This window comes from Typopeltis vanoorti, chromosome 22 (assembly GCF_054136105.1).
Source record: "Typopeltis vanoorti isolate ZY-2024b chromosome 22, IOZ_Tvanoo_1.0, whole genome shotgun sequence".
NCBI lineage: Eukaryota > Metazoa > Arthropoda > Arachnida > Uropygi > Thelyphonidae > Typopeltis > Typopeltis vanoorti.
The window spans coordinates 36,237,609-36,464,924 of NC_143570.1; the positions used below are offsets into that span (position 1 = coordinate 36,237,609).

At 35.9% G+C, this 227,316-nt stretch overlaps 1 protein-coding gene and 1 long non-coding RNA gene across 2 annotated transcripts; both read left to right on the top strand.

Moving 5' to 3' along the window:
• Nucleotides 1-32,112: 32,112 nt before the first annotated feature.
• Nucleotides 32,113-61,857, top strand: LOC150094309 (uncharacterized). Its single transcript, XR_016550241.1, has 2 exons — nt 32,113-32,308; nt 61,250-61,857. It is a non-coding gene; the product is annotated as an uncharacterized LOC150094309 (long non-coding RNA).
• A 39,073-nt stretch (nt 61,858-100,930) lies between these two features.
• LOC150094310 (uncharacterized) lies at nt 100,931-226,558 on the top strand. The gene is made up of 9 exons (XM_090412143.1): nt 100,931-101,091; nt 164,282-164,379; nt 169,003-169,351; nt 174,937-175,380; nt 175,646-176,365; nt 182,396-182,501; nt 182,794-182,979; nt 197,112-197,294; nt 224,884-226,558. Exons 2-9 carry the CDS (start codon nt 164,370-164,372, stop codon nt 225,799-225,801), a joined length of 2,916 nt encoding a protein of 971 aa, XP_090268269.1. The 5' UTR covers nt 100,931-101,091; nt 164,282-164,369; the 3' UTR covers nt 225,802-226,558.
• The last annotated feature ends 758 nt before the right edge of the window (nt 226,559-227,316 follow it).

Genomic DNA, 227,316 nt, shown 5'->3' on the forward strand with positions numbered 1-227,316 from the left:
TATACTTTTTAAACCACTGATCGTAATATTTGATTAATTTTAGCATTTCTTTGTCTCTTTTTTTCCAGATATGGCATATCTGTCCAGGGAACACGCCTCATCGCTACAGCTTTCTGTGTCCTAATGGGACTGTGTTTAACGAATTTCGAGGAGTGTGTGATTGGTGGTACAACGTCATCTGTGAAAAAGACGAAGAAATCGACGAAGACGTTCCGAAGAGGCGCTTAGGCAGGTCCGCGCGCATTCCAAAAATGGAAGACACCGTTAAAACCGCCCACATCTTAAAACGGTTTCAGAAAATGAACAGTTCGCCTGAAGAATGGTACTGACATTACTCAGTCGGGGAATCAGTTTGCTTATGGGATTGAAACGTGTAGATACCTCAATGCTTTTACCAACGATCAATCTGCAGCCTCAATTCATGGTCGCTTTTTGAAAGACGGGTCGGAATACGTCACAGTAGATTTACTGCAGTATGACCGCTAATGCCAACAGAACACTGCACAAAGCTCAAATTAGTACGGCCTTAAATTAAAGGTATTTCGTTGCCTCACTGTGCTGTGACGTGAATTCTTATTCTTGTTTCGCTTCAATAACGGTATTATAATGTACAGTATGAACTTGGTTCGTTTTTCAGATTGGTATTCAATAAATGACAAAATATGTCTCTCGTTGCATTTCCCCGTACTGTATTTAAGCCAGTAGACTGTTTATTGACATTAAAACCGATTTGTAATCTGATCTACAAGACATTCAAAGTGCAAATTTTGGTCAGACACAGCGATAAAATGCTTCAAAGAGAAAGTATACAAATTGGACCATTGATTTTATTATAAAAGATTAACGATTGTTACAAACATTCCAGAAATCTGTATGATAATTTTCATTCTTTCGCAACAATGAAAACGCTCCAATTGACAGCTTAAATTATTGTCCAGTTATAACGAAACAAAGACTTGATATCCTTAGAATCATTAATACGAATCTTATTCACATGTAGTGACCTCTGGTGGTAATTTTAATTGAAACAATGGTCCAAGAAAGGCAATTTAATGCTGCACAACGATTACGGGTCATAATTAGATCAGTATTTTATTTGTTGTGTGATACTTTTGCATGCAATTTTTGTAGTTTTTATGCTATATTTACACTTCTAACAATATCGAAGTACACATTACTGTAAGTTGGTCTTCTAATCGTCAGTAAAACACTGCTTTAAAGCATTATGTTAATGCTACTCATAATAGAACTTATTGTACGAATTTTGTGTAATAAATTGATTCAAAGCAATAACAGAGATTGTTTTCTTTGCAAATAACGCGGAGAAAGAGTAAAACAACAGCAACAACTAATTATGGATCATACATTAGGTCATTTGCGACAGAAATATGTGATAAAAACGGAAAATAATTAGCTGTAGCCAAATCACAATAAACTGACAGCAAAAACTGTTATCGTTAGGTTTTTGCTCAGAGTTGCCTCGGTAGTGGACTACTTAAAAGACGCATCTTGAAGCATGGAACGTTTTACCTTTTCACTCTTTCATTTTATTGACGCGAAGCTGTTTTACACTGCTTGGTTTTCTTTGGAGGTAACACATGACAACAGCAACATAAGAGCAATACGCTACAGTTGCTTTAAAAAATTCTCTGATTTCGTAACAGAAATGGGCTTATTTTGCTTCAAAAAGAAAGAAAGAAGTAAGTATCCCATTATTCTTCACAAAATGGTCCATCCATCCATCATCAGTGGTCCTAACAGGCACTTAAACGCCCATGATTTTCCGACTATTCTTGGACTTTGAAACCGCAACCGTAACTCGAGGATAAGATGGTTAGCCCTACGCCTCCAAGCGTGTGTGTGTGTGTGTGTGTGTCTGTAGATGCGTGTGTTCACGGGGAAGCTTTGCCTTTTCTGGGAGACGAAAAACCCGAGTTTCCTCATGAGACCAGCTAACTCACCTTTCGTCGAAAGAGACCAGATAAAAGGATCCTCGCGTCACTGACTGGAATCGAACCCAGGTCTTCCCAACTAAAGGGCTTCGTCTATACCGACTGAGCTACGGAGGCTCTTCACAAAATAGTATATTTTCAAAACTGCATTGAAGGTTCGTATTTCTGTTCAATCAACAGCTTCGCTTCGCTAGAGAAATTTGATCAGAAAAGCGAGAGATTGGTTGTTTTGGATTTACGGCTGCAGAAACTAAGGCTACGAGGCCAGTCTACTATGTCTGTAAATTGCGTGTTCGCTTTGCCTGTTTTTCGGAACGAACAACTCGAGTTTCAGAGAGAGAAAAAAAACGTACGTTGCCTCGTCTCCATATGAACTGAGTAGTTCATCTTCTGATGAAAAGAGCTGATAAAGGTTCTTTACGTCCAAGACCGGATTTGATCCCAGGTGTCTTCATCCAAAGGGCATCGTCGAAACTGATTTTTCAAACTAAACTGTTGAACCAAAAAGTTCATCTATTCAAAGGCTTTTGTGCGCCCATCCATTAGAATGCGATGACCTTCCGACTAATGATGATGACTTAATAATGGACGCACGTGTGTCATCATCAAGAAGGTGTCAATATTCAACAGTTTAACAAAAGACTGTTTTATGGAATCAAAACCAAGTTAGTGGTTGTTGAACAATAAAAATGAAAGTGATCAGGATAATTTGTTGATGATATACCAAAATATGGTATGAACACTTTTAAGAAACTCGAGAGAACAACGTAAATTTTATAGGATATACAAAAGGCTTCTCTAGAAAAGGTGGTTGGGTTGAAAAGACTAATTTCTTGGCAGCCTCGTAGTCCCGTTATTTGTTTATTTTTTCATCGTAACGTAAAGGATGAAATGTATTTCAATGCAAGAGTTAAAAGACAAAATTGGAGATGTTGGAGCTACAATTACTCCAGAATATTTGATTCTAAGCATGATCCAATTTGTAATGAATTTAGGGTTCATATTTATCCCCCCCCCCCCAAAAAAAAAAAAAAAAACATAATTTTAAAGTTAAATAAAATAAAAATAAAATTCCACCTGTTTAAGTTCGATATTTTGTTCACTTTTCATCATTTTTTTTTTATCTTTACTTTCCTTATTTGCAAATTAAAACTAACCTCGAGTTTTCTATTAATAAATCAACGCAGTCAAAACTGCTTTTTAATCAACGGCTTTCCCATCTTTATTAGAACCGACATTCGGTGAAAAAAATTATCAAATTATATAATTTATTAGCGTTTGCGTTATTTAAAATTATTAAGTATCTAAAAAAAAAAAAAAAAAGTGACGTATTTTTCTATGTCAACTCACATCCTGCTGTCCATATTCTCCTGATACGGACTCTTCGCGAGGTTAATGACATTATTTGCGAAGGTCAAATCGTTTTACGTGGGAGGTCCTTCGAATGATAAATGATCACCGAGCGAAATTTTCCATTTGAGATAAAAATCACGTTAGTCGTGAGGGGTTCATGGAAATCTTTCCGTACCATTATCTAATTATAGGATTTGAAAGTCGGGATAACTAACGGGGTAGTCCGTGCAGTCGCCTTTATCATTCAGCAAGACTAGTTCCTTGTATATGAAAAGCTGTGTTATGTTATGGATCCAAATACTCCCGCATTTTTTTTTATTTTAGTTTCTCGATGTTTAGCTGTGGGGAACTTAGAATTATGAAGATCGGATCTACTGGGTGAGAGTAAGTAGGGTTTCAGCTTCGCTTTTATCATTCAAGTACTTTATTTTTAGAAGGCTTTAGCACGCATAATTTTAATGAAAGAAAAACAATGAAATATAACTGGAGAGATCGTGCTTGTGTTATAGAATTATTAATAATAATAATAATAATAATAATAATAATAATAATAATAATAATTGATTTCAGTGTTATCTATTGAAAAGTTGGGAAATCATTATTTTAATTTAAACCTCCCACCCACGTGATATTACTTCATAATTCTACCTCCCCATTTTGAGTTTCCAGGTTCTTGCCACTTCTTCAAAATGTTTTGCGTTCTAAAAAACTTTTGGCACCAAAATATGCTTCTTAAGATATGTAGTATAATATTTTAATGATCCACGTGCACGGATAAAAACGAAATATTATCAAAACCCAGCGCCATCTACTAGCGACAAGGGAAATTGTGATATGATGAATCCTCCAAAACATAAAATAAAAAAAATAAAAAAGGAATCCATCATCCATCTATGAGACAGCCGCTGTACCATTATGGGCTTTCAGGTAAGTCGGGGGGGGGGGAGAATGATTGGGGATTCACAAAAAGCAGGAATTCGACTATTCCCTTAATATTACCGCATTTCTTTGTACACGTTTCTTGCACTAACCTATTATATTTTTGTAAACTGAGTCTTATTTTTAGCAAGTAGTACAGTGCAAATTTTATTTATTCAGGCACATTTTCCGTACTTTCTACATTTCTAATAATCAGATCCAAATCGCATACCACATTTAAAAATAATTTTTATGGCTTTTTGAGCAGGAGACTTGAACTAAATATACTTCATGAAAACCAAAACTTAAAAGCAATGTATCGAAACCAGACTTAAAAAAAAAAAAAAAAAGATTAAAAATACGAATACGATATGCAGATTACTTCGAGGTCTCAGCCTTAGAAAAAAAGCGCTCTAAAGAGAAATCAAGCAGGAATAGCTTTGCAGAATGCCTTAATCAAGCTCAAAGGTTAAAAAAAAAAACACATAATCACTCCACTGAATAACTGGACTACGCCATTGCCAAGACATGGATTTTTACGGTGTTCATTTCCAGTTGTTTCATAAATAAAATTTATAAAACAACTGGGAAATGAAATAAAAAAAAATTAAATATTAAATATCGTTCCTATACTTGCACTGTCAGTGCTTTCGGCACAGATCGAATCTTGATCCTTCTTTATTTTCTATTTTAGTGAAATGTCTGTTTCCCTTTCTTTCAACAGGGAAAGTCCTGAGATTTACTTATATTCTTGATATATGCACTATAAGGTATTAAAATATATATATAAAAAAACAATAATTTATTCATGCAATATGTTAATTGTTATAATACAGTGAGCATTTATTTTTAGCATATTTTCTTATTTTAGAGACGCTAATCAATGATTTACATGATCGTTGCACTCGAAGAAAGAGTAGATCAGCATAAACCCAAGCAAGAGCCATGACGTCAGAGGCAAAGTGATGTGGCTCTTTAGCGAGGTCATTTACTTGACCTCTAAGCGATTTGCCGTGCACGACCGATATGTAAGCCAACTAGATTTGGGCTTTATCAGCTGAAGGTGAATTAGCCGGTCTCATACGAAGGTCTTCCAATAAAATACCGTCATACAGGCAAACTGGTCAGAAGAACATACGTAATTAACAGAATAGTCTCAGAGACTTAGTTGCTTCGATTCTTCATCCGAAAACATTGATCAAAATATAGGATGCATTTAATACACAGTGATTTCTTCGCCTAAACAAAAGCGAAGTTAATTTAACGTTCAAAGAAGTTAGGCCTAACAACTACAATAATATACCCAGTAACTATCAGGACTATGAGATAATTGGAATATCTTTTGGAAACCTGATTAACCTGCTCTTTTAAGTTAATAACGATGAATAAATCAGGTTAATGGGTGTATTGCGTAACAGACTACTGGCATTAGTTGTCACTCTAAAACAAATGCATTAAAACCATTTTACAAAATGACTTTAACACTTGGTTATGTTTGCTAGCAAGAAAGGCCAAAGGAGAACAAAAGAAACTGACGGTGCATCGATTAGTTCCATTTAAAAGAACAGATTGGTCATTATGTTGGCGTACTGATAAAAGGGCCTCAATGCATGCACAATGAACCGTTACAAGCACACACACACGTGCAACCGAGACATTCAGAACTAGAACAATTCGTGCGTTGATAGGTTGTTTTGATTCCACTAAACAAGTGGCTTATAATAATAATAATAATAATAATATGAATAATAAGTGCATTCTTACACGAAACATTCAATATGCTAATTCCGAATTATTTGTGGTCACGTGCAGCATTTTTTTTTTTTTTTTTTTTTTTTTTGTATCTGATGACGAAGGTCAGAAAGTAATCGAAACGTCTTTAGATAAGAACTGCCAATATTAGCTTATTTAAATGTTTAATATTCATCTGGAATTTCAAACAAATAATGGTAATTAAAGTGCGTAAAGCTTAGTAGATGGTAATTATGTTTATTTCTATACTTTCTCTTTTGACTCTTATATTTACGTACGAAGATATACTAGTGGCTGCTTAAAATCCGCATTATGTATTCTGGGTGCTGCACCTGCTGAATGATCTAGATTAGGCGATGCCGAAGTAGACTACAGGCAATCAGAATTTCTAATGAACTTGGGGATTATAAGATGAACCGGCCCTTCGTGGTAGAAACTGTTTAAACTTCCTTCTTTTCCCCCCACCCCGTACTTAAGATTGTGTTGGACACTTCGCCTCTAGCTATCCATATTTAACCCACTTTATCCCTCAATTACAGTTCAGAGTGATTATAATGATAATTTTTATGTCGTTGGCGAAACTGAAGAATTCGCCGTGTGGTAACTGCGACTGATAACTTATCAAATAAGAATCGTACAAGAAATAATTTGTTACATTTCGAAACTGTTTTGCTTTAATTGTGTCTCGAAATTATATGCACTTATGTTAAAAAGAAGAAGAAAAGATAACTGTTGTTACAATTATCAGGAAATGAAACTTAGGAAAAATTAAGAATCATAAACACCTTAACACAAGAATATTTTAATGTTTGCCAAATATCTCAGTCTGAAATTAACAGATTATCCTCAGTGGCTTGATAGGAACAGAGTTTTTACATGGTGGCATATCAACAATTGATCATTCAAAAGTAGAACGAGCCACGTGATGTTACATTGCTAAGCATTAAAGAGAGGAAAATTTCATCAGTGATGAATAAATTATAGGTATTAATTCAATCATACATTCTTCACAACAAATCCGATAAGTGTGGATTGGCGCAGCACGGAATAGAGACAAGCCACAACATCCTCTGGTCCAAGACGCCTTCTACACAGATGTCGCTATAAATTCGAACGCCTATTCAAAGAGAGCGCTGAGACCTTACTTCAACGCTCTAACTTGAATCGAAATAACTGTATATCCTTGTCAAAAATATGGGAAAACTTAATCAGGATAACACACTATTTTTTTTTTTTAATTGAGACTTTTAATTCTTACATTAGTCTAATGTTATCTTTAATTGAATTTATAAATTAAGATTGTTATAAATATAAGATTGATATATTAAGATAATTAAGATATACAATAAGATTGACATAATATTGATATATGAAATTGTGAATTAATACCTTTAATTTATTCATCACTCTGAAATTTACCTCTCTTTAGTTTTTATCAATATAACATCACTCGGCTCGTTCTACTTTTGAATGATCAATTGTTTGTATTCCACCTTGTAAAAATCAGTTCCTATCAATCCACTAAGAATAGTCTGTTAGTTTCGAACTGAAATATTTGGCAAACATTAAAATATTCTTGTGTTAATGTGTTCATAATTAATTCTTAATTTAATGTCACAAGTGTCTCTCAAGAATAGAATTATGAAAATTATATTACTGGCGTAATAAACTGAGCGTAGCTTTGAACGTCAGGTGAAATCGTCATCTACACATTTAAGTCTATGAAGTCTCTTACATTTTATGCATCAATCCCCACACGTGATTATGATATCATTGCGTACGAACTTATATACACTTAAAAAAAAAAGTTGTGGATACAACACAGACTCGTTTGGAGTTCTAAAGTAGATAATTTCAACTGATGTTTTTGCAACTCCTCCCCTCTCCTCCCCTCCTTTTCGGCTTGCTCTTTTCCCCCGTCTCTTCATCATGCATCCTCTCCGATTGAGACTTGGCGTCATTCCTTCGTTGTATTTATCATCATTACTCACCAGATCTGCTCCAACCTTCTCGTATCTAGCAAACAGCAAAAAAACTTATTAAATATAATTACGGTTACTTCGATCCATCACTGTCCACATACACGACCAGCTCTGTTTTTAGCATTATCCATACTTTCGTGTCGGCTTTTGATGGGTGACACTTTTCCCCCTCCTACTGGCATTACTTGTAAACACTCAAACTAAAAAAAAAAAAAGTCGAATTTACTTAAAAACGAGATGCAAAAACTATCTTTTATTAATTAATCTTAATTTTATTTATTAAATTTTAATTTGATTGTTCTTTGAATGTCACTGTCTTGACGTGTTACTATGGGGGTTTTGCGATGTCATTCTAATGATATCCAACTGATTCTGTGTGGCTTCCACTTAGTCACGTCATGCAATGGTAATGACTTCTAACTTGTTGAGATGACTTGGAACACTCACAACTAGTTCTTTGCCACGATGTCAGCTAAGTGTAGGTCTTGGAAGATTAAGTAATTCGTTTCATGTCACGTTTCGTTCGAATGCTGCGTGGCCTAAACAGATAAACTTACCTTGGTACACGTAGGCCGCATTTAGCCCTTTTTCTTGAACTGCATTTTTCTGCAAAATATTTTTTATTTATTTTTATGTTCAAGTGCTGAAAATAATCTGCTACTTGTTTTTACTTTGAATAGATAATTCAAAATTCACACAGTAGGTGTGAATTTTGAACAATAACTAAATATTTAATTAAATAATGTAAAAACCATTAAATAATTCTTAATTAAAAGTCACATTTTTATTTAAAGTCATCACAGCGTATCTCGAAATACATAATTTTATTTAATTAAGCTTCCATTCAAACATGTGAACAATAAGTTTCCGCTTGCATCAACCAGGTGGCAGAGTAATCATTATTCTTCCATTGTTAGTTATTTTTTTTCATTGTTAGTAGCAAAATATCGTCATTATATGATTTTAAATAATAAAAAAAACGACAAAAATAATATTTTTTGTGCTCGATGCATTCAGAAGCTCTAGCTATTCAATAATTAAGTACCATATTTTTCGGACGATAAGACGCCCCCCCAAATTTCTGAGACGCTTTTTAGAAAAAAATATTTTATTATACAGGGTGTCCCAAAATTCACGCAAAATTTAAATTTAGCGCCATTTGTGCGGTAAAGTGTTGCCAACGAGAAAAAAAAAAAAAAAGACAGCGTGACAGCTGACAGTTCAGGGTTATTGAAAATGGAGCGCTACACGAAAGAACAACGCATTTTCATTGTTGAGCAATATTTTAAAAATAATGAAGGTTTGGCAGCTGCAGTTCGCAATTTTCGTACAAAATATGGTCGGATTAGTGATTTAACTTCATCAACTGTGAAAAGATTAATTAAAAAATTCAACGAAACTGGATCAATTAGTGATCTTATACACTCTGGCCGTCCTTCAACAAGTCGTTCAGCAGAAAACATCGAAGCAGTTCGTGAGAATGTTGCTGAGAGTCCAGGAACATCAATTCGGCACCGTGGTCTTCGATTGGGCATTTCGAGAAGCTCTCTACAGCGTATTCTCACGAAAGATTTGCATCTTTATGCTTACAAAGTTCAACTGACTCAAGAACTGAAGCCTACTGATCACACAGCGAAGAGAGTTCGTTGAATGGATTATGGAACAACAACAAGTGGATGCTTATTTTTCGAACAAAATCATCTTCAGCGATGAGGCTCATTTTCATCTTGATGGCTTCGTTAATCGACAAAATTGTCGCATTTGGGGTTTTCAGAAAATCCACGAGTGATTGTTGTGAAACAAATGCATCCACAACGTGTCACTGTTTGGTGCGGATTTTGGGCTGGAGGCATCATCGGTCCATTCTTCTTCGAAAATGCGGCTGGTAAGGCAATAACAGTTAATGGTGCTCGCTATCGCGACATGATAATTCAGTTTTTTGTGCCTAAATTGCAAGATATGGATGTGGACGACATGTGGTTTCAACAAGACGGTGCCACATGCCATACAGCCCGAGAAACAATTCAATTACTGCATGAGTCATTTCGTGGTCGTGTAATTTCCCGTTTTGGTGATCAGAATTGGCCGCCCAGATCATGTGACTTAACACCGTTGGACTTTTTTCTTTGGGGTTTTTTGAAGTCTAAGGTTTATGCCCACGACCACCCATGCCTTGAAGGAGGAAACTGAGCGCTGAATCAACGAAATTCAGCCACATTTATGCAAAACGGTCATGGAAAATTTCGACAAAAGAGTGCGAATGTGCCAGCAAAGCCATGGAGGCCATTTACCCGATATGCTATTCCATGCTAACCCTATACTGTATACTTTATGAATCAATAAGAAATTACAATTTTTAATTAAAAACCTGTGTTTTCTATCAAAATTACTTCTTGCGTGAATTTTGGGACATCCTTTATAAAGATATTTACAAATTCTTACTTAATTTTTATTTATTGTTACAATCATTCGTATTAGCAATATTCAGTTCATCTTCATTCTCGGTACTATCACTCGTCTCGTTAATGTCCCCGTTCGTATTACTTTCGTCTGAAGTATTGTTGTCACTCCCTTCAAAAACTGCGTCATCATCGGTACCATCCATCGCATTACTTATCCCGCATTTCTTAAATGACTTTATAATCGTCTCTTCTTTCACAGCTTCCCGTGAATTTTTCACCTAGGTACATATTTCTGAAATTGTTGGCCGTTTCATACTTCCTGTTGCTGTAACATCGTGATTTGGCTTTGCCATCCATTTATTCCACTCTTCCCGCATAAAAGTTTTGAATGGCTTATTAATAGATAAGGCCTCCAGGAATGACAGCTAATTCTGTATTCATTTCTTTTAGAAGCTTCTTGGTTGATTCTGTTTTATGCGCTCTGAATTGATCCCACGCTAATATCGCAGGCTTTTTAAACAAACGCACCTGGACGTTTTGCCCATATCTTTTGTATCCATAATTTCATTCCTGTTTCGTCCATTCCAGCCTTCATCTTGTACGTAGATAATAATGCCAGGAGGAATTTCATCTCTCGGTAACGTTTTTCTCTTGAAGATTAACGTGGGGGGGGGGTTAGTTTTGTTCCGTCCGCGCAACAAGCTAAAACTACAGTGTAGCGAGTTTTTTTCGTGACCTGTTGTTTTGATCCCTATTGATTTAGTGCCTTTTGAATCTACTGTCCGATTTGAAGGAACATCAAAAGTTAGAGGCACTTCATCCATGTTCGCAATTTGATTAAGCTCAAAGTTAAATTTCATTCTCGCTGATATGACAAATTCTATAATTTTAGCTTCATAGTCAGCGGGCATTTTTTGGGCTACAGTGGTTTTTGTACGCATGCATAACCCGTGTCTTTTCATAAATCTAAAGCACCAAGACGGTGATCCGGTAAAATCTAAAATTCCATTAGCAGTTGCCCATCGTTTCGCTTCAAAAATTATCATTTTCGTAGAAACAGATATTCCCATGTTTCGATGATTTGTTACCCAATTTTTCATCCGTACTTCTAATTCTGGCCATTTTTCTAGGTGCGAACGGAATGTTTTCTTGTGGTTACATAGCAGTTTTAATTGTTCCTCTTGTTTTCTCCACTCACGAACCATTTTTTCGGTTGGTGATGGACCAAAATGTCTTTCCGCTGCTCTCTTTCCATATTGTTTTGCATAATTTATCACATTTAATTTATAACTTACGTTATATGAAAGTCTTTTTTTTTGTTTTACACTAATTTTCTCTAATTTTAAGATAAACATTTTAACGACATAAAAAATAATTCAAATGAACCGTACAAAAGCGCACACGTTTACACACTAATGATTATTGACGCTCTAAATCGGTGATTCACCCACATGAAGCGAGATAACTTAGATACCTACCTACATTCAGTGGCGTACTTACTAATTTTATTAACATACTGCGCCAGTAATTGAACTTCGCTAACAGCTTCGGTACAGGGTAAAGATTCGTATTTTAATGTTACCTTCGGACCATAAGACGCACCCCAATTTTCAGTCGATTTTTCTATGTAAAAAGATGCGTCTTATGGTCCCGAAAAATACTGGTAAATTTAAAAATGTGCTACATAGAATTCAAATAGAACAATTGCAAAATGAAAGCGCCAAATGTTGATACGGAAAGAATATGACAGTTCATGCCGAAGGATTAATTATCCGAAGAATAGGATTAATCCCATTCGGTTAATAATCATATTGGTCACATTTCAAATAAATTCCTTGTTTCCTCCCTCTTTAAGGCATTGATCAATGTGATTCTATGTGGTAGTGGAGGAGATGTTCTAAAAAAGTTTATTATTTTCCTTTCATCCTGCTGAAGCAGTTACCTTTGGCCACCCTTGTTGAGTGAACATGAATCTGTATCACCAGATTCAGGACTGAAGTAGCATCTATTTCGGAGAAACTGCACAACCAAGAAGACAACCACCCTATTAAGAATAACTCAACACTTTATTGTCGATTCTTTATTGTTCTGTTTCTATTCCAGGCATTATTTGTTAACATCTTAAAATGGATTAATTAATATTTGCAGTTTTGCATAACAAAAAATTCCACTGGTTTTTAAATTCAAAGCCCGTTTTCCCCCTCGACAGCTAGAGACTGCGGAACAGTCGATCCATAGTTAATGAGGTCATATAATTTGCATACATAAATGGAAGGTCAAAAGAGCCACGTGAAGTGCTCTACTGATCCTACTAACAAGCCCAAAAACCGAGATTTAAAAAAATGAAAATGTTTAGCTGTAACAACCAGTGAAATAGCATATTCAGACCGAATTGACTTTCTCTTTATCTCTCTTTTAATTTATTTTTCTCCTGTTGAGGAGAGATAGCATTCCTATTGATGATATCCTAATATTGTTGCTGGCACCCATTCACGTCGCCTATCCTTATGGAAGAGGCTTCGAGCCTCCGTAGCGTATTTTCGGGCAGGTGTATTAAGTGCATGTTCTTTCACGAGTCGGGGGGGGGGGAGAGGGGACGGGCAGGAGTCAATGCAAATACGAAAGTGCTCCATTTCTGCAAGATATCATTTATTTCGGAAACCTCACCGTGCACGTTAAAGTGGACCGCACGTGTGGAGAATCGGAGTTAGCCGCCTGTCCTCGTAAATTGTGATAAATAAATACGTCCTGCTCCTTAGTGTGGGGGGGGGGTGAAAAAAAAAGAGAATTGAACGGAGCAAGTACGATGAATGTAGAAGATCGTGGGTCATTTATTTGATCTAATAACAGTTCGGAGATTATCGGGTGTTCCGAAAAGCCCCTTAATTTCTCCCTACTTCATATAAAACTCCGTACAACTAGATCACTACTTTCATTTACTCTTTAATTGACCTGGATTCTGATGAAAGGGAAATCAGTATTATAGAATGAATCTCGCTGACCTTTCGCCGTTATTTAATGGTCGCATTGAGGCCACGGAATTTTCTAGACTAATGCATGCAGTCGGAGGGCAATTGGAGGCAGAAAACTGGTCAACAAGTCATTAGCATAGATTTGAATTAGGGGATCGTTTTGTGTGTGTGTGGGGGGGGGGATTACTTCCACGCTTAAACTGAGCCATAATGCGACAATGTCCAAAGGGCTGTTTTAGCATTTTCCATCTGTCATCATACGAGAGAGATAGAATATGCAAATCAGACAGAAGTCATAAAATGATATATTTTAAACAACTTTGATTAGTTTCTTGTTCCGGAGTTAAAGTGCTTTATGCATGCATGAATGGGAAGACCATAACTCAATCGAAGTTTAGCCTTCGGAAATTAAATATGGCCGAATAAATCACAGTTGGATATTTGAACCATTTTATGTTATTACGTTCAGATATTGTTGCTAGGGAGTTATTCGTGTCGGTTGTTTTCGATAAACGCTAAGAAAAAAAAAAAACATAAAAACAAAACAAAATAAACCGATTACGTAAGCAGGGGAGGGATGCTTACTAAGTTTTAATTCTCGACGTATTCGGCTTGTCATGGGATTAGCAGCGTAGATATCTCCTCAGTGGAAATAGACTTCGTGACAGGTGTGACAGTAATACGCTAAAGAGGGCGTCGAGTGCAAATGAGCCAGAACGATCAATCACGATAACTTGAAATTTCTAGCCGTGCAGCGAGAAACAAGAGTAATTCACTCCAACACGTTCTTTCCGCTACTTGAGCGGCAGAACCACAGAGCACTAACAGGAAAAAAAAAAAAAAAAATCTTTTATCTTATTTTGCTTTTTTACATAACACAAGATACTTCGTTATTACCTTTTATTTCCAGGATTGGTCTCAAATTTTATGATCAATTGTTTCTTTTGTAATGTTCTTATTTCTTAAGGATCAAAGCCCATTTCCCTGACCGTTACGGAAATAAGGTTGTGACACATTACTTCCCCATGTTCTTTCTATTTACATAAGTGACGACATCGGCAGACTTCGCGCGTGCTTAAATAACTGTCTACAGTTTCCTCGCGTTCTTTACCACCAACTAAACGGATAAACCGGTATGAAAATTCCTAAAAGATTTTTTTTTCTTATATTCTCCCCCTCTTCAGAAAGAGGAGCTGTGAACTGAACTCGTTAAAGGTAGATTCTAATTAGTGAAGTTCGGATGCATAGGAATGAAATAAAAAAAAGGGGGGGGCACTGTTATAAACTGTCAAAATCTATACCTAAAATAAGGTGTACTTAGTTGTTCGCGTATCTATCAATCTTATCCGATTGCTTAAGTAAAGATTGCTTCTGCTAACATAAATAAATACGTGTATGACATTAACTTGCTATTTCTGCCCAAACAGTTGCGCTTATAATTTATTATCAGCAATTCTTGCAGTGCACCGAGCGAAGAAACCCCCAGAGTTCATGCAAGAGTCGCCTCCAATGATTTTATAAAGCTAGTTTTTCTACGATACGCTCGTAAACCAAATGGCTGCAGCTTGATGATTTACATGCCAAATAAAGACTAATAAAAACTATAATATTTCTTATTTTCCACATATGATAGAAGTAATTTGGATTTATTATTGTTATTTTAATATTGTGCTTTCGCTTTGTTGAATATCTTAGCTTAAAATCAGTACTGTTGGTTCTTTATGGATTCTATAGGATTTCGTTATCGAAAATCTGTTTATGTTACCTTTATTCCCTGCATTTCTAGATTTCTCCATAATTAATACAGCTAGTAATTCAAATAACTAGCATCATGTGTAATAGCGTGCATAATGTCTAAAATACAATAAATAAATATTGTATAACTAGTTTAAAAGCACTAACACAGCATAATAATAAGTAGTTGTTTAAAAAGCACCTATTTCAGCACGTTACAAAATATATTAATTATATTAATAAAATATTCATAAATAAATGTTATCGATATTAGAAAATAAAATGGTATATTGATAAAATATGCACTTCGGTATTTTGTTTACAATCACTGTGTCAACGAGAAGCAAAATACACTTACAAAGTACTACATTGTTGTTTACATTGTTATGTAAACAACAATGTAGTTTAAAAGTACTACATTGTTATGTAACTTAGTTTTCATGACAAAACATCGACTCAAAAAAGTTTTTCTTGATAACACCGAATTTCATCTTTTTTCCCTTTTTTTTTCACGCAAGAAAATTTTCTACAGAGTAACTCGTGCTTTAAGGCATGCCTATTAACCTATCCTCTAGTCACATCCCAAAAACTTCGTCACCTGTTTCCAATGGTATCTGTTAATTTGGAAAATACTGCCTTATCGTCTGCTTCTTAATCTATTTGTTGCTAAATGCGTTCAACATAATTTCTAACAATCAAAACCAATGCATCAGTGCTTCTGCTGATTGTGGTTGCTTAGCTTCACCATACTGACTTTTTTTTTTTTTTCTCGTACCACACCCGTAGCCTTCTCTCAGTTCCGCAATGCTTGAACTGCATTCCAAGCACGCTCCAAACTACCTTTTAATTCGCTCGATCTAATCTACGGTTGCTATTACAAAAACCTCTATACATTAATAATTCTCTTCCTTTCCTGTTACAAAGATTGATCGATTATTGGCTATTCACAGAAAACTTGACCGCTCTGCCTGACGGAAATAAATTCTACCGTTTGGCTTCGTGTTTCAGTTCACATTCTTAATACGATTTATAAGTGACCCCGTAGGTCTGCCTCCCTGTTCTTTTACCTTTACTAAAGTCTGATTATAACCGTAACTAAAAATTAACGCAATTAGTTTCAAGTATGATCTCGTCTCTCATTCTACTTGTGATTTTATCTCCCACACTTAAAAGATCTTTCTGCGCATGTACAGATAACTGTTCGACTTTATAACTGCTATACACAAGCTCCAAACTAACCAAAAGATTTATGGCGATGTACAAGAATAGACTATCTCGAGACAGAACTATGTAATCACGAACTCAATTAGCAAGCGATAAACTGCAGAACGTGAATTATAATCGAGGTAACACACAGAGGAAATAAATTATGTTATAATAAGATATTTTAATTGATTATTTGCAGTTTCCTCATTTTCCATAGAGTAATGATTTTGAAGGGCTACACACAGATCGAGTGCAAAGGCCTGATCTTGGTAACCTATCAACTGTCCAGACTTAGAATTACACAATGGTTGGCTTGTAAATTCACATGCGGTATGTTGGGAGTCTCATCAATCACTTTTGAACTAAGGCTTGAAGAGGAGGAAGGGAAAAAATGAGAGGTTAAATACAGCTAATCGTTCACTCCGGCAACACCATTAATTAGTGCAACACTAAGAAGGGCGCAGCTAATTTTAATTTGCTTCCAGGGTTCCTGCTGATCTTGAGACAACATCTGACATTATACTAAGTTGACAGTTTTCTTTTGTGTTTTCCTGACCTTAATCTCTTATTAGGTCTCGATGACGAGAAAAAATATGTTATGGTCATTTCAGTGTCAACGTCTTGATTTAAGTAAATTATCTATACGATATTGATTAGCAGAGATTCTTCTGTAATATCACTTTGAATTACAGACTTTTCATATTCTGGAGTAAAATGACAGTATTAGCGAACGTAAGAGTAACACATTAAGTGAATACATCAACTGAAACAAAGAAAACTATACCATCGATGAAATTTTTCTTCGTGTTAAAATGAATAAGTTGAAAGTAAACCGGGACGACTGGTTTACATTTGTGCAAATGGCTAAACAGATAATGTATCTTTAAATAAATTGCATGTATTTTTATTAAGTTATATTGTTGTTAAATAATAAGGAAATAACTGTCAAAGGTTCGTTTTTGTTCCGTGTTGGAACAAACGAGCTTTGGAACCCACTGTTAGCAAACATAACATACTTAATACTGAATTTAACTTTTCACTTTTTTGTGCACGTTGATGGAAGTGGATTCGAGTTATCTTTTAATCCCGCATTCAAAAATGACCTCAATTCGTTATTATTCGTATTGCTTGAGGGCTACGTTTGTCATGTCTGTTCAAGGAGTAGAAGTAACCGATCAAAAGAACGATAATCGCTACAAGTATACATCATGAACAAAATTAAAACTAATTAACTTACGAACGATCAATAATTGCATCACGCAAATAGTGATGAAAGTGCATCTTTCTCAATGAAGTACAGATATAACTATCTGGGCTGTCAAGTGAATCACGAATGTGGTGGATCATGCTTCTTACTCATCTCGTGGTTCACTTTAGAGATCAATGGAAAGAACATGAAAAGAAACGGCAGTCAAAAGATCTATTACAAAACGTTTTATAAAGAATAAATGCAGTCACATAATCAATGCACAACAAAGATGTACGCACATTGTTGAGCTAAACAATAACTTAATAATGCACGCAAAAGTTATGCGTTCTCAAAATTTCAAGTGCTGCAGGCATTAGTCATAAATTTCAAATGCTGCAGGCATCAGTCATAAATTTCAAGTGCTGCAGATTTTACTCATAAATTTCAAATGTTGCAGGCATCAGTCATAAATTTCAAGTGCTGCAGATATTAGTCATAAATTTCAAATGTTGCAGGCATCAGTCATAAATTTCAAGGACTGCACAATGAATTCTCAAAATTTCAAGTGCTGCAGACACTCAATTTCTTATATTCCCAATGACGTATTCAAAACACTCCATATTTTTGTGCGATATACAAATATCATCCGATATTAATAACTGTCATTTATTTAGTTATCTTTTTCCCTAACCTTCGCAAAGTTTATGTGCAGCCATCTATCTTGCCTTTCTTATGCCAAATGAAAACAAACCTAAACGTTCTTGAATGTCCTTTTGAATATCTTAAACACGATAGTAATTTCGACTTTCCCTCATCGTATTTACATACCAAACTTAGATAAAGCGGATGTATTCAGGGTCAGATACCTTAATGAGAGGTAAAAAAAAAAAAAACGACGCCTCCCCTTCCACAAGTACAATGCCATTACGTGCAATCAGAGCAACCAGGGATGACTCAAAGCACGACTTAACTGAAGGCCAACGAACAATAAATTATACTCTTGGGGAAGTATTCTAATTTCGCCACTCACAGTCGCAGATAACACATTCGTACTCGTTACCCTGATATAGCAGAACTAATTTCCTTATTTTGTTATCCTATACCGGCACGCAAGAAAAAGGAAATCGTAATTAATTATTTTAGCTTTCATCTTCCTTTTTTCCTTTCTTCTGCTTAACATAATCTTCTCATTTGTTTAGCAACAAATATGAAAATTATACTGCAATTTTTTTCCCCGGATTTTGCTTCTCTTCCGGTTTTATGCATTCCGCTGAAGCTCACGCACCCCTCACTAATATTTAATTACCGTTTTCATGGTCATCAAAACCAACACAAACTCAGGATTCGGCAGTAATGGGTGTCTACTGAGCCAACATGCAACTTCCTAAACAAAGACTTTTTTTAAAAATCTTATTGTCCCGCATTTGTCTCCCAAAAAGATCATTAGTGGTCCTCGATAACTTAGTACAAACTTCTTGCACTCCAACTGCTTATTCGGCTATAAATAATTGAAACATTAATTACTATATACGCCGGTTTAATCATATTTATAAAATTGCATGTTCTTGTTCGACAAGACTTGATTGCTATGAGAGAACTAAATACAATTAGCTGCAGATTTCTTTTTAAAGATCTGATGTAATTAATGTCCAGAGATAAAATACGATGCACCGCACTTATCTATTGTATTCAAAGAAAAATATCTAAGTACAGAATAGTTTGAATAGAGGAGTAACCAAGATAAAATTTCCGGTCAAGCCGCTAACATTAGGACTGAATCTTCACTGCCACTTAAACACCGAGGGGATTGGTTTATTTACTGGGGGATGCATGTCAATCCTTTTATAATAAATAAAGAAAATATTCCTGAGCTCGTTATTAATGTTCATAAACACCGAAGCCTTTTCTTAAAGAAATTAAGATGTAGTATGAGACACTCAAGGACTGATATTGTCGCTATTTTAAAGTAGTGGAAGAATTTCTTTAGAATGTTTTTAAAAAACAAAACATGACATCCCGTGAAATTACAGCGACTTTAACAACAACCAAAAATAAGTTTTACAGTTCAAAAGGCATCATCGGTGCCGACAGATTTGGAGCCATTTGACGTTATTCTGCTAAACTCAACTTTTGCTTTGGATTTGCTTTAATAGGAGAGGGAAAAACTTCTTTAAAGCCTAAATGACAGCTGAGTTTTTGGTCCTGGCTAAATTTACGAATATATTAAGAATTCATTGACTTCATTAGGTATTTTTCCAAGAAAGGATAACTTAGCCAATATTCAAATGAAGTCAGAAATTTTTTTCTCCCGACAAATTGAATTATTAGCGTCGCGAGGATCTTGTCTTGAAGTGTAAGGATATGTATTTGATATCTGGATGCCCTTTATTCGAAGTGATATTATTGTTAACATTTCTGCTTTCCATATGCCATCATTCATGTAAAAAAGACGCAGAAAATGAAAATTGAAACTATTATTACTACGTGTTCGGATATCCTGTCTTTATGTCCGATTTTGGTCCGTTGTTCAGATTCATTTTTGGAAGCTGATAGGAAAATTACCCTTGGGATTCATTGATATACAGAAAGACCAGCTGTATCCGCAGGAATACTAACAGCTCTTTCATGAAGGACACAAAAAAGTGCATTACCGATTTCCGTAGATAAGCAGTTCATTAGCAAAAGACTTTTAAAGTCTTTTACTAATGGAAGTTTGTTAGCTACAAGTAAATGAGATAATTAATTACGTTGTTTGTGGATAATATGGTTTCAGTGTCAGGTTGTTGCTGTTTAGCTAAATTCTCTCTCTTATGAATTGGTTTAAGAAACAACTTTTACATGACAGTGCTTGTGTTTCTAATTAAAGCGCTTGAGTTCTCAGCATCTAACTGTTGAGAATAAAGCGCTTATTCTGCTTTTATGTGGTAAAGATTGTCTTGACTGGATAAAAGTAGACAAGACATCTAACTGCTGAGAACACAAAGACTGTTTTCCGCAACTGACTTTTTAATAATAAAAAAACACCGAATGTCTAAGATCATTTTTTTTTTAGTTCATGTAGCTGCTGACGAACATCTATCCACTTAAAGAACTCTTAAAAACGACGCCTACTGGAATTGCGGCAACTAATCAATCACCACTCCACTATCGATGAAAAGGAAGCGATCTCATTGGACAGATTATCTCCAGACAATAACTGGATCTTGTTATTCTAGGATCCTTTCAGGGGGGGGAGGGAGTTAATTCTTTGATCCTTGGGATTAATATTTAAAACAGATTTTAAACGAACAGAAATTCCCAAGGTTCTTGATCAACAATCAGTTAAAGTTTGAGAGGGGAGAAAAACAGCGACATCTACCGGACAATTTTCCAAAGAGCGGCATAGCATAATTGGATCTGTTTATTACTCCGTCCTTGTTGCTGGTTCGTTATCTTAAAGAGGGCCATCAATAAAGTTTGGTTTTACCCCCGAGGAATCTCTAGCACCAGTGACATGTAGGGAAACACTCTGCATCTTAAGTTTCCCATGTTAGGTGTTTATTGCATTATGATTTTTCCTCCAACAACTACTGTCGAATTCAAGTACTTCAAATTTAAATTGTTTCCTGGTAGGTTACGCAAAATGTAGCGATTATAATTCACTGAAATGGCAGACTGATACAAACTTTTTTTTTTTTCCTGGTTTCTCAACTAAACAATTAAAAAAATAGCACGCGCGCGAACTAAAAATAAAAAATAAAAAACTATTAGCGACAAACTTCTCGCGACCTAATTTGCTTTGTTGGTCCTAGAAGAGCATCTAATTAAGTGCACATATCCAATGGCTAGACGAAGACCGCCTATTTGTCACTTTTCGTCACGTGACTATTTAACACGTCAACAGTTCTATTGGAGGAGACAAATGAGACGAATATTAACACTAGCGTTAATTTTTTGACAAGCATAATGAAGTAATCAAAATGCAAAGACATTTTATTTCCTGTTGTTCCAAACAAACAAGGCATATTGAATACGTTATATTTTTAGGTCCTCGTGTTAAAATGTGCAGTGCGCGCTATGCTAATTAATTTTCGCTTTATGCAGCGTGCATATTTGCAAATTTATGAAGTGACACGAGGTGATTCTTTTAAGAGTGGATAAAGAGCTGTTATCTCGCTGCAGAATTACTTAGGCAGGTGGCTGATTGGCAGAAATAGGTCTTTGTGTGTGTGTGTGTGTGTTGTTAACAGCGTAGGCAGGCAAACTTGCGACCTGACAACTTGAAGTGTTCTTGCAATATGCATGAGGCTTTTATTATAAAAATACACACGCAATGAAAGCTTGTATACTCTCATGTTTAAATGAATGTTTTTGTTAATTACAAAAAAAAAAAAAAAACCCTACGAATACTCAATTTCGAGGGAATCACAGAAAGTAGAAATCGCGATTTTATTTTTATTCATTCAGCCCATCCCTTCATTGATGCAATGCAGAACTTACATTTAAGATTCTTCTTAACCTATTCGGAAATTATCACAAATAATTATTTTATAATCGTCTAAAATTAAAAAAAAAATTAAACAGGTATTTCAAAGAAGCAGTGCATATTTAGCTATGGACAGATCAAAAACATGTTTCTCAAATTGCCTAAAATGACTTTATTTAACAAATGTTTGGAGAAGCAAACAGACAACGTTGAAATATAACACTAAACGTTGTATGCTGTATGTTTTTAGAATACATTTAATAAAATAAATAAATAAAAATTATTTTTTACTTAATTTTATTAAGTCTCATATCCACGATCACGATTCCAGACATCTGTCTACAATGTACAATATCGATTTTACTATTTCAATGTTCGTAACGTTCCCTTCTAAAGGCAAATCGCCTGGAAAAATCACAGAAAAAAATCAAAAATATTAAATCACAAGTCTAGAGGACACCCAGACAGTTGTCCTTGGCTGATAAGACCGAAGTTCGAATCCTGTCCAAAACGCGAAAACAAAATTTTCACCAGAAAGTGGATTAGTCGGTCTTATAGGAAGGGCAGGATTCCCGTTCAGAAACTCAGATTCCGGTAAAGCAAGTGTACTGCACTAGCTAATAGCATGCTCATAACATCTTATACACTAATTGAACACTTAATCGTTATAATAATTTAGTAAATCATTCGATTCCTTTGAGATAAATTACTAACCACGTTTGTGGAGTGATGAAGTCTCCTCCACATCAACATGAATCTCGATGAGTATTCTAAACTAAATGTCAGCAATCCCTCCTCTTCCTTTTGTGGAAGGCCAATCAAAAACAATAAGTGTCAATCATGACCCCCACAAGGGTGAGGCTGAAAAGGGCTCTAGCTTGGGGGCCCGTCTTGTCGGGTCGGCCAGTTAAGTGAGACTAACAAAAGACTAAAAGAAACTTTATAAAATAAGAATGAATATGTGCCGAGAGGGACTACTAGCTTTTGCAATCGTTTCCAACCCATCATCCATCTTTTCAGACTTATGGTTACTCTTCTGAACTTCCCATTCCAAAGGATTTACTTTTGGTTTTCGTTCGCCCGTCTCGCTTTCTCCTTCAACACTGAACCCAATTAAAGGCTTGGGAAAATATTTCAGATCTTATAAAGGTATGCTAATGACAATGTTTTGGCACAAAATATTAGCAAATATTGACAATACGAACATTATTATACAAAGTAAAGGAATATCTCTCTCTTGAGGTCGAGTCCGCAATTATAAGAGAATTAGTGCAAGAGATACAACACTTATGACTCGTGGGAAAGTGTTGTCCAAGAAGCAAAATTAGTTGCCGAACCAATCGGTATGCAACCTCTATTTTGCGAAAATCAAGAAACTATCTGTAGAACCTGGACAAGATTTCAAAATGTTCGTAATTTATTCAGTATTGGATTTCATTATGAATGATTTTAAAACAAGATTTGAAGCAGCAGATAATATATGCGAATTATTCTCACCTATTTTAAATTTCCACAACTTGGATGATGGTCAACTTTTCGCAAAAGCAGCAAAACTTGTGAAAAAGATCTGTCAGAAGAGTTATTGAATGAAAGTCTTCATCTTAAAAGTATTCATAAGTTTTTGGCACAGAAACAAGTCTGGTGGGACTTCTGAATGCAATTTATGACCAAAACCTGCAAGGTATATTTGCCAAAATCTGCCTCGCTATTAAACTATTTTGCACAATACCGGTTGCTGTTTCTTCAGCTGAGAGATCATTCAGCAAACTGGCCAATTCATTGAAAAGATGGCAAAGAAGCACAAGTAGCCAATCACCTAACAGTTTCGTGCATCGAAAATGATTTGGCTAAACGAGTTGATTTTACTGACATTATTGATAAATTTGCGTCGACAAAAGCTAGAAAATATACTTTGAAGCAATTTTAAATAGTATTATTAGTTTGTATTATGTAGATGTTCGTAGTTTTTTAAATAAATATTACTTTTGTGTTGTCATTTAAACTAATTGATCCTAAACCATGGAGACTGTATAGTAATGCGTTGTCCTTAATCTGAGCGACAGGTAGGGGTGGCCCGCCAAAAATCCTGGCCTGGGGGCTCGCTTCAGAATGTAGAGGTCATGGTGTCGATAAAGAATGCCACCGGAAGTTTTATACATTACAATCAGAAAGCAGCTTCCACTCTTGCTGATTTTGTTTGATTACGCCATCGTTATGGTTCTTTCGGTAGGAACAGTCGACTGTGTGTGTACCATTATATATACATTTTTCTTGAATTCAGGAAAAATATTAACTAACATCTCGTTTCTCTTCAAAACTTGTATTTCTGCAATATGTGAACTGATCGGGTTCATGTATTTCAGCAGTTAGATTGCCAGTGGATTAACCGGAAGTGCGTACACAGAGAAGACATAACTGAATAATGTGGATAATTGCCACAGGCAATCATATGCGGAGGTTGCAGGGGTGGCTCGTGCATAGGCACTGCGAAACTGCAGCACCCCCCAATTTTTCTCGATATATAAATATATTTATTAATTTATATATATTTGCTTGTAATATTTAAGTTTATCATCAACAATCCTATACAATTCTCTTATTTTGTATAAAAAATGATAAAAATCCATCTTGTAGCACTTAGGAGGGCGAAGGACGCTAGCAGCGCTGTGTTTACCACAGTGTCATATTGCTACGCGCGCAAGCATATGCACGTCATAGTGAGATGCGAGCTATTAGCGTAATGCGGCACTGTCCGTCGCGCAGTTCCACTGTTGTTTATATGTAGTTTGCGCCAGTAGTAGAGTGTTCGTAGTGCTTATCGTGTTTACTCCGTCTCTTTAAATATTTGGACATTACAATTAAAGGATTTAATTGCAATGTCCAAAAATTGTAAATCCATTCCTTTAATTACAATTAAAGGAATGGATTTTACTTTTAAGTAATTTTGAATTATACCAAACTGTATAATTTTATCGACAATAAACAATAATTTTTCATGTTTAATTGTTTTTTTAATTTTTACTATAATTTTGATATTTTATCCAAACACGTATACACTGTACTTACAGTGTGTATGCATATTTCGAAAGTTGCAGCACCCCCCACGATTTCAATCCACGAGCAGCCACTGGTTCAAGGTTGACACCTGAATGTGGGTCATTAAATTTTTTAGGGCAATTCAGTCACCCAATACGTAGGGTAGTGGTCTAACACAGGGCATGAAATTCACAAAAATCATTTATGTCTACAGTGCGAGTCGAAACCAGCGTAAATACGGTTTAAAAATTATTTTGCTAGAAATGGTCATGAAGAATAAAATGGTTTTTATTCTTCATGACTGGGCAGTCATGAAGAATAAAAGTTTAAAATAATAATAAAACTACGGAGGCTTATAGTTATAATATGTCATAATTCCGATTGGTGATTTTGTGTTTTCACCTGCAATTGCCAAAATTTTATCTTCGCATTTTGCTTATGAAAAAAAGTTAAGAATGTATGAAGTAATATGGTGAATAAAGTTATGTTATTTGTTTAGAGCCGACATTTCACAGAAGAATGAATTATGGCGCTGCTGGAGCAGTTTTCCACTTTTCGTTTCGAAAATTGCCGGGTTGGGTTATGACGCGAGAAAACTTTATCTGGACCATTTCATTTAAAGATGAATTATCCTGTCTCATACGAAGATTGCAGGGCTTTCCCTTCGCCAAAACACGCATACATGTAATAGACACAAAAAAAAAAAAAAAAAAAAGTAATATAGATAATGGGCCATGTAGTATCGTATAGTCTTCGGCGATGAGATCTGTCTTCATCGTGGTGTCATAACATAATTATAAAATTACTATTGCCGGTCTAGTTGGCAGTGGTTAGAGGATCGACTTTCTAACCGAAAGGATGAGAAATATCATTATCATTAAAATATTAAATTTTAATGATAATGATACAACTAGTTTCAGCCTTTTACAGCCTTCTTCAGGTATCCACTAAAGGTAGAACACAATAATAAAAATTGAAGTTACAAAAAACTGCGGAATTACACGCAAAAAATGTAATACATAATTGACAAAAAAACGTTGTATTTTTTAAGTCGTTCTATCTAACGTGCTATTGTTTGTTGCATGCGTGCTTGCAGGTTCTCGTGAGCGCCAGTATTGAACAACTGCAGCATGGCTATCAGGGATGTTGTAACTCAAATTGCTATTCAAATGTTCAGGATTAAGGAGGATTTCCCTGGACTCCACGATTTTCCTTTCAAACTCATCACTGCAGCGAAAAATGTTTTCGGATTTATCCCAGCAAACTGAGTGACTCTGTAGATCATCATGAGGATTGTTTGAGAAAAGAACATGACTGGATAGTGCAGATGCATGTGATCTTTTATAGGAGATGTCGCTCTTATGCTCCTCAATACGCAGTTCAACAGCTTTGTTAATTTGTCCAAAATAAGGGATATTACAGTCGCACCATAATTTGTATACACCTGGATATTTTAGGTTGTGATGAATAGGTTCGGATGGCTTATAAGAGAACGGACTTTAGGGAGTGTAGTGAAAAACGTCCTGATGTTATATTTTTTAAGGACTTTAGCCAATCTATTGGAGACTGAACTAATGTATGGGATGGAGATGCTACCTTTAAAATCAGTAGTTTCCGTAGTACGCTGCCTAGGAGGATTCAGAAGAAATTTCTTAATTGTTTTTTCAGAATATCCATTTTGTTTAAAGATAAGAGAAAGTTGTTCAATTTCTTTTTGGAGTTCATCTAGTTCATTTAAAAGAGATCGTGCTCTGGGTGCTAAGGTAGAAATAGTTCCGAGCTTTTGTGGTGGAAAGTGATGAGGACAGTGCAGATATCTATTAGTATGAGTGGGTTTTCTGTATATAGAGATTTTAAATCTATCAGAGCATCGTGTAAGAAATATATCCAGGAATGGAAGGCAGTTATTTCGTTCTAGTTCGGCAGTGAATTTTATATTAGGATGCTGGTTGTTAAGATGATGAAGAAAATCCATGAGAGATGTGTGTTCGTGACTCCATATGATGAAAATGTCGCCAACATAACGTCTCCAAAGTTTCGGCTTAAATGAGAAGGACGATATGGCTTTTGCTTCAAAATCTTCCAGGAAAGTGTTTGCTAGAACTGGGGATAAAGGGTTGCCCATTGCTAGGCCTTGGTTCAGTTTGTAAATGGAGTCCCTATATCTGAAGTAGCCAGATTGAATACAATGCTTTAATAAAGCAAATATCTTTTTTGACTATTTGTCCTTAATTAATGTTAGCATCTCCTCAGTAGGGACGTTAGTAAATAATGAGATAATGTCAAAACTTACTGTGATATCATTTTCACTGATTGAAATATTTTTGATATGAGAAATGAAGTCTGTGGTGTTTTTGATGAACGATGAAGATTTATTGGAGAAACACTTGAGGTATTCTGCAAGATGTTTCGAAAGCTTATAAGTAGGACCATCAATTCCTTCCACAATTGGGCGAAGAGGGGTGTTTTCTTTGTGTATTTGCGGAACTCCATAAATGCGTGGAATAAGAGGGTGAAGAGAACGTAAAGTAAGGCGCATATTGTGAGGAAGTTCAAATGTAGTCTTTAACAGATTGTTTGTGCGGTTTTATAGTTCCCTTGTTGGATCATCCTGAAGAATTGAATATGACATGTTGTCTTCAAGCAATTGAAGCATAAAATAGAAAATCCATGAGAGATTTGTATCTATAAGTAAAGTGGCTTTTTCTATTTTTACTAAAATAGAAAAAGCCAGTTCACTTATTCCTAATCATTTGGCAAAACGTTTCCGTATTGAATCCATCATCATTATCAATAATACTAAACCTCCAAGAGATAATCTTTCTCCTGCAGAAAGACAGGCCTTAAAGAATCTTAAAAAGAACAAAAACATCATTATTTTACCTACGGATAAATGCCACAGTCGTCCTCAATTCTGAAGATTACTATTTGATAGTCCTTATAAGGACTGGCTTAAAGGGGCGAAGCAAGAATGCTTTTCATCTTCCCCGTTATCTGTAGAGGACAGTTTAGGGATAAGGTGTTATTGAGCAATTAAGGCTCTGATCATGGCAGGAGGGTAACAGCAATAGCCGAGCCTCAGTTAGAACTTCATTGGCTACAGAATTGCCATCCCTTACTCTCCAAGGGTATTGGATTGAATGAATCAATCACCGACTATGTAAGTAAAGGTGAAATCTCAAAAATACGGACGATCTCTAGGCCACTCCATAGTGGGCGAAAGACCGTCCTAATCTCAGCGTTGGTTCCACTCAGTGACGGGCTCCCCGACCAATGAGCAGAACCGCTCAAATTCCGAAGAAAATAATTTAATTCACCGACAAAGCCCCTCAGCGGGCCGTGCCGGAGAACACCTTCCCCGGAGACTCAAAGTGCTCCCTTAAGGCAAAAGCCTTAAGAGAGCGAACTCAAAAACTCGTCGCCCAGCATTCGGCTGTTGCTGTTACAGGGGGTAACAGCAACAGCCGAACCTCAGTTAAACTTCATTGGTACAGCATTGCATTGTTGCCATCCGTACCCCCAAGGGCATTAATGAATCAGTCCACCGCATCTCACGGTCGATTGTATTATCAAATTAAAATTTATATATAAATTTGATAATAAATGAAAATAGGTGTATTACATATTTTAAGAAATTCTTTAAATTCTTTAATTATTTAAATTAAATTAATATCTTTGATTATTAAAATAAATATTGTAATTTAAATGCAAAGATTTTAAATATTTTGAATATGTATATTTAATAACATTTAAAATGAAACGGATGCATGTTTGTAAATATCATGAAGTACCAAAATATCTAATTCAGAAAGTTTCCTAAAAGAGACAAAAATAAAATAAAATCCTTATTAATTGCCTTCCCGTTCATGCCTAAGTGAGAGAAATAAGTAAATAATCAATGTTTCTTTGTTTTAATTACTAAAAATCTTTGATATTCCTGCACCTGACGCGAAAACTTTGTAAATAGACAACATTTGAAATCAATAGAAGCCTATTCTTGTAGCACTTAGTGCATAAGTTCTTCCATCTCTTAGTGCACAAGTTGCATTTGTCTAAACAACTTTTTATCCACCATAATTACTGTTGCGTAGTAATTTGTAAAGTACTTTAAAAACGTGAATATTTGCTACCGAAAGAAAACGCGAACACTGGTTTACGGTTTCGCCATAGTATCTCGAAGTTGCAACATTCACGAAGGTCATTGATTATTACATGACACGTGTTTTCAAAACAACAGCTTGGGGAGGATAAAAGTCTCAAAAAAAAAAAAAAAAGGAAGGAAAAACGCATCTATGCAGTCACTCTTTATTGTGTAATGCTGGTTTGTTCTTTTTACATAAACCGTAATGATTCCATGAAAAATAAATACAGAAATACGTGTAGACGTATAATTAATGTTTGTATTTTGTTTACGTGAGAAACGTCCCAATTGTTGAAGTTATTTAAAAACCATCTGATATAAAAAACATATGCAATACTACACCTTAATTAGCATTTAGTGAATGCCTTTGACAAAATAATAATAATAATAATCGGAATAGTCTAAATCACGAAGTTATATCAACCAAAAGGTATCGCAGTGAAGTTGGCATATTTCTGGAATATAATTCATACCAAGATTTTCTAAACAAATAATAATAAAATTATTTTTATGCATTCATTTGAGACTTTGTAGTTCCCTCAGTAACAACAATATGCTGAAAGTCCTAAGTTCAAATGTAGTCTAGGACTCGAAGAATCCTTCATAAAGGCTATTTCAAGTCAGGGTGCATTAAATGATCTCATATGAAGAGAATTTTCCTTTCAGAAAGCGGGTTTTCTTTCGCAAGATAAACATGGCGAAAACACACGCAGCTAACAAACAAAATTACAAAAGGATATTTGCAGAGTAGACTAGTGTGGAGTGTCCGTATCGTAGACTGTCCTGGGAAACGGAGGTAACATGTAATAATAATAATTATACTTAACATAACTTCAAGAGTGAAGGGAGGGGGGGGGGGGAGTAACAATACGGGAAACGGAGATAAGGTAGTTTTTGTCAGTATCGTAATCTCCGGCTCCTCCTTCATTTTTTATCTTATGCCTTACTTAAAAGAGTGTGTTTCTTTCTTTTATACCTTCTACAATCAGATTGTTATATCGCTCATTTGTTAGAATGGCGAAGGCTTCAATCTATTGACACAGCTTTCACCCCCCACCTCTAGGTGTCGCTGCCATTTGTCACTTTTGTTCAAATGTACTCGAAATCGGGAGCCAGTTCTTGAGAAAGTCCTTCTAATTATGAATTCGATGGTTACTCCAAAAGTGTGTGAAATTCTCAATTCGAGATGTGATTATACATTTTTTTTTATTTTATTTTCAGCCGAAAATGAAATCAGAAATCAGTTTCGAAGGTCTCACGGAATGCACAATTCGTTGACATTCCCGAATTTCCAGTTTAAAAGCTTCCTCACCCCAATGAGTTTCATATAGTTCTGAACAATGTTTCATAAACGTTTCGACCAAGCATTTGACTTTGTAAAAATCAGACAAGCTTACATGCTTATTATATTACTTATATTTTACATGATCTGATTGATAAAATTGTGATGACTGTTATGAAGACTTTTTTTTTTTTTTTTTTTTGCGTATGGTACAATCTTACCACAAATTACTTTTGCATTGTGACATCACGATGCCACGTTATTTGTGATAGGATTGTATTTTCCTGAATTTAATTTTTTACGGGAAAAGCCAGTTATTTATTTATTTATTTTATTTTTCTAACTTCGCACCAAAAACAGTGCAACATACCATGGTTCCACACGTAGGACCAGAAGAGGCCTAGGGGGCCCCCCCCCAACAATATCATGTACCTTCTAACTCCAGACCTGGAGATTCGAGAAGTCATTCTCTGGTAAGTCCACCATGTCCTCAATGTACCCTGCAAGGTACGCATAGAGAGTATCTCGAAATCATCCAGAGAGCGTTTAAAGTTTACTAAGTCCAATATAAACTCCGATGACAATATAATAGCCACAATAAATATTGGTTGATGAGCGTATAAGATAGCCAGTCAACGGGAAAAAAACAACAGACAAATCATTTCACAGAATAAAATATTAAGTAATTCAACTAATTCTTATCACTTAAGTATAATTCGTTATCTCGTTCAATTAGTATTTATTCCCATGATAGGTAATAATGACAGAAAACGATGCAATAATCTAACGTTAGATAGAGAGAGTATAGACTACAAAAGCACAGAAGCGGGATATATATATATATATATATATATATATATATATATATATATATATATATAGTAAGAATCGTATAAATATGAGTTAAAAAGTCAGTCGAGTTTAAACAAATAAATTCCACTTGAAGGTTATTAAGAAGAAATACAAAGGACTTACTGACAAGATATAACTCGGCTTCCTTTCTCAAGGAAGCCGAGTTATATCTTGGCTCACCACTGAGAAGAATAGGTACTAGTTGTGCCTTTTTTTTGTTGCTTTTCCGCCCTCCCCTATTTAGCGTCTAAATTAAAAGTTCATCTAACTGAGTCGAAGAAATTTTGGAAACCATAAAGTAGTAAGGAGGTTCTTGTATTTTTGCAGACAATAAAATCCTAAAAGTGATTATTTATATTAGTTAAGAACCTTTACTAATTACGCTACTAAAATTATTAAATTAATTTTGAATATATGCTTATTAGCAAAACGGAGATCTGAAAGAGAATCGCGTCATAAAGATTGAGGCGCCCAACTTTTAAATTCCTTAATAGAGAAATAATGAAAAATCATCAAAGGTGAAGTTTAAATAAGTAAGATCAAGTAAAATATAAGTAAGATATCTTTTTATGAAACGTATTGTTCACAACTATATGAACCTCATGGGCTGAGGAAGCGATTTTACTAGTTCTGATGGTCTCATTAGGGCTAATGTACAAAGAACAAATTAATGAAGTCATACAATAACGAGTAACTGACTGCCTAAATACGTTTCTTCTCTTTTTTTGCAACAATATTTTTCAAACTGTTGTTTTTAAAACACGCGTTATGTATTAATCATTAGTATGAGCCTCGAGAGCGGACTCTTTAACTTGAAGTAAATATGACTGAACTGTAAACATGATTAGTTTTCGTATTTTCTTTCGGTGAGAAATATCCACGCTTTTGAACTTACTTTACAAATTAGTGCACTGCGTTTTAATGTAACGCAACAGTAATTATGCTGAATAAAATGGTGCATAGACAAATGCAACTTATGCACTAAGAACTAGAAGAATATGCTTGTATTGATTTCAAATGTTATCTGTTTACAAATATTTCACGTCAGATGTAGGAATATCCAAGATTTTTAGTAAGTAAAAGAAACAACCATTGATTATTTATTTATTTTTCTCGCTTAAGAATGAACGGGAAACATTAATAGGAGTTTTATTGTTTCTGTCTGTTTTGGTTAACTTTTTTAATTAGATATTTTGTGCTACATTAAAGCGAAGACAATGAAAGGCATTAATTTAAAATCATATATGAATTTATTTCAAATATTATTACATTATTTTGACTATTTAAAAGCTTTACATTTAAACTAGAACAAATTTATTTAATTAATAAATAGTTTAAATAATTTCTTAAAATATTTAATACACCTATTTTATTTTATTATTAAAGTCCACGAACTCCCGAACATGGAATTTTATAGTCCTTTAAGCCAGTCCTTATAAGGACTATAAAATTCCATGTTCGGGAGTTCATGGAACGTGAGATGCGGTGATTAATACCCTTGGAGGGTAATGGATTTCAATGCTGTAGCCAATGAAGTTCTAACTGAGGCTCGGCTATTGCTCTTACCCTCTTGCCACGAACGATCAGAACTTTAATAGCTCAATAACACCTTATCCCTACACTGTCCTCTACAGATAACGGGGAAGATGAAAAGCATTCTTCACCCCTTTAACCCAGTCCTTATAATTCCATGTTCAGTGCAATCCATCTTATGCAATCAACTTTGTTATGCAAGATACACCGTCAGGTTAAGACAACCTTACGACAGCAGAAAGATAACTCAGAACCTATCACTCCCACCAATGTTGTCCTCGGAACCCGAGAACAACAATCACTGCATTATATGCAGATGATACCGCAATACTGGCAAGATCTCTGAGCCCAAAACTGGCAATTAGAAAACTACAAAGCAGTAGTCACATACTAGAAAAGTGGCTGGCAGACTGGAGGATCCAAGTTAATTCCCAAAAGAGCTCAGTCATGCTGTTTTCCAGAAAGAGAGTCCACACATGGATGACATTCATCTCTTAGGTGTCAAGGTCCCGTGGCAGACTGAATTCAAATATCTCGGAGCGATACTCGATAAAAAAAAACAACAACTCCAATTCAGCAATCACATAAAAACAAACTGCCTCGAAGACATCCGAAGTAATCGCCCAACTCTAAGCTACGGTCAACTGAAAAAGCAAATTGGATAAGCAAACCAAGTTACTCATACGCTTGGTCATCACTTACCCATCCCCCCCCCCCACATGGAGTCATACCGCGGATACAAATACTCAAAAACTACAGAGAATACAGAACAAATGCCTGAGGATGATTCTAGACGCCACTTGGTTCATTAGAAACTCACAAATCCACAGAAAAGTCAACATCCCTTACATCTCCACCCTTCTGCTATATCTGGCTGAGAAGTTCTTTACCAAGACAAGCAATCACCAAACCCGCTGATCAAACAAGCTTCGGAATATAATGAAGCGGAAAGCTACAAATACAAAAGAACCAAGTCCATCCTACGTCCAACTGAACACAGCTAAACTCACTGCCCTAACGGGGCGAGCTTAAAACTCAATAACACTCCACTTAATACTTCCTTTACAGACAAAGGGGAAAATGAAATTGCTTCATCCATCCAGCCAGTAACGTTATGGGTAATTCCACGTTCAGATTTTATGCATTGAATATGAAGATTTTTTTTTCTTTCTTTTTAATCCTTTATATTTATATAGAGACGCTTGTTACAATGATCAAACAGAACAGAAATTAAAGGAGATTCTGAAAAAGGCAAGCTTTTCAGTCTCGTATAGGGGGTGACAGGGCTTTTCTTTACACAGAGGGCACACCAGGCATTCGTAAAAATGTTTTGTTGGACCACAAATTAGCAGTCATTCATATAAGTGCATTATTATAATTCATATTGATTTAAAGAAAGACTCTTCCGAAATTAAACACAATAATTCTTAGAATAAATTATTAAAGCTATGACATTTTAAATATCCTATCAACATAGAAGTTGACTGTTAACTTCTATGGCGAAATGGACGTCAATCCCTTGGATTTTTATCCCTTCATCGCTAGATTGTGATTATTGATAATGAGAAATTTTTTGAGCGCTTGGCTCGCCCGAATTAGGGCTGTGTTGAATCGTTTGAAGCGATGATCAGAGCTGCCTTCGGGCGTTTTGTGTCTCCATCTGTCGTTTTCATCATAATTTGACGCATCACGAATGAGTTGGTTGGGATGGAGTGATGCCTGGGGGAAGTACTTGGCAGCAGTCTGGTTGAGATACGAAGGTATGGCTGGCATGTTTCCGTCTTGGTGGAGGAGAGCATTCCTAACAAACCACGGGGCGTCGAAGATCATTCGGAAGCATTTATTTTGTAGTACCTGTAGTCTTTTGATGTTGCTGGGGGCAGTGGCGCACTCAGGATTTAATCTTGGAGGGGGCCGAGTTGAGTAGGCGATTTGCGAATACACACTACGCATCGCATACGACCTATGACTGAGCATCTGCAGTGATCGCTAATTCATAAGTAGTATAGAAATAGAAGACACGACACAACAGAAATTTAAAGAAAATGAATTTCAATTAGGAAAAGATTTCTGGAAAATTTTCTAGTGTTTTTTCCTTTTCTTTGGGAGGTGCCTGGGCCCCTTCCCCCCTCTGGGTGCGCCACTGGGTGGGGGAGGTGTGGCACTGTGGCACCACGCCGGCGATCCGTACGTCAGTATGGGTCCGATGATTGTTTTGTATATTGTTAGTTTTCTGTACTGACTTTGCTTCTTCGATTGAATAGAGTTGAGCTATTACTGAGCTGGCTTTGTTGCAGGCATGTGAGATGTGGGGGGTTGAAGCTGAGTCGGTTATCCAGTTTGATGCCCAGGTATTTTACTTCTTTTTGCCATGGGATATCAGTGTTGAACATCGTGACTGCTCCGTGATGGTTTGCTTTCCTTCTTGTAAAGAGTATGGCCATGCTCTTGTCTGCGTTGACATCTATCCTCCATTTCTGAAACCATTCTTCAAGATTTGCTGCTGCGTTTTGTAGTCGTTGTGTGGCTAGGTATGGTCTGAGTGATCTGGTCAGTATTGCCATGTCGTCTGCATAGACAGTCATGGTGGTTGATGCTGTGCTTGGGACATCAGCAATGAAAATGTTGAAGAGTAGCGGCGATAGGAGGGAGCCTTGCGAGACACATGCTGTAATGGTTCTCGCGGAGGATCTGAGGCCACGTAGCTTCACTTGAAATTTTCGGTCTTTTAGATAGGATTCTATGATTTTGGCGAGTTTTAGTGGGTATTTTGCAGCTATTAGTTTGTGGATGAGGCCTTTGTGCCATACTTTGTCAAAGGCTTTTGCCACATCCAGAAAGATTGCACCTGTGTGTCGTTTCCAGTTGTATCCGGTAGTTATGAATTCTATAAGTCTATGGACCTGTTGAGTTGTGCAGTGGCCTTTGCGAAATCCGAATTGTTCTTTTGGGATTAGGTTGATCTTGTCCGATTCATCTTGTAGACGGTTCAAAATTATCTTTTCCGCGATTTTTCCCAGATTTGACAGGAAGCTGATAGGTCTGTAGTTCTGGGGGGAATTGGGATGCTTTCCTTAGTATGCGGATGAGGATTACATCTGCCTGCTTCCAGCGAGTGGGGAAGTAGTTGAGTCTTAGCATCGCGTTGATGATAGCCACTAGATGCATAACTGTTTTATGGGGGAGTGCTTTTAGAGTTTGGTTTGAAATCTCGTCAAAATCTGGGCCTTTCTGTTGTTGAGGTTTTGATGATATGGTGGACTTCCTTTGGTGTAGCATAACTTGTGTTTTCTTGGCTGCAGGTTTGACGGAGTGCACAGCGGACATGCCTGCGTATATTTTCAATGAAGCGCAAATCCGCATGCGCATAGTTTGGACTGAATTGCAGTTCCAGGGTGTCCGCGAAGGCTTCTGCTTTCTCATCACATCTGTAGGCTATGCCCCTTTCTCCATGAATTGGTTGTATACTGGGGCGGTCGCTACGAAGGGCTTTAGCCATTTTCCATAATGAGTTGTCTTCGGTGTTTAAGGAGCTTAGTTTCCTCTCCCACAGCTGGTTCTTGTGATCTTTGATCGCATATCGGACTAGGTTTGTTGCCCTGTTTAGCTCTTGTCTATCCTGGGGGGAGATAATCTTGTATGGTAACGACGTCTGATCCTGTTTTTGCTGCGGATGAGCTTTAAAATCTCTTCTGGGAACAGGTTCGCTTGAACTGGAGCGGTAACAGTGGAAGCTGCTGCTATGCCAGCTTGTATTGTGGTTTCCAGTTTTCTGATCGCTTTGTCTATTTCTTTAGGTGAGGAGATTGTTGGGATGGGGCCTGTGAGGTTGTGTAGGGTAGCGTTGAGCTTTTTGAAATTTGTGCAGGACTGCCTGAGGATGCTTTCTGTTTCCCCGCCTAGGCTTCGTAGTATCGGGTTGTGGTAGGAGCTGAGATCATTAACTACCTGTAACTGGAATTGGTGCAAGGTGTTCCTGAAAATGGCTATATCCAGCACATCAGGTCTGCCCAGCGGTCCGTAGTGTGTTGGTTCAGTAGGACCTGCTATGATGATGTTTCTTGTCATAGCGAACTTGTGTAGGCTCTTCCCGTTGTTGTTGGAGTTCCTATTTTTCCACGCAGGATGTTTTGCGTTTAGGTCTCCCGCCACAATTGTTGCTTCGTTTGTGTCAAGGAGCTGGGAGAGATCCGACGCTAGTAGTGGTTTGCCTGGAGGGTTGTAGACTGAATATAGCTTTAGGTTACACACGAACAATGCAGGTGTGTATCTCAATTGCAGGTTTGTAGTCGTTGTCTTGTTGATCTCGTTGTATCTTATGTCTTTTTTGACAAAGATAGCCGTTCCACCTCCTCTGGCATTGAGTCTGTAATTCCTAAGTAGTGCGTGGTTCCTTAGTTTGGGGTTGTCGCAGGGCCAAAGGTGCGTCTCGTTGATTAAGAGGATGTCTATGTCTTGCTGTAAATTCCTGTAGTTCCAGGAGTTTGTTGGGTAGGCCGTTGGCATTCCAAAATGCAATCTGTATGAAGTTGTTCGAACCAGGTGTATTATTCATTGCTTATCATTGTGAAGATGACTTGAGTGTTTTTTAAGAATTGTTTGTATCACTCTGATTGGAGTTGGTCTTGCTGAAAGCCGTTAGCATCTCTCCTAAGGTGGCAGCTAGGACAGCAGCTGTGTTTTGACTGTTGGGCATAGGTTCTGCTGATTTAGACATTGAGGCGACTGCTGCAGCATAATAGCTGTGTGACGTTGTTTGCTGATGGATTCCTTCTTCAAGGGGTGTTGCACGTTTTTGAGCTAGTGGAGTGCCTGCTTTTCTGTTTCTTGCCAGATTATCTGGCAAGAAACAGAAAAGTGGAGAGTGCAGCCTCTATAGTTGGCTAGGTGTTGGCCGCCGCAGTTTGCACATCTGGTTGGAGTTGTGCGTGGTTTGGAGCATGTGTGAGTAGGGTGCTGTCCCCGTACTTCACACATTTGTACTCTCTGCACGGTTTCCGTGCGTGCCCATATCTCTGGCAGCGATGGCATTGTCCTGCTGTTGCTTTCTTTTTGAGTGGTTCTGTTTTAATGGTGAGGTTGCGAACTGTTTTGAGATCGTAAATCTCTGTTTGCTCCTTGGAACCAGCGGCATGGGACGTTTGTCTGCCCGGTACATTCTTGATATTTTTATGGGCTCCAGTCCTTGAGATCTGAGGTCGATGGCTATTTCTTCGGACATGATTTCTTCTACCAGTCCTCTGATGACAACGTTTAGGTTTTTTCGCTTTTCAGTTCGAAAGTATGGTATGGGGTCTTTAGCTCGTCCATTAACTTTGTTAGCCAACGGTATTCTGATGTCCCTTCGGGCTGGATATACGGACTCCTTCGTCGGAGTTTTTGGCTGTTTTGAACTTAATCTCGGAGTTTCTCATGGCCTCCGAGACTGTCGACCATTGTTCTTTGTCTGTTAGAATTACCGGCGGGACTCGTTCTTTGGTTTGTGCCGCTGTGTCCATTGGCTGGTGTTCTGGTTCTTCGGTTGGTGTCTCTTTTCTTCGCTTTTACTGCTCACCGTTTGGTAGTCGTCTGGTTCTTCCGGGATATGGGCAACTGTGGCTGGGGCACTTCTCAAGATGACACAACTCTCTCTTGTGTCATCTTGAGAAGTGCTGGGGAGAGGCTCCTCAGATTCGACTTCCGCGATCTGATGGATGTCTACTTTGCCCGGCCATTTGGTATGTAGCAGGTTTCCTACATGTCTGAAAATTGCAAGCAGTTGCTTAAAATCTAGAATCTAGATCATTACGGAATGTTCATGATTAGGACTAGTCTGTACAATCTTCGGAATCACTTCACTATCAATATCACTATATGCTCTGTATTCACACCTGTCTCAATCCTTTCCTTACCTTACTTTAGATACTTTAGATATTAGTCCTTATAGTCCTTATAAGGACTGGCTTAAAGGGGCGAAGCAAGAATGCTTTTCATCTTCCCCGTTATCTGTAGAGGACAGTGTAGGGATAAGGTGTTATTGAGCTATTAAAGCTCTGATCATGGCAGGAGGGTAACAGCAATAGCTGTGCCTCAGTTAGAACTTCATTGGCTATTGGCTACAGCATTGCCATTACCCTCCAAGGGTATTGGATTGACTTTAGATATTAAAAATGTTACGTGACTTAATGACGAAACTTTATTAAATAAAAAAACGGGTGTTGGAAATAATTTTTATCCTGTTTTATGTGTCATTAGAAATTAAACACTACTTATTTATTTAAAAAAATACATTTTGCAGGTGGACAAAGATCTTTACTTACAATGTTTTTATAGTTATACCCTTTTATAATGAATTTTTATTTAAAAAAATTGTATAAGTATTTTAAAAGAAGTAAAACAACGTTGGAAAAAAATTTTATCTAAGAGATAAACTTCGTATAAGAAGGTTCTTATATGAAGCAATATGTTCGCTGAATTTTACTTGTTCGTAATCAAATAAATTCCTGAAAAAACTGGAATCAGAAATTCGATTGTGAAAATTGGAGTATCAGGCAAATTTAAGTTCCTAATCGAATCTGTTATCATAGCACTAATGTACTGGAGGTTCCTCACTTTTCTTAGGCTTTAAATGTTATATTTTTAATTTATTCAAAGAATTATCGCATTCAATTTTTGGAAGAGAACATTCCCTTAATTTTGTTCATTCGTAACCCTAGCAACAAGTTTTTCACCGCGAATCATACGCGTTTGTATAAGCCAATTATTCAGTTAAGGCAGTGACGTATTTTAACACAAAAACACCAAAATATAGTTCCATAAAAGTTTACATTGGAATTACTAATTAATTAATATTAATAATATAATTATAATTAACATTAATTGTCTAAGTATAGAAAGCAAATTTTTTTATTGTATGTAATAATGTCAACACTAACCTAATAATATAGCGTCGTTGAAAGACCTTCATTTATAATGATTAACTAAGGAAAAGTCCAACATACTGGTAATTTCATCTTAATTAAAATAACTATATCTTCACTTAGCGCTACTTCCCTATGATATTATATTAAACAAAAGGAGGTGTAGAACCGTTTTCTTCTTTGCCTGCTACATAGAATTCGAATTCTGGGTCTTTCAAAGGTTTTCCTCGAAATTGACTAAGCTACAAGGTTCTAATTAAAATATACGTATAAGTGTATTATTATAATTCATATTAATTTAAGGAAAGACCCTTCCAAAATTAAATACAATACAATAATTTTTAGAATACATTATTAAGAATATGGCATTTTAAATATCCTATCAACTTGACAATTAGTTCTTATAAGAACTGGGCGATGGACTGAGTCCTTGACTCTTTATCCCGTCATCTGAATGAATAAAATCTGTGTGGATGGAGTGTTGTTGAGCTAAAAAGCTCTAGTCATGGCTAGGTAACGGCAATAGCTCAGTTAAAACTTCATTGGCTACAGCATTGCCATTTGTTACCCTGGAAGTCCTAAAAAGGACTTTTGGCCTACTTGATTACTTGACAATTAGTCCTTATAGTCCTTATAAGGACTGGCTTAAAGGGGCGAAGCAAGAATGCTTTTCATCTTCCCCGTTATCTGTAGAGGACAGTGTAGTGATAATGTTATTGAGCTATTAAAGCTCTGATCATGGCAGGAGGGTAAAAGCAATAGCCGAGCCTTAGTTAGAACTTCATTGGCTACAGCACTGCCATCCATTACCCTCCAATGGTATTAATCACCACATCTCATGGTTGATTTATTTATAGAGTCCTTATAGTCCTTATAAGGACTGGCTTAAAGGGGCGAAGCAAGGATGCTTTTCATATTCCCTGTTATCTGTAGAGGACTGGCTTAAAGGGGCGAAGCAAGAATGCTTTTCATCTTCCCCGTTATCTGTAGAGGACAGTGTAGTGATAATGTTATTGAGCTATTAAAGCTCTGATCATGGCAGGAGGGTAAAAGCAATAGCCGAGCCTTAGTTAGAACTTCATTGGCTACAGCACTGCCATCCATTACCCTCCAATGGTATTAATCACCACATCTCATGGTTGATTTATTGTCCTTATAGTCCTTATAAGGACTGGCTTAAAGGGGCGAAGCAAGGATGCTTTTCATATTCCCTGTTATCTGTAGAGGACAGTGTAGGGATAAGGTGTTATTGAGCAATTAAAGCTCTGATCATGGCAGGAGGGTAACAGCAATAGCCGAGCCTCAGTTAGAACTTCATTGGCTACAGCACTGCCATCCATTACCCTCCAATGGTATTAATCACCACATCTCACTGTCGATTTATAGAGTCCAATAAATTATGTAACATAATAAAGAAACTTTGTTAAATAAAAAATAGGTGTTGTTAATAATTTTTATCCCCTTTTATATATCGTTAAAATTAAACACTATCTTTGAATAATAACATTAATATTTATTTTTTAATTAATAATTAATAACGTTATCAGTTGAATTTTGATGACAGTTTAAATAACAAGAGCGAGCAATGCTTTATATAAAAGCATTATTTTCTGTGACTCATTCACATGAAAATATCCACTCTAATTTCATCATTTGAATGCTTCATAACTTCATTTATATAAAAAATTAAATTGTGGTATGGCGAAATTTCAACAATTCTTTTATATATATATATATATATATAGTTAGTTTTTTTTTTCTCCATTTCAAACACTGAATGCAGCTTTAATTTTTCTAACGACAACTTTAGCTAATAGGAACTAATTATTGCAGATGCAAATATTATTATTTAAATGAAAACCTGTAGATCCAATTTGTATCACAATGAACTTTAAAAAAAAAATAACTAATATGCTCAAAGAAATCCCGTTAATAATATGCATAAAGTAAATATTTAGTGAAAATAACAATTATGCGATAGCAATAGGATTCAAAAGCAAGACTTTAATTGAAACCCAAGATTGAAACATTAATTGAAACACATCTAATTAATGACAATAGTTTTTATCCCAGTTTTCATCCCAAGCGCACATAACTACTCACTGATGAATCAAAGAGACGCAATATTATTTTGCGTCAGTGGCGCACCCAGGGAGGGGGACGAGGTGCCTTTTTCCCCCCCCCCTCCCCCCCCAAAAAAAAGAAAAAGAAAAAGTTCAAATACACTAAAAAATTTTCCAAAATACTTTTCCTAATTAAAATTCATTTTAGATAAGATAAAAGGCCAAATTTTATCCCCTTAATTTAAAATTCATTTTTTTATTTATGTTGTGCCGTGTCTTCGATTTCTATACTACTTATGAATTAGCGGTCACATAAGGTGAGAGTACCCTATAACAGTGTATAACAAGTTTTAACACGTTTACGAATTTTAACACCTTCCGTTGAACTTTCTTGCTGCTTTAGGGCAGGCGAACTCACACACATCTAATTAATGACAATAGTTTTTATCCTAGTTGTCTCTAATTGCACTATTTGTTGAGAACTATATTACACAGACAGCTTATACCTTATTCACTGACATAATAAAAGTACTTGTTTTTCTTGCCTCTGCAATATAGTGACTATTAGGGGAGGGCGTGTTGCTTACCGCTGGAGTAAGTTACTATCGTCCTGCTCTGAACGTGTTTTAGCTTTTTTTCATTTGCGAGATATATGCGAAACTTTTTAATTTCTTTTTTCTAAAAGTAACATCAAGGGGCGAGAGTTATATGCGAGTAAGTACGGTATTTCAATTATGGATAAGTACATCGATACCTTCTTTAAATGGAAAGATATCTCGGATGACTGTGATAATACAAAAAGAGTTTGTAATGACAGTTTGTGTGTAGTTTCTGAAGAGAAAGAAGTCTGTAACGAATCCACAGAAACACAGAATTCCCATCAATCGCAATGCGATAATGTTAATACGCTTAACGAAAGGAAAGATTTGCTGATTTGCTGGACACTCGACCAGTGAATCGCATTCAAAGGTAAATACAATTGGTTATTTTGTAGCAACATTTTTCTGTTTTGTGACTTTTCTCCCTTTACAGTAATTATGCCTACATTATTGTATTATTATTCAACAATTGTTTACAGTTTTGAATGTGTATATAAAGTCAATATCAACAGTCGCCTAATTACGAACGCGTGATGAAAGGGATGGGAAGGTTTGAAGCTTCCCCGGATAGTATTCAAAAGGTAAATACAATTGGTTATTTTGTATAGTGCCCCGAAACTTATTAGTTTAGAATTTAACCACTGGGAAAGGGTTTGTGTCCACCTCAAAACTCTGAATCAGAATTTGGAAACATTTTCCGAATAATTTTTATAAGAAATTTCTGTGGGTTCACGATCCGTTTCAGGCTTGTAATCACGAGAACGACCTTTCATTATCGAAAAAAGAGCAGCTAATTGAGCTTTCAAGTGACAGCTGACTTAAAATGCAATTCCGTGATCGTGGTTTGGCTCGATTTTGGATCTCGCCTTCAGTGAGAACTGAATTTCCCGAATTATTTGAAGAAGTCGAAAATCGTCGTGCAGTTTTCTACAACCTATCTTTGCGAGAAAGGACTCCTTCAAATAAAAACAAAATACAGAATTTTTCTCAGTGTGTGTGTGTGCCGATCTTCGACTGAAGTTGACCAATATTGAGCCAGATATCCAGCAACTCTGCAATGCCGAGAAGCTCAACCATCTCATTAAAAGTAAATAGTAAATAATTATATCATCTTATTTGTTTAATAAAAATTAAAACTTTGTTCGATGATGATACACTTTTACTCGTTTACTTCCAAGTTAACTATGTTTCCATATATATTCAAAACATGCTTTTAGATTTATTATGTTATAAATGGCGCAGTTTTTCGCAAATGTTGGTAATCCCCACATACGTTTTTAAAGAAATTGCATAACTTAGTGGTCCATATAATTGTTTTAGGCATTTTACTTGTCCTTGGGCTTAGAAAGGGTGATAAACGCTGTCCTATAGCTGTCCGAGCCGGGCCAGAGAGGATACTGGTATTATGAATTGGCGAATCATTGCCGATGCTCAGTCATAGGTCGTGTGCGATACGCTCGTATTCTGTGCTATTTCGCATTGAGTTTATTGAAATCATGTCTTGAACTTGAAACTTGAAGAAGTTTCAAGTTAAGTTAAAGTTAACATTGAAGTTAAGTAAAAGTTAAAATTTTAAAGTTCAATTTGTAAAAGATTTTATTTTGTTTTTTGGATTTTGTGCTTCAAATTATGGCTAAAAAACGTATCATGAGTATTTTATTGGACTATTTAAAAAAAAAACCCAAAAACCAAAAAAAGATGATTCAAATGTTAGTAGTAATGTTGGCGCTATTAATATTGTCAATACCGATTTGGATTCGATTTCCCCAGTCGTAGATCTGAAATAACCATCGAATTTTCCAGAAGAAAGAAGTTATAACTTCTTTAGTTATTAATAATTCTCACGACATCGCATTTTTGAAAGAACAAACATTTAATTCTGACAATAATTTAGATATTTTTTTGTTGAACAGGAGCCAATCGCCAATGAAGGCAATTTTCGAGCTTTGTGAAAAAGTTGTGGAAACCAGAACCAAATTTTAATTTTCCTGCAACCTGTGCTGCAATTCATAAACGAAGTTTTCAATACACATGGTTTGAAAAATTTACATGGCTTGTGTACTCTCAAGTTGAAAATAGTGCGTACTGTAAATATTGTGTGTTTTTTTGCATCTGCTAACGTTGGAAAATCTAAATCTGAAGTACCTGGTAGTTACGCAAGGCTATAATAACTGGAAGAAAGCCATTGAAAAATTTAATAATCATCAAAAAAAATATATCATATAACTGCTGTTATGACTTACGAAAGGCTAAACAATATTCGAGATGGAAAATGTATTCCAATCAATCGACAAATTGATGTAGATAGTGCATCACAAGCTGCAGTTCATCTAGGGAGGACATCTGATTATGGAGAATTTTCATTTGAACAGGAGCCAATCGCCAATGAAGGCAATTTTCGTGAAACAATTCGTGAAACACTAGAGTCTTCATATTTTTAATGCAAATTCATTGCATTAAAAATATTTTTATCCGTTCAACTCTTCCCCCCCCTCCCCCAAGATTAAATCCTGGGTGCGCCACCGTTTTGCGAAATGTAAATATTTCTCACGTTAACTAAAGACTGACGGAAGTAGAGGAAGAACAAGAGAATCAGAATACTGGAAATTAAAAAAAAAAAAAAAGTAAATTTACTTGGAATGCATTTTCAAGATAAATAAAAACTTGTTATTTCTCCTAATAAGTATTTATGTAATGTAACGAGATTAAAGAGAATCATGAAGCATCATTTACCAATTCGACTGGGACAACTCACATACAACTGAACGAGTTTACAATACCACTGCTGGCGCCATCTAGTGGCATTGATTTGAAAGAAAAAAAAATGAGAGAGTTACTGATAATTTGGAGTGAATTAAAGTTAAGTTATATCCACAAAGAAAGAAAACATGGGCTTAGGCTATTTTCATAAAGCCTAGTACACAGACCACTAATAATCACTCGGTCATAAATAAGTGGGTTTCGTCACTCAGTTGAAAATACGTCGGAACAATCCTCCTTGCGAGTTTTATGATCTTTCAATGATTTTATTTTCAAAGTAGTTTTATGTATTATTTATTTATTGTCAAAATATTTATGTGATATTATTATTATTACTTGACACCTCCATGAAGTTCAAGGGTAGGAAGAAACCTATTTCACACAACCCATAGTCTGTGCCAGTGTTTCATAAACGGTTCTGTGGAATCCTAGGAGTTCCCAAAAGCATAAAGACATTTATTACTTTTATTAGAGTAGTTTTAGAAAAAAAAAGTCAATGAATGGGGAAAATACAATCTAGCGAATTATGTGTGTGAAGACGATTTCTATCGTTGCCGAGTGGGGGGGGGGGAGACTATTCACCTGCTATTAAGACAAAATTAAAGAGTTAATATTACTATAATTGTTTATTATATTTATTTAACGATAAACCGCATACATTTCACGAGGGCGGTCTGAAAAGTTCTCGGTCTTGACCATAGATGGCAACACTATTGGCACCATTTTTTTTTCTAAGTTGGCTCATCTGTCATAAGCATTCATGTGAAATTGCAAGTCATTCTATCAAGTAGCTTGTTTTATACAGCTGTCGGAAGCCAAAGTGTTGTATATATCCCTTGAAATAGATAAAATTAGGTATTAGGGTTATAAAATTCTTTGTAAAAGAAGGTTTAACGCCAAAAGAAATTCATTCGAAGTTCATAAAAGTTTATGGGCACTCTTCTCCTTCGTTTTCGACAATTAAGAAATCGGCCGCCGAGTTTAAACGGGGTCGTACCAACCTTGAAGATGATCCATGTGAAGGACGTCCGAAAAAGTGTAACAACACTAGAAATCATTCATCAAGTGCACGATATGGTATTGGATGACCGGCGAGTCAAAGTGCGCGAAATTGCTGAGACTATAGGCATTTCAAAAAAACGTGTAGGATATATTTTGCATGAAGAATTGCAAATGAAAAAGCTTTGCGCAAGATGGGTGCTGCGCTTGCTCACAGCAGATCAAAAACGCACTCACATGAAAATCTCTGAACAGTGCTTGGAGCGTTTTAACAAGAATAAAACTGAAATTTATTACTATTGATGAGACTTGAATTCACAATAATACACCAGAATTCAAACAGCAGTCAAAACAGTGGACAGAAGCCGGTTGTTCAGCGCCAAAGAAGACAAAGTTGGTTCCATCAGCAGGAAAGGTCATGGCATTGGTGTTTTGGGATGCTAAAGGAATTTTGTTTATTAATTATCTTGAAAAGGGTAAAACAATAACCGGGAATATTATTTCGATCTTTTAACCATACTACACGAAAAAATTCGTGAGAAAATAACCGGTTTGCAGAAGAAAAAAAATCATCTTTCATCAGGACACTGCACCTGCCCACAAAGGTGTTTTGACAATGGGAAAATTAGGGAATCTGCACTATGAATTGTTGGACCATCCACCCTATTCTCCAAATTTGGCTCCTTCTGACTTCTGTCTCTTCCCAAAACTAAAACTCTTCCTCGCTGGTCAGCGTTTTTCTTCGAATCAAGAGGTGATTGCAGCTGTAGAGGGGTATTTTGCAGATCTTACTGAGAAACACTACACATATAATGGCGCTGGAGCATCGCTGGAATAAATGTATTCATCTTAAGGGAGATTAGGTTCAAAAATAAAAATAATAATTTTGAAATTATAAATTTGTTTTTTTATTGTTAGAACTTTTCAGACGATCCTCGTATTATTTATTTATTTATGCATTTAGTGAGTGAGCAGTTTCATTAAATTGATTATTTCTAGAACATTATGATACTTTATTATTTGAAATATTATGCATCATATGTTCTCTCTTGATTGAAATATTTTGTATTATCGCAGTTTATTTTCACAATTATTTATGAAAATTTTCATAGTAGTTTGGGCTAAAAAAAAAAGATCCTGATGTAGTTTCGAATACTGCGCTATCTACTATCCACTAATAGCATTTTTGTATGTTAATTACCTGTGTTTTCGGACAAATTTTCTTGCATACAATCCTAAAATAGTCATAAAGTGAAAGTTCTTTTGTACGGTTATTTTTTATCTTTTTATTTCTTTATGCTGGCATTCAGATATACTCATATTTTAATGAAGTCCCCTAAGTCTTTGACTCCAGGAGTTTTTGTTAAATAATAAATAACAGGAGCAGAAATGTTAATAATGATGTCTGTTAATGATAACAGATGGCGCCACGAGATAATCAAGAAATAATATGTAGATTTCAAATTTAAGCATCTATTCGTTGTAGTTTATATATATATATATATTATTTGACGCTAATTAAATATTAAATATGATACACAAACTCTACTTTCTTGGATATATATATATATATATATAAAGCTCATATGATATTCTGACCACAAATCCTTAGTTACTTGGCCCATAATTACAAACTACCAGCGGTAGGGTTTTAATAACGTGTATAGAAAATATTCACATTTCTTAAGGGATTCATTGATTACTGCAAGAAACTTTATGGCTTCACGTAATATACGTGACTAACACGAGAAATTTAAGGGGGGGGGAGGTTCGTTATCATGAGGATGTTGAAATAATTTTTATTTTAATTTCCCCTTCAGGTGGCATATTTTCAAAATCAACATGGAACCATTTTGAAAATCCGGGCTCGGGACCGGCATATGACTGGAACGTATTCATGACTGTAATCCGTGTGTGTTCACGGGCTGGTGTGCCTGTTCTAGGGAACGAAACAGCCGAGTTTCCGGGTGAAAAAACCTCCTACCTCCGTAGGAGACCGACTAACTCACCTTTGGTGGAAAGAGACCACATAAAGGTTCCTCACGTCAATGACGGGAATCGAACCCAGGTCTTTCCGACCAAAGGTCTATACCGATTGAGCTACGGAGGCTCTTGGCAACATGGCCAAAGCAATTAAAGCTAGAGTATTTATAAGTGTTAGTTGCGTGTGTTCATCGACTTTTTTTCCTTTTCTTTTTCTGTCATGGGATGAAATAATTCGAGTTTCTTGGAGGAAAAAAAATTACTTTATATTCATGTGTGAACCGACTAACTCACCTTCAACTGAAAAAATCCTTTAGAAAAAAGTTCTGGGAGTCTAACTCGGGTCTTTGCATTAGAAGGCTTCGCCGAAACAGACTGGACTATGGAGACTCCTGTCAAAGCAGCAGATATCACATTTAAAAAGACTTCACGAAGCTTTCTGTGTAAATTGATTACACCTCAAAATCACAGAACGTGGACTGCAATCAAAGTTACGAATATTCAGAGCAAATTTAGTTCGAAAATGTGTGAAGTATATCATCATGATTGCTGATAGTAAGAACATGAAAAAGAAAGTTTCGCGGTGGATGCAACTATGAAAAATGCAAGTTGACCAATCTCTCTGTTGTGCCGTTGAAGTAATCAATTTACACAGAAAGCTTCATGAAGTCTTTTTAAAGCGCTCTTGTAGTTTTAAAAAAAGTTTAAAAATTGAGGGATTTCTTTTTTCTTTTCTTTTTCTTTTTTTCTTTTTTTTTTTTGAATTGTAAATTACGACTCTGGTTATGACCCCTCTCTTCCCCCCCCTCTCGATCGTCTACTGTCTTAATGTAAGATCGGTACAGTAACAATTCTTCCTCGATTTATTTAAAGCACTCCCTGCCACGCATGACAAGTTATAGAATGCGCAGCAAACAAGAGCAAGACAAGGAAGAAATGTTTGGACTTGGTGAACCTCAGCAGAAACAGTTCCAGCATTGAATAAAATAGTCAGCAAACGAAATAGTGTCTGTTTTCTCTTTTTTACTTTCTGTTTCTTCTGGTAGGTGGAAAAAAACACGTTCGTCTTACTTGAAAAATCTTGTTTGATTGTGCGAATTATGCTAATCATACTGATTATCTTCTTTCTATATCACACAGAAAACTGAAATTCATTTGAGAATGCAAGAACGCCATCTATTAATCAACTGGCGAACTGACAGGTTTCTGTTTATTCATTTCTTTTGATTTATCGGCAAAGCCGATAGGCAACAGCAGGCTTTGCTTACGAAGCAAACCGTTAAGTATGTTTTCATCGTATAGGCGAGTGGTTATAGGAATGGAGTAAGATAAATTTCCTCTGAGAGTCTTCACTTCTGAATGAAGGCGAACTCCAATGCACTGTGATGGAGAAATGGGTACGAAATGTTTTCGGACATGAAAGATGCCTATCCCCATGGAGAATGTGCATCTTAGCCCATATTACGATTTTTCTCTCTCCTATCCCCCCCCCTCTGCCGTCCCCGCATTAATAAGCAGTTGCTATCTGAAGGCTGTCGCGTATGTCTCATTTTTTTTCCTGATGATGAAAATGAAACTGCGATCTAACGGAAGTTGTGTAAATTCCGCGCAGTTCAATTTTCGGAATGAAAATTTCGAGTCTTCTTTTTATTCAACGTGTGATTTTTGGATTTGGAAAATAAAAACAGGAAAGGACCTCGTTTCGTTTGAATTCATTTTTTGAAAATTATTTGAATAAACATTTACTCTGTGATATGAAAAAAAAATATTATTTCCCCCTGATTAATATTAATACTAGTCCTGGGTGCGCACAACGTAGTCATTTTTTTGTTTTTTTTTTAAACCAGTTCGAAAGGGCGTTTGAGAAATTAATCAGTCATGTATGTAGAAATGTTTGTAAAAATAAGCATTAAGCCTCGCATCACTCAGCTATTAAATGGGGAACCTATTACCATGGAAACATCAAATCGACCTATGAACAAAATGACATCGGGAGTACGTTTTTATTATTATTTTTTTCCTTTTTTAATTATGCGAATCCGTTCATAAAAGGCTGTTAATCTATACAGCACACTAGTATTAGCACGGTTAATGGGTTAAGGGTCACATAAATTGGTTTTCCTGTTCTAGGGTCCGAACGTGGAACACTTTCAGGCAGGAGAATGAGTCTCACACACCGGACAATGGAATTCATGCACGTAGTTGAATAAGTGTCTGAATAAGTTGTCAAATGGTTGCAAATCTACTTGCACCTATAATATCATCAACTTATAACAGCATTCATTATTACATTTTAAAAAAGTCTTTCAACTACATTATAGATCCTATCCCATACATACATACAATAAACATGCAAGGAATCTTTTGGAAATCCACACTCTCTTGATCATCGACTATACAGAAATATTTTGTTTCAAAACAGGCAGATTATTAACTTATTTAAATAAACTGACAATTAATTTAATAAAAAAAGAAGAAGATAAAATATTTAAAAAAGGATGGAATTATCCTCCTTGATGACTCGGGGAGGTGTTTGTATAATTATAATATAATAATTACATTATATACATAATACCTATAAAAGAATCAAGTACAACACACACACACACACACACACACACTATAACGAAACATGCATATCAATAAAAACATGTATATCAATAAATAAGAAACAGGGAAGACAAATGAAAGAGGTTTTGAATTGATCAATTTTGCATCACAAAATGAACTCACCATTACTAACACTCTATTTCCCCATAAACCTTCCAGAAGATGGACGCGGACTTCTCCTGATGATAAAACACACAACCAAATCGACTTCATCCTTGTAAGCACAAGATTTAAAAACTCCATCAACCTCACAATAACCAGATCATTTCCTGGAGTCGACATTGGCAGCGACCCAATATGGTCATCACAACTGTGAATATGAAAATGAGAGAAATATTATTACCTACAAAATAACTCGTAAAAGATATAATATAGAAAAATTAAAAGATCCCCAAATAAATACACCATATAAATACAAATTTTTGATACAAGCTTCAAAAAATATAATAGTATCGAATCAAAAACCAAATACTTCTCACAAAAGATAGCTGAAGAAATCCTTGGATACAAAGAACAGAACCATGGATAACCAATAATATTTTGGACCTATGCGACGAAAGACGATATTTGAAATCTCATATTAATAGCGGTGATAATAGAGAACAGTATAAAAATTTTACTAAGATTATTAAAAAGAGAAATCAAACATGCTAGAAACTTATGGATATTGGATGAATGCAAAAATATAGAAGAGGACTTAAATAAAAATAATCCTAAAAGTGCTTTTCAAATTATCAATAAGCTAACCAAACCTTTTACCGCAATTAATTGGAAAATAGAAGATGAAGATGGAACTCATATCACGGACAACCAGAAAATAGTTGATAGATGGAAATGTTACGCAACCAAGCTTTTTCTAAAGGACCCTCAACTGGTTGACGATATTTTGGACAGACGTTTGCCAGGAGGTTCGGAGATTACCCGATATTAAAAGAAGTTATTGCAGCAGTTAGCTACTCAAAAATAGGAAAATCACCGGGAAGTGATGGTGTCACAGTGGAACTGATACGCGAAGGAGGTGACATCATCATGGACACCTTGCTAAATTTATTCCAGGACGTATGGAACACAGAGACTTGGCCTTCTGATTGGCGGACTTCTGTCCTTGTACCTATTCCTAAAAAGGGAAACAGCAATAAATGTAGCAACTATAGAACAATAAGCCTTATTAGTCATGCAAGCAAAAACCTGTTAAAAATATTGTGAAGGATCGAAAAGAAAATAGAAATCAGACTATCAGATGAACAAGCAGGTTTCCGGAAGTCCAGAAGTACAATCGACCATATTTTTACAATACACATACCAGGCGAAAAATACATAGAACCTAACAAAATAATCTGTCATAATTTTTTAGACCTTCAAAAAGCATCTCAATATGGCACGAGGCATTATGGAAAATTTTAGAACATTATGGTATTGACACAAAATCATTAGGATTATTAAATCTCTTTATTCCTCATCTGATATGAGAATTAGAATTAAAAATTACAGCGGTGAACCGTTCCGGGCAGAACGGGGGGTAAGACAGGGATGCATCTTGTCCCCTCTTCTTTTTAATTGTTTTCTGGAATATGTCATAGATGAAGCTCTTTATGAATATGACACTGGAATAGTAGTTGGCGGACTAAGAATAAATAACTTACGTTTCGCTGACAATATCGATCTTCTGGCAGAAAGTGAAGAAGAATTACAAGAGATAACCAGCCGCGTTTTCGGAACATTAAAAAAATGGATTATACATAAACCTACAAAAAACAAAAACAATGATAACCTCAAAATTAGACATTGAATTCTTAAAGATACAAATTGGAAATAAATAAATTGAGAATGCAAACAAGTTCACTTATCTAGGAAGCACGTTGAGTCAAGATGGTCGTTCAAAAACCGACATTAAATACCGAATTGCTAAGGCAACCGTGGCCCTACAGAAGTTAAAAATATTGTGGAGAGATAACAGAATAGCAATCACAACCAGACTAAGAGTAATTGACACTTTGGTGAATTCCATCCTCTTGTATGGTTGTGAGGCCTGGACTTTATTGAAGGAAGATTGAGAGGAGATCCTGTCTTTCGAAATGAAAACTTACAGAAGACTTTTGAGAATTCCCTATACCACTCGCGAAACCAATGAAAATGTCCGAAAACTGATTGACTCAATAGATGGGAGAAAAGGGGGAAATATTCTGACAGTCATCAGAAGAGGTTAGGGGCCAACCTGGATTAAAATAAACTGATAACATCAAAAAATGGACAAATTCCTCCCTTTCTCAACTGACATCAAGAATAAGAGACCGAGATGACTGGAGGAGGCTAAAAAAAAATATCACCTACTAGCCCTGAGTGACCCAACGGTAGAGAAGTCTAAAAGAAGGAAAACAATATTCCATATATAATGAAAAATATATAAATAAAATAAAACATTCACAATTTTTTGTGTTATTATATAAATAAAAAGAAAGAAGTAATAAATGGTGGATACAACTTTCTGTTATTTCTATATTATTAAGCAATGTAATATCCGGTTTATTAATAAATTCCATTATATTTTTAAAGTTCCATGATGATTTCATACTTTTAATGTAAAATAACAGGCATAAATTCATGATACTGATGTATTTATTAATATTTATTGAACTTCTCGAAAGTAACTGGCATACGAAGACGTGAGACAACACACTAATTAGAAGCAATTCGAATAAAATAAAATTGTCTTATGAAATAATGAGAAATATAAATAGCAGAGGCGAGTTAAAGATTAAAACTATAATAAAAACCAATAGTTGATGAAATTAACTATTCTGAATAGCAATTCTTAATATTCTCGTTTCTCAATTCACCTTTATTCATTCGTTAAATATAATTGGCAAATAAAAATAATTAGGAGGGCGCTCCTTGGCAAAATAGAAAACAATTCAGAACCATCTGGTCATCCTCAGCATGGAACAGATTGTTAAGTTAGGAATAATTTCTTTGAACACAAAGACGGCTGCCTGATTTACAATCTCGGTAACGTTTGTCAAAAAGAACATCTTACATGCAAAACGACTTCGTTACTTTAAAACTTACTTTTAAAAAAAAGTATTTCATGTATAAATTGAAAGTAGAATTTCATGCATAAATACTGTATAAATTGTTTTTATTTTATTTTTTGAATAAAAAAATATGTAATCTGAAATAATACGTCAAATTTTAAAATAAGTTACATTTGAAAGACATAAATAGAAGAAAAAAATCTTTTTTTGTAAACACAGTACTCTTTTTCATTTAAAATATTGCTATATTTTAAATGAAATGCTTTAAATATTAAAATGTCCATACATGCTCATTTCCTGGTGGTGATACCTGGTGGTGATATCTGCTTTAATTCTTCAGTCAGTTTCCCAATGCTATCTGAATCTAGTTTTTCTTCATATAACTCACTACAGTATCTTGTCCACCGCTGTACAATTTTTTTCTTTATTCATCAATATTTTGCCTTTTTCATCTTTAATTTTGGTCTGTTTCAGTTGCCACTTTCTATTAATGGTTGTGATCATTTTGTATACCTCCCTTGTTTTATATTCTGTTACAAATGATATTCTATATTTTTCAATGTTGCTACTTGAATACAAATTCTACCCTTCGGTTCTTCTTTATGAACTGGTCAATAACATCGTCTTAAAAAATTGGTTGTAACTTAATTTTCCGAAGCAACACGCACACTTGTAAAGGCTGGCTGAAGCTCACCGGCTAGAGCTACTTTGACCGCGTATGGCCTATGTTTAGGTCGACGTGAAAGGAACGGAAATGGCTATGCGCGCGCATGAAATCACAGTGCTGAAGGCCTGCAGCGAGGACCTGGAAGCTCCGACAACCGAACAAGCCAAGGTAGCTTTGACTAAACGAGCAAGCATCGGCCTTCGATACACAACGCAAAGCTCAATTATTGCCGTGCAAGCTTAAGACGTCTTCTGTCTACAAAAATAAAAGCCTAAATGGAATGCTTATAAATGCATGCATTTATTAACAAATAAATATTACTTCTTTCTCAAGTAATGAGCTTGCGCAGCAAGCATGGAGAATTCGCCACTGTTCTCCACACTTTTTAGCTTCTCCCCTAACAATGTTCTGTACCTTCTTCCTATTTCTTCTTCACTCATTCGTGCTGTATCTCTTCTGTTTTGATGTTGGGGTTTATATTTCTTTTTTTAATTTCAACTTGATGTTTGCAATCACTAAACTATGATCCGAGTCTATATCCACTCCTTGAAACGTTCGACACTGTTGTCCTGATGTTATCTGTCTTCTCTTAATCAATTTTTGTTTTTCCCATCATTTGATCGCCACGTTCATTTTCTACACTCCTTTTGTTGGGATCTTGTATTACACTTCATCATCTCGTGGTCCACAGCAAATTCTAACAATTTTCCACCTCGTTCATTTCTTTCTCCGAAACCATATTTTCCCATGACTCTTTCCCAACCATCATTATCTATTCCAACTTTGGCATTCCAATCTCCTTCAATAATTAGCACATCTTGCTTTGGTATTGGTTCTATTGTCTCTGTTAGATCTTTGTAGAATAAGTCAATATCCTCATCTGTGCTGTCAGATGTGGGTGCATATATCTGGACTATTCATATGTTGAATGGCTTTTCCCGAAATCTTGCTACTATGATTCGTTCATTAACTGGTCTGTAGCCTAACAGTGCCTCTCGAGCTCTTTTGCTAAGAAGGAAGCCAACTCCTGCTTCGTGCATGGTATCATGTCCTGATCATATGACTTGGCATCCATTGATCTCTCCAGATGATGTCCATCTCATCTCTGCCAATCCTAGCATATCCCACCGATATCTCTTCATTTCCTCACCAAGACGTTCCTACTGATAACAGTTCTGTCGGTTTCAGTTTCCTTTCTGTATCCCACTTTTCGATCCAACCCCGATCGCTCGATTGGTATCGCGGGCCTTGTTTATCCGGGCGACGCCCGAGCCGGTATGTTGTAGCTGTTGATTGTATAGGCATCAGATAACAGTTGTTTTTTTTCTTTACCGTCAGAGCATCGACACTTATCTGATCGACCCTTCTCCTTTATCCAGGCTTGAGATTGGCATGAGACCCCTAAGGATTCCATGGCGGAGTAAAAAATACATAATGCATAATAACAAATAACGCATATTCGTGTTCGCTTACATTTACGGAAAAACAAATAAAATAAAAATGTGCTGCTTCAACTAAGAGTGGAAGACTAAAATAAGTAATGTGGTTGGAATTTCGGTTGAACCCATTTTTGTGGGGAGGGGAAGTCAAACAGTTCGCCTTGATAAACGCAATAAGAATTCTCTTTCCCCCACCCCCATTACTTTCTCGTAGTTTATTTACGCGATATGCATCATCGTATTTGTTCAGTTCATTAGTCCGTTGTATAAAGAAATAGCAAAGCTAGCATTGATATCATTTAGGAATGGTAAAGATTAAGACTGACGTGTCCTTTTTTTTTTTTTTTGTTTCTTACAAGTCTTTTAAAAGTTAAGGGAAAAAAAAACATTTGGTTAAATCGAAATAATCAAAGATGGTGTCGCAGACATTTCAGCTATACATTTGCAAAAGCACAAGTCACCAGAAAAAACAATGTCTTTGTCTGTTTTTATATTAAGAATTTATTAGAATTTTTTTTTCAAAAAAATTTGTTAATAATACGAAACGACTAGAAAACTTCAATTTTCTTTTTAAGCAATTTTTCTTCTTAAGCAAAGCGCATGAAAAAAGTCTGTACTAGAGTCCAGCACTAAGAATATTTCTTGATCTGTTAGGCGCTACTTCCATTCTTACAGAAAACTTGAGTGCACACCCAAAGTGTGAAAAATGTTTCGTAGTTATTGTACCACTACCCTGATTGTGCTGCGCCTAATTCTTTAAAAAATTAGCGAATAAATCCTAGATTTTGTGAGTTATACAATGCACTATTTCCTGTTCGTGAAGGAATAAAAGAAACACTGCGCAAATATCAAATGCGCATGACAATTCTCAGATAGCAGACGACAATTAAAATAGTTTCTCGGCGTTATTTCGTATTAATAACGAACGTATTTTATTTTATATTATTTATATTAATAACGAAGGTATTTTATGTCACCTTTATATTACCCTGATTGTGCTGCGCATAATTCTTTAAAAAATTAGCGAATAAATCCTAGATTTTGTGAGTTATATTTCCTGTTCGTGAAGGAGTAAAAGAAACACTGCGCAAATACCAAATGCGCATGAAAATTCTCAGATAGCAGACGACAATTAAAATAGTTTCTCGGCGTTATTTCGTATTAATAACGAACGTATTTTATATTATTATTATTTATATAACAAATTTAATCTAAAACTTAACTGTGGAGAAATAGATAGACTACTATTAGAAATACTACAGAAAGCTGAAGTATTCTACCTATATTCGTTATGAGCATTATTAATAAATAATTTATTTATGAAAAATTTTGGTGTAAAGTTACAATACAATACCATTTTAGGTTAAATGAAATATCTGACATAAAAATTATTTTGCGACTCGCGATTCTCAATTAAATACTGTTTAAGTATTTACCAGTACATACTGAATACACAACTAGTGTTAATGTAGTATTAAGGATAGGACATAACATCATAATCGTAATTAAAATAAATTCAAATATCTCTACAGTCAGTAATAATAAATAACTTGCTTACCTTCCAACCGAAAACTGTAACATAGTAACTGTACAAGAAATACTGAAACATAAACTTCCATAATGTTTTCTATTTTTAACTAACTTGTGGGATTTAATATCCCCTTAATTTAAATAATTACATTTTGTGTTTAAAACCTAAATGAAACTAGTTTCACATGCAATAACATTAACATTCAAAAATATTTTCACTAATTATTTACAAACATTACACACAGTAACAATTCTATAAATCTTTTGGATTACCGGAAGACGCATAAAGAAAGCGCCATCTATGGTGAAATTTAACAGAATTAGAATTCTTTGGACTGTTAATCTAAAATAAATAATGTAAAGTGTTTTTTAAAAAAATAATTGTTTGATCCAAAAGATATAAAAATATTCAGGTATGTGTTATTTATTACGAGAACAGAATTACCAACATCCTCTATAAAAACGTTTCTTAATACAGAATGCATATTTATATAAATAGCGATGACAATAGTTGAAAAATTTAAAAAAATGTTGAAGATTAACTTAAATCTCTCTCTCTCTGTATTTAAATCTCTCTCTCTCTCTCATGTATATTCTTAACAGTGACAGATCACTGAATGTCTTTTACTTTTATATTTATTCAACTATTAATTGATTTTATGGAAGACTGTTGGCTTTTTTTAACTGCAGGCGTATTAAACGCATTATGACAATGTTCGGATTTGACTAGCGTTTGGGTGGATTGAGCAAAGGATTTGACTAGCGTTTGGGTGGATTGAGCAAAGCTCTATCAATGGAGCAAATTTAAAAGGGCTCATTCCTTAAGAATTTGAATTTTTTTTTAATAATTGATTATTATTATGGCTTTGTTTCGCACTTTTTTGTTATTTTGTCGACTTTTTTAACGTAATTATTCTTTATAAATAATGTTTTATTATTTTATTTGCTTTCTTACTTTTGATAAATTGTTTCAGATTGAAACAGAGTCCCTTGTTTGCTCCATATTTCCAGTCTCCCTGCCTTTCTCTAATTCTTACATAATCTGTAGTATTTGCGTAGCGTTGTGGCAGTGGTTTCTGGTTCCATTGAACCAGAAGGTCAAAAGACAGACCATTACAAGTTCGATTCTTCTCACCAATTAAAGAGACGTTTTCATTTTATTATATTTTATTTTATGTAGCCTGTTCCCGAGTTAGAAACTGGCTACATAAGTCTTTAGCATAAGTAAATTAGGCTTTCTTGGAAACGTAGGTTTTTAACCCCGCAACTCAGAAAAAATCGACAACGTTACAGACAACAAACAATATGAGTGTTAAAGGTTTAGAATCAAGAGATGATGGCAGCCGTATTGTCACCGCGATACAAATAAAATAATCGATGGTCAGGAATTCCGCTTTCGGTGATGGCAAAAACTGTCCTCTGATTCCAAAAAAAAAAAAAAGAAAAAGAAAGAAATAGCTACAGCTATTTCTTTCTTTCTTTAAGTGTTAGAGGGTTACCAAATGCAATTGCTCTCTAAGCAGAGGAGTGCGTGAACACGTGATGCGCTCACGTGAGTCTATCTATAAGCAGAATCTGTAACCATTTACAATACTAAACTTTTAAGCATCAAATTATGGATATTTGAATAATTAAATAATATAAGAAAGAGAAAATTTATTTAATTGCAGGTTGATCCTTGATCACAGGCACAATGATTTGATTTTGATCAACATTTTGATAGAATGGCAGTTCCTGTTTGTGTACTAAGGGTTGTCCCAAATCATGAACTCTGGAACAATAAATTTTTCCCCTGACATTCAAACAATCCCTACTTCTGTCTCTCTCTCCTCCTCTTTGGTTTCTTTTTTCTTGGAAATATTTTAGTGTTCTGAGTGCTAAAATTCTTAATTTTTAGTGGCAAAAGGTGCGGGGGGGTGAGGAAATCGTTGAACAGTTGCTTACGATAAAGACTATTTGTTAATGCGACCGTCAATGGATAACCTGCTGTTAATAGTCACGTACTGTAGATTGTGCAGTGCCCTAACAAGGGCAGGTCAAGCGGGACCCGTACATTGGCACAAAAATATTAATGGAGGAAAACAGTGGCTGTTTGAGACATCAAATGTTGAAAATAAATTTAACATACATTATATTGTATACAACAATTTATTTAATTACATTTAATAATATCCTCTGTATATCCAGCTAGCTAAAACTACGTTTTACTATACTGTAAAACGTAGTTTTACAGTATAGTTAAAAGTAAAAAAGATCCCACTCCATCCATTGTTGAAGCAGATGGGGAGATTCTTTTTACTGGGCGCTAATTGCCCTTTTGACACTATTGGATATGTGAAATTCTATCCGGTTTAAAGATTTGTCTTCATTTCGCGAGTTCTTAGTATGTTTTCATAGTTGTCTTTGAAGGTAAAGTACAGTAGTATGTTTTGTCTTAGTAGCTAAAACGAATAATTATAATAAAAAAAGTGAACTCAGCGAAGGTTGAATTTGACCGATAGTGCCTCCGTGGTTTGCTGTGCCTTTCGTAACGCAAAATCGGCATCGGTTATCACCCACGAAAGGTTATTACTCAACCCATATTGCATTCGGTAACCAATCGGCCAACCAAGCCGACAAAACAAGTTGATATGGCAAACCACGCTGTATTTACTATACTAGCAAACCCGATTTTCAGTGTGCAGCAGCTGATAATTCATATATGGAACGAAGTTGCAACTAACTTCAAATCAAACAAAGTTTACATAATCTCTGGTCAAAAGGATACTTCTATTAAACAGAGCATACTCTGGTATATTGTTGAATGATAAGAATTGGGGAATTATCAATTGTTGCAAGTGAGCAATCTTCTTTCATTATGAATATTATTCTAATTGTTACGTCATTCGCTTTAATGTCTTCAGTGAAATTGAAATACACGAATGGCTCGTATCAGAATCGAACATTTCTAGTCCTACCAACTGCAAAAATGTTAAATTAGTACGCTTCATACATAATTATAGCTCACGCCCATCTACGAGATGTCAAGAATTGGATTGGATTGGTGGAGGATACCACGGAATAAAGAGGATTTTGATTTAACCAAGTCAGTGTGAAAGTTTGCATATTTTATGAGTGTTGGTGTCACGTGAGTATGTTAGGAAAGGTGATGAGCGATAGAGCGTTTCTTTAGACCAGCTGACAAAACGTTTGGTTGGAAACACGAGGATTCGAATCCCTTCTATGACGTGAGGAACGTTTACGAGGTGTTTTCAATCAAATGGTGTGTCAACCAGTCTCATGCGGAGATACAGGTTTTTTTCTCTCTTAAGCTTTGGTTTTGCGTTCCTGCAAACAGGCCGCGTGCACCCACAGATGTACAGACATAAATACTTGTGTTTACGAGATGCAGCAGGAATGGTAAGCCGCTGCATTCATTGGTTAAAATCCCTAATTAAGGGACTCAACCCGTCTTGGACGGATAAAAATTGGATGGTTGGTTGGATCAATAGATGAGCTATCGATAGGTGCGTTGGATTTTAATTGAGCAGCACACTGATGTAGAGGGTAATGGATGCGAGGAGGATTTGGAGGAAGTACTCCATTATTCCTACACAGGGTGGTTGCGTAGTTGAAACCTGGCGCATCCATCACGCATAAACAGCTCATCTAACAGTGTTGTCATACTTGAGTAACTTGAGAAAGCGTAACAAAAAAAAGCCTTTTGGGTATTCGAAAAATAGGACAAGCAATTGGATCCTGAAGATGTGTGATGGGGACACGAGTGCAGCAGGTATTTGCCCGTTAGGAGGGGGAGGAAACGGTGCACTGACTGTTTTGCATTGGTGTCTTTCCGTATGGGTAATCACTCTATCAGAGGGATCCGGTTGAATAACCGGGATTTCTTTTTCTGTTTTCAGGTGTCTTCATGGGAAAGATACTCGAAGAAGATGGAAAATCAATAGAGAGACAGAAGAGGAGAATCGGAAACACGAGTTATCACAATTTCCTGACTAAGGTTGTTAGTGTAGTTCTTCTGCCTTGCAAATGTTTCAAGGTTTCGCCTAAAAGATGTGGAAAATGCCCTATAACAACGCTGAAGCAAGACTTGCGTATCACAGTGAAGAAAATCAATCACCATCTGGTTGGAAGATCGCTGATCGAGTCTCATCAACGATGGGAGGAACATTTTCCAGGATGTTTTCAACCAAATCTGAGTTAGGTTAGCCAGTGTCAGATGGTGATAGCATGGTTTTTTTTTTCTCCCGGACTCTCCGGGTTTTTTTTTTCATCCAGCTAAACAGACAAACTGGCCTTAGTATATATCTGGTTGCAAGTTTTTGGACTGTGAAGTATGAAGATTCCGCATTGTTCTTTAAGCCGTTAAAAAGAGAAAAATAAGAACGTTTGTTTTTGAAATTTGTTTGTGTTGATTGCATATTATAATTACGATTCATACTGAATAGTTATATGCTGTATATGAACGTATACCATGCTGATAATAAATCATGCTTGTTTAAAAACTGAACTCATTGTCCTTCCTCTTTATTATACATCACATGTGTTCAATCAGTGGGTAAACAATCTTATTTAGTGGTCTACATGTTCGAAAGAGTAAATGAAATTTTATACTTTGTTTTTTTTTTAATTGATACTAAGTATCGATCAGTGGGCGTATATTCCTCATGTGGTAGGCGGAATATTCACGAAGAAGAAATAACTTTTGAGTAATTATTTATTTGAAATAAATATATATTTATTTATTATTTATATAACAAAAACACCGAACTTGGTAATAGTAATAACCAGGTGAAATTTCAGAGAAAAAAAAGAGATGATATTTTTATGGTGATTCAATAATGAACGAGCTTGTCGAGGGAGTCACTACTTCTAGTTTTTTTCCCGAGTGCGTAAATTAAGGATATGATAAACGCAAATAAAACAGAGAACAGAAAAGTAAAAGAGATGGTAGTTTTTGTTGGAAGAACTACCATCTTTAAGGAGCGATAAATATGGTATAGAGAGCTTAAGAAAGGTCTTTTGGAAGCAGCGAGAAAGAAATGTGAGAAAGTAAAAATTGTAGGTTTGCTACCCAAATACGACAGCACCGAGTGAAGAAGAAGAGCAATCAGAGCAAATGATTCCATGCACAGGCTGTGTAGAAGAAACGAATGCATTCTTTTAGATGCGTGCAGTGCATTTGATGTCAGAAAACACTTCTATAAGAGGGACGGCCTGCATTCAAATTCACTTGGGATCAGGAGCCTAGAAAAATTACTTAATGGATGAGACCGAATGCAGAGTCAGGGAAACTATGAATGAGAAAAATATGTGCAAAAGTGATTAAGATGTGAATGACTTTGAACCCGATGGTAATTTCAATTATCCAAACATTGATTTGATTGAAGAGAAATCTCATGATAAATATGAAGAGGAATTTACTGACTTATTGCGAGATAACGTTTTCGAGTAGCATGGGCAAGAACAGGGCCAGCGGAAGCGGGCATGCAGAGCATGCGGGCGCCGCTACGAAGGGGACGCCGGGGCGCGGGTCATAAGTTCATTTTTAAGAAACAAAATTTTTATCTTAAAAACAAAAAATTCTTAGAATGATCAATATTAAAATAAATAAGGCCGGATACACCGAATAAAAATGTTTTAAAAAATTGTATATTGCAGGCTGTTTACTATTTTGCAGCGAGAGCAGGCTAAATGCTTGCCTCCAGAATCTAAAGTGAAACGGTGAACGGTTTTAATGCGCAGAAATGAATTTTCGTACAAAACATTTGTTGCTACGTAACCAGTCATATGGTACTGTATAAACTCGATTGTAACTTAAATATTCCAAAGCACATTACTTTCGATTGTTTACTTAGGTTAAGTCTGATGTGAATATTATAAAAATAAACTTTGTTTCTCTCTGTATAGTTTGTTTTTGATGTTATTGTAAATAACACTCTGGAGGTTAACTGTATATACTGCTTTAATAAGAATATGTTAGTGTTTAAAACAAAGGCAATGTTTATATCGCTGAAGCTGCATGTAATAGATCTACATGATGGCATTAGAAGGATTGTTATTAAAATTTGTTTGTATGGGAAAGGCTTGCAGGCTCTAAGTGTAAGCATCTGCTAAGTCAGTCAGAAAGGTTCAAATAACTTTCCGATGACCGTCAACTTACAATCAAAAGAAAGCGGAGGAGAACAAAAGGTGTGCGAACTTGAAACTTAAGATGAAAGAATCATACTGATTCAATGGGATTGCCAAACTTCATGCAAGGTCTCAGAGGAGGTATAATAAAAAGGGACTGAAGCAAACAGAAGGGACTGCACGGATCCAGAGATTGCTGCAGAAATAGAGGGGGGGCCCGGTTCCAGAGACATCCACAGAGAGACAGGAAAGGCTGCCCAGTTCCAGATGCTGTCAAAGAGGAGGCAGCTCGGTTACAGACATTGCTAAAGCTGCCTGGTCCCAGACGTTGCTGAAGAGAGACAGAGCTGCTCGGTTCCAGACATCATCAGAGAGCATCCCAGATCCAGAAGTTGGTTGAGAGAGGAGTTTTCCTGCTTCCAGAAAGGAGCTTCTCGGTTTGAGACGTCACTAGAGAGAAACGACTTCTAGGCCACAGACAGGGCTTTCAAATTGCCAAAAGGAGAAGGCCCAAACGCCGTAGAAGAGAAAAGTTTCCAGTCCAGAGGAATCCTGATTGACAGTTGACAACAGTTTCATTTTTCTTGGAGGTGGCATTTTCAGTTTCTTAGAGGCTGCAATTCAAGCTACTTGAGACAGCAGTCATCCAGGCATTTTCGGCAATCCCAAGTAGAGGAGAAAAGGCGAGGCAAATTTCCTAAAGTACCTTCACTCATATGTTTTTCTTTTCACCGTGGGAGAATAACATTTTTCCGGAACTGTACGAGTCCTGCTACATTCCCAATTGATATAGCCAAAGCCAAAATTCCAGATGAAGATCTGAGATGAAAGAATTGCCATAGAACTTTTAGTGAAAAACTTTTCACTAATTGTTTATTCAAAGTAAAAAACATTTGTTGGTACGTAACCAGTCATATGGTACTGCATGACTGGTTACGTCATACAGTAACCAGTAATATTTTGAATATTCAAAATTATCAAAAATTTTGTATATTTTTTAAAATATTCAAAAATATTTAAAAAAATTTAAATATTTTTGATATTTTAATATCAAAATATTAAAATATTCTGATGAAGATTGTAACTAACTCGATACATCAGAAATCAAAGTTGAAGAACCGTGCACATCATCCAGTTTGCATGAAAGTATTGTTCCAACTATTGAACAAGATAACAAGATGCAAGATTTAAGTGAAAAACAGGAGAAGATTTAGTTGTAGTTGACCACGAAACTAACACATTGTTAGTCTCTGTAAATTTAGAAGATCCAGGTGAATGGAGAAATATTGATGAAAATTTATGAGTTGTTTTAATTGAAATTGGGCCTGTTCAAAAGAAAAATATAATATATCCCAAGAGATACATATGGCCGTAAATTTGGCGACACGTATTATAATAGAAAAATGAAAAACGGGGAGCTCGTGCCAAGAACATGGCTCATTTATTCCGAAACTTTAAATTCTGTTTTTTGCTTTTGTTGCAAACTTTTTGCACCTACTAAATCAAGTAGTCTTGTAGAAGGTTATAATGAGTGGAGAAATGTAAGTACAACTTTGCAAAGACATGAGACTAGTTTAACTCACATGAAAAATTTCTTCAAATGGAAGGAACTGGATAAAAATTTAATAATCAAAACTACTATTGATTGCCAGACTCAAAGCATGTATGAAATGGAAAACAAACATTGGAGGAGTGTTTTAGAACGCTTGATTGAAATTATAAAATTCCTTGGTATTTAGCATTTCGTGGATCATCTGATAAATTATATGAAAGGAGTAACGGCAATTTTTTAAAATTAGTCGAACTGTTTGCAAAGTTTGATCCCGTTATGGAAAAATCATGTTGAAAGGTCCCTACAACGAAACAATACAGTACACTATTTGAGCAAAGACAGTCAAAATGAAATATTGGAAACTTTAAGTAATGCAATCAGAGATATAATTTTATTATCAATTCGAAAATCTAAATATTATCCCATAATTTTAGACTGCACACCTGATGCAAGTACAACAGAACAAATGACCATTATTATTCGCTTTGTTTCCTGTGACAATGGAATTGTCAAGATCAGAGAAAACTTTTTAGGTTTTGCAGATGTATCAGATTCCACAGGACGTGGTTTATGTGCAACAATAATGGAACAACTGGAAAAATGGGATATTCCCATTGAAGACATGCGAGGTCAAGGGTATGACAATGGGGCAAATATGAAAGGGAAAAAATATGGGCTCCAAAATTTGCTTTTGAACAAATATCCTCCAGCTTTTTACGTGCCATGTGCTGCTCATACTCTAAATTTAATCATTAACGATGCAGCCAAAGTGAATGCAGATGCAATTAGTTTCTTTGCAATTATTCAAGAAATATATAATTTATTTTCATTCTCTTACAAACATTGGGCAATCCTTTTAAAGTTCGTAAAAAAGTTAACATTGAAACAGTCATCAGAAACGCGATGGGAAAGTAAAATTAATACAATCCGCCCTCTACGATATCAGTTAGGAGAAATTTACGATGCACTTTTTGAAATTTTAAATAATGAAAATTTTAATAAAGAAACTCAGCATGGAGGTGAAGGCACAAACATTATGTGCTAAAATAAAGGACTACAAATTTATTTGCTCTCTTATAACTTCGTATGATTTACTTAACAGAATAAACCGTGTGAGTAAAATGCTTCAAGACAAAAATATGAACATTACACTTGCTTTATAATCTATCGAAAACTTAAAAATATTCTTACAAGAGTATCGATCAGATACAAATTTTAAAGAAGTTATAAAAACGGCAAAAGAACTGAGTGAAGAGGTAGATGGAGGACAAGAATTTAAAACTGGTACGGAAGTTCGACGACGAAAGAAGACACGATAATTTGACTACGACCTTCATGACGAAACGCCACAATCGCCAGAAGATAAATTTAGAGTGAATGTGTTTTATACACTTCTAGACGTTGCAATGTGTTCGTTAATAGAACGTTTTGAAACAACTAAAAACATATTATGATAATTTCAATTTCTTGTATAGATTACAACAAATTAATAACGAAGATTTACGAAAACATTGTGACGATTTAGAGATTCTCTTCAAAGACGGCGATAATAAAGACGTAAATCCGATAGAACTATATGACGAGTTATGCTTTCCGGGATATTTTTCGGAAGGATAATATAAATATTCAAAACCCTTTCGATATTCTTTATTTTATTGTGTCTAATAATTTATATTTCCCAAACTTTTCATGCTTTAAGAATACTATTAACCTTACCTGTTAGTGTAGCGAGTGGTGAACTTTCTTTTTCCAAGTTGAAATTGATTAAGACCTACTTAAGAACAAGTAGGTCACAAAAAAGGCTAGTTAATTTGGCGTTAACAACTATTGAAAATGATGTATGTGCGGAATTAGAGGTTAAGACCATTATTTCTAATTTGGTGAATATGAAATCAAGAATCCTAAAATTTTAATAAAAACATTTCATGATAGTTCCACTTATAAAAATTATTAAAAAAATTTTACAACTTACTAAGAATTTAGTAAAACGCAAGAATATTTTAAACTTCAGTTCAAATAAATTTTAACTTTAGTTAAAATTCATTTTAATTTTGTTAGCGATTCGTATCGGTGAGAAGGCTATAATCCCTGTATCATTATATTCAACGATTAAAGTGAAGTGGGTTTATCAAAATTTGCTTTAACTTTGAGAATTTTTTGAATATACGGGTTTTTAATGATTATCCTGCCTAGTCAACACCCCCGGTTCGTTACATTTAGCGAACCAACGTGTGACTGTTCCGTCAAAATTTATTTAAGAAATTTAAATAATTAAAATTTTTATTTTCGTAAAAGAACCACACACGCCCGGATCGTTACAGGGGCGCTTAGATAGACATTGCATACGGGCGGCAAAGACCCTAGCGCTGGCTCTGGGCAAGAAGGAACTCTAGGTCAAATAGGGTTAGATTTGTTCATGGCAACAGAAATGGACTCTGCTAAGAATATGACGGTTTTATCAGCCGTCGGTGACAGTGATCATGCTGTACTTTCTTGGGAAGTAACGATATATTCATGTTCCAATTAGGACAGGTTACATACTGAGCCTGAAAGCTGGAAATCATGAACAAATTAGGAAGAATACTATCATTGGTCGGTGTTGGCATCAGCAGTATATGGGAACCTTTGAATAAGTGCTGATATGAGGCGATATCTGAATGTAGCCCTAGAGTTCAAAGAATAAATACGGCTGGAGAGAAATAGATGTGCAACCTTATTAAGCAAGAGATTCACAAGAAGAAGATTATATGGATGGCATAAAATTATGAAATATATAAATCGCAGGTCATAAAAGTAAAGAGTATTGTGGGGAAAGCTAAATTGGAGAATGGAAAGAAATTGGCTATGATGGATAAATTCAATCCAGAAAAATTCTATTATTATACCACAAGTAAAAGAAGGAATGAATGTGGAAGAATAACTTCCGCATTCTCAAGAACCTTGTATATGTAACATGGTGTACAGTGCTGCTGCTTCATTGGATGTAGAGTTACGGTTTCATGAAAATGAGGTTGAAGAGCTATTGCATAACCTGAATAAGAATTTGTCAATAGGGACAGATGGAATACAGCCCGTTTGCTAAAAGAATGTTCAGCAGAATTGGCTAAGCCTTTCACATGATTGTATAACTTTCGTCTTATCTCAGAAATGATACCACAAGAATGAAGGAATGTATGATAGTTCCATTGTACAAGGGTGGAACAAAAACTGATGTGTCTAACTACCGACCTATCAGTATCTCTGGTGTGGTGGTGAAGATTTTAGAGCAGTTGGTAAAAAGTCGCATACAGAAATGGGTGGACAAGACATACGTTGCAAAGAACAGCTTGATTTACTTTAGCAATTTGCTTATGTTTTATGACAATATTAATACTTTCATTGCAAAAACTGGAGAATATGGGATTGAAATAAGATTGTCACTTTAATTTAGTAAGTGTGAAGTCATGTCTTTTGGTGTAATGAGATTTCCAATGGCATATTATATTAGCGGCGTTATGTAACCAGAAACTAATGATAATAGGAATCTTGGAGTAATGATGGATAAGAATTTGAGGCTCAAAATATCACATGGCAAAAGTTGCCAATACCACTCAGAGGATAATTGATGTTGAAGCACACTTGGATCATTATCCGCAGATTTGGGCTCTTGGATTCCAATGAGATAAAGGAGCTGTGGAAAGATGCAAAGAAGAATTACAAAGATTATATCCGGATTATGGGATTTAGATTATGAGGATAGATTGCGACTATGTAGATTACAGACTCTGTTTTACAACAGCAAGAGGGATGATATGACTGAAGTTTACAAACTCCTGAATGGGTATTATAGAGTATCGTTTGATGAAACTTTTCTTTATATGGAAGATTAGCAGAGGACACTGGGCTTTCATGGACGTTAAGTTTGTTCGCGGTTAAGAGATAGATAGAGAGATTTTTTTTATTGTAAACATAACAATCTTATGTACAGGATTAACCGGTTTTTGGTTCTCTGCAGTCAGGCAGAGAGGTTACATGCTCATACTCTTGTTGAGGTATGTTACATCGAATTATCAGTTATAGGGTGAATTACTTTTTTTTTTTCAATTTAAGCCATTAAGAGTTATTTTGACATGATACTGTATAAGAACATAAGATCTAACATGTATGTGGAAGACCATAACAGTGACTATAGGACAATATTATCTATTTACATGAAAGTGACAGCAGATTAATATTCGCACTGTTAAGCACAAAAAACATTTCTTCCCCCCTTCTTTTTTGGGGGGAGGGGATGGTGTCACTTCTATCCTGGAAAGTGGACTATGATGCAGTCGCCCTGCTCAGGCAGGAGTTGATTCCGTGGATTCCAGTCTTGGTAGAAAAGATCTAAGGCGTTGTTTTACCTGTGGTGGTTATGATGCTCGTGTAGGATCCGACTTCTCACCTTTTTTTTGAAGGCTGCAAGGAGTTAGTCAGCTGCCTCTCTCTGTGAAGTTCCTGTACTGTCTGGTCTTGTATGTCTGAGGTAGAAGCTGTATATTACCGCTTTAGCAGCGATAAAGAGGTAATTGCAGATTGAATGATTATTTGACTCCGCATGGACGAGATTTAAATACTCCTCTTCTGTATGAAGACTACCACAGGTGAGAGCTGTCGTTTCCCGAGACAAACTGATTAATTAGGTGTTGATTGTATATTGCTAATTTAGTGTTTTGGTTAATTTTTCTCTCTTCTTCCATATAAACGTATTCAGATGACTTCCTACCATACCAGCTCTGTTGATTCTGTTGTCTATTTCTATATTTAATTTACCATCTTCACTAAAAATCGTGCCAAAGTAGCTGAAATGTTTTACTTGATCCACAGATTCTCCATTCATAACACAGTTGACATTTTCAACAATTCTACCTATTTTCATTGTCTTTGTCTTTTTATTGCTGACCTTCATACCATATCTATTACTACAGCTATTCAATTTAGTCAGAGAATCTTGCAGACTTATAGCGGATTTATTTAGAAGTATAACATCATCCGCATAAAGCAAAGAGCTGACATTAACATCTCCAATTTTGATATCAGGTTTAATACCACATTCCTTCATAATGTGATCCATATAGATAATGAATAACAGAGGGGATAATGTACATCCTTGTCTCACACCAGATTTAACATTAAACCATCATCCTGTACTTCCTTCAATTCTAACTGCTGACTCACAACTCAAGTAAAGACTAAGTATTGCTTGATATAATGCCCCATTGACACCATATAACTGCAGCGTATTGAATAGCTTCTCTCTTGGGACCTTGTCATATGCCTTTTCCAAATCGACAAAACTTAAATACAGATCTTTGTTATATTCCCATGCTTTCTCGACTATTTGTCGTAAAGTGAAGATCTGATCCTGACAGCCTCTGTTTGGCCTGAATCCAGCTTGTTCTTCACAAAGCTTTTCTTCCACAATTCTTCTCAACCGTTTCTCAAGTATACTTGCATAGATCTTGCCAGGAACACTCAGTAGGGAAATACCTCTGTAATTCTCACATTCAGTTTAATTTCCCTTTTTATAGTGGGTACTATGAGAGTTCTACTCCAATCACCTAGGATTTGTCCCTCTGTTCACGTCTTCTGAGCTGCGCAGTGCAGCCATTGTAAGACTTTCCAAGCAGTGTAGTTGTGTTGCAATTGAATGGATCTCGACATAGGCGAACCGCAGAGAGAATAACGTTTTTTTTGTTTTTTTTTAAAGGTCCGCTAAATATACAAATTAAACAGTAGTGAGACAAGAAAAGATTACTGATTAAAGGCGTCATTTATTCTTCTTGGTTTACATCTCTCATTACCCATCACTACCTGAATAATCGAACGGATCGGGTTCAGTAGGTGAGTTGAGTTATGTTATTGCATTTTATAATTTTCAGGAACTCGTAAATGAACTCCTTTCTTCAGGCTGAATCACAAGCCGCACTGAGGCCAACGAAGACGGCCCTTACTTTTTAAATAATTTTCAAATTGCGCTCTGATGTATATGATAAATCCAAAAACTTGGTCCTCGCAAAATTTAGAATGCTAACTCTATTATAAAAACGTCTTTCCGTGAACTTGTAGCAAACCCGAAGAAGAGATTTTCTCCTGTAACTTTCTGATTGAGCAGCAGGCTTCCCTTGTTTCTAAATGGCTCTGTTGTTCACCAGAATGCAACATTTTTAATCTGATTAAAAATGTCGTGAAAAAATCGGCTACCGCTTTTTCATCTTTTTATCAGGATAGATTAAAAATTCTGGATGAACACCGTCAAATCCCGGAGACTTTCCTGTTTTTATTTCTTTCACAGCTATCATAAACTCGTCTTCGGTGAATTGTGAAGAAATACTGGGAGAGTCAGCAGTCTGCCTTTCCAAATTGATACTTTATTCCCAAAGCAATTTAGAATGTTGATAATCTAACTTAGTTCTAGACGTTTTAATTAAATTATTAAATATTTGGTTCGTGGTGACTTCAGCTTTAAGTTGAACAAGATATGAAACTCTATCCAGTTTTTTTTTTTTTTTTTTTGAGAAGACTGTATGCCTTCCGGGTGTCTAAAGTTGAAATTAGTGACTGTCTCATCCCGCTTACTTTTTCCAGTTTCATCTACAATTCGCGAAGCAGTTTATCAGCCAAATCTGTCGTCTATTCTGTTGATGATTGTTCTACAGTTTTTCGCATGTTTCATTCCATGACGATACAGATTCTATATGAGGTACTCGTAGGGCCTTTTTTGTGGTGATATCATATTCAGAAATCTATCATAGTTTCCGGCATCCACATAATAATTTTATTTAGCTCAATAGAAAATACTTCCCAATTAGCTTTGGTAAAATACCAACGAGGAAGTAATGAGGATTGAATTACTTGTATTTGGCTGAAACATCCCATAGCTCGGGTCGATGTTAGGAATGAAGGAAGTGAGAAATTACCTGCTTTTCAATACGCAGTGCATTTCCAGAAATGTCTCTTGTAGTAGCATATAAGTCAGTTTAAGTTTCCATATTAAACTTATGTCATTTTAAGAATTAGAGCACAGCATGATCACTGTCACCAATTGGTGGTAAAATAGTAAAATAGCCATATTCTTAACACACCCCTTCTGACACTATGAGTAATTCCGACACGCTTTGACCTCGAAAGGTAAGGTGGTTAGCTACACTTGTCTCGCAACAATTCAATAAATCCCTCTTCATTCTTATCATGAGATTTCTCCTCAAATCAATGTTTGGATAATTGAAGTTACCCATTATGGTCACTGGTTCAGTATCCATCGGGGTAAATTGGCGATGCATTTCATCGTCTCCTGCAACTGAAGCGCCAGGTCTGTAGCAACAGCGCACCATATATTTCATCCTGTTAGCCGCCATTTCACACCAGATAGCCTCAAACTCATTGCGACATGAGACATTGCCGCCATCATTGTTTTCTTAGCGTTTCTTAGGGTAGAAACTCAAGTCTGATATAACGGAACTTAAGTCCAGTTAGGGTAGAAACTCAAGTCTGATTTCATTAAACTTAAGTCTGATATTATTAGTACTCCTCTCCCTCCCCTTCTATCTCTTCTGTCATTTTTTTTAAAAAATATTATACCCTTTACACTCGATCGCAGTTACAATATTTTATTTCTGTATCCAGGTTCCACTAACGCGAACAGTCTTACGCCCCAACTCAATAAAGTTCGTTCAAATGGATTCAGTTCGTTACTCAATAAAGTAACGAATCCGACCCATTTGTTTCTGATGCTCCTGCCATTTGTGTATATACATAACAAATTACCACTTGGCCTTTTCTTATAATTAGATATGCGATCTGTTTGGTCGTGTTGTGGAACTTCCTTTTTTCCCTCCCCAGACAAACCTAAAAGATCCAAACCCAAAGCGTACATTTTCACCACTTCCCCAGATGAACAACCGTGTTCAAAGTCATTCACATCTTTATCATGTTTGCATATATTTTGTTCATCACTGGGGTGAAAATATTAGTTGGTCACGTGAGTGTTATGACAAGCCAACGATTCAACTTAACATGCTGAATAATGTCCTTAAAAAAATATGGGAACTCCGAAATATCGTTTCGCGTCATCGAACAGCAACAAAAACTAGTTTTTTGGCGGAGATGTGAAACCGCACCGAGCCAGTTTAATGGAAAATTCGTCACATGCTCGTTTGTGTTTGAGGAAGAGAAAATGAAGGAACTTGAACTGAAACGATTAAAATATGTTAGGATAAGACATAATAAAACGTAGGGAAGCGAAATGTTCCTGATTTTACGACAAGAATTATTAACACAGCAGCTTTCAAACTCCCAACAGAAAAATATTTTTTCCACTGGAAGAGGAGGAGGAGGAGAATTAAACATTGCAAAATATTCCGGACCATGTATAATGCTCGCAAGAGTCCGTAGCTCAGTCGGTTTCGATGAAGCCCTTCGAGTGGAAAGTCCAAAGTTCTAATCCCACCTAGGACTTGAACTGCCTTTATCAGGGCCCTTCCGTTGAAGGTGAATTAGTGAGTGTCATACGGCGTTGGAAGGATTTCTCCTTTTGGAAACACGGATTGTACGTTCCACAAGTGGGTCATTACACACATGTGTATTTAGGCATAAAACCAACCAACCTGTCCTAAAATTATCATTACGAAGGCCAATCGTGGTCCTTAAAAAAGGCTTGGAAGTATAACGTATTATTATTATTGTTAACATACTAAGAGCCTCAGTCGGTTGCAACGATGACCTCTTTGATTAGAAAGTCCTGTGTTGTAATTGATAATGAGATCCAAGGAACATTAATGGAACATTAATAGGTTTTTTTTCAAATTAAAGCGAATTAACTTTATTTTTTTTATGATTTCTGCAAACAAACAAACAATCGACTAATGAATTCACTGAATTGACTTTTCATAGTAACTTGGCTTCATTAAAGGTAGATTATTTAACATTATAGGCCACTGAGTCTGCATTTTTCTTGCATCAACTTGCGTTTTTCATTCCAATTATAACCTCATAAATTCAGATTTTCATATCATTAATTAATGGGATCACAAACTGTAACGTGTATTTTGGTCAAAGCTTGCATCGAAGTTTGGTTTACATTTTGATTCCAATTGTTTCCACCTGTTACAATAATTCTTTGTAAATGGAATTAGTGCAACTCTTGTTTTCAAATTATCGACTCTGGGTTCGAATCCTGTTTAGGATGCGGAGAACCTTTATAAACGTTTTTCAATTAAAAGCTGAGTTAACTGTCGTAGGATGTGTTCCGGAAACTGGGATTTTTCCTTCCTCAAGACAGATAAAATGACCAAACATTACATGCAATGCACAAAACCACCCTATTGCAGCATTAGTTAAGGTTCTATCAAGTCAAATTAGTTGGTTCTGATAAGTCATTGAGCCTAACACGTAAGGGAAAGATGAAATTGGTATCCCAACTTACAATCGCATAAAACAGGCTGAGGAAGTGAATTGAATCGCAATGTTGCAAAATATGGGAAATTGTCAGTCATACTGAAGCACAGCGTGGTTTCTGACAGTGTCACATTGGTTCCCGGTAAAAATGTCCTTCCGGAAGTGACACAGGCACTGCCATTATGTAAATCCAAATGTTATCCTATGCTCGACGTTCACTCGGCGGAATCGACCGCCGAGTGAACGTCTTATGTTAAAAAGATATGTCAAAGCTGTTGTTAACTCCTCGGAACATCCCTCAAAACACTGACGGAATGTCATCAAGTCCTACAACCGTATTAACATCACATTTATTCAATTCTTCATGTGCCACCTGCTTACTAAAAGTTCCTCCTCCTCATCCTCCTCCCTACACACTGCATTCAAATCCTGCACGATTTCTCATTCACAAGAAAGAAATTCCTTTACCAATTGCTCACTAGTCTCAACTATATCCTCTGCAGCGGTTATCATTCGTCCATTTTCACCAATCAATGTTTCTGTACCCCATCAGGAAATTGGGTTGTCTAAAAACTAATCCTGACCAATGTTTTATTACAAGAGACATTTCTGGAAATGCATTTCCTATTGAAAAGCAGGTAATTTCGCACTTCCTTCACTCCTAACATCGACCCGGGCTAGTGGAAGTTTCAGCCAAATACAAGGAATTCAACCCTCACTACTTCCTCGTTGGTATTTTACCAAGGCTAATTGGGAAGTATTTTCTATTGATCTAAATAAAATTATTATTAATGTGGATGCCGGAAACTATGACAGATTTCTGAATATGATATCACCACAAAAGAACGCAGCGAGTATCTCGTATAAATTCTGTACCATAGTGAATGAAACAGGCGAAAAACTCTACAACAATCATCAACAGAATAGACGAGGGGATGTGGCCGATAAACTGCTTCGCAAATTAGATGAAACTAGAAAATGTAAGCAGAATGAGACAGTCACTAATTTCAACTTTAGACACCCGGAAGGCATCGAGGATTCTCAAAAAAAAAAAAAAAAAAACTGGATAGAGTTTCATATCGTGTTCAACTTAAAGCTGAAGTCACCAAGAACCAAATATTTAATCATTTAATTAAAACGTCTAGAACTAAGTTAGATTATCAACATTCTAAATTGCTTTGGGAATAAATTATCAATTTGGAAAGGCAGACTGCTGACTCTCCCAGTATTTCTTCACAATGAAGGGAAGCCTGCTGCTCAATCAGAAAGTTACAGGAGAAAAATCCCTTCTTCGGGTTTGCTACAAGTTCATGGAAAGACGTTTTTATAATAGAGCTAGCATTCCAATCATCAATACTCTTACACCTGATCAAGATGGTTTTAGACCGCACTGAGATTGCTAGGACCAAGTTTTTTGATTCATCATATACATCAAAGCGCGATTTGAGATGCATTTAAAAAGTAAGTGCGGTTGACCTCACTGCGGCTTATGATTCAGTCTGAAGAGAGGAGATCATTTGCAAGTTCCTGAAAATTACAAACTGTAAAACATGACTTAGCAGCCCGACATACGAGTTATCAAGATTTCTATCTAACCTTCTCCGTCCTCATATAGGCCACTCAGCCACATCAATAAAAATTCCACAGAGTTTCACGCAAAAATAAAAGACTTTGAACTATTGGAAGCCGACATGTTAATTAGTTTCGACATTGTCTCCCTCTTCACTAGCATTCCCCATATGGAAACGGTAGACTTGTTAACTCGAAAATTTCCGTCTGATATTGTTGAATTATTCAAATTTGCTATTACGTCTGGTTACTTCACTTGGAAAGGAAAAATTTACAAGCAAGAGGAAGGAACAGCAATGGGGGGGGGGGTCTCCCTTATCATCAAACTTAGCAAACCTGTTTCTAGAATACCTTGAAGAAAACATTTTCAGCTTTTAACTCAAACCAAAAATTTATCTACGATATGGCAACGACGTCTTTGCAGTCTGGGATCATTCCGAACAAGAATTACAACTGTTTCTAGATAAAATAAACCTTCTTCACCCTCGTATCATATTTACGCTAGAAAAAGAATCTCCAGAGGGTATCTCCTTTCTGAATTTACACATCCAAAGAAAAGAAGATGGTTTCATCTCCACTTCTGTCTATCGCAAGCCGGCATTTTCAGGTCGCTACATTCACAATTCTTCTGCTCATCATCCATCTCAAAAATTTGGCATCATTTAATCATTAGTAGCCAGAGCACACAGATTCTGCTCCTCTGAAGAATCGCTAAAGCAAGAACTAGAAATAATCAAAAATACAGCCATACTAAATGGATACAATCTGAAAACAACTCCAAAAATCATCAGCCACTTCCCTACACATCAACCTAGACAAGAACAAGCCCATAGGATTCCCATACCTTTGACATAAGGTATTCCTCCGAACGTCTTTCAAAATTTATGAAGAAATACAAACTTGTTACTGCCTACAAACCCATCAACCAGATCTATAACTTGTTACCTTCTCCTAAAGACAAACTCTCACCTCTGATGTTGCCTGGCGTGTATGAGATTCCATGCTCATGCAAATTGTCTTACTATGGACAGACAGGTAGATCTGTTCATAAACGTATTTCGGAACATCAAGACCATATCCGTCTTATCCAACCACAGAAATCTGGCCTCGCTCAACACGGAGTTGAAAACCCAAATCATAGGATCCATTGGGAAAAGGCGAAACTTCAACATAGCTCTTTATATAAACATGAACGTTTATATAAAGAAAGTGCTGAAGCCCTACTTCACAGACCAAATCTAAACCGTTATGACGTTCTTGCTATTCCTAATGGATGGGAAAGTGTCATACAAAATTGTGTGAAATAATTTCTTTATACATGTTATCTTATTTTAATGTAATCTTTTTTATTCTCCAGATATATTTTAATTTAATTCCAAAGCACGCTGCTGCACTCATATTGGAATTCCATTGTAATCATGCGCCCTAAGTGTATGTTATTCCTAGTATTGTTTGAATTAACTGTACTGACGATGTCCTAAGATACTTAGGACGAAATATTTACTTAGGATTATTATTACTGTAGTTATTACGTGTGTTTGTTGAGTCATTCTACCACATTCATTCTTACTTTTACTTGTGGCATAACGATAAAATTCCTTTGAATTGTCTTTAGCCTGCATATTGACTTTTTTTCATAATCCGATTTTACTTTCAGCGCAATACTGGTTATTACCTTTCTAGCCTGAGCTTTATGTACTTCCTAATTCCTCTCATTCTTATTCTCACGATATTCTTTCCTCATCTTCTTCTTGTGGATATCCATCAGAGTAAATTGGTGATGCATTTCATGCATCACCAATTTACTGATGCAGCAACTGCACCGCCAAGTTTGTAGAGACACAGCATCATATATTTCATCCTGTTAGCCTCCATTTGACACCCGATAGACTCAATCTCATTGATACACAGTTTCTTCTTTCAACACTGTTTCAGACACAGTGATATCAGCCTGGAGTTTCTACTCAGGTCTGATATCATTAAACTTAATCTAATATTATTATTCTATTTCTTCCGTCATTTCCAATAATATTATACCCTTTACACTCGATCGCTAGTTTATTTCTGTAGCCAGATTTCACTAATGTGAACAGTGTCACGCCCCAACTCAATAAAGTAACGAATCCAACCCATTTGTTTCTGATGGTCCTGGCATTTGTATATAGACACAGCAAGTTACCAGCTGGAGTTTTCTTATAATTAGATATCCGATCTGTTTGGCCGTGTTGTGGAAGTTCCTTTTTTCCCTCCCCAGACAAACTTAAAAGATCCGAACCCAAAGCGTACATTTTCACCACTAACCCAGATGTACAACCGTGTTCAAAGCCCTTCACATCTTAATCACTTTTGCACATATTTTCCTCATTCCTCCATTTCCTCTGACTCTCTGCATTAGGTCTCATCTCTATAAGAAATTTTTCTCGGTTCCTGATTCCAAATCCATTGATTTGTAAGCAGTCCATCTTATACGAGTATTTTGTGCCGTCAATTTCATTTCCTATTATATTGCATTAATGAAAGCAACTTTTGCAATTGCACTTCGTAATACAGACTTTCGGACTTTTATAGTCCGAAGCTCAGTTGTTAATGATGTTGTCTTTAGGTTGGAAAGAATTGGGTACGAATCTTGTCTAGGAAGAAAAAATATCCAAAGAATACATGCAGTTTACAGCTAAAACTAACATTACAATCAGCAGCGTTATATTAGTTTCATCAGATGGTGTCTCTTTCCATCCGCATTCACCTCATGGCCGTTACGTCATCATTACAACCTTAATACATAAGTTATAATCATTTATAAAGCTTTCCTCTTTCATTCGTTTATCTTATTTGACCACTAAGATTGACCAATAAAATTGTTTACGCACTGATTGAACACATGTGGTGTATAAATAAACACAAATGTCAATTATTTCATCTTTTTTTTTAAAAAGCATGATTTATTATCAATCAGCTGTTTACGTTCATATACAGCAGATAAATGTTCAGTATGCGTCGTAATTAATTATACAATCAACACAAACAAATTCTAAAAACAAACACGTATTCTTGTTTTTCTCTTTTTAGCGGCTTAAAGAACAATGCTGAATCTTCATATTTCTAAGTCCAAAAACTTGCAATCAGGTTTAATTATATTTGTCAGTCACATATGTACTAAGGCCAGTTCGTCTGTTAGGCGGGGTTAAAAAAAAAACCCAGACAGTCAGGGAGAAAAAAAAAACATGCCATCACCATCTGAGACTGGCTAACTCAGTTTTGGTTGAAAACATACTGGAAAATATTTCCTCCCATCGTTGATGAGACTCGATCAGCGATCTTCCAACCAGATGGTGATTGATTTTCTTCACTGTGATACGCAAGTCTTGCTTCAGCGTTGTTATAGGGCATTTTCCACATCTTTTAGGCGAAACTTTGAAACATCTGCAAGGCAGAAGAACTACACCAACAACCTTAGTCAGGAAATTGTGATAACTCTTGTTTCCGATTCTCCTCTTCTGCCTCTCTACTGATTTTCCATCTTCCTCGAGTATCTTACCCATGAAGACACCTGAAAACAGAAAAAGAAATCCCGGTTATTCAACCGGATCCCTCTGATGGAGTGATTACCCATACGGAAAGACACCAATGCAAAACAGTCAGTGCACCGTTTCCTCCCCCTCCTAACGGGCAAATACCTGCTGCACTCGTGTCCCCATCACGCATCTTCAGGATCCAATTGTTTGTCCTATTTTTCGAATACTCGAAAGGCTTTTTTTGTTACGCTTTCTCAAGTTACTCAAGTATGACAACACTGTTAGATGAGCTGTTTATGCGTGATGGATGCGCCAGGTTCCAACTACGCAACCACCCTGTGTAGGAATAATGGAGTACTTCCTCCACATCCTCCTCGCATCCATTACACTCTACATCAGTGTGCTGCTCAATTAAAATCCAACGCACCTATCGATAGCTCATCTATTGATCCAACCAACCATCCAATTTTTATCCGTCCAAGACGGGTTGAGTCCCTTAATTAGGGATTTTAACTAATGAATGCAGCCACTTACAATTCCTTGCTGCATCTCCTAAACGCAAGTATTTATGTTTGTACATCTGTGTGTTCAGCGGCCTGTTTGTAAGAACTAAAAACCTAAGCTTAACAGAGAAAAATGCAATAACGTAAGAGAGAAATAAACTTCTATATCCCTATGAGACCGGCTAACACAGTGCTTCCCAAACTTATGGATGTAAGGCCTCCTTGGAAAAATTAAAATATTTCACGGGCCCCCATCGAAAAAAAATCGTAATAAAGATATATTATTATAATATTTATTGTATTTATATTCAATACAAAACACACACAGCGAATTTCGCAAAACTCGAATGCAAATATTACATTATTAGCATCTTACATACACATTTGACATGGCACATTTAGTCTTGAAACATTTTAAATTTGTTTTCATTATTTTACGCCCCCCCCAACAAAACTAACGGCCCCCAAGGGGCCTCTGCCCATAGTTTGGGAAGCGCTGGACTAACACACTGTTTGATTGAAAACACTTGATAAACTTTTCTCGCGTCATAGACGGGATTCGAATTCTCGTGTTTGCAAGAAAACGTTTCGTCAGCTAGACTGAGAAGACACTCTTCCGCTCATCACCTTTTCTAACATACTTACGTGACACCAACACTCATTTAAAAAAAAAAAAAAAAAAAAAAAAAACGAAACTTCCATCTGGCTTGGTTAAATCAAAATCCTCTTTATTCCATGGTATTCTTTACCAATCCATTCCTTGACCTCTCGTAGATGGACGTGAACTATGATTAAGTGTTAGGCGTAGTAATTAAAGATTTCTGCAATTGGTAGGACTTGGAGCTTTTGTTTCTGATACGCGCGTTCTTGTATTTCAACTTCAACAAAGACGTTATTAGCGAATGACGTAACAATAAAAGAATATATGAACAATGAACAAGCATTCTCGTCTTGCAACAATTGTTTGATCATTTCAGAATTTTTAGTATTCAACATTCCAGCATGCTTTGTTTAATGGAAGATTATGTAAACATTTATTTGATTTGAATTTAGTTGCAACTTCGTTCCATATATAAATTACCTGCTTCTGTAGACGGAAAACAGCATCGTCGAGTTTGCTGGTATGGTAAATGGTTTGAATACGATGATTCAAGAATCATCGTATTCAAATTATCGTTAGGATCAAAGGTCTGTTCTTTAAGAACAGAAAATGTAGTTCAGAAGTTGGAAAGATTATTCTCCTTCTTTTTCTATGACTGACATCTCTGTTCGTGACATTTTGTAGTTGCCTATTCACACACATGAATTCATCGGTTGGGTGCTTCATTCCAGGTGACTAAATTGGTACAACTATCAGGCTTTAATTGCATGGACAGAAGAATCAGGCCAAACATGATTGGTCGAAAACCACGCTTATGCAAATAGATTTTATACATCCCACTGGGAGATCCTTCTTCCCTGGTGGTTAACCAACAAAGCTGTTGGTGATGTTGATTCTGTTTCACTTTGGTATTTAGGTTTTAATTATCGAAATATGAACTGAGTACAATTTATAAGTGCACAACACCTTATTGAATGGTTTAATTCAATAAGGTTTTCAATAAATATAAAGTTTAATTCAAACCAATGATTAATACGGTAGATATAAGAATGGTCATTAATTATTAATTAATTTTTAATTAATTAATAAAACCATGAAGCTGAAAGACAATAAAACATATTCAGAATATAAATTTTATTATTCTACTTCTTAACGAATAATTGAGCTAACGTAGTTTGGCGGGCAGTTTTTTTTTTTTTTTTTTTCTTACAACCGACGGTATGGCCCTATTGCCTCTTCTGCCAATTTCACTGCTTCTCTCTTCATCATCGAATCTTTTTCACACATCCACTTTTTTTGCACTAATTCTTTTACTCATGATTAAAGCTTGGGAAAATACTTTAAAATAAAAAAAAAAGTAAGGAAAACACATTCATATAACATTGAAAAGGAGGCACGAGATCAAAGCGCTACGTAATTATAGTATGCCCCACTTTTGTACAACTTCGCTTGTCATGGTGCCAAGAATAGTCGATTCATGCTGAAGGGCAGAAAGAAATGAAGGGCGTACGAATTGGTCGCCAACCGCGAAATCACGTGCTTTATACATAAAATTTCCCAACTGTTATACAAGCAAAATAGTGACCACTTTAAAAACTACAACGATCATAAAAGAGAAGTTAATTTTCCGACGTGTAATAATAAACCACTCATCTCAGAGGACGGATTGATTACCCTATTATCGGAATGGATGAGTCTCCTTTTTGTGACATGCGCAGAAGTGTCTCGAATCTGTGGACGTACTATAGCAGACCACATAAATATTGGAGGTAAATTTTGGAACATAGTGTACATGGAAGAAGTGTAGAATGCCATTAAAAATAACTTTGTAAAATGTTTTAAATTGGTAACTAAATTATTTTATTCTAGTGAGTGATTTTTTAAAATAGTTAGCCATAAAAATGTATAGATAGAAAAATTTTTAAAATCTGTAACATTTATTTTTAAGATATACATCTTAAAAGTATATAGGCGCACTAATCGAATTTTAGAGGCGCACTAATCGAATTTGGGTATCGAAAAAAAATGATGCACTAATCGTGGGCACACTAATCGAGGGATTACTGTATTCAAATATTTAAAATTTACAAAAAACGACATTAAAGAAAAGTCAATATATCATTTGAAAAAATTAGTGTAGACTAAACAATTAAAATAATTCATTAAAAAAATAAAAGAAATTTTTAAGAAATGTAATCAACTGAAATGAGCGTCTGTGCCATGAGTCTTTAAAGAAATGTTGCTCAAACAGTCGATGAATGAATATCCAGCTTTCGTTTTTTTTTTTTTTTTAATCCATACGTAAAAATTACGTAATGAAAAGTCATTCACGACCAACCAAGTTCTTTACTTAATAATCAAAGTGAAATGAACTGAAACGTTGTTCTCATTTGATGAAATAAAACAACAGAATTTAATATATTTCATTTCAGAATTAATTCGTATAATTTAATTTTATTTAATTAATTAGCTGATTTAAATTAGTAAGTGTAGGCCTAAGAATTACGTATTTATGATATTTAATGACCATTCTTATATTTACCGTATTAATCAATGGTTTAAATTAAAATGCATACCATTCAGTAAGGTATTGGCAGGGCCGAGCCGTGCGGTTGTGCAGATTGTGCGCCGCACAAGGGCGTTTGAAGATAGGGGCACTATTTCACCACGGGAAATAATAAAAAATATATATAAATTTTCTTATTCTTGAATTATATCGTTTGAAGTGAAACGTTATCAATATTACGATTAGACTTTATTTCACAGAGTAAGCATCGACTCAGCGAAAATTTTAGAAATATTCTCGATTATTTATTATATTTTTAGTGGAAATCGTTCGTTTAAGACAGACTGTGAATTCATTCTTACGCTGTGCTTTGCCCAGTACCGTCGACAGGATGCAGCAAAGAGGCAGCCTGCCTCACGGTGCTGCTTAATAAGGGCGCTCGTTCAGCCGTATTACGGCAACAAGATATTTTACAAAAAATACAGCGCTTAGTTTACCAAATAAAAAAGGAGCCATTGACAGTTAAATATGTGCTTATCATATTTTATTAATAAAAAATTATTAATAATATTAATAAAAAAATTATAGTACATACATACTAAAACTAAACATTTTTGAACCCACTTATTAGATACCTAAGGAAACAACCCATAAAGTATCATACGATGTGAATTTCATAAACTTTTATTGTCTATATATAAATATATATATATATATATTAAATTATATTATGCATTAATTCTCCTACTCAAATTGCGAGTCCTAGAATTTCACATTTGAGCGATAATTCGCTCCCTGCAGTAAACAATAAGCTATCCCCAACAGCCATTATACTGCAGAAACACTAAAACCAATTAGTTTTATCATGTCACTGGATAAGGTTCACAGACATCATTTGCAGGCTGTGTAATATATTTCTCAACAAATAGTGCAATTGCAGACAACTGGGAATATAAACACTAACTAATGAATCGCATCTTCCCTTCAACAGAAACTGTTGTATACAGCAGGTGCAACATATGGTTTGCTTGAAACTACCCCCCCCCCCCAAGTCATGAACGTGTTAAAACTAAGAAATATATAGTGAATGCATTTCAGATATTATGGAAATCGTTTTAAGAGAATTAGCATTTCAATTCAATTGTCAGCTTGTTTTGTTTGAGTAGCTCGATCTTTTGTTAATACCGCACCAATCACATGCACTTCTTAACAGTGGCTTTTTCTCTATTATACTGGCCTACAATCGCGCACATCTTTCACTTCTCATTAGTAATTTGTCAAGGATTGTTCATTACTTATCTCAAGTCTTAAATTACTGGTCATTTTTGCTTGATATAATGGGAAAGAAGATGACTCTATTGGGTAGATAACTGATTGCACAAGGAAACCGCTCTTAAGGACAGAAGAAGTGATGGAGAATAGAAGCTTCTTGGTAAGTCATATCCATTTTCAGTTTTTTTTTTGTTTTTTTTTTGAAAACTTTAGTTTCCGAAACTTCCCACATATATCTCGCAGCACGATTTTTTTAGCTTTAATTTTGGGAAAAAAAGTACGAGTTATAGTCGAGTAAATACGGTAATTTTTTTTTTTTTTTTTTAGCTTTCAACTTGTTAAGTATGGATCATTCGTTAAAGACTGGGTTTATAAAACGCACCAAAGAGAGCAATATAGAAATAGGCGATTTCACTTGTCTCATTGATGATAAATTATTTATATTAAGTAAAAATGTATAGTATCTTTATGAATTTTGTTCTATTAAAAATAAATCATTTTTTTTTTGTTTAAATGTACATCCAAATTCAAATAAAACAGACATTCACAATGAAATATATTTTTATTATTACCCACGCAGTCTCATTTAAATAAATTTTCTAGTATCTTAGGCATAAGACTGTTGGTGCGAAGGATAGATAAATATAGTACGTAATAATATAAGCAAGAAAGATTCAGAGAGAGAAAGCGCGCACAGCTAAGTAGAATAACGGTATACAAGGAATAGAGAAAAAATAAAGACACATACTTAAAATAAAGAGAAATCAACAGCACTTAGTTTACAACAGCACTAAAGCAATAATTCCACACCAGCCACGAGATAATATATGGGACCGAATTGTAACGCATCGAAATACTTTCAGCCCAGTTGGAGAATAATCATGCTTCCTACTCTTTTGGATCATGCCTGGCATAGAAAGTATGCAGGAGTAATTGTTGAGGCCAAGCATCAACAAGAGACTGGCACTCATTCTGCAGGAATCATTCACTTCTTATGCATGCTCAGCTCAGTAAAAGTTCGATACCCCCAACCATAAAAGACACTATCAATCATAACAGTGATATTAAGGATCTAAAAACCTCACGCAAAAATTAATAACAAATAAATCATATAATAACAAGATGCAACAAACAAAATCACAGAAATCAACAAAAATACACAAGAAAAGCCCATCAAAATATATCACAAACTTAAAAAGCATTAAATACATAAAAAAAGGATAAAAAAACCAACAAAAATCCATGGACAAAATATACTTTAACATCCACTTCGTCAAAATTCGTGACCTTCACGATGTCCATTGGTTGTATCGAATATTCCATATGATTGAAAACCTTTGAATTTTCCCTTTGGGGTGTCCTCTTTGTCTAAAATTTCCATGTCATACTTTACTGCTTTCGTGTGATGGTTTTACTATGTCCCAATTCAAATAACCACTCAGATCTCTTTGACTATCCGTATTTTGAAGACTGAATTTCTACAGTCTAACTACTCTTACAATTCCTTGGAGATTTAGCATTCATAACTCAAACCAGCTTGACTTCTATAACTTCAGAAATCAAATTGGAAGAGATGAGAATACATTTGCTGTTAGTGATGATCTAACAAAAATTGTGCTTCTACCAACTAGAATTCGGGATAATTCTTATTGTTCTTCTTACACCCTGAACGTTTTCTTAACCAGCTTATCCAAGAAATTATGTTAGATCTATTTTTGTTAAGTCAAATCAAAATCTTGTCCATCTTTCTGTTCTTCTTCATAGAAACCTGCTTCATTTGAATAGCTGAAATAATCCTTGCTGTAATGAGAGCCCTCATTCGTCACAAAACTACTACCATTGTTTGTTTAGCCTTCCAACAAATTGCTAAAACAGTCCAAGATAAAATTCAGCATAGCTGGGATCGCTCAATCAATACCTGCAGCGCACTTTGCATCAGTCGAGATCTTCACTCCTTGCTAAGGCTGTTGAGTGACCATTCAATAACCTTATAGATATCCTTGCTTGTAGATCTAGCAGTATATTCATTCAAAATCTGCTTAAGCTTAGAATACTGTTCTCGCATTTGGAGTGGTACATCAAATATCTCTCTAAGAATGTACTTAATATCTGCTTAACAGTTAAATCCTCTCTCACACACAAACTTCCTCCAATCACTTTCTCTTAGACACACTGTTTCTGCTTTACGTCTTTTCAACAGGATCTTTACGATACCTGCTCGATCCCAATTTCTGCACTTTTTTTCTAAATATGAAAAAACACCAGTAGTTTTTGGTCATCGTTTATACACGTGACAGCTTCAAACTTCTCCAACCAACTGCTAATCCTCCTCTTTCATTCCATCTACATCTGTTCTTCGGAAGAGCCTATCCATACACTTTTATATAGATACAGACCTTATTCAATAGATTGAACAGCTGGAGGTCATAGAATCATCCATCAATTGATTCCCACTTATTTTATTATTTGTCCACACGTGACACTCGTTGATCTATATTTTGTAATCACAACATTAATTTACAATTGACATTTATATCTTTAGGGGTGAAGCAAGATGCTTTTCATGTTACCCGCTATCTATTGTGGTTATAGTGAGGGTAAAATTTCTGAGCAGTTTGCTCGCCCTGAATGGGCATGGAGATTATGCATCGCTATAGGAGGCTAATATAGCTTTTGGTCTTCTATATTTGAATATGTTCGTTGGATCGTATGCTGCAGCTTGCTGAACCAAATCGTTGGAGGGTGTGGACGTCTTTAGGAAAAACTTGGATGCTAAGGATTGTAGAAAAGAGAAAATATAGGGAATATTTGTATCTCTATGAAGTTGATTGTTTCTAACATACCACGGGGCATTCAGAATCATTGTCAAGCACTTGTTCTGCACTCGCTGTATTTTGATAATGTTAGTATTAGAGGTGTGGCTCCAGACAGGAGAGGCATAGGTGATTATAGGACGAATCGTCATCGTTGCAATTTGATTCTGTTGCTGAGCTTGCTATTTCTATTAATTAGCGGATAGATCTGAGCGATGGCTTTAGATGCCTTTGCGCACGCAGACTTGATGTGTTGGTTGAAAGATAGCTTTTTTTGTCGAGAATTACACCCAGGTAATTTGTTTCTGTCTGCCAGGGAATTTTAGTATTGAATAGTAACACATCTCCTGCAGGAGACATTGGCCTTTTTGAGAAAAGAACGGCTGAGCTTTTCAGGGGGTTGAGTTGCAATCTCTACTTGGAGAACCAACCCTCAAACTTTAGAAGGTTTTCTTGAAGCTTTCTGGTAATGAAATGGTTAGTATTGCCTTATCGTCCGCATACATGGCCAAAATGGAAGTCATCGGATTGTGCGGGATGTCTAACATGTATACAGAAAACAGCAATGGAGACAGTAGAGATCCCTGCGGCACTCCAGCAAAGATATGGCACTGGGACGATGTAGAACCGTTGATTTTGACTTGCATTGATCTATTCTGAAGATATGAATGGATTAGATGAACCATTTGTAGTGAGGTACCGGCTGAGATAAGTTTGTGTAGGAGTCCAAAATGCCAGATTTTGTCAAATGCTTTGGATAAGTCTAGGAAAACAGCGCCTGTGCACTGGTGCCAGTTGTAGCTGGTGGCTATGTATTCGACAATTCTGTGAATTTGCTGAGTAGTACTATGGTATTTCCGAAAACCAAACTGTTCTTTAGGGAGGATGTTTAGGTCATTTACTGAGGTTTGGAGTCATGAGAGGATGATCTTCTCCGCAACCTTACCCAGATTTGAGATGAGACTGATTGGACGATAATTTTGCGGTAGGTGCTGGTCTTTGCCTCACAACATTAACGTAGCCATAAGATATTAATATACGTAAAATAATGATAAAAATTAGAGGTGTACTAAATATTTTCAAATTATTTAAATTAATACTTAAAATTTAGAAATAAAATATAAGTTACATTCTTATTTCACAGAAAACTTTTTTATAGAAAATATTAACCAAATTGAGGGTGAAATATTGATGACATAGAACCTGTAAGTTCTAAAAGTTGAAAAACAAAATCTCAACTAGTAAATAAATTTAGAATTAGAACAAATGGCAAATTATTATGGACCGTCATAACAATCGGCGTTATCATTTCAATTTAGAGCTTTCTTAATATATGTACACAAAGTAATTTTCTTTGGCAATTAATTTCTATGAAGAAATTAATATTCCTTCTCCCAAAACTGATTTTATTCATCTTGTTTGGATTAAGCTATCCTCAGGAAATTCGATAGTGACTACAAAGTGCAATAAATCAAGCTTTTTGTTTTTTTTAGGAGAATACGGGCAGACAACCGTCTTCCATGTTGTGGCCCCGCTTTTCTTGAGATGCGAGGAGAAAAAAAAAATATTCTATATTAAAGATACCAATAAATTTATATTTGGTTTTAATCCTTTTCCCAAGTAAGCAAAACAAAGTTTTGCGCCTGAAATATATTCACGTCTGAGCTACTTGTATATAGAGGCTAATGACTTCATATCACTTACCTTAGTATGTATGCCATAATGCAAAACAACCCCCCTTTCAGGCGTGTATAATGCAATGCATAATGGGAAGGGTAGCTACCCAGACCGGCTTCGACCTTTATTGAGGTCTCATCAGTGGGAGCCAGATCCGGGAGAGATACCAAGATTGAAGTAATGCAGAAGTCATATATATCTCATATACAAGTAAACAAAAGGCTGGATGAGAGAAAGATGTAAAAAGTTTTTTTTTTTGTACCTTATGTAAAGAAGCTACAAAGAAACGTAATAAGCTGAATCTAAAATTGCTACAGGAAAACCCAAGGTAAAAAACTGCAAATTGGAGAGAAATAAAACTGTTCTGATAGCATTAATTTACTTCAGTATACAATTAAATAATTTTTAACATGTTCATCTATGCGTGTGTCTACACACAAAATGTCTAAATTTTCAGTTGCACCCACACATGAGATCTTTGATTAGAGAAATAAAACTGTTCTGATAGCATTAATTTACTTCAGTATACAATTAAATAATTTTCAACATGCTCATCTATGTGTGTGTCTACACACAAAATGTCTAAATTTTCAGTTAAGCTTTATTAATATTCGAATTCCAAACCACAGATAATAGGTAACATATTTCAATGAAATAATTTTAAAATTAATTTTAAATTTAAATATATAATCAAAATTTAGGTGCCTATGTATCCTTCTAAAAACTTCCTTAATACTTTTTCTTTAAAGGAGAATATGGATGGATTTCATTTTATATATATTTGTTACTATAATATTTTTAAATTTTCTATCAAAAATTATTAAAATTTATTTTTTAATTTACAAAGTGTTCGATATGGATATAGTTTTAGCTGACAGCTTTCAATTCTTTATTGAAATCAAGTCGTTTCTTATTAACAACCAGTGGCGCACCTATAGGGGAACAAGGGCCCTTTCAAAGAAAAAGAAGAAAAAAAACCACTAGAAAATTTTAATTAATTCAATATCAATTAAATTATTTATTAAATTAATTGATTAATCTATATTAATTCAATAACATAAATATTGTTGAATTAATATTCAACAATATTTATGTTGAATAAATAAATTTTTATTTATTCAACTATTTTGCCTTGTCATGGTCTGTCATAATTGAATACAATTGCTCATCAGTATGGCAAGCACAAAATGTAGTTTGAAAACCTCCGACATGGATGATTTTCTAGAAGTTACTTAAATTTAATATCGTGACATGAGAATTCTGAACTGTTGATTTAGGATGATTACAGTTATCAGTTTCTACGATAGATGGCAGCACCACAAAAATCTAACATTCGTGTGACGAAATCATTCCAACTGGTGCAACAAATTTGAAAACCATCGTCATTACAGGTACTTACAGACTTTTACTATTGGAACAATGTTCCTGGCTTTCAAAACCAATAGCTTATTACAATAAGGTGTTTAGTCTTATGCTTATCAAATATACTTTAGACATAAATTGCGTGTATTCTGATGACCTGCTTGTCGCTGTTTTAGAATAAAAAAACCTGAGTTTCCCGGAGAAAGCCCCTGTATGAGACCGGCTAACTAACCTTCACTTTATAAAGGTTCTTTCCTAAATAAGATTCTACGTTTTTCACCCAAAGAACATCCTCGATACTGACTTCCCTACAAAGGCTCTACAAGTCTGAATGTAGTATAATAAATTATTTATCACTATCATTATCAAATTATTATTAGTATATATTCATATTATTTATCGATATTAATATAAACATTTATATATCAATGTTTATTCTATACATTTCTATATATATTTCTATATATTATTTCTGTATATCTTTCTATATATTTCTATATATCAATGTATATTCTATATATCTCAATTTAAAAATATTCGATCATATATTCTCCCCCCCCCTCATTTTCTGAATCAATAACGAAAACTGCTGAACAATTTATCAATCTATTCAGCTTTTTTTTTTTTTTTTTTTTTTTTTTTTTTTTTTAAGTACAGTCCTGCTCCCACCCTCATTTCTGGGATTTTTATGGGATTATGCAATACAAAATAATACTGGATCATTGGATAAACACCATTCCATGACTAGACGAGAACTTGAAATTCTAGAAATTATTTATGTGAAAAATTCGTTACAAATTATAAAGGTTAAATCGACAGTTTAGAACTTCTGCCATTCCCAACAGCAGATGGTAGAGTGATAGGTATGCTGTATTACTTGCCTTGCAAGATTCAAAACAAGTCCTAGAGAATAATGCGTATTTCCCTTTCTTGATTGTTGGGTTATGTATCATGAAATGCAAGCTTCTGCTTACATCACACTTCGTTTGATTTGTAATATCTTACCCGTAACGGATCTTTAACCGTATCACTAATGACAAACAAAGTGTTAACTAAAACGGTCTGAGCATGAGTTCATAATGTGTCTGCCTACGGCTGTTCGTGACTTTTACCCACGATTCAGCATTTGTATGAAATCCTTCCACTCTTCCTATTCGCTTGTTTGTGGACAGCGATTTCAAGAAATATTCGGATTTGTAATTACCGCTTGTAAAAAAAAAACTCTGGCGCCTACTGCACACTTCGTCTCATAGTCGTCTTCATAACGCTACGTTGGAAGAAAAGAAAGAATTACGGATTCGATTGTGTTCAATGGCTAAGAGAACTTCTCCTTTAAAGGCTTGACCGTTTTTAGATCTGTAGTTTTTTTTTTTTTTTTTTTTCCAGTGCAAATCAACCACATAAAACACACACACACACACACACACACGCGTTTTTTGGAGAATAAAAACACCTTAGAAGGTTTGAAGCTTCAATACATTTTCTGCATCTTTCTATTTAAAATTGTTTAAACTGTTACACGCATAGTGATTATTGATATTCATCTTCGGTTTATTATCAGTCAGTGCCAAGTGGAATATTTTCATTGTTATATTCTTTTATCAAGGACCCCACTTTCATGATTACACACTTTATCTTCCTTCTTATATATTTTACCTCGTTAGGTAGACAAGTTTAAACTGCTTTTGAGACGCGACCTTAAAAACGGTTTTCCTACTAGGGAAAAAAAAATCAAAAATTGTAATTCTTTAGGAGTACACGAGAAAAAAATGTAATATATGTTTACCTAAGATATCGTTGCACCGGGCTGCTATGATGAAATAATCTAAAGTGGAAGAATGCATAAGGTATACAGAAAATGGAAGAAGCGGTTAGTGCCCTTGGAGAAACGGCATGCAAGACGACTGTTTGATGTGAAGAGTACCGTAAGATAAACAAAATGCTTCTTATTTATCTACTCGACACATTTACAGCTTGTTCCAGAATGGAACAGTATTTAAGAAGTCCAAAAAATCCATTTATTGGTACAAATGGATCATTGTAACAAGAACGTTTCAATCACTCAAGGAGACAACTCCGTATCAAAATAAGAATTTGTTCATTCAATCTCAAGGTTTCTTTATGTTTTAAATATTCGTAAGACCTTCATAATAGAAAAGACTAAAAAAGCACCTTGTCATTTTAAAATAGAAATATGCGTTGATTTGTAGTTCGGTATTGAAGGTTTGCTTTTTATCCAGATGAGTGAATGTACTTCCTGTTGTGTGGGATGAAAAATGTTTTCTGTTAGCCAATGAAATGTCTGTTTTTGATTTATGATCTTCGCAGTCAAGTATAATCAATACAATTATAGTTTTGCTTGTGGGTAAATGAATTGTGTTAATGTTATCGGATTACATTTGTAGAATTGCAAGTTTCACTTTGAATAGACAGGTCCGGTCACAAAAGAAAAAAAAGCCAAGAACAAGAAAAGGGGAGCTTTAATATATTATATTATATTATTTCGATGAAGTATTATAAATTCTTTTTATACATATGGCGACTATAAGTTAAGTTAAAATAGCAAAACAAAGCAATTTTAGAAAACCATTGGATTAGATTAGACATTAGATTAGAACACCATTTCCATCAGATCTAGCTTAGATCTGCCACATATGTTATGCAGTTACAAAATTGTTTGCACAAAATTACAAATTATCAAAACTGTATTTTTTTAATATTATATTTATTCTTTAAGAATTTTTTGTAAATTAAATGTTATATAAAATTTAAAAAAACTAAGTTATTTTTTTTAAATAAAATGAAATATTTTATTTATTTTTTATGCACTCTTTTAAATTTTGAAGTTTACCTAAATATCAATTTGCTCGGTTTGTGATTTGTCAAATTGAAATTGAAATAAGAGGTGAGGGATCAATCGACCGTGAGATGCGGTGAATGATTCATTCAATCCAATACCCTTGGAGGGTAATGGATGGCAATGCTGTAGCCAATGAAGTTCTAACTGAGGCTCGGCTATTGCTGTTACCCTTCTGCCATGACATGATCAGAGCTTTAATAGCTCAATAACACCTTATCCCTACACTGTCCTCTACAGATAACGGGGAAGATGAAAAGCATTCTTGCTCCTCCCCTTTAAGCCAGTCCTAATAAGGACATTTGTTAAATTGGGGAATGGAAATAAGTCCTTTTTAGGACTTCCAGGGTAACAAATGACAATGCTGTAGCCAATGAAGTTTTAACTGAGGCTTAGCTACTATTGCCGTTACCCAGCCATGACTAGAGCTTTTAGCTCAATAACACCCCATCCACACAGATTTTCTTCATTCAGATGACGGGATAAAGAGTCAAGGACTCGGTCCATCGCCCAGTTCTTTTAAGAACTTTAAGATTTGTTAAATTGGATGGAGATGGATATTATGACTGCTACTCAGTACGTCAACTCACCAACATTATTGGTGTGTGTTGCTAAGTTTCGATTTAAATGATACTAAGGGATCATACAGGTTTCCTCAATCTTTTATGGGTGGGATTCACATAAAGAAAAAAAGAATCTCGTACCATTTATTAACTAGCTATTCTTTCAAATATATTGTGGATGTTAACTCTTCGTCTGTTCGATTTTCTACATTCTTAGCCTAGTATCCTATGTACATCGGTATCTGTAGATTGACCCTCGGAATCGTGCGTCTTTTCTGTGATCTGATTACTGCTGCCACTGTTCTGATCCAAGTATCTACGACCGAATATCCGAAATAATCGTTGTTGAAATGAGGGCCATCATTCCTCGCTTTACTCAAAACTGCAGAATTCCATCTAAACCCTGGGTCGCTTAACAGTTTGAAAAAATGAGGAAATGATTCAAATTTCAAGTTCTTCTATAAGTAATGCACGAAACGGTGTTCGCCTCACCACTCTTAAGTGGAGCGAATATAATTTAATGTCTTTCAATGTTATCAAAACAATCTTATCATTTGGAAGAGAAATCTTACTTCAATTTTCCCTAATTAAAGCCACATTTAGATAAGATATGATTCTGATTTTTTTTTATTAAATCGGAGTCTTACACAATCTCAAAAAATCAAATCCTAACAAAGCATTAATAAAAGTTCACTCATCTCTAACCCCTCACTTACGACGGTGGAGTGATAATGACATATCTAAAGAGCATTTCGAACTACGCATCTCTATCAAATCATTAGCGAACTTCTTTTTTATTTGTCTATGTTGATGCCCCTCTCTCTCTCTCTCTCTTTCTCTCTCTTCCTCCAAAAACAGCACACAAAAAAACACAACAATCGAAGTCACGTGACTTCGACCGCGAGACCTGCACTTTGCACTTCCGGTGGCAGATAATGATTGTTCGCTCTATCGCTCAAGTGCGCCAAAAAGGGTAATTGCTGCAGACAGACCAAACCTTGGCATAATCTCCTTTTTTTGCCATTTTTTCCCCTCTAGACACAGCAAAAAAAAAAAAAAAGAAGGAACACAACGTTATTGTAATAAATACACTAAATAAACCGGTTTATGTCCATTTGTTTGGAACTTCTTCGACATTTAATGTAGCGGTATGGTTTAGTTTCTTTACAAACGGTGATGGGGTTACTGTATCCAACAGATGGCTGAACGTGTAAGGGGAAACCATTACGTTTGAGATCCTTTCAACGGTTTTCATTTATCGCTGCTTAATCGATCAGATCATGGGTGTGTTCGCAATCATTTAGTAAATGATTTCCAGTATCATCCCTCCGTCTCTTTCCAATATTAGCAAAGGAGCTTGTTGCTTATAATCCAAGCACACCGTGAAATTAATGACAATACTCGTTAGTGTTAGCTGTTTGAGTTGGTCAGTGAATAATCTCTGGGAAAAAAAGTTCAATATTTGGTTAATAGAACAGGTTCTGCAGATTATCTAATACTTGGCCCATCCATTTACTAACACACGATAGGTTTGCATATTCGTGGATCTGAGTCACCAATAAAATCCATCGATTTCAGAGACGATATTCTTATAAGGACTAGCTTAAAGGAGCGAAGCAAGAATGCTTTTCATCTTCCCCGTTATGTGTAGGGATAAGGTGTTATTGAGCTATTAAAGCTCTGATCATGGCAGGAGGGTAACAGCAATAGCCGAGCCTCAGTTAGAACTTCATTGGCTACAGCATTCCCATCCATTACCCTCCAAGGGTATTAATTAATCACCGACTGTTTAAGTAAAGGTGAACTCAAAAAAATTCGGGCGATCTCTAGGCCACTCCATAGTGGGCGAAAGACTGTCCATATCTCGGCGTTGGTTCCACTCAGTGACGGGCTCCCCCACCACTGAGCAGAACCGCTCTTATTCCGAAGAAAATCATTCACCGACAAAGCCCCTCAGCGGGCCGTGCCGGAGAACACCCTCCCCGAAGACTCAAATTGCTCCCTTAAGGCAAAAACTTTAAGAGAGCGAACTCAAAAACTCTCGAATCTCATCGCCCAAGGGGGGTAACAGCAACAGCCGAACCTCAGTTAAACTTCATTGGCTACAGCATTGCCATCCATTACCTCCAATAGTATTATTGATCATCGCATCTCACGGTTGATTATGTATCGGCACTCCCAGAAACGATATAAATTAATGCAGAAATCATATATTTGTATTATACAAATATAAAAAAGGTGTATGCGACTTATTATTAAAGTACTCTAGGTACGAGAAGTTAAGAAAGTTTTTATTATTATTATTATTAAAGCTTTAGGGTCGGTCTTAGATACACCACCCCATACATGAGAGCGGCATTTCAGCGTTCGTCAGTTGTGGGATTTAGACTCAATCAGTCTAAGAAGTGATTTGGTCTTGTTGATGGAGCCTGCGAAATTGCTCTATTCCAGTTGAGTTTTAATCTCGGTTCAGATAAAAGCTTATTTTATGATTTACAGCAAGTAACTTGATCTTCTTTTGTATGTAGCTACATCGTTTCTTTCAAGTTGAATTAAATTTGTCGATGTGGATGATTCAGTATCTTGAACACTTTTTCAAAAAAAAATAAAAATAAAAAAAAAATAAAATAAAATAAAAATAACGACTTCTATCTATCGTTGACAGCTATGTCGAAATCGGTGTAGGCAATCTGTGTGTACAGATGTATATAGAAGGAAGACTTTACATAAATCACTGCATATATGCTTCAACAGGTTCCTCCTAATTAAACTACGTTAGAATGATGTTGTTTTTTTTTGTTTTAAGAAAATATTATTGAACACTGATCAAAAAGAACAAAACAACTATCTACAAATCGGAACCAGTCACGCCAGCAATTGAGTGCACGTTGCTTCTGAAAGGGTTTACGACATTAGAACAATCGGAAGTTACGATCACAATACATTCCGTATTGATACTCGCATCACGTCCAACACTGTTTATTGCTTCGATCACATTAACCTGCTTTATCGAATGGTATCGTCTCGGAAAATGGGACGATGATCATCTTGGATCTTATCAGAGACGGTTTTTTTGCTACTGACATAAAACAAAGGGGGGGGGGGGGGAAGAATAAAAGAAAGACGCGTCCAGTTATGTTTCAAACTCATTCATAGAGAGAAGTCTGCTCACGCCCAGAGATAGAAGAAAATAAGACAAAATATTATTTGAAATAAGAATTTTAGGTAATAATTTCTACTGAGAAGATATTTTTAATGAAATTCTCCAGGAGTTGGGGAAAACCGTAATTTCCCCCACATCCTGGAGCCGTCAACTGTAAATTTAAGCCGCCTTTCGTAACATTTGGTGATAGTGGCCTTTCAGCAGTACCCTTAGAGAAAGCGCTAAGCCTAACAATTTTCCCTTTTGCACACACTCAACAGTTTTGTATTTTATCGCGAAAATTGGAGGCATTTAAAATAGTCCAATTTCATTTGCTGTTCTTTTTCTATTAAATCTCGTTTTGTATTTCGTCTTCATTTGTTTTCATTTTATCATCCCTTCTTTCTTTTACCATTCTGTTGTTTCTTTCTTTTTCTTTTCAGTAGAAAAAAGAACGATGGAATAACTGAAGGCTAAAAATACATTTTCTGTGTACAAGGAAGAGAAGTGTTTGCATTTGTTTCCTTCACATTTTTGCAGTAGCTTTTTATTACTTTCTTTCAGCTGTGCTTCTTCAACTTCCTTTATTTTTTGCCATTTTCCATCAACCGTTTGCATTTCCTGTCCTCTCCTAGAATTAACTTTTCTGTTTTCCTTGTTTTTATTGTTATGCATTGCTGTTCTGTTTTATTCCTTTTAAGTTCCCCTACAATAGGTCACCTTGTCTATCCAAAATTTTTTTTTAATTTATCAACAAGATTTGTCATGCATTAATACGGAAGTTAAATGTTTGCTTTTTGGTGATGAAGTCTGTCCTTGATTCAAATTGTTTATAGTGTTGTATATCAGTAATTTTCTTCTTTCCATTGTATCATCAATGGTTGTTTAGTTTAGTCGAACGTTGATTATTTTGCCTAAAATATTAGATATGAAAAACTTGTGACTGTCCGTTGATTATGCCATTTTGTTCCCTTCATGGTTGGGTATACATCGCAGTAGACACCTCCCAATCTTCAATTCTTTACCTATGCTTTGAATTTTTTTTTCAAAATGTTTCCTTATTGTTCTTCCTTGATCTTTATTGTCTCTTTTATTGTTCCAGAAAGGATATGATAACAAAATCTAGCACTCACCCTCTTCTAGGTGGTCTTTCAGGTTTGTAACATGCACTCGAACATTTTTCTATCTCTACTGACAACCATTGTTAGTCTTTCTTACTAGCGAAGAACAAACAACACATAACCTCTCTTGGAAATCTATGGAGAAAGAGGTGAATTAAAAGACAGAAAGGCAAAGGAAATGAAAAATATTAAGAATAAAAAAAGAATATATACTTTTTTTATTCACGAAGATAAATAAAAAATAAGCAGCTTGAATTTTAATTCTATAAATACCAAAAAAATTATTTTAAAGATTTAATTATGTATTACAATATATTTCAACACTTTTAATATAAAGTAAATAAATAAAAATAACAATATAAAATAAACTTTCAGTAGGTTTCATTACACTTACAAATGATTAAATGTATACAATAAATATAAACCTGGAACTCACAGCATTTCTGACAATTATGTGAATCTATTAGGGTTTAGGACCACGAGATGGCAGCAGTTGTCTATCGTCCCCCCGGATGATTCTGGAATCATCACAGCTTTGAACTCAGTTATCAGTGATGGCTAAGAGTGGACACTAGCTGCCTGTTAATCTGATCTTGTTTAAAGTTAGTTAGGACTAAAAGAGAAGCTCGTACTCCAGTTCGAGATTGGAGAATAAGAGGCGTTAATATAATCACGCTTTTACTAGCAAATCATTTTTTTTTTCTGGTTGCATCAACCAGAAAAAAAAATGGAATTCAGGCACGATTCGACATGGTGGAGTGCGATGACGAATAGACTTTTGAAAACTGGTAGGTAGTCATCCTTATCCTCTGTCATCGCTAAAGTTTGAATTAATTTCTACCAGCCTGCTAGAAGAGAAGATGACGATGGTACAGTGGACAGCTGCTGCCATCTCATGTTTCTAATCCTAACTAGTATTAGCATATGAATGCCACGGCAGTACTAGCTGAGTTAGAAATTCGATTAGTTAAGTTGTTTTAGCTTTTACTTACGATGCAAGATAAAATTTCGATTTTTTTTTCCCCTCTTTAGTATTGAAATGAACCAAAACATTTTATTTGGGGTACTAAATTTTGGTATGGAAATACTTTTTCGCAACTGAAAGAAACATTCGGCAGTCTCTGATACGTTCTCTAAATACTACAGATTTAATCATGCCAACAAGCATTTAAAAGCACTCATAGAGAGAGAGAGAGAGAGAGAGAGAAGATGACCAATGCTCAGTTTGGAACACTTCTCTTGTGTATCTGCATGTTTTGCATTATATAATTCATAACTTAAACCCCGAAAAGGTCCATCTTTTGGAGTTCAACTTGTCAATCATCTTATTATAATTGTAGGCGTAGCTTTCTGTGGTTTAGCAGTTCAAAAGAAAGATTCCAGTATTGTTTATTAAGATAAATAAAAATAAACAAACCCGACAAGTTTCGTATAGTTTGACTTACATCTTTAGGGGTTAAAGGTAACTAAAAGTTAAAACACACGAAATGAGAAATTACTCAAAATAGTTCATTCTATGCAGTTGTTCATTAAATTGAAAATCCGAATGTAGATTCAGTGCAATGCTAAGTTTGAACAATGGTGGATGCTGTCACGTTCTGTTGTTCACGTTCACTCTGTCCGAGGTCTGACTTAGGTATATTTTTTATCAATGCTGACCAAACTTGGTGTAGATTTAGGTCCTGGTTTTTGTTGCATTGCGTTGGAATTCTAAGCATATTTGCAGCTTCTTTAAATTTCCTTGTAAAACATTTTTTTTTTTTTTCAATATAAGACATGTCCGTTTTATGCCAGAGTACATTATGGCCGGTGGAAGTTGTGTGAGATGCTAGGCCTGATTTGTGCTCTCTCCTTTTTTGTACGTCATTTTGGTGTTCGTTCACGAATTTCCCCTGATCTTCCCGTCTGGCCTACGTATCAAATGCCACAGGAACAATGAATTTTTTATACACCTGATTTTTATTTATTTATTTATTATTATTTTGTAGTATCTTAACGACATTAAAATCCTAGTTTCGAGTATATTACAATAATTTTTGACCAACTATAATTTCAAAAATAAAATTATTGTTGTTACAAAAACTAGAGGGAGAAGTAGCCCAAGCCCTATAGACATGTTGGATAACATTGAAATAAAAAATTAACAGGACTGGTAAGGTATTTACATCGTAAATACCTTACCAGTCCTGTTAATTTTTTCAGAATAATATGTTCTCAGTTACTTGCTATGATTATATTTTTAGTATTGCATTTTTTCTTTATTTAATCCTATTTAATAATTTTTTTTATGCGTGTGCTCTCATAATTATTAAATGTTATACGTTGGAACAAGGGCACTTCCTAATACGGTAGTCCAAGCAAACTTTCCCACATTCTACACTGTAAAAACGGTACTTATATCTATATAATCATGCTCGTAATTTTCATAACTGTTGTATATGAAAATGTTGTAAAACAAAATTGAGTTATGATACTCAATTTTGTTTTTTCAACCTACTTGAGAACTTGCAACTGTTTAAAGGTACCGAAAAAGAAGTGTTGCAAAACTAACTGCTGTCTTTGCGTTTCGGTTCTGTAATCAATGAATGTTTTGTGTAAGCAATTGTAATAAAATAAAAAAAAAAGATTAACAAGAGGTGGCTTTTTTGCATGTTTGTGTGTGTGTGGAGAGAGAGAGAGAAATAGGAATGCAGGTTTATGGGCAAGCCTCATTGCACTAACTTTCATGCATTCCACTTCGACTCTCGCTCTCCTAGCCCTAAACGCCTCGTGCATACATTTCACCCCGAGGCAAACAAAATCCTGTTCCTTTGAACCGGCGGTTGGCTCGCGAGGAGGTGACGCGTTCCTCACCCTCTGCCCTCACGAACTTCTACGGACTGCAAGCTTGTAAGCAGAACTGCCTTAGTGACAAGAGAGCGTCAGTGCAGGCTTATCTTTGTCCCGAATAAATGTGGAGAAGACTTTTTTATTCTTAGGTGAATCAATCGACAAACAGGACGCGTATGTGGTATATCCCAGTGTGCTTTGAAAGGGAGGAACATAGACCCATTTTGGAACTTTAAATCCGCTGGACATTTACTTGTTAGTGGGCTGTTGAACTCTCAAGCACAATGCCTCACGCATTGTCGTCAAGGTACAGACTAAGGTAGGTTGCTTGTAAATTCCTATTGAGATTGCTTTTCCCTGTCACCTTTTGGCACACATTTCTGGTTTCCTGTTTGTATATATGCTAATAAAAAAAAATGCATTAACATATGCTACTTTCAATGCTAAATAACATGGTTTAGTCACTTAGTGCATGTTGTATTGTTTTGTTGATTCCATTTTTTCATAAAATAAATACGGAAGCTGCTACCTGCAATTCTCATCTTTTTCAAACTGTAAACTGGCTTCGAAATCAATTACAAATTACCAAAGATATATCGTGGAAGCAAATAACCTCCAAGCAAGCTAGTATAAAATATGACTACTGTAATTACCTTTATGAACATTTTTTAAAAGTTAATACTACTATAATGCACTTTGAAGCAAAGAAAACTATTTTTCGCATATATAAGTAACTTCAAAAATGTTTTGCGTATCTAAATAGCTTGAATTAATTGTATTTATGAGAACATATGGTACAATACGCTTTGACTTCATTCAGAAGGCTATGGTTGGCAGGCTAAAAACATACTACTTGAATGTGAGATGCCATTATTGTTGACTTTATATAGCTGGAAAAAGGTGTGGTGATTATCTCGGTATCGCCACTGTTTGGAGACTCCGGATGCTGGAAGGGAAGATCTTGTATATCATATTTACCTGTATGAAGATAACGTAGTTATATTTATTAGAAAATTCCATTTAGTGCTGAGACCTTTGACATTTTTAACTCCACAATTTAAGGGAAGTTTTAAAATTGTGTAGAAAAATCTAAATTACAAAAATAATTTAAAACATTTTTAATATATTCACGTATTTCTTATATAGGTTTTAAATAAATAAATATTATTAAAGGAAATTGTATATTTCTAAGGTACTATATACTAAAATCTTATACACCTTTTCTTTTTCTTTTTTTTCAATGAATAAAAGACTGTGGCGTGGCAGTAGCTTAGATTTATGTTTCCTTTATTCGAACAAAGTTACGAGGAAGTCATAAAAATGTTTTGGTTGCCTAAGAAATTCCCCATTCTCCCAACTCCTAAATGGGTGTGTGAGTAAATGATTCTCTGGAAGTTGCGCTGAGATTTGTTCTCTCACAGTTAGTTGCTGGCATTTGACAGTCCCAGGAAGTTATTTGAAACCCAAAGGAACTTTAGACCCCTATTTTTGTTAAGTTAATGTTAAATGTCTCCTTCACATCCGCTTCAGGGAAGGCTGTAACCGACAAACAGATTCCAGGAGGGTTTGCATCTGTGCTTTGTAAACAGAAACACTTTCCCTGATTTCTGTTTTAAATTAGCCCACTTTGATTATAATGCGTAAAGTTTGTGTGAAAAGAAATGAATTCAGATTATTCTCAAACATTAAAATGTATATATCTTTAATAGAATGACTCATGCTTTAGTGATTTTCTCCTTTAATTAATCATTATTAGGCCTACTTTACGTCAGTAGATGCAAATCATTACAATTTACCATTTAAGTCCTTCAAGGCAAACTTGTTTCGTTTTGGCTTACACACACTAAACCTTCTATCATGTAATTTAGAGTACTGGGCTGTTTTTAATGTCTACAAATGATGTTGCATGCTTCGTTCAGTATATTAAAAAAATCAACGTATTATGAATCACTTTTGTGTGCTGGAAGCGTAACTTGGGCGTGGTTTTAAAGAAATTCTAGAAACAGATATTAAAGTAATTTATCTTAAGCAAATTTTTTAGGATAAAAAGCGAAAAATCATAATGAGCTAAACGTTTTTACCGGCTTATCTTAGTGCTATTATTTCTCCAGTCTTTTGAGAGATTTGGTGTTGCTTCAATGAACCGAACGCTGTGTAGCGTTCCCCACAACATTTATTGGAGTAGAATTGATTTTCCTTTCATTCTTCTGTTCAAGTGGAACATCACGCTTCCTTGACCTTGACTGACTCATTGACAAAAACAGTAGACCACCCACATGTTGGCCATGTGTTTGACCGGTGCCTGGTTTCGGATAATAACGTTTACCAAGAGCACATTTTCGAAGTAAGTTTGTAATTAGAAACACACATCTACGTGTGCACACACCCTAATTGCTATTTTCTAAGCACATTTTATATTCCTTGTAATTCTATCCAGCTTTTAAAACCAAGAGTTTCGTTAAGCCTAACTTGGAATATCATCCAAATTTAGCCAGGAAAAGTAAATGCTCATAATTAAATTTGAATGCGCATAGTTTGTCAGAACAACAATAAAAACAACAGGAAGTTGTAGAATAATTTGGAACAGACTCTCATTAGATTTCGATGGAATAGATGAATAAATCACGTGATTTCAACTGCTAACTATCTCTATATAATCTATATGTAGCACGACCAAGATGGGAAGCTCATAAGGGCGTAAACATTCAACGGGTGGGAAGCCACTTTTGTGTGTGTGTGGGGGGGGGGGGGGCTGTGAGATTTCTATTTACATCTATGACAAATTTTCTTACTACACAGTAACTTAGGAGACGGTCAAAAAAGAAAATCATCTTCTATTTTAGAGGACGATACTTTATCAACTCATATTACTTGACTTGGTACCGTTTTTTCTTTTTTTTATGATGTACAACTATGGGCGTCCGCAGAAAATTTTCCAGAGGGTGCAAAGCTTGGAGACAAATAATTACATCAATAAATTTTCATTTAATTTTTTGTTTATTTTTTTACAAGTAGATTCAAGAGGAGGTGTTCCGTTTGTTCCTCTCTGCGGACGCTCATGTGGACAACATGTATCCAAATTGGCAGTAGGGGGAAGCAATGTTTGGCACATTTATTTCTGCGTTGACTTGGCACCAAATAGATGGGGGAGGGGAGGGGGAAGATGTCAGAATTACATCTCAGATGTATCATTATCATGACAATCAGAATTATGTCAGAGTGCGTGTTCATCGAAATCTGTGTCAGATGAAAGCTTCAAGCATATTACTTGACATACTTAAGAAACTAAGATGTAGAGAAATATGCTTCATATTTCTCTACATTAACGGATCACAATGCTAACAAAACAAATGAAAAACAATCAAGATTCAAGAAATATAAACTTTAAAGTATAGAATATTTCACTACAACTTTCATTATTCCATCCCATTTCAAATCAAAGACGTTCATTTTTACCACCAAGGTATTTGCCATTGAAGTCTCTCAAGAGAAATGTCTATTAAGCTATCATGAATGGAAATATTCTATTCAAGCGGTATTTACTTTTATTCCAATGCCGAAAGGGGTCTCCTGAAGTCCCATTTAACGCCGAGCTAGTGGCATATGGCGTTTGCAAACGACCCACATCCTGGTAAGCTTTTTTTTTTTTTTTTTTTTTTTTTTTTACGAAGAGGCCCCACACTTCCATATCGGGTAAGTTATCTAAAGCGGTTCTGCCGATGCAGACAGGTAGGTCGTTAGCTCGTGCTGCGCTGGCTAATCGAGTGCGGTAAAGCCACTTCACTAGTAAGACACTAGAATGGAGTACGTCATACGCATGAAACTCTTCTTTCTCTGTCGATGTCATGAAAGAGACATGGTGTGGTGAAAAAAAGTCATCTCATACCGCTGTTACATGGTAGCAGTGGAAGATGTATTGAAAGTCAAGCAAGCTAGTTTGAGTGATGGATGGTTTGGTTGGGATTGGATAATTATTTTATAATTATCTCAATAGTTACAGAAGAGTTGAAGAATATTTTAGTACCCTTGAGTTCTTTTATTGTTAGCTTATTAAAATCGAATTCTTGTTTACATTAACATCTGATTAATGTTAATTTTATCCTTATAGTTCTTATAAGGACTGGCTTAAAAGGGCGAAGCAAGAATGCTTTTCATCTTCCCCGTTATCTGTAGAGGACAGTGTAGGGATAAGGTGTTATTGAGCAATTAAAGCTCTGATCATAGCAGGAGGGCAACAGCAATAGCCGAGCCTCAGTTAGAACTTCTTTGGCTACAGCATTGCGATCCATTACCCTCCAAGGGTATTGGATTGAATGAATCAATCACCGTCACTCCCCAAATACTTTAGTTGTTCATGTTAATTTTTTATCTCTGAATTTCATTATGTGCAAGCGAATACTTTTTAATTTTGGGTGTAAGATGCTAATAACACTTTGAATTAAAAGGTTTTCTGGAGTTAGTAAGACTAGAACGAATTAATTCCTGCTTCTAGAGAAATAATAAAATTGAATATTAAAGATCCAACGTTATTTCAGAGCCAAATATTTGTAGTCATATGGCTCTTTCTTTAGTAATTATATATGCAATTGATATATTTATATATCATATAAATATGATATAATTGTATTTAGTAATTATATATGTTGAAAATGTTTATCTACATACTACTATATATTATTTTTATTTTTTTTTTTTGCAACTTTTACACGTTTCAAGAAAAAACTTATTTTTGAATTGATTTCTATTTTATTGTGATAATTTTATTGTAAATAAAATAAATAGATGGATAAATAATAAACTCATTTATACTCTTTTCCGCCTAGATAATTTCCTACACCATTTATGAATTTATATATGATGACTTAACTATCTAGCACGACACAATCTCCATTCGGCTTTCCTTGGAGGGTAATGGAGGGCAATGCTGTAGCCAATGAAGTTCTAACTGAGGCTTGGCTATTGCTGTTACCCTCCTGCCATGATCGGAGCTTTAATTTAATAGCTCAATAACATCTTATCCATACACTGTCCGCTACAGATAACGGGGAAGATGAAAAGCATTCTTGCTTCGCCTCTTTAAGCCAGTCCTTATAAGGAATCTCCTGTACCCGAAAACTGAGGGTAATTGATTCATCCAATACCCTTGGAGGGTAATGGATGGCAATGCTGTAGTCAATGAAATTCTAACTGAGACTCGGCTATTGCTGTTATTCTCCTGCCATAATCAGAGCTTTAATAGCTCAATAACACCTTATCCCTATACTGTCCACTACAGATAACGGGGAAGAAGAAAAGCATTCTTGCTTCGTCCCTTTAAGCCAGTCCTTATAAGGGCTCCTGCACCCAATATTTAAAAGACAAACCACCTAAGAGATCGTAAATTACAAACCTCGTTAATTGAATTTAAATTCTCATTTTAGAAACACAAAATGTAATTTCAGCATAAATTGCTTCAGTTACACAATCCTTTTATATTTATATTTTATTTTATGTCGAGAAAAGAAAATTCACTATTCTTAGTGAATTTTCTTTCTTGGTTTCCCCAAGCTCCACCACCCTCTATGGTGGTGGAGCTTGGGGCCACCAATATCTTTTTCATCTTTTCATTGTGTAACTGAAGCAATTGATGCTGAAATTACATTTTGTGTTTCTAAAATGAGAATTTAAATTCAGTTAACGAGGTTTGCAATTTACGACCTCTTAGGTAGTTTGTCTTTTAAATATTGGTGCAGGAGATTGTGTTTATCGTTATGTAGGAGAATGTTTATCCATATGTGAAACAACAAATTCAGGAGCTAATTTTATTGTTGTAAACAGTATTTGGGTTGAATTATCTTCATTAGTGACAGACGACCAAGGTAATGCTGCGCTTATAAAATGTCTTTGCCTCTTTGTAATTCGAATCCTGTTATTTTTCTGGGTTTTCCCAACAAAGATGGAATACGTGTAGTTTGAACAACGCGTGAAGATCTAACTATCGGATTTGCATTCATATCTATGATGTAAAAAAAAATAATACTTAATTAGTTAAACATAATTCCCATTTTGATTAAGATAAGAATCGTTTTTTGGATTTTTTTAAATTTATTATTATTTTTTAATCAGCCAGTTTGGCTCTCTCCATGTCCTTCATTGCCGTTTTAATTTTAACTGATTCCCAAGAGCGCTTTATCTGTTTTTCACTAAAGAAGCTGTCGCTCCAAGAAATAATGATGATGCATGATGAGATTCATTAATGGCCGTATCTTTTATCCCGTATTTTTTATTCAAATTCTCACTCATTCTGTATGCTTGCAGTTTAGCATAAACAGGATGTTCATTATAGTTTTCAAGCTGTTCAAACCTGCAAGTGTGTACTATTAATTATGACATTTTCCCCAACTTAACTAATTAATTTTCTTTTTCTCAAATAGACCGATCTATAATGCTGTGCTATACATTTTAGAAACGATTACAAAACTATCAACTATGCTAACATCTCGGCATTCATAAAGTCCTATTGAGAAGGAAAAATAGTAACAATATAGTTGACTTAACAATGCATTACTTGTGTGAAAAGATATCAGTAGTGGACCACACATTAAATTTCTGATATTCTCATTAGTGTCTCTAGACTGTCTTGTATTATGTTCGCTATGAGAAGATACGACAGCTTCGTATTTATGGTTTAAAATAGGTTGCGTTTATTTTCTTTAGGTAATCTTTCCACCTACATCCGGTTGTCCTTTATTTACAATATTCCGAGGAGAAAAAAATTGCATTTTAGAATACGTTTAATTAGTAAATAAATTGGCAATGATGTTAGTTTTTTTTTTTTACCAAAACAAAGCACTTTTTTGTAGGACCAACTTAAACAGGTTGGTCCTACAAACGAAAACAATGTTATTAATATGAAAAAGAACTCGTGAAATTTTGAAAATAATATAAAGAAAGAAGAGAGCCAAAGATTATTTTGAACTGGAGCTACGGACTGTAGCTCCAGTTCAAAATAACTGTAGTTTATAGTCGGTTTTATATTTTTATAATTTATGGTTTTATAGTAACTCAATGTTTTTTTACAGTGTTTTTTATTGGCTTTCTATGTTCTCTCACGCCTGAAAAAGTCGGCCACTCCAATGAAACATGTTGCATATTTTAATAAATTTCATTATTTATTCTAATTCTCGGATCTCAGTCAGTATATAAAAGCATGAACATATCCCAATTCCGAGTCAACGCTACAAGTCATATATATATATATATATGTAGAAATTTTTTTACCTTGGGTATAATAGACGTTAAAGATACCAAGCTATTTTAATTATAAACCTGGTTTTAACATGTTCATTGCCAATCACGCGATGTGAGTTCTCACCAAACGGCCGATCACGCGTTATCGCGTTGACGTCGCTAACTAAATCTTCTTATTGTGCTATCTTCTATTGAAGGTCAGCGACCATCTTGGCGAACAAACTGCGATCTTGTGTTAATCTGAGCAGTTGTGCACTGCTCTTTCCTGTCCACGTCTTGATGTTGTCAAACCATGATATTCTTTTTCTTCCTCTAGTTCCTTTGCCATCAATTCTTCCTACCAAAATAGTTTGTAGAAGTTGGTATTTGCTGTTTCTCATGATGTGTCCAAGATATGATGTTTTTCGTTTCTTGATTATTTGTACAAGATGTTTAGCTTTGCCAATGGATTTTAATACATCTTCATTGGTAATTTTTTCTGTCCATGATATCTTTAGCATTCTTCTGTATAGCCACATCTCAAAGGCTTCGATTTTCTTGATGGTTGTCGCCTTCAATGTCCACGTTTCAACTCCATAGAGCAGAATAGACCACACGTAGCATTTCAGCATTCGGCATCTGACTTCCATGTTTAGGTCTTTATTGCAGAATAGTGTTCTCATTTTCATGAAGGACTGCCGTGCAACTTCAATCCTTGTCTTTATATCTCTTTCTGGATCCCACCGTTCATTAAGCCAGCAACCAAGATATTTATATCTTGACACTTGATCAATATTTTTCCCATTGAGTGTCAGTTTCATTGATGAGGCTGGATGTTTGCTGATGATCATGTATTTTGTCTTGTTGATGTTTATATTTATTCCCATTCTTTGGCTTTCTATGTATACTCTGTCAACGAGTTTTTGGAGATCCATAATGTTATCTGCAATTAGCACGGTGTCATCTGCATATCGTAGGTTGTTAACAATCTTTCCATTTATTGTGATTCCCTCTGGACATTCTTCCAATGCTTTTTTAAAGATTACCTCTGCATATATGTTGAACAGGAGTGGTGAGAGCACACATCCTTGTCTCACTCCTCTTTTGATGTTAATATCACTGGTGGTAATGTTGTCTAATTGAACGGTAGCTGACTGATTCAATTCAGATTTGTTATTAGTCTTGTGTCTTGTTCGTCTAGCCTTATTTGTTGAAGGATTTCTATTAAGTTGGTGTGTCTGACTTTGTCGAATGCTTTTTCAAAATCTATGAAACACATAAAGACAGATTTCTGTTTTTCTATGCATTTTTGTATCAATATTTGGGTACAGAAAAGGGCCTCTCTAGTACCAAAACCATTCCGAAAGCCGAATTGTGTTTCACTTAGAGTTTCTTCACTTTTTCTATAAATGCGATTCTGAATTACTTTCAAAAATATTTTTAATGTTTGGCTCATTAGACTAATAAGTCTGAAGTCACCACAGGAATTCGCTTTGGGTTTCTTTGGGACAGTGATAAATGTAGATTTGAGCCAATCTGATGGAAATTCATCACTTTCATATATTTTATTAAATAGTTTTTCAAGAAGTTTGATGTTATCTGGTTCGATTAATTTTAAAAATTCTGTTTGCACACCATCTGGTCCACTGGCTTTTCCTGTTTTACTTGTTTGTATAGCATTCTCTATTTCGCATTTCATGATTGCTGGTCCTTGAATGTTATCTTTTATATTTATAGGCTTCTGTCTAGTATCATTGAAAAGTTCTGTTACATATTTTATCCAAATCTGTGCTTTATTCTCTTCTTCTAGAACTATTTTTCCATTTTCGTCTCTTAGAGACACTATTTGCTTTTTCCTCAGTTTTCCGGAAATTTCGTTGATTTTCTTATACAGATTGAAATTATCATGTTGTTTCTGAAGCAGTTCAATTTCAGTACATAAATTTTTCATCCAATTTTCCTTGGCTTCTTTTATTTTTTTCTTGATGATGTTATGTGTTTCTGTATACCTGGCTAGGTCTTTGTTTTTATACATTCTTCTTGTATCAATAAGAGAAAGAATCTCATCTGTCATCCATTCCTGTTGTTTTATATTATTCACATAACCTACTTCTTCAATACTTGTTGTTACGATGGCATTCTTTAAGCTATTCCAAAGAGATTCCACACTTTTATTTTCTTCTATGTTAATCTGTTGTAATCGCAGGTTAAGCTGTGTCTTGGCATTTTTATTTATGTTCGGGTCTTTCAGTTTTTCTACATCAATTTTCTTTTTCTTCTTTTGTGATTTTTTAGCTGATTTTAATCTAAGACGTATTTCTGCAACTATGGGATTGTGGTCTGATGAGATATCTGCTCCAGGATAAGTCTTTGCACTCTTTATACTACTGTGGAATCTTTTATTTATCAGTATATAATCAATTTGATTTCTGACAATATTATGTTGGTTATCTTGAGGCGATTTCCAAGTGTACAGTCTTCTGGGTGGAAGTTTAAACCAGGTATTTCCTATTGTTAGATCTTCTTCCTGACAGAATTGGACTAGGCGATCTCCTCTGTCATTTCTGGTGCCTAAGCCATGTTCGCCAACAATTTCTCCATCACCCCCTCTTCCCACTTTCGCATTGAAGTCACCCATCACTATGTTTATATCATGTTTCTTTGTTAGGTTTTTAATCTCTTTTAGGTGTTCATAAAACTCTTCAACATCTTCACTTTTGTCAGCTGTGGGTGCATAAGCTTGGATGATATTTATGTTAACGGGGTTTCCCTTAAGTTGTAACAGCATTATCCTTTCAGAAAATGGAATCCAATTTAGTACTGAGTTATTGATTTCTTCATCTACTATTACAGCTACACCATGTCGATGTTTGTTCTCATCATTCCCAGAGTAATACATTGTCATATTATCTTGTTGACACTTTCCAGATCCTGGCCATCTTGTCTCGCAAATTCCCAAAATCCGGATGCCCAGCCTCTTCATTTCTCTTGTGGCATTTCTTAATTTGCCAGCTTCATACTGAGTTCTGACATTCCAAGTTGCAATTTTAAAAGTGAACACCATTTTGAGCCCGGAGATTCTTCGCACCCCTGTCCCATTTAAGGGACGCCGGGAACTTGGGGCCAATTGTAAGGGTTTGCTCGCCATGGTGGTTGTTCTGGAGATAAGGTAGAGCAGTAGTTTCTCCATTTGCTTTCTGCTCCGCAGTATTACAGACGTACACAATATAATCATATTGCCATCTGCAAATCTCTGATCACAAGCTTTTCCGTCATCATTTGGCTTCAACCTTGTGTCAGTACTGACAATGCTGCTTCCCAATGTCAGGGGCGGTGACCCCAGTAGGTACTTATTTAATGGCGGCACTACTCGCCATGTCGCCGAGTTGTCATTGGGCTTTGTGAGGTTTTAAGTGAGGTTTTAAGTTTTAAGCTAACTAAATAAAAAAATTAAAAAAATTTAACCACCACACGAAATTCCAATTTTCAGCTTGGCAATGAACGATATCGCGCGATCACGCGAAGCGAGTTCTCACCAAACGGCCGATCACGCGTTATGGCTAACTAAATAAAAATATATAAAAAATTTGGCCACCACACGAAATTCCAATTTTCAGCTTGGCAATGAAAGTGTTAATCCATTTCCCACATAAGTCAAGTTTGCGCCTGCAAGTAGTACAAGTCTGGGTGACCCGCACGTAGTGCAAGTCTTAGGCAACTCGTGGTAAAGGTGGAATAAGCTCTGATCACTATTCTTGATATTTACCCTTAATGCAAGGCACATCTCCTTGAGGAGATGTAAGATGCCATGCATTAAAGGCAACGGACCACCACCCAGACCGGTTTCGACCCCTATTGAGGTCTTATCAGTGGGAGCCAGGCTTAGAAATACCAAGGTTTAAATAATACAGAGCTTATAAATATTTTACCAAAACAAGTTACCATAAGGGGCTTTGACCTTATTAAATAAAAATCTCAGGATGAGAGATAGATGTAGAAAGTATTTTGCCTTGCGTATAATATACGTTAAAGACACCAAGCTATTTTAAATATAAACCTAGTTTTAATCCATTTCAGACTTGCACTACTTGCAGGGGCAAACTTGACTTACTTGTCCTTACTTCGGAAATGGATTAAAACCAGGTTTATACGTAGGCTGTTCAATAAGTAATAATACTATATTTATACAGAAAACAGATTACCTTTAATCGTCAGTATTTACATGGTCTTTTACGAAGTAACTACCGTGAGACTCGAATTTGTCCCAACATTGGGTCCTCTTCTTAAACACATGTGAGAGTCCGTTTTTTGAGAGTTCTTTCAAAACCGTCTCCGCAGCTTTTACACATGCTTTGTTGCTTTCGAAATGGCGGCCTCTTAGTGGTTTCCTGAGCTGAGGAAACAGCCAGAAATCGCACGGTGCGAGATCATGACTGTATGGAGGGTGTGGTAGGATATCTGTGTTGTTCTTCTGCAAAACGTCCACTACACAACCAGCAATATGTGGCATTATCGTGGTGCAATAAGAAGCCATTCTTCAGCAATGGACGCTTCCTTTTGACGTGCTTGATGATAATCGCTGCTGTGTTGATCATTGTCTGTGTGATGGACGTTGAAGGTCTTCCCTCACGTTCAAGATTTTCCACATTTTGCCTTCCTTCCTTAAAAGCTTTATGCCAGCGAAAAACACTTGCCCTCGACATTGCTTGGAAAGCTTCGCGTATCATGTTAAAAGTGTCCGATGCCGATTTTTGCAAACGCACACAAAATTTAATCGCATAACGTTGTTCCAAGGACGCTTCCATTTCGAAGACTGGTCGCACCTCGTAGGCGCGCCGATGAGCACTTGCGTTTAGTCAGGTGATACTCTGGCACATCAGCCCGTATACGCCATCTATCAACCTCTTTTTGTTAATACATACAGCAACATTTCTTTATTCCACAGGAATTAATATTGTGATGAGTGGTTTCGCCACAGTAAAATTAGTCATTACTTATTGAACAGCCCACGTATTTGGTATCTTTAACATATAATATATATATATATATTATTATTTTTTTTGAGCAGTAAATCTCATTTTCCTTGCCAGTAGAATCGAATCTTCTAAGAGAATAAAAAGTGTAAGTTTGACTCATTCAGATTCAGATTTCCAGCAACATTGGGGAAATATTCCTATATAACTTATAATTTAATGCTTGCGTATACCACCAGCTTGAATAATAATAATATTCTTAATTTTATTATAGTCCTTATAAGGACTGGCTTAAAGGGCCGAAGCAAGAATGCTTTTCATCTTCCCCGTTATCTGTAGAGGACAGTGTAGAGATCAGAGCTTCAATAGGGGACTATTGAAGCTCTGATCATGTCATGGCAGGAGGGTAACAGCAATATCCGAGCCTCAGTTAGAACTTCATTAGCTACAGCATTGCCATCCATTACCCTCCAACGGTATTGGATTGAATGAATCAATCAATCACCGCATCTCACGGTCGATTGATCATTCTCCTCTTAATTTTATTCTTAAAGTTCTTAAAAGAACTAGGAGATGGACTGAGTCCTTGACTCTTTATCCCGTCATCTGAATGAAGTAAATCTGTATGGATGGAGTGTTGTTGAGCTAAAAAGCTCTAGTCATGGCTAGGTAACGGCAATAGCCAAGCCTCAGTTAAAACTTCATTGGCTACAGCATCGCCATTTGTTACCTTGGAAGTCCTGATTAGTAAGTAAAGGGTAAAATCTCAAAAAATCGGACGATCTCTAGGCCACTCCATAGTGGGCGAAAGACCGTCCATGTCTCAGCGTTGGTTCCACTCATTGACGGCCGCCCCGTCCAAGCACCCCGACGGGCTCCCCGTTTAAGCAGAACCGCTCAGCGTTGGTTCCACTCAGTGTCGGCCGCCCTATCCTAGCACCCCGATGGGCTCCCCGACTCCTGAGCAGAACCGCTCAAATTCCGAGGAAAATAATTCACCGACAAGAACCCCTCAGCGGGCCCTGCCCGAGAACACATTCCCCGGAGACTCAAGGTGCTCCCTTAAGGCAAAAACCCTAAGGGAGCGAACTCAAAAACTCACACCCAGGATAACAGCAACAGCCGAACCTCAGTTTACTTCCTCGGTTCAGCATTGCTATTTGTTACCTTGGAAGTCCTGATTAGTAAGTAAAGGGTAAAATCTCAAAAAATCGGACGATCTCTAGGCCACTCCATAGTGGGCGAAAGACCGTCCATGTCTCAGCGTTGGTTCCACTCATTGACGGCCGCCCCGTCCAAGCACCCCGACGGGCTCCCCGTTTAAGCAGAACCGCTCAGCGTTGGTTCCACTCAGTGTCGGCCGCCCCGTTCAAGCACCCCAACGGGCTCCCCGACTCCTGAGCAGAACCGCTCAAATTCCGAGGAAAATAATTCACCGACAAGAACCCCTCAGCGGGCCCTGCCGGAGAACACCTTCCCCGGAGACTCAATGTGCTCCCTTAAGGCAAAAACCCTAAGGGAGCTAACTCAAAAACTCACACCCAGGATAACAGCAACAGCCGAACCTCAGTTTACTTCCTCGGTTCAGCATTGCTATTTGTTACCTTGGAAGTCCTGATTAGTAAGTAAAGGGTAAAATCTCAAAAAATCGGACGATCTCTAGGCCACTCCATAGTGGGCGAAAGACCGTCCATGTCTCAGCGTTGGTTCCACTCATTGACGGCCGCCCCGTCCAAGCACCCCGACGGGCTCCCCGTTTAAGCAGAACCGCTCAGCGTTGGTTCCACTCAGTGTCGGCCGCCCCATCCTAGCACCCCGATGGGCTCCCCGACTCCTGAGCAGAACCGCTCAAATTCCGAGGAAAATAATTCACCGACAAGAACAGCTTGTCGGTGAATTATTCATCGCTGAACCGACAAGAACAGCTTGTCGGAACAGCTTCCAAGGTAACTTCCAAGTTACCTTGGATGTCCTGATTAGTAAGTAAAGGGTAAAATCTCAAAAAATCGGACGATCTCTAGGCCACTCCATAGTGGGCGAAAGACCGTCCATGTCTCAGCGTTGGTTCCACTCATTGACGGCCGCCCCGTCCAAGCACCCCGACGGGCTCCCCGTTTAAGCAGAACCGCTCAGCGTTGGTTCCACTCAGTGTCGGCCGCCCCATCCTAGCACCCCGATGGGCTCCCCGACTCCTGAGCAGAACCGCTCAAATTCCGAGGAAAATAATTCACCGACAAGAACAGCTTGTCGGTGAATTATTCATCGCTGAACCGACAAGAACAGCTTGTCGGAACAGCTTCCAAGGTAACTTCCAAGTTACCTTGGAAGTTTTAACAAAGATGATATTTAAATTTTTAACAAGATGATAACTATTACTTATTAGAAAAATTAACAGGTGTAGAATGCTAAAACTATGAAACTTAACGAAAATTAAAGATTTTTGAATATAATTAAAATATTTTATTAAATATATTAAAATAAAGAATGTTATATAGTTACAATATCTAGATATTTGTACAAAATATTGTCAGAAACGCAAGCATTAAAAGAACCCACGCACTCAAATTTGACTGAGACACCGAATATTAAATTACAAGTGAGTTCGAGACTATTTTCTAATAATAAAATGGTCGCAAAACAATGACAAATAGGCACGTTTCACAACGACACCAGTACACACTCGGAACAGATGCTAAAAATAACTTTATTCTTAAAGTTCTTAAAAGAACTGGCCGATGGACAGTCCTTGACTCTTTATCCCGTCATCTGAATGAAGAAAATCTGTGTGGATGGGGTGTTATTGAGCTAAAAAGCTCTAGTCATGGCTGGATAACGGCAATATCCGAGCCTCAGTTAAAACTTCATTGGCTACAGCATTGCCATTATGTTATACATCATAAAGTGATGATAAAAGATATTAATATCATTATAAAATGTGTATTTAATTTAACTAATATAACAGTACGAAACCAGTATATTAAAATATATAATCATTATTATCAAATTAATTTATATTTACAATCTTATTGTTAAGCAATTAAATAATTTTATTCAATTTTAAAATTAATTTATTTTATTTAATTTTACACTTATTTTTTTTATCATGTAACACAGAATGATGATTATAGTTTATTCATTTTTCACATTCATTTTTAAAACACAATCATAAATAACACTTTTTATTTTTTGCAGAAGATTTTTAATATTTTTACGGAAATATTTAATACTATACACAAGAAGTTTAATGCTCTTATTCATATTCATCATTTGATTCATTAAAGTTTAAAAGTGCTTTGTAGAGCTTAAAATTATTAATATGTACAAGGTGTATGATATAACGTACAATTGAAAATGCAATATACAAGAGCGTGTGATAGGGAGAAAAAAATATAGCTAAAAACGAAAAGAAAGGAAAGCAGAGAAGTAAAGGGTATAAAAAGTGAAATGGAAATCACGTGTGCAGGTAATTTATATTATTGTTTATAGATGTCATGATGTAACTTATAACTTACGTTATGCATAAAATAAGTGAAGAAAGAAAAGAAAATAAGAGAGAGAGAGGAAGAGATAGATAGATAGAGAGAGAGAGAGAGAGAGAGAGGCGAAAAGATAGAAGAAAAATGCATATAAAATACTATAATGGCAACATTAAATAAAAGAATCGAAAGATTGATGGCAAACTTAAAATTAACTAGTCACATAAAACAAAATCACGACACAACATAAACAAAAGAAAGTGTGCATGTTCAGGATTAAAATTAGTTATTGTCATCAAAGTTATAGTAATTAAGGATAAAGACGATGCGGTGTAGGACAAAGTAGAGGATATATAGTATATTATGGTGATATTGAGATGACGCATATTTCGGAGTTATAATCCCACCATATTTGAAGTTTTATGAAGACAGCGGAATTAATCTTTACTGTTTGTTTTCGTGGATATCATAAATGATGCTTCTTAGTTAATCTCCTAAGTAGTTGACCTTGTGTAGTCTGTTTTGCGGGATGTGCGAATTGTGTTAGTACAACTTCTATAGTTCGTGTCTGGCAGTTGTTTAGGTATTTTAGGTTATTTGGCAGCTCGCTGAACACTGTGGATATGGGATGCTCTCACAGTTGCACCGTAAAGCTACGTTGTGTAGAGAGGTTACGTGGTATTTATCTCTCTTGTTTTCATCAGCATTATCGAAGTAACTATTTAATATGATTACACAGTCTAAGGTTCGACTGAGTTAGAATTTTATATGTAACTAGTAAACAATTGGTCAGTGATTCCTCTATACACTGCTTGGAAAGAAGTTAACGGACACCATAATGTGAAGAACAAACAGCCACGACGTCCACCTTAATGAGATGTAGGACCTCCTTTTGCTGCGATGACTGCAGAACTCCTATAGAGTATACTTTCTACAAGAGTACGATAGCGATCAATGGGAATTTTGGACCATTCTTCCTGTAGGCATGTAATGAGATCGTAGACTGCTGTGGGAAGGGCGTCCCTTGGCTTCACCCGACGCTCCAGTTCATCCAACAGATGTCCAATAGGGTTGAGATAAGGGCTCTGTGAAGGTCAGTCAAGTATAGCTACGTTCATGTTCACAAACCACGCAATTACAGCATCAGCCTTATGACACGGTGCACTGTCTTGCTGAACGAGACAACAGTAAGTTCCGTACAAACTCCACAAAGTAGGAAGCATTGTCCAGAATGTTCGGATATTTCACGGAGTTCAATGTTCGTGGAGCTGCAAACAGAGGTCCGAAGCCAAACGAGAAAAAACAAGACCATACCATCGCACCGTCAATTCCGAATTTCATAGTCGCGAACGTCTCTTAGCCCTCAGCTAAGAGACGTTCGCGCATCCGCCACACCCGTCCATCTGCTTGGTAGAGGATATAGTGTGATTCGCGGCTCCATAACACCGCTTTCCGATCTTCCATCCCACGCTCTTTACACCACTGAACACGACGCTGCATGTTTGGTTCGGGTAATGCTGGACTTGCATATTACGGTCCTACCGTGGAAGCCCATGTTGTGAGCCTCAGTTCTGAAAGTTTTTGTTCGGATTCGTGTTCCAGACGATGTCCGGAACTTCGAATTCAATGTATCTGCGACGATTGGCGACCGACACGTTGAATGGCAGTTCAATGGTAGTTTCCTTTTTCATTCCAGTTCAGCAATTCATTTACATCTTCAGTAGAAACATCTAACGTCAACCGATTTGCTATATCAATAACTACAGTTATTGTTGCCCTTTTCCTAAACAACAATCAAAACCCTCAAAATCTTCAGGTTACTGCGAGAATTTTCAAGTATCCTTCCGGTTGTATTGGGAGACTTCATTCTAGACCTCTTTAATGGTTTTATAGCATCTAAAGTGTGATGAAATTTCGCCACATCTCTTAGATTTCTGGTCTATATTCCGGATGGGACACATCGACTGCCTTTATCTGGAAGAAAAAGATTTTTATTATTTTTTTAAATGCAAAGATGTGTACAATATTTTGTGAACGCAAAATATAGTTATTGGATAAAAAAATACACCATGTTGATTTATGCCTGGTGACTTGAAAGATAATGTAACTATATTTTTTAACAAATGATAAGACACACTGTGGTAATTATTGAAGTAATTATTGCTGTCTATTGCGAGAGGATATTTGCATGCATTCCTGCTAATTGATTGTTTCTTCTTGCCCCCCCCCTCCCCAAAAAATTAAAATCTTTTCCTGAATAATAGTGCCGTTCCAGGCTTTTCTCATGGAATAATCGGTATGATTCTCATTTTATATCAACTGCAGGCGAAATGTCGTGAACGAAATCGTCCACTTCTCGTGACCTTTGTTGATTTAACAAAAGCCTTTGACTCTGCCAACCGGAAGCTCTTGTGGATGGTTGTCCAAAATTCATTTTTGTTCTGAGATTGCTACATGGCAACAAGTTCGCAAGTGCCATTGATAGAAAATCCTTCAGGAATTGAAATAACCTATACGATAAAGATATACCTAAAATATCACTTGTAGAATTGCATTATTGTCTATAATACTCATCTTTTTATTATTCGGAAACAGAACGTCAAATAATTTTAGACATTTTCTAAGAAGAAAAACCTCAACAATGAATGTAGCCACTTGACCGTAGTGTAAAATAACATAAAAGATACAAATGCTTCATTAATTTGCTTCAACTGATTCAGTTGACGCAAGTCCCAAAATCCGCATCCCAATATCATCATCATCTTCATTGAAGGATGGTCAAAGAATGAAGGCAGAACAAAAGAAACGTTTCGAAGATAACCGAAAGGCAAATTTGAAGTAATGTAACACTGAAATAAATAATTATGAAGCTCTAAATCGATAGGAATGCAAAATGGCAATATCTTTATATTTTTATACTTTAGCACACCAGTGAGATTTGCAGACCAGTTTCTATAGTGTAATAAATTATAATACTAATAATAACAAAACATTTTTGAATAACATAAAAACGTGACGTTTCCGCACAGTTAATGCCAGGTAGTAAGTAGCTTCGATTTGGCACAACTTGCAAACAGTTGCTTGCTAATTTACTTAGCAGAGCGTGCTCGCAATATGGATTTGTTTCGTTTTTACTTCCTCTCATCTTCCTTTTACCTTGAGTTGTCGAGAGTTAATTAATCATCGGACCTCAAGCCGTTCACAGGATACGGTGGTCAGCCCTACGCCCCGGCATATCCTATGTCCGTAATGTTGAGTTCTCAACGCGGTTTGCCTACTTTGCGGGATGAAAAACCCCAGGATAAACTGGGGGAAAAACCCTGCTGTCCACGCCCAAGACCGGCTAACTTGGCTATGGCTGAGGAAGATCCTTCAGCTCCTCACGTCACCGATGGGAATCGAACCTAGGACACTCTTTCCCCAGGCGGTTGCGAAACGCACAGCCACTGGGTTAACTTTTTTTTTTTTTTTTTTTTGGGCTAACCGCGCCGACTCGTTTTTACTTGAGTATGGCAAGTATGTCAATTCACCTGCGGCAGAGGTTAGCAATCTTACAAGGAAGAAGTCGTTTTATCGTATTTTTCTAACCGAAATATTTCAGCTACAACATACGAAAGGAATGCACGAATTCATATCTTCTTTCTCTCCTCACGTCCATCCCCTCCCCCTACACAACACACACACACACACACACACACACACACACACACACACACACACACACACACACACACACACACACACACACACACACACACACACACACACACACACACACACACACACAGAGAGAGAAAGAGAGTTACTATAAACTGAGGAAAGAAATAATACAGCACTAAAACTTTGCTATTCGTGGATAATATTTTGTATGTTTTTTTTTCTGGATTGCTGCTTTGGTTATTTGCAGTTGCATGCGAGAGTTCCCACTTTAACCCAAGCACAATGAAACATCCTCAATGCGCATGCACAGAGTTAGTTAACTTTACTTTTAGTTTTATGATATTTCGACAAATCAAGTGGCTGCTGAAAGAGGTTGAGAAGCAGCGAATGGAATAAGAAAATGAACGAATAAAGAAATAAGTATAGTGTTTTTAAGTAACAAACTGTAGTCTCTCGGTGGCAGATAACTTTTATTCCTTAGCGAAACATCACCGATTTGCTACAAGCACATATACATTACTCAGGTCTTGTATCCTCTCCCAAGAAAGTTCATTTGGAATCCCCCCCACCCCTTAATCTTCTCTGCTTCGTAATGGTTTTGCCTCATTCTGTTGCATTTATTTTCTGTCTTTATCTCTTTTTTTTGATAATAATTCAGAGCAATTTCAATATTTGTTTTTGTTGCTTGATTTTCTGCTGTCCAAAGACATTCTGGTATTCGCTGGCGAACTGGCTGACAGAGAGGAAGATTTGGACTGGTTCGAGGATGTCATTTATCAATGGGATGTTCGGTGCTTGAGGTTATTATACAATGTACATTAGTTGCAGCGTCTTTCTCTCTCTGACATTTCCTCATAAATACCATTTACTTTAAACAGCTATGTAAGTTAATTTTTCAATTTGCTGAATCTACAAGCAGTAATATGAAACTTTACTTTATAAACTTACAAGTATTGTAAATTACAAGGTTTAAATAATCGTAGTACTTTGAAAAGTAGTTTTTATACGATACGACAAAATTAGTGCATACCACGTTTTGTAAATTTTCAATCATAATATTAAATTTTAAGCATTTTACAAAATATTTTAAATATGCTAGGCGTAATAATATGTAAATATTACACCCATATTTAAATTTCAGATTTCAGATATTACAAAACTAAACAAGATTTCAAAAACCGAACTTAACTAAAACGTTGTTTTATCCTTATATTTCGCAATTTGTATAATTATATATGAATTGATGTATGGTGTTAGATGCCTACAGTATATATTATAACAAATTCATACAATATTTTTGTACCTTGGACAAATTAAGAATTATCATTTTTATTTTTATTAACTTTTATATATTTTTTATATTTCTAATTTCTACATGGAACTTTTTCAAGCCACTTCAGGCCACCACGGGACAGCTAGACTCACACCAGGCAAATGAAATTCATCTTCCACCTAAATTGTCACTGAGGTATATTCGTTCAAATTACAAAAAAAAAAAAAAAAAAAAAAAAAAAAAAAAAAAAAGAATTACCGTAATTAAAGAACAAAGTACAACTGTGTGTGATGCAGTTATATCAAAGAAAAGCCACGAACTTTGAATTTGAAATCCAGTTATAATAAAGAGTTCAGAGAAGACTACGTCACCATTCAGTAATAAAATATTCAGCAATTTGAATTCGTTTTTAATGGAATTTGTTTTGATAACATCATTATGATTTATAAAAAAAATTAAAAAAATTTAATTTATATAAAAATTTTAAAAATATCTCTCTAGTTTTTAAAACTATTAATATTATTAAAAGATTCTTATTTACACCTTTTACTTTTATATAAATTAGTTTTATAAAAGAGAAACGAAATTATATTGTATCATATATATATCATATATTTGTAACAATGCTTTAGTTTGGTTATATTTTGTTATATCAATTTATTTCCTTACATTTTTGTTAATTACTAGCTGTTCCTTCTAAAAGTAATTAATTCCTTACTAGGATCGAAATAAAATATACTGATATCTTTTTCCTATTTTCCTAAATCGATCTAAAGGTATACTAAATTAGCAAATTGAAATCATCACCTCACCAAAAGAAATGGAGGGGGGGGGGGAAGAACGTTAGAATGCCAGGTAAATATTTAATAGAGTTATGTGAACTTGATGGATTGCTTACAGCACGGCGGCGGTCACTGAACTACTGCTGGCTCTAGGCCAGTGATCTTTAGATAATTTACCTTAAATATTAACTGCTCAGATGCTTTTGCTAGAAGAGTACTTCAGCAATTCTCAGATTTCACCCTTAATAAATTAAAAATTATAGTGGAAATTATTAGTATTGTCTAGAACTTCGGAAACTTTCAGGAATTTTCAATGTTTTACTTCTTCAAGTAAGAGAGAAATTATCAAAATGGAATCAGAGCTATGCTTCTTTTGTTATTATACGCTATATTGTAAAAATTTAATATATTTCACGTTTGAATTTTTTTCTAACTTATATGAAAAAATATTTATAATTTTATTATTTGATTTAGTTTAATTAATTTACATTTTTTTTTTAATTTTGTTTTAAAAACGTAAAACCTCTTAAACACCTTTTATTTTTTATAATAAAGTGAATTGAATAAAACCCAAAGTTGTTCGTCACATATCGAAATTTCGCTGCGTAATTTTGGTGTAGATTTAATTACTGGCTTAAGTTTTGTTCTGATGATAGAGGTCGAGCCTCCTGTTTCTTCGCTGGGGCTGTTGCATGCAGTTTTTACTATTCTATGCTGCAACCTATTTCATATCCAGGTGTGGTATCATAGTGACATCACCCGAATATAGGGTTGGCTTCATGTGATTAGTCTTCTGCTCAAACTCCTCTGAGAATGATCAATCTCCCACTGTACCACGAGTAATTAACTCCATGATTCCTCTAGTTTTTTTCAGAGAGATAAAAAATCCTCAGTGGTATACATGCTAGTGGTTTTCCTGGTCCAGATGATATTTCCCCAATTATGCTCAAAATGTGTGCTTCAATATTAACAGTTATCTTATATTGCTCATACTGATTGTCATGCCCGTGTGTTGTCTATCCTATGATAAGGGGGAAATCTTATGCCCAACCCATCCCTGGGAGAACATTCTAATCAAACTCACCCCAGTATCTTCAAGATCAATCTCACTAAAATTAAACGAATGTATATCTTGACTAGCTTATGTGTAAATCTGGTCCTGGGAATATAAATCGTGACAGAGGAGAGCAGTCAGGACTAGTAGCACAGAATTGTACTTGTGAATAAAATTTAGGACGAATTCAGGCAAAACCCATTAACCACAATAAAAAATGGATGAGCCATTAAGCTCTCATCCAATTGGCTTTACCAGTCCAGCATGGATTCTATCGCTCTCGTTTTGCTGAGGATCTCCTGACTGATCTTTCCCAACTTTGGGCAAGCCACGGAGGTATTGAAGGACTTAAGTATTGGAGGACTTAAGTAGTTCATTTTGACATTGTTAGGATATTTGACAGAGCATTGCATCCAGGCCTGCTTAGGGGATTACCAGCTTGTGATCTGCCATTTGCGATTCGATCGCTAGTTTCCCCCCTCTGATTGTTCACCGAGTGTCATGGTCAACTCAAATGCCTATAGTCCAGCGGTTCTCAACCTTTTCAAAGCGGAGGACTCGTATTGGTTTCCTCTCTTCGAATTTCTCTATTTGTGTTCTCGGTACCATGCCACTTGTGCTTTCTCCCATTCTCTTCCTCCTATAAATCGATTACCTATCTCATCAGCTTTAAGTTCTATCTGTGATTTTGATGATGACAGTGTACTTCATTACTCATTTATTTGAGCAGGCCTGGCAATGTTCAGATGATTCAGTCTTCAGGATCTCCCATGGCCGATGTCATTAGCACTGATCTTCTTGCCATTCTTCGTTGGGAAGGAGAATATTCTTGATCTTCTGCGCTTCTAGGCCCACTCTACCTTATTTATCGTTAGAAAAATGTCACTTTACTCCCTTCGCTTTTGATAATAGTGAAATCTTCAATAAAGACCAGATTTTTTTTTTTTTTTCGAGCTGACTTTCACCACTAGCATTTCCTGGTGAGATGCTTTGTATCCATGTCCTCTTCAGCCTCTGTCGTCTTCCAAGATACTACCTAAATCCACATGAATAAGAACAGTCACGTGTATGGAGGACTATATGTACTTTTCATGTTATGTTCCATGTTAGATCTTCAGGGTTCAGTTACTGTATTTTGAAAATACTATTTTCAAACTCACAGCACTAATGCACTGCAGTCTTACAAATCTTTCGTGGGTGAAATTTGCATGAAAGTGTACATATATAAATAGTTTTCAGGAAGATATCATACCTAGTTTTGTTAGTTTGTTTCTTTTAACAAATTGATCTGTCCAGCGGTTTCTTTTGTAGAAATACCTCGGAAGTGTAAAGTAACAGATTGAAATCATGGAAATTGATAGGGATTCAGGTTGGTCGTAGGAAAATACTATTCACAAAGTATCGTGCACAAGTCAGCAGTGAAACATGTGAACATGACGGATGGTCAAGTAAATCCACATGAGCGATGTCAACTCAAATGCCTCTAGTCCAGCGGTTCTCAACCTTTTGAAAGCGGAGGACCCGTGTTTTAATTAGAAAAATATGGCAGACCACTGTGGAAGAGTTGGAGTTGACTAATTTTATCTTAAATTATGGCCTATATTTTTGTATAGAGCCATAATTTATACAGTAATTAATGTGCAGATTGATGGTTGAGGTTCAATATGTCCCATTTTTACAACGAAAAACATAGAAAATGCATTGGAGCGATTTTTATTTATTTGTATGGGGTTCTGCCTTTCTCCCCCCGTCCTTTTGGGGGTGGGTGTATATATATATATATATATATATATATATATATATATATATAAGTGGTAAACGTAAAGTGGTAAACGTAAGTGGTAAACGTAAAGATATATTATTCTATTCTAAGTGTTAATGCTCAATACTACTTCGAAATGAAACAATACTCTGCAAACTAACATTCTTATTACAATCTATTACTCTAAACAGCAATGCAAATGAGATTGCAATAATAATCATTTTTAATGTGTAAAACAATTTATTAAAGTTTATTTAGAGATATATAAAACACGTTTCATGCTATTAGGTATGAATTAACTCACACTATTACATATTCTAGCGATATTTTATTTAAATTATTTTCTACTATGTATAGTCGAATAAACCTAGTTCACATCTTTATGGGAGATACTGAGATAGGAGTGATGTTACCTTGCTCCACCTTTGCAACGAGTTGTCCGGTGTTGTACTGCCTTACCCAAGTCCTGGAGATATTTCAGGCGCAAACTTTGTCTGTTCACACTTGGATAAAGGATTAAACTAAATTTATTATAGTCTAACCAAGTGAAAAATAAACTTTTAACATCTTTCTCTAAATCCAGAGTAATTTAATAAAAAAAGGTGGCACACCGTTTGGCAACTCCTATAGATAGAGATGACCTCGCTAATGCTTCTGCCTGGTATCCCCACTTGGGCCTGGCTATCACTAAAGAGACCTCAAAAAGATCTGCACACGCTGCAAAAATTCAGCATAGTCAGTGGTCTTCGCGTTAACGCACAAAAAACCCAAATCAAAAGTTTCGGAAATTTCCATAGCACTGGACTTCCCTACGGTTTAACGCTACAGACACAGCCTCTAACTATACTAGGCGTGCCCTTTTCAGACACCCTAGCACTACCAATCCAAAAATTGCAGGAGACAAGCAGGGAAAGGATAAGGCTGTTCAAACCAACCTTCTTCTCCTTTTATGGCAGAGCGACAGTAATAAAAACAATCGTCACCCCAATGCTGATGCACACTGTCAATATCACAGGCATCACACTGGCACAAGAAAATAAATTATCAAAAGAACTCCTGGATTTCTTCTGGAATGGGAGAAAACGCGAAGTAAAGAAAGAATATCTACAACTCAAACAGGAAGAAGGGGGTTATGCTCTGCCCGATCACAGAAGCTTGCTACAAGCAAACACGTTCAAAACCGTACGGAAGGCCTTAAACTCCAACCACATTTCTGGCCTACTAATTAGATATTTTATAGGACTTTTCCTCCCCCTCTTTGGGATCACGGACTATGCTGGACCCCGCGCAAGGGGGGTGCCCAAGTGGTACCGTACAGTAGTGAAATCGATCACAACACTCAGAGACAGAGGAATAGCAATCCTCACACACAAACCCAAAGCAGTATACTGGGATTTCTTCCAACTTTCCAGGCGTGATACACCCAATCTTAGTACAAATAATGAAATTCTCTTCAGAAACATCAAAAATAGCTGGGGACAGCCTTTTCATCGGGATCTAGCCTGGAGAATAGCCTACGGGCGGCTCCCGGTGAAACAGGTGAAATCCCGGTATGTACCTAACCCTTGCGACCCATTCTGCGATGTCTGCCGGGACGTGGAAACGGTGGACCACTTCTTTTATTTTTGCCCACTAGCCCAACGCATCTGGCGGAGACTCAGCACAGCATTGGGAATCCCCATGCTGACAGTAGAAGAGGTAGTACGACTACAATTCCCGCCACCAGTCCAAAAAACCCAAAAGTTCACTATCTTCCTAATCAATGTACTAAAATATCACATCTGGAAAGTACGGAAAAAATCCCAGGTACGAGACGCAAATTTAATGTATGCAAGAATAAGAAAAGGTTTCTTTTTCTACTTACACAAATTTCTTGCACAAGAAAGGCACTTACTAGGAGACTTTAAATTTGTGAATCAATACTGCAAACCACCGATAATATGCTTTCTTATACAGGGACGCATCAAGCCCTGTATATCTCTTTAGAACCCAAAAAAAACCCACCATCCCCCCCACCCCAGGAAAAAGAATAACCACTCTGTTTCCCCTAGCCACAAAGCTCTCGCTGGCACGGTCTCTTTACTCCAAACAAGGGGGGGGAGAGCTGAGAACCCGGGCGGCGAAGGCTTACTGCGAGGCGGTGCTGCTCCTCGTGAGCGGCATCTCCCGGGCCAGTCTCTTCCCCATTCTAAGTCCCAGTGGTACCAGGTATACGAGTTCCTCAGTAAGTTCCTATTCATTCCTACTTACCGGACCTTAAGTCCCGTTATTTTAGATTTAAAATAAATATTTAAACAAGTCCTATTATTTATATCCTGTTTAAAAAAAAAAAAAAAAAAATATATATATATATATATATATATACCTGGAATAAAAATAAGGATATTATATTTAGTAACATAAAAAGAACTTCCATTAATACTGGAGTAAATCATTACTTTAGATAAAATAATATGAGAACTAGAGACAAAAGTCTGTTTAACCTTTTCTGAACAGGTAAATTGAGATTATATGTTACAGACCAATTAGCCAATAAGGCTAAACAGGTTGACTGAGGCCTCTTTTTACCTCCTACTATCCTACTCTATCTTATATCATACTCCTCTTTTACTGTCTGCTGATCCTCAGCATGCTTTATTCTCCAAAGGCCAATGATGAGAGACATGAACTCCCATTCTACCTCAAAAAGATCGAAACCGGTGATTGCCAATATGAATTCGCTCACTTAAGGTTTTTGCCTAAAGGGAGCAATTTGAGTCTTCGGGTAAAGTGTTTTCCGGCACGGCGCGCTGAGGGGCTTTGTCGGTGAATGATTTTCTTCGGAATTTGATTGGTTCTGGTGGCGTGTGGGGGAAAGGCCAACGATGAGAGGGACGGTCTCTCGCCCACGATTGAGTGGCCTAGCGATCGTCGAATTTTTAGAGACGGCTTTACTTATTCATAAGGTCGAAACTAGTCTAGGTAGCGGCATTTCCCTTAATGCATAACATTATATTATTATATACATATACATATCCGCAAGGAGATGTGTTTTACATTATATGGGAGATACTGTTAGCTCGCTCCACCTTTGCAACGAGTTGTCCGGTGTTGTACTACCTTACCCCAGTCCTGAAGATATTTTCAGGCGCTAACTTTGTTTGCTCACACTTAGATAAAGGATTAAACTAAATTTATTATACTAGTTCACATCTGATTCTATTTGTTATTACTAACATGCTATCAAATCACTCAACCTTACATGTTTATTAAACGTTTTATTTTAATACTGTTAATCTTTTTAAGAATCGTTAGTGAATTTGGATCATTAACCTTTGTCCATTTATTCTCTATTAAAGTCATTTAAATTTATTAAACTTTATAGTAACTTTTATTAATCTTTTAAAATTCTGTTAATTTTCATATAAAAGAAAACTTATTTTATTTTATTCCAAATAATCTAAATGCACCATAAAATAATTTCTATCACTATTTTTGATCAGTTCAATTGATGAAAGTGGTCGGGGAGCCCGTCACTGAGTGGAACCAACGCTGAGATTAGGATGGGCTTTCGCCCACTATGGAGTGGCCTAGAGATCGTCCGATTTTTTGAGATTTTACCCTTTACTTACTAATCAGGGTAACAATTAGCAATGCTGAACCGAGGAAGTAAACTGAGGTTCGGCTGTTGCTGTTATCCTGGGTGTGAGTTTTTGAGTTCGCTCCCTTAGGGTTTTTGCCTTAAGGGAGCACCTTGAGTCTCCAGGGAGGGTGTTCTCCGGCACGGCCCGCTGAGGGGGTTCTTGCCGGTGAATTATTTTCCTCGGAATTTGAGCGGTTCTGCTCAGTGGTCGGGGAGCCCGTCACGGAGTGGAACCAACGCTGAGACATGGACGGTCTTTCGCCCACTATGGAGTGGCCTAGAGATCGTCCGATTTTTTGAGATTTTACCCTTTACTTACTAATCAGGATGGGCTTTCGCCCACTATGGAGTGGCCTAGAGATCGTCCGTATTTTTGAGATTTCACCTTTACTTACATAGTCGGTGATTGATTTTATATGAGATGCCCATATAGGGTAACGGATGGCAATGCTGAACCAATGAAGTTTAACTGAGGTTCGGCTGCTGCTGTTATCCCGGAGACTCAAAGTGCTCCCTAAGGGAGCACTTTGAGTCTCCGGGGAAAGTGTTCTCCGGCACGGCCCGCTGAGGGGTACTTGCCGGTGAATTATTTTCCTCGGATTATGAGCGGTTCTGCTCAGTGGTCGGGGAGCCCGTCACTGAGTGGAACCAACGCTGAGATTAGGACGGTCTTTCGCCCACTATGGAGTGGCCTAGAGATCGTCCGTATTTTTGAGATTTCACCTTTACTTACATAGTCGGTGATTAATTCATTCAATTCAATACCCTTGGTGGGTAATGAATGGCAATGCTGTAGCCAATGAAGTTCTAACTGAGGCTCGGCTAATGCTATTACCCTCCTGCCATGATCAGAGCTTTAATTGCGCAATAACACCTTATCCCTACACTGTCCTCTACAGATAACGGGGAATATGAAAAGCATTATGCTTCGCTCCTTTAAGCCAGTCCTTATAAGTTTATAATAAGTTAGTAGTGGGTATTTTTTACTGAGCATTATATAAGCTTAATTAAATTTTACTTATTTTGACTTGTAAACATTCAAAAGTTTATCCTTTTACAAATTGAATGTGGCTAATGTGATAATTCTTATTAAACTTCTGAAAAGAAGTCGTGTGATCAGATAAAACTTGCAATTTTTTTTACATTAATTCATGTCTTCGATCGGTTTCAAAATGAAGCACGTATCATTGATTCTTTTTAAAACCTCTTCCTTCATATAAGGAGAGTCCACAGAAAAAAGGAAAAAAAAACTTCATGAATTGTGTTTTTTGGGGTTTCCCTCTTCACCTGTTCTTGTTCTGTTTCTGCATGTGGATCGTAGATTTTTAAGGCCTACTAGCTAACAGCGTTATTTATTTACAAATGATTTATTTATTTAAATGAGAAGGTGTTAGCATTTACAAATTCTCTTGCGAATTTATTTGAAATACACAGCAAGAACGGTCGAACCAATTGAACACCCATAGCGATAATAACAACAACAATAATTTCATATATGTATATAAAATACCGAATGGTGTAGAGATATACATAGTATATATGTAGTAATTATGACATAGAACAAAATATACACAATAATATTAAATCTTACGATTTAAAATGAGTATAATTATATTAAAATATTGTAAGCAAAAACCCAATACAACGCAAAACAAACTTTCATTATACAAATATACAAATAAACACCGGTCCGATACAATATTGTCGAAAGTGAGGAGAATAAGGCATAGTCTTTCTTCCTGAAAATGACTGTGTTTCAGTGGCATTAAAGTTCACCAGGATATCTTCATCCCACTTGAGACTGGCGAGGAAATCAGTGTTTAGGTCACCTTTTAAACAAGATCTTGAAGCGCTAATTACTTGATCATTACACGGTTTAGACATCATCAGCAAGGCTACGAATAGGATTGGATATCAATCAGAGAAAGAGAGAAGATCATTGATGTATAGGAGGAAAAGTGCGGATAAAAGCACAGATTTTTAGGGAAAATTGATCACAAGAATCCATGGCGTGGTTCATACTAGCAGCCTGTTGTTGGTAGGAGAGCAAGTATTAACATACTTGCTCTCCTAATCTAACTCATCTAACTAGACTGGCAGATTGTATTTAATTAACAATAAAGAAGAAAATTAGTAAATGCTGATTCGTATTTTCCTTAGCAGGTAAAGTTTCAGTAGAAAAAGTCCATAGATGAAAATACTATACTAGATTATTAATTCCATCTGTTTCAATATTTCTTCGATAACTCTATCAAGAAGAAATTACCTACTGTTCATTTAAAAAAAGTTGATAAGAAACCCATTCAGAATTCACGTGTCCTGGTACTATAAATCGCAACTGAATGGCCTCAATTAACACTGGGGTCTTTGTAGAACAGGAAATTTTTGACTCTTCCAAAGAACCAATCTATTCTGTTCATTCTCATAAATACATTTGATGTACAACTTCGTTTTCTATTCTAATTAAAATATCTAATTCATATTATTAAATAATTATTTATTATTTACTTTTTCTTTATCTTTCCAAAATCTACTGCGCCGTCTAGAAATAATAAACGGGGCCAAGATTTATTGACTACCATTTAAAATGTGTTAATTGCGTTCGTTCTTCTGAGAAGCAACCTGCTTTGCAGAATTAAAAACCTTCTCACCTGGGTATAAGACTCGTTAACTCACTCTTCAGCTGAAAAGCTCATAAAAGTTACAAACAGACAAACACAGACTGCACCAGAAATGAAGTTCCCTAATTCCAAGTTACACTATTATCTATCCAGACATCTGGACTTTTAAATTAAACATTTAATCAAAAAACTACAATTCAATTATATTATAGAATAGTATAATATTTTAAAGATGGTTAAAATTTAAAATTGTTTATTTTATTAATTATTTCCCCCCCGCACCTTTTATAAGCGATAATAATCAGTCTTAATATAATTAAAGAGAAAGAGGAGTTTTGTGAGAGAAGAGGTGAGATGCGGTGATTGATTCATTCAATCCAATACCCTTGGAGGGTAATGGATGGCAATGCTGTAGCCAATGAAGTTCTAACTGAGGCTCGGTATTGCTGTTGCCCTCTTGCCATGTTCAGAGCTTTAATTGCTCAATAACACCTTATCCCTACACTGTCCTCTACAGATAACGGGGAATATGAAAAGCATTCTTGCTTCGCCCCTTTAAGCCAGTCCTTATAAGGTAAGGAGTTTATGAGTGGTGATGATGTGAAAAGTCCTTTTTAGGACTTCTAGGGTAACAATTAGCAATGCTGAACCGAGGAAGTAAACTGAGGTTCGGCTGTTGCTGTTATCCTGGGTGTGAGTTTATGAGTTTGCTCCCTTGGGGTTTTTGCCTTAAGGGAGCACTTTGAGTCTCCGGGGAAGGTGTTCTCCGGCACGGCCCGCTGAGGGGTTCTTGTCGGTGAATTATTTTCCTCGGAATTTGTGCGGTTCTGCTCAGTGGTCGGGGAGCCCGTCACTGAGTGGAACCAACGCTGAGATATGGACGGTCTTTCGCCCACTATGGAGTGGCCTAGAGATCGTCTGATTTTTTGAGATTTTACCCTTTACTTACTAATCAGGGTAACAAATAGCAATGCTGTAGTCAATGAAGTTTTAAATGAGGCTCGGCTATTGCCGTTACCCAGCCATGACTGGAGCTTTTAGCTCAATAACACTCCATCCTAACAGATTTTCCTCATTCAGATGACGGAATAAAGAGTCAAAGACTCAGTCCATCGCCCAGTTCTTATAAGAACTATAAGAGTTTATGAGTACCCCCCGTGTGGTGGGAGGGATAACAATAACGTCACTGTAGCCCATGCATGTCATAAGAGGCGACTAAAATGGGATAGTTTCAAAATTTCGCTCTCTTAGGTTTCTTCCGAAATTTTGCTCCCGGTGAGGAGGGGGGGGTTTACCCTGAGAGAGCATTTTGAGTCACTGGGGGAGGTGTTCGCCGGCGTAGTCCGTGAGGGGCTTTGTCGGTGGATGCTTTTCCCTGGAATATGAGCGGTTCTTCTCAGTGGTGTGGGGGCCCGTCACTTAGTGGAACCAACGGTGAGTTGGACGATCTTTCGGCCACTCGTAGGGAGTGGTCTGCAGGATCGTCTCAATTTTTAGAAAGGGCTTTACTTAAAAATCGCTCCACTGCAGCCCGTGCATGTCGGACGAGGCGACTAAAATGGGTACTCAGGGAGTGTAAAGGATGTCAATGTCGTAGCCGATGAAGTTTTAACTGAGGCTCGGCTATTGCTGTTACCCTCCTGCCACGATCAGAGCTTATAGCCCTATATTACTCCTTCCATACATTTTCTTCTATAGATAACGGGGAATATGAAAAACATTCTTGCTTCACCCATCTAGCCAAAAAAAAAAAAAAAAAGATAATGAGTAATGAATCCATTAAAAATTGAATAGAGTTTAGCTTTTAATAGTTCAGATGAGGTGGGTACGTTTTCTAAAATCTACATCAGAGAGAAGAAGCAATTACCAGGAAGATTTGCACATATCTAAAATGTGTGCATTTTAGATATGTGCAACATGCATTTACTGATTGTATTTTCAAACGTATGTTTTAGATCATACTGTGACAATGCGCACAAAGTCCACCTCTTTCATGTCCTTGACATAGTTAAAGAAAGCGGACCATTACTGGCTGTCAACATGTACTGTGGTCTGTAGAAATAATTGGACTATTAGACAAAGCACGTCACGGAGCTTGGCTTCATCAAATTAACAATTAGATTAATTGCAGGGAATAAAACAAGTTAGAGACATGCTTATTTGTTAAATTCATGTACCACAATCTAAAATTAAGCCGAGGGTGGGATCTAAACATAAGGAAAAGTTGACAGGTCCATTAAGATTTAGAGAGATCATTTACTATCTGTTTTTATACAATGGGTGGAAATGTCTGTAAGACAGTCGAAAGAACTCTTGGGTTAGACGAAGCCGTGTTCGAATCCCACCTAGAAGGAAATAAGCATTTTGATGTTTGAATTGAAAGCGAGTTGGTCTCATATAAAATGGCAGATTACCTCCACACACACACACACACACACACACACACACACACACACACACACACACACACACACACACACACACACACACACACACACACACACACACACACACACACACACACACACACACACACACACACACACATGTACTAAACAGTGGCGTCACGTGCTCATTTCGGTTGGATGTGCTGTCGTATGGCTTATCGTATGTCGTGTCGTCAGTTCACTAGTGCAAAACATATGAAGCTCAGAAAACAAAAACAGCAACTCATGACAACGTTGAGTTGGGTAGGTTGACACAATAACCAATCATAGCCACTGGTTTCTAGGTGCTATTATCTCAGCGCACACCCTGCCTTGCCCTTCTGGGTGGGTTTAAAATCATTAGAACGCTAAGAATTTGACCCGCTGCTCCATATGTGACCGCACGCGTGGACTATTGACACGAATGTGATGCGATGTTTACGCGTTGAAAAGTGTCCTCTTCATGAAGCATTAGTATATTTTGTGTTTACTTTTAGGAATCCGTCGAAGCCAGGAAACAATTAGGGAAGTCTTTAACAGGAATAAATGCAAAAATATCATATCGGTGATATTGCTATTGCTTGAGTGTGCACCGCACACCTAGCACACCCTGAATATTTTCCCCTGATATTGAATCAGGCTTTCCTCTTTATTGGTATGTTCTTTCTTAAATCACCATTTCAGAAAAAAGGCATTTGACTTCGGTTTAGGTTTTTTTCTAATCCAATAAAGGTGTTTTCTTTAATAAGTTAGAGATATAAAATTACTGCTTAAAGTGTTCATTTTAATTTCTAATGTAATTAAATTTCGTTCATTCTAATGTAATTATATTATATTAAATAATTCAATATAATTACTGAAATGATTAATATACTTAAATTTCAATATGTTACATCAAAAGGTTGGTAGAGCCTGTGCTACTAATGGCTCACGCAAAACAATTAAGCAAGTTTGAGCGCGGTTAGTAGTTGGAAGAAGATTAATCGTTCGATGCTCTTGGCACACTTTTCATCGATGAGTTTTTGGACTCCCTGGAGGTGTCACATGCTGTGGGGAAAGGTCCTCCCCGGGAGGCACTTTGAACCTTTTTGAACTTTTGCAGTTAATTCTAAAATGCAGTCTCGAGAACTCATTTCCAAATATTGTAATACTACTGCGAATTTTCCTCACAATTGCTGTAAGTGTTGCTAGTTGTGAGAGGAGTTTTTTAAATAAAACTGATTAAGAATTATCTACATTATTATGAAATAGACTTCGCTAATGTCATCGACGATTTTGCTAACAGAAAAGCAAGAAAAATAACATTACTTAAATTAAGGGGATATTAAATCCCGCATAGTTTTAAAACCGAATAAGAAACTCAAAGATCGGAATCAGAGAGTTTCTTGCCGATTATAGTAAACTATAAAGTATCGGCGATACTAGCGTTAGCCAATGCAAGTGATCCTAGTACGTAGTACAGTACCGGGCAACTCGTGGCAGAAGTGGAGGAAGTTCAGATCGCTATTCTTAGGTATTTTCCATAATGTAAAAACACATTTCCTAGGAAATGTATGCTGTTATTACATTATGGAGAGAGGTCACTACCCAGACCGGTTTCAGCCTTTTTTGAGGCTTCATCAGTGAGTAGCTAGACCTAGACTTTATACTTAAGAAAAATAACATTTTAGAATGTTAAAATCAAAGTTTTACTTCAAAAATAAACATAGTGTTTTAATTAAATTAAGGGGATATTAGATCCCACATTGTTTTAAAGCCGAATAAGAAACTCAAAGATTGGAATCAGAGAGTTTCATGCCGAATATAGTATAAAAAACTATAAAACTATAAAATATATATGCAAAGGTGGAGAAAGTTCTGATCGCAATTCTGGGTATTTTCCATAATGTAAAAACACATTTCCTAGGAAATGTATGCTGTTATTACATTATGGTAGGAGGTAACTACCCAGACCGGTTTCAGCCTTTATTGAGGCTTCATCAGTGAGTAGCTAGACCAAATAGATACCAAAGGGTATAGCTAAAAGAAATTATATACTCTGCTTATATACTTGTACTACGTTCTAGGACTACTTGCATTTAGCTCACGCTAGTATCAGCCGATACTTTTATAGTTTTTCATACTATATTCGGCATGAAACTCTCTGATTCCAATCTTTGAGTTTCTTATTCGGTTTTAAAACAATGTGGGATTTAATATCCCCTCATCATCATCAAATTCCTGCCATGTACCCTCAAGGGGTGTACAGGATATGACAGTACTACATGAAAAAATTACATCATTACTAACTTCCTATCTACAATTTTCCTCCAAATAAGTCTGTTAGTTGTCAAGACTCCAACATTATCAGATCTTATATTTCGATCGTCTAAGGCACTTTGTACCGTATCAAACCACCTATATCTTGGTCTTCCTCTGGGTCGTTTTCCTGCCAACCTGGCAGAGAACACTTGTTTTGCTAATCTTTCCTCTCCCATTCTATTTAAGTGACCATACCACCTGAGATTAGCTCTACTAACGCATTCCTGGATGGTGACAATGTCAAGTTCTTTCCTAATATCCTCGTTTTTAATATGATATTTCCATTGATGCCATCTGTTCACGCCTCTAATCTTTCTCTGGACTCTCATATCTGCGGTCTCTAGTCTTTGGTCAAGTGTTTTACTTCTGACCCAGCTCTCAAATCCATAATTTAAAACTGGTTTGAGCACTGTCTTGTATACAGCTAATTTAGTGTTCCGACTAATTTCTCTCTTATTCCATATGAATTTATTCAATTGACTTCCCACCATACCAGCTTTGCTGATTCTGTTGTCTATTTCTATATTTAATTTACCATCTTCATTAAAAATCGTGCCTAAGTAGCTGAAATGTTTTACTTGTTCCACAGGTTCTCCATTCACAACACAGTTGACATTTTCAATGATTCTGCCTATTTTCATTGTCTTTGTCTTTTTATTGCTGACCTTCATACCATATCTATTACAGCAGTTATTCAATTTAGTCAGAGAATCTTGCAGACTTGTCGCGGATTTATTTAGAAGTATAACATCATCCACATAAAGCAAAGAGCTGACATTAACATCTCCAATTTTGATATCAGGTTTAATACCACTTTCCTTCATAATGTGATCCATATAGATAATGAATAACAGAGGGGATAACGTACATCCTTGACTCACACCAGATTTAACATTAAACCATCTTCCTGTACTTCCTTCAATTCTAACTGCTGACTTACAACTCAAATAAAGACTAAGTATTGCTTGATATAATGCCCCATTGACATAACTGCAGCGTATTGAATAGCTTCTCTCTTGGGACCTTGTCATATGCCTTTTCCAAATAGACAAAACTTAAATACAGATCTTTGTTATATTCCCATGCTTTCTCGACTATTTGTCGTAAAGTGATTCACCAAGCTTTTCTTCCACAATTCTTCTCAACCGTTTCTCAAGTATACTTGCATAGATCTCGCCAGAAACACTCAGTAGGGAAATACCTCTGTAATTCTCACATTCAGTTTTATTTCCCTTTTTATATATGGGTATTATAAAAGCTCCTCCAATCATCAGGAATTCCTCCCTCTGTCCAGGCCTTCTGAACTATGCAGTGCAGCCACTGTAAGACGTTTATACCACCATACGTCAGCATTTCTGGTCGAGTATCATCTACTCCTGCTACCTTTCCACATTTCAGGCTTTTGATGGCTTTTTCTAATTCAAGTATGGATATGAATTCTTGACTGCATGCCTGATGAGTGTTTTTTTTATCACCTTGCTATCATCACTGCTTGTTTCATTTAGCAAATTTTCAAAGTAATTACTCCCATACTTCAAGGAAATCGTTTTCTCCTGTTTTCATGTAACCTTTATCATCTCTAACTCCTTTCACAGCACTCTTTCCTCCATTCCTAAGCTTCTTCAACAACCTCCAGAATATTTTGCCACCTTCTTGATATTTATTTTCTATATTCTTGCCAAAGTCCTCCCATGACTTTTGTTTAGCTTTCTTACATTTGTCTCTGTATTCTGTAAGAGTAAAAGCTGACTTACTTGCCAGGAACTTTTGATATGCTTTCTTCTTTTACTTCACTGCCTCTTTAAATTCCTGTGTCCACCAGGGAGTTCTGATTTTTTTATCCTTGCACACAACCTCACCACATGCCTCTCTGGCAGAATCAATCAATGTTTTCTTCAAAGTTTTCCACTGAATCTCCAAGGTTTGATTCCTGTTCTCAAACTCTTTCATTTTCTTTTCAATAATATATGTGTATGTTAGTCTACAGTTCACATCTGAGAGCTGCTCAACTTTTATTCGCTTTAAAACTTTCTTATATGTTATTCTTTTGAATATGAAATTCAATTTTATCCTGCTCAAGGCTAAATAGTGATCACTTCCAATTTCAAATCCTCTGTACACTCTTGTGTCCTGCACCAGGGAGAAAACATCACTATCAACAATAACATAGTCATTGAGACTTATCTTATTCCTAGCCTCTTCTCTCCATGTGAATTTGTGTACATTTTTATGTTGGAACATGGTGTTAGTAATAACCAGTCCATGTCCTGAGCAGAAATTCAACAGATATTTGCCATTATTATTAGCTTTGCTCTTTTCTCCAAATTTTCCCAAAATATTTTTGTATGTCTCACAATCATTTCCTACTCTGCTATTTAGATCCCCAACAAGGGCCAACTTCTCCTTTTTCATTGTGTCAGTTGCTTTTTCTAAAGCGTCAAAAAATTCCTCCACTTCTACCTGATTGCCATTCAAGAAGATTAGCCTCGTATTTTGTGTTGAATACTATGGCTACTCCTTCTTTTCCTTGATTGTCATTGCCTGAATATAACATTTTGTATTTATTGCTCAGAAAGATCTCACCAGTTTTGGTCTTTTTTGTTTCAGTCACCCCTATTATGTCGATCTGGTACTTATCTAATTCCCCAGCTAGCTCCATTTCTTTGCCATTCAGGCTTCTTACGTTGATAGTACCGATCTTTAACTCTGGTGATGTTGAGTTGGGGTTTGTTTTCAGATTTGTTCCAGTAGCTGACTTTTCGCTGTTCGCCCTGGTTCCCTGGCGAAAACAACGGGGGCCTTGTTTAACCGGGCGACGCTCCAGCCGGCATGAAATTTTGCCATGTCGTACCATCATGTTTAGTTTTGTTTGACCAATAAGAATACAATTTGGTCTGCTAAATCCCAAATTGCCATCCCATCCTCGTTCGTTCAGTATCAAAGTAGATACCCAACAGGGTGCACCACGAGAAGGTGAGGATTGGACATTAGGTTAGAAGCCCAGGTCGGTTCTCTGCATTCCTTTAAAGGCTATGTGGAGGTCTCCTCTCAGTTATACAGCTTTGACCCTTAAGCACCCCTTTTTTATATCCCCTTAATTTAATTAATGTTTATATCGCCGAAATGAAGCCTGTTGGCTCTTTATATTTAAGTAACTTAATGGGTGCACCTTTTTGGACAACTCGTATAGCAGAGTATATAAGTTCTTTTCGCTATATCCTTTGGTATTGGAGATAGGCCACCGGTGATTAATATCCTTGGAGGGTAATGGATGGCAATGCTGTAGCCAATGAAGTTCTAACTGAGGCTCGGCTGTTGCTGTTACCCTCCTGCCATGATCAGAGCTTTAATAGCTCAATAACACCTTATACTGCCCTCTACTGATAACGGGGAAGATGAAAAGCAGTCTTGCTTCGCCCCTTTAAGCCAGTCCTTATAAGGATATAAGGATCCTTTGGTATTAATTTGGTCTAGCTACTAACTGATGAAGCCTCAATAAAGGCTGAAACCGGTGTGGGTAGTGACTTCCCACCATAATGTAATAACAGCATACATTTCCTAGGAAATGTGTTTTTACATTATGAAAAATACCAAGAATAGCGATCAGAACTTTCCCCACCTTTGCAACGAGTTGCCCGTGTTTGTACTAGGACTACTTGCATTTAGCTCACGCTAGTATTTGCCTATAGTTTTTTATACTATATATTCGGCATGAAACTCTCTGATTCCAATCTTTGAGTTTCTTATTTGGTTTTAAAACAATGTGGGATCTAATATCCCCTTAATTTAATTAATGTTTATATTGCCGAAATGAAGCCTGTTGGCTCTTTGTAAGTATAGTGTTTTAATTTGTTTCCATATACGTCATTTTGGCTTTTTGTAGTATTTTTGGTGTGTATTGAGATGGGCGATAACTAGAGCGATAACTGCTCTAGCTACGCCTCTGGTCACATAATAATATAAATAATATATATAGGGTATCCCCAACCTAGAAGTGGTTACTATAATTTCATTATTTTATACTTTATTATTTATTTCTTATAATTTATCATTATTATTTTGATTATTAAATCTTATGTTCTGTTCGTAGTGCGTATTATGTTCTGCTAATAAATTTTTTATGCTTAAATGTAGATTCACTGACTGCTCTATTACTTCTGATCTGCCCTGTATATTATCATATTATTTATATTTATTTGCATCTATATTATATTATGTTATATTATACAAATTTTGTTATTTATATATTATTATTTACATATATTACATTTTCATATACTTCATTATATACATATTATTACGCTAAAATTTATCATAATTATTGTAATATTAAAATGTGTAATATATATGTATAATAAAGGTGTATGATTTTTCATGAAAAAAAATGCAAAATAAGTTAATTTTAGTTCAGCAAAAACTTTCAAATTTTAATTTTAATAAGAGTTCCATTGATATTTCTAAGAAAAATAAAATATAGTACATCGATAAGCTTTAAAATCAGCGACACCATTCTCGTCTCAAACAAACTATTGTACTAAACTTGAATAGATGACTTTCCCAAAAGATTCATAAATAATTTTCGATGATTCACGTTCAAAGTCTCCGGAGTGAAATGAATTTTAATACGAAGATGCCAACTACCTGAAATACAAGAAAGATGAGTCAGGCTACCTTATAATTGATGAAGTAACTTTGTTTGTTTTTCCTCTCTCTCTTTCTCCACCCCTTTTATGTTCTTTCTATTAAAGTCTTTTTCAGCTATTTTCTTTATTTTCATTTCAGTTCACTTTTTTTTTCTCTCCTTTACTTGTCATACTTTCCTGATTAATACTGTACTTTCGTAGGTAGAACTGGTTAACTGACCATGAGTATGTTTTGAACCATCGATCTTTAGTAGCGCTTTAAACTTGCATGCGTGGATAACTGCTTACGCTTAAAACCAAGAAGCCACTGGAATAATATAGAAACAGGTTTGCATTCCTTAAAATCAAGATATGGAATTTTACAGGACTTCCTAACAAAACATTTCATGCTTCAATAACTGCAAGATAGGCATATCTTGGCATCACTGAAGTGAAGGCTTGACTAAGTTAAAATTAATTTAATTATTTAAAATATTTTTAATTTAAAATTAACTGTTTAATTAAACGTATTTTTCGTGCTGCTGATCGTACATTAAATTATTAATTTTAGAAGAGAATTCTAGACGGTTGAGGTAGTTTTTCCTGACTTGCTTGTTATAGAAGACATTTCGTTTATTATTATTATTATTTGACACCTCTAGGGAGTCCAAAGACTCCTCGAGGGAGAATGTGCAAACAGCATCGAACGATTGGGATCCCCATCCAACTACTAACCGCGCTCAAACTTACTTAACTGAGCCATTAGTAGCAGAGGCTCAACCAATCGACCAACCTTTGCCGGCAAGGAAGTATTATGGCAACAAGAAAGGTGGCTGGCAGAGAAATTTCTTATTTCTCAATCTTCATCTTTGAATTCATTTAAAGGAATTAGAAATGAGGATTCAGAATTAGAAAGGATTAGGGGGGGAAAGTTGGGTAAAACATCCACTTTTGTTAGCTGCTTCACTTTTTTTTTTTTTAATATGAATTCATGGCGGACTTCGAACCAGAAGTGATTGGCGAGCATGTACACTATCCATTCACCCAATCAACCCTGTTCGTTTTAAGAGCCAATTATACAAATAAGTCTTTGGGCCTATGAGTCAAGAGACAAGACGAACATCATTTTTTAAGTCTATTTAGACCACGTTCGTTTGGCATACAGACACAATATGCTATGGGCGCTGTGTAGATATCTTTATCATCAGCATAGAAATTGTTACAAACTATCTATAGTTTGTATGTTTACAGACTAAAAATTTCTATCGAAAAAGAAAGCGTGCTAGTATCAGTTTTCTCAATCTTGCATCACCCGTTAAAAGCAAATGAAAAATATTAGCATTATCGCAAAACTAGGAAAATAGGATCCACTTTAATTTCTACAGTTCCCTTTGGTGGGTCAAAGTAGTTTGGTCTGTCATGCGTAACCATTGTCACAACGTACATAAATATATTAGGAATGTCCACAACTGAAATGCAAACATTACTCTCACTGAGGTTTTTTTGTTTGTTTGTTTGTTCTTCTTTTTAATAAAGAACAAAAGCTCATCTGTCTCAGAATCTAAACTCCCAAAGATCCAGTAAAAATTAAATTCATATTTTCATACAGTTAGATAAGGCTTTGTTTATATATTATATCTGTAAATTGTGTGTGGGTTGTCGTTTTTTTTTTTTTTTTGAAAACCTACTACTCAGTCCAGCTAACTATTATAACTCTTATCAACGTTATAGAAAATATTACTATTTTCCCAACCCTTTTTTCTCCATAACATTCTCTCTCTCTCTCTCTCTCTCTCTCTCCCCGTCTTCGACTCAACTGTAAGCGACTCCTGCTCCTTCCAGTGATCTGACGATACAAACAGCACAAACGTAGTTGTATAACTGTCCCCCCCCTCCTCTTCTTCCTTCCCCTAACTTCTTTTTCTAATATTCCATTGTGAATCTTCATTGTTAAAATGAAGTTCAATATTTCTTCTTTCTGTTCGATCCCTTTTGCTGAAAACACCAAGATTCGAATTTAATCTTGGATTGTTTCTCCCTCATAAAAGAAACTCTTTTCCCGTCCCCGCGAAGCAATAGGATTTCCACTTTTTCTCCCCCCTCCCTGCAGTGGAGAACGGAAATAAGTAGACCTAATACGGGTTTTGGCAGTGGCAGCTTGGAGTGACCTTCCTTCTTCTCCTTCTAACTATCACCAAAATGGTGTCTCTCCTGGAACCAAATATCTCCTGTTCACTCATCACCAACAAGGCCAACTAAGCTACCCAATGCTTCGTTTATTATCTGATAAATTTATTTATTTAACGATTAGTGTTCGGGCTCTGCGGACACAGCTTTGATAATGGAAGATGAATGTATTCGATGAAATTACCTGCGCGCATCTGTTTGCTATAAGGGTGTCTAAGGCAGTTTTATTTATTATTTAATGGAAGAGAGATCTTCCATTTCAATTTTAAAAAAATCCAAATCTAAAATTTATTTTATAGAACTATATATAACATTCTCGAATTTCTTCTTTTTATTTCAAATAAAATAACATTTCAGCGTAAACTTTTGACATATATATGGAAAGATGTATTTCTTTGAATTAAAACAGAATTTTTATATTAAAATGACGTAATCAATTAATGTAGTAAACGAATGTGATCTCTCTCACAGAATCTTTCAAAATAATTTAAAAAATAAAATATTGACTTTACAATAAAGGAAAGCAAAAGTATACATGTACGCATTATTTCGATTTTTAAATTAATAATTATTATTATTTAAATAAATGTGTAATTTTTCATACAAGTTGTTTAAATTTCGAGACATTCGTACGCACTGCAAGAATCATGAGTGCTAACGACCTCTATCGCCAAAAAAGTTTTCAAACTAATTTTCTCTTTTGCTTCGACAGTGAAATCAAACTCACACAATAAGTAAAAATAGCAAATTATCCGAGTGGGTGTAATTGCTCAAATATATGCTAATTTACGGAGCATCAAAAGCTGGAAGTAATCAAGGAGGAAGATTAGAAATGTAAACACAATGATCAATTTAGCGAAATGTTTTCACAAATGGGGGTCGAAGATGTTGCCAGTATCCTAAACAAATGTCGAGACGCTTCCCACAACAAGTGAACAAAAGCATTTCAGCGCATGTGCAGATCGTATCTTCCTAAAGAGCAGCTGGTTGTTTGACAGCATACCAACCGGCCGTCTATCATGGCTAGTGCTGTTATCCCACACAGGGGGTGACTGACTTGGTTGGGTAAGGATGACTTTTCTCTCTCTCTCTCTCTCTTTCCTTCTGTTCACCTCACTCTGTCGTCAGCAGGTTATATTGTTCTTTGCTTGAATAGAGTTATTACAAACGGCAGACCACCCCAAAGTAACCTAGTAAAACAAAAAGCCATTTATCTCGTTCAAGAACTGTTGGTAAGAAAAACCCAGAAAATCTGTAATAACGCAAAAAAAAAAAAAAAAAAAAAAGAGAGAAAGAAGAAGGAGAAGAATTATTTACTCTAAGAGAGAGAGAGAGAGAGAGAGAGAGAGAGAGAGAGAGAGAGAGAGAGAGAGAGAGAGAGGAATAGTCCAAAAAAAGAAATTTGTTATCTGATTTAATGAAAAGTGTTGAGTGTATTTTAAGCCGTCACTCCCGTGGAAAGAATGGATAAGCAACGAAGTTTGAACTTCACGAATCAGAATCTTTTTTTAGGGGGAGGGGGGCACTTTTGGATAGCTTATTTCAAAAATGTGATATTTTTTTTTACTCTTTTAACTCATAACTTGGCGATTATGGATTTGTACGTAATTATTATTATTATTTTATTCACATAACTGATACACAGTCAAAACATGATATCACATAAATAAAAATTTGACTGGTGATTCAGAACATTCAGATTCTACCCAAGAATCTAAGAATAGTCCGTCAGATAGCGTCGAAAAATATGGACTGTTCCAAGTAATACTGTTTTTTGTAGGTCATATGGGGTCCCTTCGTTGATGTTTAATTGCTGTAAATAGTTGGACAGCTTCTTTGAAGTTGCATCGATAACTATTGGGATGACTTTCGTGTGTTTAAGCCACAGTGGGCCAACTTCGATTACCAGATCTCGATATTTAGTAATTTTTTCCAGTTCTTTGTTGTTAATGTTGTTATCACTGGGTACTGCGATATCGATAATCCAAACTGGTCGTTGTTCGATAATTGTGATGTCAGGTCTATTGTGTTCCAAATGTCGATCAGTTTGTATTCGAAAGTCCCAGAGAATTTTTGCTGTTTCGTTTTCCAGTACTGTCTCTATTTTATGCTGCCACCAGTTATCAGAAGTAGGAAAGCCATATTTTTTGCATACATGCCAATGAACTATTTTGACCCCTTGATCATGGTGGTATTTATAGTCAGTTTGAGCTATTTTGCTGCAAGCACTGATTATTATTATTATTATTATTATTATTATTATTATTATTATTATTATTATTATTATTATTAAAATAACTGACAAACTCTACAGGTTAAAAGACAGTTCCCACACGCCTGAAAACACTAATATACAAAGCACTGTGCCAAAATGTACTAAGATACACTATAATAACGTATGCTTTCTGTGCACCCTACAAATTAAATAGATTAATGTCGTTACAGTACAAAATGATAAAACTGATCTTTTGGGAACAACAAGACAATAACGACTTTATATACACTGCAATGTCAGAACACAAAATACTGACAGCAAAACATTTATGTCACTATGCAGTTTTGCTAAAACATTATTTCGATGCCAACTACAGGACAGTCAGAAATACATAACGTATAACAAGACCTCAGACAACCAATTATATCACATATAAATATAATAATCACTACGGAAAGGCCACTCGAAGCTTCTACATCTCAGATATGTTAAATAAACTACCTTTTTTTTTTTTTAATGGAACCTTACAAACTACAATAGCCTAAAAAGAGCCCAAAGGATACTATGAACAAGAAGTACGCACCCTCCACACCTTACGAACTCAATATTAGTTCAGGCTTTCTAGTTCAGTGACGCGTCATGACATTCCAAATAATTGCGCGCGCGCGCGCGCGCGTGTGTGTGTGTGTGTGTGTGAATTTCTCATCCTACGGCAATAGTGAATATCAAACATCAGCCTACTTCCAACACAGCAATCAAACAAATAAACAATAAATAACCGGTGTCATCCTCAAATAAGTTTACTTTTTAAGCTTGGGGGATGCAAGCTGAGACATAACATCTCAACCGAGATCAACACAAAGAAAAAAAAAATCCATTTATTACATTTTTACGTGATTTCGCGTGTTGGTCACCAACACGCGAAATCACGTGCTTTATACGTAAAATTTTCCAACTGTTATACAAGCAAAATAGTTACCACTTTAAAAACTACAATGTTCATAAAAGAAAAGTTAATTTTCCGACGTGTAATAATAAATAACGCGTTCCACACGACGGAATGATTACCCTATTATCGGAATGCTTTCTTTTAGGGTTACACGGTGATCAGCACTCATATTTGTAGATTTAGGGACTCAAAAACACACGTGTTGAACAGATTATTTTATTAATTACAAATAAAATAAAACTTGACGTTTCGACCTCTATATCGAGGTCATCATCGGAAGAATACAACTGTATACAGAACCAAGCTACATGCTCATGCTTTCTATATCAGTAAACTAAATCTACGTAGTTAATAAATCTTTTTTCTAGCCTGACCTCTAGTGATAGAAAGGAAAAACAAAAATAAAGAAAGAAAGAAATAAAATTATATAAAATATATATATATATAGTGGAAATTTTTCTAATGCTAGTTTAGGATGTTATACAGGTTGTAGATGGGTCCTCCACATTCTTGAAATGGTGAGGCCATCATTTTTGTTGAGATTTGGGTTGTGTTTGAGCATTTCACAAGACTCTTTAAATTTTCTCTCAAACCAGGTTTTGGTGCGGTGTAGGGACTTGGTATTTTTCCAGTCAATTCTATGGTATGTTGGGAGTGCATGGTCTGAAAGGCCTGTTTTACCGAAGTGGAGGTATTTAATGTGTAGACCGTCAGACCATGCACTCCAAACATACCATAGAATTGACTGGAAAAATACCAAGTTCCTACACCGCACCAAAACCTGGTTTGAGAGAAAATTTAAAGAGTCTTGTGAAATGCTCAAACACAACCCAAATCTCAACAAAAATGATGGCCTTACCATTTCAAGAATGTGGAGGACCCATCTACAACCTGTATAACATCCTAAACTAGCATTAGAAAAATTCCCACTACAAGAAGACAACCTGGTGACGTGTTTAGAACATTCAATAGCAACTGAAAGAAATCATTTTGTAACTATCCAGAATATTAATACACGAGGACTCTAACAGTTTATTGTAGTTGCATTTATCTATTTATAATATATATATAATTTATATATATATATTTTATTTATTTATTATTTATTTTTTATTTATTTTTTATTTTTTATTTTTATATATAATTTTCTTTCTTTCTTTATTTTTGTTTTTCCTTTCTATCACTAGAGGTCAGGCTAGAAAAAAGATTTATTAACTACGTAGATTTAGTTTACTGATATAGAAAGCATGAGCATATAGCTTGGTTCTGTATACAGTTGTATTCTTCCGATGATGACCTCGATATAGAGGTCGAAACGTCAAGTTTTATTTTATTTGTAATTAATAAAATAATCTGTTCAACACGTGTGTTTTTGAGTCCGTAAATCTACAAATATGAGGATGACTATTATCGGAATGGATTCTTCTTCTTCTGACATGCGCAGAACTGTCGAAGGATCGCTCATTTATGGGCGTACACTAATTTATTGTTATTGTACGAATATTGCAAAAATGTCATCTTATTCAACCGGAAAAATTTGTATGAATTTCATTGTTAAAAGAACCAGAACAATATGTTTTGTAAACGCATAATATATAATCATAAGTTTAATAATAAATATTACTGATTTTTTTAAATAGAAATCTAATGTGGAAAATGAAAAGTTTATCTGCAGCACTTAGTCAGTACTGTGTAAAATAACATGTTGGAATGTCACTTAAGATGATTATTGCATATATGTAAATATTTTGAGATCAATAAGAGTCAAATCTTGAATCAAATATTTAAAAAAAAAAACTCAGAAATTCTTGAAATTCTATCTTTTTAGATGATAGAATAATGAATTCTCCATATGTCTCTCTCCCTCTCTCTCCCTCTCTCTCTCTCTCCACCGACATCTTCTAGCATGCACTCTTTAAAGACAATCGAATCAATTCCAGTCTCACTAAAGAGGGTTTTATTAACATGCATGCTTTACCAAGGGTTTAAATCCATAAACGTCCAGTAGACAAAATTTTACAAGCATAAGCGAAAGATTGCATTATTTTGGTATTTTCGGAAAAATAATAGAAATATACAACAAATAAGCAATAAAAAATCAAGCAAATTTATCGTTCTTCTCAACTTTTAGCTCATCCTTCATATACTTAAATTTACGCTTTATGCACGAGATACTCTCATCTTTATACTCAAAGGGAGTAGGCGAAAGTTGTTTAGTCCTAACTACCATTTTGAATATCGATATGCAGTCAGCTTCATCCTTCAGTCATGACTGATAGTGAGCTCAAGCTTATCACTGAATCAAGGTTTTAGGGGAGAAATTACGGTAGACAAGTGTCGTCATCATGTAGTCCTAAATCCTATGTCTGAAACAGTATGAGTTCTGTGGCGGTCATTTTAGCTGTGGGGTTGAAATTCTGATTTTCCATGGGAAACATCGGTAGCTTTTTCATGTCAAAGAGAGAACTTGAAACAAAAAAAAAAAAAAAAAACTTCTACCATTCGCACATGATATTGTTTTGATCCAACTTTCTCACAAGAATGAAAGCCTTGCTTCACCTGAGTTCATTCATCGATTCTGTGTGTGTTCTGACTGCTGATATAAACCTACTTTTTATTTTTTCTTTCTCAAGTAAAAATTCAAAGTAAAAAAATTCAAGTAAAAGGAACTTGTCAATAGCTTCTGCATAGTTCCCATGATTGGATCAACAGGATGATGATTCTGACTAATTCTGATCAAGAATCAATACAGGATATGACTCTTGTATTGATTTATCTTTGGTATCTTCCTGGGTCTAGCTCCCACTGATGAAACTTCAATAAAAGTGGAAATCGATCTGAGTAGTAACCCTTCTCATAATATTTTTGTGTTGTAGGATACTAAGGCAAATGATTTAAAGTGTGCAGTATCCGTATACAAGTAGCCTAGTCGTGAAGATACTTCACATGTAAACTGTTTCCATACGCTTGGATAAAGGATTAAAAAAAATAATATAAATTCTTGTTAAATATAATATGCTAAGCATTTAATTTTAATAATTGCAGTTACAACTTTAAAATGAAGTATTTTACTATTAAATTACAGTAAAAGAAATGATAATTACTATACAAAAAATGTTATGCAGAATACACCAATCTAACAATATCATCATGTTATATGTAAAGGAAACGAAACGCTCCCAAATTTAGATTTAGAAATATATTCAGGAAACATCGGTTTTGTTTTGCTTGTTGCTTATAAAACATAAAAGCTTCTCGGCCTTTTGGCTTAGATCAAGTGTGTAGTTCATTTTTGTGAACTTTCCCCATAAGTGATTAGCAAATTGTTTAGCTAAGCGCAAATTGTAGTATAGTATATGTTAGCTCAGTTATTATCGGCAAAGCGTCTCATAGAGGCACTTGATAATAAACTACAGCAGCAGATACAGAATAAACCCCAGACTGGGGCAAGAACAACACACTCGGTGGTGGGAATAGCTTAGGCCCCCCCCTCACCAGCATGGCTTTGCCGCGTACGCGAAACCTTGGAATCGAAGTGGAAGCTGATCTACGACCTCGATGTTTGGCCAAAGCCCTCATCGAAAGCGTCGGCGCTGAGCAGATTTTTGGGTTTACTCCCTTTGGTGGTGGCCGCTTCCAAGTAGTAGTAAGGAGTGAGCAAACAAGAGACAAACTACTTGCAGGATTCGAATGTAATGGAAAAACAATAGTTCCATTTTTGGTAGGGAGTATTACCAAACTACTTAGAATCCCCAGATTCCCTTTAGAATATATTGAAACGGATGTAAAGATCATCCACGAAATATTCGGGAAATGGAGCGTTATACACAAGGTGGAAGTCCTAAATGACGCAGAAAACCCCAAATGGAAGTCGGGTGAAGTCCACATCTCCCTCGAGATGAAAACGCCCGTTCCCAACTTCATTATTATTGGATCCGCCAGAGTAATGATAAATTACCCTGGTGTAAAAAAACAATGTTTTAGATGTGGTGCTTTCAGTCACCTTGGGGCAGACTGTCCTAGAGTGAAATGTAAAAACTGCCTCAAAGCAGGCCACAACCAAGAAAACTGTGAGTCAGCTTGCCTGAAATGTGGGGTCATTGACCACAAAGTGGACACATGCCCATCCAGAACCCTTGCTGAGAGGATGGGTGGTGCAATCACGCCAGCAACTCCACCAAGCAATGGAAATGACACACCACAGGAAGCTTCTCCTCCTTTCGAGGCTGCTCCTGATATAACAGAAATCCATACCTCCACGTCTAAGAAAAACCGAAAGGGGAAAAAAACTTCCACAAGCAGTAAAATCCAACAAGAAGAAACAGTCGCTATTGAAACCATCAATACCAATATAAATACTAATACAGATGATATAGATAGGGAAGAAGGAAAGATGGAGGTGAACACCAACACCTCCAAACGGCCATTAAGCCCACAGGAAGAAGAGTTGGTAACGCCCAAAACAGCAAAAGTATCTGAGACCGCCCACCCAGAAGTCCCTCACGCGAAAGCAGGGGAGACTCTCAGCCATCTCATCAGAGGTATCCCAGGGATGGCGGAAAAATTCAAAGAAGCGATTAAAAAAATAGGAGAACCTGAACTCCTCCTCATAGGAGAACATGGATCTGACATCGTCAGTGCAAAATGGGGTGACATTTTCGTTGATGACATCAGCAAAATCACCCCTGAGCAAGTAGTGGTAGCCCAGGATTTAGACGAGGAGGCAGCTTCGGCGTTCTTCATAGCTCTCTGCAAACTAGACATGGCCAAGGGAAGTGAGGTGGCCAAAAGAATAATAACTGCCCACAACAAAAGAAAGACACAGTAACCACCTTGTGGGGTTTCTGTACACAGCTTCACCGGTTTCAGCTATCACAGGTGGGGAAGGACCTGACAACCCGAGCGGCGAAGGCTTACAGCGAGGCGGTGCAGTTCCTTGTGAGCTGCATCACTCTGGCCAGATCCTTCCTCCACCTTTAAGTTTAACTTTCAATTTTTGCTTTTCTGTGTACTTTTTTGTTTTTGTTTTGTTACATGTTTCCTTTTTAGGATTTTTCCTTTTTGTAAAGTGAAAAATCAACGACCGTTTTAGAAACGCCCCTGGGGGGCAAACAGCTAAAACAGGTCAACTGAGGCCTCTTTAACCTACCCTACCACTATGCACTCTATCTTTATTTCCTCTCCTACTACCTGCTGACTCTCAGCCTATCTTACTCTACAGGCCGATGATGAAGATTTGTTGAACTCACAAATTATTATTATTAAAACACATGAGCTAGGGCCTATCAAATACCATTGCTTCTATGATGTGAATAACCCACATCAACTACAAAGCAAGTAGCAAGTGTTTGCAATGAATAATCATCGAGATAATTTGCAATGAATAATCATTGAGATGATATTCAACATTTAAATTACGATAGACATAAATGTTTTTCTGTGAGTCGTTTTTTTTTTATTAATTTATTTTTATTTACACACATAATAATTAACTTATGTACACATAGTAATAAATAATTATTTTAGTATTATTTATTACGTATTATTTTAACATTAAATTATTAAACATTTATAATTAATTAAATATATAGATTGAAAGAAAAAAGAAAAGAAAAATAACTAAATAAAAAATATGGCACTGCAGTACAAACGTGTTTTGGTCTGACTGGAACATTCCATACATTTGTGACCATTCCCGGAATTTCAAATAGAAACGAGTTCTAGAATCGACCAGTTTGTCCTATTTCAAGTTGCTTCTTTTTTTCCCTCTTATATTGTTCTTTATTCTCCATCCTTCGCGAAATATGGTATTTGAGTGCATTTGCTCACCGATGTTTATGTTAGAATACCTGATCTGGTTCAGACAGGCTGTTAAATATAACACTGGCGCGAGGTATCTTTTAGAATAACAATAAATGCAGTGCATTTATTGTCTCTGCTGATAGACTGCTTTTTTTTTGTATTGAATTTCAATTGGATTAAAAGCGTAAAACGTTTTTAAGTATTGCCGATCCTAAGAAAGGATGTTATTATAAATAACCATAATAAAAAAAATTATTAATTTTTTGAATATTTTAAAATAATTAAACATTTTAAAAGCGATATAATATATTTTAACAGACACCTTTTTTCATCTTTAACTTTTTTATTATAAGTAACTGGCATAAAATTTTGTAAAATGATGATGGATTACAGAATGGTATTGGGGAAAAATGGCGGCTCGCGTGTTAGTGTTTTGTGTCGTGTGCTATTGATGGTGAATTGTGTATTTGACTGATAAGTTTTCAGAGATTTATGCTTATATTCATTAGTAATATCAGTTATTTGCTTGCCGCAATAAACAGGCATTTTACATTTTATTTCCCATACAAGGTAAGTCAACTGACTTCGCAAAGGCGATACGCTAGGCCTACTGCCATTAGTGTCGTTGTTGTATTTTAACATCTTGTTGCTAGTTGACGCGCCTATGCTTGATATTGCTGGTAGTCCTTTGCGGCTGCGGGATATTTTACAAAAACTTCTGCTGGCAGGTCTTTAGACCTGCGGGATATTTTATTAACGCACATACGCAACTAAATCGATATGAGCGTGCCTGACCTGGACGTATTTGCTGATCTGCTCGAAAGAGAGCCAGCTCTTGAACTCATTGATAAACTACAAAAGAAGTTCAAGTTGACATGGCCTACTAGCATGATTGACCCCGACATTATTATTGAGTCACTCGATAAAAAGCTAGCACTCAGTTTTATTAAAAAGCTCCTCAAAAAGTTTGAACGGGATTGGCCCGGCTACTTAAATTTGTATTCCTCACCTGAAGTTGAAGTTGAGGAAAATGAAGACTCCCCACAAGTGGAGGAAAAACTCAATCTAGTTGTCTCTACCTCTAATCCTTCTGATCAAGAAGAAACTCACGCACGTAAGAAGAGAAAAATTCTTGCTGCTGAATCAACAAATGTTGTTGGTATGGAAGAGGATGTTCCCATTTCAGATCCCTCTGTTTCCCACAATGAAAAGGTGCCACCGATTATCCTAAGGGAAAAGCAGAGATGGACAACACTCAGAACCATCATGGCAAATTCACAAATTCATTACACGTCTGCTAAAAATGCAGACGAGGGAATACGAATTCAGCCCACCACGGTGGCTGACTATAGAAACCTTACAAAGGAACTGGATACTAGAGGAACCCAATATCACACATTTTCACTTGCCTCTGAAAAAAATCTGAAAGTAGTCTTACGAGGAGTCTCTGAGGATATTGACACAGATGAAATAGTTACTGACCTTAACCTACAGGAACTACCCCCCATAAAGGTCACTAGAATGTTTAGATCAAATAAGACACCTATGCCTTTAGTCTTAGTAGAAATTCATAACATCTACAAAGACATTTATAATTTAAAATCAATCTGTGGACTCAAAATCACCACAGAACCATTGAGAAAGAAATCATCTTCTGGGCAGTGCCACCGGTGCCAAAAATTTGGCCATGCCCAGAAGCTATGCAAAGCTCAGTTCAGATGCGTAAAATGTGGCGAGAATCACCCCACAAACACCTGCGCCAAGCCAAAAACCACCCCGGCTAAGTGCGCTAATTGTGGGGGTCCCCACCCTGCTAATTATAGAGGGTGTATGCATCATCCCAAAAACAGATGGAATGATCCCAGTCATCAATCTACCTCGTCATCTAATGCGAGAGTTCCTGAAGCTCAGGCTACTCAGTTCTCCAAGAGTGAGAACATGACAACTGGTGCTCGCCCATCATTAACTGAGCCCCTTAAGAAAACGAATCTTCAACATCAAGTAAGAACATATGCTGATGTGGCCCGCTCCAAACAGATAGTACAAACCCAGAACCGGAATACTCCACACTCAAATCTATCAGCTGTTATCACCTCTTCTCTTGCAAACATGCTCCAGGATTTCAGCAACTCAAATCCATCCTTAAGTGTCACAAAAAGATTCCTACAGCAAACCCAATCCATATTATCTGCACTCTCTGATGCATAGGAAAAAAATCGTCCCAAACTCTCTTAGGATTATCGGTTGGAATGCCAACGGTATAAAAAACAAACTATTAGAAATCCAGGAATTTAATAATAGATACAACCCAGATATACTGCTAATTAATGAAACTCACCTGAGGCCTGCTGACACCCTGAAAATCAGAGGGTATCAGATTTACAGAAACGACAGGCTTGGGTATAGAGGTGGAGGTACAGCCACTCTTATCAAAAGCTATATCAATCATCACTCAATAACCAACCCTACTACCACCAACCTCGAAATCACAGGAATCAATGTTCTCACAAACTCAATTGGGAACCTCAAAATTTTTTCTGCTTACAACCCTCCATTAAAGACATTATTGACCTCAGATCTGGATGCCATCCTTGGAGTAAAAGGACCGATCATCATCGCTGGAGACCTCAATGCAAAGCATCCTGCTTGGAACAGTAAATCCACTAACAAAAATGGTCGTATCCTTTCTAGCTACACAGGATTAAACCATGCTGTTGTGGCTGGACCTACCGAACCAACTCATCTCAGTACATCTGGCACTGCTGACATCTTGGATATAGCCATCCTGCAAGACATTAAACTACAGTACAGCCTTACATCACTAAACGAGCTGTCGTCGGATCACAACCCAATTCTACTGCAATTGGGAGAACAAGAATGCCTGTCTCCTCCTCATTCAGGCATATCGTGGGAGAGATTGTCTAAAGCACTTCGGGATCAAATAGGACCCGTCCCACACATATGCACACCAGAAGATGTGGATTCTGCAGTGACTAGCCTCACCCAACAGATTAAGTCCGCTATAATGGTTGCAACCTTCCAGAAACCTGTTCCCAAGCCTGATCGTTTGCCTGAGGACATTATGGACCTGATCAGAGAGAAGAACAGAGCTAGGAAGAGATTTCGTAACACTCGCGCTCCTCAGGATAAGACAGTGCTTAATAGATTGAATGGAGCAGTAAGAGATGCACTTAAAACGCATAGAAACGAAGTTTGGGATAAAAAGTTAGCCTCTATCTCACCTATTGATCACTCTATCTGGGGCCTACTGAGAAACATCAAAAACAAAAACAGATCCCTCCCCCCTATAATCTCAAACCAGGGCCTAATCCACACAGATGCAGATAAGGCAGAAGCCATACTTAAAAATCTTGAGGATCAGTGCAAACCATCTTATAACAACATTGATTTCAATCATCTGTATAAAATCCACAGACAGGTTAGACATGCACTAAACCTCCCGGATACCAGTGCTGATCATATTGCACCCGCATCACCTGTTGAATTATATGATATTATTAAAAAACTTAAGAACAATAAAGCTCCTGGACCAGACAGCATCTCAAACAGGGTGATCAAGCTGCTGCCTCGAAAAGCTATAGTGCATCTGACCAGTATAATAAATGCAATCTTAAGACTTCACTATTTTCCTTCCACCTGGAAACTGGCTGATGTGATTCCTATACATAAGCCAGGCAAAGACCCACACTTACCGCAGAATTATCGTCCAATCAGTCTCATCTCCAACCTGGGTAAGATTGCAGAGAAGGTCATCCTCTCACGACTCCAAACCTCAATAAATGACCTAAACATCCTCCCTAAAGAACAGTTTGGTTTTCGGCAACACCATAGTACTACCCAGCAAATCCATAGAATTGTGGAATATATCATCACCAGCTACAACTGGCGCCAGTACACAGGAGCTGTTTTCCTAGACCTATCTAAAGCATTTGATAAAATCTGGCATTTTGGACTCCTGCACAAACTTATCTCAGCCGGCATCTCACTAAAAATGGTTCATCTAATCCGTTCATATCTTCAGAATAGATCAATGCAAGTTAAAATTAACGGTTCTATATCGTCCCAGCGCCATATCTTTGCTGGAGTGCCACAGGGATCTCTACTGGCTCCATTGCTGTTTTCTGTATACATGTCAGACATCCCTCACAATCCGATGACTTCCATTTTAGCGCTGTATGCGGACGATACGGCAATACTAACCAGATCCCTCAGACCCCACTTCGTTACTAGAAAGCTTCAAGAAAACATTCTAAAGCTGGAGGGTTGGTTCTCTAGGTGGAGATTGGAAGTCAACCCCCTGAAAAGCTCAGCGGTTCTTTTCTCAAAAAGGCCAATGTCTCCTGCAGGAGATGTGTTACTATTCAATACTAAAATTCCCTGGCAGACAGAAACAAATTACCTGGGTGTAATTCTCGACAAAAAGCTATCTTTCAACCAACATATCAAGTCTGCATGTGCAAAAGCATCTAAAGCCATAGCTCAGATTTACCCGCTAATTAATAGAAATAGCAAGCTCAGCAACAGAATCAAATTGCAACTTTACCAGATGACGATTCGTCCCATAATCACCTATGCCTCTCCAGCCTGGAGCCACACCTCTAACGCTAACATTATCAAGATTCAGCGTGTGCAGAACAAGTGCTTGAGAATGATTCTGAACGCCCCGTGGTATGTTAGAAACAGCCAACTCCACAGAGACACAAATATTCCATATATTCTCTCTTATCTACAATCCTTAGCTTCCAAGTTTTTTCTAAAGACGTCCACACACCCCAATGATTTGATTCAACAAGCTGCAGCATATGAGCCAACGGACATATTCAAATATAGAAGACCAAAAACTATATTAGCCTCCTATAACGATGCATAATCTCCATGCCCATTCAGGGCGAGCAAACTGCTCGTAAATTTTACCCTCACTGTAACCACGACAGATAGCGGGGAATATGAAAAGCATCTTGCTTCACCCTTAAAGACATAAATGTCAATTGTCAATTGTCAATTGTAAAATGATTATAAAATAGGAAAAAACAAGATGGCGGCTCGCTTGTTAGTGTTTCTTGTATTTTTGATGGTGAATTGCGAATTTGATTGATATGTTTTTTAGCGATTTATGCTTTCGTGTCGAGTATTATGTTTACATGTATTGATCAAGCTTTTTGATTACGAAAATTTTTTGTAAGTTGCAGGTGAGTAAATACTTTAATTTCAATTTTTAGTTCCATCGGAAACCATCTTCTAAGCCTAATCACAGAGCATACTAAACTATATATCGTACTGCTGGAAAACACCAGATTGTGTCTAAGGGATTTGCTATGGCAAAACCTCTGAACGAGACCATTTTCGAGGAGGTTTATAATGAATTCCTCAGATTAGAAAAATTTCTGAGTGACAGCTGGCCGGGAAAAGTTAAGCTTTTTGACTCATTCCCACCCTCTGCAGTCACAGAAGATAACCTGGACGATACAAATGAGGAGCTCATTACTCAGCTGCAGTCTCCCCCAGACTTTGAAGAGGTACGTGTGCGCAAAACCACTGACACAGAACCTCCCATAGATTTTGGCATGGAAGAGGATACTCCCAGTTCCAATCCCTCGACCGCCACGAAAGAGAGGGTTCCACCGATAGTCCTCCGGGAAAAGATGGACACAATTCAGGTCCACCATGATAAACTCACAGATACAGTATCTCTCAGCCAAGAACACTGATGATGGTATAAAAATTCAGCCGGCTACTGTGACTGATTACAGGAAACTGACCAAAGTGTTAGACTCTAGCAACATTCAATACCACACATTTTCTCTTAGTTCGGAGAAAAATCTGAAGGTAGTAGTGCGGGGTGTCACGGAGCGTATAACTAAAGATGAAATTGAGGCTTACCTCCACCACTAGGACCTGCCACCTACTAAGATCAGCAGAATGACTAGAACGGACAAATCCCCTATGCCTCTGGTCTTGGTGGAGATCCACAAAGCCTATAAGAACATCTATGATTTAACATCGGTTTATGGACTCCGGATTACTCCAGAGCCACTCCGTAAAAGGGCATATACTGGTCAATGCCAGAAATTTGGCCATACTCAAAAACTTTGCAAGGCAGAGTACAAATGCCTGAAATGTGCTAAGAACCACCCCCACTAACAACCGCATCAAGCGAAAAACCATCTTGTCTAAATGTGCCAACTGTGGTGGCCCTCATCCAGCAAACTACAAGGGATGTACTCAGCACCCAAAAAGCAGAGGGATGTAGACGGCTAAACCGCCCTCTTCCTCTAGTAAAAGATCACCTGAGGCCCCTGCTCCTCAACCTGAGACTCGGCAGCAACAGTCGGTGACCTACAAAGACAGTGGAAGCCAAAGGCAAACAAGAAGTTATGCTGACGTGGCCCGTACTAACAAACCAATATCAGAACAAAATCAGCCAATAGCACCTACTAATCTGACAGCAGTTATTACAGCCTCGCTAGCTAACAGGCCACAAGATTTCAGCCTGTCTAACCCTTCAGCAACCACCACTAAAAGATTCCTACGGGAAACACAGGCCATCCTCACAGCAATCATAAATGAATAAAAACAAACTCATTCCTGCCTCTCTTCAGATCATTGCATGAAATGCGAACGGCTTAAGGACCAAAATTCTGGAGCTACAAGATTTCACTTACAGATACCAACCTGATATTATTCTAATCAGTGAGACACACCTTAGACCCTCTGACAGTCCCAAAATTCGGGGTTATCTCATGTACAGAAATGACAGATCCAACTACAGAGGCGGTGGCACTGCCATCTTCATTAAAAATTACATTAAGCACCATTCTGTGAACAACCCACCAACCACTAACCTTGAAATTACAGGCGTGAAAGTTTTCACTAGCTCTTCCGGCAGATTGAAAATCTATTCAGCTTACAATCCACCCTTAAAAACTCTACTGCGCACTGATATAAATGCCATTTTAGGAGTTAGAGTACCCATCATTATTGCTGGGGATTTAAACTCCAAGCACCCTGCCTGGAATAGTAGAACCACCAACAAGAATGGTTGCATCCTTTCCAATTACTTAGGATCAAACTATGCTGTTGTAGCTGGGCCTACCGAACCAACTCATCTCAGTACGTTTGGCACTGCTGACATCCTGGATATAGTTATCCTGCAAGACATTAAATTTCAGTACAGCCTTAAATCACTAAACGAGCTATCATCGGATCACAACCCAATTCTACTGGGAGAACAAGAATACCTCTCTCTCACTCAGGCATATCGTGGGACAGATTGTCCAAAGCACTTAGGGATCAAATTGAACCTGTCCCTCACATATGCACAGAAGAAGATGTGAAATCTGCAGTAACTAGCCTTGCCCAACAGATTAAGTCCATTATAACGGTTGCAGACTTCCACAAACCTGTTTCCAAGCTTGATCGTTTGCCTGGGGATATTATGGACCTGATCAGAGAGAAGAACAGAGCTAGGAAGAGATTTCGTAACACTCGTGCTCCTCAGGACAAAACGGTTCTTAATAGATTGAACGGTGCAGTGAGTGATGCACTTAAAACTCATAGAAACCAAGTTTGGGATGAAAAGTTAGCCTCTAACTCAACTATTGATCACTCTATCTGGGGGTTACTGAGAAACATCAAAAATAAAAACAGATTCCCCCCCCATAATCTCTAACCAGGACCTAGTTCACACAGATGTAGATAAGGCAGAAGCCATAGTAAAGAATCTAGAGGTGCAGTGCAAACCTTCCTATAACAACTTACATTTCAATCACTTATTCAAAATCCACAGACAGGTATTAAAACTCCCAGATACCAGTGCTGACCATATTGCACCCACATCACCTGCTGAATTATATGATATTATTAAAAAACTAAAGAACAATAAAGCTCCTGGACCAGATGGCATTTCGAATATGGTAATCAAGCTGCTGCCTCGAAAAGCTGTAGTGCGCCTGACCAGTATAATAAATGTAATCTTAAGCCTTCACTATTTTCCTTCCACCTGGAAACTGGCTGATGTAATCACTATACATAAACCAGGCAAGGACCCACACCTACCGCAAAATTATCGTCCAATCAGTCTCATCTCCAATCTGGGTAAGGTTGCGGAGAAAGTCATCCTCTCACGTCTCCAAACCATAGTAAATGACCTAAAGATTCTCCTTAAAGAACAGTTTGGTTTTCGGCAACACCAGAGTACTACCCAGAAAATCCACAGAATTGTGGAATACAACTCCACCAGCTATAACTGGCGCCAGCGCAGAGGAGCTGTTTTCCTAGACCTATCCAAAGCATTTGACAAAATCTGGCATTTTGGACTCCTACACAAACTTATCTCAGCCGATACTTCACTAAAAATGGTTCATCTAATCCATTCATATCTTCAGAACAGATCAATACAAGTCAAAATCAACGGTTCTACCTCATCCCAGCGCCATATCTTTGCTGGAATGCCGCAGGGACCCCTACTGGCTCCATTGCTGTTTTCTATATACATGTCGGACATCCCACACAATCCGATGTCTTATATTTTGGCTCTGTATGCGGACGATACAGCAATACTAACCAGATCTCTCCGACCCCCATTTCATTACCAGAAAGCTTCAAGAAAACCTTCTAAAGCTGGAGGGTTGGTTCTCCAAATGGAGATTGGAAGTCAACCCCCCCCCAAAAAAAGCTCAGCCATTCTTTTCTCGAAAAGGCCAATATCTCGTGCAGGAGATGTGTTACTATTCAATACTAAAATTCCCTGGCAGACAGAAACAAAATACCTGGGTGTAATTCTCGACAGAAAGCTATCTTTCAACCAACACATCAAGTCTACGTGCGCAAAGGCATCTAAAGTCATAGCTCAGATCTATCCGCTAATTAATAGAAATAGCAAACTCAGCAACAGAATCAAATTGCAACTATACCAGATGACGATTCGTCCTATAATCTCCAGCCTGGAGCCACACCTCTAATGCTAACATTATCAAAATACAACGAGTGCAGAACAAGTTCTTGAGAATGATTCTGAACGCCCCATATGTTAGAAACAATCAACTTCATAGAGATACAAATATTCCCTATATTTTCTCTTTCCTACAATCCTTAGCATCTAAGTTTTTCCTAAAGACGTCCACACTCCCCAACGATTTGGTTCAGCAAGCTGCAGCATACGAGGCAACGGACATATTCAAACATAGGAGACCAAAAGCTATATTAACCTCCTATAGCAATGCATAATCTCCATGCCCAATCAGGGCGAGCAAACTGCTCATAAATTTTACCCTCACTGTAACCGCAACAGATAGCGGGGAATATGAAAAACATCTTGCTTCACCCCTAAAGATATAAATGTCAATTATCAATTGTAAAATGGTTTTTTGATAGAAGACATTCACTTTTTTTAACGCTATTAATCAAAATGTTAATCTGTAATTAGTTCTTTTAATTTAGCAGAGTTCTTTTAGTACATAGATGTTTCATACATCGAAACCCTTTTGTTCGTGTTATAAAAATGATCTGGTTTCTAACATTCAACTCTCCTCTTCATTCGATGCAAAGATTCATAACTTTATGGCTTCAATCAACGGGGTTTTAAGTTCCTGATTCGGTGAGATATTGTCAAGAGTGAACATCTTATAATCTAGTTTGTTTTTTTTAATAGAAAACCACAACAATTTTAATTCCAAAGTTGAACGATCAGCTACAATATCTGAACTTTACAACTCCACCACATATAATGAACTAACTTTACTGAACATAACCACACCCCACACGCCCATTTCGTTGTTTTTGAAGATAATTCTCTCCCTTTGTTACCTTCACTTTATCTGCAAATTTATCACTTACTGTTTGTTAACCAGAGATGTGTATCAACGGAGACCTCTATCGGAATCACACACAAAGGAGAACAGTGGCAAAAATTAAAAAAAAATATTTTATAGGGATTTCATTTCCACTCCTTTTCGATGTATACAACGTACTCTATCGCAGTTGAAAGAGGTGGAGGTTATTCCGCTTTGGTAAACTATCTGTTAAGACAACCCCTTTCGTGAGATGTCACAGAAGGTAACTTGCGATGCGAACCCCACCTTAAATGGAAGAACGAGTTCGACAAGAAACGAATAGTGGGTCAAGACCTGATATCAGCGCATATTTCCATGTGACGCTATACCGGGCATATCGTTTCCTCCCCCATGTTCTCAAGTACGCGTGCAACCAAATGCTCACGTAGATCGTAAACTGGAGGGTGTAGCGGTGTTGGTGGTAGATTTAGAAGTCGACAGAAACAATCGGGAGTGGTCGGAAGGATTGTTGCACCTTAGGACATAGTAATCCGGTATAGCCACTGGCCAAAGGTTAGCGTTCACGGTGAACACAGGTCGACGACCACAGCAGCTGACGACTGGTGAACAATGAACTAGAGAAAGGAGACATGAAAGTTCGGGTTTCACACACTTCTTTTAATATGATGATTCAGTATGGAATAAACATTGATATATTATAAAAAAATTTCATTTTTTAAAATATATTTATTTAGAAATATCGTGGTATTTTCAGCAAAAAAAAAAAAAAAGAGAGAGAAATATGGTATGCCATTTAATTTTATGCATTTTTTAAATTTATATCGACTACTATTAATAAAAACCAACTCAACAAATATTAATTAAAACATTAATTCAAAAAAGACGTCCACAGATAGTACCTAAAATTAATTAAAATATTAATTCAAAAAAGTCGTCACACAGATAGTACCTAAAACATTTTCACTTCACAAAGATAATCATGCCTAGATTTGCCATTCGAAGGACACATGTCGCATCTTTCATTGAACTATTAAGGCACTAGAGTTCTTATAAGAACTGGAAGATGGACTGAGTCCTTGACTCTTTATCCCGTCATCTGAATGAAGTAAATCTGTGTGGATGGAGTGTTATTGAGCTAAAGCTCTAGTCATGGCTGGGTGACGGCAATAGCCGAGCCTCAGTTAAAACTTCATTGGCTACAGCATTGCCATTTGTTACTCTGGAAGTCCTAAAGAGGACTTTTCTCAATTCTTAAGGCACCAGAAGCTACTTGGAAATCAATTATAATGGGCTTATTTTAATAATTTAATACTGTATTAAGTATATTTCAATTTATTTATTTAATATCAAAATTTTTAATTCGATCATCTAAAATATTTAAATTATTTATATTTATTTTATTATTTATAATAATAATTTAATTAATTTATATATTAATATTTATTACATGTGATATCAAACGAACTCGAACTTGCAATTAAGTGGAAGATTTTTAATTAGTTCCTGGACCGTTCCTGGGTAGGATAAATGATTATAAATGACAAAAATTCATTTATAATTACTGTGGTAAAATCACCGCACAATGGAAGCTGGACCATATTAATATGTTCTGGTAAAAGTAAAGTGTATCATTTTGAGGATGTTTTTTTTTTCTTCAGTCGATTCATAATTAGTCGAGGTTTGATGTAGTCAAAATAGGATGTTTTAATCCAGCTAGTGAATAAAATCTACAATAGAATACATAGAACTCAAGCAAATAGTCGACTTAGGGTTAGAAACATCACGTGATATCTAGCAGTTCTGAGAAAGCACTCACCCCTTCCGATGGTGATAGATGGAAACTGATGGTGATAGAATAAAAATAAACAAATTATAAATAAAACTTCTGTAGAGGAACTAGATGCTTAACCTGGTTATTTTGTAATCCTAGTTTCACCAGTGCTAAATATGCCAGCTATTAAATATAATTATTTCAATTTTTTAATTTAAAATAACTTATACGCATTTCTTAATATCTTGACAACCATCCTGAAATATAATTTAAGAAATAAATTTAATCTACTATTCTTTTACAGGCTGATAATTAAAAATAATGTCAAGAACACCCAGAAAGAGATACATATATATACATTTATGGCTCATAAAGAACAGGAAAGGTTTATCATCCTGCAATTGATAAAGAAGCCTTTGTAGCTATTAACACATACGGTACAATATGGCCTCAGTAAATCAACTATTTCAAAAGGAATGAATAAATCACTGCATAGTGGTACGTTGCTCTTAGACTGAGTACATTACCTGATGCTAATAACATGCAAGGGAGCATCCGTGGCTCTCAACTTATAGAACATAATACTTAACTGAAAATTGAAGTAAAATTAAAAATATACATATATATATATATATATATATATATATATATATATATATAAATTTTTAATTTTATATATAATATTAAAATATTAAATTTAAATTTTAATTTTAAATTTATATAAATATATAAATTTAAAATTTTGCTAAAAATTTATGAATACTTATATATACACCTTTTAATATTTAATATTTATTTTTTATGTTGCATAGTGTTGAATCTAATGCAATGCTACACGCCGCATCACATTTCACTTGTTCGTTTAGCAGGTGCACGCAAAATCAGGACACACACACACACACACACACACACACACACACACACACACTGTATATCTGTTTGTTTATTTACGTAAGTTCTGGTTTCATAGCCATACTGCTTTGTCTTTGCAGACTGGTCACTACTTGAGTAAGGTAGAAACGTAAAAGTCGGAAGATTACTTTGGACGTCTAGGAAAGGATAAAAGAATCTGTTGATATCATGCAGAAGAGTAAGTAAATGCCTTGAATGTCTTAAACAACATGTCCATGTATTTCTGATTTATTCATGTTGCAATTAAACGTGTCAGAAAACAAGATTATTATTATTATTATTATTATATTTTTTGCAATGTGTTACTTTATGGTATGTAATAAATGGAATTTAGATAAAAATTGTCTTACAGTACTTTCCGAAACACATTAAAATAACCGATCTACAGTTTTTGTTTGAAACGGAAATGACGTCTAGAACGAATATTACTTTTAATATTTGTATAACAACTTTCTAACAGTGCATTTAATTTTTATTAAAACTTATAATAACAATTATATTTTATCTTAATTTAAATTTTAATTTGAAAATATTTTAAAATTTTGCTAAAAATCTATGAATACTTATATATACACCTTTTAATATTTAATATTATATTTGTTGTATAATAAAACCTGTGGAGCATTCATATATATGTATATATACAGTATATATATATATGTATATGTGGAGCATTCATATATACAGTATATATATACAGTATATATATATATATATATGTATATATACAGTATATATATATAACTAAACACACACATAACAACAGTATTAAGGATATTAAGGATTTTTTTTAAATAAGTAAATATTTCGTCCTAAGTATCATAGGACATCGTCAGTACAGTTAATTCAAACAATACTGGGAATAACATGCAGTTAGGGCGCATAATTACAATGGAATTCCAGTATGCGTGCAGTAGCGTGTTATAGAATTAAATTAAAATATATCTGAAAAAAAAAACAATTAAAATGAGATAACATATATAAAAATTATTTTACACAATTTAGGATATCGATTTCCCAGACTTTAGGGATAGTAAGAACGTCATGACGGTTCAAATTTGGTCTGTGAAGTAGGGCTTCAGCACTTTCTTTATATAAACGTTCGTGTTTATATAAAGATCTATGTAGAAGTTTGGTCTTCTTCCAATGGATCCTAGTTTGAGTTTTCATTAGTAATTGAGTTATCATTAGTTACTAAATCATTAGTAACCAGAACACACAGATTTCGCTCCTCCGAAGAATCTTTAAACCAAGAATTGGAAATAATCAAAAATACAGTCATACTAAATGGATACAACCCAAAAACAACTAAAAAAAATCATCAGTCACTTCCCCCCATACATCAACTAGACAAGAACAAGTCCGTAGGATTCCCATACCTTATGTCAAAGGCATCTCCGACAGTCGTTCAAAAATTATGAAAAAATATAAATTACCAATCAACCAGATCTATAACTTGTTACCTTCTCCTAAAGACAAACTCTCACCTCTGATACTACCTGGCGTGTACGAGTTCCCACGTTCCTGTAAATTGTCTTACTATGGACAGACAGGTAGATCCATTAGCAAACGCAGTTTGGAACATCATTGAAGAAAACCAAACTTCTACATAGATCTTCATATAAACATGAACGTTTATACAGGGTGTCCCGAAATTCACGCAAGAAGTAATTTTGATAGAAAACACAGGTTTTTAATTCTTATTGATTCATAAAGTATACACTATGGGGTTATGCATGGAATAGCATATCGGGTAAATGGCCTCCACGGCTTTGCTGGCACATACGCTGAAATTTTCCATGACCGTTTTGCATAAATGTAGGTGAATTTCGTTGATACAGCGCTCAATTTCCTCCTTCAAGGCGTGGATGATTGTGGGCTTGTTGGCATAAACCTTAGACTTCAAAAAACCCCAAAGAAAAAAGTCCAACGGTGTTAAGTCACATGATCTGGGCGGCCAATTCTGATCACCAAAACGGGAAATTACACGACCAGAAAATGACTCATGCAGTAATTGAATTGTTTCTCGGGCTGTATGGCATGTGGCACCGTCTTGTTGAAACCACATGTCGTCCACATCCATATCTTGCAATTTAGGCACAAAAAACTGGATTATCATGTCGCGATAGTGAGCACCATTAACTGTTATTGCCTTACCAGCCGCATTTTCGAAGAAGAATGGACCGATGATGCCTCCAGCCCAAAATCCGCACCAAACAGTGACACGTTGTGGATGCATTTGTTTCTCAACAATCACTCGTGGATTTTTTGAACCCCAAATGCTACAATTTTGTCGATTAACGAAGCCATCAAGATGAAAATGAGCCTCATCGCTGAAGATGATTTTGTTCGAAAAATAAGCATCCACTTGTTGTTGTTCCAAAATCCGTTCAACGAACTCTCTTCGCTGTGTGTGGTCATTTTTAATAACCCTGAAGTGTCAGCTGTCACGCTGTCTTTTTTTTTTCTCGTTGGCAACACTTTACCGCACAAAAGGCGCTAAATTTAAATCTTGCGTGAATTTTGGGACACCCTGTATAAAGAAAGTGCCGAAGCCCTACTTCACAGACCAAATCTAAACCGTAATGACGTTCTTGCTATCCCTAAAGTATGGGAAATTGTCATCCTAAATTGTGTAAAATAATTTTTATATATATTATCTCATTTTAATTGTGATCTTTTTTTTTTTTAATCCAGATATATTTTAATTTAATTCTATAACACGCTAATGCACGCATATTGGGATTCCATTGTAATCATGCGCCCTAACTGTACTGAAGATGTCCTATGACACTTAGGATGAAATATTTACTTATTAAAATCCTATTACTGTGGTTACGTGTGTATGTTTAGTCGTTAATATTATATTGATTAATTAAGTTATGAGAGGTTCTTGCGGTAGTGTGTATTGTGGCGTCAAGATTGTTGTATTTCGGTGCCACCGATGTTAATTTTCGAGAGATTTTTAGTTTTTATTTTATTTTTTTTATTACAGTGAATGAAACTCTGATTTGTGTGGAAAATCTCGGTAATTATGTGTCGAAGATTTGTTCCACCATTTCTTAATTTGAAATTTCATTTACGTAGCGATGATAAATGTCATCTAGGAATGCAATTTGATTCTTATGAATTTTTAAAATAGAAAAATATTCAAAATTGGCAAATTAGCTTTCTCAGAATTCACTTTTTCACTTAAGTGAATATACTGAATTTGGTGAGTTGAGTGTTTTCTTTGTTTTGTTTATTATAATTCCTTAATTTGCGTGTTTGTATGCATAAATTAAAAATAGTTCGATGTGTAACTATCCAATAAATAAGACTGAGGGAGAAAACCTACTTTGCTATGTAAATTTACGAATAACATAGATCTGAATTCAAGTTTTATGTACGTATGACTAAACCCTTATTTTAGGATAATTTTAAATGCTGACTAATATTTTTTAATTATTCAATTAAAACTGACACATTTAAAATTATCCTTAATAAGGATTTTCTCAAAGACGTGCACGAAAAAATGAGTTTACCTATATCATATTTTATTCATAAATTTGCATGAAAAGTATTTTCCCCATCTACAGAAATATCCTATGTCCGTAGTGTTGAGTTCTCAAGGTCGGTTTGCCTGCTTTGGGGGATGAAAAACCCCAGGATAAAATGGAGAAACAACCCTACTGTCCACGCCCAAGACCGGCTAACTTGGCTATGGCTGAGGAAGGTCCTTCAGCTCCTCACGTCACCGACGGGAATCGAACCTAGGACACTCCTTCCTCAGGCATATGGTTGCGAAGCGCACAGCCACCAAGCTAACCGTCTAGCGGCTGTGTGCTAACCGCGCGGACATACGTATTTATTATTATATTTATGATTCCATAGAAGATTGATCCTATTAGATATAAAAATATATATATGCTTTGCTAATTAAGGAAAACTTAATTGGTAGGGCATCTAGAAATACTTAAGTAGCTCTGTTCTTGGGGAAGAGGAAGAGAGAAAAAGAAGAGGAAAAAACCACAAACATCTCCTTAAAGTACAAGAATCATTAAAACTTAAATTCGATCTGCTCTAACTCCAACTTTTCTAAGTTGGATATTATCGGCTTACACTTTCATTCCACAAATATTTAAGGATGCACCTGCCTGTTAAATATAATTAATGAAAGAACGAGAAAAATTGTAAGAAAATTAACAATAGCACACCCTGATCACGTCGTTTTCTACACACGCACACATATCTACATTTTGCATCGTTCAACCAATTGCCACTAAATTTGGAACACAGTTCTTTCTTATTATGATAGATCCAAAATACAGAGTGGTATTGTAAAGGAATAGAGAGAAAATGTAATAAAATACCATAGAACACAACTCTACAGGCCGTTTCAATTGATTTCGAAAGTTATTCACTTTACATTCCTGCTTATTAGCAGAAGTGTATATTTATTACTCCATATTAAATTTTTTTTTAAATATTTTAAAATATTTAAATATTAAAAAATTTTTTTAAAAATTTTCTCTTTAATTTTTTTTTTAATTGGACAGGGCCGAATTTAAGATTGTTAGGTAAGCTTTCATCACGTGACGATCAAAGAGTTGGAAAAATAATTGGATGAAGTTATTTTTTACATCGCTCTTTAGCATGTGATGAAAGCAGACCTCTGATATTGGATAGATTTAAATGTCGTGTTATGCCATTTTATGTTGTTCAAACAGTTTTAGATTTTTACTGTTTACTATCGTGTAACACTCTTCAACAGCGTATTCTATTTATAAAGCTATAAGAATTTTTTTTTTTTTTCTTCTAGCAAAAAAACTTTTCCCCCAACCGGTTCATTCACCAAATATGAAGGTTGCAGATACTTATCATACCAAATCTTGCAGTTATCTCATTCTACCAACTTCCCAGTCTCCTGATTTTGCATGGCCAGGACCTGGCAATAATCAATTATCCAGAACTGATGGATCGATTGCCGATTCACAAGAGCAGCAGTTCAGTAAACCTCCAGTGAGTCCTCCATCTTATTATGACGCTATCAGGACACGACATTCGCTCTCGAATCCTGTCAATTGCAGACCGGAAGTAGGAAGTCAAGAGTCCAGATACGTTCCACAAAGCAATAAGCATTCGCATAATAAATACAATAGTCTTCCTAGGTAAGTATTACTACTTGGAGAAGTCTTAATTTATTTTATTTTATTTATTTTTATTTTTTATTATGCTTGTAACTGAAGGCTAGCGAAGAAATTGTAAACAGTAGCTGGTACTGGCATATGCCAGTAATAAAGAAGAATAAAACAAGGGGAAATATACGAACCTAACATGGCCACTGAGAGCATGTTTGTTTGATTCGATATAGTTTGATGTTACTTAGGGGCCCCCAAATGTCCGTGAAAGGTACCAAGCGTGATAATTACCACGTTATAACCACAAAGCTAAATTTAAGCTTTATATTGACACCATTCAGTGCTGCTCCCCTATATTCATAAATGAAGCAACCCTCTATCGCAAGATCGAAGGATGCACCCAATTTTTGCACTTGAAATGGGCAACATTTCTGTAATAATAAGTAGCGAATATCGAGTGTTGTTTTTTTTCCTTTTCGATTGATTTTATTAATTAATTAATTTAAAAAATAAAGTGGGAAATATTGTAATTGTTTTGAGTAGTATAATAAATGTTTATATTTAAGTAAGTTCTCAGTTAATGATAATTACCAACTAATAATTTTTTACACGCCTCCGTTTTGAAGTTTTTCCAAGTTTCGAAATATATTTTTTTAAAATTTATTTTGGCTGTTTAGTATCTCAGTTGGTTGGAAAGATTCGGGTTCAAATCCCGTCTAGGACGAGAATGATCTTTAGAAGAGCTTTTCAACTGAAGGTGAATTTGTTGTTTCATACGGGGTTGCGGGGTTTTCCCCTCGTGGAAATTAGGCCTGCATCCTGCAAAACAGACAGACAAAGTCAGAAGAACACGCACTTGACAGCCATAATACAAATGCGGATATGATTAAATTCCCTACAAGATCATTAATCAAGTCTCAAAGAAGCTAAAGTTACTTGGCTAAAAAAAATAATAAAAAATAAATAAATAAAACGACAAACATGCAGTTTAATTTATGGCAAAAATTTTCTCGCCAAGCTTTTCAGATCCGATGGACTTGACTGTTCACAATCTGAGTACTATTTGTAAGTTGCTATTCTTAGCAAACAATGCCGTTTACTAACACCGAGCAAAAATTGCAATTTGAGTTTGAGAAAGAAACCAAAGATGTATATTTCCAATAAACATCAACTATTACTATTATCTCTTTCCGAAATTCGATAAACATGGTGGACACGTTTTACTCTTGATGCTTAAGGTAACATGCATTTTTTTTTTTTAAATCAATCCTAAAATTAATCCTGCACTTTACCGAAAAATATAATGTAGAATGACATCACCAGGAGTAAATTCATAGTTTTCATGAACTACGAAAAGGCTTTATGATGGATCTGGTACGTTCATATATTGTATTTATTAAATGACAGATTAAATAATTCTAATAATTATTTAATTATTAGAATTATTAATATTATTAATATTATATTAATATTAGTATTAAGATAAAAATTATAAAATAAAATTATATTTTTATTAACAGTTAATAATTAATAATTTTAAAAAACACCAAAATAGAATAATTATAAATTTTATAGAAGTGAGATTATTTTTGTTGTGGAGGAGTACTAAGTATCAATCAAGTATTGATATATTGATATTAATAATTTTATTGATATTAATAATTTAATATTAATATTAATATCAAGTATCAATCAAGTATTGATATTAATAATTTAATCTAAGAAAAACAAATCAAGCATTGATATTGTAAGAAAAACAAATAGGAAAAATATTTATTATTATTATTATTATCTTTTTTTTTTTTTTTTGATTACCAGCGGATGATAGCATTTTCACTGAAAGCTGCCAAAGCAATACCCAGCACTAGTTATTATTCTGAATTTAATTTATAATTTCGAATGAATTATCATAATGAACTGATTGGCATATTCAAATATATTCTACAAGTCTGCACATTAGTCTATAAGCAGCAAATAGCCAATTTCTGTCTCTTCAGTTTGTTGCACAAAATATTTAATTATAATATCATGTATGTACTATGGCCGTATTTTTTTTTATTTTTATTTTTTTATGAATTCTTATTAGAAAATGTGGAAAGATTCAAACTTATGCTGACTTTTAAATGGAGTTAGAATATCTTTCTTCTTTATAACAGACTAAGGCAGATAAATTCTGCGTGTAGCCTCCTTCTTCTCCCCCCCCCCCCCCCACAGCTATGTAGAAATGAGTGTCCTCCTCCACCTCCTAATTTTTCATGATATACATGGGAAAAATATAAATCTTATCAGCGTCAAGGAACACGAGTGCTCAATCTTAAGTAAAATTGCTGTATTTGAAATCTGCCTTTCCCAAGTAGAAGCATCCCTCCACTTTCCAATGGTAGCGATACACCTACACCATAAACACAGATTCTTATAGAATTGTATAAAAAAAGCAATGCTTATTTTCATTGTTTTTATGTGTTGATTCTTATATAAAATAAACAATAGAGCGATAGCAAATTATTATCGGCAAAACGCAAGGCAAGAATTCTCGAAAAAGAGTTGAAACCATGATTCAGACTGCTGAAATAAATATATTGCTTCCTTATTCTCCAAATGGAAGCTATAAACTGCGTGTTACTTTAATATATTATTAATTTGTCCACAGAATATGAAATGAAAATGGCTTTAGTAATAGACCAAATACACGTGACCTGGCATAGTGCCAAAAACAATTTATTGTTGTATGTAAGCTCCATTTAATCGCTGGACAAACGACCAAGACAGTAAAAAAACAGGTATGATAGGCAACAGAGTTTACATCAAGGATTAGGGCGTTGTCTGATCCTGACGTAAACGGTTCTCATATAAAGGCTTTAGAATAACCAACCTCTTCAGATTAGGTCAAAACACTCTTGGCCAAAGTTTAAAAATTATCTCAAGTTGTAAGTGCTACTACTACCACAACACAAAGGATTGTGAGATACAGAAACACTGGAAACCTAAGAGGTGAGCACTTAGCATTAGTTGAAGATGATTCGATAGAGAATATATAAAGAATATCTAAATTAGAAAAATTTATGAAAACTATATAAACCTTAAGATTTTTTAAGTTAACTGTATTAAAGAAATTTCTTCAATAACATATGTATTGTTAATACACCAAATAAAATTGCGAGATGTAAGAGGCGACTAAAATGGGATGCTGAGTTTCAAGAGTTTCTTCCGGAATTTTGCTCCCAGTTGGGGGGGGGGGGGCTTAGATTTCTTAGATGCCCTGAGAGAGCATTTTGAGTCTCTGGGGAAGGTGTTCTCCGGCGTGGCCCGTGAGGAGCTTTTTCGGTGGATGCTCTTCCCTGGAATATGAGCGGTTCTGCTCAGTGGTGGTGTGGGGGGGGCGTCACTGAGTGGAACCAACGCTGAGTTGGACGGTCTTTCGGCCACTCGTAGGGAGTGGTCCGGGGGATCGTCTTAATTTTTAGAGGTGGCTTTACTTAAAAATCGCTACTGTAGCCCATGCATGTCGTAAGAGGCGACTGAAATGGGACACACAGTTTCGCTCTCTTAGGTTTCTTCCGGAATTTTGCTCCCGGTGAGGGGGAGCTTAGATTTCGGGGGGGGGGTTGCCCGAGAGAGCATTCTGAGTCTCTGGGGAGGGTGTTCTGCCCCATGGCCCGTGAGGGACCTTGTCGATGGATGCTTTTCGCTGGAATATGAGCGGTTCTGCTCAGTGGGGAGGGGCCGTCACTGAGTGGAACCAACGCTGAGTTGGACGGTCTTTTGGCTACTCGTAGGGAATGGTTCGAGGGATCGTCTTAATTTTTAGAAAAGGCTTTACTTAAAAGTCGCCCCACTGTAGTCCATGCATGTCGTACGAGGCGACTAAAATGGATACCCAGGGAGGGTAATGAATGGCAATGCTGTAGCCAATGAAGTTCTAACTGAGGTTCAGCTATTGCTGTTACCCTCCTGCCATGATCAGAGCTCGTAGCTCAATAACACCCTATCCTTACATTGTCCTCTACAGATTACGGGGAATATGAAAAGCATTCTTGCCTCGCCCATCTAGCAAAAAAAAAAAAAAAAAAACCCTCTGTATTTCGTTTGTAAAATATGTAACTTTTTTTTTGTTGTTGATGTAAAATAGGGGAAAAATGCAAGACAATTAATTCTTTATTTGTTAAATGAAGCAAGTCGGAGGAAAGTGATTGTCTTTCTACTAGAATAAAAATATTGCGCTTCTTTTTATTGCTTAATAACCATTATACGACACGCCAAAGCATCATAAGATAGCAGGATCAATGGCTATTGCAATGAGTTGTAGTCACACAATGTTGTATGTCACTAGAGTATTGAAAACTCGTTAGAACAGCCCGCAAGCGACATTGTTACAATTCAAACCTGGTTTGTTCATCGTGGTTTGTAAGGAGGAATATCTATTTGCCTTTAATCCTCTAACAAGACACTCATGTAAAGGAAGCCAATAAAAGCTCTTCTGATTGTAAGTGCTAGCGAAAGAGAGCGGAAAAAGGTTGTCTTGAAGGTCACAGGTCATTGACGGAGAAAGAAATGTGTGAACAAGCTATCGTCAGTGAAGCGAGAGGCACAGACATTAACGGATATGAATCACCATTGTTAGGTCCAGTTAAGATGACAAGTCTTTGTCCGAAAGAGGTCGTTCTAGTTTTCCAATTGAGGCAGTTATTATGACATTGCCCTCGTCAATCTCATGATGAACAATTAAACTATGCTCCATAACTGCGAAGGTCAGGGACGTACCATTGTGTTTCTTCCTAGAGGTCAACCTGTAAAACAAATGATTTATCCATGTTTTGAAGGGTTCGCTCATTTCAATAAAATCATTTATTTGTGATTTTTTTATTGTATCAAAAATGTGAGCTCGAAAGTGTTCTTATTTTCATATTTTTTTAAAAGTTTAATTTTTAATTAGTCCTAAATAATTTCACAAACTATTTTTTTAAGGTCCTCTTCAACGTTACAAAACTTTTTTTTTTAGTTCCAAGAACATACTCTAGATGGCGATAGTATCGCACAAGACCCTAAGGTTTTTTACAAGTACGGAAATAATAATAATGATGAAATGTTGAGAATTTTTTCCCCTCCAGCAATAATATTAGGCCTCATCGTATTGCCAAGAGTCCGACTTCAAAAAAGATTACATTTGTTACACGCCTCAAGAAATTAATAACAAAATAAATGGATAACACCGAGTTTGGTGTTATTCCCCTTATCAATTTCAAGCAGGGAGAACTGGTTTTCTCTTTTTCTTTTCTTCTTTTTTTTTTTTTTCACTTGACTAATTTGATATTTTTCCTTGCTAAGATGACTGCCCAATGAAAGCAATGCGCGTCCTGAGCGATTAACCTTTCTCAGCACTACACACGAAGACATAATCAGTGTTACGATAGTAGAGATTTGAACTCCAATGGTGTCACGAAGGTTGTTTTTTAAACGATCATGTGACATACTTTTCGGTAAATAATGCCCTGTCCAATTCACAATTGCTACATAAGTTAGTTTCGCAGTGAACCAATGCATTAACATCTTTTATAGCGGCAATGTTTTGTACCAACCTTGCAAACCTTTCTCAAAATTTTTTTTGTTTCTAACAGGCCTTTGCCTCAGCGATACTCACAGGGAGCTCCACAACAAGGTCATCTACCTACTCGCACACCCGTCAACGGCTACGGAGGTCAACAACGTGCATCAAACCATTTATGGCCTTCTCCTTCTATCCATTCGGTTTCATCTTTAGTTGACGGCCATCCCGAGAACGTCCAAGAGAACAGGCCATCTTCCAGGTTCATCACAGTGATTTCTCAGCACGGAAATAGGGAACGCCTTCCGCAAGAACCAAACGGGCATGACAGATCGCTTCTAAATGAACCCCCACATCAGGTTTCTTCAGTGCAACAATCCAGAGAACATCATCTACAGTCTGCCGGCACCACCCATCACATGGATCGCGCCAACGGTCACATCCGTCAGTTGCCACGGCATCCAACTCTACAGCAACCAATGAATGGGTTTTCTCACCCCCCAGCACTAAATAAAAGGTATGTAGTATCAGATATTCAGAATCTGTAACGTTTCCATTGTTATTTTCATCAGGTATGACAATAATAAACTAGTTACTGAAATGAAATTTGAGTTAATTTTGCTGTTCTAGCATTCCCTAGAGAATATCTAGTGACCATATTAACTTAATTCGCTGCAGAGCCAGCTACCCATATCTCATTAACACTGCAGAGTCAAATCACAGTTTTTAAATGTAATTATTTCGTAATTATTAGTAATTATGTATATATATATATATTTCAGAGAACCAGTTACTCAACTGGAGTACGACCAGTATCAGTGGAGGAACAGTACTCATCTCCCTTCTGGAGACATAGCCAATTATCGTATCCAACAGGTCAAAGGTTACCACGAACCACCTCCAGGATATCGAAATTCGCTACCACTGTCCTATCGAACATACCACTCCAATCCCGGCGAAGGAATTAGAAGCCTGACGGAGCAGAATCACAGTCCGTCTTCAGAGGGACAGCCCCCTCGACCGCAGGTGTCACGTAGCATGCCTGTAAGGAGAGACGACTGCGGATCCCACTATCCCTTGCAGCAACAATGGCAGACTCTAGATAGGCATCCCGAACGTGCTCGAGACAATCCATCTTTGCCAGTCGAGGACTCTTATCAGAATAATAACCATCCTCCACAGCCTCTTTCTCGGATAGCTTCACTCCCCGGGAGTTTTGAGAACCTTTTGCTTCAGGATTGGTATAAGAACCAGAGAGCTAACTGCGTGGAGCCCTGCAACCCTAGAGGGGAGTCACGAATGCCAGTAAAGCCGGTCTCGAATAGCTATCCGTTAGCAACAGTCCGGCCGGCAACAATTTATCCCACCCATAGTCAGTTACTGAGAAAGAGAAGCACATCGCCCTCTGGTGGTAGTGTTTATAGCGATATATCGTGTTCTTCTTCCGTTGGAAAACATGAAGAGAACATGGCAAGGTCAAGTGAAGACAGTGTTACAGAAAGGTAAATTATCTTTACTTCTAAATTATTATTTTTTTTTTTCCTTTATGATTAACATTATTTGGGAAAAATATAATTTTTATATAAAAACAGGAAGTAAATACTTTTTAGTTTGAGTTAAAGTTTTTTATTTTAATATTTTTTTTTTAAATAATACAAATATTTTTTATTTACCTTCTCCCACCTTTTTGTTATTTCTATCACGTTAATAAAAAAGTCTGGTGTTCAAGCTTAGTAATAGGTTTCATTTATGGGAGGGTAATGGATGGCAATGCTGTAGCCAATGAAGTTCTAACTGAGGCTCGGTTATTGTTACCCTCCTGCCATGATCAGAACTTTAATAGCTCAATAACACCTTATCCCTACACTGTCCTCTACAGATAACGGGGAAGATGAAAAGCATTCTTGCTTCGCCCCTTTAAGCCAGTCCTTATAAGGACTATATAAGTAATAGTTTTATTTTTATTTTTAGTTCAAAATTAAAGCAATTCTGGGGGTGGGGAATTGTTCTTATTTTTAGCGTGAGTCATTGTTTTTTTTTGTTCTATAATTTGAAATAACATGTGAGTTACTCTTACACATATACACTCTCTTACTCCCCATATTTGGAAACATGATAATTTATCACTTTTGCTCCATAGAGTAACAATGATTAATTATCATATCCCGAATATCACAACTCTCGTATTTTATTTCATTATTATTTTTTTCTTTCACTTAACTGTTATGTTTCTTAAATCCAGAATTGCCCTATTATAGAAAAACACTATGCGCTATTTCATCTTCATGCTCCCGTTATAGGCTCAATGTCATGGCCAAGTAACTTGGCTTTTTAGAAACCTAATTAATGACATAATAGAGCAGTTTATTTACAAATTGCAAACTCTAACAGGCGATAACTGCGTAGAATATTAATACTAAAGTCTTGATTTTATAATATAATGTTTCACTGTTTTGGCAGATGTCCTCGATGAAAGCAAAAAAAAAAAAATCGTTTTAAAATTAATTAAAAAATAAATAAATGAAGCATTCGAAGAATGTCAATACTTTGCATCAATGATAATGTCAATGGTAATAATTTCAGGGAAAATATTAATTTTAAATAACTGATTCGAACTTTTATGCAATTTTCGCATGAACAGCATAATGTTTAGCTGAAACTTACGTCATTTATCTTAAAATGATTTTACAGTTGAAAATGTGCGTGACACAGTTTGATAACTTCTGACATAGCCTATGTAATGTGTCGAGGACTGATGGCAGGCCACGTTTAGCAAGCATCCTGTTTAATCAACAGGAAATTATAATTCTTTAAAAAAATCAAAATTAGCGTTTTTTTATTCGTTAATCGATGAGTCTGGCTTAAACTTTTAAGACATAGTTAATATATTATTCATTTTTTATTACATATTTATTACACCCGTTAAAACAAATTAAAATTATAGCCGTTGCATTTCCGCAGCTTTACGTTCCCCCCTAATCTGCACTTTATTTTTAGATCTGAGTACGAAAAAGTTGCTCAATTTTATATTTTACTGGTCAGTTTTGAGAATTTCTTGTACTCCGAAAGACTCCCCCTATCGGCGGTCCCAAAAAGTTCAATCTAAAGCTGTATATTTTAAGGTTAGAGCGTTAGTATATTTTCAATTGGCTGCACGTGATTTACGCATGCGCTACTTGATTCATTACTATTTGTTCTTGATGTGCTCATAAACGGTGAATTATTAGAATAATGTCATGTTTTATACCTAAACCCCACAAAATACGTGGATATATTTATTAGAAGTGCACAGCAGCTAAAATAACTCACATGAACAAAAAATGTCTTGTTGACTTTCAACCTTATCAACTGGCTGAGAATATACATACTTCACGGCATTTGCACTCGTCTAATACATTTTAATTACTAGGCGTAAATTATTCAGATTTCGTCATTATATTACCAAACGAAAAACTGAAAAGTGAAGTCAGGAAATGATCTAACGTTTCTTCGTCCCGAAATTCTTGCTCGACTTTCAGTATTAATCAAACACTGAGAAGGCTTCAAATATAATTTAATTAAATAATTATTTAAGAATAACAAATATTACAAAATCACTAATAAACACTAAAGTACAGTGTATACGTGTTTGGATAAAATATCAAAATTATGGTAAAAATTAAAAAAAAAAAATTAAACATGAAAAAATATTATTTATTATCGATAAAACTATACAGTTTAGTTTCAAAATTACTTAAAAATAAAACCCATTCCTTTACTTGTAATTAAAGGAATAGATTTACAATTTTTGGACATTACAAGTAAATCCTTTAATTGTAATGTCCAAATATTTGAAGGGACGGAGTAAATACGATAAGCATACGAACACTCGACTACTGGCGCAAACTGCATATAAACAACAGTGGAACTGTGCGACAGACAGTGCCGCATTACGCTAATAGCTCGCATCTCACTATGACGTGCATATGCTTGCGCGCATAGCAATATGACACTGTGGTAAACAAGTGCTGCTAGCGTCCTTCGCCCTCCTAAGTGCTACAAGATGGATTTTTATTATTTTTTATACAAAATAAGAGAATTGTATAGGATTGTTGATGATAAAATTAAATATTTCAAGCAAATATAAATAAATTCATAAATATATATCGAGAAAAATTGGGGTTGCTGCAGCCGCAGTGTCTATGCACGAGCATTCACTGTAAAGTCGGTAATACAACAACAAACTTCGAACTATATATATATATATATATATATATATATATATTGGTAAGCAGATTGACTCGGTTTCTAGACATGGTAAATATTATTTAATGACTGAATTCCGAGATAATAGAGAAACAAGTAAATTTAATATAACTACACAACTAGTTTCGTCGGAATGCCGACTTCGTCAGGTGTGATAACGTAAAAAGCAAATAAAAGACCTTAAAACACATTGCACCATTACAACAACACAGCGTTAAAAACTGCAATTATGTTTGAATTGGAGTCCGAGCCTCAGTTCTATTGTTAAGTACATGCGAGCGTATAACCTCACGAATTCGCCAGTACCGAATAGCAGAGCTATGTGAGTCTGGCAGTCTATAACTGAGATTGCTGTTCATGTGAGAAGAGTCAAGGATTATTTCTTTTGATTCCAGGATACGACGTTCTAATTCATCGTAATTTATGATTGTTGGATGTTGAATTCCAATCTATTTGATGTTGGCTGCCTTCAACATTGGAGTTAACTGAGAACAAGACGTGGCTGGAGAGAGCGCTGGCTCTGGTTCTATTGTATGAGATGTCTCTCTGATGTTCTTCGAGACGTCGATAGATAGACTTTTCAGTTTGGCCGTAATATGGTTTCGCATAGTCGCATATGATTCTGTAGACAGCTGGAAACTGAAGATGGTGATGATTTTCTTTGGGGTGGCTTAGAATTGACCGAAGTTTAGGTAGAGTGGAGAAACACGTTTTGACTCCAATTCAAACATAACTACAGTTTTTAATGCTGTGGTGTTGTAATGGTGCAATGTTTTTTTTAATGTATATATATATATATATATATATATATATATATATATATATATATATATATATATATATATATATATATATATATATATATATATATATATATATACACCAAGAAAGCTAAAATGTGGTAAACTCTTTCCTGAAAATAATATAACAGCAGAAGATAATCAAAAATCACTACCATGTTACTGTAATAATTCCTGATGAGATGTGCCCTCTGACATGATGTATATCCTATAAGGCCAACCTACTCTGAATATCAGCAATGATGTTCAGAGTAGGTTGGCCATTCAACTCTTGTTAGTATTAAAGAGGACGACTAAGGAATAGTAAGCAAATATTCTCCAGACCATCACTCATTTCCTGCATTACTGTGACCCAAATGTGCAAATGCCCATTTATAAAAGTATGGTTGTTACTATATCCTTGTCATTCTGCATGTCGAATACTGATGTTCCATTGCCTATGTCAGCCAAAACTGCTTCTTTTCGTTCAATAATTTAACAGAAGCATGGTAGTAATTACTACAATCGATTTCTCATTTCCTCTATCCTACCATTCACAAGATTTGAATACCATTGAGCATATTGGGATGTTGGATATTGAGACAAGATGTTGGCCACAAGGAAAATGATGGAAATAATTTGGTTTTTGAGCTAAGGCCATATGCTATGCAAATTTATTATGTCTTAATTACATGTTTTCTGGCCAGTTTGTTTTAGATGAAAAATTCGAATTTCGTGGAAAAAACTTTTCTACCTCCCTGCAAGACCAGAAACTTATCTTCAATTGAAAAGTCCTTGTAGAGTTCCACGTGTCCTAGACAGGATTCGAACCTAGTCCTTTCCAAATTAAGGGAAAATGCCATTATGTAACGGCAACTGTGTAACAGAGAATTCATGGAAGTGCAAGAGTTTATTATATCCCTTGGAGTTGGACATCTGTGATTTCAGACACTTTGTGAAGTCGATGCTCCAGAATCGGAATACAACTGTTTTAAGATTCACGGTGTTTTAAGTTGCTGGAAGTTTTTTCACTTGGTTATACTATAAATTAAAGATACCAAGAAATTATATACTTGGTTTAATCCTTTATCCAAGTGTAAGCAAACAAGTTTGCGCTTGAAGTATTTTCAGCTTCTATATACAAGTTGAAAGTTCTGCAAATACAGTACTTCAGGCGCAAACTTGTTTGCTTACACTTGGATAAAGGATTAAACCAAGTATATAATTTCTTGGTATCTTTAATTTACGGAGTTTTAAGATTCACAAGTATCTTTAAGATACTTCTCAAAGAAAATTTTCATAGAAATGTAATACTTTTATGCAGCAGCAAATTCATCATTCGTAATACTATAGTTAAGAAACATAATGTAACATGATTATATCACTATTATACACAGTTTACAAAATGATTTGTTTCTGCTGTATTGAATTTTCCGATTCACATGCCATTTCTTTTAGAGTAAATATAATTAGTTTTGCTTAGTTAAACTACTTCAGTAGAGGTCACTAGTGATGCATAGAAAATTTCAAGTTACGTATGGTTTTGCAGACGTAGAACCGAACGGGAGTGTTTTAAGTATTTAAATTCAATCGGTAAGTATTTATTTTGCTTGATTGGAAGCAGTCACACAAGCTAAACATGAAGTTCGCGCAGCAAAGCTGACTTCTCTTATTTGGACAATAAATATTTAATGCATTAATTTTATTTGGAGTTCTAGTCACCACCAGTGGAGGAACTGCTAGACAATTTTTTTCTTCCCCAGCCATTTTCAGAGTTAATTGATCTTTGTTGTGAGTATGTAGAGCTTTCCCTCCCCCCCTCCTTTTCACTACGCAAATATGATCGTAGATCTTAAAATGTTTCGTACAAAATCTGTTACTGTTAGGAGCTGCATATTCTTGTGTATTTCGCTTATATATTAACCGGCAACTCAAAAAAAAAAAAAAAAAAAAGGACTGCGAACTACACGTGACTGCATCAAATAAATACTAGTTAGGATTACGGAGATCATTTAGTATTTCGCTATAAAGTAATCAGTAAGGTGATAGTGGTAGGCAGAAACTGGCTTCCTACCCGATTTCAAAAGAAAAAGAAAATAGTACTGTCTGCTTCTGTGGGAAATGAAAGGCGTTCAAGGGTTTGTTTACATTTTTCTAATTGTGCGTATGCTAATTTTCTGTAATTTTTGGCGTGTTTAATTTGTAGTAAAATCGGTTATCTCATTGGGTTTCAACTTGTATACCTTTTTTTTTATTTAATTAATTTGCTTGGTTTTTATTTTTTCTGCTGAAATGGTAAATCATACATTTCATCCATGTTTATCTGATTCACACAGTACTAATGCAATATTTAGTTTATTAAATGTAATAAATACTTTTGTTTAATGAATATACACTTAAAATAACTGTAAAGACATGTATTGGTTATTATTTGCACTGTATTGTTAGTTTTGGTATTTCAATAAATAAAACATTTCTCAGTAGAACACAAACATTTTGTTTATTCAGGACAGTGTCCCATTCTTCCCCACCAGTAAGTCCTTTGTCAAAAGAACATGAGAAAAAAGAATCTCTTATTAGTCCATCCCCATGGGAAAGAGAAGAAAAGGAAAAGGTAAGTGGCGCCATCTATCATTGAATGTGTAAATAATTCATTATACCAATTACTAAGTTCTATTAATGGCTAATTTTAAAGGTTACTTAAATTTATATATAATGAGAAGACAAGTTAATCAATAGTGACGAATCAGATAACACTATATTTTAACAGCTATCAGATAAGCTGAAAAATAATTATTGATACTTTTATCAACCAAATTTATTATTCTATTACAAAACAGAATGTTAGTTTTGCATTTAAATTTAATTTTTAAATGTTTCATTATATTTTTTAAATATTTCATTAGATTGTACAGAAACGTGTAGAGGAAGCAAGGAAAGCTCGAGATGAAGAAATAAGAAAGTTGGAAAATTTGCCAAATCGTACAGTCAAACAGGAGGAATTATTGAGAACATTAAGATTAGAAAGAGAATTTCAGAGAAGGGCAGAGGAAGTTCCAGAGGATGATGAAGAAGAAGAAGATGACGATGAAGTAAATATGAGTTCTCATTCATTCATTTATTCTGCTGAAGATACTAATTTAACTGCTCATAATTAGATTTAAATAATGAATAAAAATTAAACTGTTATTGATCATTTTTGTGATATGTATGGCAACTACATCTTCTAGAAGTGATACAGATACCTTTTAGGAAAAAGTGATTTTATTTTTTATTATATTTTTTAAGACTGGCTATGTTATACTGATAAAAGATCTGTTAAAATATAGTTTATAACTTATCTTCAAATAGTTAACTGTATTTTGATTGTCCTTTCACTGTCCTGAATACTTTATGTCAGTGCTGTAACGAGGGGGCGTGGCAAAAAAGGCACCAGGTTTGGGGTGCAAAACGTAAAAAATGTAAAAAAAAAAATAAAAATAAAAATAAAAAATAGATATAAAAGTCTGCTATTTTATATTATATTTTTAAATTTCGGCAATACGCTGCTTTAGACACATAAATTCTGCAACACACTGTAACTCATTTTGAGTTGGTTAATAGTAAGTATTTAACATATTGCATTTAGTAAAATTTAACTTGTTACATTTAAATTTTTCAAAATTTTTGTCATTTTTGGGTTAGGGGGTGCAAGTTAGACACTTGCGTTAGGTTGTGTGTGTGTGGGGGGGGGGGGGGCACGCAAGTTAGACACTTGCCACAGGCGCTTCATACTCTTGTTACTGTACTGCTTGATATTATGAACTAGTTAGGCAGGGGTTTGTATGAGGAGACACTGAACCAAGGATTAATTTACTTAGTTAGTAAACTGAATAATAAAATAAAAATGTTAAACTGGTTTTAATCATTACATTTTTAACATGTTTTTATTTTTCTTTCTTGGGTTTGTTAATTAATTGAAATAATCATTGCTTAGTATCTCCTTCACACAAAGATTTGTTTAGTATAACATGTTTATTAAGCGATTCATGATGTCTTCATTACCTTTCAAATCATAATAGGGAATTACATAACTTTTAGCTTAGAGGTGTGACCATATTTTTTAATAGGTGGCTGGAAGTTTCAGAACTACAATATGCAAAACTCTGCAGTGTTGGATGACTCAGAAATTAAACAAGACCACTGAAAACTTTTCAGGAGCCTGATGAAGATGTTCAAAACTCAAAGAGAACTTGCTGTTAAGTTGATCCACAATTGTAGTTCCTCCACTGATCACCAAAACATATATGGATGTATTTATCTATATATTGATTAAGAGTTGATTCAAATTCAGAGTTGTTAATGATCATCTTACTTCCAGGGTTTTTTCCAGTTCAAGTAATGAAAAAGTGTTTTTTAAGTCAATGAAATTTGGTTTTTCACAATGATTTTTATTGCAACTTATAATAATATCATGCTTCTTGGAAACCTATAAAACTATGTTTCATCCAGAGCAGTAGAATTTCTGGCTTATGTAATTCTTAACCCATCTGTATTCTAATGTATAACTGATATTCAACCTTTTGTAGGCAAGACTGACATAAATTTTATATATATATATATATATATATATATATATATATATAACATGCATAAATTTGTTTCTGTATTCTGTCAAGATTTATGACATATCTTGATATGTCATAAATCTTGAGTGCCCCTTTCTCATTTTTATCTTTTTAAATTTATATATTTTTTGTAAACCTGGGGGATAGGAAGAGCTACTGGCATCATCCAGCATAGGGGGAGTGGATATGAAGAAATCCAGCATAGGGGGGGAGTGGATATGAAGCTGGTCACAAAAATAGGTGGGTGACAGAGTATAGTGGAGCAGAATCAAGGAAAATGAGGATGACTAGTGGAGTGCCTCCAGAGCTCTGTAGCAGGGATGCTCCTGTTTAATTTGTACAAGTATATTAATGATGAAGGGGGAGGTTTTAAAGGAAAGGTATTGAGTTGTTTGTTAATGATGTAAAACTAGGGATTGCGATAGGTAATAAAGGTTGATATTGATATCCTTCAGGATGATTTAAATAAATTGATGGCAATGTGGGAAAAGGACAATGGCCATCCCTTTAATGTGACAAAGTGTAAGGTTATGCACTTTTGAATGAAAAGATTGCACACTCTGTATTATATTGATGGTGCTGAATGCAGGAAACTGATGTAGCTAGGGATTTAGGTGTGGTGGTGGATTGGGAGTTGAAGTTAAGAGTGGATATTGCCAAAGTGGACAAAAAAAGGATTACTTTGAACACACAACCATTTCTTGGCAATTCATTCTAATCATTTATCACTCCAAGCAAAAAATCTCTAGTCTTCAAATCTTTACTGACTACACTCTTACACATGCAGAAGCAACCATTTATTCTCTCTCTGCTCATCACATATTGAACAATTTCTTCTGTGTCAATTGAATTTGATGGACAGAAGGACTTATATATGCCTGATGGACTACATTTAAATGGTTTGGGGTTAGATGTTTGAAGAAAGTGTTTTTTTAGTGAGAGTTTTGAAGTGCAAAACCAGGGAAACTAGAGATATTAGAGGAGGCATGTGTCTGGCCAACCCTGAGATAAATGAGCTTGTGTGCAGAAATGATTATATAATGCTCAATGCGATTTCACTGGTTTCCGATTTGAATGGATTGCTAATGACATTACACAAAGGTAATTATGAGTACAAGGGGGTGTTGAGAGTCATGTATATTATTGCCACACATATCAGGAATAAGGTAGGTTTTGGCATTGATCAACTCTACTAACAATTATAGGTATCAGTGAGACCTGGTTGACAGAAAATGAGATAGTTACAGGGATAGAATTTAGTGGGGATTGTATTTTCATTATAGAAAATACGATATAGGGAGGATAGAAGGAACAGGACAGGAGGTGAGGTAATGCTGACAATAGCTGATGACTTGTAACCAACAAAATTAGAAGTTATGAGATTTTAAGTCTAAAGTGGATGGTTCATTTGAAGCTGTATGGTGTGAGATAGAGGCCAATAGGACAAAATATATGTTGGGTGCCAGCAGCAAAATGTAGATGCCATGTATTTGCAGATTAGCATTATGAGTGCAGGCCAAGCAATTATTATGGAAGACATCCCATTTTTATCTTACATAGCAAGATGGAAATGGAATTTATTACTACTATAATATGTGATTAGACTATTTAAGGCAAGTGATAGAGTAGTTTCAATGGACTTGAAATTTTTTGACTGAGTAGCTATGGCAAGGTCATCAGCATAGATAAAATTTCTAGTTCCTGGAAAGATGGGGAGATCATTGACTAGATGTTGAAAAGTGATGGTGATAACACATTTCCCTGGGGGAGGCCATTTTTTTGGGGATGCCAGCAGCTCTTCCTACCCCCCCCCCCCCCCAGGTTTACAAAAAAGCATCTGTTTTCCAAGAGTGATTGGATCAGGAGGACAAGGCAATAGTTTCCAGTTATTCTGTATATTTTATTTCTGAGCGTGAGATGGTTTATGGTATCATAAACTGCAGTTAGTTATACAAAGATTGCTCATGTGGCTAGTTTTTGCTCATAACCATTTTCTATATATTGAGTGAGGTTAAGAATTTGTGATGTACAAGATTTGCCTGGTCTAAAACCAGCCTGCTCAGCAATAAGATGGGGTTCAATTAGGGGTTGTAGCCTATTCAAAATTAAGGGATCAGAGGGTTTGAGAGTGTTGGATCTGGTAATAGCATCAGAAGATATATCCATAACAAAGCCTTCAACTGGGGAGAGAGAAGTTCTGGGAAGTTGCCAAACATGTAATTGTCTGTCAAGAAAGGGCTTATGTTGAACTATAAAGCTGGTACTTATGACAAACTCAGGAGACATTTTAGAGCAGTGCCATGGCTTAAGAAGCTACAAAGAAAGAATGTCAGTAGGGAATGGGAAGTAGTCAGAGATTGTTTGAGAGAAGCAGTATCAGAATACATACCGAAGATCAGGAAGATATAAACCGAGTGGAGTGTAAGTGGATAGTAGAGATATAAAGGAAGAGCTGTAAGAAAATAAAACACTTTAGTGGGAATATAAAGAAAAAAGTGATCAGCATACTCATGAGCAGTATGAAGTGTAAGCAAGAAAGGAGAGAAAATGTTTTTTCATTATGTAGCAAGTAAGAGTAAAAATGACTATTTGAGGATGACTTTAAACAGTACTCATGGTAGGATGGTAACAGATGCAAAAGAAATAGTTGAGTTACTGAGTGATCATTTTGCAAAGGTGTATCATTGAGGTGGAGATTTTGCAGTTGCTGATATGACAGAGATGCATATCAAAATTGACATAGATTAATAGGAGGTGTTCATACTGAAAAATATCAGTGTGAACACTGCAGTAAGACTGGATGGCATGTCAGCCCTTGTGCTATGTGAATGTGTAAGTGAATTGGCAGTGTCTCTGAAGTCATCTAACCTAAGTCTCATCTCTGGCAAGTTTCCAGGGGGAGAGGAAAGAAGGTGACATAGTTTCATTGCATAAAGTGACTCCAAGACAGAGGTAGCAAACTACAGATGGATTAATATATCGAGTGGTTGTTAAAGTTTTGGATAAGTTGGTTCAAGGTAAAATCCAAAACTGGTGGATAGGGATACAATGTTCTATAGTGGGCAGAATGGCTTTGTAAAGTTTAGGTCCTATCTTTGTATTCACATTTTATAACAAAGTAACAGTATAATGTAACTGGATAAAGGAAATGGATACACCAGGATGCTACTGGACTTTGCAAAGGCATCTGGAACACTATTACAAAATTTGAAAAAAAAATGGGAATAGATATGAAGTCAGTAGTATGGATGGGAGGGGTGGACAGACACCATAGAGTAGTATATATGGTGGAGTGCAATATAGGATAATGAGGGTGACTAGCAGTGGCAGCTTGCACATAAGCACTGCAGCACCTCCAAGGAAAAAAATGTAAAAATTAAATTTTGTTTGTGTTTATAAATAATAACAATGCTTACAACATTATATAAATGCAATACTAAATGTTAAAGGTTACAGCTTATGTTTTCGACATTGATTGAATAGTTAATCATTGGAATTGTTCATTTAACGCTTTAGATTATGAAACAAATGCACTGTGATCTAATGCGGTGTCGGAATTATCATGCTCGGTCAGTTCTGGCTAGACTCACCGATATTCGTTTGCACTTGTCACTGCATGTAGCAAGTGAATCTGACACTGCCCGTTGAGCAGCATCACTACAGATAAATTGTATGCTTGCGCGCGTTATTTCTGTAAAATACGATTTTTTTATTATTGGTGTGTGTTCATGGTGAGAGTGAAATATTTTTTGTAAATCTTATTTTATTCTGTTAACCCTTCAGTGGTCGCGTGAAAATTTTTGGCATCAAGGATCGTGCGCAGACTGTCATTCTGCACTCATTTTTAACAAAATTGAAGGTGTTTTGAATAATAATAAATAAACATATTATAGAAAAAAGATTATTTATTCAAATTACAACATATTTGTAAGAGAAAATAGAATAAAAAAATAATTAAATAGCTTAGAAATAGAACTGCATATGCTACATGTGCAATAAATGTGTAAAACTGGATTAACATTCTTTTACTTAAGTTCTACACATTCATTGCACATGATTGTAGCATGTTCAAGACACATAAATTTGTAACATCTCTTACAATAATATTTACACTAGTGGCCAAAATTGTGGAAACCTTTTGGAAAAGTGTATTTTTGAGGTTTGATGGCTCATAACACCACTTTTGTTTGGTGTAATACCATAACATTATATACCAATGGAAAGATAATTTAATCTAGAATGTAATGCAACAAAGTTTGTTCAATTATCTGTATTCTATGAAAAGTTATAGCCAGAAAAAAGAAGCGCAAGTTGCTTAGGTTGATATGAAGTAGCTTTCCTTCATTTGAATGTAGCCAATGAGCATGAGTGTTTAGAGAGCCAATCAGGTGTCATCTTGTTTTGGCAATGAGCCAATAAGGTCACAGTAGCATTCAGCTATTGATGTTATGTATTGGAGCTGAGAGGAGGACATTTGTCAGTGTGTTATGTGATTGCTATCATTTGGTTGGTTTTTTTTTGTGTTCTTTCATTTAGTGATCTTGTAAAATGTAATAAAATTAAAAAAATGCCGCAAAGAGTTGACTGGTCACCCAGAAAGCGATGTAAAATAGTACTATTAAATGAACAGAGCTACAGTTATGAAGAAATTAGAAGAAAAATTGGTGGAAACTTAACCAAAGGTGGAATTTCTAAATTTTTGAAGAGGTATAAGGAGACTCAGTCACTACAAAACCAGACTGGTAAAGGCAGGAAAAGGTGCACAACAGCAAGTGATGATAGAAGAATTTAGAGACTGTGCCTACGTGACAGAAGAAAATCATCTGGGTGTATACAGGATGAAATGACACAATACAATGTGAAGTTTAGTGCAAGGACTGTTTGGAGGAAACTGCAGGAATTTGGTCTAAATGCTAGAATTCCACGAAAAAAGCCATTTTTCTCTCAAACAAAGGTTGAAAAGATTAAACTGGGCTAAAACCCATGTTAACTGGACAACAAAACAATGGGACAGTGTTATTTGGAGTGATGAGACTAAAATCTCCCTGTTTGGTAGTGATAGCATAAAATACGTAAGGAGAAGAATCGGAGAAGATTTGCATCCTGATTGCATTACACCTACCGTGAAACACCCATTTAGTGTTATGATCTGGGGTTGTATGACATCAAAAGGTGTGGGCAGCATTTGTGTGATTAATGGGAATATAAATGCCCAAAAATACATAAATGAAATACTTGAGCCCAAACTGAAGCCTTCTGCACGTGATCTTTTCCAAGATAATGAAGCATTTATATTTCAACAGAATTTAGCTCCATGTCATGTTGCAGCTGTGTGCAAAAAGTGGTTTCAAGATAATCATATTCCACTGCTGGAATGGCCTGGGAATAGCCCAGACCTTAACCCAATCAAAAAGCTATGGAGCTGACTAAAGAAACTTGTTAGTCAGAAGCAACCCACCAATAAAACCCAATTAATAGAAGCAATAATTTCACATTATAACAGCTGCAGAACTAAAAAAACTTGGTTCACTCCATGGGAAGGTGTTGTAAGGCTGTAATTAACGTTAAAGGTTACCCAACTAAGTATTAACTCACATAGTGAGAATTTTTGTATAGCTCATTTTTTCTATGTGTTCTTTATAACTGTTGTTCTAATAAAAAATCCTTCATAAAAGTTATTGCATTACATTCTTGATTAAATTTTCTTTCCATTGAGATATAATTTTATAGTATTACTCAAAAAAAAAAGTGGTGTTATGAGCCATCAAACCTCAGAAATACATTTTTTTCAAAAGGTTTCCAAAATTTTGGCCACTAGTGTAGATGCATGGTTTTTTTTTCTATCACAATAAGAGCGTCTTCCTTTTTCTGGATGTGCAACTGCAGTTTCATTCTCAATTCTGTTCTCAAGTGATCCACAAATTCTGTGAATCTTAATCTTAGTTTTATATTTCTTGGCAAACTTTGAACTGATACCCTTTCTTGCAAATGTGCTTGTAGAGAGAATCCAAGATCTTGCAGAAATTTGCGTCGAAATATTTTTTGTCAATGTTATTCGCATTGTAAATAACTTGAGAATTAATTCCAGCAACATTGATACAAGAGTAAAAAACTACCATAGGCCATCTTGTTGATCTAGCACACTTGTATGTTGAACACAATTGATTCACAACATCTACTCCTCCTTTTGTATGGTTATAGGTAGTCAGAATACTTCCAAAATACGTAGTCAGGTACTTCCAAAAAGATCTTCTAAATTCAAACGGCTTGCTTTATATGTACCAGCAATATATAGAAGTCCAACTAAAGCCTGTATTTCATTCAGAGTTGTAAACTTGCCGTCTCGTTCTGAAGTGTAATTACTAGCTAAACTTTCAATATACTTGTTCGTGTTTTCCAAAATAATCGATAAAATAGAATCGCCTATAAATAATAATTCCAAATATCACCTCTTGATATTGAGTATCGTTTTTAGGGCTAGATAATTCTTTGATTATATTGTATCTCTCAGTCCTAATACAGGTGTTAATTCGTGGTACTGCTCTCCATAAAGTTCTGTCTTTTTCCTGATAGAATCTATCCTCCAAACTCTCCAGGTTATCTTCAGCTACTTCTAATGACACCTCATCGGCTTCTTGCTCGTTTCGCTGCCACTCATTTCTTCCACATTGTCTTCCTCCTCTGAACTAACATCATTGTCTGAAACATCTTCATCCTCGTCATTAGCGAAGCATTCATTCATCAGCTTCTGTAATCGTTCTTGCTCCTTCTCATAGTCACCCATTTTATTTTACCTAAAGAGAATATAATTTACCATATTGCTATTATATATAAATATATATAAAATAGATATATATGTATATAAAAAATATATTTCCTGTGTAAATATATAAGCCTGTATGTAAAAATATAAATAATTTACAAGTACTTACCAATTCTAAAAATTTTGATGACTGCTTATTCTTATAACACTAAGGGTCGCGTGGGATCTGTGACTGCGCAATGTCTCATTGGGAACAGTTGTTATCGCATCAATGTAATATTCTATACTAACATATGTCCTGCCTATATACAAAGCTACATAAACGCACAACCGGATTTAACCAGCCGCTTTAGAAATATATACACAAAAAAGAAAATGCATGGACTTCCATCCTCGCGTGACCTCTGGAGGGTTAAAATAACTTATAATTATTTATTTATTATAAATACAAGGCTGAATTATGATGAGTGTCATTGTTGAAAATATGAAAAGAATTATATTTTCTTAATTATCGTTACACAAAACAAATGCACTGCGATCTAACGCAGTGTCAGAATGTCATAACTGACACTGCTCTTCTTTTCTAAATCACTTAGGGAATTGAACAACGTAGATCCGAATATAAATTAAATTATACTTTAATAAATATTTCCGATATTTCAGCAACGTCACGTTGCCATTTTCAAAAGGAACTTACAAAAAGGCACGTGCACGCAGGCACTACAACGCAGTAACTGAGAATGAAGATATGAAGCTATCATTCTCCTAGAAGTCCTGATGGTGCCCTCTAGCGGGCTAAGTAGGTGTTCTTGGCCGTTGGGCTGAAGGTCTGCTGATGTATGCCTCCCAAATTTGGGGCAGTCGCATACAACTAAATTTGTTGAGGTTTGGAGAGTTTCTTAGGGCTGAGGCTGATTCCATAAATAGTCTTTCGAATTTGTATTTGCTACGGTGTATTACTGTAGCTTTCTTCCACCGTATTCTGTGGCGTGTATCCAGAGCACATGGTCTGCAAGACCAGAATGGCTGTACTTGTGAAACTGGATGTAGTCCTTGTGTTCAGAGATTCTGATATTCGCTGTCCTGCCTATTTGGCCAAAGTATGACAGTTTACAACTGCAAGGGACCTGGTATACACCAGGTAGGTCTAGGGGAAGTGGTTGGTCTTTGGTGGAGCGGATAAGGGATGCCAATTTTCTTTATGCCTGTAACAGGAGGTGAGGTCATGTTTTTTTAAAATTTTGGTGATTTTTACCGAGGCACCTCGGAAAAAATGAACTTTCGTGCACTTTAAATCATGAACTGTGGTCTATTTTACATGACATCTCGTGTACCGCTGCAGATAAAGAATTTGAAAAAATACGAGGCCGACAGATGAAAAAATTCGAAAAATTAGAAAAGAATTCTACCATCAATCCGAAACTTGCTACCAACACCGTAATCAACCTTTCTTCAGTCGCCCTGAAGCCTGAAGCACTCAACGCGCCTTCACGTGGCCACAACTTCGCCATTGCTCCCAGAAAAATATCTAGTGAGGATATTATGCTCCAGATCGAAAGGGGAATCCGCCACCTTCCACATCAAATCGCCAACAGTCTAAGACTGGATGTAGCTTGTGTCCTTTCCAAAGCAAGACCACCAAAAACCAACATATCCAACAAGGAATTTAAAGCTCTACAGGAAATGAGGAAAAATAAAGAATTAATTATCACCAAAGCAGATAAGGGAAATGCAACTGTAGTAATTAACCAAAAGGACTACAAAGGTAAGCTTAATGCCCTTCTATTAGATCAGGCTACTTACCTCCCTATCGAATACAATCCCACCAACTCACAAATCAGAAAACTTCACGGGCTCCTTAAGAAAGTCACTTCTTTGCCTGTCGAAGTTACCAACACATTAAAGCCATTTAACTCTATGCACCCCCGTATTTACGGACTTCCAAAAATACATAAAGAAAATGTGCCATTACGTCCCATAGTGGATGGCATTGATTTCCCCACATACAGATTAGCTAAACATTTGGCCAAAGAGCTCACACACTATACTGGCAACACACCATCACACATAAAAAATTCAGCCCACTTCAAAGCCAGCATAGAAAACCTTACACTCCAACATACTGACATAATAATGGTCAGCTTTGACGGCTCCTCCTTATTCACAAACGTCCCACTCAAAGAAACCTTAGAGCTAATCCAAGCTAAATTTCCTCCCGATATCTCAGCCCTATTTCAGTTCACAATGAATTCAGGCTATTTCGTTTGGCAGGGAAAATTCTACAAACAAATAGAGGGTACACCCATGGGTTCACTACTCTCCCTACCCTTGGGCAATTTCTTTATGGAGACTTTTGAAGAAAAAGCCTTAGCCTCTGCCCCACAAAACAACCATATGGCTTCGCTACGTTGATGATGTGTTTGCTATTTGGCCACATGGCTCTGAAACACTCCTCTCCTTCCTTACACACTTAAATAACCAACACTCCAGAATCATTTTAATATGTGTGTAGAGGCTTAAGTGCTGTGAGGACATCATGTTGGAGGCTTAATGGATTTTTTACAACACTCAAAAAGAATTAAAATAGAATTTAATACTTCCTATATTTCGTCCTAGTCACTAGGACATCTACGGGGATTACATCTACGGGGAATCACAAATAACAAACAATACTAGTATTGTTTGTTATTTGTGTTTATGTTACATTAATTGTTTTTGTAATCCCCGTAGATGTCCTAGTTACTGGACGAAATATAGGAAGTATTAAATTCTATTTTAATTCTTTTTGAGTGTTGTAAAAAAAAATCCATTAAGCCTCCAACATGAACTCCAGAATCAAGTTCACCCTGGAAAAAGAGGAAAACAACAGCCTCCCTTTCCTAGACATACTAGTCACCCGCCAACTTGATGGAACCTTGGTTTTCTCAGTTTATAGAAAACCCACCCATACAGGCAGATACATTCACCAACAATCCCACCACTCCCCCTCACAACAATATGGAGTGGTGAAAACACTATACAACAGGGCTAAACTAATCTGTTCTAATGACATGGCCCTAAACACTGAACTAAATCACATCCTCAACACTTTCTCAGCCAATGGCTACCCCCCCCCCCCCCAAAAAAAAATCCAAAAAATACTAAAACCTACAAACCACAGCCCCCCTCCCCCCCTCCACAACAAAGATTACTCTAAATCCATCACCATTCCCTACATCCGAGGAACCTCGGAAAAAATTACCAAAATCTTAAAAAAACATGACCTGACCTCCTGTTACAGGCCTTACAGAAAATTGGCATCCCTTTTCCGCTCCACCAAAGACCAACCACTTCCCCTAGACCTACCTGGTGTATACCAGGACCCTTGCAGTTGTAAACTGTCATACTTTGGCCAAACAGGCAGGACAGCGAATATCAGAATCTCTGAATACAAGGACTACATCCGGTTTCACAAGTACAGCCATTCTGGTCTTGCAGACCATGCTCTAGATACATGCCACAGAATACGGTGGAAGAAAGCTACAGTAATACATCATAGCAAATACAAATTCGAAAGACTATTTATGGAATCAGCCTCAGCCCTACGAAACTCTCCAAACCTCAACAAATTTGATTGTATGCGACTGCCCCAAATTTGGGAGGCATACATCAGCAGACCTTCAGCCCAATGGCCAAGAACACCTACTTAACCCGTTAGAGGGCACCATCAGGACTTCCTGGAGAACGATAGCTTCATATCTTCATTCTCAGTTACTGTGTTGTAGTGCCTGCGTGCATGTGCCTTTTTGTAAGTTCCTTTTGAAAATGGCAACATGACGTTGCCGAAATATCGGAAATATTTATTAAAGTATAATTTAATTTATATTCGCATCTATGTTGTTCAATTCTCTAAGTGATTTAGAAATGCATAACCAACGTATAAGCCTGACACTGCTCGTTGAGCAGTGTCACTACAGATATGTTGTATGCTTGCGTGCGTTGTTTCTGTGTACGAAACTTTTATTATCGGTGTGTGTTTGTAGTGAGGGTGAAATATTTTTAATAAAGCAATTTTTATGATATGTAAATTTATTTATTAATAAATTGGTTGCTGATCAGGGAAAAAAAATGAAATATTTCTGTTATTAATTGTGTATCGATATGTCTACTCACGGTATACCTCTTTTAAAACTTAAAAATGAAATATTTTTTTGTGATTTTGTATATGCAGCAGCCCCACTTATAATTTTCACAGGCTGCCACTGGTGAATAGTGAATTACCTCAGAATTCTGTGCTAGGCCACTACTCTTTAATTCATATATAAGTAATATAGGCAAAGATTTAAGGTAGGATATTCAGTTGTTTGCTGATGATGCAAAACTAGGGAGAGCAATTGCTGATAAAGGTGATGTAAATATCCTGCAGAATGATTTAAATAAATTGGAATTCTGGGCTAAGGATTATTGATTTAATGTTGCAAAATGTAAAGTTATGTGCTTCAGGTTGAAATGGCTACATGCAGTGCATCACATTCATGTTACTGGATTCCAGGAAGTTGATGAGACCAGAAACATTTGGGACAATGGTATACAGAGAGTTGAATATCAAGAGGTATATTGCAAAAGTTGGTAAAATAACTCAAAGGATTGTTCGGATGTTGAAAAAAAAAACATGCTATCAAGTAAAGATAGGGAGGTTATTATTCCTCTTTAAAAGGCTCTGATATGGCAACATCTTGACTACTGCACAGATTTGATCACCTGGCTTTCTTGAAGATCACGGGGTGGTAGAGCAGATTCAGAGACATGTAACTAAGCTGGTGACAGCTCTGTAGAATACTCCCTATGAGGATAGGTTGAAGATCTATGCATTACAAAGTTTGATTAATAGGTGAAAAAGAGGGTATGTGATAGAAACTTATAAGATATTAAAGGAGTTTTATAAAATTGATGCAAAGGAATTTTTTGATATGACAAAAAATAGAGAACTCTGGGTCATCCATGGAAGTTGTGTAATAGTGTGGTTAGTAGGAATGTGTGGAATTAATTTTTTGCTTTGAGAGTGGTTAATAAATGGAATGGATTGTGAGAATTAGTTGTGATTTCCTTGATAGTGAATGAGTTTAAGGAGAGGTATGATAGCTTTTATGTATGAAATATTTAGTTTGGTCTCCCTATGATGAATCTCCAGTCTCCATGGAGATACTGTATGGGGCAGGGGACTGAAAAGTTTTGCTAAACACCTAGAAGAAAAATGATATTAAAGCAACTCTTCTTATATATCCTAAAAGAAAAAGAATAAATTATTAAAGGGTTCTAATGTATGTTCTTTCTTGTGGTTATATCAATTGCTTTATAATTGGTTGCATATAATAATGATAATAATATTAAATCCCTTTAATAACTTATAGATTTCTATCACATCTCCTCTTTTCCAATGTCAACTAAACTTTGCAACCGATATACCTGCAGTCTATCCTTATAGTTAGCACGTACCACAGACCTATCACTATCTTATCACTTGTCTCTGGATGTTTTCCTCATCCTCAAGAAACCCTAATGTATGCACATATATAAACACAGATATATCCTATCTCTCCTCTTTTATTTTCAAAAATTGTTTGTTTTAGAAGTAAGAGATAACCATGTATGTGTTCTGTGATATGCAATAACTAGGAGGGTTATTAAATGTAGCCCCAACTCATGTGTCAGATTCTTTCTTAATAGAAAACATTCATCGTTAGTTGTAACCACACTTAATACCAGCTGATAGGATTCGTTTATATAGCATTCATCTGTTCAAGTGATTAAAATTATTCATCTTATGTAAAGGATATTAAGAAAGTGATAGTTATAATTTCTCTGTTTATTATAGGATCTGTTAGAACAGGCTGAGACTAGAGAGCGTGCAATGAGGATGCAGGAAGAAATGGAACGATCCAGAATTCACCGTCTTGAGAAAAAGATGGAAGAGTTGCATAAAAATAAACATCAGCCATTGTCTCCACAGGAAGAGTGGTCAATTCGTCGCAGGCAACAACAGCTTACTCAAATTAAGGTATGTTTATTTATGAAGTAAATACTGTGAAAAGAATAACTAGAATTGTTAGTATAAAATTTTTATTGTTACAAATAATCAAACGGAATGAAGTATTTTAGCCCTGAATAATGAAAATACAAAGTTCTGTAGACATGAAATGTTACCAGTATGCAGTTGTGATGTCTACCAGTGTATAATGGAATCTGGATTGGCTTTCTCTCTTCACATCTCTTGATGAATAGCCCAGTGACCTAGATGGAATGCTGGTAATAGAGACCATGAAGGCAGAAACTTCCTACTCTTTTAGCAAATCTTAGTAGCTTTTATTTCAAATTTAAGGTTATAAAACTGATCAAACAATTTTCAAGTGTAGTTCATAAAACACATCTAAGCATTTATTAGATTCGTTTTTGCCCATACATCTTTACATATAATCACTACTTTTGGTTGGACTCTTTTAATAACATTTGAAATTTGAGATACTTATGAAAATTTGTTGAGGTATATCAATTAAGTTAAATTTGAAACACAATTTGAAAAGGTGCAAAGTTATTATCATTACTCTGCTTTAGTTCAGTGGAAATTAATAAAATTTCATATTTATACCAGCAGGTAGGATTCATTCACAACAAATCTTGTGATTTTTTTGTCTTGTGATTTCAGCCTTTAAATTCAACCATATACAAGTCCAATATTAGACAAAACATTTTTTAAAATAATGACACAGACTAACTTATAACTCTATTGTAGTTTTATGGCATTTAAAAAAATTGGTATTTAGGATCTCTAGCAAGATTTGCTATTCATATCTGTTTTGGTTTTAAATCAGTTTTGGTTTCATAATATTCAGTTAACAGTAAATGAACCTAGATCCATTTTTGGTTTATCTATTGCAGATATTTTATTTATCATTTGTAACAAGAGAATTTTGTATCAATTCAAATCATGCTAAACTAATGCTATTGCATAATATATATATATATATATTTAAAATTTCATACATATTTTAATCTTGAATGCAGACTTCCTTTTTCACACATTAATGGTAAAGAATTGGTTGGAGATTTGAATAAGAGGTCTTTAAATTTTATATGTATCATAAATTTTCTCTAGCGAAACTGTTAAGATTAAATGCTGAAGCTAGCCTGGTTGGCTAAGTAGTTAACATGCTCACTCTTCAATCATCAGGTTGCAGATTTGTTCATCATGAACATAGGTGTGTTAATAAATGTCTTTAGGTGGGAGATGAATTTCATCACCTGGTGTACACCATCACCTTGCCCTACTTATTGTACTGCAGGTCTCAAGTAGCTTGGAAAAAGTTTCATAGTTGGTCTCTGGAACAAGGTTTCTGTGTTATGTAAAAGTAAAAATACGAATAAAAAATGTTTAAAAATTACCCCCTCCCCTAAAAAAAAAAAAAAAATAGTTCACCCCATAATACTGATGTACTAGGTTTACAACTGTTCATGGGCAGGAAAAACACATGATGATGTTCAGTCTGTTTTCTACCAACTACAGGGTGAAGGCCTCTCCCATTGTGGGAGGGTTGGGTCTACTTCTGCCATGGTGACCCAATCCACCTTGGGATAGTGAATGAATGTATGAAGGTGGAAGACACAAACATCCATGCCTAAGCAGGATTCGAACCTGCAGCCTCTTGGCTGAAGAGCGAATATGCTAACCACTCAGCCAGAAATATATTCTCCATTAGATAACAAATGATTGTTAGCACTACTTCAGATATTTCTTTCTAATTATCTTCCTTGATGAGAGGCTAAGCAACTCTGAAACATAAATCCCCAGATGATGGTAAGTCAATCTGGAAGCTTTATTATTATTATTTTACAGCATCTCCATGGAGTCCACGTTCTAACTCATTACGGGAGACCCAAATCAACCATCAGGGAATTCGCAACTAATTCTGGCAATCCATTCCACTCACTCATCACTCTCCATGCAAAAAATCTGGTCCACACACCCCTACTAACCACACTCTTACACACCTTCCCAGATGGCCCTAGTTCTCGGACTACTTGTCATATATTGAAAAACTTCGCTTGCATCAATTTTATAAAACCCCTTTAATATCTTAAAGTTTCTATCATGTCCCCTCTTTTCTGCCTATCAATCAACTAAACTTTGTAACTACCCACAAATTTTCAACCTGTCCTCATAGGGAGTATTCCACAGACCTATCACCATCTTGGTTACTCATCTCTGAATTCTTTCAACCACCTCCTGGTCCCTCAAGAAACCCAGGTGACCAAATCTATGTGCAGTAGTCAAGATGTGGCTGAATCATAGCCTTATAAAGAGGGATAATAACTTCCTTATCTTTACTTTTTAGTGTGTTTTTCAACATCCAAGTAATTTGTTGAGCTATTTTACCAACTTTTGCAATATGCCCTCTGAACTTCAACTCTCTATTCACCATTATTCCCAAGTCTCTAGCACCATCAATTTCCTGCAATACAGTACCATCAATATGAACACCATATGCAGCCTTTTCAACCCGAAGTGCCTAACCTTACACTTGGCAACATTAAATTGATAATCATTATCTTTTTCCCACAATGCCAGTTTATTTAAATCATCTTGTAGGATATCTACATCACCATTATCAACTATTGCTCTTCCCAGTTTTGCATCATCAGCAAACAACTAGATATGTCTCCTTAAATCTTTCCCTATATCATTGATATATAAATTAAAGAGTAGTGGCCCTATTACAAAACCCTGAGCTACTCCACTAGTCAATCTCATTCTCCTAGATTCCACTCCACCATATACTACTCTCTCTCTCTCTCTCTCTCTGTCTGTTATAAGTACCAGCTTTATAGTTCAACATAAACCCTTTCTCGACAGAGAATTCTACATTTGGCAACTTCCCAGAACAAGATTGCTTGGTCAATTTTCTCAATGGAGGCAGCAGAGCATCTACCTTGGTTATGGATATATCTTCTGATTCTATTACCAGATCCACACGTTGTTTCAGGTAATTATCCCTTAGCTGTATAAATTCCATTTCCATCTTGCCATGCCCCTTGACTTCCATAGCTAGTCTCCCATAATTGTTTGGCCTGCACTCATCATGCTATGATGCTAATCTGCCAATACATGGTATCTATATATTGTCGCTGAACGCCACGCCTTGTCTATAGCAGCAACCAATAATATATTTTGTCCTATTGGCCTCTTGTTTAACACCAAACAGCCTCCAGTGAACCATCTCCCCTAGACCTAAAATCATCTTTAACTTCTAATTTTGTTGTTGTTATTCATCGGCAATACCCCCACCTCCTCTCCTATTCCCCCTATCCTCCCTGAAAATACAGTACCCTTTACATTCTGTCCCTGTAGCTCTATCATTTTCTGTCAACCACATCTTACCGATCCCTATAATTTTTGGCCAAGTTGAGCTGACCGATGCCAAAACCTCCTCTGTCTTATTCCTGATACTTCTGGCATTCAGGTACATCAATTTCAACATCCTCTTCTACCCACAATTATCTTTGTGTAATGTCATTCACATCAGAAACCTGTGAAGAGCACACAATTTGGAGTAAAGTGGATGACAAATAATATTAAACAGGAACTGCATGCGAAAAAGAGGCTATGGAAGAGATATAAGGAGACAGGTGAAGAGAAGATGCATGAAGAATATGAGACACAGGCCAGGAGAATGACTGGTATGGTAAGGAAGGCAAAACTGGAATATGAGAAAAGATTGGCCCTTAGATTCAAGGAAAATCCTAGGGAATTTTTTAGCTATGTGGCCAGTAGAAGGAGAAATGACTGTGGAAGAATGACATTGTGGGATAAAAATGGGAATAGAGTAACTGATGCAGAGGACATAGTGGAATTGTTTAATGAACACTTTATTGGAGTGTAGAAAGTTTTTTAACTTGGGTATATTATGTTAAAGATACCAAGCAATTTTATAAGCTAGGTTTTAATCCTTTTTCCCAAGTAAGCAAACAGACAAGTAAGTCAAGTTTGCACCTGAATGTAGTTCAAGTCTGAGACAACTCGTGATAAAGGTGGAGTAAGCTCCGATCACTTTCCTTAGTATTTCCCCCTAATGCAAAGCACATCCCTAAATAAAGGTCGAAACCGGTCTGGGTAGTGGCCCTTGCCTTTAATGCATAGCATCATACATCTCCGTAAGGGGATGTGCTTTGCATTAGGGGGAGATACTAAGGAAAGTGATCGGAGCTTACTCCACCTTTACCACGAGTTGCCTCAGACTTAAACTTGACTTACTTGTCTGTTTGCTTACTTGGGAAAAAGGATTAAAACCTAGCTTATAAAATTGCTTGGTATCTTTACCTTTATTGGAGTATTTCATCCTGGAGGAGTCAATTTGAATACTAGAGGGATAGGGCAGGTTCAAGGTTTAGAGGTGCAGGAGGAGAGTGTGTTCTAAATACTGAGTACTCTGGATGTCAATAAAGCTGTGGGACTGGATGGTATTTCACCACGAGTTTTGAGAGAATGTGCTAGGGAACTGACAGTGCCTTTGATCTGGCTCTTCAGTGAAAGTTTGGCTGTGGGAAAGGTGCCCATGGAATGGAAGGGAGATAAGATAGTGCCATTGCATAAGAGCAGTAGCAGACTGGAAGTGTGTAATTATAGGCCAGTTTGTGTGTCATCAGTAGTTAGTAAGATCTTGGAGAAAGTAGTGAGGGACCGTTATCTGTGAGAGTCAATATGGATTTGTGAAGGGGCATTCTTGTTTTAGCAATATGCTAGCCTTTTATAATAAAGTTACAAGAGCATCAGATGAGGGAAAGGCATATACTACCATTTTCCTAGACTTAGCAAAGGCATTTGACAGGGTGCCACATGATAAGCAGATATTCAAGTTGCAGCACATAGGTCTGGATGTCAGATTGGTCAACTGGATTCAGGATTGGCTGTCCAATAGGTATCAGAGAGTTGTGTATGGTGGAGCAATATCAAAGAGGCAGAAGGTTACAAGCGGGGTTCCACAGGGCTCAGTACTGGGACCTATATTGTTTAACCTTTATATCAATGACATTGTCTGTGAATTGCAAAGGGATATTCAGTTGTTTGTGGATGATGCAAAGCAGGGAAGGGTTATTAGTAATAGTGCAGATGTGGTAGCCCTGCAAGAGGATTTGAATAAGCTAGATAGATAGGCAAATGAATGGGGGTGTCAGTTTAATGCAGCAAAATGTAAGATCTTGAGGTTTGGGACACTGCATACTCTATGGGAGGAGTTAAACTGGAGGAAGTAGGGGAGACAAGAGATCTGGGGGTTGATGATTGATAGAAACCTGAAATTTAGGGGACATATTGCAAAGGTAGTGAAGGTAACACAGAGGATTGCTGCAATAATGAGAAGACACTGACCTGCAGAGATAAAAGGGTTATCATTCCGTTGTATAAGACTCTGATCAGACCACACTTAGACTATTGTTCTCAGATCTGGTCCCCAGGATTTGAAGGGGGATAAATTAGCTGTGGAAAGGGTACAGAGGTGGATTACAAAGATGATTTCAGGACTGTACAATGTTAATTATGAGGATCGGCTGAGGGAGTATGGACTGCAGAGCTTGGTAGATAGAAGGAGAGGTGATATGATTGAGACTTAAACTGTTGAGAGGTGGTTACAGGGTTAACACTGGGGAATTCTTTCGCTTGGTTGAACAGCGGGAAGGAGTCATGACAAGGGACCATCCCTGGAAGTCACGAAAGGAAACTGTGAGAAAGAGAGTGAGGAGTGGTCTCTTTGCATGGAGGGTGGTTGAACCATGGAATGCATTGACTAATGGAGTGGTGGGAGCAAGAATGGTCAATGCGTTTAAGGAGTGGGATGATAGACTTTGTGTTTCCTAGGAGGGACCTCCCTCGATGAGTCTTGATAGACTTGTGTTTCTTAGAAAGGACCTCCCACGATGAGTCTTTTGACTTCATGGAGGCCTGAATAATAATAATAATAATAATTTCTGTACACAGGCTCATATATCCCAGGGGCAACCAGACACATGCTTGATTGCATGCCCTCTTATATCTCTAGTTTCCCTGGTTTGCACTTCCAAATTCTCATTGAACAATACTTTCTCCAAATGTCTAACTCCATTTAAAACCATATAAATGTAGTCTGTCTGTCTGGTATATATAAGTTCTTTTGTCAATCATATTCACTCTATACATCAATAAACTGCACCTCATTCCTCCTGTACAATCTTCTCATTGACCCATTAACAATCATGACCCTTCTTTTCAGCGTATTTACCTATCATGCTGAGACAGAATATTTACTTTTGTACTCTTCAAAATGGAAAGCCTGATCACTTTCTCCATCCTTTTCAGTTTATTGTTGCAGATCACATTTTATCCCTTAATATCAGCATAAAATGGGATTGCATATCGAAGTTTACTACTACATTGGCTACAAATTTCAGTTATAAGAAATTTTATGAATCCTTATTTCACCAACGAAATTTAAGTAATAACAAATAATGTGTAAAAACAAGTAATAATGAACAAACAAATTCATAGAATGGGAGAGGGAGGGTAAAACAAGACACCATCGCTGGAAACTGTATAAGGAGGGTGTGAGCAGAGGAGTGGGGAGAGGTTCTTTGCAGTGTAGAATGGTTGGTCAGTGAATACATTGCCTGAGTGTGTTGTAATGTAGATGCATTGAATCAGTTTAAGGCACGGTTAGATGAGCATTGTGTGCAATAGTTTGCACACAATGGTTTGCAAACTATTGCACCTCCCACGATGAGTCTCTGACTCCATTGAGGTCAGATCTTAATAATAAGGAAGTTATTGCTGACAGTCAAGGTGATCATAAAACAGCAGATTTTATAATTGCATTCTTGTGTAGTAACACCTTTCATTTTCACAACTGAATCGCATTGACAACTTCTTCTGTACATCCTAATAGTACAATATATAATTTCAACATATATTTCCCCCTTTGTAAATGGTTTTATGAAAAAAAAAAAATGGGTAGCTTGACATATTTTTTTTAATGATTCAAAATACCTAATTTCAATAAAAGTCATTCAGCTTGAAATAACTTTCTTGGTGACAGGAAGGACAAATGTACAATTCCATGGACAAAACAAATCTAATAGGCGTTTACACATTTTATGGAACGCCTAGCATTTCTATCTGTATTCTTATTTTTTGAATTTGTGATATCATTATTAGAAATCTCTAACATATTTTCATGATAGTGGTACTAATAAGGCCGACTGAGATGGCCTTGATTTATCGCCATCAGTCAAGCTTATGTCAGTAGACATTATTATCATCATCATTAGACTTTCATAAGGACCAAAGTGCGCAATGTATTCCCAGTAATTGTGTAATCCATGGAAGTTTTTGGCATTTTAGTGTGCCTTTCCTCTGCCACACCCTTTGGTCCACGGTTCCTTATTCTTTATTCGGAGCAATCCGTTGGAGCTACCCTCATCCGTCACCCAAGGGACGCGCTTGGTAGGAGTCTGGTCTCCTCCAAGTCAAGAGAATGCCATCAAAAAGACTACCCAACCTTGCTCTGTATGCATGATTAAAAGAAAAAAGAAAAAAAGGAAGACCAAGAACTAAATGGATAACATCAATAAAGATCAACTCTGGATTACAAAGATATAGACATTTCACCAGCCACGCAAAAAACCGAGACTCAGGGACGCGTCAGCCATATGTGCGGTGCACACAGGTGCCAGGATAGTAAAGACGCCAAAGACGAGGAAATACTTTAAAAAAAAAAACGTTTTTTTTAAAGTGATTTTTTTATTGGGGGGGGATAGGGTCACCAACTAAAGTTTTGCACACAGGTGCCAGACACTACTGCCGTGCTATTGGGTATAGGAGCGCCGACTAAAGTTTTGCACACAGGCGCCGGACACTACTGGCGCGCCCCTGCCGAGACTCCTGGTGGTTGTTGTGGAAACACGGAAGGCTCAACTTGTCCTTGACAGAAGAGGACAGTAAGGTCCAAAGACATTATGAGAGATCCTATTTGCACACCAACAGTCCATTAAACTGTTCCTTAAACTCATTCATTGTTTCTGCACTCACGGCACTCATTTGCAGTTATTCCATCCTCTTATCACTCTCCACTCTACCCCCACATACAAATCTGCTTATATATATATAGCTTTCAGCTTGTTTTATCCTTCTTTTTGCCATTCTGCTGAAACTCTTCCATTACTCCTCATTAATGTAGTCTCTATCACATCTCACATTCTCATCTTCCTCTCCTTGAGTGTCTGCAAATTTCTGTTTCCTCTATCCTTTCTTTTAGGCTTGCACGGTGATCCGAATGCAGTTTTGGAAATTATGGAGGCAACTACCGTGTTTGAATAAAAACTTTAGTTTACTATTACTAAAATTTTACAATTTGACGTTTCGACCTTTATGTCAAGGTCATCTTCTGGAGCGTACAAATATACACAGGAAACAAGCTATACTACAATCATACTGGTTCGTTAAAGACACTGACTAACCGCTACCACAATTGTTGGCCTGACCTCTGGTGAAAAAAAAAAAAAAAAAAAAAAAATTATACATCAACGCTAAAGTCCTATTATTTGTATTGTCTACTATATACATATATTAACATTATATTAACATCATTCCAGCCAGTTGGAGTGGAATGGTTTCTAATAATAGCAGATTGGCTAGAGTCCTGACTTGTGTTGAATCTTTCAAATTAGGTTGGCTGAATGTGTGCCATCCAGATCCTTGGAATTTTCATACCATCTTTATTGTTGATATTTGGGTGGTTTATCAGGATTTCGCAGGATTCTTTAAATTTTCTTTCGTACCATGTTTTTGTGCGGTGTAAGGAGCAGGTGCTTTTCCAGTTGATTTGGTGTAAGGTGTTGAGTGCATGGTCTGAGAGGCCTGCTTCACCATAATGGTTATATTTGATGTGTCTAATGTGTTCTTTTTTGCGTATAGGGATTGTCCGTCCTGTTTCACCAATGTACGGTAAGTTGCAGGTGCAGCGGATTCTCCTACTACAGAACAAATTTCCGCCCGACATTACGGCCCTCTTTGCCCACGTACTAAAGTCCGGTTACTTCGTGTGGCAAAACAAATTCTACCTACAAAAGGAAGGTACGGCCATGGGCTCACCATTATCCCCCCCAATCGCGAACTTCTACATGGAAACCTTTGAGCAAAGGGCTCTTGATTCCGCCATGCTTCGACCGACAATCTGGCTCAGATACGTTGACGACGTGTTCGCGATCTGGCCGCACGGTCGACAAACGCTAAACACATTCCTCAGCCACCTAAACAAACAACACGAACGCATACAATTTACCAAAACACACAACACTTTATAAACATAATCAAAAACATAGCACTCGACAAAGACGACTTATTAGTCAGTTTTGACGTTTCTGCCCTTTTCACTAATGTCCCCATCAATGACACAATTCTCCTACTACAGAACAAATTTCCGCCCGACATTACGGCCCTCTTTGCCCACGTACTAAAGTCCGGTTACTTCGTGTGGCAAAACAAATTCTACCTACAAAAGGAAGGTACGGCCATGGGCTCACCATTATCCCCCCCAATCGCGAACTTCTACATGGAAACCTTTGAGCAAAGGGCTCTTGATTCCGCCACGCTTCGACCGACAATCTGGCTCAGATACGTTGACGACGTGTTCGCGATCTGGCCGCACGGTCGACAAACGCTAAACACATTCCTCAGCCACCTAAACAAACAACACGAACGCATACAATTTACCATCGAAATCGAAAACCAAAATTCGCTCCCGTTCCTAGACACACTAGTTACACGTCTTCCTTCAGGCAATCTATCCTTCACGGTTTACCGAAAACCGACACACACAGGCCAATACATACATGCGAATTCATATCACCACCCAGCACAAAAATATGAGTCATAAACACCCTTAAAAACAGAGCCACAACTATTTGCTCTAACCAGCAGGCCCTGAAACAAGAACTAAAAATCATTAGTGACACATTCATAAACAATGGCTATAACAAAAATACTGTCAATAAAATACTCTATAAAACCACAACAAAAACGAATCTAGACTACAGTAAAACCATAGCCATCCCATACATTAAAGGGTTATCAGAAAAAATCAACAGAATCCTACAACACTATAACCTTAATACCACCTTTAAACCACCCACTAAACTTAAAACCATATTCAGCTCCTCTAAGGACCCTCTCCTCCCATTAGCACATCCTGGAGTCTATTGCATCCGCTGCACCTGTAACTTACCGTACATTGGTGAAACAGGACGGACAATCCCTATACGCAAAAAAGAACACATTAGACACATCAAATATAACCATTATGGTGAAGCAGGCCTCTCAGACCACGCACTCATCACCTTACACCAAATCAACTGGAAAAGCACCTGCTCCTTACACCGCACAAAAACATGGTACGAAAGAAAATTTAAAGAATCCTGCGAAATCCTGATAAACCACCCAAATATCAACAATAAAGATGGTATGAAAATTCCAAGGATCTGGATGGCACACATTCAGCCAACCTAATTTGAAAGATTCAACACAAGTCAGGACTCTAGCCAATCTGCTATTATTAGAAACCATTCCACTCCAACTGGCTGGAATGATGTTAATATAATGTTAATATATGTATATAGTAGACAACACAAATAATAGGACTTTAGCGTTGATGTATAATTTTTTTTTTTTTTTTTTTTTTTTTTTTTCCACCAGAGGTCAGGCCAACAATTGTGGTAGCGGTTAGTCAGTGTCTTTAACGAACCAGTATGATTGTAGTATAGCTTGTTTCCTGTGTATATTTGTACGCTCCAGAAGATGACCTTGACATAAAGGTCGAAACGTCGAATTGTAAAATTTTAGTAATAGTAAACTAAAGTTTTTATTCAAACACGGTAGTTGCCTCCATAATTTCCAAAAATGCATTCTGTTTCCTCTATCTTTCTTCATAGCTAAGATTCCAAAGAACGGATACCACCTTAGACAATTTTCTCTGGATCCATTCCAATATATTTTCATCTCTTTGAAGACCAGATGATTGAATATGTATACAGTAATCCATATGTGGCCTGATCAAGTGTTTCATTGGTGAAATTGTCATAGTACACTTCAGATTAAAGAATAAATGCATGCACTATAATGTTATATTGTGTAGGGTATATTCTACAGGTATCCAAATATGCAACAAACTTGATACTATCAAAATGCACTTTATTGCCATGCATCTACTGTGAGCCAAAATATGAAAAAAGAAAGGCAACATATCTATCATGTCTCAATCCTGGAACATAATGAATATGTAGTTGCAGATACTCTTAGGGAGAGTTTTCTAGAACATTAATAGCCTGATAATTTTTTTAATGGTTAAATGGTAAATCATATAATAAATTTAGTTTAATCCTTTATCCAAGTGTGAGCAAACACTTGGATAAAGGATTAAACTAAATTTATTATAGTCTAACCAAGTGAAAAATAAACTTTCAAAATGGTAAATCATCTTTTGCCATCTTCTATATCCTCTATGACCTGTCTCTTTTTGTGCAGTAGAATCCTGAGGGAAAGTCTAGACATTATCCCTCTGAGACAATTTGGGAATGCAAGAATTAATGTTCAGACAACAATTTGTTAATCGTTATTATTATTTTTTAATTATTTTATTTTTTATTATTAAAAAAAAGCCTTTATAAACTCAAGGAGCTATACAAGTTTGTCCAGAACAGGTTTCACAAACACTCATGCCCACAGTAGGACTCAAACCCACGACCTGTTGGTGGTAGAGTAGGTGTGCTATCCACTTGGCCAACCAGGTGGGCTGAATTGAATTATTGAATTTCCAAAGTCAGAAAAGGACCTAAATGTTGTTAGCAACCACTATTCCATCACACTATATGCATATAATTCAATGTCTGCTTTATTTAGTCTTGGAAAGAAGTTTCCTGATTTCAAGAAACCATAACATTGTTAAAAATATTTATTAGAGATGTTTTGATATCAGCATCTGGTGTCATCCTTTTTATACATAAAAATGCTGTGTGACACTGCAGTGGAATTTGTTATTTTAAAAGACATAAAACTCATTGCCAAGAAGAGATCAGTGGAAAAAGAAAGGCTCCTAAGCAATCATTTTAAGTGTTAGAGTATTTTGCCTCAAAGTCAACTCTGAAAGAAGAGAAGGAATATCTTTTATGTTGATGCAATGTCTACATTCATTCACTCATTGTCATTCGTGACAATGAGTGAATGTCTGCTCATCACACTCATTTGTGTGATGAATGGACAGCAACGGCAATAAGCTATTTACTGCTATATTTTCTGGACATTGGCTAGCAAATTCAGGAATGATATGAAGAAAAAGAACTAATTACAATAATAAATTATTGCACTTCATGTTTCAGCATCTCTGTTGAGGCTACTATATTCAGGAGTGTATATACAATATAGATGCACAAGCTTATAACATTGTAATGCGAAAATAATTCTGTTCACTAAGATAAGCCTACCTTCTGGTGAGGGGGAAAACTATAAGAAACAAAAGAAGAAAATTTTTTATTTGAATATTAGTCTCATAAAAAGAAAAACTGTTTAGTTTATAAATTAAATAATCTGTAGAACTCAAAGTTTGAAGAACAGTACTTTCAGTAGTTGAAAAATAAACTTATGGTGGCAAGTTAAGCACCTGATAGAGAAGGATGCTTTAGTAAAAATAAAGTCCCTCCATATAAATTTGTCTAATGTTGATATTTATTATTGCAAGAGACTGAACTACCAGGAAACAAGTTGTTTCCGAACATTTTGTTCACTAGGTGAAGTGAACATCTGAATGTACCATTAGGGCAGAAATATGTCCTAATGTCATTACTGGGTGAGTATCCTAAGTTGTTTTTATGTTGGAGGCCTTGTGATATATGGAGCTGGGATGAAGGATGAGTTCAGATAGTAGCTGACCATATCTTTAATGTTGAGGTTATCGTAGTTATTTAGGTTGGGAAAACTGAAAATGTAAAAATCTTCCAACACTTTTTTTACTCTAAAGAGAGTAGGCAAAGCTGTTTAGCAACTCACTATTTTAAAGGCAGGTAGCTAGCCTCCACCTTTAGCTGTCACTGAGAGCTTGCACAAAGCTATCAGTAATTTCATAGGCATCTGAAGAAGAGTGTATGGTAGAACAACTGCCATCTGGGGGTATGTAATTCTAACACTATACATCATTGTCTCAAATAGCATGAGTTCTATGGTTGTTTTCATGAGCTGGGTTTAAAATTTGAATTTCCAGGAGAAAACTACTCTTCTTTCCAGAGATTGACTAACTCAGGAATCATCCGAAAAAAAAAAAAAAAAAAAAGCTAGAGTTCCTCTACCTGCCTATTACAGTCGTACTTAAAATTGTCTTTCTTCTGGTTGTCTAGTACTATGAAGCAAAACACCACTTCCACAAGGCTACACAGGCACCACAAAATTGATTTTGGAAAAATTAATTATAACTTAAATAAATGAAATGGATAAATAGACTGGGAAAGTTGATTACTGCTTAAATAAACATGATGGCCTTAAGATTTTCAAGGATTTAATCAGCTCCTATATCACACCTCATCCTCTACCACTACTCCACAAGATTCCAGACAGCATAAAAACAACTCAGGATACTCACCAAGATATACTGCTTGGCACGTATGAAATACGCCAAGGTGTACCTTATAAGTGCTATCTTCTTCAAATGTATACTCCACTTAGTGAACTGGATGTTTACTCATGTTCTTGTTAACATCTGAGAGACTGATACAGTAGGAATTTCTATAGGTTTACTAAAACACCTTTCTCTACCAAGTTTTCAACTTACATATCATAAGTTTATGCTCATCTGTTGCTGCCAGGTGACAATAAATTGTCAAAACTAATATTCAGACATTAATCAGGAATGTGGTCATTATACTACAACTACTGAAAATGTGGTTCTTCAAACCAGTTCAGGACTAGTTTATTTAATTTATATATCATGCTTCAGCTCAAAAATTTTCTGATTTTTTTTTTTTTTTAACAGTTACATGTTGTATGTTTGTGTAATAATCTTCACCTTGTTACATAATTACAATTAAGAAAATTAGTTATTTCAGTAATAAAAAATGAACTCAATTGACCATCTCCAAGTCTTGTCCTGCATCTCTTGAGAAGCTGAGTTTCTGTTCATGTTTCTTGCTTCTGCAGAGCCATTGTATCTTTTTTTAACCATAATAAAAATTCACACTGTAGCTGGAGCATTTCATGCCACACACATTTCTAGTCTTGATGTCAAAGTACGTGAAATTCACTTTCACTTTGATATAAGTGGTTGTCTTTGCAGTATGCAATTAAAATCTCTGTCAGATCATCCCATGTGGACATGAACATGTTTATCTCCTTGGTAAAAAAATCTGTTCGTTGTATGACTGTAGGAATTCAAAAATGCTTTCAAAATATTTCAAAATCATTATTCTTCTTTTCCTTACCAACTGGTAAGGAAAAGCAACAATGAAGAAAGTTGGTAATCCCACTGTGGCATGGATATTTATGAATGTTCCTAGGCAGCAGTTACTGGAGGCCTGAAGCTGCATTTCAGACAAGAGCATATAAGGCGGAGAATTGAGACACCATCCACTTGTTCAAACCAGGCTAGTCTGGTTAGCTGGCTGAACATATTTGAAATATGATATACTCTATGATCTGTACTGATTCATTAGATGCACTATAGGTTTTAAGATCTCTATCTGAAATTCAGCTCTTATCCAGTGCTATCATAGATCCAGCATCTAACTCAGAAAATCCATACAGACCTACAATTTTGGTAGATCTTAGGCTATTATAAATTTTGTCTGCAGTACTTTCTGCTAACATAATGCTAACTATACAGTGAAAGAAATAACATTACAAGTAATGCAGCATAGCAAATCAGGAAAATCCCCTGAAGAAGATGGAATAAATATAGAACTTATAAAATGCACAGGCATCCTATTCATCAAACGACTTTTAAAATTATTTATCAATATCTGGCAGCAAGGAAAAATTCCAGAAAGTTAGAATAAGGCAATTATCATTCCAATATATAAAAAAGGCAATAAGTGCAACTGTGAAAACTACAGAAGTCTTCTAAATACCGGTTATAAGTTATATGCACAAATATTAACTTCAAAACGTAAATCATATGTAGAAGATAAACTTTGCAAAGAACAAAATGGCTTTCGAAAAGGATGATTGTGCATTGATCCAGCTTTTACGTTAAAAATCTTAATAGAAAAACATCACGAATACAACATAGAAACACACATAGCATTTGTAGACTACCAGAAAGCCTTTGACAGAGTTTTTAGGAACAAACTGTGGACCATACTCAAGAATCTAAACATTCCAAATTAGCTGCTTGCTGCAATAACTAACATATATATTAGAACAACCAAATAGCTGTATGAATCAATGAAAAAATTACAGAATAGAAATCAATAAAACAGAGGGGTCTGTCAAGGATGCCCAGAAAGTTCATCTATATAGATTTAATATCTATATAGATGAATTAGTAAAGAAATGGAAGGAAAATATAAAACCGGCATTTAAACTGTATCGTGGAACTATACTTAATACCCTTTTGTTAGCAGATGACCAAATAATCAAAGCAAGAAGTGAAGATGAACTCCAAAAATCAATATACGCCTTAAACATAAGTGCAAAAAAATTTGGAATGCAATTGTCAACAGACAAAACAAAAATCATGGCTTTTTAAAGGACCATTTCCAGTCAGAAGTAAAATCATGAATTGAAAATAAAATTTTAGAATAAATTAACTGCTTCAAATACATTGGATGTGCTGTATCATATACAAAAGAAGCTGACATTGACATCATAATTTCAAATTTTCTAAAGATAAGGAATATTTTCTAACTTAACCAAGTTCAAAAGCATACAAGAATAAGAGATTATAAAGTTTTGGCAAGATCTTTTCTACTGTACAGAAGTGAATTATGGACTATAAAAACTGCAGAAGAAAAATGAATAGAAACTTGGAGAAATGAAATTCCTATGAAGGACAGTAGGCTATATCCTCTGGGACAGAAGAAGCAGCACAAAAATATCCAAAGAACTAAAAATAGACTCAGTATTGGACAAAGTATATGAATACTGAAAGAAGTGGATTGAACATATCAAAAGAATGGACAGTTCAAGACTACCCAAAAAATACTCTCACACCACTCAAGTTGGAGGATATAGAAGTCAGGCTCAACCAGGGAAAAGATGGAAAGAGACTGGAACAGGCCACCGGGCCTAAATCCCTGAAAGGATGATGATGACTTTCTACTAACAAGGTTCATCATGAGTTGACTCTTCAATTAGTAAACATAACTGAAATGTACAAAACTAACACAGTAATAAAAATAGACTCATTACATACTAGAATATGTTTATTTTTATTTGAATTCCATTATAGGCCACCAAGAAGTAGAGTATTGTTTCAAACTGGAAAAAGTGCCAGTCATCTACCACTTATAAACATTCATAAACATCTATACCATGGCAAGATTTGAACTTATGATTTCTAAGGTGGAGCATGGAGTTGCTATTTGCTTGGACAACCAGGCCACCAATATGTATACTATATTGTTATGTTTAAGCAGCTTTGATGATGCCACTGAATTAACCGATGGAAAAACACGCTGGCAGAAAGTAAACAAAATTTATACAAAAGATTTGCTCAGCTATTAGTAATTTCCTGCATTATTGCTCTCTTACATTATTTTTTCAAATTTAGGCACTCAGTATATGCAAATTAATATCAAAATTCTTCCTACTAAGGGAATGCCCATAATGAATTCTCAACAGATGAAGCCTGAACTTAAACTTTAACATGTTAGTGTGTACACCCATCATATAAACAATTTTTTTCTTGTTCAAACCTGTCTAGGATACAATCATTAAATACATTTAAGAACTGATGAATCACCATTGCATGAGTACTGCAACATCATTTTATCCATATAATATATTTTAACTGTCTCTACTTATAATTAGTGCTATATAGATAATACTGTCTAAACTTTATTCACTAGGGAAGATTCTAACTAATATAGTCTTCATTTTTGTATATTTTTACGAAGGATCATTCTACATAAAATACCTATCATTTCTATGATAGGTATGCATATTTTATCATAGACATAGTGCAATATGACTATTACTGCTGTATTCAGAAATCCAAACCAACTCAAAACATTGTCAAACTTAATAGCAAGAATTTGGTTCATTCTCTCTGGCATGTTAAGTTTAGGATACTAAGATAACAAACCTTCATTCTACAATTTCTAGTTTTGATTTAGAACTAGAAGAGGATTTTGTATGGTGATTCATTGATACAAGGAGTCCTTGAAGAGAGTGTGATGAAATCATGTTTTCCTGGAGCTAAGATAAAGGATGTCAGTTATACTCTAGGGATGCAGAGAGTTAAGGCAAAGAGATATTTATTTTGGCTGGTATACAAATGATTCAACAGTTACAATTGACTGATCAGAGAATAGAGGTTGAAGAAATGTAATCGCTTAAAATATTGCAGTACCTCAATATGAACACAGGCATGGAATTAGATGACATATTGGCACATGTATTTAAGAGAATTATCAACTCCTCTGACCGAACTATTTAATTTAAGTCTCAGTACTGGGAAGGCGCCAATGGAGTGGAAGGTGGGCAAAATAGTCCCATTGCATTAAAGGAGACTCCGAGACAAAGGTAGTAAATTATAGGACAATCAATATCTCAGGAGTGGTGGTTAAGGCATTCGTGAAAGATAGAATTCAGGACTGGAGGTGGATAGGAATATGATACTCTGTAACGGACAATATGGTTTTGCGAAGGGTAAGTCTTGCCTTAATAATTTGCTTGCTTTTTATAATTCAAATGAATGTGGAGTTGGATAAGGGAAATGATCTCCACATAGCCTTTAAAGGAATGCAGAGAATTGACCAGGGCTTCTGACCTAATGTCCAATCCTCACCTTCTCGTGGTGCACCCTGTTGGGTATCTACCTGGATACTGAACGAACGAGGATAGGCTGGCAATTTGGGATTTAGCCGACCAAATTGTATTCTTATTGGCTTAAACCAATATACAAAATGATGGTACAACACGACAAAATTTCATGCTGGCTGGGGTGTCGCCCAGTTAAACAAGGCCCCGTTGTTTTTGTCAGGGAACCAGGGCGAACAGCGAAAAGTCAGCTACTGGAACAAATCTGAAAGCACACCCAAACTCAACATCACCAGAGTTAAAGATTGGTACTATCAACATCAGAAACCTGAATGGCAAAGAAATGGAGCTAGCTGAGGAATTAGATAAGTACCAGATCGACATAATAGGGGTGACTGAAACAAAAAAGACAAAAACTGGTGAGATCTTTCTGAGCAATAAATACAAAATGTTATATTCAGGAAATGACAATCGAGGAAAAGAAGGAGTTGCCACATTATTCAACACAAAATACGAGGCTAATCTTCTTGAATGTCAGGCAGTCTCAAGTAGAGTGATGTCGGCTAATATCAGAATGGGGAATTGGACAATGAGACTTATTTGTGCCTATGGTCCCACAGAAGGTTCTACTAAGGTAGAAGTGGAGGAATTTTTTGATGCTTTAAAAAAAGCAACTGACACAATGAAAAAGGAAAAGTTGGTCCTTGTTTGGGATCTAAATAGCAGAGTAGGAAATGATTGTGAGACATACAAAAATATTTTGTAAAAATTTGGAGAAAAGAGCAAAGCTAATAATAATGGCAAATATCTGTTGGATTTCTGCTCAGGACATGGACTGGTTATTACTAACACCATGTTCCAACATAAAAATGTACACAAATTCACATGGAAAGAAGAGGCAAGGAATAAGAAAAGTCTCATTGACTATGTTATTGTTGATAGTGATGTTTTCTCCCTGGTGGAGGACACCAGAGTGTACAGAGGATTTGACATTGGAAGTGATCACTACTTAGTCTTGAGCAGGATAAATTGAATTTTATATTGAAAAGAATAACATGTAAGAAAGTTTTAAAGCGAATAAAAGTTGAGCAGCTCTCAGATGTGAACTGTAGACTAAAATACACAAAGATTATTGAAGAAAAAATGAAAGAGTTTGAGAACAGGAACCAAACCTTGGAGATTCAGTGGCAAGCCTTGAAGAAAACCCTGATTGATTCAGCAAGAGAGGCATGTAGTGAGGTAATCTGCAAGGATAGAAAAATCAGAACTACATGGTGGACACAGGAAGTTAAAGAGGCAGTGAAGGAAAAGAAGAAAGCATACCAAAAGTTCCTGGCAAATGAGTCAGCTTTTGCTCTTAGAGAATACAAAGACAAATGTAAGAAAGTGAAACTTGTGTAAAACTAGCTAAACAAAAGTCATGGGAGGACTTTGGCAAGAACATAGAAAATCAAGCAGATGGTAAGATATTCTGGAGGTTGTTGAAGAAGCTTAGAAATGGAGGAAAGAGTGCTGTAAAAGGAGTTGGAGATGATAAAGGTGACATGAAAATGGGAGAAAAAGATATCCTTGAAGTATGGAGTAATTACTTTGAAAAATTGCTAAACGAAACAAGTAGTTATAGCACAGTGGTAAAAAACACTCAACAGGCATACAGTCAGGAATACATATCCATACTTGAAGTAGAAAAAGCCATCAAAGGCTTGAAATGTGGAAAGACAGCAGGAGTAGATGATATTTGACCAGAAATACTGAAGTATGGTGGTATAAAAGTCTTACAGTGGCTGCACTGCACTGCATAGTTCAGAAAGCCTGGACAGAGGGACGAATTCCCGATGATTGGAGTAGAGCTCTAATAGCACCCATATATAAAAAGGGAAATAAAACTGAATGTGAGAATTACAGAGGTATTTCCTTACTGAGTGTTCCTGGCAAGATCTATGCAAGTATACTTGAGAAACGGTTGAGAAGAATTGTGGAAGAAAAGCTTGGTGAAGAACAAGATGGACTCAGGCCAAATAGAGGCTGTCAGGATCAGATCTTCACTTTATGACAAATAGTTGGGAAAGCATGGGAATATTCCAAAGATGTGTATTTAAGTTTTGTCGATCTGGAAAAGGCATATGACAAGGTGCCAAGAGAGAAGCTATTCAATACACTAATTATATGGTGTCAATGGGGCATTATATCAAGCAATACTTAGTCTTTATTTGAGTTGTAAGTCAGCAGTTAGAATTGAAGGAAGTACAGGAAGATGGTTTAATGTTAAATCTGGTGTGAGACAAGGATGTACATTATCCCCTCTGTTATTCATTATCTATATCAGGGTTTCTCAAACTGTGTTCCGCGGAACACTAGTGTTCCGGGGAAGGTGAATAGGTGTTCCGCAAGAAGTTCTGGAATATGTCATTTTAGTTTTCTAAGCATTTTTCATGAATAAATATTTTATTGTAGAAATATTCTGAGGAGAATAATATTCGTGAATATGTCGAAAAGCTCAGACCCAGAATGCCTAATAACATCTGTGTATTGTTAATTTTCACACATCGAAACCTTTCAATATTTGGGAAAGGGAATACCGCTGTTTACGACGGGTCATAAAAATTGCCTGCACGCTGATTATAACAATGGGTGGCATATCCTCTGTTCTCAAAACTGAAGGAAATGACATCTGTGTAGCAAATGTCAGTGACAAAGTGGCAGATTTTTAAACATGGAAATATTCATGAATTATTGTTAATTTTCATACATCTAAATCTTTCAACAATCGGGAAAGAGAATGCCACCATTTATGACCGATCATAAAAATTGCCTGCAAGCTGATTACAACAATGGGCGGCGCGTTCTCAAAACTGAATGAAATAACATCTGTGTTGCAAATTCCTTGCTGATTGGTCAGTGACCAATCAGCAAGGAAGTATAAAGAAAATTTTTCCAATGAAATTGAAGATCAAGGTAGTCTGTATCCGGTTCTCAAATCTATTAATACTGAATACTTTCTTCGCAAATTCGTATTGCAGTGTGTAAATGCTTGTTCTGAAACCAAAGTTGCCGTGATTTTTTTAAAAGTAATAGGAATACAGATTTAAATTCTAATATGAATAAGAGACAAGGCACTTTGTTTAATTTTGGTATTAAGAAATCTCTTATTGAAGGTGTTTGTGACAGAACAGATAGTGAGTCATCCACCTCAAGCCTACAAAGATCTCCAGGATGTACAAAAGGAGGGGAAAACTACCAGCACACAGGAGAAAAAGTCTGCATTCGCTCGTAAGTACTTGTAATATAAATTTTTCGTGATCAGAATAGGATATATCAATGAAAATCAGCACAAATTAATTTAATGATGGTTTAATTGATGTTTAATTAATTAATAATAAAAATGGCTAAATTACCAATTAATTATTATTAATACATTACAAAATAACCAAGGTGTTCTGTGAAAATTTCTGGATTTGTGAAGTGTTCCATCATAGAAAACGTTTGAGAAACCCTGATCTATATGGATCACATTCATGAAGGAAAGTAGTATTAAACACGATATCAGAATTGGAGATGTTAATGTCAGCTCTTTGCTTTATGGGGACAATGTTATACTTTTAAATAAATCCACTACACGTTTGCAAGATTCCCTGACTAAATTGAATAACTGTTGTCAGGGCTGCCGACAGAAATTTTTGGGCCTGTGACAAGTCTGTGGTCCGGGCCCCACTTAAAAAAATGTATCACTTTTGTTTAATAAAAAAAGTCATATAAAACATTAAACATTCATTTAAAAAAAGTATACAATAAATTCAAATTTCGGTACATTGCATACCATACAAAATACAAACATTAAATAAAAAGAGAATTTTTCAATTTTTATTGCCTCATCTGCCTCATCCACTTCCTCACTTTATGGTTAGCGAAATCTTTAATCACCTCGTTATAATCAATTTTCATTGCCAGGTCATCTTCTATTGATAGCAAAGCTAAGCCATTTAATCTTTCCTGGAGCATTGATGATCTACAGAAGCTCTTTATTGCTGAAAGTTTACTGAACGTCCTTTCACCTTCGGCAACTGTTACTGGTATTGTGCAAAAAATTCTGATTGAAGTACAAATTTCGGGAAAAACACTTGAAGTCGAAATTTATAAATGGTATTTAATAAATCTAGTCCTGGTATAACATCTTTAAACGTGCCGTTATAAATCTTTTTTATGTGATAGATTTCGTCTTTCAGAGATATTGTTAAGTCTTTCGAATATTTATTTATTAAATTATTGCACGAGTCAGAAATTTCTTGATGATTCATTGTTTGAAAATTTAATATATGGTGAAAATAAATTCTGAATGATTTTTAAAGATGTGAGACGCATGTGAAGTTGGGAAATAATTGTATCCAGTATAACAAAATATACAGTTCTTTTAAAATGTTCTTGTGTATCATCCCCATCTGCACTTTCTTCATCTGCTAGCTTTATTCTCTTCGCTTTCGACTGTTTTTTGACATTTGGGGTTATACCCAATTCAATTGCAACAAGTGTAGCTTCAGAGAGAGAACATCTTGCCATTTATTTCTAAATTGTTCAAGTCTTTCAGAAGAGACTCAACATTTGCTGTTGCAATATCAATCGATATGGTACTAGATTGCAAATATTTTATTTTGGCTAAAGATTTTATTTAGACAGACGGCTAAAGAGCGTAGCATCTGTCTAAAACAAAACAGTATCATTCTCGATATGCCATTATCCTTTATCATTGTTGTATTATTACGAGAATTAAAACCGTGCATTATAAACACAGTTATATCACACGTAGGGGCCCAACGGTTGGGCACTTTTCGATGCCGGGCCCATGACAAAAGTCTCAGATGTCACCCCCTCTCGGCGGCCCTGACTGTTTTAATAGATATGGTATGAAGGTCAGCATTAAAAAGACAAAGACAATGAAAATAGCTGGAATTGTTGAAAATGTCAACTGTGTTGTGAACGGGGAACCTGTGGAACAAGTAAAACATTTCAGCTACTTTAGGCACGATTTTTAGTGAAGATAGTAAATTAAATATGGAAATAGACAACAGAATCAATAAAGCTGGTATGGTAGGAAGTCAATTGAATAAATTCATATGGAATAAGAGAGAAATTAGTTGGAACACTAAATTAGCTGTATACAAGACGGTGTTCAGACCTGTTTTAACTTATGGATCTGAGAGCTGGGTCAGAAGTAAAACACTTGACCAAAGACTAGAGACCACAGATATTAGAGGCGTGAACAGATGGCATCAATGGCAATATCATATTAAAAACGAGAATATTAGGAAAGAACTTGACAATGTCAGCATCCAGAAATGCGTTAGTAGAGCTAATCTCAGGTGGTATGGTCACTTAAATAGAATGGGAGATGAAAGATTAGCAAAACAAGTGTTCTCTGGCATGTTGGCAGGAAACAGACTAATAGGAAGACCAAGATATAGGTGGATTTATACAGCAAAAAGTGTCTTAGAAAACAGAAATATAAGATCTGATAATGTTGGAGTCTTGACAGGTAACAGATTGATTTGGAGGAAAATTGTAGATAGGAAGTTAGTAATGATGTAAATTTTTCATGTAGTACTATCATATCCTGTACACCCCTTGAGGGTACATGTCAGGAATTTGATGATGATGGTTGCTGATGGACAGATTTCAGAGAGTGGTTTATGGAGGAGTAGAGCCACAAGAAGGCAAGTGACACAGTGCTCAGTATTTGGCTATCTTTCTTTAATTTATATCAGTGATATAGGAAATGATTTGACAGGAAATATTCAGTTGTTTGCTGACAATGCCAAGCTGAAATGACAATGATAAATGAAGGTGATTCAGAGATCCTGCAGGAATACTTAAACAGACTAGCAGTATGGGCAAAGGTAAATGGCTGCCAGTTTAATATGGCAAAGTGTTAGGTGATGTACTTTGGGAAGAGATCAGAAGCTGTGTGATTATGTGAGTGGTGTGATTGTGGACAGAGAGTTGAAGTTTGAAGGGTATATTGTGAAGGTAACCAAAAGAGTAGTACATCAGATTACATGGTTTGAAGAACACACTAACAAGCAGAGATAGAGAGGTGACAAAGATTCTGGCAAGTCTGCGGAATGCTCCTTATGGGAATAAATTAATGGTCTGTAGGCTTCAAAAATTAGCTGATAGGCAAAAAAGAGAAGACATGACAGAAGCATTTAAAGTTATTAAAGGATTTTTAGAGGATTGATACTGAAGACTTCTTTTTCAGTGTATGGCAAGAAGGAAGAAAACAAGGGACTATCAGTGGAAGTTGTGTAAGAGTGTGGTTAGCAAGAATGTTAGAACTAGTTTTTTTGCTTAGAGGGTGGTGAATATGTGGAATGGGTTGCCAGAGATGGTTGGGGATGCTTCATAAAGTGAATGAGTTTAAAGAGAGTTATGATAGGTATTGTGTGAATGATGGATAATGTGTGAATCAGAAGACTCCATGGAGATAACTGTATAATAATAGAATTCTACCAAATTTGTCGTAAATATTACCATTATAATGATCTGATACAGTGAAAAAATCCCAGTAATTAAATTGCTTTTCATTTGCATGATGCACATTGACATGTTTTACTAAGCTCAGTTATTGCTCATAAAATCAATGTCAGTGGCAGGATAGAGAGAGAGAGAGAGATAGTGTAGCACAGGTCATGGAACCAAATGCCAGCCTGTTCAAGCAGAATATGTTATCTGATCTCCAACCAGTGGAGTGGATTCATATCCCACTGCAGACATGGAAGTTGGTCATTTCCTTTAGATGGAGATTTTTAAAAAATTTTTTTATGTCTGAATCTGGTAGCCCTGCTCTAGAGACTAGGGTGCTTGGAAATTTTTCTGGTTAATTCAGGTGCTTCAGTTCAATAAAGCAGGATGAGACCACTACTCTGCTTCAGTAAGTAGGCTAGTGGTCTCATTCTAGATAATGAAATGAATTTTGTTTTGAGGAAGCGGCACACATCTAGGAGTAATAATTAAATAACTTTTTATTAAACGATTAACCAATATTTTGTTATGGCCACCATAAGCATATGGATATTATGGATATTCTATACACATGCTTGATGGACAACTGTAAGAAGTCAAATACAGAATGAATTCAAAATGGAATAATCTTAATTTCCTAATTGGTGCCAACTACAGGCATAGACTCTGATGTTTTAGCTGAAGTCTCATGATGATAGTTTCCATTATTTTTGGGAGTATGGCAGACCAATTATTTTAGATTAGGAAAGTGTTGTAGAGCTGTGTCAGATTAAAAAAAAACTCTTGCAGTTGTATTTACATCTGAATCTACCAAAGTCTATCCTTGCAGGAAGATTGAATATTATATCTTTTAAGAGCATGTGAAATTTTCTGTGAGATGTCCTGGATGTAAGGAATGGAAGTAGATTTTTTGGGATCTGTTTTTGGGGAGGATTTGGTCTGTAAGAAGGATGTAATGTTTTCTTTTTTAGGGAGAAGTCATTGGATAAAAAAAGTATTAGAGATGTGACAGTTGATATGGTTTTAGCTCTGTTTGCTGAAGTTTTAATAACACCATACTGTTGGAAGGGATGATGGTGTGGCAAGTGAGGGATGTATTGATCATTGTGGGTAGATTTCCTGTAGATCAAAAAAGATAAGGATCTGTCTGGTAGTTGAGTAACTAAAGTGTCAAGAAAGAAAGATATTTATTGTTTTGTTTTTTGATCGAAAAGATTCTAGGATGTGGCTGTTCAGATAGGTACCACAAGTGTTTCTAACACACCTGTTTTTTTTTTTTTTTTTTTTTTTTTTTTTTTTTTTTTTTAGTGGGAGAGGAGGACATTTGAGGTGGATCCATGCTATTGTTTACCTTCCTATTGTGCTCACATGCATACTTCAGGCCTCCATGGAGTCAAAAGACTCATTATGGGAGGTCCTTCCTAAGAAACACAAAGTCTATCAAGACTCATCGAGGGGAGGTCCCCCCCCCCCCCCCAAGAAACACAAAGTCTATCATACCACTCCTTGAACTCATTGACAGTTCTCGCTCTCACCACTTCATCAGGCAATGCATTCCATGATTCAACCACCCTCCATGCAAAGAAACCACTCCTCACCCTCCTTCTCACAGTTTCCTTTCGTAACTTCCAGGGATGGCCTCTTGTCATCACTCCTTCCCGCTGTTCAACCAAGCGAAAGGTCAACTAAGATCAATATATCTTGCCTGTACCTATGGAAATGCCTATGAAAATTATTGGTAATATTGTTTATTGCTTCTTTGAAACAAGAATGATAATCAACATCTAAGCATTTGTACTAGGTTACCAGTTGATAAAAGTTTAGTATTCAGTCTCTCGAGTAAAAAAAAAAAGTAGGTTTTCTGGATTAACTAATGCTTATGTCCCATGGTATTTTTTATGTGCATCCTACTCACAGAAGGTTGTTTTGTTAATGCATATCATTAATCACAGTTACTGGGGGACTAACCTTCTCCCTTTTTAATATAAACAGAATTCAGGAAACAAATTTATTCATCATCACACTGTTTGATTTTCTGTTTTTTCATCTCAAACATGTGTCTTCTGATATACACGCATTTCTCAGTTATTGTTGATGTGAATATTCTACCACATAAAGTCATTACATTTAACATTATTAATAAACAATTACTTTTTATTTTTCATCATCTGTAACACTCCTCTAAAATCACTTAATGCATGACTGACACACTCTTAAATAAGAGAGATGTTCTGACCATTGCAATTGTCCATACACATTCTTTTGTTGCTTCTCTTCAGAGTGAAGCTGATATTTACTCTCTGCATTCCTTCAGGTATGTAATTCTTTAACACACTTTTATTCTACACACTGAAAACCGGTAAATAATTTTTTGCTTCATTCTCTACTTTGCAAACTACTTCTATCCTATTTCATTCTTTTCACATTCGTATTCTTTACTTTTCCTTTTTCTACACTCCCTTGCCTGACCTTCACTGCTACTCTCATTCTTTTTTGATAACTTTTTTTGACTAGTTTCTTCTCTATCTCCCAGTTTTACAATTCACTCTATTCAACTTTCAGCTGACTTTTTTCTTTTTTTTTTTTTTTTAAACTCAACCTGTTCTATTTTATTCGTCTAATGTTTACTCACTCTGCATTGTCATGATTTTTATCCCCATTTAGCTTCAGGCTCATATCTAATATCTCTTCCATAGACCTCTCTCTCTCTCTCACACACACACTTTCTTATCATTCATGGTATGATGTTTAAAGAGAGCAAGAACACAGAACATTCATGAAAAAGATATAATATGCAACATGACATTTAAATACTGTCTTTGGATAGAATCTAGAATTAGCTGGTTATTTGTATAAAAGCTCCTGGAACTTATTTGCAAATATAGCTCTTCTCTGTTTTCTGACAACTACACAAAAAATACTTTCTCATAGTGGGACTGTTGTTCATTTATTTTGTTAATGTTTTGTGCTTTTCAAGACTTCGTTGAAAAAAATCATTACAAAGTGATTGTTTTTTTTTTATGCTGCTGCTTTCTGCAGCTTTGTGTATTTAGAAATGAGTATGTTGCAGTTCTCATGACTTTTTTTATAATAATTTCAGGAAGAAAACTCAGAGACACATGACAGCCACTCTTGTCAGGAAAATAAAGGGCAGAGGATGAGTGAACCTCAACCAATAGCTGAATTGTCTACTCATATGCCGAAAGAGGCGAAATCAACACAAACTTCAAAAGAAAATGAACAGTGTCTGCCCGTTAAGATAAAACCACAAGTAGCAGTTCCTGATGTTCCCAATAACCCAGAAAGTATGAGAAATAGTGTTCAGCTCACCACCCCTAGGGAGACCAGTATTGTAAAGGAATCTAATAAACGGAAAAATGTAGATGTATCTATTGCAAAAGAACTTAATCCTGTTCCTAATGTTCAAGTACGGAAACCACCCCCAGTTCCTCCAAAGACCAGAACAGTGAGTGACGTTACCACGGAATTGGGAAAAGTAAAGCAAGGTTTACCTGTATTGAATGGTAGCATTTGTTCATTACCATGCATAACTGGAAATTCTTCAAATTGTGCTGTATCCCAAACAGATGCCCAATCAGAAGCTCTAAAACAGAACAGCTGCACTAACGCTAATGGTAGAACACAGACTTCGGCAAATATTCCTGACCCTGTGATAGTGCCACACAAAGCAAGCAACAGTGAAAATGCAAACTGTGAACCTCTTCCTAAATTATCTCATGCCAAAAACAGTTCTGAAATGAGAAAAGCCACTGACATCTATCGGATTTCAAAAGCATCAAGTTTTACAAAATTTGAGAAAAAAGACAATGATGAACAGAAACTTTGGGCCAATCGTCCAGAGAAATTAAGTTTTAAGGAAAAGGTTAGAAAATTCGCCATGCAGTCAGGAGATTCAGAATTTCCTAAAGAAAAAGTAAAACATTCTAGGGCTCAAAGAGAAATAGAAAGTAGATTCAATGGTATCCTTAATCCTGGTTCACATTCTGGAGAAAAGTAAAGTGTTGGATTCCATCCATTTGAGCAATGTGAAACAGGTGAGTGTCATTGTCACAAAATGAATACACAGAATAGGTGTTTCAGGTTGAGTGCACATTATCTTAAGTAAAGAATGATCATCTGCAGGACAAGATTTTACTGTGCATATGAAAAAAAAAAGCATTTTTGTGTATTAACTTTGTAAGTAGATTCTCTGTAACTTCCTGAATGCAGTAAGCTACTCATTTTACTGAGTAGCATATGTTATTAGTTTTGATTATGAAATTACTAGGTAAATCAACCAAAAGGAGTGATTGCTCATTGTCTTCTTGTTTCAGCAGGTCACTTTAATATTCCTTATTACTTTTATGATGTTTTATGTTAGCAGCGATGCATGTAATATTTCTGGGATCTTGCATGCTTTTTTTTTTTTTTTTTAATCTGAGAAATTATTTCACTGAGATGTTCATCTGTAAATTACTTATATAAATGTGCTCTCCTTTGAGGCTTGTCAAAGTCTCATAAATAATGTCGGATTCTGCCACTTATTTGGAATTCCTGTCTGAGGGTACACATCACTGTAGATAAAAAAAAAAAAAAAAAAAATGTTACATAGGGACTGACTTGATGATTTCCCTATTATATTAAAATCAAATGAAGAAAGAAAATAAGGAATAATATACTTTAATATTATTTTATTATTATTATTTTTTTTGCATTGCTCACTCTTCTCTTGAAAATGCATATCAAATTATGAATGGAGCAAAAAGCAAAGACAATAAAACAAACACCAGGGAAATGAGGATAGTGTTAATAAAGAAAGCCAAACAATTACTGAATTGATTACTAAAACTGTTTATTGTATTATCTCTCCGTAGGAATTCTACATTCTTCTGAACACATGAAATTGCATAAATTAAAGATGCGAAGAAATTATATTCTTGATTTAATCCTTTAATGAAGTGTAAGCAAACTAGGTTTGTGCATGAAGTCACTTCACGACTCGGCTACTTTATATATATATATATATATATATATATATAGAAGCTAATGACTTCACATCAATTGCCTTAGTATCCCATGATGCAATGCACACATCCTTATGGACATGTATAATGCTATGCATTATGGGAATGGCCACTACCAAGACCAGTTTTGATTTATTAAGGTCCCATCAGTGGGAAATATGACTTTGGCATACCTTGGTATTCAATCAAGGTTGAAACCATTCTGGGCAGCGGCCCTTCCCATAATGCATAGCATTATACATGTCTATAAGGATGTGTGCATTGCATTACGGGATACTAAATCAATTGATGTGAAGTCATTAGCTTCTATATACAAGTAGCCCAGTTGTGAAGTGACTTCATGTGCAAACTTTGTTTGCTCACACTTATATTCTTGGTTTAATCCTTTATCTAATTTCTTGGCATCTTTAATTTCTAATATAACCAAGTGAAAAAATTTTCAACACCTGAAATTGCAATATTTATGACTGAGCTAAGGGCTCAGTCTTATTTTCCTGTGCACGTTGAGT

Bases quoted from the DNA above. Each gene is read 5' to 3' on its own strand.
- LOC150094310 (XM_090412143.1), top strand. The intron at 182,502-182,793 runs GTAAGTGGCGCC...ATATTTCATTAG, and splicing joins AAAGAGAAGAAAAGGAAAAG to ATTGTACAGAAACGTGTAGA. The intron at 182,980-197,111 runs GTAAATATGAGT...TGTTTATTATAG, and splicing joins AAGAAGAAGATGACGATGAA to GATCTGTTAGAACAGGCTGA.